The sequence below is a fragment of the Dipteris shenzhenensis genome, chromosome 13, assembly GCF_047967505.1.
Source record: "Dipteris shenzhenensis isolate YYH24624 ecotype China chromosome 13, Dip_SZ_1.0, whole genome shotgun sequence".
Taxonomy (NCBI): Eukaryota; Viridiplantae; Streptophyta; class Polypodiopsida; order Gleicheniales; family Dipteridaceae; genus Dipteris; species Dipteris shenzhenensis.
In genome coordinates, this window is record NC_141608.1 from 50,471,501 (window position 1) to 50,759,858 (window position 288,358).

Below are 288,358 nucleotides of genomic sequence, written 5' to 3' on the forward strand. Positions count from 1 at the left end.
TTTTCGCAACAACAGCATTGGCGAAATCGATCATGCTTACGTACTCAAAATCAAATACTACAACAATCAGCTCGCAGCAGCAAGAGAGACCATGAATCCAATAGAAATGGTTTAAGTCATCCTAAATGGACTAAGAGAGGATACGAGAATCTAGTCCAGAGTATTATCATTCAACGGCAAATTCTGACACTGGAAGAACTTTAGTCAGTCCTACTTAGTGAAGAACTAAGGACGCAAGCCATTCATGCACGCAAAGGTCATTCTAATGATTAGGCATTCATAGTTTCAGATAGAAGCAAAGGTAGAGGCAGAGGAAGAGCTAGAGGTAGATCATTCCAGAGAAGTGATCATCATCAGCAACAAAGTCATCAGCAAAGTCAACATGTAATAGCATCATCCTCAGCAACATCAGAATCAGCAAAGAGAAAATCATTCCGATCAAGGAAGATTCCAAGGATGAGGAAATGCATCCACCAATATGTCAAACATCCAGTGCAAATACCGTCATAAGTTTAGACACTATGAAAGAGATTATCACAAGAAGTAGTACGACCAAGGTTGTCAATCCAGCAGTACTCGAGGAAATTTTTGTGAAAGAGAATATCATCATGGATGGACATTCTAGTCACATTCATTTTGCAAATAAACATGGGAATATGTTTCTTGTAAACGAGGAAATGCAGAAGACTGATACAGTGTATCTAAACACTGATTCAATCCAAAAGAGGATTTCAGCTATCAAGTTGACCAAGTAGACTAGGATCCTTGGTACATTGACAATGATGCATCATCTCATATGACAAATCATTGGGAATGGTTCATAGAGATGAAACCATTAGAAGGTCAAAAGAATGTCATCTACATAGCAGATAATACACCGAATCCAGTTCAAGGCACATGCATTATCCCTATGAACAATTTCACTGGTACAAAAGGATTGGTGAAAGATATACTCTACGTTTCAAAGCTCAGCAAGACCCTCTTGTCAATAGGTCAAATGACAGAACACAACTACCGAGTCATCTTCGATGGAGATGAATGCACTATCAGAGACAAATCTAGAAGATTTCAGCTAGTAGGAAAAGGAGTCAACGAAGGACGCTTGTACAGAATGCTAGCTATAGTACCAGATTTGCATGCCATGTCAACTCAACCGCAACAAATGCCACTATCTACAAAATGGAACAAGAGATATGGCCATGTCAATTTTAAGAGCTTGATATATCTCAAGAATCAGAATATGGCAATCAGGATTCCGAAGCTACAATTTCTTGAAAAAGTTTACAAAGCATGTTGCTTCGACAAACAAAAAGTGAACCATCTTCGACAGAAGTACCTCTTGAGCATGAGGTATTCTTAATTTGATTCATACAGATGTATGGGGTTATGCCCAAACCCGCAGCATCAATGGTTCACTTTACTACTTGACTTTCATCGACGACTACATTATATATTGTTGGGTCTACTCTCTGAAAGAGAAATCTGAAGTGTTTTCCAGATTTCAAGAATTAAAAGCCATGGTAGAAAACAAGACAGGCAAAAAGATCAAAGTCATGAGATCAGGTAGAGGAGGTGAACACATGTCTTCAACATTCATGAATTTTTGCAAAAGTCATGGCATTCGAATATAATTCACTTGTGTAGATACTCCTCAGCAGAATGCAAGAGATGAAAGGAAGAATTGTACTTTAGCAGTCAGTGCTAGAGCAATGCTTAGTGAGAAGCATTTTCCAAATCAGTATTGGGCAGAAGCAATAGCCACTCCAAACTACTTGCTTAATTGGCTTCCTACCGAACTGATTCAGGGTATGACACCTTATGAAGAATTCACTGGACATAGACACATTGGGCATCTTTGCATATTTAGTTGCATAGCATATGCCCACATACATGGTGATCATCGCATGAATTTGGATGCGAAGTCATGCAAATGCATTATGATTGGCTACAATGAAGAAAGCAAAGCATACAAGTTGTATGATCCCATCAACCGCAAGGTCATTATCTCTAGAGATGTAATCTTTAATGAGGAATCCGAATAGAAAACCTCAAATACACATGAGATAGATGCACCGATTTCACAGTCACCTATAGAAAAGGTTGATGAAGAAGAGCAAGAATTGCCAAAAACACCCCAAGCAGAGCCACAACAACTCAGACGGTCTACTAGGGAAAGCAGACCTCCAACCAGATTGACATATGCTCAGAAAGGCAAAGCAATTCAAGTTGAAACCACCAACTATGCTCTTATGACTACCATCATGGCTATAGAAGAGCGAGTGTACTTCAAAGATGTAGTAGACAAGCCAAAATGGCAAACTAATATGAATGAAGAAATTGATGCTTTGTATAAGAATAATACTTGAGAATCATGTGACCTTCCACTAGGAAAGAAGGCCATAACAAATAAATGGGTATACAAAGTGAAGTACAATCCAGATGAAAGTATTCAAAGATACAAAGCCAGACTAGTTGGAAAGGATTTGCACATCAATACAGTCAAGATTATGATGAGACTTATGCTCCAATAGCAAAGATGGATTCCATACGGTTCTTGATATCACTAGCAACACTCAGCAAATGGAATGTGTACCAGCTCGATGTTAAGAATGCATTTCTCAATGGTTATCTAGATGAGGAAGTCTATAAGCAAAAATCAGCACGTTATGTTGAACCAGAAAAGAGAATCAGGTTTGCCATCTCAAGAAAAGTCTCTACGGCTTAAAGCAAGTACCCAAAAGTTAGTACAACAAAATCAACAAGTATTTTACTGATCTGGGATACATGAAGTCTAATGCAAATCATACTCTCTACTATAAAGTTCAAGGGGAAGATATTATTATTGCACTTTTGTACATAGATAATCTGATTGTGACTACAAGCAAGGATAGCTTCATCAAAAAGCTAAAACAAGACTTATCTGCAGAGTTCAACATGAAAGATGTTAGACTTATGCACTATTGTCTTGGTATTGAGTTCTAGAGAGGTTCAAAATGCACCTTTATAAGTAAGCTCAAATATGTTGATAGTCTCCTGAAGAAGTTTCATATGGCAGATTTGCAAGATTTCAACCACTTCCATGGAATAGAGTTTGAAACTTACTAAAGATTCAGAAAAGCCTACAGTCAATGACAGGTACTACAGGCAGCTCGTCGGATCTCTTATATATCTGACTATCACATGGCCAGATATTTGTTATGCAATAAGTTCACTTGCACAGTTGGGATAGAATACATAGGAAGTCATCCACGGTTGCATGGATACTGTGATAGTGACTATGCCGGAGATCATGAGACCAGGAGATCCACACATGGATATGCATTTTTGCTTGGTCAAGATGCTATATCATGGTTTTCAAACAAACAGCTAATTGTTTCTTTGGCTTCGACTGAAGTAGAATATAGGGTACTCACTACATGTGCATGTGAGGCTATATGGCTCAGAAGACTATTGTCGGAAACAGATTACTTTGATGAATAAAAGCCAACAACAATATACTGTGATAATCAATCGGCTCAAGAGGCCAAGAATTGAGTATATTGCTCCAGGACAAAGCACATTTATGTTAGAGAGCACTTCATCAGAGACAGAGTGTTACTTGGTGACATCACATTACAGCATTGTGATAGCAAAGAGAATGTTACAGATATCTTTATCAAACCACTCGGTAAAGAGATTTTCGAGAAACACCGCAACAAGCTCTTGGTTTGATGCAGAGGAAGGACATTCCCATTAAAGGGGTGTGACGGAATGTAATGCTCAGTCCTTCTTCGATTCCCTAGAATGATCATCTAGGGAAGGTGTTGAGAAATCATGCTCAACATCATGTTATCATATGTGCATAGCACTAATCCAATAGAGTGCTATAAAGGAAAGGGTTATATGTCCTAATCCTAACCCTAATGGGTTTGTATATATTCTACATTTCCAACTAAATCTACAGAAATCACACTCAACATCATGTTATCATATGTGCATAGCACTAATCCAATAGAGTGCTATAAAGGAAAGGGTTATATGCCCTAACCTTAACCCTAACCCTAATGGGTTTGTATATATTCTACATTTTCAACTAAATCTAGTGTACAGTTAGTCATTTATGGTGTGCTCTCTAGCTATGCCCTCTCTTCTCATCTCCACTCTTCTCCTCTCCCCTCTTTATATTTTGTCACCTGTCCCCGCTAAAAATGAAGGAGGACTAGTTAAGACTTTAATGTAAGGTTGCATACGATTGGAACTAAGTGGGTCCGATTTGAAGCTTGAAATTTTAATCCTATAAAAATGAAAAATTTAAGGACCTTTTGTGAAGGGATATAGGTTGACATATGGAAAAGAAGAGTTTAAGATAATGATATACAGTGAGAATACCTTTTAAGATTTCTTAAAAGATCATGAATTAAATAGGTAAAAGCCGAGTTGTATCAACTTTTGCATGATGGTTTTATCTATACTATTGATCGTAGAAATTTGTTGTTTCCTATTATGGTTGTGCCTAAGAAGAATGGTAAACTCTGAGTCTACGTAGATTATTGAAAGTTAAATGCATAGACAATCCCTGATCTGTTCCCAATACCTTTCATTGATTGAATCTTAGATCAAGTTGTAGGACATGAGATGCACTCATTTATGGATGGTTACAATTGTTATAATCAAATTATTGTAGCTCCAAAGGACCAATCTAAAATTGCCCTTATCACAAAATGAGGTGCTTATGTAACCCAAGTGATGCTCTTTTGTTTAAGAAAGGCCCCATCAACCTTCTCGAAGTTTATGGTAGAAACTTTCTATAATCATGCCATAGAGTTCATTTCCATTTACTTATATGATTTTTGTGTTTACTCTTTAAACAAAGATCATCTTGATTATGTGGAAATGGTATTTCTGAGATGCATACAAGTAGGTATTTCACTCAACCCAGCTAAAAGTGTATTTTGTGTTAGAGTAGGCATATTGCTCAAACACGTCATTTCTCAAGATGGTATATATACACCGAGCTAGCTAAGATTTGAGCCATACAGCAAATGCCTGAGCCTAAGAATCTAATGCAATTACATTCTTTTATGGGATTTCTCAGCTTCTATAGACACTTTATCAAAGATTTTGCCAAGATTACAGCTCCTTTATATGAGTTGACAAAGAAAGGTGCTAAGTTCAAACGGACTACCGAGTTGTCTATGGTTTTCCATGATATTAAAAGCCAAGCAATGGCTACAACCATTTTAAGGCAACCGAGGTGGGATGTTATTTTCCATGTACATGAAGATGCTTTTGGGTACATATTTGGCGTTAATTGGGTACATATTAGGCATTATTTGGCTGAATCGTAAAGTTGATTAGATTATCGATTATTGACACCTATCGAGTCCAACTATAGTACCACCAAATAAGAAGATTTGGGAATTATATTTAGTGTGCAAAAACTAAGGCATTATTTACTTAGCAATCCTTTTGTGCTTTATGTGGATCATCAAGCAATACTTTATATGATCAATAAGACTGTTATTCAAGGGTGCCATATAGAGCATACCTACACCTAAGGATATGCAGGGAGTTATTACTGAACTTCTAGATGTTCAACTCTTTGTAGTTGACTATTGTGAGCATGAATATGCCAAGTTGATGGATTATTTGTCTAAGGGCACATTTCCTAATACAATGCCTAGTGACATGTACATACAACTAGCCTTGAAGGCTTGTAAATATACTTTAATTGGTGGACACCTTATCATCAGTATACTAATGGTGTTCTTCATCGATGGGTTATGCCACACCAGTGAGCAATCGTTTTGCATGAAGCTCACTCGAGTCCTTCAAGAGGACATTTCCAAGGACAATTAACTACACAAAAAGTGTTGTAGGCATGATTGTGGTGGGAAACCTTGTTCAAGGATGCTCAAACTAAGTGTATGCATTGTGATGTTTGTCAACGCACTAGACAATTATTGCCAAATTAGTCTATGCCATTGCAAGCTACTCATCCTTGGAAGCCTTTCAAAGATGAGGTTTGGATTTTGTTGGTCCTTTTAAGCCTGCTAGGTTTACACAAAACAAATACATCATTGTGGCTACTACTCACTATGCTACTAGCTGAGGCTAAGGCACTCCAAGATAACTCGACTTGGAACACCACCAAGTTTATTTTTGAAAATATTATCTATAGACATGGATGGCCTCTACAGCACTTGGCTGCATTTACTTTAGCTCTTGCACCAATTGCTTGATGCTACCCTTGCTTGTACACAGACCTATAGACAAACGTGTGCTTCCCATAATAGTCTTGCTTATTAACAGTAGCATAAGTCGTAGTTAAGTAGCATGAGCCATCTAGTCACTTATGAACTAGTTTAACTACCAACAACAAGCACTCCATGAAGATGTTGCGAGGTGAAGACTACTCCTTGTGACTACTCACAAGCTTTGTTAAGCTATCAACCAAAATTCCATGAAATTGCATTCAAAGGTCTACCGAGGTCTTATTGTGTGCACATCCTATGAAGACTATATGGTACTCATCTAAATGCAGCTAGCACGAACAAATGAAGTTGCTCAATGGTGCTCCATGAGGTTAGTATACCATCACATTATTGATGATGACGACATATTTGTGGGTATAGTAGCTTTATGCATGCAATTCGCTAGTGGTTTTATGAGGATCTGATGAAGATGGCCAACCATTCCATAGCTATGGCAAGGTACATATAATTGTGGGCAATGCTTCTTAGAGGAATTATCCTAAATAGTTACATTTTTGAAGGCCCACAGGTGGTCAATATAGGGCTATTTGAATGCTCAAAGTTGTGAGCTATAGGAGATTGAACATTGCCAACAAGCAGGACATAGAGTGGATACAAAAGTTTTTAGGGACCATATACATGGGTTAAACTAACTCTATGCAATATTTGAACTATACAACTACCATGAGCTATTGCGTCTAGTCGATATTCCACCAAGGAGGTAAAAGACTGCTATTTTTTATTACATGACACACGTTCTAGATAACGCTCCTTGACTTGAGCATTTACTCAATAAGGAGTAGCCTTAAAAATCTTGCAAGGCATCTACGGATGATGTGGCAATTTGGATTCTATAAAAATACTTTGATAATGGCCATTCCTTGCGGTAGAAATAAATCCATGATTAGATATCATGTGTTCCTTCTTATGCCTTTATTGGGCTATATGATACACTCCCTAATCTCTTTGGGTCACTATTTCCCCACTATTCCAATAGCAACTGACTTTGATAGTATACAAATTCACCATTGAAGATTGATGGGATGCTCATGCTATTCTAATACGGGTCATACAACCACATATATGTTGTTTCTCATATAAAACTTTTGATAATTATGGATGACTTCATGGAGTGTTGGCTTCTTTTGGAACATCTCAAGGATGATGTCTCAAATATTTTGTTTCCAATATTAGAGTACCTCTACCTCAAGATACTTATGTGATTTGATTTGTAATAGCATTTGATATTGTGACATCGATAACAAATGGAGCTCTTCAATGAAGCCCACAATAAAAGGCTTTTGTTCTAACATATCATTTTTTGTGGATGGATGCATGTGAGTGTAGCTCCTTTGATATCATTTGAGTTTTAAAAATCTTTTCAATTTTAATATGCCTTAGCAGTGCAAAATTGCATCATATGATCGTATAAAAACCACACTTTGTCTTGTCTATTATGTGATTAATTGTCCAACTTTGTCTATTTTTGTGGAAGTTATAAGTGGGTATGTCAAATTTAGTTTTGCAAAACACATACACATGAGGGGATGGAGAAGGGAGATGTTTATTATCTCATCTATTGGCATCCACAACATTACCCATGTTTTTTCTTCTTATGTCCACTATTGGACTTTGATCGCATGGTGATTTTCTAAAAAAACCTATAAATAATTATTCTCTTCCGCTACCTCCTATGAGTGTCCAAGTACTTTTTGGCTTGCATTGCAAAAATAGATGTACAAAACATCATTACTCAATGGTCACCTAGTATTATCGAAACATAATTGCCAAAATGTACTTCTCATGCAACTTTATGCACGGTGGCTAGTCAAGACACTAGACAAAACAATGGTGAGTTATATATGTAACTCTTGACGAGGAAATGTCCATCTAGACTTGATACAAGCATGTAAGTTATATATGGTGTGATGGTAACTATCATTTTTGGATTTGGTGGGCACCTTGGCGCCTCCCCCACTAGGGGGTTGATATTGATCTTTCTCCAAGGACCATGTGAATTAAACCATGGGTATCCATATTGTCTTGAAATGTTAACACAACCACAACTTTACTTCAAGGTGTAGTGTGGGTACAAGCACAAATCACATGTGCTATATATAAGAAGTTATGTAATCTTTCAAATTACACTATGGATGTCATACACCCGCAATAACATGTGCATCTAATGTCCCTTACTTGTACATTCATTGAAACATGTTGAGGATGCATTACAATGATTGGTGATACATTATAGTCTAGTGGAATTCTATTACTCTATAAATGCATCTTTCTCAAATACATACTGGTGTATGCAAGGTGTGGTTATGGTACGAACACAAGTACATGTGCAACAATTGTTCCAAAGAAGTTATGGTTTATGCACATTGATGACTTGCGGCAATAAGTATTCAATACTTATGATGTCCAACTTTCAATGAGTTTCTTGCTTGAGTTAAAGTGGATACATAAATACATGTGTGATTCTAGATACATTTTGGTATATCAACATGTGTATATGGAAATGGAAATGGAAATAAGTAACATGAAGCTACATAGTTAGATGGCCTATGAACCAACTTGGCCTTGTACATAAAGGCCCAAACACATGGGAAATAGCTAAAAAACTAGTCGACCATTTTTTAATCTCGAGAGCTTGCTCTTTTCATAAGAAGAAAGTTAAAAACTAGTTGGCCATTCATAGTTAGTGGTCGACCAAAAAGACAATGGCATAGTACGTGACTATTTATAGATAGGTTGTGACCTTTCATCTGCATTAGCCCAGACAATTGGTCTCTACATTTCTTGCCTCCGTGCCCTTCCTGATATTGCCCTTAATCAAGCCTATATATCTACTTGGCTGCATCTACTTTAGCTCTTGTGCCAATTGCTTCATGCTACCCTTGCAGACCTATACATACGCCTGCTTCCCATAATAGTTTGGCTTAACAACAGCATGAGCCGTAGTTAAGGAGTATGAGATGTCTGATCATGTATAAGTGCTTTAACTACCAGTAAGCACTCCATGAAGATGCTGTAGGTGAAGACTGTTCCCTGTGACTGCTAATGAGCTTGTTAAGCTGCCAACCAAAATTCCATGAGACTACATTCAAAAGTCTTCTAAGGTTTTATTGTGTGCACATCCTACAAAGACATGGCTATATATTACTCAACTAAATTCTGCCAGCATGAACACATTAAGCTATGGCACTCCTTGAGGTTAGTATACCATCACATTATTGGTCATGATTATGAGTTTTATAGCCTTATGCACACAATTTGCTAGTGGTTATAGGGCTCTAAGGAAGGTGGCCGACTAGTCCATAGCTTTGGTAGTGTTGTGCATAGAATTGTGGGCTCCTTGGGGGAATTATCCCAAACAACACTTTTGAAGGCTCACGGGTGGTCAATATAGGGCTATTTGAATGCTCAAAATTGTGAGCCATAGGATATCGGCCATCGCCAAGTAGGACATAGAGTGGACACATAGGTTTGTAGGGACCATATACATGGATTAATATAACACTATGCAATAGTCAAACAATATCCAGCTATTACAACTAACTAATATTGCGCCAAGGAGGTAAAAGACTGCTATTTTTTGTCACATGACACACGTTCTTGATAATGCTCCTTGACTTGAGTATTTACTCAATAATGAGTGGCCTTAAATGATTTTTGGTCACATGACACATGTTCTTGATAACGCTCCTTGACTTGAGTATTTACTCAATAATGAGTAGCCTTTAAAAACTCACAAGGCATCTATGGATGATGTGGCAATTCAAATTTTATGAAATACTTTGATAATGGTCATTCCTTATGGTGGACATAAATACACGATCAAATATAGTGCTTTCCTTCTTATGTCACCGTTGGGCTATAGGATACACTCCCTTATCTCTTTGGGTCACTATTTCCCCAAGAGAATAATGACTTTAATGATATATAAATTCACCATTAACGATTGATGGGCTATTCTAATACTGGTCATACAACCACATAAATGTTGTTGCTCATACAAAACTTTTGATGAATATGGATGAATTCATGGAGTGCTAGAACATCTAAATGATGGTGACTCAAACATTGAGTTTTCCCATATTAGAGTACCTCTTTATAAGGATACTTATGTGATTTTGATTTGTAACAACATTTGATATTGTGACATCGATAACAAGTGGAGCTCTATATTGAAATGTGCAGTCCCACAATAAATGGTTTTTGTTCTAACACATCTTTTTGTGGATGGGTGCAGGTGAGTGGAGCTCCTTTGATACCATATGTGTTTTACAAAGCTTGTCAAATTTAATATGCCTTAGCAGTGTAAAATTTACAAAGCTTGCCAAATTTAATATGCCTTAGTAGTGTAAAATTGCATCATATGGTTGTATAGAACCATACTTTGTCTTGTCTATATGTGATTTATTGTCCAATTTTGTCTATTCGTGTGGAAATAAGTGGGTATGTCAAATTTACTTTTGCAACATGCACACACATACACACGCCAGTCACACACACACACACATGCATGCATGCACACTCACACTCACACACCACACACACGTGCATGCACACACACGTTAATGTATTCCATACACATGCATAAATGCTACGAAAAACGTTTTTCACAATTCAAAGCAATGCTAAGGCTTATAGAGATCCAATTTGGAAATTCCCTAAAAAGAATTCAAATATTGGGGATTGTAAATAAAACTTAAATTCTTTTTCGTTGAAGTTAAAGGCCACCTACAATCCAAACCTTGAGACTTGATAGAGATGGGTCCCTAACCCATTGTAGATGGAAGAGGATGTGGGGGAATCTCCCAGGGTCATGGTACTCATAGGCATTACAAATTAAATAAACAAAACACAATGGGCACAATTTTTGTAAAATCCACAACTTTCAGTCCAGAGCTTCCTTGTAGATTTCACACCATAAATCCTCTACGCATGCACATAATGAATTAAAATAAGGCCTTTAAAAACAAATTAAGCTAGAAAATAGGGATCCACCTTAAAGTTTCACTAATGGAGTGTTGGAATATCTCAAGGATGGTGACTCAAACATTGAATTTTCCCATATTAGAAGTACCTCTTGCTAAGGATACTTATGTGATTTGATTTGTAATAGCATTTGATATTGTGACATTGATAACAATTGGAGCCTTGCATTGAAATGTGCAGTCCCACAATAAATGGTTTTTGTTCTAGCATGCCTTTTTTGTCGATGGGTGCAGGTGAGTGGAGTTCCTTTGATATCATATGTGTTTTACAAAGCTTGTCAAATTCAATATGCCTTAGCAGTGTAAAATTGCATCATATGGTTGTATAGAAACCATACTTTGTCTTGTTTATAATGTGAATTATTGTCTAGTTTTGTCTATTTTTATGGAAGTTATAAGTGGGTATGTCAATTTTACTTTTGTAACAAACACATGCACACACACACATGCACACACACACGCACGCATGCGCAAGCACACACACACACACACATGCACATGCACATGCACACACACACGCACATGCAAACACACACACACACACACACTTTTTTTTTTTTGCGAAACCAGTAACTATATTATTAACATGAGATCAATGTACATGACATTAGACTCCAAGAGAGAGCCTAATGGAAGAACTCAAAAACAGTCAAAAAACACTTCAAGGCTAGTAGCATCCAAGTCCCTCGCAACATAACTATCATATAAAGATTGCTTGAGGGACATTTTGAAGAAAGCATATGCCTGAAGAAACTGTTGTCCCATCCTAGAATGCAATCTCTGTGTCCAAATGGTCCATAGTACCCAAAAACGAGTCCAATGAAAGAAAAGGAGGAATGGAGACATCTGAGATGAGAAGCATCCAAACATCCCAGAAGAGTTTCCTGAGTTTGATGGAGGGAAACCGAAGCCGCAGCAAATGAGAGACATGAGTGATCAATATCCGAGAATGCGGGCAAGACCATAATAGATGGGGAACTGTCTCACGGTGATGAGAGCAACGAGGGCAAGAAGGGGAAGCAATGCGACGTGCTGCCAATTTCACCCCAATGGAAAAAGCTCCCACTATACATCTCCAAAAGAAAAGCCTCTGTTTCAATGGAAATTCGGCTTTCCAAATTTTCTTGAGTCGTGATTGCCATCAAGATAAAGGCCTATCCAAATTCCAAAGAGTGTTGGCATGCTTATCAATCCATGGCAGTGGAAGAAGAAATCTGTAGACCATTGAGGAGGTTAGATTGTGCATTGAAAGCGAACAGATAGCAGAAGATAAAGAGATCAAATTCTAGTCCAGTAATCTGTCCTGTACAAAGAGTGGGAGTGGAGGAACAAGAACAAATGGCTGCAACATAGTTGTAAGTGTTCTCCAAATGGACCTATGATGCAGACCCAAACGGAATGTCCTGCAAGCTTGTGGGAATGAAAGCATGTAACCTTTTTGATCCACAACATCTCCAACAAATCTTATGCCCAATTTCATAAGATTATACGCTTTAATAGGTGCCTGTAAAGCGAGGGGCGATTCAAACACCTTGCTCCAATGGATGCTTTCCGAGCAAAAAGAATTGCCATGATGAAAAGAAGCACCTGTCCATTTAGCATAAGAGAGAATTCTCTTCCAATCATGAATAAAAGTAGTAGAAAGAGGACAACCAGGAATTTTCCCCTGAAATGTGGTCATGACTGCTTCCCAGTGATCTATAATCCAATGCCCATATGCATGGGACGTCATGTTTCCACACATAGCTGCTAACATAATGGCCCATGGTTGTTTTTGCTTAAAAAAATCAGCAATCATAGTGCTCTTTCTTGCTAACATATGAAACTGAAGATTGAGAATATTCAGCCCCCCATGAGTCTTAGGTGAACAAACAGACTGCATGGGAAGTAGTCGCAAAGCCTTTTTGTGAGATTTGCTTTTCCAAAATATCTCCATGGCCTGGGACATATAGGAAGCCAAATGCTTAAGAGACCAGGAAAGAAGAGGCAAATAAAATTGCACATATGCCATAATGATGGACTGTACTATCCGAAGTCGAACATGTAGAGGCCAAGTGGATAGATGCAAGTATTCCAGCTTCTTGTTGATCTTTTGAAGCACCCATTTGAGCTGTTGTTGCGGGGTAATATTCCAGCCAATGGGATACCCTAAATGCCTCACAATAGTATGGGAAGAAATAATGTGGCCTGGCCAAAGAAGTGCATGCCAATCAGCTTCTTTCAATGCTAGAAGATTTGATTTTTGAAAGTTGATATGCAGTCCAGCAGCTATGCCAAAATTATTCAAAGTATGCATCAAATGAGAGAGGTCACTTTGAGAATTCCTGGGCATGAAATATGAATCATCAGCATATGCCTGTGCAAGAAATGTCTGTGCCCCTAGAATTTGCAAGCCATGAAGCTGCCCTGTATCTGCAAGATGGTCCATATGCAACAATAACGGGTGGGTAGCAATGGCATACAGTGGCGAACTAAGAGGGCAACCCTGTCTCACTGAGCGGGTCATAGTCCAGGTTCTTGACAACCCACCACCAAGCAAACACTGCGCAGTGGCATGAGAATAGAGCCAGTAAATAATATGAACTAGCCAAGGGCCAAATCCCAATTTATGCATAGTCTGAGAGATAAAATCCCAATGGACAGTATCAAATGCTTTCGCAATGTCTACTTGCAGAATGAGAACATCTTGTTTGGAATATTTGGCATACTCAATTGCAAGCAAAGCATTGGAGATATTGTCAGTAATCTGCCTTCTGGGAACAAACCCATACTGCCTGGGATGAAGTCTTGCATGCAAAATGAATCGAACCGTGAGGACAATCATTTTGGCAATGAGTTTGTAAATGACTGGCATAAGAGATATGGGCCGCCAATCAGCCATTGTCTCAGACAACCTTTTTTTGGGGATCAATTTGACAAGGCCATGTTTCCAAGAAGGAGGAAGAGATTGTTCTGCCCAAGCATGATTGATCATAAGAAGAAGAGTGTGTTTAAGATCACCCCAAAATGCACGGAAAAATTCAACAGTCAATCCATCCCAACCAGGAGAGCTGCATTTACGTAAATGACTCAAAGCATCATCCAGTTCATTAAGCTTAAAGGGCTGCTCCAATGCATGAGCCTATTCCCGAGACAATATGGGCTGAACATGCGTAAGAAATTGAGACCTGGCTGCATTCGCTTGCACCGAATGATCAAGCTGAGGAGAAAAGAGATGATGGAAATGACTAGAACATTGCGATTGCAATTCTGATTTGGAGGTAGTCCAGGTGCCATCATCTTTCCTGATCCTGCAAATATCCTCCTTTCGCCTGTCCGCATGTAGGCTTTTAAAGAAGGCTTTGGAGGAGCAGCCCTTATCCAAAAGGGGGTTTCATGCGAGCTCGGATTTGCCATTTCTTTAATTTGCGAAGATCATTTTGATGGATGATATGAACCGCATAAGCGCAAGAATCCTGTTCAGAGGAGGTGAGCTGCCTATAAGAGCTGATTACATCCATTTGTTGCTTGTGAGATTGAGCCCATTTCAGCTTGAGCCTAAGGTCTCCCATGTAACTCCGTCCATAATCTTGAATAACAGCCTGCAAGCGATGAGCAAGACTGATCCAAGCAAAATCCATGTCCTCCTGAGCATGTGAGAGGAGGGGGCGGACAACCACTTTCACCATGTTTTGAAATTGTTGATGAAGCAGATAAGCACTATTAACATGGAGTAGGCGACGACCAAAAAAAGGCATATCATCTGTCAAACGTGCCATAGATAATGTCAAGCATACTGGGAAGTGATCAGATAGCAAGAGGGAATGATCAACCCATAGTGCACATGTAAAACTAGCATACTGCTGAGCATGCAACAAATACCATCTGTCAAGTCGAGCACAGTAAAGAGTAAAGGCATTGTGGTGGTATGTATAACCCATATCTCTATCCCTTATTGAGAGCCATAAATCTTCTGCATCCAAGAAAGAAAGCATATCTTCCCAATGTCGAAGCTCGGTGGGGATCATATGAGAACGATGAGTGGTATTGTCTTGAATGGCAGGCGAGTTGTTGAAGTCTCCACACAAAAAGGCATTGGACAGCCATGGATATTGTTTGAGGGAGGCCCACATTCGAGCTCTTGTCGCATAAGTTTGAGAGGCATAAACAGATGCTATTTCATAGAGATCAGCATGACAAGTGCATTTGATCACCATCCATCGACCCTGGGGGTCATTGTAAGCAACCATGGGCTGCATATCATGTTTCACCAACATGCAGACCCCCGAAAAGTGCATTGTACCAGCATAAAAGATGTCATAACCAGCATAGTGACCTTGCTGGCCAGCCAAGAAGTGTTGGTTGTGTTCCTATAAAGAAATTACATCAAGGTGCATTCTATGTACATAGTGCCAGAAAAGTCTCCACTTATTGACATTGCAAAGACCTTGAACATTGTATGTAATGCAAGTAATTGAAGTAGACATAGAAGATATGTACAGTCAAACCAAAAAGCATAGTAAAGGTATAAGCTGTCAGGCCTCAGCCATGACATCAACATCAACCTGGCCTCCTGGATCATTGGCTCTATAATCCTCATCATTGTCACATACAGGGATGCCCCTCTTTAGCACATCAACCCACAGTTGAGAAGCAAGGCTATCAACAGGGATAGAGGTCTAACCAGGGGTGGAAGTTGAGGCATCCCAATGGCGAGATTGTAACGGTCGTGGCTTGAGTGCAAATACCTTTTTGGGTTGCTGCTAGGCACCCTGGGAGGAGGCATGAGATTCTGAAAATTTGCCCTTTCCCTTATCCTTTTGCTTGGCTGAAACTTGAACCACATTTTCTTTGGGAGGGACTGATTTAGATGCCACATCACCCAGTTTGGTAGGCATAGCCTTTTGCCCGAGCCATAAGTGGGGGGGGGAAGTATTTTTTGGAGCAATGGCTGTGGGTGGGAGCTGATGCAGGACTGCCGAACACTGTGAGGCTAGGTGGCCAAACTTATGACATATAAAACAAGCACCTACAAATACTCCCCATTTCAAGTCAAAATATTTTTCACCCAGGGGAACATCCTCCACTTCTACCACAATGGAAGGAGGGGTCGGGTGATGTGTATCCCACAAAACCGATTTCGATTACCCGAAGGACAGGGTGGGCATACAACTTGCCCCAAAGTAGCTGCCAGACTTGGTTGCGAACTGGACGACGTGTATTTCTCAATGCTCAAGAAACGCTAGTTTGCGAGAGACGTGGTATTTGTAGGCTTTCATGTGTCTCCCAAGATTGACGTATGCCTTGAGGATTCAGTCCTCTTCCATGGCCAGACGTGCTGCAACAATTCATGCCTCATGCATTCTTAGCAACGTTGAAGATTTGCCATCTCACGACAAGGGGTAGCTTAACACTCCTGACATCAAATGCTCCTTATTGTTGTTTTTTGGCGAAGTAGATCTTTAACTAAAAATTATGTGCATGTGCAACAACTATAAATCTAGTGTCTACGTTAAAGAATTGAAAGCAAGTAGACATAGAGATCATGGCCTGTATCGACAGATGCAGGCATACCCACTCAGTGCAATAGGGCTGCTAAATCTTCAAATAAAGGAGGCAGCTCGACGTAAAAGGTAGTTGCGGAGTTCCAATATTCATTCGTTCCCTTCCACCCACTTCTATTCACTCTCATAATTCTTGGCCAACAAATGACGAATTCCTTAGCAACTTAGTATTTGCACTCAGACCGCCGTCAGACTCTCGGAAGATGCATGGCATGCCACAATCTACAAATATGCAAAGAGCCCAACAAAAAACAGTCCCGGACTCAAACTTGTGCAACCTCGCTCAGTAAATCACTTCTCTATGTCTGACTGGAAAAGCATTCCAAGGTACTTCTTCATCTGCTACATTCAGCAGAGCTCCCGCTGGACATCTGTGGATGCTGTTTAATGCTGCATGAAATAACTTTTGTAGTACGTGGGCTAACTAACGAGAATCTACTCTCGCTCTCAACAGGGTGTAAGCTAGAGTGAAGAAGATACTAGCTGGCTGCTACAAAGGCGTGCTCAGGTAGACACGGACACGGTAGCTATGTTATGCAATGTGGGGGATGCCAACATCAAGAAGACTATGAACCCTGAGGACCTCGCAGCAGCCAAGCACAACAAAAGGAAGATAATGCAGTACGTAGCTACGCTTACAATAAATCGTTCCTTTGATTGAAAATTTATTCGTTATGGTTTTCTTAAATAGGATATTATCAATATCTTAAATCGTATCTTCTTCACTACATTATAGTTCTCCTCATCTTTAGAGTGTATGTCATCTTGGACCGCAATAAATTGACTCTAATAGTGAATATATTGAAGCATGCACTCAGGAGCAGATTGAAGAGAATGCTTGCTTTCAAAAGCCACAAGGAATTTGTTGAGAGATATGGTGCCATGTACACATAGATTAAAGGCGAAGGGACGCGCTAAGGAATGTATTAAAGTAGCCACCCTAGGATGTGGACTACATGATGTGGAGATGTGGATTGAGGACATCCACAAGGAGAGATGTGGATCAGAGGATCCCATAGATGTTGACTATTCAAAGGGCACTCTCTATAAGAGGCCTATCATGTATTGTTGAATACACATTGAAAGAGAGAAATGCACGCTCACTAAAGATTCTGTTTATGAGTCTAAGCTAATCTATCTTGGAACCTAATTGACTTGAGATACATGTCATGAGCATTCTCTTCATCATGTTTCCACATAGGTTCCATCCACCTTAGAGCGCTCCATAGATCCTGAGGCACGCATGTTTTGTCATGGTATCAGAGCTCCCTTGCCTTCCGCTGAGGCATTGTGATCCGTATGAGAGAGTGTGATTAATTGAGAGATTGAGAGTTCTCTTGAGTGTTCTCTGTGAGAGTCCACTTCCGGTGAGAGATCTTCATCCATTCTTAGAGAGAATTTTCGTCCTTTGAGAGAGAAAATTTCCGTCCATTTGATTGAAAGAGATTTCCATTCTATCATTGAGAGATTGAGAGAGTTCTTTAAGAGAGCTTGATTTAGATTGTGAGGATTCATGTAAGAGGAATTCTTCTCTTTAGACAGAGAGGGAGATAGAGAGTTTTCTTCATTCTTACTTACTCTATTCATTTTGAGAGAGACAGAGAGAGGTTTCGTCTCTTCTATTGTGTGAGAGAGTCTCTTTGGTGTATTATGTGAGGTTTCAAAGAATTTCACTCTCTTTCCTCAGAGCAAGGCGGCCAAGTTTCACTGTCTACAATGGCTCGGCTCTACCTAAAAGATGTACAGCTACATCTAGCTATAGCTACTTTGTGATCTCTACTATGAGAGAGTACTTATCCTATCACTAAGGAAGGCAGCTACTAAAGCCTGCAAATGCGCCCAGCCCTCAAAGTCCAGCTCCGCCTTGAATGACCTCCAGACGTGACATGCAGCAAAAGGCTTCAACATCTCCAACGAGCCAATGCATCGAGCCACTATGCCTTATGACCCTACACCTCCAAGGCGACCACTAAAAAGCACTTGAACGAGCCACATATGCTCTCCATCGCAATGTCGACACATAGCTATGCCATCTGCATCTACTGCAATGCGACTCCCATAGCGTTATCAACCACGAGAGAGCCAACATGCTGCTCCAACTTCATATGCCTCAATGCTCTTCAAGCAATTGACTGTGGCACAACTCCGTGCAACCCTGCAACGTGCCCATAACAAGCCTACAAATGCCTTCTGCAAATGAAGCTCCTATGGCTCATGACAAATGACCGACTACACTATCACGATCGGCTAACATTCACGATCGGCCAGCTCTAAGGATTTCGAGTGCCATCGCTCAGCCTTCCCAATGGGAATTCAACCAGGATGCTCCATCTGCTGCTTCAGTGATGTTCTCTTGCCTTTAGCATGCTCTGCTAGCTAGTGCAATGCCCTCCCAAATGGCTGCCATCAGTTCCCACAGCGTTGCTCCTGCACGGTCAGTGCTTTGGCTCCATACCTCCTCAACGACCTCCGCCACAATGAGTACACACGGAGCTCCACTGCCATCGACGAATCCACCTACCACAAGCTGCAGCCGCCACGCCATCGCCATTTCTCTGCTCAGAATCCTTTTTCACAAAGTCAAGCTAAGATTTCCCTTGACAAGACACGTGGCAAAGATAAGACCATAGTTAATGTCTTGAACCTTAGTCAAGTCAGTGGAGGTAGGGTTAGTCAACTGAACCCATAGAGGTAAGGTTAGGTAAGATCTTGGTCAATTTTTTGCCACGTGGCAAATCAAAAGAAACCATGGTTAATTTAACTCACCATACTAAACCATGGTTAAGTTTAGGTTCAAGGTTGGTTAACTGCCACATCACCAAGTGCCACCTAAGCACATAGCCCAGGCCTGCAAGCATAGTTTTGAATTTAGCATATGAATCCTTGTGCCACATCATCAGGCCCCCTCTTCTTCACAAAAACTTCGACAAGCTGTAACTTCCAATCCAGGAAGAATTTGCATGCACTCCAAAAAGGAAAAGTGATCGTCTTTTCGAGCTCTACATGCCTATCAGATCAGAATCATTGTTAGCAATTAGACACTGCCAATATTGAAAGAAATCAATTGGTAAGACCTTTGCGACAAATGATAAAGCAACGTATGAATGCAAAAAGCATGCCAAAAGCACAAGTGTATGAGATGACCATAGCCCGCCGAAACATGGCATCCTCGCATAAAGCATTAAGGCACATGGAAGAACAAAGCGTCGTGCATCAAGCTACATCGAGTAAAGCAACGAACGCCATCGACATCAAGCATTGAGAAGCAACAACCTTGTCATCTTCAGCCCACATGTTTGTGAATCAAACCTGACCACCTCAGAATAGCTATGAAAGCACCGAGGGGAGGTATTGACATGTAAACCACACTTGACCACCTTAAGTAGCAATGCATGCACTAAGGGGAGGTGATGGAATGTAACTCACATCTGATCACCTTGCAGTAGCCAAAGGATCATGGCACCAAGGGGAGGTGCTGAGAGATATGGTGCCATGTGCACATAGATTAAAGGCTAAGGTACATGCTAAGGAATGTATTAAAGTAGCCACCCTAGGATGTGGACTACATGATGTAGAGATGTGGATCGAGGACATCCACAAGGAGAGATGTGGATCAGAGGATCCCATAGATGACTACTATTCAAAGGGCACTCTCTATAAGAGGCCTATCATGTATTGTTGAATACACATTGAAAGAGAGAAATGCACACTCATTGAAGATTCTGATTATGAGTCCAAGCTAATCTATCTTATAACCTAATTGACTTGAGGTACATGTCATGAGCATTCTCTTCATCATGTTTTCACATAGGTTCCATTCACCTTAGAGCGCTCCATAAATCTTGAGGCATGCATGTTTTGTTAGAATTGCCACCAAAATCAACACTTAGCAGTTAGCCTTCCTATTGCTTTTTGGCCTCCAAAGCTCCATAGGAGCTGATTTCTGCGATCTATTGTGAAGACTGTAACATCCCACGATCATACAATCTACCAAGGAAAAGAAGTGAAGAGGATATGGAAGGATTGGCTATGAAGCCTAGATTTTCCATGTAATGGCCAGATTTATCCGCAGTTAAGGACACACGTAGATCCTCTTAGGTTCACATTGACAAGTTCTTTGGGAAAAGAAGCTCACCGCATCCTTGCCCACACACTATGTGGTTATAATAATTATATATTATATATTATCATACAAATATTTTCAATTGCTAGTCTATTCGAAATTGCTTGTTTTCTAGAGTGCCTCTTGTTGCTAAAGCCTGACATTTGTAGGGAGGATGAGGTTCTAGTGTCGAGTCCTTAAAAATTGGACCCGGTGTGTGCGTACTTAAAAATCTTCAATTTTCGAGTTACTAGTTATGCGCTCCGTGAGGTGTGTCTTCAAGTTTGCCGCAAATCTAGTTAATATTGTATAGTCGCCTGAGGTCTCAGTGTTCAAGTTTGCCGCAAATCTAGTTAATATTGTATAGTTGTCCGAGGTCTCAGTGTTCAAACTTGAACGTAAGCCGAGAGCGAGAAGCGTTGATTGCCGTTGTCTCCGCAGGCTGGCAATTGCTTTTACCGTCTCCTCGATCCTCTCGCTTGCAATTTTATACTTGCACACTGAGCTGTAGCTGCAGTTCTATAAGCTATCATCTATGTCTCTTGGGTCCTTCCTGCTCCTCACAACGTGCACATACAACTTGACAGTTGATCTTGATCTTCCTCCACGATTGTTGGGATCGACGCAAGGTCTGCAATTTCGTGAACATGAGTCTGGGAGAGACTTATGAGAAAGAAGTCTCTTCAATCCGCCTTCAGAAACATCGATCGCAAAAGTCCATGTGGGTGAAAGGAAGGCAATCCATGATCTGCTTGCCCAAGGCCAGCGCCGTATGCAGCAGCGTTCGCTCTCGCGTGTCCACTCCTGTAGCTCAGGTCAGTTCATCCATGGTCTCATATTGCTGGGCTCATCAAAGTTTTGGCCCTTTTTTCCTTGTACAGAACTTCCGATGGGACGCCCACCTTTCCATCAAGCAGCGCGGAATGGCAAAAAAAAAAAATCATCACAATAGTCTAGATAATTTGAGCATAAAAGCGGAAGAGTGTCTCTTGCGCGAGGGTAAGTTGTGTACAGGTCTACTTAGAGGCTTGACCGGTATGTTGCTCATTGGGCCTGTTCTACGTAGTTTTACTGTTTTCGGACGTTTCCTTTACTTAGGTCCTCCCACATTTTAACAATGTACCATGGTAACAGACCGTTGAATCTATAACCTTTGAACGTTATTCTGCCAACAAGTCAAGCAAAATGCATCCAACAAGTCAAGCAAAATGCGTAAGTATGAGAGCATAGTAACTTTATCTAATTACGATCGCAATGCATCTAAGAAGGCAAAGACAACACGCGATGTTTTATGATGCTCGAAGCCTACTTCAACGCATGCACGTCCTCTCTCTCCCATTCGCTTTAGTAGGTAGCCGTTTATCGCTGCATAACTTGGGAAGGCGACTTTTAGGAGCATTTGTTGCTCGCAAAATGTGCATAGCTTGCATGTCACGATTTGTGACGTATTCCTTTCTCTTTCTAGACTTATGGATGGTTTAATGAATGGACACTTGTGGAAGGGTATGACCTTTCGACGGGACACTTGCCCTTTCGATGGGACACTTCCTAATGAGGCACAACCCTTCACAAGAGACATTCTAATGAAGAGACATTCCTATTGTAATGTACCCTCTCATCAAGGGTCACACCCTTCACAAGGGGTACACACCTCTTCATGCACATACCCTTTGGAGTACACACCTTTTCATGTGTGACTCTTCACTCTCTATATAAGAGAGGCCAAATTGTATGGATGACAATCACATCCACCCTACAGATATTCAAGCAATACAGTTATTCCTTGTTCTCTGCTATATCAGTCTCTTTTCTGTTCCTTAGCACAGTTCTAAATATAGTAAATCTAGGATTTCTTACAGTGGTATCAGAGCAAAATTCGCTCCTGCCTGTAGGAAATGCCCCCCACCTTCTAGCGCTGATCTGATACATTTTTGTCGCTAGAAGGACATCCGTGCACATAGTGCATGGAAGAGATGGAGAGGATGAGCGTAAAATTTTTAAACGCCTAAAGTCATCCTGGCCTCTCCATCTCCCTCACATCACAAGTTGATGTGAATGGACACGACCAAAATCGTGTCCTTTAAGGTGCTTGGGCTGTCCCAAAACCAAGGGACGCGCCTTTTCCACCATGGGATCACACCTTTTGGTAACGAGTCTCGACTCCTCACTCATGGGACATACCCCATCGTGGGCAAAGGGACATACCTATTCATGCAGGGTCACACCCCTTTTAACAAAAAGGACACATCCCCTCATGAACAGGTGCACCTATTCCAAGGGTCACACCCCTTCGAATAGGCACACCTCCTAGGCCCCAAGTACCTACAAAAGGGTACCTAGAGGGGTAAAAAAGGGACAAAAATTAAACCCATCCCCTACCCCTAGGTTTACCCTAACTACCTTAGGGTTAAACTAAACCCCCATTTAAATTTTTGGGGCAACTAACCCTTTAGGCAGCCTTAGCGAAAAGTCGTAACTTCTCCTTCAATAAAAGACAGAAACAGTACGGACGTCCGTACCTGCGCCATCACGTCCGTACCCTCCTGTGCCATCTCGTCCGTACCTTCCTGTGCCACTTCGCAGCCAGCCATACACTTGCGCAGTCAGCCGTACATTCGTGCGCAGGGAGTCCGTACATTTTGTACGATTTTTCGCCCAGCCTGCCGTACAGGGCGTACAGCCTGTACCGTACAGGCCGTACGGTCAGCGCAGATCTTTATCAGTCTGCGCTGCCAGGCCCTTCTTCGTCATCTGCGCTGCCAATTCCTGTTTCCTGCCAGCCTTGCCTCGCCATTTTCGCTGACAGTCCACTCCCTATTTGCAGCCCTGGATACCACTTTTTCTGACAGTCTGCTGCCCTCTCCTTGTTTCGCCATTTTCATCCTGCCAATTCAGCACCAGTTGCCACATTTCTCGCAATGAAGACAGCCCGTTGACAGCCCGGACCAGACAAGCCTCGAGCACTCTTCGCAAAACACTGCAACATGGACCTCCGGACAACGATTTGTAGCTTTCTTCTACGCAATCACTTGGCAGATTAAAGTATTGCCAGGTGGAGTTTTTCCAATCTGCTTTTTCAGGATTCTTTTTAACAAATTACAGCAAATGAAAGAATCCACATTAAAGCATGGAAACCCCTGGTAATTCACCCGGCCATTCAAGGACACCTCAGGCACCTGCTACTACACAATATCGTGTTCAAATTGCACAGCCAGCCCATTTTGGAGCCTTTGCATCTTGGGTCTTCTGTGTCACGTGCCCTCCGAGTGACTTGGATCACATCCTCTACCTTCTGCGTGAGGCACCTCAATTACATTATTTCCTCAGCACAGTACAGGTTGTGTTCCACGAGACACGAAGATATCCGGAACACGATATTTCTCAGGAGTTTGCTGTTCATTTTTGGAGAGAGTTTTACCCTTCACCTTCGGCATCCCCAGGGTACTCTCCACGTCCTTCAGCTCCCCGATATCCTCCTCTACAGGGTGTACCTTCTCCAAGTCAGTATTTACATCCTGAAGGCACTCCCTCCCCTGGATATCCTCCTCTTCCGATAGCAGCTCCTTACCCTTTTTCAGAACCGTGGACTCTGCTACCTACCCCTGTCTTATCACGAGCAGTAACACCTTTTTCAGAATCTCCAGTGTTACCTCCGCCAGGACCTCCCTTACCAGATTTCCACGGGTGGTTCCATCCTGCCTCGCCTGCCCCCTCCAATATGAGCAACCTCAGGGAGCAGCCCGAATCCTCTTTCAGGGATGGTCCAAACTAGAGCGCAAGTTCGCGCTTTTCTTACAGGGATTTCCGACATGTCGCACCGCTCGCGTGAAGCCTCTCCCGAGATCAAAGAATCAAGTCCCAAAAAGACCCCTGAAGGCAACGTCCAAAGTGAATCTCTATTGCAACTTCAAATATCTCAGCTTCAGGACAGCATCTCCGACCTGGTTCAAAAAGTTCAACAACTCCAAGATTCTCGAAGTCTAGCACATACAGAGGACGACGTGACGCAACCCGACGACGATGCGGACTCTTTCCCACCAGAGGTAGAAAACACTGAACTGCGTACTCTCTACCGATTACTTCAAGCTTCCAAAACAAAACGACTTGACGTCAAACTTCCGGAAGCCTACATTGGTCAACGTAATCGCCGAACTGTTGACCAATGGCTCGCTAAACTGCGCATGTATTTTGACACTGTTGACCTCACGGAAGGCAAAAAGATCGCCTTGGCAGCCTCCCTCCTGAAGGATACAGCATTTCTATGGTGGCAAAGACGCTTAAAGGATGGAAAAAGTGTGTTAACTTGGGAACGTTTTGAACACGTGCTCCGTAAGCAGTTTGTACCTGCCAATGCGGACTTCCAAGCACGATCAAAACTTCGACAGTTGGAGCAAACGGGTTCCCTGTCTTCTTATATCTCTCAGTTCACCACATTGGTGCTAGAGATTGATGGTTTAACTGAGGATGATCGCCTTCATGCTTTCATCTCAGGCCTACAACCCTCGTTACGCATTGATGTTCTTAAAGCCAATATCACCACCACAGATGGCGCTATTGCTTACGCAGAGTGCATTACAGATTTCCTAAACACAGGAAAGCAGAGTGCTAATCGCACACAGAACTCTCCTATGGCCAAAGGTGCTTGCCCTCAAGATAATACCAGGTTTCGCAAAAACTTCGGTAATCAAGGTCAGCGACAGTCTCAAGATCCCCAGAAGCCTCAGAAATCATTTGCTGGATTCCAACAGAAGCACTCCCCCAAGGATCGTGTTTCTTCTTCTTCACAAAGTCATTATCGACAGCCCCAACATAAAGGTGCGGCCACTGACAAGAAGAATAACTCCAGCTCAAAAGGACTTTATACCATCTGTACAGGCGACCATAGATGGTTCGATTGTCCCAAGCGACCAAAGCAAAATTCTAATATGGAACCTAGCACTTCCTCAAAAGAAGATGCTACCTCAGCACAAGACAAGAAAGGCAAAGCTGTTCGAATGGCGAATACCATCCACCTGAGCCTTGCCAGCAACCCCGAACCTTCCCTGGCCACTCAAGTACTTTGTGTTTAAGGATCGATTCGTGGAACAACGGTCACCATCCTCATCGACAGTGGCTGTTCTCATAATTTCCTAGCCAGTTCTGTGGTCGATAAACTTCGGTTGACCACCAGTCCTAGCCTCATGGACTATCAGATTGAACTCGCAAATGGAACAACTTTCTTGTGCAACACCAGGATTAAAAACTTGTCTTTTCGCATCCAACATTATACGGACAAGTTGAACTTCGACATTATGCCTCTTTCTTGGTACGATGTCATACTCGGACAACAATGGCTCTACGACTATGATCCATCAATCAGTTTTCGCAGCCATACTATCCAGTTTGTCCACCAGGGAAAACTTATTGAGCTAACTGGTTCTAGGGACTCTCCTTCAACCCCAGTTGCCTCTGCCCTACAAGTAGAGAAGTGGGTTCGTAAACGCCAAGCAAAGACTTCACTTCTGTTGGTTACGGCAGTCGAGGAGACACCAACAAAGGATCCTCCTGAATATTCAACCAACCTTTTTTCCAGCCTTACCTGGATCTTTTTCCACAGGAATTGCCAAAGTAGTTACCACCTCGACGACCAGTGGATCACCCAATCGAACTTATTCCCGGCAGTAATCCACCGTCGAAACCTCCTTATCGGGTTTCTCACACTCAAAATGAAGAAATCCAAAGACAGGTCACCGAGCTACTCGACAAAGATCACATTCGGCCCAGTCGCAGCTCTTTCGGATCTCCTGTATTACTTGTGGAAAAAAGAACAAGTCTATGCGCCTCTGCATCGACTACTGAGCCATCAACAAGCTCACTATCAAAAACAAGTATCCATTGCCTTGCATTGATGACCTTTTCGATCAACTTCTACATGCAACACACTTCTCCAAGATTGATCTTCGTTCAGGTTATCATCAAATTTGTATACGAGAAGGCGATGAGTACAAGACAGCTTTTCGAACAAAGTATGGACACTATGAATGTTTGGTCATGCCTTTTGGGTTAAACAATGCCCCGGCCACATTCATGACATTAATGAACGACATCTTCAGGCCTTTCCTCGATAAGTTCGTCATTGTTTACCTCGATGACATCCTCGTTTTCAGCAGATCCCTACATGAGCACAAACAACATCTTCACCAAGTTTTTGAAGTTCTCCGCGCAAATTCTCTCTACATCAACATTGAGAAGAGTGAGTTCTTCAAGACCCAACTTGAATATTTGGGACATGTTATTTCAGCTCAAGGTATCTCTGTGGATCCCAAGAAGGTCGAGGTAATCCGAAACTGGCCTACTCCTAAGAATGTTCATGATGTCTGCTCTTTTCTCGGATTGGCAAACTTCTACCATACAAAGGTATATCAGTTTTCCGAAATCGCAGCTCCTATGTCCGAATTATTGAAAAGCACAGCAATTTTTCAGTGGCTTCCCGAAACAGAGTATAGTTTCCAACAACTCAAGCAAGCACTCACTGCCACACCAGTTATGGCTATTGCTGACCCAAACCTTCCATTTGAGGTCATGACCGACGCTTCCGACATCGCTACAGGAGCAGTCTTGATGCAAGAAGGCAGAGTTATTGCTTTTGACAACCATAAACATTCTGATATCCAAACCCGATATCCGGTTTATGATAAGGAGTTTCTTGCTGTTGTACATGCTCATCGCTCTTGGAAACATTATCTCATGGGTGCCGACTCTGTGGTCAAGACAGACCATCACTCTCTCAAGTACATCTTTACTCAGCCAGTCATGAACGCTCGACAAGCACGCTGGGTTGAGTTTCTGGCCAACTTTCACATGACCATTGAGTACATACCAGGACTACGCAATGTAGTTGCAGATGCTCTCAGCAGGTTACCTCTAGCATCAGCCATGGTAATCTCTACATTATCTGTGGATGTTTCGAACTCATTCAAAGGAAAGTATTTCAATGATAAAGACTTCGGCACCGCAGTACAGGTTCTTTCCAAAGATCAACCTTCGACTTCCGAACAAAAGATTTTCTCATCCTATTCTTATACGGACGACCTTCTGTATTATCAAGATCGCGTCTGTGTACCACATGACAAGGATGTTCGACGTCTTTTGTTAAAAGAGCATCATGTAGTTCCTTATGCTGCCCATCCAGGCATCAATAAGACTTATCGGTTACTCAGTGCAACATACTACTGGCCTCAGATGAAAAGAGATGTCATCAACATGGTTACATCTTGCTTATCATGTCAACAAATGAAAGCAAGTCGACGACTTCCAACAGGACTTCTTCAGCCTCTTCCAGTTCCAACTGAAAGGTGGGAAAGTATTTCCATGGATTTCATTACAACACTACCACGATCCTCTAGAGGTAACACTTAGATTATGGTAATTGTTGATCGATTGTCCAAAATGGCACACTTTGTTGCTTGCAAAAGCAGTGCACAGGCCCCGGACATAGCCAAACTCTTTATACAACACATCTTCCGACACCATGGATTACCCAAGAATATCATATCCGACAGAGATCCTAAGTTTACCAGTCACTTCTGGATTTCATTGTTCGAATCTTTGGGTACAACTCTACTGTTCAGTTCAGCCTACCACCCAAAATCAGATGGATAGACTGAAAGAGTCAACCAAGTTCTGGAAGAAATGCTTCGACATTATGTTCAGTCACGCCTCGCAGCCTGGGAAGAGTATCTACCACTCCTCGAGTTTGCTTATAATAACTCTTTCCATAGTGCCATCAGCATGACTCCATTCCAAGCAGCTTATGGACACACTCCGATTGTACCAACAAATTTTGTACTTCAACATCGAGTGGCCCTAGCTGATCAATTGGTTCAAGAAATGCAAGACATTCTACTGCAAGTCAGGGATCATATGCGAAAAGCGCAAGAGCGGTATCAACGGTCTGCCAACAAACATAGACGTCACCTGGAATTTAACACTGGTGACATGATGCTATTATTTGTAGCCCCACATCGCTATAAGACGGTTAAGTCTGTGTTTCCTAAGTTGCGACCCAGATACTATGGACCTTTCCGGATCGTCAAGAAAAATTCACCTTTAAGTTATAAATTGGAATTACCACCACCATGGGGTAAAATCCATCCAACATTTCATATTTCTTGGCTAAAGACGTACATTCCAGGCGATGAAGCAGTTCCCCCTGCAGGTGATTATGTCCCAGAAATCGAAGACGATTATGTTCTCCTTATTCCTGAGCGTATTCTGGACCATCGACAGCGAGAGACTCGACATCGACTTATCATGGAATTCCTTGTTCTTTGGCGAGATCTGGACGACTCCGACGCTACTTGGCAGTCTGATGAAGACTTACAGCAGTACCCTGATCTTTTACAGCAGTATTTTCAGAATCTACCATGATATTTTCTACATCGGTTCATTATCTCTACCAGGGTCTTCTTTTGAGTGGGAGGGGATGTCACGATCTGTGACGTATTCCTTTCTCTTTCTAGACTTATGGATGGTTTAATGAATGGACACTTGTGGAAGGGTATGACCTTTCGACGGGACACTTGCCCTTTCGACGGGACACTTCCTAATGAGGCACAACCCTTCACAAGAGACATTCTAATGAAGAGACATTCCTATTGTAATGTATCCTCTCATCAAGGGTCACACCCTTCACAAGGGGTACACACCTCTTCATGCACATACCCTTTGGAGTACACACCTTTTCATGTGTGACTCTTCACTCTCTATATAAGAGAGGCCAAATTGTATGGATGACAATCACATCCACCCTACAGATATTCAAGCAATACAGTTATTCCTTGTTCTCTGCTATATCAGTCTCTTTTCTGTTCCTTAGCACAGTTCTAAATATAGTAAATCTAGGATTTCTTACATTGCAAGCATCTTCAACAAACTTTCTCTGACGCTCTACACACTTGGCTAGTTTGCATGATCTTAAATGTGGCAAGAATGAAAAAGAAAGAAAAATTAGTTGTCCTCTTCGGATCAAAGTGGTCCATGAGACAAAGTACAGCACGATGCATGAAATGCCAACTAGGGGAGTCTCTAGATCACTAAAGAAAACCAATGGAGTACAAATTATAAATCTGCTGGAGTAAAATCAGGCTGGCTCAAGATTTAACTTCAAGTATAAAATAATCGGCCTAACCTAATTTAGGGGTTGTTATTTTAAACTTATTTAAGTAAGCACAACTCGACCTTGAAAAATTTGCACCATGACTCTTGTACCCATGCATGTAATGAATTAAAATAAGGTCTCTAACACAAAAATTAATCTAATTATTGACCTTCTCAGGTCAGTGAGCCAATAAATGAAGCTGCATGAATTGGAAGATCCACAACGCTTTCCACGGGAGTCTTCTAAAGAAACATCAAGCCTTCTTCTTTAGTGCTAGCCTTTGTCACGGCTGAGTCTGCCCTTCAACCTTGGAGTGTTGACAGAAACTCAGTACGAAGGCCTTTGTATAAATGGATGCTCAAGTATGTGCGGGTGTGTGGATTTGAATGTGTCTCATATGTTTATACTATGGTCTACACTCACTATTGGGTGCTGATGACATCAGTGGGAATGCCATAGTAGCTAATCCCTGCTATGCATGATGGAGTTTATGGTTTTTGTGAGTGACTATCATGAGATTGAAACTGCACACTGTGTTATATTTTTAGAGAATGAGTTTGGGCATGTTCTTGGATTCATCTATATAAATATCAAGGCTAAGAGCCCATGGAACAAATTCAAGAATAGCCTTATATAGTTTAAAAAAGCCTTAGTTTTTTCCACTCATGCGTTCCACCTGTAGTTGTCCTAGATACTTGTATGATGCAACTTCTTTTAGAATCTCCCCTTCAAAGGTCTTTAGAGTAATTGCTTGTTTTGTGCTGCTCGGATTACTATGACCTTGTCTTTTTGCAATGCTGACTTGCATCTGTAAGTGTTTGCAGAATTTAGTTAATGTATCCAAGAGTTTTCACAGATCCTTTTGTCTTTTGCAAAGAAAACTACGTCATCTGCATAGATGAGTAGGAGTAGGGCATGATAGATAGTTTGCTTATTCGGCCTTTTCTCACAGGGACACAGCATCACTGTCAAAGAAGAGGTTGAATTCCTTTTATGGTTGAGGACAAGGGGAGAGCACGAAGTTTGCTCAGCTGTTACAGTTGGCTCATCTTTGCATGGAAGGTAACATGTCTTTTGAATGCATATTTTAGCCATTACAGAATGGAACTTGTCTATAATACATGGTCAGTTACATTTTATAATGATTAAGATTGTTTATAATACATGGTCAGTTTATTAAGATTTTATAATGGAACTTGTCTATAATACATGGTCAGTTACATTTTATAATGATTAAGATTGTTTGCAAAATTGAAGGCTTCAAACTGGTTGTTAGTGAGACTGGATGGATGCTTAGTTCACAGTAAAATCGAAATATGTCTAAAATGATAAACTCAAAAAATGTCTCAAAGTATCTTTTATAATTAAAGCCTCATAGTAGGGAGCATTTATCATGCATGCCATCTTGCTGTGGAAGAATTTACATGAAGTGGATCTTGAATTGTGAAGGCATCTTCAGCTACATTTCAAAGAAAGAAAATGGGAATATATGGTTTTTAATGGGGGGTCCCATGGTCTGAAAGGTTTGCTATCCTTTCTTTTTACTGAGAGAATGTCTGTTTGCACTCACGTAGGAAGTATAGAGCTGGTCTTACTCTATTTTCTAATAATATAGTGATGACCTTATACTTTCCAAAGATTAGTAGAGTTTATGCTTGAGAACATAAGGATGGCAAACGAACAAATCGTTGTAAAGCTTCTCCATTGTTAATGGTGCTGCTACTCATCCTTTTTCAGTTATAATTTGTCGTTGTAAAGTTCCTCTTTCATTTATATGTGCCTCTTTCCTTATTTATATTCCTGTAACTGATTTTGCAGGGGATTGTTTGCCTTGAGACCAATTCAGGCAGGAGAACGGATTTTGAGAATTTCAAAAAATCTGGTACAATTCAATTATGGCACGGAAATGCTAAATGCTAAATACATTCTTTTTGTTAGATTGTGTTGTGTTTTTACTTCTGCAAAAAATTTCTTCAATTTGTGTGCCAAATATCTCGTTTTTTTCACCTTTTCCCAAATTACAACTCATTGTGAAACTTTCAGATTATAACTCCTGATAAACTGCACGATGAAGTAAAAAATTTACTACACAGTGACATTAGCAACTGTGCACGCCTTGCTCTTGTCATTCTAGCAGAGCAACATGCAGGCCAGGCATGTTCTATTCTCCTTATCTTTGTGCAATTATCATTGCATGTATCTTCTATGCTGTTGTAAGAGCACATGCATTGCAGGTGTCTTTGTTCTTGTTACATCTATATAAGCTGACCTTTATGTACTCAAAAAAATGCTGAACTGATGACAGTCTTTTGGCTTTGTCTGGCAGGCATCTGAATGGGCCCCTTATGTCAGCTCTTTACCTCAGCCTGGTGCTTTGCACAATACTGTATGTAATGATCCCTGTTTACTTTTTAGGCTGGTTATGTTATGATTGAGGGTCACTTTTGATCGCTTTACAAAATTATATGCGTGGTTTTTGAATTATAGTGCATTAGATACTACTTATCTGTGAGGCATTTCCAGCAATCTTTGAATATTCTTTTCTTTGGAAAATATTCTACTTATTAAATAAAGAAACAACACAACAATACCTTGGGTGGTGTTTGAGGTGGAACACATTCAATTCCAGAAGTATTATCTGAGGCTAAGCTCACTAATGTGTGGACTTCCTGCTTCGTGATATCAAGGAATGGAAAGCGCTGCAGTGCCTGCGAGTGTATGAGGGTGCTGTGGTATGAATGCACATAAAGCACTCAGGTACAAATGTACAGGAGGTCCTATGGGACAAGTGCGCAGGAGGATGAACGTTGATAAGTGCATGAGTGATAAGCACATACACAGAGAGGAGAAGACACACTGAACTTACAAGTACTAGTTCTTCCAGAGACTCCTAGAAAATACCCAAACTCTCTCTGTCTCTGTCTCTCTCTCTCTCTCTGTTAATCAAAACATTCAACAGAATACACAATTCCAACTTAAGCTTCTCGGCATGTCACTTGAAAAATAGAAGAAAACCAGATGTAGGCAACGAGGTAAGGACCGAAAGTTTTGTATTGTCATGACTCAAAGACACAGGATGTCTATGGACACAGCTCACCTCTACAGAGGATTTGTGCCACGTACAAGACTCGACTCAAGACAAAGACTGCCGACTCAGCTGAGAAGCACAAGACACTCTATTGCATATTGCCTGGCAGCTAACCAAAAAGATGACAGAGCATACTAGACCTACACTCATTGGAGGACTTGAAGAGAGAGCTACACACAATTGTGACCTGGAAAAGAAAACTCCAGCCACTACCTCAGCATGAAGCCTCTAAACACTGATTGGTTGGCCATGCACCACGTAATCACTGCCAATCCATGTAAGTTAGCCATGTTGAACGAGTTCATTGAGACTCTAAAAGGCACTCAAAATGATAGTGGGTTTTCACTCCTCTAAAACTTTAGTTGCATGAGATGCCAATCACATAAAATGTCGAAGCAGATGTCACCTCCAAGGATCACATCTCCAACAATCCCCCCTTGATCTGAGGAGGGAACCGGATAAACTACACTAACTGAAAATGAACGTATCACCAGCAATGTGGAAAACTACGCTCATAGAGAGTGCACCAAAACATCAGGACAACCAAAAAATGACCTCAACCACACAAAGCATAATTGGAAAAACTGTAAGCCACCCATAGGGAAAGGCACACAACAAAGAGTTATCTGTAGCATCTAGAATGCCCAACTGTCGTCCATGCTAGATTGCCCTTCAGCCAATGCAAGACATTGCAAGTTCCTCGACAGGTGTAGGTTCTTCCGCGATGCAAGCTTTCTCTTGTTTCTTGCGGGGGTCGAAAGCCTTTTGATAGCATATTTTACATGTCCTCCCTTCCCGCAATACTGGCACTTCAGCAGCTCCTTCCCTTTTCTCTTTCTTTGCCACGGACTTTTTTTGACCAGAATTCACAGCATAGGCAGGCTCCCCCTTGGAAATAGCACCTCTCCTCTCCCCTCCTCACTTAGAAGCATCGACATTATATCATGGAAATCGAGATTATTAGACCTAACACAAAGAATAGTGACCAATTCAGAATACCTTTGTTACGCTCTAGCCGAGGTAGCATGACCTCGGAAGAATCAGTCGACATTTCCCTTAAAGGATCTATCTCTGTAATATATGTGTTTGCGCTTCATATAAATGATCGGGAGGGATTTAATGTCAAGGTCCTAGGTGAGGGCTGATAGCACTAGACTAGATAGATCTAAGACCAAGGGCCTAGTGCTAAGATTGTGCCTAGGGGCAAGGAATTAAATGCATCCCAAGAGAGGGGTGAAATGTTGCATTAGGAAGGCCCTATATAGATGACATGTGGCATCTAGATCTATCTAGGGAATTGGGGTTTGCTGAGGCTAGAGAGAGAAGAGAAAATAATGATTCATGTGATTTTGTAACGTAGATCTCTGTCGACTCGTAAGCCTTAGCAAAATATGGCTGGGAGGAAATAAATGGTGCTACTCCCGTGATCGAAATAGAGAACAAACAGAGAGAGTGTGTGATAAATTGGTATCAGAGCCTTGTGGAGAGAGCAAGGGACGAGTGACGTACTGAAGGAAGGTCGGGTTCATGGGCTTGGTGGCGAGTGGTTCAACGGTGGCTTACGCAAGCTAGATAGGGGGTAAGGAGGCGACGTGACGGTGCTGCTGACGGCGCCTGGATTGGAGTCCCTGATTATCGACGTCGAAAGGCCTGCGAGATGACCTGGGGTTCCCGTAACGTACTGACGGGCCTACGAACCGGCGGGGCGCTGGACTACCTCAACAGAAGTTCCATGCGTGCGTTTTCAATGTCGCGTCCTTGACTCCTCCTCTGGTGAAGAACGTGCAAGTGGTGGGACGAGGTGTGTGTATGAGGTCTGGAGTGGGCTGGTGTGGGACATCATATAGATGGTGTGCATACGTGTGCCAGACTCTCGTGTCGGTGAGGGGTGATGGGGACCACGCTCAAGGAATCTCCGCCAAAAATCCTTAGAGTTGTTGCTGTACAAGATGTGCAGCAGCTCCTCCTCATTTTGACGAAGAAAAGCCTGCTTCTTCCGACATACGAGACGTCGGTACTTGCGTACCGTGTCTGGTGTGTTCGGGAGGTGACATCTGGTTTCAAGTCGGAGCTGTCGGCGATAAGCCTTGCACTCCGCATCGTACCAATTGTTGCAGGGTACCAGAACCAAGAGGTGGTGGTCTAGTGGACCGTGTGATGTGGGGAAAGATTTGGAGGGCAGCCTCGTGGACTGTGCGACTAATCAGGGCAGCACGGTCCTCTATGAGTGGTATGTGATTGATGTAGGTTAGGAGTCTGTTTAGGCATCCAAAGTAGGCCGGTGAGAGGCTGCGATCAAAGTGTATGTCGTGGTAGGTGTCGTGCTTCCTATGTGGTGTGTGTGGTGTGGCTAAGCATGGGGTGGCGATAGTGAAGAATAGGTATGTGTGATCAGCTCCTGGAGGGAGTGGTGCTATGGTGAAGTCGGTGATACATGAAGTGAAGGTAGGGGATCCCATGATGTAATCTACTACACTAGTGCCCCCCCCGTGTGGGAAGCAAGTAAAACCACCTGAGGAGGGCCATAGGTCGAGCCCGTTGTAGATGATGAGATCATGCATCCTGCCCAAATCAAGGAGCGCGTGTCCATATGGTGTAACAGGCTTGTGTCAGTCCATGAGGTCCTAGTCATACCTACTCCGTCTAGGTCCATGTCTGGAAGCATGATAGAGTTGTCTCGGAAGTCCAGGAGTGGTGCCTGTCTTGTCCTGGCGTTGAAGTCCCCAACAAGGAGAACTTCCCCGCGGGCTGGAAGGTCTGGGATATCCTGATGTAAGGGTGCATATGGCGATGTCTCACTCTCTTCTCTTGCCACTCTGGTGAAGTGGGATGTGTCTGGCAGGAAGTAGCATATTGCTATGAAAAGGTATGAAAAGGTCACGGGTGTCTGTGCGTCGGATCCGGATCCACATGAATCGGGAGTGTGTGTCCTTCCTCTCAATGGAGATGGCTCTAGCGAGGGAAGACCTGTACAATACTGCGACCCCGCCTGATCCTCGGACTCCTCCTGTATCCCTCGTCTCATCCCTGAAGGCTGACTCCCATGTGTAGCCATTGACTATTGGTAGTGGACGCTCTGGGCTCTGGTGTGTCTCCGTGTAAAAGACACTGTCTCGTCCTGTATAAGACTCCGAGAAGTTTCCTGGGTTTGACCATAAGGTGCCATTACAGTTCCAAATGGTGCAGTCTAGGGTCTCAAAAACCTGAGTCTCATAGGCCCTGTCCCCCTAGCGGGTATTGGTGGGAGCCCGACGGGTGGCGGTCAACAACCTACCATCTTTCCCCTCCTTGCGGGCAACATCCCGCTGCTGCAGAAGAACTCGTCGCTCCTCAATCTGTAGTGGTGTCAAGTCCTTGTCCATGGATAGGGTGGGATGCTCTCGTAGAGAGGCTCGGCGTCGGAGTGTCGCTAGACGAGCATGTGAACCTCTGAAGCGAATGACTAGGGGCTGCTCTCGGTTGGGATCTCTCCCAACACGCCATGCTCCCTCTATGCCATGGTCGGGGACCCCCATGGTGGTGGTCACAAAGGTAATCGCCTCCTCCATGGGCGTCGTAGTGGTGCTGGTGCTGTCTCGCGTGATCCCTCGTATCTAGATGTTGAGGGCCTTCGAAGCCCTTTGCTGCTGCTCCTATATGGCGGCTGAAACGGTTGCCTTTGCGGGCTCCCGTTTTGCCACATCCACCCATCTGGTCGTCTCTGCTATAGCCGACTGTATCGTGGCTATCTGTGCCTCCATCTCTGTGACTGGGGTCCCTCCAGGCGCTGCTCTGAGGGTCCCGAGCTCCTCTCGAAGCTGTGTGATGTCGTGTCTGAGTCCCTGGATAAGGGTGCCCTTCTCGTGTATAATGCGGGCCTGCTCCTGGGTGTATCGGGCCTGCTCCTGGGTGTAATGTGTCAGCTCTGCTTGACGGGCCCGGATGCTGTGTATCTCAGCCAATAGGGAGTCCCAAGCATCTGGCGGGGGCCTAAGATGTCCTGGTCCAGGTGGGAACTGGATCTCGAGAGGGGTTGGAATGAAGGTGGGCTGCTGAGGTTGTACTGAGGGTGGGGACAGTATGATCTGGGCAGGGGAGTGATATGTAGGAGTAGCGAGGTCAGACGAGGTGATGAAGGGTGGCTGACTGAGAGGTAGAGGTGATACGAGGGGAAAGTACTGTGGAGCCGTGGCTAATGGAGCCAGAGGTGAGGCTAATGGAGAGGAGACCTGTGATGATGATGCAAGAGAGAGGGAGGAGAGAGGCGGCATAGATGATGAGGCGGATGATGGTGGTGAAATAGTGGTGGTAACCATAGAGGTCGAGGATGTGGTGAGCGGCATGGGCTTTGGGTGGGCCCCTTTCTTCTGGGCCGCGGTCTGTCCACTGTCAAACCGCTCCGGTTGCTGCGTTTGTTGAAGTCCTCCAGATTGAGTTGCTTTTGTGTTTTCCCCTTGTCACCGTTCCCCTTCCCCATCTCCACGCGTATGCAGATTTGGATCGAGGGGTCTCCCGCCTAGTCTCCTGTCCTCATCCCCCTGTTCCTTTCATTATGGGGGCAAAGAAGGGACTGCAGGAGGTTGAAGCTGCTTTTTTTTTTTCTAATATAATAAAAATAAATTGGGGGGGTAGCGACGGGTTAGCGGAGGGGGTAGCGGGGGGTAGAGAGGGGTAGCGGCGGGGTTAGCGGAGGGAGTAGCGGGGGGTAGAGAGGGGTAGCGGAGGGGGTAGCGAGAGGGGTAGTGGGGGGGTAAGCGAGGTAGCGGGGGGGTAGCAAGGTAGCGGGGGGGGTAGCGAGGTAGCGGGGGGGTAGCGAGGTAGCGGGGGGGTAGCGAGGTAGCGGGGGGGTTAGCGAGAAGGGTAGCAGGGGGTAGCGAGGTAGCGAGGGGGTAGCGGGGGGTAGGTAGCGGGGGGGTAGCGGAGGGGGTTAGCAAGGGGGTAGCAAGGGGGTAGTAGGGGTAGCGGGGGGGGTTAGCAGAGGTAGCGGGGGGGGTAGTAGAGGTAGCGAGGGGGTACGGAGGGGGTAGCGCAGGGAGAGAGCAGAGTGGGAGCAAAGTGGAGGAGCAGGGTGGGAGGGAGCAGAGCAGGAGGGGCGGAGGAGCAGCGCAGATGGGGCACTGGAGAGAGAGAGAGAGAGAGAGAGAGAGAGAGAGAGAGAGAGAGAGAGAGAGAGAGAGAGAGAGAGAGAGAGAGAGAGAGAGAAAGAAAGAAAGAAATTTTATTAAAGGTCCACGGAAGGCCATACATGGCCTATGGGACACAAAATCATCCCAAAGGAAAATACATCATCAACGATGCACCAACTAGGTGGCCTCATCGTAATACAGCTAGAGAGAGAGAGAGAGAGAGAGAGAGAGAGAGAGAGAGAGAGAGAGAGAGGGAGGGAGGGAGGGAGGGAGAGAGAAGTAGAAGTAGAAGTAGAATTTATTAACGTCCACGGGGGGCCAAAAATGACCCATGGGACCATCTCAATACAATGTAAAGAAAGTCTCCTAAAAAAGAGGGGTTAGGATTCTATGAGTTCTTGATGACATGTAAAAAGATGGGTGACAAAGGATCCCAACGCTGCCAGAAAGGCAACAGAGAGAACTGATGTCAACTGAGCGGAGTCCTCCAGTATCTGCTGGTACTCCTCCCTGATATGTGCATATCGGGGGCACTGTAAAGCTACATGTGCCTCTGTCTCAACTGACTGCAAGTCGCAAAGAGTACAAACTCTGGCGTGTTTGGGCTGATGCATCCAAGCTCCCTTCTCTATAGCAAGTGTATGAGATCTGGTGCGAAACCTAGCCGTATTTCTGTAATAGAGAAGGGGAATAGGTGTGCTAATGTAGGGCTGAGGAGAGGCCTCCATGGACATGTATGTAGACCAACATGAAGGGTTTATGTTGTCTTGATATTACTCCAGCTTTGTCCTCTTTTCATTTGTCAACGAGTGGGTCTGCAAAGTGCTCAGTAGGGACATTTGAAATTCTTGCATGGTGACCTTTTCAGGTGGCATGGTCAAGTATGCATCTACTCTCCATCGGCTGAACCATTTCCTTATGTCTGTTGCCCACCTTGTACAAATGATCTTACTTTTGTGATTCTTTTGAAGCTTTGTGCTAGCAGTCCATGCTCTATAAGGTAGTCTATCTGGTGGCATTTGCTGCACCTCTAGCAAATATTGCATGACTCTGATCAATGCATGAAATTCGATCGGCCTCCTACCTGTTTCCAATAGAAGCACCGAGTATGAGAGAGAGAGAGAGAGAGAGAGAGAGAGAGAGAGAAAGAAAGAAAGAAAGAAAGTGTATTATTGTCCACTAGAGGCCAAAATGGGCCCATGGGACATCAAGAACTCTGCATACAAGATAGCACAAAATCAACGTGCCCCAAAGAATAGGCATCGTCGAATATCATCTAAGTGCTACGCAATATAATGCAAGTGAAAGTACATAATGTCAAATCTGAGCCTAAATACAGAGTAAACTAGATGCAAGGAAACCGCCCCCGGGTGCAAAATGGGGGGGATGAGCACAATATGCCAATGCAAAGATACAAGTCCAGGTGTCACGGAGTCTGAGAACCAAAATAATACTGAAAATCCTGTCCATCGACTCTGCCTCCTGCTATGAGAGTACAAATCTGGGCAAAGGTGAGGTGAGCGGCTGGTGGGGCGAGATCTCCATGAGTGAGTCTCCTCCGAAATGCTGCCATCATCCTGGATCGTCTGGAGATGAAGCGGCGAGTACGTCCCCTATGTAACAAGATCCTGCGGCGTCTACAAACCATCTCATATGTACATCCACATGGTGGAGGCATGTGTCCTGTGTGGGCTCTGCCGTCCTCGTGCTCCTCCTGGTCTCTGTCCTTTGGTATGGCGTGTGCCTGAGCTCTATGAGGATGGGCTCTATCACGCTCCGGTCTGTGCTCTCTGAGGTAGTCTCGCCGAAGCATAGTGGCCTCCCTGACATAAAGGGCTAGGCAATGCTGATCCTCGTAGTCCATCACTCGTGAGAGAGGTCCAAAGCCATCCGTGAAGAGACAGTGGAATCTACCTCTGATCTCATAATATAGCGGGCATCTGCAAATGAAGTGCTCCTCTGACTCCACCTCTCCCATGGTGCAACAAGGGCAGATCCTGGTCTCTCGGCCTGGTCGCCGTCCATCCTCCATGCGTCGCATCCTACCAGCCTCTATCTCGAGCTGATGCGAAGAGACTCTAAGCTGGCCGAGGGCAATCCTCAGTGAGTGGGACATGTGGGTACCTGTATAGCCTGGTGGGATGACAAATCCATCCTCTGAGATCCGAAGGAAGTGGTCACGATATGTGGCCATCTTCACCGGAAGCTGCGTGGGATAAATCCAAGTGCGATACGTATGAAGCTGCAGCAAGTCTGCTCTCGTGACCTGGCTAAGCTCGTGGCGAGTCAACTCGAGATGAGGGGCATCTATGCTGTATCGGTACGGAGGCAGTCTATCCATGTCTAGTCCAAGGGATGTGAGCCATCTAGTGAGTCTGAAGTACCAGCAGTATCGGGTCCCTGATCGTGCCAACTCCATAGAAGATGCAAGTGCTAACCATGGCAACCGAGCTCTGCCTGCTGCTGAGTCTCCAAACTCCCTGACCCTGTGCAGATACATGACCGACTGAAACGCTGCATCCAATGCAAGGGGAGTAGCTCCAAACTCTGCTAGCATGATCTCGTGCGGAACTGTAGCCTTGGCCCTAATGAGCCGAGAGAACATGATGATCTGTAACCTCTCTACTCGTCTCCAATCTGCAGCGCCGAGGTCTCCTGCCCAGAAAGGAGCTGCATACATGAGAGAGAGAGAGAGAAAGAAAGTTTATTAATGTCCACTGGAGACCTAAAAAGGTCTATGGGACAAAAGAGACCTGCTTATACATCAGTACAGAGAGGGCCATAGGCAACCTCCCTGGGAGTATCATCAGATTCCTCCAAAAAAACAAAACACATAGAACATAAAACATAAAAGGAACTAAGTACTAGGCTATGGAGTGGCCATTAAATTAGTTTAAGACTGAGGGTCTTTAGATTTTGTCTTAAATTCTCTAATCACTGCAAGACCATCATGATATACTGCCCATTTTCCTGCTTCCCTGGCTGCCCGAACCTTAGCAAGCTCGGTAGCTTTGTTCTTCAGTTGGGTTCTTGTAAGCTCCTCAGCAATCCATATCTTTGTCCCCTTCAGCTTATAGGATTGTTGTAGAATCCTCTTCTTGAGGATCTTCGAGTTGAAGGTGATGACAACGTGTCCATTCCTAGGCGATAAATTAACTGGGGAAGACTCCTCTTCATCATCATTCTTGTCATCAGTTGGGCTTGTTGACCAATCAATGGCCGGGACTGTTGCCTTGATTCTGTCGATTGCCTCCTCGAAAGTGTCATCCTCGTGCTGCCAACAGGTATTCCCCCTATCCGAATCTTCATAGCATTCTCTTTTCGAAGGTGATGTTCTTGGATCTCTGTTTGGATGTCCAAACTTTCACCTGGATAAGCTCTCTAACTGTGGAAATCAGCTGTGATGTTGGGGGCTCAGCTTTACATGTTTGTACCGCTGCTGCAATAATCTCCTACTTCCCTGGGCCTTCCAAAGCTGCAATACGAGCTAGGGCTTGGGTGAGCTGGGACCTCAGGTCTCGCACTTCTTGCTGGAGATGGTAAATCTGCTCTTGCGGCTTGGTCGGCGTCAGGGGAGGTTGAATCTTATACCTAGAGTACGTCCTGTCGAAGGGAGCAGGGGTTGTGGCTACCATGGCAGAGTAAAGCTTGGGGGGATGAGGGGAAGATGGGCTGGCCATATCGACTATCCCCCTTTTGGCTGGACTAACCCCTTGGCTGGGCTTGGGGCAGAGGGGGGAGATACAGTATATATGTGCAGGTGGTGATCGTTAGAGACCAATCATAGAGGGGCCGTCAAATGGGAGGTCAGAAAAAACCCTGCGATAGATGATTGGCCTTTGACGTCACGCGGCCTAGTCGAGCTCGATCGTCGGGGGTGGCAGGTGGCCCTGTGGATGAGGGCAACGGTAAACCCGGTGGGGCGGGCAGAGAGCAGAGACGAGATGTCATGGACCCGGATGTGTGAGTCTGTCCGCTGGCGCAGCTGTCGTGGCTCTGGCTCTCGCTCACGTCCGCGTCGTCGGCTAGACTGAGGAGAGGTATCCTGTGACTGGAAGAAATCAGTGATAGGCCGCTGGGTGTCCTCACGCTGTGTGTGCTGCTCGCGTCGCCGTGCTCGGAGAGAGGTATCTCGGTGGCGAGTCATCTCATGTAAGAAAGCGGCTAGGCATCGCTGATCCGAGAACTGCAGCATGTGTGGGAGGGGGCCGAATCCGTCGCGGAAGATGCAGTGGTACCGGCCTCGAATGGCATAATAGATAGGACATCTGAAAGCAAAGTGCTCCTCCGACTTGATCTCCTGCAAGTCGCAAAGTGGGCAAAGGCGGTCCTCTCGTGGGATACCCTTTGCGCGTCCGCTCTTGATCCGTAATCGGTGTGACGAGACCCTAAATTGACCGAGGGAGATCCGGAGTGCATGTGGTAGATGAAGCTGTGTGTAACCCGGAGTTGTGATGAAGCCCTCCTGTGAGATCTGGAGGCAGTGTCGGCGGTAGAAGTCGAGCTTCACAGGAAGCTCGGATTGAAGAAACCATGTCCGCCAGGTGTGGAGCTGGAGCAGATCCGCTCGAATGAGCCGGTGGACCTCCTGGTCAGTGGGGGAGAGGGGAGATGGTGGAGCGTCGAGGCTGTACTGAAAAGGAGGCAACCGGTCTAAGTCGAGGCCCAGTCGGGTGAACCAACTGGAAAGACGACTATACCAGCATCGCTGGTCCCCATCAACGGATAAGGCCATAGAGGAGGATAGGGCTAGCCAAGGTAGGCGGAGGCGACCGTCGACGGAGGAGCCGAAATCCCTGACTCTGTGGAGATAGGTGATAGCCTGAAAAGCGGCATCAAGCTGTAGGGGTGAGGCGCCGAACTATGCTAGAATGATCTGGTGTGATACCGATGGTTTGCTGCGGATCATCCAAGCAAACATCAATATCTGTAGGCGCTCGACTTGAGCCCACTCTGTGTCTGAAAGGTCAGCTCCCCACCAAGGGCTACCGTACATGCCTGTTGGGCGGACCAAAGAATAAAAAAGGAGAGACTTGGTCCGCGGGTCCTGGAAGTGGGAGTGGTAGCACTGTCGCTCCAGCCTGGCAAGAGCGGCGTATCCTCGGTTGATCTTGGCCTGCATCGTGAAGATCGGGCCTGAGAAGACAACGCCCAAGTATGTGTAAGAGTCAACTATCTCAACAGGGTCGCCGGCGAAGAGGAACTGCTCTCGGTGCATAGCGGGTCTGGAAGTGTTGAAGATCATCACCTTGGTTTTCCCAAGGTTGACCTTCAAGTCATGTGTATTACAGAAGACCTGAAGTCCATCCAGGTTTCGCTGAAGACTAGTAGCAAAAGAGGATAGTAGTACTACATCGTCTGCGTATAGGAGAATTTGGATGACAGCCTCCGTCGGAGTGTGCGGCGTAATGCTTTACACGTCATCATACCAGCTGTTGCAAGGGGTGGAGCCAGCGGGTGGAGGGCGGGTGGACCGAGTAGTGGAAGGAAAAATGTGGCAGGTTGCATTGTGAAGGGAGTGGGTGATAAGGGTGGCTCAGTGATCTAGAGAGGGTATGGTGTCTATGTGTCTGAGGAGGGAGGCTAGGTGGGCTGAGTAATCAGGTGAGAGGTTATGATCAAAGTGTATATCATGATAGGTAGTGTAGTGCGGGGTGTGGCTGGGAGGGGCTCGGGGCGCAAGGATATGAAAGAACATGTAAGTGTGATTGGCTCCTGGGGGTAAGGGTGCAGTGCGGAAGTCAGTGATCTGTGGGGCTAAAGCAGGAGATCCCAGAATGTAGTCGACGACACTGGCTCCTCCGCCATGTGGGAAACATGTGAAACCAGAGGAGGCAGGCCACCGGTCTAGTCCATTGTAGATGACCAGATCATGTATACGTCCAAGGTCCAAAAGAGCCTGCCCATACCCAGTAACGGGAGCGCGACTATCAGCCGAGGAGCGGGGGAAGCCCGAGTCCTCTGTGTCCATCTCAGGTAATAGGACCGGATCTGAGTGGAAGTCTAGGAGTGATGTCTGATGTGCACCTATCCTTGCGTTGAAATCCCCAACTAGGAGGACCTCTCCGCGTGAGAGAGAGAGAGAGAGAGAGAGAGAGAGGGGAGGGGGGGGGGGCTGAGCGACAGACGACGGGGAGGGGGAGGGCTGAGCGACAGGGAGGGGGGGGCTGAGCGACGGGGAGGGGGGGGGCTGAGCGACGGACGACGGGGAGGGGGAGGGCTGAGCGACGGGGAGGGGGGGGGCTGAGCGACAGGGAGGGGGAGGGCTGAGCGACGGGGAGGGGGGGGGCTGAGCGACGGACGACGGGGAGGGGGAGGGCTGAGCGACGGGGAGGGGGAGGGCTGAGCGACGGAGAGAGGGAGGGGGAGCTGAGAGAGAGAGAGAGAGAGAGAGAGAGAGAGAGAGAGAGAGAGAGAGAGAGAGGAGAGAGAGAGAGAGAGAGAGAGAGAGAGAGAGAGAGGGGGGGGGCTGAGCGACGGACGATGGGGAGGGGGAGGGCTGAGCGACGGGGAGGGGGAGGGCTGAGCGACGGGGAGGGGGGGGGCTGAGCGATGGGGAGGGGAGGGCTGAGTGACGGAGAGAGGGAGGGGGAGCTGAGAGAGAGAGAGAGAGAGAGAGAGAGAGAGAGAGAGAGAGAAACGCGGGAGCAGGTACGGATAGGAGCGGGTACGGATACGAGCTAGGGGAGAGAGAGAGAGAGAGAGAGAGAGAGAGAGAGAGAGAGAGAGTCTTGGATATCTAGCTAGAAATGTTGTACGACAATTGAAAATCTTGGCATTGCACTTTTTGTGATTGTAGGTTTTATGGAGTGATGAGGAGTTGGAAATGCTTCGTCCAAGTCCGAGTGTATATCGCCAAACCTTGCAATTTAGAGCAAGTATTTTAGAGGAGTTTGGAGCTATTCAGCATGTTAGTGGAAGAGATTTTCTTACCTTTTACCCTTAAAAGGTTTAGTGCTTTATTAGTTGACATGACCTATTCATAGGAATCTTATTTTTTTTGCATCCACTAGCATCATGCCTTAAATTGTAATGTTTTGCAAGACACGAATTCAACTTTTTAAAGCCAAATAGAAAATGTTTTCATTCATAGATTTGTTTGCTAATTTGGTGACATTTTAAATTGAGACAAGAACTTCTACTTCGAGCCCTTGTTGAAGATACAATTTCTTTTGGAGCTGTCTTGTTCTTTGTTGTCCCATAGACTTGTTGGTCTCCCATAAACATTTTTTTTTCTTCTTCTTTCTATTAGGTTTAACAATCTAAAGTCATGAGAAGTATTCATGTGAGGCTGCATCAATATCACGGATTCAATGGAAGGTGCACTTGTGTTGGAAATATTCAATGCCCTTAACTTTGCATTTTGGCAATAGAAAACTTAATGTCTAGCAAGGAAGAAAGACCACCAAACAGTACCATCTAGAAAGCAAAGAATGAATGGGTATTAGGGTTGCTTGGAGGGCTATTGGGTAGATCGTAGGAGCGATGCAACTCATCTGGACTTAGGCAAGGCTGTGGCGAAAAGCTAAATTGAGCTAGAAAAACTATTTGTGGGAAGAACTAAATTGAAACTATGTGGTCTGAAAAAGGAATATGCGAAAGTATGGTTGACCATGATGAGCCGGGAGTCCATTTTAGACAACTCTTGACAATCGCAAAACAATTGCAAGAAGTAAATGCGAAGGTTGATCAGGAGGATCTAAAAGCTATAATGCTTGCAAATCTCACAAAGATTTTGCCAATACGGTTCAGATTCTAAGATCGACTAGCGACATAGATGTCATGACAAAGGAGCTCACCATTTTGTGATTAATAGAAACTATAACATTATTACATTATACGCCAAATTAATGGTTTGGCATGTGTTTGTATTTACGATGGACATTGATCGAATCGAATTGTTATGGCAGTGAATGGTAGATGCATGGGTCATAGGTTAGGGGTAGGTCTAAATGGGAAGATGGAACTTGAGTGATCTCAAGGGACATTAATGAATGGGTACTCCCATTGATTGTGAATCTCATGTATCATTCTCTATTCACCTTGCATTCATCCACTCTCTCCCACCTTCCATATAGGTCAAGAATAGGAAACAAGTACACTCACAAGGGCATTCTTTCCCTTAGGAGGGCCAATTGGCATTCAGATTCTGCATACATTGCACACATTTGCATTCTTGAAAGGTTTGAAACTTCACATTTGGTCGATCCAGTGCAGGGACATGAAGAGAAAGAGAAGGATCAAGAGAAGAGGGTGGGAGGCGAGCCAGCGTGGAGAGAGGACGGTCAATGCACAGAGAGCGTACGGACAAATGGCGGCTCGTCAGGTTGCATGGCAAGCAGTGGCTCGGGACACAACAGCTCGTGGCCCGCAGAACCATAGTCAGGCGACATGGTGAGGAAGATGTATGGGCAGAAGGAGCTCGGAAATTACGGGCAGCAAACAAGGAAATCTTTAGTGCGAATTTGGAAATCTGGGACACCCAAATCAGAATTCTGAATCTGCTTCCAATTTTTGAACCCTAGTCTGGAATTTTCGTTTCAATCTCTGTACCCTAAGTTTGGAGGCTCTGAGGCAAGGGCTTTTCCAGATTTTTGTGTCTTAGGACAGGGAACTGGGTGTCCTATTCGCATGAACACCCCCCCCTTTCCTCACCTATCCCAGTTCACTCCGATTCACGCAAAATAAGCAGCCCAGATTGAGTGTACCGGTTTACAGCATTAAAACAAGGAAGAAGAGATCATTTCAGGTTGTTTTTTGACACAAACGAGGCGGGAGTCGTATAAGTACCACCAACTCTATACCATTTGACTTTTTCTGTAAAATAAACCTCTATTCTAAAATTGCAGCAAGTAATTTCCTCTCTTTTATTAGGAAAATTAAAGAATAGAATAGAATAGAATGTTGTATTATCGTCCTCTGGGGGCCGAAAAACGACCCATGGGACCTCATCTGATCAGAGAAGATACAAAAAAGGAAGTCTCTGTCCTCCAAAGAGGAAGGGGTGATAAAGTAACACAGTATCACTGCTTTATAGCCTACGACATCGTGCATTGTTCTCTGTGCTTAAGAATCCTACCAATATATGTGCCCAAGTTAGGAGGATGTACATACGTGAGTAGGCTCACAAGATTTGAGTGCCTCTCTACGACATTCTGAAAATCTTTTCTTATGTGGGCATACTGTGGGCATGTCAATAAAACATGTGCTTCTGTCTCCACGTCCTGCAAATCACACATTTGTCAAATTCGTCGATCTCTTGAAGTATCTCCCCAGGCTCCTCTCTCCACCTCTAGCATATGAGAACGGGTACGCATACTTGCAATATTACGCCTGACATTAATAGGTATGGGCATGCTTATGTATCTTTGAACATTGTCCTTTGCTTGAGCATATGTGCTCCAATAGTTGGGACTAACATGTTGGCAATAGTATTCAAACTTAGCTCTTTTCTTAGCTGATTGCCATTTGTGATGCAATGCTTCAAGGAGCGCTTTTTGCAATGCCTCCTCATCCATTTTGTCTGAGGGGCTATCTAAATATGAGGCAACTTCCCACCTTTGGAACCAGCCATGAATATCTAGCCACCATCCTGAGGATAGTATCTTACTCTTATTTGTTTTTTGAAGTCTTCTACTTGCTTCCCATGCCTTTCTTGGTAGTCTGTGTAAGTCCATGGCCTTGACCTTCTTGATGTATTTGAAAACTCTTTCCAATGCCCTTATTTCAATTGGTTTGGTGCCAGTCTCTAGAAGCATGATTGAGTAGGGTGTGGTAATTTTGATTCCCAAGTGCCTTCTGATGAATGATTTTTGCATCTTCTCAATATCATCCCATTTTGATGCTGAGATACTTCCTCCCCAAACTTCCACCCCATATAACACTGTCTGTACAACATATGCATAAAAAAGGATTTGTCTAATACCCCATCTTATAGTGTCACTATTCCTGCAATCATTCTCAAACTAATAGTACTTACCCCACCCTGCATCAATCCTTCTTTGAACACAATCACTCCACCTGTGATTTGCTGGTATATCCACCCCTAGGTATTTGAAAGTTTGCACTCTTTCAATTTGCTGGCCATTGTACATAATATTTGGTGTGTTTGCTGGCTGTACTGTTTTGACTATCATAATCTTTGTTTTGTTGACATTAACAGCAAAGCCACTTTCCACACAAAATTTACGAAGTACATGCATCATCCATCCCACCTTTTCTGCTGTGTGTGAGAAGAAAACAACATCATCTGCATACAACAGCAGTAATACAGCATATCCCAAGATTTGAGGGCTGTCTATGCTCTTTTCTTGTAGTGTCTCCTCGACCGATTCTTCTAGTCTATCAATGCATAAGCCAAGCAATGTAGGTGACAGTGGGCATCCCTGTTTCACCCCCATATTGCTGTAGAACGCTGTTGATAGCCCATTTTTTCCCTTGAGTTGGCATGTTACCTTCTCATATAGCCTGAAAACTGCTATCCTGAGTTGGTGTGGTACTTCCAACTGCAACATTCTCTCCCATAAACTGTTTCTGGGCACCATATCGAATGCTTTCTTAAAATCTATAAAGCAACAAAAAAGGGTTTTGCCTTGTAGCCTACTCTCCTCCATTAAAACTCGTATAGTGACCAGATGATCCACAGTGCTGTGAGCTTTCCTAAAGCCTGCTTGTCCAATGGCCCTTTTTTTATGCAACTCTGCCCATAGGCTGAGTTCTGACTCAATTATTGTGCTAAACAGTTTTGCCATTGTGGAGCTCACCATTATGGTTCTATAATTGGTAAGTTGATTGCGGTTCCCTCCTTTGTATAGTGGCTTTATCCAATTCTCTTGCCATTCGGGTGGAAAACCATTGAGCATTGCATCATTGAGTAGCCCTACTAGGCATCTTCGTGTGTATTCATTTGTCCATTTTATAAGTTCTGCACTCAATTGCACTGTGTCCGATGCTTTTCCATTAGCCATCTTCTTCAGCTCTTCATTCACATCATCCAATGAAAAGACGTTTGGGCCATTATAATGAACTTCTTCAGCTCTTCATTCACATCATCCAATGAAAAGACGTTTGGGCCATTATAATGAACTATCTCTGCTGTCATAGGTGGGGCTTGGGTGTGCACATACAATTGTTTGACATGTTGCAGCATTTCTTCCTCTGTGAAGTCCCCTATTATGTCTCTTGGTCTACCTTTAGTGCGTCTCCATGTCCCCTTTGGGTTTTTAGCAAAATCGATAGCGTCTTCCCATTCCTTTTCCAGTAAATATTTCCTCTTCTTTCTTCGAGTGAGTGTATGGAAGAGCCTTTCTGCTTTTTTACGTTCCTCATCATTTGTCATTAGTTTCAACTTTATCCTGGCCACTTTTCAATCCTTATCAAACCATTTATTTTGTGGCAGACCCTTCCTGCATGCTTTACCACTCTTTTTCTTGCCTAACGTAATTTCTCCTGCTGAGAGCAAAACCCTTCTTGTTTCATCCCAATTTAATTTGCATATATCCTTCATTAATTCGTCAACAACATCCGCATATTTCTCTCTTTGATCTAGGCATAGTCGGAAGGTCCAATGTTCAGCTATTTGCTTTGCAAGTTCTGCTTGATGGGGCATATGCATCTCAACATAGAGGGGGGTGTGCTCTGATTCCGGGTACTTAGAACCGATTGTAAAATCAGTCACAAGATGTATTGCATCGAGCGAGATCAATGCATAATCTATTACACTAGATCCTCCACTAGGTGGGAAGCATGTTGGTACCCCTGTTTGTGGGTATAAACCTGCCCCATTCATCACGATCAAACGGAGGCCATTGATCATGCTGGTTAATGTGCCACCATGTGCATTGACCTTCTTATCATGTGAATGACGGCACCAACTATGATCTATGTGCATTTCCTCTTCTTTGTTGTACTCATGCTCTGTGAGGGGCTGAAATTGTGTGTCCCCTATACGCGCATTCATATCACCCAGCACCATCACATGTCCTTCAAATCTGAAATGTGCCACATCCAAGCATAGGTCTCCATATGGATCTGATGCATCTTTACCAAACCTTTGATAAAATGGGGAGTCTTGATGTGGGATATAGCATCCTGCAATAAATAGTGGCATTGACTGCGTTTTGACCTTGATCCATATATACATTTTATGTGGATTATCTTTGCATATACTCACCATGTCTTCTAAGTGCTCTTTGCATAAGCATGCCACCCCTCATTGCCCACACGCGGAAGTGTTTCAATACGGAATCAAAACTTCTTTACTTGTGTGTACTTCACAACCATGAGTGTGTGCAAGCCAGTAAATAGATAGTGCTCCAAGAAAGATATAGAATCCACAATGGTATATTTCCCTCCAAACCATACACAATACAAAAGAGATGCAGAGTCCCACCAAACCGTGGTCCTCCGACGTTCTCCTACTATCTGCTTGGCACCTCTAGATCCATGAGCCTGCATGCTCCTCTTGAGCTTATGTAGACTCTCCGTCTAGTGATCCCTCCACCATATTGCCTCGGTAGTCAGCCTAGGTGGGCACCTCTCCATGCTCTTTGTCTGCAGCTACTGGTTTTCTCCTTTTCCTCCTGGATATAGGCCCAAAGAAGAGTTCTTTGTCTGCTCCAATCTGCTGGTTCCTGCTGCTCCCAGTGATACCTTATGAGGCTCCAAATGCCTTTTTATATAGGGCTCCAAGGCTCTTCCAAAAACTCGACCAGCCAGTCCTAAATGGGCTGACTGGTCTTGCCCTACCAGCTGATTGGGCCCAGGTCTAAAACCAATCTGTAGGGCTCACATTTGGAGGCCCCTTGCTAGCCCGCCTGGCCACATGGCATCCAGCCACTGGCTAGGCTGTACCAGCCAAGGACAGGGGCTCAGTTCTGCCCCTATGCTGCCCCAAACCCTGTGAATACCTTCTCCATCTTGCTGCTGCAGCTCTGTACCCTGCCAGGTCTTTGCCAGCCTCCGGAACTGCTCCAACCAGTCCGTAGAACTGTCCGTACTGCTGATGCAAGCTTCCGTACAGGCCCATACCTGTGATGACATCATCCACCACCTCAATGCAGTCCTTCTCTTCTGGAATGACTGCGCCATTCTGCCCTCCTCATCATGGACAGCCTCCGGACCTTGTTGCTTCAGATCTCCCACCTGGAGATGCCCTCTTTGCAAGGAACATCCCTTCTTGTCTTGTTTTTCTTAGTCTGGCTGCTTTAGGTGCTCACAGGTGGGGATGAACTTGTGCCTTTTCCCCCACTACTAGAAGGAGATAGGGATAGAACACCATCACCTCTTCTTGAAGAGGATAGATTAGATGAGACTTCTTGAGTTCGATAACTTACGAATAGCATTACCTTCGTCTTTCCTACAAGAACCTCTTAATAGAGTGTCTTCCTTTGGAAATAAGAGGAGAGATGAGTCCACTCATGAGCAAGGTGATGAATTCACACCCTTAGCTCGAAATCCCTCACACATGGAATTCAATCGAAATGCAAGGAGGAGAGACGTAGAGTCTCTCGTTGATAAGCTGGTTTCTCAGCTTAGCAACATGATTGAACAATCCATATGACAAAATTAGGGACTAAATAGTGTTGAATTTTGGAGATGAAGATTTGAATACTCCTTCAAAACGGGTCAAATTTCAACCACGAGAGAGAATTGAATTCTATAAAATATGATGGAAATAGGGTTCCACAAATGGGCCTGTTTGTGGTGCTCGTTTGACCCTCACAAAGTCCTCTCCCTCTTTAATCGCATGGAGCAAGGGAGGCGGATAGAATCCTTAATTTGGATTCGCCATTTTGAGCTGTGTTTTGCCCATCAAGACAAGACTGATCAAGAGAAGCTTGCTCTTGTCACATTGCATCTACAAAAGGATGCTTTGATGTGGTGGTCTTTATTACAAATAGAAAGAGATCCTATCTTTGAATGGGCTTAGTTTGTGGAGCAGCTAAAGAGGAGTTGACCTTCCGTTGGGAAAGGTTTAGGCGATTCGGCAATGAGATTAATGCTGAATTTACAGCCATGTTTTGGAAACTCTCTTTAGAGTTACCTGAAAAGAGTGGAAGAAAGAAATATTTAGCAGCCCTAAGCCCGTAGGTGAGATACAATCTTAGAGACCTCACTAAAGTGGTTGAAATAGCGGAGAGGAAGCTAAATTTACATAAACTCTTCAATAAGGGAAAGGGAAAGGCTATTATATAGAATGTAAACAACCAATCACGTCGTGGATGGGTGCCATTCCCTTCCATGATTGATGAAGAAAATAAGACACTAGTTAAAGAAGGTAAATGTTTCGGATGTAAGAAACATAAGCGAGGGCATCCATGGCATAAATGTCCTATTCTATTGGCTAAAATTGCCAAGACCAATTCTGCAAAATGGAAAGGTACAGCAGGGTGAGTTACCTCCTCATCCCAAAAATCCATGGGGACTAGCGAACCAAGAGTGAATGCTATCCATTCAGCCAACACCTTTGGTAGGTGTATGGAATTATGAATGGATAGATAATAGATATATTCCTTATAGTAGAGAATGGATAGAGAATGAAGAATTTTCTCCTTCATGTAGAGCTTTGTGTAGGATGAATAGAACAGAAGTAGAAGAGTTAGAAAAGTAGATGTAGTTTCTATAGACTAAGCAGTCCTCCATCACAAAATCATCCATAGCCAATGTTTGAAGTAGGGTGAGAGAATCTTTTACTACTGACCAATTTGTTGAGGATATGTTACAAGTTGTTGAGCACCTTATTAAAAAGAGATTTCAATAGCATGGGATTTAGAAAAGGATTCTGAGCGTAAGAGTTGAGATTGCCAGTTAAACCAGTTAACTAGCACATGAAGAATAAAAGAGACGAGATAATCCAAAAGAGGACTTCTGCTCATTTAAGGAGGAGGAAGTGTCATGACAAGATAAATCACTATTTTGCGATTAATAGACATTATAACATTATTACATTATACACCAAATTAATGGTGTGACATGTGTTTGGATTTATGATGGACACTGATCGGATTGCTATGGTGGTAGATCATCTGAGTAGATAGGGCCCATTGAGCTAGAGCCACTGCTTCAAAGGGCATCAAATTTGGACATGTAGCACTTATTTTATCAATAAAGATGTGCACCTAGGTGTCTAGGTCCTAGGGGCAAGAGGAAAGGGAAGGGTGCATTAGAGTGCATTGAATGTGGATGCATGGGTCATAGGTTAGGAGTAGGTCTAAATGGCAAGATGGAACTTGAGTGATCTCAAGGGGCATTATTGAACGGTTACTCCCTTTCATTGTGAGCCTCATGTATCATTCTCTATTCACCTTGCATTCATTCGCCATCTCTCTCATGTATCATTCTCTATTCACCTTGCATTCACTCGCCACCTCTCTCCCACCTTGCATATATGTTAAGAACATGAAACAAGTACTCTCATGAGGGCGCTCTTCCCCATTGGAAGGCCATATACTAATAATAGATGTGCCAATTTTATATGTGCTAATAACACATTTTGTCACACAAGCTGAATAAGAGGGCTTTGTTCTCTTTACCACTGAGCCTTGGATTCATACATGAGCTCCCCTTTGCACCTCTTCATTAATGCCTAGGCCTAGTAATAAACCTAGAACCAAGCCCTCGAAGCATCACTAATTGCAAGTGCTGTCAAGCCCTCTTGGTTTCCCGCCTTATACCGTGGTCACGGTATTATAGTTGACGTAGCATTCCCTTCCCTTTAAGAAATGTTTACGTCCTCGGAAACAAAATTGGGAAACCTCCTCTGGAGGCTGCTTACCCTTTCCCATGTTGAACTCTCTTTAGATCTATCTTTTCAGTTAACTAGACATTCTTGCCATATAGTATGTCGTGTTCTTTTTTCTTGTTTATCTAGAATTCTTTCTGGTTCGTGTGGTAAAGATGCAAGTTCAATGAGTTCAACTAGGACTTCATTACCAATGAGATTATCATCACCTCCTAATTTTCTTTTTAGCCTACTAACATGAAAAACTGGACGTACTCTACATCCCTCAAGTAAGGCTAATTTGTAAGTTCGTTCTTCAATTCTCTTAAGTATTGTGAATGGTCCACAATATCTAGGATTTCAACTCCAACTTTCTACGGTGGGGGTTTGCATAACTTCGTGCTCTATCCTAAACTCTACTTATGCTATCTTTAGCCAACTCAAGCGTTTGATTCATATCTTTAAGAAAGTCTTTGGCCGCTTGAACCTTCTCTTTTTCGAGTCTCACTGTCATTGGGCTCTTGGTTGAAATCCATACATCATCATGAATGGACTAAAACCTGTAGCTGAATGTTTGGCATTGTTATGTGCAAATTCTAATATGGGTAAATACTGTTCCCAATTAGTTCGCCGTTTACTTACATATGCTCGAAGCATATCCTCAATGATTTGATGACTCTTCCAGTTTGACCATCACTCTGTGGATGATCCGCGGTGCTCATATTCAATGAAGTTTCTAACCTCTTAAACACAGCCCTCCAAAAATGATTGTTAAATTTGCTATCCCAGTTACTAACAATACCGGCTGGTAGCCCATACAGTCTATAGATATGCTCCACAAATAGCCTAGCTAATTCTGAAGTTTTAACAAGAATAAAATGAGCCATCTTGGTCAACCGATCCACAATTACCCACACAGAGTTGTGCCTCCTTTGTGTCCTAGGTAATCCCACAATGAATTCCATGGAGATGCTCTCCCATTTGTCAGATGGAATCTCCAATGGGTGTAGGAGACCTCCTACCTTAAGGCGTTCAGTCTTATTGACCTGGCATTTTTGGCACTTCAATACATAATCTTGGACGTCCTTACCTATTCCAGGCCAAAAGAATTGTCTTTTCAGAAGGACATATGTCTTTTGAATTCCCGGGTGTGCAACACTCGGACTATCGTGACATTCAAAAAGAATTTAGCATCTAATTTCATTATTATCCGAGACACATACTCTACCCTTGTAGAGCAGGTAGCCATCTTCAATAGTATATTTTTTTCACTTGAGTCCTTTATCACCAACCTGTGGTGTGTCGCCATTTCCATGCGACTCCTCAGTGAAAGCCTCTCGATTAGTTGGATCCCTATTTCTAATTGCTTTCCATATTTTGGAGAAGTGAGGATCAAACTCACATTTCTACTTTAAGGACTCTAGGAAATCATTCTGAAATTGAGTAAAACTCAATTCATTAACAATTGGCATTTGGCTAAGAGAGTCTGCTACGACATTGAACTTCCCTTTCCTATATGTCAATTGTATATCAAACTCTTGCATTAACTCAGCCCATCTAGCTTTTCTACCTTTAAGCTCTGGTTGATTACAAATCCACTTAATGCTCTCCTGATCAAAGATGATCTCAAATTTTGCACCATATAAGTAGTGCCTCCACTTTTTTAAAGCATAGACTATAGCATATAGTTCCTTCTCATATGCTGAGTAATTCCGTTGGGCACGACTTAACTTTTTGCTTTCAAAAGCCACTGGTCGACCTTTTTATAAAAGTACTGCCCCAACAGCAAAATCATTGGCATCTGTCTCAACCATGAATGGTTCATTGGGATCCACTACTTTTAAGACAGGAGCTGTTGCTATAGCTACTACAACAATCTTAGCGTAATCCTGGATGAATCTCCTATAGAATCCTAACAAACCTAAGAATATTTGTAATTCTTCTAGATTTGTAGAATGTGGCCATTCCAATATGGTCCTTACTTTGTCAGGGTCCATACAAACCCCTTCTTGGGATATTCTATGTCCCAAATATTTCACTTCTTTTGCAAAGAATTCACATTTGGATATGGTCCTTACTTTGTCAGGGTCCATACAAACCCCTTCTTGGGATATTCTATGTCCCAAATATTTCACTTCTTTTGCAAAGAATTCACATTTGGATTCTTTAGCAAAGAGTGAATTATCTCTAAGCAGCTGGAACACTTTTCGCAAATGTTCCAAATGCTTTTTCTTGGTTTTACTATAAATAAGGATGTAATCGAAAAATACTACAGCAAATTTTCCTAGATATGGCCTTAAGACACTATTCATAAGTGTCATGAAAGTTGTTGGAGCATTTGTTAATCCAAATGGCATTACTTTAAATTGATAATGCCCATACCTAGTACGAAATGATAATCCTAATTCGTACTTGCTGATATCCTGATCTTAAATCAATTTTAGTAAAGTATTTTGTCCCTTGCAATTAATCAAAGAGCTCATCAATGCAAGGCATAGGATACTTATTTTTTATGGTGATTTTATTTAGTGCTCGGTAATCTATGCATAAACGCATAGTACCATCCTTTTTCTTTACCAGTAAAACTAGTGCATACCAAGGTGAGCTACTTGGTTGGATTTGGCCCTTCCTAAGATCTTCCGTTAACTATCTTTCACATTCCTCCGTTTGACTAAGCCTATATGGGGGTTTATAAACAGGAGTAGATCCAGGAATTAAATCTATTTTATGATCTACTTCTCTCTCAGGAGGTAAACCATTAGGTAAATCAGACGGAAAAACATCTTTAAGTTCAAACATTAAATCATTGAAAGAAGATTTTACTTTTTAACATTATAAAAAACAATATTACTTCTTTCTGATGCACAAGACATAAAATCATCAATAAAAGTAAGTTCACAGAGATATACCTTGCATTCTTCTTGGTGTAGTAGTCGTTCTAGAAGATTTTTACTTTTTAACATGATAAAAAATAATATTACTTCTTTTCGATGCACAAGACATAAAATCACCAATAAAAGTAAGTTCACAGAGATATACCTCGCATTCTTTTTGGTGTAGTAGTCGTTCTAATTCCATCGAACAAATAAGAGGAGAGTTAGGCACATCATGTTCTCCTTGAATTTGGAAGACTCTACCCTCTTTTTCAAACGCAATGTAGTTATTAAGATAACTCCGCCGTAAGCTATGTCCAAGACTATACAACCATTCTCGACCAAGCACTACATTAGTTCGACCGAGATGCATCATTTGGAAATCCAAGGCATCCTGATAGCCTTGAATATCCACCTCTACACCATGTATCATGGTGTCCCAAACCTTTTTATCACTGCCCTTTGCCAAAGAGACCACATATTTATGGGCACTGGGACTTCCAGGCAATTCCAATTTCTTAACTAACGAGTAGTTTAAGAAATTATGTGTTGTACTATCATCGACCATCACTGTTACTCTTTGCCCCTTAATTTTTCCATGCATCCTCATTAAATCATGAGGACCAAAGGTGGGATGCCACATTGCCAATGATAGACAGCACATGTGGGTGCTATCCTCATGATACATCTCTACCTCAGTGTACTTTTTAATACCATTAAGCAGCAACACTTGCACCGCATGTACTTGTTTTTGTGGAGGTCTATTTGGGGCTTTAGCTCTTGCTTGTTTATTTTTAGGGCAGTTCCAAGCAGCATGGTCTTTGCTCAAACATTTGAAGTAAAGGTTTTCTTGCCTGGCCTTTTCATAATCCTCTTTCTTCAAGAGAGGGTAATTTTGTGTTTGAGGTTTCTTAGGTGGTGCTTGAGGAACCTTCTTCTTAAAGTTTCCCTTCCTTTTCAAATTGGGAAATTTGTTGAATTTTGGAACAAAACCTGTTTGCTCTGAAGTTCCAACTTTGAATTTCCCTGTCATATCATCATATATTTCAGCATACTTAATGGCTTCCTCAAAGGTTTTAGGAGAATTTCTTTTCACCTCAACCTTATAAGTGTCTTTGAGACCTCTCACGAAACCCCTTATCTTTTGGAATTCATCAATTCCCTTCAGCTTAAGGACTGCCTCCCTATAGTTCGCTATGTACTGGACTAGAGTGTTTTTACCCATAGTGCAATTGTCCCAAGCCTCCCACACTCTTTCTAATTCTTTTTCCGGTAAAAACTCTTTTAGGAAGGCTTGTTCAAACTTAGTCCAATACCTAGGAATTCTATCATTTTCCCTGAGGCTCATCCATCATTTATAGGCTTTATTTTCAAGGAAAAGACTTGCTTCCACGACTTGATTTTTAGGAGGAGTATTCCTGAGTCGATGGAAGTCTTGCCACTTTTGCAAGAATGTATTAATCGCATCTTTATTACGCTTCTTTTCTTCCCCATTGAAAATTGGCGGTTTCAAGCTCCTAAGGATACTAGAGGTTTCTCTAAGTCGAGAGGTGGACCTCTCAACTTGATTAGGAGGAATCGGTGATTTTTATGTAATAGTTACCGATTGAGAATCGGCTAACTTAGTTATGGCTTTAGCTAGGGTTTTCAATGTATCACTGATAACTCCTAGTTGTATTTCTATATTTTGCATTCGAGTTTCAAGTTTAGTGAATTCCGTATACGGGATTCCATAATCACCGTAGTCTCTGTCCTCCATTCGCACGTGCTCCTCTTGAGTTTCAATTTGTACCTCCTCATGTATTTCCTCTCCAACTATCGCTTTTCCTTTTCTAGCCCTTTCCTCGGTCTCTCTAATGATATCATCCCTTTCTGAAGTTGTCATTCTAAATATGTGTATTTTTCAGAAATTATAAAGCAAAGCGCTTTATGTCAAAGAGAAAAATATGATGCCCACTTCCTTGGTTTGTTCAATGGCCTTGAATTCGTCTTTGAGGTTGGCGCGCTTTCTTTGTTTCATAAACTGCTCTTTCGATCCCGCGCTTTCTTTTGATTCACGATCTTTTTGATTTCGCTTCTTCCACGCTGATCCACTAAATACAAATCACCTCGACCGCTCTTCTCTAAGTCACCAGTTCTCAAATTCCTCAAACTCTTTGAGTTCAGAGAGGAGGACCATAATAAGATTTTGAACCTTTAGAGCGAAGGAAACTTTAGAGGGGTCTTTGAGACTATAGTGATGTGGCTTTTCCTAAGGTTTGGAAACCTTAGATGATGTGTCAGGAAACCTGTTTATGCAGCAACCGTCTTCTCTGTGAAGGTATTTTGTTTGCAAAGCGTCTAAGGCGGGTTGTCAAAAGTTTAGGCTCTAATGGAAGTCGTCCAGTAGCAAGTACACCCTTTTTTGTGAGAGTGGGTGGCAGATGTTGGCCACCCGCCGACACTCAGCCATGCTGCTGCTTCAATACTCCAGGCTTTTGCCTTGTGCAGCTTTCGACCTATAGGAGTTTCAATTCTTGATGCCTCATTGACAGCCTCGTAACCGCAGATCATTATGTTGTGAACACGGTTGTTGGTCTTCTTGAATCCATATCTTCTGAGGGTTGCTTTGCTGCCGGAATCTCCTTCACCCAATTTCTCTGAAAAATCAGCGTCGCCAATCAAGTTTGTAGTCTCTGCGCTCTCGGAAATACCATGTTGAACTTCGACGCATCACAGGCATGGGCTACGGCTTAACAATCATCACCCGCTCTTTTAGATCCTGAGCATTTTGGAGTGTCAATAGCTACGGCTCTATGCTAAGATCACAAAAGTGTCTTGGAATGATAAACGTAATTAGAGGCGACACTAGGGTGGTCACTTAGACCGTATCCACGCCGGCTCTGATACCAATGTCACACAAGCTGAATTAGAGGGCTCTGTTCTCTTTACCAATGTCACACAAGCTGAATAAGATGGCTCTATTCTCTTTACAACCCAGCCTTGGATTCATACATGAGCTCTCCTTTGCACCTCTTTATTAATGCCTAGGCCTAATAATAAGCCTAGACCCAAGCCCTCGAAGCCTCACTAATTGCAAGTGCTGTCAAGCCCCCTTGGTTTCCTGCCTTATATCATGTTCACGGTATTATACTTGACGTAACACATGTGCTAAATGATATGCTAATTAGCACATATGCTAATAGTATATATGCTAGTAACTATGCTAATTAGCACATATGCTAATAACAGATATGCTAGTTAAACTGATATGCTAATCAGCAAGAATACTTAATATGATAACTAGTACATATGCTAATAATAGATGTGCTAATAACAATAACTAATGACACAAATTTGCTAATAACATATTGATAATAATATATATGCAATAACAGATATGATGATAGCACACATTCTAATGACAGATATGATGATTAGCACATATGCTAATAACAACTCATAATCTGAGGGAGCCGGAATAGCAAATCTGTCATCTTGGACTATCCTTCATCTTTGGCGAGGAGCACTAGGGACCGAAGAAGGATCTTGTCGAAAGGGAGGACCATTTCTCACATCAGCCAAGAGCCTTTAATTCCGAGCTTGACTTCTTGAACAATGGGATCCATGAATGCGAGCAAAAGGATATAGAAATTTCCTTTTTGAACTGCAGCAACTCATGTTTTGAAAACAAAAACATGTTGGTATTGACATTACACAGCAGACTGCCCCGATCCTTGAGAGTGTTTGGTACAAGATTCTCTACTGGAGCACGGCCAAGCTCTCCCTAGGAGGGCGTGCCTTAGTGGCAAACCGTGTCCTTCTTGCCACAGCCTGGTATATCGCCTCCTGCTGGTGCTTTCACAGAGGATGCATTGGGCAGCTCCGACGGTTGGTTCGGAACTTCCTTTGGGCAGAATCGGACGGCATGCGGAATACTAGAGCCTGGGTCACTTGGCAGACGGTGATCATGCCGTAGGCACTGGAAGGCTTGGGTATCATAGATCCGGAGATGCAGAGCAGAGTCCTTCTGGGCAAGTTGGTTTTTCGTGGCCTCACCCCAGGTGGAGAGCCTTGGAAGCTCCTCTTACAGTGAGGGCTTCTCAGGAACACCCCACGCCTCGGAGGACAGTGGCAGTCTTCACACAGGTGGATCTTCTCAGAGGCTCCCCTTACAGGGAAGGGTTCCCTCTTTATGTGGAGCCTTCACAGGGTCTGACAGAAACTAGCAGGGGGTCTCATTCGTGCTCCGTCTAGATGCAGAGAGGAGTTCGAGCGTCAGTCCCTTATGTGACACCCAGAGATCCGAGATCAGGAGGGACATATGCTCGGACAACGGACGCACATTGGTTGGGCATAGTGGGACAGTGGTCTGGTCGGGTCTTTTGGCAGATGGAGCAGAGTACCCATGGAGGTAGAGGCGAGGCTTGGCACCGTAGCGCCTCTACGAGGGACAAGGTAGCGAATGAGAGAGATCGACCTAGCCATCCCTGAGTCCTGGTGGGAGGGACTTCGCGTTTGGAGGGGCAGCATTTGGTTGGGGTAGTTTTCTCGGACTGGTGTCCCTTTGAGGATGATGATGCTGCTAGGCAGCATGCACCCCGGCTTCTACTGTGTAGGACTTGGAGGCCTACTCCATCTGCTCATTGAGAGAGACCCTAAGATGGATGGGAGTCTTGATGGGATTCATTGGAAGATGATCAGAGTGGTGGGACGTTTGGGGAAGGAGTGGCATATCGACCCTCCCAATATCTCAGAGCAAGATGCCCCCAGATGGTGCCTCTGGGTGTGGGAGGGTAGACCCTTGAGGGAGGTCCAGTGGGATCCGAGAGAGTGGTTCTGGCCCTCCAGGGGCGGCCTTGCCGAGCAGATGGACGAGATGCCCTTCTTTTCCTATACTACACGGATTGTCAGGAGGCTTCAGATGGACTCTTCGAGGTGGACCCCCTTGAGGGAGCGGCATTGGGTGACCTAGAGAGTGCCCCGAGATGTTCGTTCCAGGTTTTGGACATGATTATGATCCAGTTTGCGGCCGAGGAAGATATCCTACTTCTCTTGGATGGCTGCCCACAGAGGCTTGCCCATCTGACCGTGGTTGGAGCAGATGCGAGTGGAGGGGCAGTGCCATTGTTGCTCTGGTGGTTTCTTGGAGACGATTCCGCATTGCCTTTGGAGCTGTTGTAGAGCAGCGAGGATCTGGATGGGAGCCCTCAGGATCATGACCCATATGCAGAGTCTTCAGAGGGACTATACTTGGGGGATGGTGGCCTGGTTGACTGAGGGAGGACACGCGTTCCGGATTGATGAGATCTCCCTAGCCTACTGGATACAAGGTCAGAGCATTCAGAGGATAGCACTGCATGAGGTAGTCCCTCCCGATAGCCTAGCTCCCCTTTCTCCTTCGGAGGACAACTTTTGGGAGGTGGTAGCCAGTATCACTGCGTGGAACATTTGGGTGGCTCGCTGCAGTCTCGTGATGGGTGAGCATCCGGTTCCACCCTCAGCTACCATGGTTGCCATCTGGCAGGATATCATCTATACTCTACGCTCCACCTGGGAGCGTGGGACTCCAGGCTTTAGAGCGACTATCGAGAGGCGTGCTCGATTCTGCAAGGCTTGGCTTTCAGGAGTTTTCTACATCTTCACTCCGCGAGGAATGCGCTGGTTGTATAGTCTTTCCACTTGGTTGTTAGCCCCAGTACTAGAGATCCCCTAGGTAGTGAGCTGGGTTTCTCTGGAACAGGCCGGTTTTTCTTTCAGCCTTTTCCATTTTTTCTATACTCAGCACCTCTGGGGCTGCTGTTTTGTATGAAATCTTTCAAGCATTAATAGAAGGTTTCTTTCTTTGGAAAAAAAAGAAAAGAAAAAAGAAACGAAATACGTTCTCATGGCTAATGAGGTGGAAAAAGGATTGGCTAAATGGGTAGTCATTCACATACCTTGAGGTGGAAAGTTGACTTGAAACCTTTAACAAAATGGTTGACTGCCGCGTGGCATGAGGAAAATTAAGAAACTAAAATGCTGAGGGCTTGTGAGGGGAGGGAAGGCATCGAAGGAAGAAGATAGAGTGGGGAGAGGGAGAGGTGGAGAGGAAAAAGAGGAGTGGAGCAAAAGCGCGGGGTCTGTGGGGGTGGCTGCAGAGATTGTACAACCTTATAAAGACATCGGTACAACTGTACGATGGGAAGGGTGGATGCTAGAAAGGAAGGTGGTCCGTTGAGGAGGGAGGTGGAATAGGAGTAGGCTGGGAGAGAGTAGTGGAAGGAACAACTGGTGGGAAGAGTAGCGGGCTGGGAAAGGAGTAGTGGGACTGGTCACATATAGGAGAGGGAAGTTACAGGATGGCGGAGGAGAGACAGAGAGGAGTGGAGCAAGTCACGCAATAGAGACAAGTAGAGTGAGTTGGGATGCGCACGACTTCTTTGGGTAAGTCAAATGGCATACGTGACACTAGGGCTAGAATGGCTTGGTAGACAATGATCGTGCATCACTCTGATGGGCGATTGAGGATCATAGGCATTAAGATGCGGAGTTGAGCCCTTCTAGGTGATCTTAGTGTGTGAGGACTCACCTCGACATGGAAGCATCCCTTGTAGTAGGGCCTCCTTTGAACACCCTGAGGATGGGAGGGCGATGGGGCAGCCGCTCCCTGTTGATCTAGAGTGTGATGAGGTCTGGCAACATCTCTCTGTAGGTCTTATTAGGGCTAACCATAGTGAGATTAAGCGGCAGCCGCCTATTTGACAAACAGAAGTAGAGATCAAAGTAATTCATGTTAGGGCATAGGACATGCATTTGATTAGCACAATGCCTGACCCGATCAATGGGAATGTGTGATCGTATGCGGCAACCGAAGGAGTATCTTAGTATGATGGCACACATGAGGGGAGAATGCCAGATTGAGGAGATCATTCTAGAGGCCTTAAAAGTGGCATAAGATGAGAAGATGAGGGCCCCTCAAGGCCATTTTTTATGGCTTACCGCTACAGATGGTGAGGACAAAATAATATTCCCTCATGAGCCTTTTGCATGATAGGATTTGGCAAGGCCCTTCACCTAGAATCCCCCACGGTTTCAGCCTCATCCCTGGTTATTTGCTAGCTCTTTTTGAGCTTTGATTTCTCTCATGTATTTATTGATATGATGTACTTCCACATTGAGCTTGCTCTGCGGTTTTCTTTCATACTTCCAAAAAAAAAGGAAAAAAAAAAGAATCCCCCACGGTTTTCAGGGACCTCTCATATGATCAACTGCTTACTTTACTACCATGGTGGACGATTAGAATAATTGGGAGGCAGAGGAAGGATTGGGCATTGATCCAAAGCTGTTTAGAGAGGAGTATGCCTAGTGAAGAATTTGACTTTAGAAGGGCCATGGGTTGAGGGAGAAGAGCGTGGCTTTGATAGACCCAAGTAGGCCAATCAATGAGGATAGTGCAGGTGCCCTTCTTCTGGCACATCAACTACATTAGCAAATGCACACAGCTAGCCTCCTTCCCTTGGACCCTCTCACATGAGAGACATTGGCTCAAGCAATAGGTATCACGGGAAGGTGCTTACTGCGTTCTGGTACCGGCCTTGGACTAAGCTTTGCCAAGGGATATCTCTTAGTTCTTCTTTTTGCTGGCACATGGTGGACTCCCCATTGGACTTTTGTTGATGGGGAGGGATGGTAGCTGGGGTAGTGTTGGGGCATTGATCGAAGACTGTTTAGACTCTAGAGAGAAGTATGCCCGAGTGGAAAACTTGACTTTGGTAGGGCGGCGGCTTGAGGGAGAAGAGTGTGGTTTGGCATTCCCAAGTAGGGCAATCCCTGAGGACAGTGTAGGTGCCCTTCTCCTCGCACATCACCTACATTGACAAATGTCTAGAGCTAGCCTTCTCCTGTTGGACCCTCTCATAGGACAGATATTGGATTGAGCAACAAGTAGTGGATGAGTGCTAACTAGGGTTTGGTACCGGCGGCTCCGGACCAGAATTCGACCAAGGAACATCTCCTAGTTTTGCTTGTTGGTAGCACATGGTGGACTCCCCATTGGACCTTTGTTTATGGGGAGGGATGCTATAGCTATGACTATTGTATGGATGGGGGTCAGTCACATTCAGCACAGAAGATTTGGCAATGTTCGCTCAGGCAGTGGTACATCCGATGTGTCTTCATGTGGGAGATGGTATTCTAGCTGACAGAGGGATGGCACACCTCTGCAGAGATGGCATCTCCTGCAACCTGCTGAGTGGGAAGGCAGTTACAAGCTTTGAGATCCACGAGGCCACTCCATCTTCTAGATTGTATCCGGAGTTCTTTTGGAAGGAGAGTGTATGTATAATTATTGCTAGCAAAACAGTGCTTGGAACATTGAGTTAGTAAAATGTACCCTTATGATGGGGGGGCATCAGGGTTGCTGCTACTGTCATCCACATATGGCTGGGTCCCATCTATATCTTGGAGCGATTTGGGAGCAAGGTATAGAGGGTTCCAAGAAGACCGCAAGGTTTGGCCTGCGCATTCTCATGTATCGATGAATGTTCAATGTGCTAGAGAAGCAGGTTGCAAGGCAGCTAGGATTTTCCTTAAGCGTATCGTGGACAGCTAATATTTTGTGTGGTTCTCAAAGTTTTTAATGAAAGGTACCTTTTTCTGGAAAAAGAGAATGCTCTCCTAGGCTCATGGCAAGAGTTGGTAAAAGATTCATTGTGGAATCACGATTGAGGGCATGAAGGCAGTTGTGAGGATTTCCCCATTGTTGGCCGTATGGTATCGTTTACAGCTGTAGAGATATATCATATTAGTCAGTCCTTGTATTTAACACTTCTATGTTTTGTTTTCTGAAATCACGGATGATATGGCAGTGATTATGCACCTCCTTGGTACTTTTTTTCAGGTTTTAAAACAATGTCCACATATTTTTGGACAGAATGTCACGTCAGAGAGGTTTCGACATGCATATGCACTAGGTATGTTGTCAAATCCAAATCATAGCAAAGTGGTGTTTTTTCTTTTAACCCAAACTGTAAGTGGACATTTTACATATACTTGCATGTAGACACGCTGGACAAAATAGTTTTAACTTTTGTGGTGTTCTGTTTATAATGCCGGGTTTAACTTTCATGGTTGAAAGTGAAAGTCCATTGTATTAGAGTAGGATTACATTAAAGTTATGTTTTGCACACTCAAATATTGTCATCATGGTACTTATGCTGTTATGAAAGTAGATGAAAGTAGATGGAATGTTGTCATTTTGGACTTAGTTGGGTCATTGCAGTTGTGGATATATCTTAAAAACCCTATTATCTCAATTTTTTTTTCAATAGAAATTAAATTCAAGTTAATTCTAGTGCTTAAGGATATTTTCAATGAGCTATTAGGACTGCATGCATGCTTCTATTGTTCTCGAGACCTCGGAGTCTCATTATTTTGCACAATAGTTCTGCTATCCAAGTCCAAATGATTCTGGCCTGTCTGCACTCCCAATGGCAGTGCTGAGTAGATTGGTTGAACCAGCTGGTACCCACTTGAGTTGGATATCCCATTTAGTTCTTGTTTGTGCACAATGTAACCCACTTTACACACAATAATGTTTGATGCTTTTAACGATGCTATTTGATTTTTTGTAACATTTTTTCCAAAGGGACCGTTCACATGTAAGGTAGCAATTGCATTCATAAAAGGGCTTTGTTATTTGTCATTTTACACTTTTTATAGAGCATAGTTACAACAGGGAATTTCAAAATGAGATTTAGAAAAACTTTAAAATTTGTGAAGAATTAGAATTTGATTCGTACATCTAATAATGGTACTAAAGTGACCCTTTTAATGCATGTGCATTGTGCTATGAACCCCTCGAGCCTTTCCTTTGAAGCAATGCCTAAGTAGAAGCTGCGTTTAAGGTATGTGTTTAAGGAGAGGAAGGGAAAAGGATGAGAGGGGGGTGTAGAAACAAATGGGAATGGGATGGGGAATGTGACCTAGGTGCTGATTATGGATTCGAGGGGGCAGGAGGGAAATCAATGTCTTGATTATCCAGACTAGTTCTAAAAAGAAAAGGAGAATGTGCACATGGGGACACCCCCAAGAAACCAAAGGCTCCACGTACATGCCAGCCAGTAGCAAAATAACATTTCTCAACAAAGCCCACACCTCTGACTGACTCCCGGTGCACATTCAAAACGACATCAGAATTGGGGGAATTCTGACCAACCTGCCTCCAAAGTGCATATTGAAGACCCTAGTGTCCTCCCTATGACCTGAAGAGGGAGGTCTGTGCTTGAGAAAGCACCCATCCACGTCATACATCTAAGCTGTCGTCCATCCAGCTGAGCGATCCCCCAACCATTCCCTCCATAGTGCCCAGAAATGGCGTTTCTGGGTAACCGAAACGGTTCGCCGTTTCGGAAACCATAAACGGCGTTTCAGGCAGCCCTTTTTTTTTTTTTTTTTTTTTTTGGGTGTGTGGTTTTGTGCTTTTGCAGTGCCTTTGGAATTTCTCCAAGGAAACATATATATAGAGTAGCAATGTAAGAGCTTGTAGACACCAATGCTCAGCTATAGAAGCAAAAGTACCAGCACACACACACACACACACCTGCCTCAACCACCGAGGAAGAAGTTAGAACCCCATCGGCGGGTAGGGCAGTTTTTGCTCTCCCTCTCTAGTCTCTCCTCTTGCTCTCCTCTCATCCTACAACCCCCCTCTCAGCCCGCTGCCCCTCCTCCTTGCTCTCCTCAGCCCTTGCCCTCTCCTTGGAACTGTAATGGTACCTGATGGTCATAACCAGGGAACTTCTCGGAATCCTATACAGGTCACAACATAGTCTTTTATACAGAGACGCATCAGAGTCCAGAGCGCCCTCTTCCAGTAGTCAACGGATATACATGGGAGTCTGCCTACAGAGATGAGATGAGGGGTACAGGAGGAGTTCGAGGTTCAGGTGGAGTTGCAGTCCTTTTCAGATGCACACTTCTGGGGACCATTTCAGTAGAGCAGAGAGATACATATTCCAGATTTCTTTGGATCCGGATTCGGTACATAGACAGCCGGCGGGCTCTGTTTGTCGCAGTTTGCTACTTCCCCCCTAAGACCTCCTACTTTGCCAGAGATATCCGAGGTGATGATGAGACATCCCCATTTGCTACTCTTTATTAGTCCATCGTTGACTTCTCTAGCCGCAGAGAAGTCTTCCTAGTGGGGGACTTCAACGCGAGGACAAGGGCCTGTCAGGTACCACTTCTTGACTTCAGAGATGATTCTACTCTACTGCCAGGTATTGACCTTGAGGAGGTAGGTATGCTACGGGTTTCGGTTGACAGGTGAGGTCCATTCTCATCTTATGGGCAGGCTTTATTAGATCTCGGTCAGATACATGATCTCATTATCTACAATGGTCTTGACAGGTGGCCCGCCTCAGGTGGTTACATGCTTTCCACATGGGGGGGCCTCCAGCGTTGTTGATTACATCATGGGATCCCCTGCCTTCACATCTCGCATCACTGACTTCACTGTAGCACCTCTCCCCTTGGGGGCTGATCATACATACCTTTTCTTTAGCATCTCCACCCCTCTTCGCACAGCACCTTCCACCCCACTCAGTTCTTACTCCACCTACCATGATATACACTTTGATCGGGGTCATTCACCTCCTTAGTCTGGCCGTCTCTACATACTTCTCGCTTATATTGACTTCATACCCCTTTTAGAGGATCGTGCTGCCCTTGTCACCCGCTCACTACACGAGGCTGCCATTCACGCTTCCCCCCACACCACCCTCTCCACCCGTCCACCACCCCTTGGGACCGTACCCTGTAATAGTTGGTACGATGATGAGTGTAAGGCTTTACGCCGTTAGCTCAGATTCGAAACAAAAAACAGTCTTCCGAGCGCACCAGATACGCTACGCGAGTACCGTAGACTGGTACGGAGGAAGAAACTTGACTTCGTTCGTCGGAATGAGGAGGAGCTACTGAACATTTTGTTTAGTAACAACTCTAAGGACTTCTGGCGGAGATTTCTAGAAGGATGGTCCCCTCTGTCACTCACTAACACTCAGATCTGGTTTGATTATGCACGCACACTTTATGACATCCCAAATCAGCCAGTCCCTAATCTTTCACACATGCCTTGCCCCACATCTTGCACCCTCTTCACTAGAGGAGGGGTAAAGGATGCCGTAATGAAACTACATAATGGCCGAGCGAAGGATCATGAGGAGTTATGCACTGAGTTCATTGCATATGGGATTAACATCCTAGCCCCGATCTTAGCAAAGCTTTTTAATGAAGCTGTTTGTTTGGGGTTTCCACACACTTGGACCATTAACACTATCTCACCCACTTATCTTGGGGTTATCTTTTTCGGACCCAGCTTCACTATGATACCCGCGATGCAGGCACGCTTGAGCAGAGGGTATGCTTCATTGGCCAGACTAGTTTCATCATACACTTATCTTGGGGTTATCTTTTCTGGACCCAGCTTCACTATGACACCCGCGATGCATGCACGCTTGAGCAGAGGGTATGCTTCATTGGTTCACCTGTTGAGATAGTTTCATCATACACTTATCTTGGGGTTATCTTTTCCGGAGCTAGCTTCACTATGAGACCCGCGATGCAGGCACGCTTGAGCAGAGGGTATGCTTCATTGGCCAGACAAGAGAAGCAGTGCTTCCGCTCGCACTTTCAGAATCCACGCACCAAGGGGTTGCTTTTTGACTCCTTGGTTCGCCCAGCGGGGATGTACGACAACCCTTGTTGGGGGCCAGACTTGTCGGATACAGAGTGGGCCCGTGTGGAGCGGCTATAGGTTCTCATGTTATCATGGATGATTCGTTGTAAGCCATCCGTTCCTCATCAGATCATTCAGGCTGAGTTTGTGTCACCCCCTGTACAGCTAGATGCTGCATTTCAGGTCATCACGTACTTGTTCCGAGTTAGGGAATATGGGGATTACACCTTGGGGCGTAGTAGGCTACCATGGATAGCTCTATCCTCTTCTATGGCACTTGCAGCAATAGGGGACCAGAGGTGTTGGTATGCACGTACAGAGAGATGGTTTGAGCGACTGGGCTTCACATGGATAGACTGCCTTCCTTCTAGTACAGCATGGATGCTCCGTTCTCTCCCCTCCTATCACACGAGGTCAACCAGGTTATTCGTGAGGATCTACTATAGCTACGCACATTTCGGACCTGGTTGGGACCGAGTGAACTCCCAGTGAAGCTTAGCTTCTATAGAGATCACTTCTTACATATCACAGTGGAGGGTTTCATTGACCCACTAGGATACACGTAGATCCACCTACCCCACTCGCTAAGGGTCTCTCTTAGGTAGTTCCGGGTCTCTTCACACAGACTTCGCATCGAGAGCGGCAGAGCAGAGTGACTGCCCAGGGAGAGGCGCATATGCACACTGTGTGACGTATAGGAGGTTGAGATAGAGAAGCATTTCATCTTCAGGTGTCCTGTTTACTATGAGATCCGAGGGCGTTTCCACTGCCTCTTCAGGGATAGCTATGGGATTTTCGCCTGTTTCCTCTCCTACCCGGACCAGTGGTGTTTGGCAGGTTTCATTCATGAGGCACTTAGACACCGCGAGAGGATACTCCGAGCATGGAGACAGGAGCAGACTTCTTCCTCGGCTGATCCCTCTCAGAGCTCTATTACAGAGTTCTTTCAGCTAGATCACATGGACCCCCATGAGATGAGGCCTCGACATGACCGTGACCCAGAGCCTGTGATCCGATAGCTCAAACAGAGGGTCAACACACAGATCACACTTGGGGACATCCTCTCCTTGTTTCGAGTCGGAGCCCGACCGGCGGGGATCACAGTAGCCGTGGTCACAGCGGGGGTCACATGGGCTCCCACGAGACGAGGCCTCGACATGACCGTGACCCGGAGCCTATGACCCGACAGCTCAGACAGAGGGTCGACACACAGATCACACTTGGGGACATCCTCTCCTTGTTTGGAGTTGGAGCCCGACCGGCGGGGGTCACAGTAGCCCTGGTCAGACATAGAGCTATGACCAGAGGAGACGTGCCAGGACCGCACCTCTGAGTGGCCGACAACACTCTATTGCCGACTTCATGCCTCTAGTGCCTCATCCATCCTGATATCTTGCTGCCGCTGATGATGATGATGCTGAGATCGATATATAGTCGACCATGGTCATTCTGCATTTTTGCATTTTGCATTGGTATGGATGTTCGTTTAGTAGCTCCACTACCATAGCTTGTTGTATCAGGATTTTCACAGTCTCATAGACCCATCGGTCTTCCGAAGACTTTAATAAACTTTCTTTCTTTCTCCTCTCCTCCTTGCTCTCCTCTCCAACCTCTCCTTCCTTCTCTCCTCAGTGGTTGCCCTCTTCTCCTTGCTCTCCTCAGCCCTTACCCTCTCCTCTCCTCCTTGTTGTCCTCTCAGGCCTTGTTGTATGACATATGTATTAATAATAATTACATATATAATATATATTTTATTAGCCTTAAAACCGAAACTCCGAAACACCGTTTCCGTTTCCCCGTTTTCGAAACTCCTGGGAACTATGATTCCCTCTTAGGTGAGTGGTCAGTTGAAGTCTATGCTCTTTAGGAAGGTCCTTGAAAACTTTCTAACAGCCCAAAGAGCAATCATGACCTCTGGGAATCACTGATAATGAAGCGTTGAAATATATACTTAATAAGCTGAATTTGTCTGACACTGTCACTAAGTGGCCACATCCATTCCTAGAGTTTGAGTTGCTGGTCCGCTGTGGAGGCTCTACCAGCCAATTTGATCTTAGATAAAAGGCTGGTGGTGAAGCCTTTAAACGAGAATAGGAAAGTGAAGTAGTCCTATTGGTTGACTCGTGATGATGCCAAGATAAAAGATATAATACTCGAATGCTATGCTCTCCCTTCCCTAGTAAAAAGAAAAAGAAGAGTGGCAAATTTCACGAAACTCTAGAACCCTCTCCTTTGGCTTCCTAGGTCCCCCCCTCCATTGACTTTGTAGACATCACCGTGTTGTGATTCATCTTGCACTGATTTCAGCCTTACCTATAGTTACCCACTTCAATGTCCTTAGTTTATGCATTTTTTAGAATTTCTCTGGCGCTTTCTAAATAGTCTTAAGCCATACAAACGTACCATTTCCCTTTACAAGTATGTGTAGGTGATCACTGATGGGAAGGAGAAGGTATTCAATTTTTTGGTTCTTTATAGAAAATGTGTTGTCTTTGCTTGGCATGATTGGAAGGTTTTTCCACTTTTTGGTGATTAAGAATAGGTTTTCAATGTAATGGATTATCGACAGTTGGGTATATTTCTTGCCTTTTTTAGTTATTATTTCTTTTGTGCAGTTCTGGTTTGTTTCTCATTGACTTGATAGAGATAACGTTGCATCTACTTTGTTTTGAAAGTAGATGTTCAAATGTGTTTAGAATTCCCATGGGTTTTACTGTTATTTTTAGTTGGTTGGATTGTAGGGCTCACACATTCCAGGAGTCAGATTGGAGATTGGTTACATGCGAGTTTAGCGCTAGAGGGAGACCACATTGAGGAGGTCACCATCTACAGACGAGGAGTCTTTCTTCTCCAGCTTTGCTCACGTGACACCACCTTGGCATTGGTAGAGCAGAGCCCCATCTACATTGGTCTGCACCTTGTTTATCTTTTTCCTTGGTACCATGGCTTCACGGTAGAGGACATGAAGTTGACGCATCATGTGCCTCGCTTTTCGATGATGATCCGCTTCCCAAGGCTCCCCAAGGAGTATAGGCCCATTCTTCACTCTATTGGTAGAGCATTTGGCACAGTATTAGAGTGCCCCCCGAAGTCAACAACTACGGTGGTAGCAGAGGAGGGTGTCCCAAGACTCAGACTAGTGGTAGAGGACCATGAGTTCCTCCCGGAGTGGATCCTCCTTGAGACGCGAGGGGGGTGAGCTCCTCCAGAGGCTTATGGTGTCAGGTTTACCAGGTCAGTGCCTTCGATGTGGAGAGCGGGGACATTTGGCTAGGGATTGTCCTCGCGGTCAGCGACGGTCCCCCCCTCAGCAAGATCACCAGTTGGTACCACAAGCAGACAGGTTGAGCCTCCCTCGATGGCAGCAGTAGTAATAGTCTCAGACCCCCCCTAGGTTCGACAGAGTCAGCAGCAGCGGGAGGCCCAGGAGACGAGGAACCACCAACCTAGCAGGCTGCAGCAACAGGAGGATTCCCACACCCCTTGGGTGACACCCTTAGAGGGAGAGTGGACCAAGGTGGTCAAGAAGAAGCCCAACAAGTGGGCGTGTAAGCGTCGCAAGCAGCGTGCTCGAGGTACAAAGAGAGCGAGAGCGGAGTGAGAGGCAACCACGGAGGACTAGCCAGGGGACCAGCTCCAAGCGATCCACCCCCCCCCCCCCTCCCCCTCCCCCTCCCCCGGGGTTGGGGCCCAGGTTGCTCCAAGGGATCCTGCTAGAGCGGAGGTCCAGCGCTTGCAGCTGCATGCACGCCAGCAACATTATTTGACGTTCGGATTACCGAGGCCTAGACAAAGTGCCTAGCCACGGGAGCAGAGGAGGAGGCCTAGAGTTCTAGTTCACTGGGACAACATGGAGATCAAGCCTTGCTTCCGATCCCTCTCCCTCCTAGCCCCCTAGATCCCTACCCCGTATTCCCTCGGCCCCCTCTGCCTTCCGTCCTTCCTGCTATGGTCACCCTCACCACTTGCCCCCCCTTCCCCCGCCTCTCCTTCCTCTGCCTTAGCAAGACCTTCAGTTTCGCCCTCCTTTCGTCCCTCCCCCACCCGTCCAGGACCCCTTGCCTTCCGGCAAGGACCAAGGTGCGTCGTCCTCGGCCTCCCCATTGTCACAGCAGAAGACCTCCCCTCCTGCTTATCCCCTAGCTTCTAGGAGGGCTCTAGCGGGGGATATTCGTCCTCCCAATCATCCTACTCTTGTCACTAGAGATCACGCTATTGATCTTGCAGCCCTAAGAAGGGGGCTCGATCAACGTGGTGGGCTCCCGCACGCATCCGGTTTGGGGCTTCCAGCTTGCGGCCATATGGGCAAAGAAGTGGAACCCAGAGCTGTTGGATGCCATGCTGAGTGACGAGTTGTCGCGCATGATGGACGAGTGGATGGGTCTGTAGGGCTTGGACTTATGGCTTGACCACGGTGTTGCAATACATTTTCAGTTGGGTTTTTACTGGGGAGCAACCGAGCCTGAGCAGACATTTGGAGGCCCCTTTCATAGACCAGGAGCTCAGGGAGGCCCTCAAAGCCCTCCCCCCCAAGGGAGGATGGCTTGACTCGGACGTTTTTCCTAAGCTTCTGGGAGCACATCAACACGCCCTTTTGCCTGGCTTGGCAAGAGATCTTCAACTCAGGCATGCTCCCACAGTCCTTGAGTCGAGGTTGGATTTGTCTGATTCCAAAAGAGAGGCATAGGTTAGACATTTGCCAGTGGAGACCAATCACATTGTTGGATACCGATTACAATATCTTAGCCAAGGTCTTGAGTTTGCGGTTGCGGCCCTAGCCCTCGGCCATTATCCACAACAAGCAGACAGGTTTTGTGCACGAGCTGAGCATCTTGGACAACATTTTCACTTTTTGGGAGGCAGTGGATTGGGCCAGGGATGAGTCGTAGCCCCTTGCCATTCTCCTCTTGGATTTCGAGAAGGCCTACAACAGAGTGGAGTGGTCTTCCTGGAGGGCACAATGCAACGCTTGAGTTTCTCGGACAGGTGGATTCGAGGGGTATCGCCTCTCTATGCAGGGAGCTCCGACCAGGTGATCATTGGCAGTCACACAAAGGAGAGCTTCTCTCTTTCCCGGTCTATTCGATAGGGCTTGTCCTCTCGCCCCCTTTCTCATTCTCTTTGTAGCTGAGGCCTTGGGATATTTCTTGCGCTCCCAGACGGCAGGCCTCATAGGGATGAGGCTCCCCGTCAGGCAGGAGGAGCTTCTAGACTCAAAGTTTGCAAACGACACATCCCTTTTTGTCGAGGGTATCACAACGAGCCTAGAGGTGGTCAGGGGTGCTCTAGCCATTTACTGCGAAGCGTCCGGGGCTAGAATCAATTGGATCAAATCCGTTGGCTTCTTCACAGAATCAAAGGCAGTCCAAGAGGTTCGAGATTGGGGTTCGTACTTTGGCTTTCGGTGGATTTTGCGGGGGCAGATTGTGATGTTGGCTGCCAAGTTGGGTTAGATATTACAATAGAGTAGCAGAGTGTGCGGCGAAAGCTCTTGTAGTGGACCTCATCTAAACTCTCTCTCGTAGTAGAGCAATGGTATTTAATCAGATTCTCCTCGTCACGGCCTAGTACATTGCCTCATGCTAGTGCTTCCACCGAGGCTGCATGGGCAGGTTTGGCGGATGGCAAAAGAACACCAGAGCCATAATCGCCTAATAGATAGTGATCCTATCGCAAGCACGAGGAGGTTTGGGTATCATTGATTCGGAGATGCAAAGCAGAGCCTTCTTGGGCAAGTTGGTCGTCCGCGGTCTCACCCCAGGCGGAAAGACTTGGAAACTCCTCTTACAGTGCGGTCTCCTGGGGAACACCCCTCGTACAGGGGGCAGTGGCAGCAATCACACAGATGGATCTTTTTGGAGAGGCCCTCACCGGGAAGGGCTCCCCCTTGATGAGGAGCCTCTTTCGTGTTTGGCAGTGCCTTTCCAGCGGACTCATTCGGGCCAGCCCATTGTGCAGGGAGGAGTTTGAGTGTCAACCACTCATGTGGCACCTAGAGGTCTGAGACTCGAAGGGGTGTATGCTAGACTACGGACACAAATTGGTTGGGCACAGTGGGACAATGGCCCATCAAGGCCGTTTGGGGTCTAGAAGATGCTTTCGAGTTTGGAGCGCCTTTCCAGTGGACTCATTCGAGCTAGCCCATCTTGCATGGAGGAGTTTGAACGTCAGCGGCTCATGTGGCACCTAGAGGTCCGAGACTCGCTTCGAAGGGACGTATGCTAGGGTAGCAGATACACATTGGTTGGGCACAGTGGGACAGTGGCCCATCGAGGTCATTTGGGGTCTAGAAGAGGCTTCCGCGAGAGGCAGTAGCCAGGACACATGCGCTTTTTCACCTGAGAGAGGCAGACACCCGTATGACAAAGATCGTATGACAAAGATTGAGACAACGATCCCAGACTCTTGGTGGGAGGGGCTTAGGTCACCTTGGACACCGCACTACTGGGCCGGTCAGTTCTCGTGGATAAGGATGCCTCTCAAGATACGCTTCTTCCAGGAGACTCTCCTCTCTTGTTGCCACCGCTTCTACAGGGTGGGACTAGGGGGCCTCCTATAGGCTGAGTCGGTGAGTGACGGGGGGGGAGGCGGCAGATTTGGAGGAGCTAGAGTGGTGGCAGATCAAGGTAGTAGGCCGTCTAGGCAAGGCCTGGCACAGACGTAGTTCTCGCAGGATCAGAGGAAGCAATTTGGTGCCTTTGGCTTTGGGAGGGCCGGCCTCTTTTTCAGAGCTTTTGGGAGCTTGTTTGTACCCCACTACGGTTGGTATGCTAGGAGTCTTTGACTCAAGCTCACTCCTTCAGTCGTTTTTTTTGGGGGTTTTTTTGCAAAGAAAGAAGCCTTCTATTAATGCTTGAAAAACTTCATACAAAATAGCAGCCCCGAAGGTGCTGAGTATGGTAAAAACGGATAAAGGCTGATAGAAGAAAAACCAGCCTGTTCCAGAGAAACCCAGCTCACTGCCTAGGGAATCTCTAGTACAGGGGCTAACAGTCACGTGGGGGGACTATACAACTAGTGAATCCCTCGCAGAGTGAATATGTAGAAAACTCCTGCAGGCCAAGCGTTGCAGAAACGTGTGCGCATCACGATAATTGCCCTAGAGCCCGGAGTTCGGTAAGTTGGAGAGACCTCATCAATCTAAAACGCGTGACCTCCCTCAGTCAACCAGGCCACCATCCGCCAGGTGTAGTCCCTTTGAAGGCACTGCATGCGTGTCAGAATCCTTAGGGCTTCCATCTAGATCATCTCTACGCTACGACTACTCCAAAGACAGTGAGGGATCGTCTCCAGAACACCAGTAGAGCAATAGTGACACTGCCCCTCCACCCGCATCTACTCCAACCATAGGCGGCCAGCCATAAAAAGTAGGAGATCTTCCTCGGCTGCAAACTGGACCATAGGCGCGTCCAAAACTTGAAACGGACCTCCTGGGGCACCCTCTGGGCCACCCAATGCCTCTCCCTCGAAGGGGTTCATGTTGAAGAGTCCATTTGAAGCCTCCTGCCAATCCGAGTGGTATAGGAAAAGAAGGGCACCTCGTCCACCTGCTCAATAAGGCCGATCCTATAAGGCCAACCACTCTCCCGGATCCCATTGTACCTCCCTCAGGGGCCTACCTTCCCAAAGCTAGAGGCTCCATCTAGGCCCATCTTGCTCTGGGATGCTGCGAGGATCGATGTGCCACTCCTTCCCCAATCGGACCACAACTCTGATCATCTGCCAATGAATCCCATCCAGACTCGCGTCCATCTGTGTGTCTCTCTCAGTGAATGCATGAAGTAGGCTTCAGGCCCTACACGGAAGAAATCAGGCTGCTTGCTGCCTTGCTGAATCATCATCCTCAAAGGGACCCAACCAACAACTGTCCACAATCCACATGCGGAGTCCCTCCCACCAAGACTCAGAGATGGCTAGGTCAATCTCCCTCATCTGCTGCCTTGCCCCCTCACAAATGTGCTATGGCTCCAAGCCTTGCCTCCATGGGTAATCTGCTCCATTTGCCAAAGGAGCAGACTTGCCCATTGTCCCACTGTGCCCATCAAATGTGAGTCCATTGTCCTAGCATACGTTCATTCTGATCCCTGATCTCTGGTGCCAAAGGAGAGGTTGACACTCGAACTCCTCTCTGCAATGGGGCTGAGCATGGATGAGACCCCCTGTTAACCTCTGCCATACCTTGTGGAGGCTCCTCATCATGGGGGAACCCTTCCTCATAAGGGGGGCCTTTGAGAAGAACCATCTGTGTAAATGTGCTGCCAGTGCCCCCAGTGCGTGGGTGTTCCTGAGAAGCCCTCGTTGTAAAAGGAGCTTCCAAGGCTCTGTACCATGGGTGAGGCTGCACACCACCAACTTGCCCAAGAGGGCTCTGCTCTGCATCTCCGATTCAATGATACCCAAGCCTCCCAATGCTTGCGGTGGCATAATCATCGTCTGCCAAGCGACCCGGGCTCTGGTGTTCATCGTGCTGTCCGAACCTGCCTAAATGAAATTCCAAACCAAGGGTATAGTAGCCTCTCAAGAAACCCATCATTTCGCCTCTGGCCAAATGAGAAGAGAAGGCTGCAAGGAATCCTACTAAACTCTAGCTCTCTCCACGGGTCTCTGCCACTAATCGTGAAGATGAACTGCTCCCATGTGCTCCGCTCTGTTGCTGACATCTCGAAAAATGAGGCACCCCCTTGCTTGTCCTTCCCAAACTCTAGGTTGTTGAAGTCTTCTCCAACGATCTACGAGTCAACATCTGGCAGACACTCTGTCAGCCTCTTCCAAAAGGCTAGACGATGCTGTTTGCCGGCCAGGGTATACACATTGAGGATGGCAATCCTAGACTCTCCCATCCTGACGCCCATCCAAACTGCTCGCCCTAGGATAAGCTCACCCTGATCGTATACCTTTGGGGCCACCGTCTAGGAGACCGAAATGCAGACTCCTGCGCTCCATCCTACGGCAGGGGAGCACTTCTCCGGGCCTTTCTCTCTCTCTCAGGTGATTGTGCGGTAGGATGTCTGATGTTGAGAACATGTGTTCGTGTATCAAAAGGAAGTCCACTGCTCACCCTACCACTGCCCTCTGCAACTCCTGCCGAAGAATCAGGTACTGCGGCTGACTACGTGCATAGTCATGGAGCCCATGCACGTTCCAACTCGCTATGGCTTAACTCATGAGGGCGGGGAGGCAGGAAACAAGGCTTGCCTGTGGGTGGGTGCCTGCTCTAGAAAAGCTGCCTTTTGTGACTTTGAGGAGGGTTGGAGGACGAGTAGTCCATGTCCGTGCGACGGCGTACCAAGGTGGACACTGGCTCTATGTGAATCTTCCGTGCCCATTGCAACATGAAGGAGATGTCCACTCCGAACATCTCAGCACACTTTTGGAGTGGCCAATAGTGTGCCGGATCAATCCTTGCCTTAGGCGGCAATCTGATAACCCCTACTTTCAAACCATAGATCGGCTTCTCCCGCGTGAAGCTCAACTGGAAGTTCACTTCACCACCAAAGATCTAGTCCCAGTGAACCCATCAAATCGTCCATCATGCGTGAGATCTAATCCCCCATCATAGCATCAAATACCCTCGGGGTCCCCTTCTCCAACCCTATGGAGGCGAAAAACTGGATGTGTCTGGGAGCCCACTACGCTGATCGAACCTCCTTTCTGGGGCTGCAAGATCATGAGCGTCACTTCCAGTGGTAGAGGGTAAGAGTCTGCGATCTCCAGGTAATTCCAAGGTCCCAATCTCCAAAAGTCTATTGGGAGAGGTCGCCCAGGCTGAAGTTTGGGAGCTGCTGATCGGGAGGACGATCCCCTGCCCTCTGAATGCCCCCCGAAATGGGAGGGTTGAGAAGGGAGGGGGACAAGCCGTTGAGACAAGGAAGCGGAGGGGGAAGTGGTCGTGCCCTTGCCTGTTGGCAGGGGAGCCGAGGTAAGTCTGATAGGGGGGGTGGGAGGCTGAAGAAGCTGCTATGGAGGAGGGGGCCAGGGTAGAGGGAGGGAGGTGAGATGGGGAGGCGGGGGGAGGGGGACGGGTGGTGAGGATGACCATAGCAGGAGTGGCGAGGGGGGGGAGCGTGGGAGGAGGGGGAGGGTGTGGAGAGGGAGAGGGGTCCAGAGGGGGAGGGGGGTAGCAGGGAATAGGGGCAGTCACAGGATGGCCTCATGCTCTAACAACGAACTCACATAGTGTGGGCACAATGGCGCAGTAGATCAAGCAACTCTTTTGGGACGTGAGTAGTGGTAGCACAGGGTAGAGGCACAGCTCGTAGCTTTAGCTCATCTTCGTGGGACAGGTTTGCACATGAGAGAGATAGACGCAGCCAATCTTGAGTTGTAGCAGCCAACACTTCAGCCTTGGACATATAGCAGATGGTTGGGTCACTTTTCGAAGAAAGGGGTACCCTTGAGATTATGATAAGGAGAGAGAAGAACTGAGAGCCAGTTGCTTCATAGAGGAGCAGGGAGGGCTCCTACAGTCAGTGACTGAGGGTGACTGAGAGATGGATGGAGTGTGGATTTGATACATTAGCAGATGATCAGGGTAGTGGGCTGCTTGGACAAGGAATGGTTCATAGAGAGTGGTTTTGGCCGTCTAGAGTAGGCCACATAGACGAAGTGGATGAGGTGGCCTCCTTTTCGTACACGACACGGATAGGTAGGTGGATCCAGATGGAGGCAATGGCATGGACTTCTTCGAGAGAGAGACCCTAGGACGAGCAGCATGTGCCCCACGAGGTCAGATGGAGATTCGGGACGCGTCTATGGTCTAGCTAGTGGCCGCAGAAGATTTCTTACTTCTTTTGACTGGTCGCCCATAGGGTTTGCCTGTAGGCCCTTGGTTGGAGTAGATGCGAGTGGATGGGAGCTGCCACTGCTGCACAGATGGATTTCTACGAACGATCTTGCATTGTGTATGGAGTTGCCCTAGTGCTCAGAGGATCTGGTTGGGATCACTACGGATTGTGGCTCGACCAGCCACAGAAGATTCAGCAGGACTTCACTTGGAGCATGGTGGTTTGGCCAACAGAGGTGGGCCATGCCTTCCACATTGATGAGGTCCCTAGCCTAAAACATGCAAAGACAAGGCATTCACATGATAGAGCTTCATATGGCACCCCCACTTGCTCGGCATCACCCTCTCTCCAGAGGACTGCGTGTGGGAGACTGTGGCCAGCATCATGGCATAGAACATATGGGTTGCTTTCTTTGTGCAGCCTAGTGATGGGCGAGCACAAAGTCCCACCTGAGGCCACAAAGTCCCACCAGCGGCCACTTTGGTCGCCATCAGTATGTTATCTACACCCATGCGCGCCACTTGGGAGCACGGGACGTTGGATTCTAGAGTGACTGCTGAAGGGCAAGAGTGTTTCTGCAAGGCTTGGCCTGCAGGTATCTTCTACAGCCTCACGCCGCGAGGGATTCACTGGTTGTATAGTCCTCCTCCCTAGCTATTAGCCCCTATTCTAGAGATTCCCTAGGCGGTGAGCTGGGTTCTTTGGAAACAGGCTGGTCTTCTTTCAGCCAGTTTTTCTCTGATTTTGTTTCCCCTAGTAAACACTTCTAAGACAGCTACTGACTTGTATGGTTGGTTTTTATAAGCATTACTAGAAGTTTCTTTCCTTTGTTAAAAAAAAGGAAGTATATAGTATATACCCAAGGCCACTTCAGCTCATGCAGAGCAAAGCTTTTATCCCTTTTGCTGATTATGGATAAGAGTTATTGAGTTCCACTTTTGCTGATAGTTCAATTTCATTTGGAATATCCAATTGGCACAAGACAACATGGTACTAGCGTTTGTCCAGTGGACTTCCCGCCCTTTGCACACGCTAGGAGAGTTTCAGAGAGGGCAGATGCTTCCATCACCAATTTGGAAAGCGATACCAGGCTTCTTCCTCCCACTGATAAGGATTATTAGCTAGAATATTGATGTTCTTGGTGGTATTCCTCATCATCACCAAAGACAATTGATACACTATCAACTACATTCATAGATCTCACGGGGACCCATTGATATTCTTTTTATCCAAGAGCAGAAATAGAATAATACAATCGCATACAGTCAAGTAAGTTGCTATTTGGTCATACTTTTTGGCTGTTGTCCTTGGCACGACGGGACAGCCTTGCATTTCAGATTAAGCCACCATTCTCCCTCTTATGGTTGGCCATGGTATCATTATTTCCTCTAAGGCTCAATGGATAAATAGACGCAATCACGGCTTCTTCAATCTATGTTCCCAACAAAATAGGGGAAAGAATTCTTATCTTGAATGAATTGCTCTCTTGGGCCCCTAACATTGATTCATGGATAATGGGAAGTGACTTCAACATGAACCCTTTCATGCCTCTCCACAGTTGCCACTATTTTCTTGGTCAAATAGGAGATGCTTGAGGTCCATGCATGGATTGACAAATTTTACGTGGATGATTGGAATTTGGATAGAGGTGGCACTATTTGCATTGCCAACAGGTGTCAGCAAATCCCTGCATGTAGTTCGAACAACCAAAGACGTGAAAGAGGCCTCCAAAATCGGCCAAAGCATGCCCTTGATTAGGTTGAAGAACTTGAATGAGCTGAAGGAGAAAGAAAGTGATCAAGAGTTTGAGAAGGCATATGATGGACATGAGAAGGAGTCTCCTGATCAAAGGGAGCAAGCACAACTACCATCTCTTACTATTCTCCATCTTTGTTGAGGAGGACTACATAGTTACCAGGGAGCACTACTTCGTCCATATGGAACTTAGGAATGCGGTTTTGCTCAGGATGACTATTGGGAATTCCTAGGGAACATTAAGCGTATGGAAGAGCAAAGGAACGTCTAGAGAACGTCTAGGGAACACCTAGTTCCACAAGGACTAGTCACGAAGCGATTGTTTCAGCTTTGTAGGAGCCAAGGAGTTCTTTTTTGTGTCCAACTTGAACCGGTCTATAAGACGGAAGTGTGGGGAAGGTAGTGCTCTCCGGAGCTTCCCCCCCAAGTTGCAAACAGATTGGGACAATGGGCCATTGATTGTGGAAAGGTATTATTTCCAAAGTCCATCTGATCATTCCTCCATCCCTCGGGATTAGGAGGCCAATACCTTGGTACCTAGGGCCTGTGATGGTGGGGAGGGCTGACGATAAACTTGTGGAAGTCCCAGGAACCTGATGAACAAAGAGATGATCCGCCTGTTCTCTTCGAGTGGGTCAAAGTCCAAATAAAAAGAGAGAAGAACACCTTCTTGGAAGAGAGAGATAGAGGGCTGGCTTGAAGCATCTGTGTTGCAATGTTTGCTGAATCAAAAGCCACCGAAAGAAACCTCTAAACAAAAGCAGACATTGGATAAGTTCATGGAGGGGTCAAGAGGTAAGGCAGAGAGCATCCAACTCCTATCATGACTGCTTGAAGGGTGGGTGGGAGCAATCCATGAATGCGAGCAAAGAGTGTTGTGGAATTTCCTGTTCCCTGTTTTTTTAAGTTGTTGCAACTCGTCTTTTGAGAAAAGACACATTTTGGCAGCCAAAGACGCGGAAGAAGGATTGGTTGAAGGTGAAGACATTCGCCGATCTTTAAAAGGGAGGTTGGCTCAAAACTAGAGGGAGAATCGAGTCAGAAACTAACAAAAAGGGGATAAATAAAGGGGAAATTATTAGAAGGCAGGGCTGGACTGGCGAGGGAGGGGATGGGGGGAGGGCAGAGGGGCTAGGAAAGAGGGCGAGAAGCCCAGAGAGGCGAATGAAGGAGGAGGTGGGCGAGAGGGAGATGGGACTGGGGCTGTACGGCCCTGTATGGGCATTTGTAGGTTGTACAGTGACAGGTGGGGGACTGGGAAGGATGGTGGAGAGGCTGGGGCGGAGGGCAACTACAGGGGGAGCTGGAAATGGGCAGAAACGAGGTGAGGGGGAACAGGTTGAGCAGAAGGGGGAGGCGAAGCATCCCGTTTTTTCAATGAATTAATATTTATTAATACTTTTTCGTGGTGTCATGGTTTTGATTTGGCATCTTGGTAGATTCCCACGACTAGCTATGAATGTGCTTTCCTATAGGATATTGTGCTTTGCGGGGCTTATGAACCTCTTTGTTCTCCATAGTGTGCTAACCCATATCACCCTTGCGATGTTTTGGGACAGTGAATTCACGAGCATGGGGGGTCGATCCAGAAAATACAGTTGGCTTGGTAAATCTTCTGTGATGACTCCTCCTAGTTTACCAAACATAGTGTCCTTTCTATGCTAACACAATAATGTTTCAGCATGCGATATCAGAAGTGCCATGATGATATATTATACACATGGTCTTAAATTGCTTTTAAAGAGCATTTCTTTGTTGATTTCTGTAGGTGCCATTTGTTGATTTTTTCAATCATGATGCAAACTGTCAGTCATTCCTATCTTTTGATAATGAGTACGAATATGCAGAGGTATGCATATACTGGTTATTTTGAAGGCAATTTGCAGCATGCCAGCAAACACATATGATCAGTGTTGTCATGTCTCCATTGCAAATACATAGGCATCTCTAAGATATGAAAAATGTTACACTCGCAAGTGTATTTATCATTTTTTATCTCTTGTACATCTACATGGGATCTATAGTTCCACATGTTGTCTCTTGTCTTTTACCCCATTTCTCACATTCAATCTTTATCTTCCAAAATAGTGTGGGGCATTTTTTCCTCTCCATCCATAGTCTTCGCTTTTTGCCATCATTTGGTCTTTTCCCTTTCCCATTTATTCCTGCATCGTTGTCTTACTATAGTGGTAGGTTCTGCCTTTTTAATTTTGTGCGAAATGTGTATTAGGAATTGTCTTTTTGTCCTCACATATCTCCTTTTCTCCTTACTGCCTTAAATGAAAGACAAATAAATTCCAATTTTCTCTACTACCCTATCATTTGTGAAGTTGATTGCTTTCAGATATTGCATCTGAAGAAACCCTCAGTGGAGAGGGTCTTGGCAAGGATGATTTTCTGCTGTACATCCATGTCTTTGTAAGGGACTTTTGTGGCAGCTACCGTGCTTCTTACAAGCTCTGCTAAACAACTTGATTATGTCTCATTCCAAAAGCAGAAGATTGGCTGATACTGCATGGTTGCTGTCTTTGGTATGAGAAATACGGTGTCTTGAGAGCTTCACTGCAAAACTCAATTTTTGGGACTAATGTTCATTTCTACGAATGCCTGAGTAGTTCTTAAGCAATAGAGTCATTTGCCGCATAACTGTTGGGAGTAAGAAAGATAAATTGTCCACTTTAACCTTTAGTGCCAAGCATCTCGCTGCACACCAAGGATGTCTTCACAATTTCATAGCCAAAATCACCAGCCTCGGAGTCCCCCAAACTTGAGCATTGAGAGAACAAGAGTACTTACATGAGGTAATTTATATTGAGAAACCCTTCTCTTTTGGGCTTAGTTTTACCTCCTGTAGTAAAAATACTTGTTCTTCCCTATGCTGTAAGAACAAGGCAAAACCCTTCATTTTTAAAGGTCACCTGCGTCTCTGATATTCTATGACACAACAAAAGACACCGTGTAGATATTTTCCTTGCTCTTTATCCTGGGTGTCTCCATTTTGCATGCCTCCTTGGTTTTACTCAATTAAGGCTATATAATGGATTAAAGAGAGCTGGAGAATTCACACCTTGGTGCAGCTATGAGTTCAGAAATGCCCCTTCACATATATAACTCAATGGGCGAGTGTCAAATTGTAAATTTGGAACATGGCTTGAATCCCTTCTAGTCTGTCAAGAGCATTCATGATTTTCTTGTTTGGAATAAAGTGAGCCATTTTGATCAATCTGCAACAATGAAACACACATAATTGTGGCCCTCTTTGTCTTGGGAAATTCATTAACAGATGCCATCGAGATGGCATCACACCTTCCTTTTTTGTCACACAGTGATGTCATGCCCCCCCTATCTGTTGGATTTAAGGACAATTTAGGGGATATATCATACCTATCACTAATAATGATTATTTGGGGTGTATGTTGCGCCTTAACTTCAATGCCCACGTTAAAGAGGGCCATCGATGCGACATACCTCTCCACAGATGTCATTTCATAATGAGCTTTATGAACTTCACCCCATTCAATGTGGCCAACTCAAATACACCGCCTCCTAGTTTTTGTCCACAATCTAGTAGAGTCTCAACCATTGCATTTTTAGCTTACCTAGATGTGGACCTATCCTTGAATTGAAACCCAAAATTGCATCATCACCAATGTCCAAGATGTGAAACTTCTTGCAATTTACCAAAATCTTGTGCAATAGGGTTGGACTACCTTTATTGGCCACAAGCCACGCAATTGCTTCTCTTCCAAGATGCCAAAGGCAATACTCTTTGGACTCCTCTAGGCTAAGTTGAGCCTTAATATCAATCCCTAGATTGTGCACCACTAGTTCCTTTGGTATCATAGCGTCCAACCCATAGGCCAACGAAAAACATGTTATTTGGTAGTAGCTCTATAGGAGCCCACAGTGGGTAAAAACTGAGAGAAAAACCAAAAAGAGGTGGTGGAGAGGGCTATAGAGGGCACAAAGTAGAGAAAGCTAAGGTAAATTCTTGCAAGCAAAGATGGCGGCTGCAAAGAAGCTGCACACAGTCCAAAGAAACTCGGGGGAAGAATGTACAGCAGGTCAGGGCAGCAAGAGGCTCGAGCACAAGTTGGTCCTCTAGGGTAGACTTGCTGGTGGATCCTGGAATCCAAGGGGGAGCACATGTGAGGTAAACAACCCTAGACGGGCTGGCAGTAGAGAGCTGCCATGGCTTCTCTCTTCTAGCTCTCCAAACCACCAAACTAAACACAAACACACATGAGTGCGCGCACACTTTTTTTTTGGTGAAAATATTTTTCTTTTATATTACAAAGTCACAATCCCAAAGCAGGATGTGCTCACGTATATCAAGAGAAGATGTCAAGATATGACAAATATACATCATGATCAAAAGTCCCTGTTTGCAAGCAATCAAAAAAAGATTGCTGCAAAGAGTGCCTGAAGAAAGAGTATAAGGGAAAAATGGGATCGCCAAAGACTCTATGATTTCTATATTTCTAGAGAGTCCATAGTGCCGAATACCGAACCCATACCAAAAACAAATCAAAACCCTGTCTGTGTGGGTGAATCCCAAATAACCAGAAAGATTTTCCAAAAGCAGCACTGGGGAATTTGGTTTGTAAACGCTGACGCAGCAATCCCAAAAAAGTCATGTGTGTGAGAGCAATGCCAAAGAAGATGAGGCACTGACTCTTGTGGAGCCAAGCATGTATGACAAACAAGTGGAGCAACATGTCTGGATGACAGAAACTGTCAAGATGGAAGGACTTCTAACAATATTCTCCAGAGACAAACCTGTTGTCGAAGTGGAATTTTAGATTTCGAAATCCCTCGCAATCTCCATCACCACCATTGTGCGGCACGATTAGTATGCCAAAGATTGTTTGCCCGTTGCGAAACCCAAGGCAAGGGCTGAAGAAACTTATACAAAAAAGAAATTGTTATGTGAGACAGCTTCAAGGGACGACATGCCGACCCGGGCAAATGAAGTGTCCAGTCTTGAAGCCGATCCTGAATTTCCAAAGGAGGTATTGGAATATAAGGTTGAAGCATATGAGTTATAAGATATCAAACAGGACGGTAATGCATGCCAAGACTGAATTTTGTAGCAGCTTGAGGAAAAGAAAGAGGGGTCCCATCATCATGAATCACCTCTGCAACAGAATGGATCCCCTTAATACTCAGAAAATATGAAGGTCGAGGTTCCTGCAAAGCCAGCGAAGGGGAAAATGCTCTCGACCAATGTATGCTTTCTGAACGTAAAGAATTGCCCTGTAAAGAATCCTGCCATTCCATTCCAAGCGAGATAGAATATGTTTCTAGTCCATCAACATGTTGGAGATCAGTGGGCAGTCTTTGATTTTTCCCTCAATAGAACCTAAGATAAAGTCCCAGGGAGTGGGCTGGCCAATAGCCAAAGGCAGGGATAGTAAGTTGAGGGAGCAAATGATGCATCATGGCAGCCCATGGCTGAGAACCCTGCATAAATTGCAGTTTGCCTTTATGAGCAAGAATATGTACATGAAAATTCAGAATATTAAGTCCTCCATGCATCTTGGGAGAACATAGATGTTGCACCGAAAGTAATTGCAAGCTTTTTTTGCCATGTTTAGAGCACCAAAAGGCTTCCATAACCAGAGACATTAAGGCTGTAAGATGCCCTTTGTTGAATATGATCAAGGGCAAACAAAACTGAATATATGCCATAAGAATGGATTGAACGATTGTAGCTTGACATGCAAAGGCCATGTGGCAAGTTTTCAGTATTCAATTTTCTTCTTCAGTTTTGCTAAAACCCAATCAGATCAAGAGGATAACCCAAATGACGAACCACACACACACTTTTTTTTTTTTTTTTGGTAAATCCATGATCATATTATCAGCAAAATTTACATGAGGGTCTCAAAAAAGCAGAGAGCCTCAACAGGAAATCAAAAGCAAAGAAAAACTATTTCCAGGCATGACTGAGGAAGATCTCCTTGATAGCAAGCATCATAGATAGATTGCCGTAGGGAGAGTCTGAAATATTCATAAGATTGCAAGAACGGATTCCCAAAATATCGCATGTTGTGATCCTGCCAGATGGTCCAAAAAGCCCAATATCTGACCCAGTTCAAAAATAAGGAGTAATGGACCAGGGTTGCAGGAAGTCTGCCAAAAAGCCAAAAATGTTTCCCAAAAGGTGAGTTAGGGAAACGAAGGCGAAGCGACATGGAAATTTTGCATAAGAAGGTCTTAGTGCTGGAACACATCCAAAACAAATGAGACACCGTTTCAGAAGGGGCCATGCATCGAAGACAGGAAGCAGATGCAATCCTTCGTTGAGCCAGAGTGACCCCCACGGATAAGGTTCCTGTAAGACAACGCCATAGGAAAAGCTTTTGCTTGAGAGGCAATTTGCTTCTCCATAAATTGCGGAGATTCTTTCGCCACCAAGCAAGCGATTTTGCCATATGCCAAAGAGAATTAGCATGTAAGTGAATCCATGGTGACGGCTGGAGGAGAGAGTATGTCGTGCTGACCGTTAGGTTAGGAAGAGGAACAGGACACACACACACACACACACACACACATACTTTTTTTAAAAATTTAGTGAAAACTTTTAATTGATTATATTACAAGAGTAGCGACCTCAAAACGAGGCAGCCGAAATTATATCAGCTGAGAATCTTAGTGTATGCTAGATATCTATCATGGTCTATGCAGCGCGTTTGCAAGCAATCAAACACACACACACACACACTTTTTTTTTTTGGGTAAGCGGAAATAGTACATCAAGAAAAGATGTCCATGTAGGACAAATATACATCCTGATCTATGTAGTGAGTTTGCAAACAATCGAAGAGCGATTGTTGCAAAGAAAGACAGAAAAAGACAAAAGTATAAAATACTGGATCACCAAAGACTTTGTGATTTCTAGCTTTCCAGAGAGTCGAGAGTGCCCAGTAGCGAACCCAGGTAAAGAACAAAGCAAAATCTGGCCGTTTGGGATAGATCCCAAACAACCAAAATTACTTTCCAAAAAAAGCTAGAGAGAATCTCAATCTCAATCTGTCGCGAAGAATACCCAAGAAATTCTGTCTCTTCGAGCAATTCTAACCAATGACAGAGAGCAAGAGCAATACGTCTGCAAGATAAAAGTTGTCCTGATAGTATAATCCCCAGCAGAACACGCCATAAAAAAGCCTACTGGCATAAAGGAAGTTTAGAGTGCCAAATGTGCGTTAATCTCTTTCTCCACCATTTGAGTGGACGATGCAATGCCCAAATTTGATTAGCTCTGTCTGACACCCAAGGTGGTGACACACACACACTTTTTTTTTTTAAATAGTGAAAACATTTGATTGATTATATCACAAGAGTAGCGACCTCAAAACGAGGCAGCCGAAATAACATCAGCTGAAAATCTCAGTGTATGCTAGATATACATCATGATCTATGCAGCTCGTCTGCAAGCAATCAAGGAAGGATTAGTAGGTACTGTCCGTACCTTCTGTGCAGCAGCCTCTACACAGGCTGCCCCCAGCCATACCTTCTTTGCCCATCCCCTCGGCGCTCCCCTTTGTTCTTGTCCCTTCCTTTGCCTCTGCGTAGGCCGTACCTGCTGTACGGACGACCGTACAGGCTGCACGGACGACTAACAGCAGGTACGGCCTGCGTAGAGGCAAAGGAAGGGGCAAGAACAGAGGGGAGCTGTTATGCTCAAGTTGAGGTAACATGACCTCGGAAGGGTTAGTCGACATTTTCCTTTAAAGGATCAATGTTTGTATTATATTTGTTGGGCTTTACGTAGATGATTGGAAAGGAATTAAAGTCAAGGTCCTTGCTGAGGGTGATATGGCACTAGACTAGGTGGATCTAAGGCTAAAGGGTCTAAATGCATTAAATGTGCCAAGGGGCAAATGATTCAATGTTATCCCAAGAGAGGGGTAAATGATGCATTTAGGAGGTACCTTAGAATGAAGACATGTGGCATACTAGATCCATCTAGGGAATTGGGGCTCGTTGGGATTTGGCAAGCAGGAGCATCCACGTAGCATAATCTTCTTGAGAGCTTGCTATCACCGAGGTTGGCTGGGAGGATAATTCGTGTGCCTATGCCTGTGATTTGAAAAAAAAGCTAGGCGTTAACGCTTCTAGGATGTATCATTTGGTATCAGAGCTGCAGGCGATTGGGAAAAGCAGGATCGTGTACAGCCGCAGGTTCATATTTGGTACCTTCAAGGCTTTTCGGCATTGCGTGAATAACTAGTTGTTGCACGCACACTGATTGGTTGGCGTTGTGTCGAGCTGCGCATGTAAGGGAATTGCCAGGAGTCTGTAATTCAAAGAAGCGGTATGTGTGTGGGCTCGGCTTTGCTAGCAAAGTCATGGAAATGAAGAAATCGTCCAATGGAAGTTTTTGGCGAGAAGCGAGCTCGTGGTTTTCTGGCTAATTGGGATGGAAGAGACCTGTTGGCGTTACAAACGATCTCGTTCTTCTCTTGTTCGCCAAGAGATATTTGGTCCAACACAACATAGTAGGACGAGCGAAACTAAGCAGAAAATGAAAAGACAAGCGGAGTTGCCTCCAAACTGATTGCGACGTTGAAACATGCGCCCTCGAAGATACTGACATGGTCTCGTATTGGGAAGTCCGTTCAGGCTTGGGAGCCCATTGTGCTTTTCTTTGTTTCGTAATTTTGTTGGTTTCAAAGATCGGCTCTCAGATTCGCCTTTCATAGTGGAATTGGGTGAAGGAGATCCCAGGAGTGAGGTGACCGTTTGAACGTTTGCATTTACAGAGGCCACGTCATCTAAGGTCTTTGGACCTTGAGAGAGAGCCACATCATCCATTCCTATTTCAACCCTTTCTTGATCGAAGTGCTTTGCTTTGTTGGTGCGTGAGCTCGAGGAAAGGGACAAATTAATCTATCCATGCAGCATGAATGACCAGGCGGGAGTCCGGCCGACCCCACAAGTGTCGCGCCCAGTAGGCCATACACTTCTGGTAGAATTGCATTATTGGAGGATGCCTCGCAACAGATTTTAGCGCAATAATTACAAGCAAATGTAGGGCAATCTGATCTCAGGAAAATGGTTCATAGTATGTTTGCTAGACCATCTTCGTGAAGAGAAAGGTAAATCTCCAATGGAACCGGAGTCCAGTGTTCATACGGTCGAGCCTAGGAAGGCTAAGGTGCCTAATATTGCCAATTATAGGCCAGAAAAGTATTCTGGTCGGATGTTTGACTGTAGTTTCGATATCATAGAGACTTGGTCACACAAATGGGACGAGGCCTTCGCCATTTGTGAAATGAGGAATGATATGAAAAAAATCCGTGAGGCCACCCATATGTTTAATGAGGCAGCGGATAGGTGGTGGATAAAATAGTAGAAAGATGGATTGGCATCCACTACTTGGGAGGGGTTTAAAAAAAGAATTTAGAAAACACTTCTTACCTCCTGACGAAGCATCCCGAGCTTGGGATCAATATCGAAATCTTCGTGAGAGAAATTTATCAGTGGCAGAATACACTGATAAGTTCAGAGAAAGTGTAATGAAAATTTATGAATCTCTACCTCAGTCAATCCAAGTAAAAGATTTTATCTTTGGATTGAATGATCGGATCAAGATGGAAGTTCGGGCTAAGTATGCGAACACGTTTGATGAAGCAATTGCCATAGCCCTGAACTATGAGGATGCAAAAGGGAACAGACCAAGTGGGTTTGTGCAGGTTGGGACTCGGTATGAGTACCCGAAGAAAACTGGGTTTAAGAAGAAGTGGATTAGCAAAGGGAGTGCCTCACAGCCTAGTGGTCAAGCCAAGTAGGCGAAACAGTAGAGACTCCTAAATCAAGTACCACCATTGGAATGAAAAGAAAAGTAACACCAATGGCAGCCCGAGCTTGGTCGAAGTCTTCTTTGAACCTAGAGCAAAGAGAAAAAACGAGGAGAGAAGGCTTGTAATTTGGATGCCTTTAGCCTCATCAGTGGAAAGATTGTCCACGAAACAAGGATTGTCGGATGGTTGAGATGGTGATCTTAGAATGCGACGTGGAAATGGAGGGAAGTCCCAGAGTAGAACAGATGCACATTCAGCTAGCGGGATCTTCTCAAAGGTCAGTACCTGTTTTGTTATGTGTGTCTGTTGCTAAGCTAGTAACTAGTGTACCTGATAATGTCCTGTCAAAGCCCGCAGCAACGGGGTATACAGTCTTTAATAATACGGAGTTAATTAAGATGAAAGGGCAAGTAGCTAATCATGATGTCATTGTGTTGTTTGACTCAGCGTCAGCGCACAATGTAATTAAATCCAAGCTTGTAAAGAGGCTGAAACTAAAGACTAGCCCATCTGACTATGCATATACAGTCAGAATGGCAGATGGAAGTTCAACTGAAGTATGGGACTAAAGGGTTATCCAATTGGAGCTTCGAATTCAGGACTATGCTGAGAAGCTTGATTTTGAAATGACAAAGCTTGCTCATGTAGACATAGCCCTGGGTAAGGCTTGGCATTCTAGGAAGAATCCAGCCATAGATTGGAAAAAGCACATTTATCAATTCAAGATGAATGATGTGCTATATGTCTTACGAGGTCAATATAAGCATTGGCAATGTTATCAGTGATATGGGGATGTGGAACAAAGCCATATTGGGAGGGATGCAACCCTTCATGCAAATAACCTTTAATACGATCATCCACCATTTTGGCAATGATCTTGTAAATGACTGGCATGAGCGTGATTGGCCTCGAATCGCCAAGTGATTTGCATAGCTGGTTGTTTGGAATCAGCTTGAGAAGACCCTTTTTCCATGACACAAGCATCTGCTGATTTTGCCATGCTGTGTTTACCATTTGCAGCAAGGTGAATTCAAGAAGATCCCAGAATGGAGGAAAAAATTCAACAGTGAGACTATCCCATCTTGGAGATTTCCATCTGCCAAAGGATCTCAGTGCATCAGACAAATCCCTTTCAGTGAAGGGATGTTCAAGTTCCAAAGCTTGAGCATCAGACAGAATTGGATGAATATGCTGCAAAAGAAGCTGACGTGTAGACACGACCCGAGGAGAAGTCCAAATGCCCAAAATGAGTGGAGAAGTGTTGCACACATAACTCAGCAAGCTCTGAACGAGGTGCTGACCAAGAACCATCAGGCATCCGGATCCGACAGATATTGGCAGCCTGTCTTTTGTAGTGTAAACTTTAAAAAGATTGCTCGGAAGAGCAGCCTTGATCCAAAAATGCCCGTTGTCTGGATCGAGTTTCCCATTTAGCAAGCTTTCTGTGATCATTGGATTGAAGAGAGAATTGAGCCTGACATAAGAGCATGCTTTCCTCTGAAGACAAAGGGAAAAGATGAGCAAGCTCAGTCAAACTTTGTTAAGTAAATTTGGCATGTGCTATAGTCTCCCTTGTGGCTTGCATATAGGATTTGTCATAATCTCGAATAACTGCTTGCATTCGAGCAACAAAAGCCTACCAGGCATAAACCAAACCAATGCGTATCTGACGAGAGAGAGGCTGAATAGCATTAGAGACCAAGACTTTAAAGTCAGCATGCTCCAGATAACTATTATTAATCAGCAAAAGCCTTCGGCAAGGCAATTTGTGAGTGGGAAATTCATGTAAGGAAAGCCGCAACCAAAGAGGAGCATGATCTGAATGTGTGAAAGCATGATCAACCCAAATTTGACAAGTAAAGGCATCACAATGCTGTGGATCAATCTGATACCATCTGTCCAAGCGTGCCGGAAAAGAAGATTGAGCATTATGCTGAAAGGTATAACCTGGAAGCATGGGCTGTAATTCCTTCCAGAGATCAACCAAGCGCAACTGAAGCAAAAAATCAGACCATGCCTATGTTTCAGAAGCCAACATATGAGTGTGGACTGAGGTGTTGTCACCCAATTGAGGGGCATTATTAAAGTCACCACAAATGAAGGCATGTTGTCGCCATGGATAAGTATGCATAGCAGCCTAGATCAACACACTTTTTTTTGGTGAAATCACTGATTGATTATATTATATGAGTAGCAACCTCAAAAAAAGGTGCTACAATTACATTAACTGAAAATTTCAGTATATGCCAAAAAGACCTCATGATCTATGGAGCGGGTCTGCAAGCAATCAAAGAAAGATTGCTGTAGAGAACGCCTAAAAAAGCCAAACAGAGAGAAAGTAGGATCACCAAAGACTTTACAATTTCTATATGTCCATAAAGTCCATAGTGCCCAGTACGAACCCAAACGAAGAAAAGATGAAACTCCGGTTTGGATGGATGAGACCCAAATAGCCAGAAGAACTTCCCAAACGGAGCATATGGGAATCTCGCTCGCAAGTGTTGTCGAAGCAGATCGAAAAACTCACGAGAGCACGGACAATGCCAAAACAAGTGAGGCACAGTCTCCGAAGAAGCATAACATCTATGGCAAAGTGCAGGAGCAATGTGTCGATGAGCTAATAGGTGTCCAGATGGAAACACTCTCAAAAGAACTCGCCAAAAGAAAACCTGTTGCCGAAGCGGTACTTTATAGGCCCAAAGTTTCTGTAATCTTTTCCTCCACCACTAGGCTGGGCGATGCATTCGCCAAACAGAATCACCTCTCTCTGAAACCTAAGGTTGATGCAAAAGGATTTTATACAATACCTGAGGAGAGGACAAAAGTGCAGCAACTTCTTCTTCAGGAAACAAGGTCCGATTTGCAGTCACAGCAGCCCAGGTCAAGCCAACACCAGAGTTTTCAGCAGGTGTTTTCCTATGAGAGGATGCACCACTCCAAGTCCGAGAAGGCAAAGGTCGCCTGGGGGAGATCACTTTGCGAGGAGTTTGCCATCCATCAGTCAAAAAATTTTCCCCCTTCCCCTGAGGTGGAGAGGACAAAGGCACAAGAAAAGAAGCATTACCATGTGAGACAGCCGGGGCTTTGCCTTTGTCTTGAACAGAGAAAAACTGTTTGACCCCTTTGTTTTTTACCACAGAAGAGGCATTTGCATTCTTATTCAAAGGCTGAACCATTTCAGCTTGCACTGGCATCCGTGGAGCTCGGGAAGGGCATTGTGAAGCCATGTGCCCTTGCTTGCATTCAAAGCAAGCACCTGCAAATAGCCCCCACTTGAGCTTGTAAAAGGGACTCCCCATGGAAACATTGTTCACAGTGACCGAATATGAAGCTGGAGTGGGATGATCTGTATCCCACAAAATGCAGAAGCGATTCGAATTTCGTGGTGGACATACCACCTTACCGAGGGAAGCTGCAACTTTAGGTAGAAGAGAAGACAAGCATTGAGGGAAATCCACAACTTCTACCCAAACAGGGCAATGATGCCGAATCAATGCTTGGTAATCCCGGGTGGGAGACCAAGGCAGAACATGGACCATCTGCTGGCCATAGAAAAGAGGAGAGTGCTCCAGCAAAACCTGACGGTGCTCCTCATCAGCCATGATGATCTCAAAAAAGCCCCTCGCTGCATAATGAACTTTTTTGACATAAGAACCACCCAGGGTTCGAATCAACCAATTCCCAACATCTGCAGCAGCAGGCATCCGTCCTGGGAAGAAAATTATAATGGCATGCTTTGCATACTCCTTAACTGGATCAAATATATCATCCACTTCCACCATAATGCCAATGGTGGGAAGTGGATCTTTCCAACCTTTACGGGTGTCTTCAAACCCTTCATGCATAACCTCATAAACAAGCTGAGCCTCAGCACAGTCATGAAGGGAATCATCTGAATCCATCACCTGCTTTTATTTCTTGCTGGAAACCGACTTATCTTTGTGAAAGGTTTTCTCATAGGAATAATCCGCCATTCGAGTTAAGGAAAACTTGGAAGCAGCAACGCTTTACAAGGAGGAAAGCACATCAGGTACAAAACTATACGGTGTTTTCCTGGCTGTACGGACGAAATTGTACGGATTTTTGAAAGTATGAAAATTTTTTTCCCGTGACAGGCAAACTGTACGGACATCCCTGACTGTACGGACAAAACTGTACAGAATTTTCTGGATGTACGGACAAAATCGTACGGATTTTTGAAAATTTTTTTTTCCCCTGGCAAGCAACCTGTACGGACTTCCCTGACGGATTTTTCTGACTGTACGGACAAAATCGTGCGGATTTTTGGCAGTACGAAATTTTTTTTCCAGATTTTATGACAGTGTATGGGATAGAAAACGGACGTCAAAAGCAACCTCCAGGGTCTCAAATTGAGGGAGAAACAAGCACACACTCACACACGCACGCACACACATGTTTTTATATATAAAAGTTAAAGCTTTGATTTATTATATTACAAGAATAGTCACCGCAGAAAAGAGGCGCTAGAAAATACACACTTTTTTTTTTTTGGTAAGAAAATACACACACTTCTTAAAAAAAAAGTGAAATCTTATATTTCTATGTGGGAAACCCCAAAAAGAGGTAAAAACCCACCAATAAGTACAAAGGAAAAATTTACAAGTAAAGCCTCAGAGCAAAAGTCATGAAGCAGCCAAGTAAAAAGTTACAAGATCAAACTGGAGGAGGATCAAACACAACATCCTCCAATTTAAGATTGTTGCTTTGTAAAAAGAGATGCAGTGAAGAAACTGCACTGTCAATAAAAACCACTTGTTTTTTGCCCTTGTGATTCTTTTTAATTTAAGCAGGGAGCCTGAACAAGCAATCAAAGAAAGATTGCTGCAGAGAACGCTTGAAGAAAGCAAACAAAGAAAAATTGGGATCACTAAAGACTTAACAATTGCTTGAGTGACATCCCGAAATCATAAAACATGGAAGAAGTAGGCTTTGCAAAGAGTCCCTGGTTCCTTTTCACCCAAAGATCTAGAGTGCCTGATATCGAAGCCATGTGAAAAAAAGATCATTCTTGGGCCTCCGTGAGTGAATGCCCTAGAAAGAAACTGGTCTTGGAGGCATTGTTCAAGAAAATAACAGGAAGTCATGAGTGACAAAGAGATGCCAGACAAGATGGATCAAAGATTCCCTGGGCGTGACATAGAGTAGGATCAATATGCCTACGCACCAAGATTTGTCCAGAAGGTATAAGGCCAAGCATCACTCATCATAGGAAAACTGTTGACAAAGAGGAATTTTGAAGGACCACAGCTGCTGCAATCTTTTATGCCACCATTTGGCATTATGATTCAAAGACAAAAGCTGATTTTCCTGATGTGAAATCCAAGGAGTAGGCATCAAAACCTTGTACAAACCAGCCACGTAGATATCAGCCAGGCATTGGCAGTACCATGTTGATGTAAGGTCCAATCAGTAAGACGATACATAAGCTCCAGCTTGGGTAGCAGTAGAAAGCAATGAAGCATTTGAGAAAGATAGTGCCAAAGGGGTCGATAATGCATCCCCAAGCCATACTGTCTAGCCGCCAAAGGAAAAGATAGTGAAGTACCATCAGCATGAAGCACATGACCTACCAAACTAAACCCTTTGGATGAAATAAAATAAGAGCGCCTGAGTTCCTGCAAGGCAAGGAGATGATCAAATACCTCTGACCAGTGCAGCTTATCAGCACACAAGGAATCTCCATCAAGAGAGTTGCGACCATGCCATTTAAGATGAGAAAGAATTTCTTTCCAGGCTGAAAACATTTAGAAGCAAAAGGGAATCCTTTAATTGCGCCATCAATATAGCCGAGAATGAAGTCCCATTGAGTGGTATGCCATTGCCCAAACGCAGTAGTAGTCAACTGTGAAAGTAGGTGACGCATCATGGCAGCCCAAGGCTGATCACCCTGCAGATATTCCAGTATCATCTTCCCGTTATGTGCCAAAATAGTAAACATTGTAATCTTTCTGACGAACAGACAGTCAATCAGAAAGGAATTACATACACATTTTTTGGGGTGAAATCCATGTATGATTATGTTAGAAAAAATAATCTCCAAAGAAGAGACATGCAATTACAATATGATAAGATTTCATTGTAAGTCAAGTAAACAGAGTAATCTATCTGACGAACAGAGAGGCAGTCATAGAAGGAATGCCTAAGTGCACCCGGAAATAGTGAAACATGGAAAGGGTGGAATCTTCAAAGACTATGTGATTTTTGTCTTTCCATAGAGTCCAGAGTTCCCAATATTGAACCCAAGTGAAGAAAATGTTAAACTTAGGCTTGCGTGTGTAAACACTAAAGAGCCAAAAAAGTTTGCCAAAGCAAGCAGTAGGAAACTGGGCTCGGAGATGTCGCTGCAAAAAAAGTAGAAAGTCACGAGTCACATGGCAAAGTCAGAAAAGATGAAGCAAAGATTCCCTTGGTGCCAGACATATGTGGTGACAGATAGCAGGAGCAATATGTTACGTGCCAGGAGCTAGCCAAAGGGAATAATACCAAGCATCAATCTCCATAGAAAAGATTTTTGACGAAAGAGGAAGTTTGCAAGACCAAAGTTGCCGCAATCTTTTACGCCACCATTCGGGATTGCGATGCATAGACCAAAGCTGATATCCCCAATGCGATCTCCAAGGAGCAGGCTCCAAAACCTTGTACAAGCTGGCTACGGAGACATCAGCCAGGCGTTAAGGGTGACTGGCAGAACTCTGGCAGTGTAAAGTCCAATTAGTAAGACGATAAGTAAACTCCAGCTTTGGTACTGGTAAGAAACAATGAAGCATCTGGGAAAGATAGTGCCAAAGGGGTCAATAGTGCATCCCCAAACCATACTGCCTGGTTGCCAAGGGAAAGGATAATAGAGTATCATCATCATGGAAGGATAATAGAGTATCATCATCATGGAGTACATCACCTACCAACTGAATCCCCTTAGATGAAATAAAATAAGGTTGCTTGGGTTCCTGCAAGGCAAGAGGATGATCCAAGACCCTGGACCAATGCAGACTCTTAGCAAGCAAGGAATTCCCATCAAGAGAGTCAAGACCATGCCATTTGACATGAGATAGAATTTCTTACTAGGCTGAAAACATTTGAGAAGCAAAAGGGCATCCTTTAACTTTGCCATCGATATATCCCTGAACGAGATCCCATTGAGTGGGATGCAAGTGCCCAAAAGCATGTGTCGTCAACTATCTGTGAAAGTAGGTGATGCATCATAGCAGTCCAAGGCTCATCTCCCTGCAGAAATTCGCATCATTTTCCCCTTATGTGCCAAAATATGAAGATGAATATTTAAAATATTCAAATCACCATGTATCTTTGGTGAACAGAGGTGCTCCATAGAGATACTCTTAAGGCCATGGTTAGAGCGCCAGAAAGTCTCCATAAGCATGGACATGAAAGAAGTAATATCTTTCTTATCAAACATCATCAGAGGCAAGAAGAACTGAATGTAGGCAACCAAAATCGATTGCACAATAGGAAGCTGAACATGAAGAGGCCAAGTGGCTAATTTCCAATATTCAAGTTTGTTCTTAAGTTTGGCTAGCATACCACTTTGCTTGATATGCGTCTCCAATGACTTATATACCTTGGCCGTCAAGTGGCTCATGATATATATCAAACAAGTTATTAAATCCAAAAAATGCACTAGTAAAGGGGGGCTCCCTCCTTAAGTGTGGTATGCCCTGCACACTCCCTACTTCCCTCTTGCTTCCTACCCTTGAACCACCCATCATGATATTGAGGTTGGTATATGAATACCATGCTAGAATCTTAAATTTAGAGTGGCTCCTAAGGCTTAAGTAAAGGGAGGGAAGGGGGCCGGGGGGGGGGGTAGGGTTGTTAGGTTTGGGTTGGAGACTTTAATCCTTGTTCTTTGGACCATCTCAAGCATGGAGAAGAAAAGCTTAGGTTTTAATTATTATGATCTAGTGCCATCATTGTTTTCATAGTTCATGCAAATCGCACTAGTAGTCTTCGGCATTTCTATGAAAATGATGTTTTAGCTTTTTCTACAAACCTGCAAGATTCTGGTACTTAAGATGTCCTCAAAATGATAAACCTTTTGTGGAGCAGTCACGTTTTTCATTTTTTATTAGGTAGAATAAACCAACAAATGTTATGTCAAGAAATTCAGATATTTTAATGTAAATGCCACATACATTCTCGTGGGATGAAGTGAAAGAGTTCCTTAAGAACATGGTATTTGCATATCATATTTTGGAGGCTGGTCTTTACCCTAAATTGTCATTTAACACTTTGCATACACGTACAAATTCTTACAAAGGGATTGCTTGTGCTTAGTAGTTTGCTAATATTTGTACCTTCTTAGAGTATACTACAATGTGTCTTATAAAGCTTTCTTGAATATTTGAATGATGTTTGAAGACTGTATTCCACGCTAATGTGCTCTTTTTAGAGAACAAAAACTTGATGGACCTAGTTTCAAAAGTTGTCGCTTTAAAATATAGATAATAACATGCGAGTTGATTGAAACGCTTAAAAGATGTTTGAAAATGGTATTTCATGCTTATGTTCTCTTTGCAAAGGTTTCAAATATTGAGATTCTTTAAAACATAAATAGTAACATGAGATGATTGAATTGCCAAGGTTGTCAAATATGAAGTCGTTGCATTTGCAATGTAGGTTCTAGCAGAACGGGATTATTCTTCTGGTGAACATGTAAGTGATCGCTTCAAAACCTAGCTAGGCAATTATATAGTGGTGGTGTTTCAGTTCACGGTATGACATGCTCTAATATAAACATTCCATCAATCCTCCTTATGGAAAGATGTTCATCATAGACATCCATGGCCAACTTATAATCCCATTGGATGGAATTGCAATCTCTTTGTATTTGTCGACAGAAGTATTCATGCCATGGTATGTAATGATTTTTCTTGTTTGAGCTTATAGTGTACTTTGCATGGTCATGGGTCTCCGGTATTTATTCATTAAAGGAATTTTGATAAAAATAGAAGTGCATAAGTGACTACAAGCATAGCTCCAACCCAAATTTGAACCAATCAAATGTTGGGCTTGGGTGGCTACTGTTGGAAATATCATAGCCAAAGAGTGTGTTGATGTGATGTGTTGGTGTGTAGTACTAGGAGATCTAGTACTAGTGGAGATACGCATTTTTTGAGCGAAATCTTCCGAGCGTCCGAGCGAAGGAAAAAAAAAGCTTCCAACTATGTAAAAATACGGCAAAAATGGATCATAAGAAAAGATAGTTTCACTTAGAAATATGCAAAGTATTATAGCAATGCCTATTTTATACACAAATCTTTACGTGAATCTTTGGGAATGGTGAGAACATAATGGGATGGCTTTTGAAGAAACCTACATGTAGAGTAGACTTCTCTATGAAAATTCCCTTACTACTTACAAATTTTACTTAATAGGGGGTGACATTGAAAAACCTCTCTTAACCTATCTTCATGAAAGGGTTTCTCCAAAGAAAACTCATTGAAGCAAGCCATCAAGGTAGTTTCGCTAGCCAAACCCCTTGGAAGTAGGTCTTCCAAGGTAGTTTCGTTGGCGAAACTACCTTGGACAACACTTTTAAAAGTGATTGGACAATACTTTTAAAAGTGACTTAACTTTCACATCCAATGTCCGAATATAGTCATTCAACCACTCAAATTGATCGGAAAACCCCATTTGAGCACATTTATGGGGTTATATTTTGGAAAATCTTGCATATATAGTATTAAATATTACATGTATCTTATGAGAGTGATATTTAAACCCAAGTTAATACTTATTTATAGTAATTTAAACTTCTTTAGAAACATGTCCATAAATATCTTGTTATTTATAAAACACTAGAAAGCTATTGCCATATGATATAAATGTGTTTAATAAGTAATTATGTATATATAATATTATTACATTGAGAATGAATATGAGGGATGTTTTTCAACACTTTTTAAAGGTAATAACAGGGGTACAAAGGGATGTCTATGAATAAGAAGATTTATGTTATGTAAAAATGAATGAGTGACTAGTATGTATATTTTTATGATGTAAAAACCATGTTTCCTAAAGAAAGACAACGTTTTAAATCTCTTGAAAAACACGCTCGGATAAACGTGCTCATAGGTTTTTGCTTGTAAAATTGGTGCATCCGTCTAGGGCTATGAAATGACTCAGCAGCTTGAGAAATGTGTTAATAAATGTGTCCAACTGCTGGTGGATGACCTCGGAGATGTCAAAATGCGAGCCCTAATGGAAAACCAGCAAGAATACACCTCGAAATGGAGAACTTAATGAACCTCAATAAAAAACCAGCAAGTATATTCCCTGTAATGTAGAACTGAGTGCAGCAGTAGGTGTGGACTCCTCAAAACAGCTCACTAGAGCACTTTGTAGTGCAAAAACAGGTTTTCCACGTGGAAGGCGGCTCCCTAGAACAATTTGAAATGAAGTAGCAGGCCTCCACAACACAAACCGACTGTTGTAAAAGAGCTGGAGGCTAAGAACAGCTCGAAGGTGACTGGAAATGCAGCTCCAAGGTGATTTAGGGTTTTGAAATGCTGGAGCAGATGAGGAAAACACCCGAAATCACCCCTAATGTAGACGGTTATGCTGCAGCAGCACCAAAACAGCTCGAAATTGCAGTAACAGCTCTAAAATAGATTAAAAAACCTCCAAAAGACCTCGAAAATCTGCAAATAATGTGTCCAGGTGGTCGATTTCTGCTGTAGCAATCTGCAAGCTCTAAAAACGGGGATGAAACAGCTCCAAATCAGCTCGTATGCAGGTGTCTCTTGAAAAGCGTGCCAGCCAACAGGTTGAGAGGTTAGACGGGCAGAAATGGTCACAAAAAGATGCAAAATAGAGGCAAAACGAGGGCAGCAAGGATGGCGGCTGTGCAAAAACCCTAAAAGGGTAGAAAGGAGCTGAAAGGAGATGAAAATGAGGCAGAATATGAGGTGGAAATTAGCAAAGCTGAGGCGCCTACAGGAAGAAGGGCTTCAGCAAAATTAAGGTTTGGGTTAGGGTTAGGTCTGGGATGATGTGGCAGCTATGGAAGGGTAAACCTGTTCTGATGCCATGTTAGAAACATGGTGAGAGAGAGAGAGAGAGTGAGATGTGTCACTAGCAAACTGCTGAATACGCAGGTGGTCGATTTCTGCTGTAGCAATCTGCAAACTCTAAAAATGGGGATGAAACAGGTCCAAATCAGCTCGTATGCAGGTGTCTCTTGAAAAGCGTGCCAGCCAACAGGTTGTGGAGAGGTTAGACGGGCAGAAATGGTCACAAAAGGATGCAAAATAGAGGCGAAACGAGGGCAGCAAGGATGGCGGCTGTGCAGAAACCCTAAAAGGATAGAAAGGAGCTGAAAGGAGATGAAAATGAGGCAGAATATGAGGTGGAAATTAGCAAAGCTGAGGCACCTACAGGAAGAAGGGCTTAAGCAAAATTAAGGTTTTGGCTTAGGGTTAGGTCTGGGATGATGTGGCAGCTATGGCAGGGTAAACCTGTTCTGATGCCATGTTAGAAACATGGTGAGAGAGAGAGAGAGAGAGAGAGAGAGAGAGAGAGAGATGTGTCACTAGCGAACTGCTGAATACGAGTTTGGAGGTTCTTGTAACTGCTATATGATGCTGCAAAATCCACCATGGGGTGTAGAACATGCATTATAAGATTCTTCTCAGTAGGATGCAAATGTTTCCAGCACCCTCTTTGAAGGCTGTCAAGTACCTTGAGAGACAACAAATGTGTGAGGCATTTTCTCCTTACATATGTGGTGGAAAAACTGTTTCTAGTGCCATTAACAAGCGAGAGACTCTCTAGGCGAAAGGCTTGATTTATCTAATGGTGATCTAATAGGCTTGAATGGAATTCTTAATCCAATCCATGGGAGACATGGGAGTGGGCCCAATTTACATCTCTTTTGTTGAACTACTACTCTCGAATGCGTCGGCCAAAGTTTGCATCAACGGTGAGATGTCCTCACCCTTTCCTTTAAAAAGATCTAGTAGCAAGGTTGTCCCATCACCCCCTTACTTTATTCTATTGCTGCGGATGCTTTGGGTTGGTTACTCATTGACAAAACGCGAGCTCGTTCTGTTAAAGGAACATAAATGCCGTCTGGGAAGCAACTTGTCATGCAGCGATTTGCGGATGACACTAATCTCATGCCTAGGAACTCCCCCGAGATGTTCGTGGAGTGTTTTGAGACTTTCTGTACAACGTCAGGCTCTCTGATCAATCATAATAAAATCGGATACTGCACACTTAGTGGAAAACGGCAAGAGGATCTAGAACTCCTAGGTTGTTAGGTGATCCCTAAAGGGACTGTTTTTAGATTGTTAGGCATTCCCATGGGCTTCCATGTGTCCATGAAGAATCGGTGGGAATGGGTCTTAAACAGGTTCAGCTCCAAACCCGAGAAGTGGAGAGGTTTCTAGGCCAACCTGGCAGGGAGACGAATGGTGCTCAACCATTCCCTTTATCGGATTACTATTTTTTACCTTTCCTGTTGGCACCTGAGCTAAGCTGGGCTTGATAAGCTGATCTCCAAATGCAGGTCCTTCCTTTGGGGAGGCTCAAACAGGATTGTAAAAGTCAGATGGAACTTCTTCTCCAGACCTAAGCGTGAAGGCGGCCTTGGGGTAGTGGACATCAAACGGGCTGCTGCTAAACTTGTTGCAACGTGGATACTATAAGCTCTTCTAAATCCTGATCTTGATTGGGCGATGCTGTTAGCCAGAAACTTCAAACACGTTAGACGTGTCAGAGCTTAGGGGTGGAAAAGGTACCCAGTCCTGTCTGTAGTGTTTAGCCCGAAACCTTGTTCGACAAAGGGAAGCTCCTTGTGGAATCCTTATGGACTGCTCTGGAGTCAATTAAGGCACAGCTCAAGTTTTCGGGGAAAGTCTCGTTTATGCGCCTCGACTCCATATGGTCCTCTTCAATACATTGAAATGTTGTCCTTGGCAATGAAGACTTCATCAGAGCTTGTCAGCTCTCTAACAAGGGTCTACAATATTGTGGGGACATCTGTGGCTCAATCAACACACTATGCTTGAACTTAGAAGGGAATTCAGACTTACAAACCAGGAAGCTCTTTTTGTCTCTAATAGTTTATTTGTTTGGGATTGGGACATTCAGTGGAAGGAGGGGTAAGTTCTAAATTACTCCTTAGAGTTTAGTTGGATCCTCTCACCTCATTTGCTTCATGTGCCCATACCTTTTCAGGACATAGGGGACATGATTACGATCCTGAATGCTAGATGGAATATCTCTGACTCCTCTAAATGCTGGAAGAAAGAAAGTCTATTAACGTCCACTGGAGACCAAAAGGTCTATGGGACAGCAAGAAATCCTCTAGTACATCTACTTTAGGGAGGGCACATGGCAGCTCCCAAGGAGTGCAAAAAGCAACCCATATTATTTAGAGTTCCTACATGATAATCTGGAAGAGTAAACAGCCATACATGAGTTTAAGACCGAGAGTCTTTTGTTTTTTATTTAAACTCTCTGATTAATGCTACGCCTTCACGGTAAACTGCCCATTTTCCATCCATCCTGGCAGCTGTGACTTTAGCTAATTCAGTTGCCTTAATCTTGAGTTGAGCTTGTGTAAGCTTCTTTGCTATCCATACTTTGGTGCCCTTCAACTTGTAAGATTGTCGAAGAAGCTTGATCCACATATCTTTTGACTTCAGAGTAAGGATTGCATGCCCTATAGTGCAAAATAGAAGCTGGCCTGGAGTCGTCATCATCTTGCTCATCATCATTCACCTATTCAATGTTGGGCAAGCTTGCTTTGATCTTTGTCAATATTTCACTATATGCGTCCTCCTCTTTGTACCAATCTTTTGGGAGTCCCCCTATTCTAATCTTCAGAGCATTATCACGTCTAGCTTCGTGTTCTTAAATCTCTGCTTGAATATCAGACTTATTGGCTTTGTTGTCCACTTCCACAATCACTTCCTTCTTAGCAGTTTGTACTTCAGTGTAAACAAGATCTTTGACTGTAGAGACTAGCTGTGGGATAGAAGGGGAATCCTTACAAGATTTTACAGCCTCTTCAATTACTGCTTGCTTACCAGGCCCTTCCAGAATGTGAAGCCGGGCCTTTACTTCTGCCAGCTCCAATCGTAGCTCTCTCATTGCTTGCTGCAGATAAAAAATCTGATCCTGTTGCCGGAGTATGGGTCGTTTTGAGCCTTCTTGTTGGTAATTCCGTGCATATGGAGATGGTGTCATGGCTGCAATTGTAGAGTATCGAGTCCTGATGGATGTTGAAGGAGTTGAGGGAGTTGAGGGGGACTTTGGGGGGGGGGGGGGGGGGGCGGGGGGCTAGGCCAGTCCATAGTTGGTTGTATGTTGAACCCCCTAGCTTAACCTAACCCCCAGGTTGGGTTAGGGGTTTAGCCCAACTAGGGGTTAGGGAGAACTAGGACTAGGTGCGGATGGGACGAAAGTACGGACGGGCTGTACAGTACGGGGAGAGGTTGAGCGACTATACGAGGAGTGGCTGTATGGAGAGGCTGAGCTACAGAGAGGCTGAGCGGAGAAGGCTACGGGAGAAGCTAGCGGGAGGGAACGGAGAGGCTAGCGGAAGGGAGCGGGAAGGAGCGGAGAGGCTACGGGAGAGGCTAGCGGGAGGGAGTGGAGAGGCTAGCGGAGTGGAGCGGAGAGGGAGCGAGAGGAAGTGGAGTGGAGAGAGAGAGAGAGAGAGAGAGAGAGAGAGAGAGAGAGATTTTTACACTTGGACAAAATCTATCCCTGAAAAGATGTCTACGTTTCCAGAAATGATTTTCAATTCAACCAGAATGTTACTAATGCAGATCATCTTTTTGCTGACTGGGTAGTAGGCCTCCCAGATTTATGACATGGATCTTGACTGGTTCTTCTCAGAGATACCTGATCATGAGCAGGAACACCTCAAAGCGTTTAATGAAGAATGTCAGTTCAAAGGAAGCATCTACTACAAATCAGAGTTAGACTCAGAATGAAGTCTTTGCTTTTTGCTACCTACTTTGTTGTCAGGCTCTGGAAAAGTCTTACTGTTATTAAGGGTGTACACTTGGATATGATTGTATATTATATCTTTTGATCAATTTATAATACAAATGCCTTTATTTTGCCCAAAAAGTAAAGAACTCATCGTCCTTAGCTGCAAGTTTCCATCTTAACATTGTCCAACTGCTTACACAAAAAGGCAACTCTAGTCTCATTCCTTATCCACAGGAAATTTTGCGAAGTGTGAAGTTGAGCATGGTAATTGAAATTGAGGATGACCCAACTTCAGATGACCATGCAGCAGAGCCAAAATTCCATGATTGCAAAGATGAAGGCCAGGGTGATGTTGAGATTATTCATGGAACACTGCATTAAGGATATTAGCTGGAAAAGTCGTGTTGATCATCAATTGACAAACTGAATTCAAAGGTTGGTTCCAGCATCTTTCACTTTTTCAGTCTTATAGTCCTTGAAGGCTCTCACGTCTGCCCCTCTTTATCTTGGTTGCAGATGCTTCATAAACACAGGGATAAGAAAACACACTCTGCTCTATGCCCCAGCACTGCCAACATTGCTAGCAATGAGAATTCACATCCTGAAGGAGGATTCATATTTTGGGGCAAGTCATTATTGTCGATGGACCCAACATGCTCAACTTTACACATCACTCTGGCATAAGCCTTGGAAGTGACTCTGAGGAGTGTCAAGACTAGGATTCAATGCTGGATAAGCCTGCCTAGCTTCTTTTGGTGAAGCTGATTATTTTGTAGGAGAAGGCCAAGAGTGCAAAACCTTGGATAAGCAAAGCCAGCATAATTCTGCCATTGTTGTGTTGTCAAGTATGGACAGAATTCAATTGCAAGTTGGTGTGCCAAGTCAAGGCCAAGTATTCTTCAATCCTGAATCGAATTCTAGCTCTATAGGGTTTCATGATAGCTTGTTGCAGATAGAGACACTGTCAAGCAATCACTATGTCATCAGGCATTGACCACATGTCAACCATGTGTTGACACATGTCAACCATGTGTTGACACATGTCAACCATATGTCGTCAGGTGTTGACCACATGTCGATCATGTGTTGACACATGTCAACCACAGGTTGAAAAGCATCTGAGCCACCTTCTCCTCCTATCATTCCGCCTCCATTACTCCCTAATCCCCCTTTGCTCCAAGCCTTTGCACCCAATCCCGTTGGGGCCCCATATTTCTATTCTCAACCTTATTATGCACCATACAAACCACCTATGTTAGGAGGTGGATACGGACCCCCTTATCAACGTGGTCGACGGGGTGGTTTTCGAGGTGTTCATGGAGGTGCAGGCAAAGGTACCAACTTTTGAAGACCCATCGTGTGGAGAGTACGGTCACTACCAAGATGATTGTACATAGCCATTTGGGGGACCCTCTTATACATAGTGCAACACAAATGACGACTACACCAGAAATTGTCCCAATGGAAGAGTGGGACCAGCATCTCAAGTCAATATAGTTGACGTAGTAGTGGCCGAGGAGGGTAACAACCCCCATTTCATCGACGCAATGTTGGGAGTGGTGACAAGGTCACAAACAAAAGGTGACAAATGTAACGACGCACCAGAGGCCTCATCGATGACCAACTAGTACCACAAGTGTATCCCCACCAAATTCATTCCCTCCCTCCAAGGTATATAGTATGCCGAGGAGTAGACCACCCTTGCTTTCTCCTGATAGTAGATCAGAAACAATTCCAAAGGGCACACAACCATCAAGGTCTGCCACTAGCTCTAAGTGCCTCATCTTCTGGTGATCACTCTATGTCTTTAAGGCACCAGGAGGTGGTTAAGAGTGTCACCAGAGCTCTTCAATCCAGTTCTGAGGATGAAGGTAGCACACCTCAGTTTCCTCCATGCAAGCCCAGAACAGTGAGGTTTGCAACGGAATTGACAACCCTAGGACAGCACAGGGAGAATGAGGCACAAGCAGGTCCATCCAATTTTGCCCCAAGCAGCACACTCAACAAAGAGGACATACGGGTAAGACCTAGTAGTGCCCAAGAAAAGGGAAAGCGGGCGATGGAAGAGACCACAATTCAGAGGTACATCCTTGCCTGAGCTTCGACCCTCGGCCCAAAGCTTGGTTGATAAGGTTACAAAAGGCTTCTACTAGTGTCCATCTCTACTCCTTGTTTTAAGATCTTATGGATTTCAAGCCCAACATCAGCCTACGACAACTTTGTTTGTTGTCTCCCCAGATCTCACACCATTTCCTTTATCAATCGCATGCCAAGGGGTCGACATAAGGGATCCATTCAGGGTGCGCCCACACCAAAGACAGTACCGGTACAACATGGGCTGACACCAGATCACTGCTCTGCCTACGCTGCCCACACGTGTGAACAAAGTCCCAACGTCACGGTGGATATTAATGGGCTGGAGCTGAGGCATGTCTTTCTAGATGGTGGGGCAGCCGTGAACATCATGCCAAAAGATACACTGAAACAACTCGGTTTAAAGTTGACAAGTGACATTCATTTTCAAGTGTGCATGGCTTATAAGTGCAAAGTGAAGCCAATGGGAGCAGTCAAAGGTGTTCACATGAAGATTGGTGGAGTAATTTTCCTGTCCAATTTTATTGTCCTCAATATGACCGAAAATGAACATACTTATCCTCTACTTCTTGGTAGACCATGGTTGCGGTCAGCAAAGGCCATTCAAGATTGGTCAACTGATGAAGTCCGGTTGCCCTTGGGATCCACATGTCTAGAAATAGATATGGTCTTGTCTTGGGGTTCACCCAAAAGTATGTAATATGGGCTCAAAGGGAGGGGTTTTCTAATTCTAAAATTTAAGGTAGATTTTTAGAGCTGTATTTATATATGGGGTTCTTTAATTGAAATTTGGAAAAAAACCATGAGTTTCTATAGGAAAACAACTTTTTAAATCCATTAAAATTTATAGATAAAACATTTTTAAGATACCACGTTGTATATAGAGGAGTCTTAGTAGTGCAATCCTTGGCATCTTGCTAAGCAAGTAGAGACCACTTAAATGAAACCAAAGTGGTGGAAAGGCATGACACCTCCCAATAGAACTGGGAGAAGACGATTTTGGAGAACAAGCAGGAGTAGAAGAGGAGCACTGGGCTTTTGGGGACTGGCCCATGGGCGATGACCAAGATAGGCGAGAAGAGACAGAGGCATCAAAAGGGTTCGAGAGATTGACCTACTTGTTGGATCGGGCTGACCAAGAAGAGGAGGAAGCTATCATCTTGGATTGGATGGGAGCCCTGGGAGGCTTAGGAGACAACATGGTGGGACTATGCCAACAAGAAGATTATGAGGAACATCTTGGCACTTCAAGTAGGGTATCAGAATTAAACCAGGTTGCACGTGCACAGGGTCTCGTTGAACTAGTTTGCGAACGGATGCCTTTTGGTCTCTGCAATAGTCCTCATATGTATCAGAGAATAGTGACTATAGGTACTAGACAAGGTGGTTGTGAGGGCAGAAATATGCCTCAGAGACAGGGCGACATGGTAATGGAGGCACATGTCAAACCGAGAACAAAGATAGTACTGCAGCAGACACCAATGATCGTACTTGTCCTCATATGTATCAGAGAATAGTGACTACAGGTACTGGACAAGGTGGTTGTGAGGGCATGAATATGCCTCAAAGACATGTCAAACCGAGAACAAAGATGTGGAGGCACATGTCAAACCGAGAACAAAGACATGTCAAACCGAGAACAAAGATGGTACTGTAACGGACACCAATGATCGTACTAGTCCTCATATGTATCAGAGAATAGTGACTACATGTACTGGACAAGGTGGTTGTGAGGGCAGAAATATGCCTCAGAGACAAGGCGACATGGTAATGGAGGCACATGTCAAACTGAGAACAAAGATGGTACTACAACGGACACCAATGATCATACCTAGGCCAATGATGGTACTGCAATGAACATTGATGATAATACGTTGGGCGACACTTATGACATTGGTCAAACGAATGCTTATGGTACTATAGCATACAATGATGGTAATACTACGTACAATGACAGTATTGCAAAGGCCGCCGTACAATGATGGTACTACGGAGTACAATGATGGTAATGCAGAGGACAATAGTAGTAGTGGAGAAGACACTAATGGTGATGGTGCTTAAGTAGACACTAGCACAGACATGGCTGATCTTGAGAGGGATCACCACCAAGAGCTTGATGTCTTCGGGAGATACAGGGTGCACACCCGATATCTCCCATCTTGATCTGCCTCCTTACAAAATGATCATCTACATAAGTTAAGATGGGTCTTTGATAAATGCAGAGAAGCACACTTGTTCTTGAACCCTGACAAATGCTTCTTTCTTGCACTCAGAGGTGTTCTCCTTGGTCATATTGTTTTGGCTGAGGGGATGACTACCGACCCTGCCAAGGTAGAGGTGATAATCTCATTGCCAATCTCTCGTACACCCAAAGAGGTGAAGCATTTTTTAGGGCATGTGGGATATTACAGGAGGTTCGTACCGGACATCGATGTTGCACCCATTCAATCATATGACTTTGCCACAGACAGCTTTGGCTTTTTAGGTTCTAGGCATATGATTACTCCCAGTCTCGTGTCCATCTATCTTCGTCTTCTGACTCTCCCTTTTTTGCCACCTCACACAGAGTCTCTGATATTCATGTCCTTTCTCTCGCAATATAAACCTCATCAACAAGGACATGAGTGTAAGAAGGTCATCGAGGAAAGTAGCAGAGAAGCTGTCTTGGCCAGGTATTTGTTTACTCACTTTTATTCCGCTCGAGGATACTTCTTCAACACAAAAGCCATCCATCATGCACTCAACTCCATGCTCTCCACCACTCCCTACGACTTTGCTTCTCTATTCTATTCTGCTTTCCGCAACACTGTTTGCAAGCGTAGGGGGACATACACATGTACTTGTGGGCCACACCTCACTTTCTTGTTGTATCAATGGAGGGCCAATCCCCCGTCCATAGTGGCATTCTATTCCGCTTTCCGCAACACTATCCGCAAGCGTAGGGGGACATACACATGTACTTGTGGGCCACACCTCACTTTCTTGTTGTATCAATGGAGGGCCAACCCCTCCCACCCATAGTAACAGGTCACCTTCCTTCCTCTTCCCTTTCCTCTCCCGTGAGTGCGGATGCCACCTCTGCTATTTTCACTTCCGCTATTCCAACCTCATCTCCACTTTCGACACAGAGAGCCTCTCGAAGAGCCGATGTCGAGGCAGCCTTCCCAAAAGATGCCACAATCCCAAGCTCCCGAGGGCATATACATCATGTCTCATGGGCATTAGGGCATCATGTTTCCCATGCGCAGTGACATCTGTATCAGGACAGGTGGTACTCTAGGATTCCGATCATGTGGATACTATTCTTATTGCCACCTTAGGTTCTGACACAATAACTGTGGTCTGCCCTATGTTCAATGATGACGACGGGTGTTTTAACGGAGACCACCTCGGATACTTTATATTTGAGAGCGGGTTCCTTGACATCAGGCCTACATGGAGTGGCATCGGGTATTCAGAGGCTAACCTCGGCTGTAACCTCTTGCATCGCCACTACTCTCACAGATGCAGTTATCACCACCTATGTTCAGGATCCATAAGGCCTCATAGGACCCCCACCTTGGGTTGAATTTGAACTTTGCTCTGGGAACTGACTCTTAGGCGCTTCCTCAGGCTTCTTAGGGGGTTATTCACATTTCTCGTCCACAAGCCCCCCTACACATTTCACAGTGCAGAGATGGGAGCACATCCAAGGTAGACCCTTCGGCGTCTCAGCCCAAAGGACAAGTAGGGGGGAGATTGCCAATGTTAGCTGATTGTCCACCCCTCCATCAGAATGACATGTTGACACCGTATATCGCTGCCTCTTCAGGCCCTTCATTCTCCAATGTGTCCCTTATCGAGCAACAAAATGCAGACTATAGGAAATTGCTATCTATCCTTCACAAGAAACACTCTCCTCTCTGCTTGGAAGAGAGAATGTCGATCAGATCTTCACCATCCCTTTACAGGAATCCCTAGCCGGACTTCCAGGGCACTGAATTGTTGCCTGGACTTGGATCATCTAGCCCTAAAGGAGAGTCTGGCAAAAGTAGAAGAACACGCTATGCCAACCATGTTTAAGGAGTTGGGGGATACGATAAATATATTTCAGTGAGTGACAGATACGCATGGCTGAAGAGATTCTTGCATCGAGTGCAGCGCATAATGGATGACACCTTCACCCAACTGGGAGCCACACTCTTTAATTCAACAGGCTATACACATAAACTGCTCTCCTAGCAACAACACTTGAAGCTGGAATTTGAAAAATCCCAAGCAGTACATCAACAAGCCCCAGAGGTGATGCTTTGGAAGCAGGAAGAGGGCTAGAAAAAACAGCAAGAATCTGCTATACACGAGCGGGACATAGCGTGGAATATTCAGCGGGACACCCTTGAGGATCACCACCTCATTCAGAAAAAGGAGTGGGAGGCAGACATGGCAGCCCTGCAAGGCCATCATGCTACTGAGGTGACCAAATCACAGCATGAGTTCACTCAGTTGCAAGAATCTCTGACTTCATTGATGTCTACGAAGGAAAAATCAGATTCACGCGTGGCTGAATTAGAAGAGCTCAGGGTCCCAGTCCTCCCCACAAAGATAACAAAAGACTTTGTTCTTCCTATAAGCAATAATAGAATGAGACATTTGCTTTACCACGTTATTGTTCTTGTCATTTGGCTCCTCCTTAGGCTAGGTCTAATTGAAGCCTTTGCATCTTCAGTCCAGGGTCCGATATGGTTTGAAGTTTCCCACATTGCTGCCATAAACAGAGGCCTGGGAATAGGAGTAGCTGTTGTAGAGTGCACCACTTGCTTATAAATCACTAGAGGGCTAGGCTTATTGACAGGTCTTCTGTCCAAGTGACCAACACCCACACCTTTCTTTTTCAAATTATAATTAGGTTCATTCACTTCAGCTAGTTTCATGGCCTCCTTGAGGTTGCTGAAACTTTGAGCCGACACATCAGCAGCTATGCTGGGATGGAGTCCATGAATAAACCTCATTTGCTTTACCACGTTATTGTTCTTGTCATTTGGCTCCTCCTTAGGCTAGGTCTAATTGAAGCCTTTGCATCTTCAGTCCAGGGTCTGATATGGTTTGAAGTTTCCCACATTGCTGCCGTAAACAGAGGCCTGGGAATAGGAGTAGCTGTTGTAGAGTGCACCACTTGCTTATAAATCACTAGAGGGCTAGGCTTATTGACAGGTCTTCTGTCCAAGTGACCAACACCCACACCTTTCTTTTTCAAATTATAATTAGGTTCATTCACTTCAGCTAGTTTCATGGCCTCCTTGAGGGTGCTGAAACTTCGAGCCGACACATCAGCAGCTATGCTGGGATGGAGTCCATGAATAAACCTCAGCAGCTTTCTCCTATCATCAATGCCATGAGAAAACAGAGATAGCTTCCAGAATATCTTGATGTAGCTCGTTATTGAGCCTTGCTGAGTCAACTCATACCATTTACAAACAAGCTTGTCTCTAGCAAGGGGAGAGACAAAGGCTGGAACATCTGCTCCTTAAAGTCCTCCCATGTGTTGATAGGTGAGCCCTCTTGTTGGAGGTGCCTCCACCAAGTATATGCACAGTACTCCAAGTGTAGCACAACAAAACTAACTTTGCTTTGGTCACTCTTAGGGTATAGCATGAAATCCTCCATTTTACTTTACCACTCTTTCAGCTCATTAGGATTTTTATCTAATCCAGACTAGGCCCCCAGTATTTTTTCCATGAAAAACAATCAAACAAACAACTGAGACAGGAAACTCCTACCATTGAACTTGACGACTGATGTATCTGGCAGCCCTCACTTTGACAAAGATTTCGACCGATTCTCCATGCTGATGAATGACAATAGACCACACTCAAGGAAAAAATGCTCTGATACCAATTGTTGGATATTTGAGATTGTAGATGGATGCTCTTAGGATCAATCACTCAACAACTACTCACATAAAATATAAAAACTGAGAATAATGACTTGAGAAAGTTCACACCAAAATGACAACTATATTGTAGAAATTCCTACAAAACCTCCATGCATCCCTAAGGGGCTTCTTGAGGAGGTGTGCAATGATTGTCACAAGCCGCAAAGGCCTTTGAGATCCACTAAGAAAAGTTGACACACAGCTGAACCAAGACTGCTTGAAATGTTGACAATGTAGACCAACTGGCAGTCGGATATGAGATCCTACATGGGCTACAATACACACAACATACAACCGACAAGAATTGCTCCACATAGGATCAAAAGCAAAGGTGATACATGCACAATCACTGGCTATGCTTATATAAAGCATCATGCTTTACAATATGGTGCCAAAGTTGTCCGCCAATGTCTGCGAGTTGTGAGTATCTCCACGAAACTTTGAAGAGCCAGAGATGATGATCACCTTCTCCAATGTTCACGACTCTCATGGGAGGTCACATGACTTGCAAACCGGCCATGGGGCAAGTGATCAATCGAGTTAGAGGAGAGTTGCCTCTAGAACCGCCTATTGCTATTCACCCTTAAACTTGGACAAAAAAATTTTTATCCTTGGCGTCCTTATCCTGATGAGTGGGTCCTTTGGGTTCAGCAGATTTAACAGTTTGTATATATTGATGGAAGGGCATAACTGGCCTGGGATCTGCTGGTAGAGTCTGTACTCATTGAACCTTTAGCATAGACCATCCACTTCAGGACTGGCACCCTTGGAAGCGTTGCCTTTTGGTGGTTCCCTGCTCCTATGAGCTGTCACACCACTAGAATGGTATGCTCTCCTGCTTCTATGAGCCGTCACACCACTAGAATGGTATGCTCTCCTGGCAGAGGACATTAAACCAGTAGGGTCAGCCTAAGATTCAGCATGGATATCAGCGTCTGAATTTAAGGCCTCATCTCAGGGGCTATTCCATGGGCCTTTTCCCTTCATGGACTTGGTTTTTTCTGAGCTGGTCAAGCCTTCTGTTCAGTTGCAAAGGAGTTCTGCATCCTAAGTCCATTGGCCTTAAACCTCCATGGTCATGTCTTTGAGCACTTGCAATATAGCACATGCGCTCCTGGCCATGAGATGCTTGCACATTTGAAGTGCCATCTGTAAACTCTTGTCTGCAACTGTTGGGGTAATCAATATTATCAATGCCATCATCTTGGGCTCCCACACTGGAGCCAATGCCCAACCTTTTTTTGTGCCACTTGGGAACAGCTTTCAAGGTAAAGAGAGGGCAAATGAGATACGATTAGGACCAAACCTGGAACAAGGTTAGCTGCGGCTGAGGCGACTCCCTAGATATAGTCAAAACATCATTTGGAGCTGTAATTGTTTGGATCGCTGCATATTTTGAAGTACCAGCGTCACATATACCTGGGGAAATTCTGGCCCAACTGTGGGAATTTCACTGCAGTACCTTAGGGTGTATGATCAGGAGATCAGCCTGATCACATTGATGTAAAGATCATTCAAATCTGAGCAGTTTGATGACAAGAATTCATCCACCAAATCCCATGAAAAGGGCTTGATACCAATGTAGCTAAGCCAGGTAACAGCCTAGCTACATCTGCCCTAACCTCTAGCTTAGAGACATCAGCTAGGAACAAAAGTACAGAACAGCATGTATCTTGAGAATCAGGTGCACAATCATCAAGACAAATACCTGGAATCCATGGCTTGTGATGGGCTGTACAAGCAACAGGCTAGGAAGAATAGTCCTAGAGCAGCTTGGAGCAAGAAGAGCTCAGCTATAGATGCTGTTTATTAAATGGCATTCAAAGTTCTTCAAAGTATTAGATGAGTACAAGGTACAATAGGGCCCCCTTTTATAGGTATAGGCCTACAATGCTTATGGGATGGCCATCCGAGGATGCGATGTGGCAACATTAGGTCACGCTACTAAGGTGCTACTTATTTACAAAGCCATTGAAAGGCTAAAAGCTACTAAGTAAATTTTCCTTTGTTATAGCTCAATATATGCCCACAAGACTGTCTAATTTTCCCCAATTTATAGATCTCTATGATTTTGGCATTCTCTTCTGACTATCTTGTCACTTTTTTGTTTGTAGGGCACACTTTCTCAAGAGGACAACTGTCTTGAGAGAAGCCACACTTGCACATGCGTTCGTGAAATATCATTCACCAACTATTCACGCCACGTGCATTGTCACGGATCCTCTCCATAGTTTGTTTTCATATTTGCATGTCTTGAGCTGGATTAAGAATATTGATTATAGTTAATATATTGATTTCTATAATCAATTGATTTTTGAAATGGAGTTACCATAGCCTCTAATACAGCGTAATTATTCAGGCATGTACAAAATCAAATTGGTGAATTAGGGTAAGTCTAGGGTACAAAATCAAACATTGATGCACTCACATAAGAAAACTTCCCATTTTGTGTTTTCTTGAGTGGATTATAGTATACAACAATATGCAGACTATGAGATGATCAGTAATACAATGCAACTTGGTCACAAATCTAGACTCTAACAAAGACATTGTATTACGTGATTGCCTTGTATTTGTTGGCAATAGAAACAGCTAACTTTTTTTTTTTGTGGAGGGGGATAGCCAAGGGCCAGGCAAAATTTTTGGCCACTTAAGTTCCGTTTAGGTGAAGCCCATCTGGTGCAAGTGGATGCTTTGTAGGCTGATTTTAGTGCTTTAATTTAGAGATATAACGTTAGGCTTATTCACATAAATTTTCCATATGCCCACATAGTAAATGTGGTCCATGAAGATCATATACAAAATAAATTTTGTTTGAGCAGCAGTGAGGTCGAAGGGGTGTCCTAGTCAATATTTCATATGTAGAGAAATTTGGCATTCTTAGAAAGAAAGGGCTTGATGATTGCTTGAAATGCTTATGAAGGAATAGGAAATAATATGGCAGGTGATGAGGAATTGGGTGCAATCTGGATGATTTTGATCCTGTATGAATTGTACAAGAGTTTGATGCCATTGTTCAATGTGATGGGTTATTTGCTTGGGTCTATGGAGTGTCTCATGTTTTTTCTTGAGCTCTTGCGTTGCTCCCTTTTTGCATATTTTGGCACTGTCATGGTTGCAACGGTCTGTTTTCTCAACTCTGTGCATACCATTCTGTTTTCTCTTTGCGGGTGAAGTGAATATGATTTAAGATGATGAAGGGAGGGATGGATATCAAGTTTGAGTATCTTTAAGATGTTAAAAAACTTGGCAAAGATTGGTAATTTGTCATTAATACTATTGTGCGATGCAGATTTTCATTAATTATGGGAAGTTTGGGAATGACGTGCTGTCTGTCACATTTGGCTTTACTATCAACCACAATCCCTTTGACCAGGTAATAAATAAAATTCCAATGTACTTCATAGCTAGGGCCCTTCAAATGTGAGTGTTCGAAAAGCAGGCATTGAGATCGTGTTTAAGATGGATTCATTCTATGGGCAGGTTTAGTTTGTGCATGTGGTAGCGGGTCGTTGGCAATATTATTTTCACAATTTGATTTGGTGTGTGCATTGTGATTCTATTTGTGCATTTGTGGGAAGGCATCACAGTCTATTGAGCTTCATTTGTTTCTTTCATGATATTAGAGACATCTTGCTACTCCTGTAAGATCCTACAAAGGGTCAATATATCTAAGCATATGCAAATCCTATCAAGAATTGTTTCATTGACGTCATCTCTTGTTCATCCATAGAAAATGTGCCATATAACTTTGCCAAAAGCATTTCATTGACACATTTGTCCATCTCAAAGCAAGCTTAGGGCTTAGAGAGATCACACAAAAATGTGAATGGGGTAGTAAGACGATATCTTTGATTTATACTCTCGCAATGCCCATAGCTTGTTCTATACCCATCGGATGCATTTGTGCAACCATGGTACTGTAAGTACACTAGGTACTCCCACAAAATTTTCATTTGAAGCATACCATGGAGAGTGCAATTCGAATTTCGAAGCGATGACACAATAGTTATATCACGAGGTTGGTCAATTGGGGAGATCGACTTTTCGAGAGTAGGCCTATTTAAGGCAGCTTCCTTTGTGTCTCAGATGTTGGCGGTCATTGTGGTATATACATCATCATGTATCCACGCTGTTGTTTCTTAAGCACTTTTAAAAGCACACAGGTATTAAGTAGCAAAGTAGTAAAACGTAAGAAGTATCCAAAGTGTTGATGGATTTGAAAAAACTAAGAATAATCAAAACATCAAATAAGATTGTCATTGCTAGATAATATAAACGAAAAAAATCTAAACAAAGATTGGACACCCTATACATTCTAACATAATTTCTAAACATATACAAATTAGGTGGTTGAAAAAAGTATTTACTAGAAGCTTTGTTTAATGCTCCACTTGTGACAAGGAAGAAGATTCATCCACTCTAAGTTTCATAAGTCGTATTGTTGGACATGATACACTCAATCCCTATTTCGGATCTTTGAAAAGTGGATCGAGGGTTTTGCTGCCCCTTTGAAGCCATGTCTAGAACCTCTATTTTCTTGAATACTTAGACATAACTGATGGGTGAGCTGCGAGGGAGAAGCCAACATGTGGCTTCACACAAAAGCCACTACTTTGTCCATAATGGCTGTATGTGGGGTAATTACGCATCATATTGCCCTTTGTATATATCCACTGAAACCGGATCAAAAACCCTAAAACGAATTGGTAATCAGCGATCCTCAATTCGCAGCAGATAACTGCCAAGATAGATTTTGAATTTTAAAGATATCAGGGAAAAACAGCATCTGATAGCTTGGTCTGACGAGGAGCAGCAGCAGATTTCTTATGGGAAACAAAATAAATTGAGAGAGGGGGAGAAGAAACAGAGAACACACTCTAGGGCCCAAAAATAAGGGTTGAAACCCCCCAAAGGATTTTATTGCAATAGAATATACTTTGTATGACTGGTTCTGAGAAGAGCATGAAGCTGAGTACAACTCTTGAGCCCTGAGGCCCTTCTTGTATAGACTTGGCCTAGCTTGTGCTTTTACAAAAGCTAAACTTGCTTTTGAGGCTACTTTTTACATAAGGCATGAAAGTACGTTTTCTCCATGTGGGGTGCCTTTTTACACTAGTGGGCCCTCCATACAAGTAGGGGCGCCACTTTTTAATTTTTGCCTTATGGGAGTTGCTTTGATAAACACCTTTGATAAACACCTTCAAGGTCCTACACACCTTTGATAAACAAATTCCAACATTGCACCGAAAACACTTACTTTTCGTACGGAGATTCTTTTTTTTCTTTGGCATTTCCTACTCTTGAAGAGCACTAAGCAGCCGTACGCCCTTCTTTTCTTGACAAATTCAGACCCCCTTTTTTTTTCCATTGGCAAATCCATTCCCTTGTTTCTTGTGGAGTTGACGACTTTGCATTTCACAGGCCCTGACTCTCGCCATTTATGCTGGTGTGGAATGAAAGTGTTCCAAAACAGTCATAAGACTCTATTAATAGAAATTCATTAGTTTTTCCATACTCTGGTTATCATTTTCCTTGCAGATAACCTCAACAGTTCCGTAATAAGATGGGCTTCTTCTTCCAAGGGCTCTGTATTCCCCTCGACTTCTTTGGCTACAACTCCACCTTTAATTTCCAAATAAGAGAAAGAAACACTTGCCCAATGATCACTTGTACCGATACTTGGGCGCATGAGGCTCTAAAGACCTCTCATTTATGAGTAGTGTTTCCCTGAAACAAATTCAAGAAAACAATCCACTATTCTCCTTGCATTTCCATACAAGGGTTAGATCTTCATAAGACAAACTTTATCAACATAAAAGAAATACTTAGCCTTAATAAATTTGTTTCTTGGAATCTTTCCATATCCTCTTTCTTTTAAAATCCTCTCAAATCTTTATGAATGAAGTGATAAACTCCATAACGATACTCTTCTAAGTACTGTAAAGCTCAACTTGGAAGCTCCTTTGGAAAGAACAGTGCATTGGAGAATATCTGTAATTCTATTCACTGATCTGGTGCTCTCTTATACATCAAATATCTTCCTACCAAGCACTAAACCGTGTTGGTTAGGTATACACTTACTGTCTGATGGCGTTTCGAAAACTTTCTTTGTCCAAAGAATTTATTTCTGACAGGTAAACTGTAAGGCTGTATCAGGTTGACCATATAAATCCAAGAGAGACCATAAAAGTTCTTGTATATTCCATATACAAATACCAATAAAAAGAGCTGTAGAATCTTGAGAAAAATATATGGTCAATAATGACCATATGAAATTCAACTTTGAACATCCTACCCTCAAATAGGGTTTGATCAGATACTGGTGTATATAATTCCTCAATCCATGCAAATAGTCTTTGATACTTCTCTTCTTTGACATAAGCTGCTCAAACCTGTAAACTGATCACTTGATACAATAACTTTGAAATTCTTTTGTCGTGGAACTGCGTATACTATGAATGCAAAGATTAGATGATAGTCCATAGCCGTGGCCATATAGGGCACAAGAAACTGGTTCTATAATAGAGACTGCATAATTCGAATACTATAACTTGGAATCCTCCAAAAAATAAGAAAACTGAAAAACATATAACTATGTCATAATGGAATGAGAGCATATTCATGACTGTCGGCTGGGAACATGCTACCCTCAAGTGGGACATGTCCTTAGATCTCAAGGGTACTTGTTTCCCTTGTTATAAGAACCCTCCACGCTATGCTTGAGATTGATTGCATTGGAATTACCTGATGACCAACCTTTGCACTTAATAGAACCAGAGATCATATAACGTCCAACTGTGTATTTCTCAATATCCATGAAAGATATCCATTCTCCTTTGCAATGGCAGATTTGTAAGTCCATATTCTTGTCTGAATAGAAGAAATAGGTTTCTTAACAAAAACAATATAATTGGAATCCTCCAGAGCTAAAATACTACAACTTGAAATAGATAGGTATGTGAAAACTGATTTTGAAACTTGACAAACACACTCCTTGATTGAGGTGGCCTTCCCTGGAACTATACTCTGCTTTTGAAAGAATCATAAAGACAACACACTTCTCTACCTTAGCACATCCATGCTTACTCTGGAAATACCACTTGCAATTCATAACATACATCCGATCTCGTTGATCATAGGAATGAATCCCCTAGCTCCATAAATCTTTGGAATAAGAACCTGAATATCTTTGCTATGTCCAATGCTTGGGTTTTAGCCCATCAAGGAATTCTTCCAAAAATCCATGGAAGTATAACTTCGATGAATCATCAAACCAAGTGTGTATTAATCTCCTTTCTCTTAGGGACAAAAACATAACAATAAATAATGAATAACTATCAACTATGCTTAGCCTTTACTAGGAATCCCTTGATCATGCTTGTAGTCTTTGTGATCCTTTCCAGAAATTCTTCATCATGATCATCATCTAGCCATACAGGACCTCTCTAGCTGGGCGCTAAGGAAGTCATGATGTGCTTGGGAGATCAAGATCAAGCTAGTTCATAGCTAGATTGATCAGAAAAACACTGGATCGTTCAGATGAAAACCACCAAGACTGAATCACACTTTAGATGATTCCAAGATCTTGAACAGAAATCAACTATTATGCACTAAATCAGAAAAATGATTTGTTGTTTTGGAACAACAAACTGCGTTGAATCAGATCACGAGGGGGTAGGGCTGTTCTGAACTGGATATTCACTGCGAGATAACAACAAACATGGCTGAGTTGTCCACACCAAGTTTCGGTGAAATTCAAGAGCTGCTTGCAAATCAAAACACTTGTGCTTTGTTCACAAATTCTAACAAGGCTGAAGAGGTAGATCTAAAATGCAATCATATTAGAAGCTCCTTGTCAGGATCTTGGCGTTGAAAACTCTCTTTCGGCCCGCAAATCTGCTGTCTTCTATGATTCCCTGATGTCTCCTTAAGCCAGTAGTTCTTTAAATCGTTGCCACCAAGGATAGTGGCACGGCTGAGCTTTGATACCATTGAAACCGGATCAAAAACCTTAAAACGAATTGGTAATCAGCCTTGAAACCTAAAATGAACTGGTAATCAGCCCAAAAACCCTAAAAACGAATCACTTCTTGTAGAAATGCAGCTTGTATCCTCAATTCGTAGTAGATAATCACCAAGATAGATTTTGAATTTCAAAGATATTAGGGAAAAACATGATCTGATAGCTTCTTCTAATGAGGAGCAGCAGCAAATCCTCTGAAGGTTTTTATTGCAATAGAAAATACTTTGTACAACTGGCTCTAAGAAGAGCATGAGGCTGAGTACAACTCTTGAATGATCTAGGAGCCCTGAGGCCCTTCTTTTATAGACTTGGCTGTTACAGAAATTAAAATTAGACATGCTCACAAATTCATGATTTACCAAAACCATAGAGACCAAGAACAAGGAAACAAGGAAGAAAGAAGAGAGACGACACTGCATGGGGTCCAATCTGCCCCCTCTAGATGGTGGCTCTTGCTTCCCATCTAGAGTATTTATAATGTATATTTCAAAAAGCAAAGAACCAATAATAATACATCCAAAAGCATCCCTTGTCCACAATTAGAGCGATTTCTCAACATAGCTCCACGAGCTAAAAATATCACAAGGCTTAATATGCCCTCATCCACAACTAATAAAATAAATTAGCCCACGGCTTACTATTCATTATTTTACAATCTTGGCCCATGGCCTTTGGCAACCGTTTAATACTTTGATCAATCCAATTCACCTCACCATCTCTGTTTCTCGTTATCCAACTCATCTTTTGTACTCAAGCCACCAATTGTGTTAGTTGTTACAATCAATTGATGAATCATCACACCAACTAATCCTAACATAATTGTACGCTTGATATATAGGCATCAAAATACACACCTTGCGACCAATTGCAAAAACACCATTAACACTAGCAACATTAGTATTAACATGGAATCACCCACAATACTAATCATCTAGCCTGGCAAAACACGGGTAGTTACGCGTTCCCAACTAAACCCCACAAAGCATCCACTAGGACCCCCGCCGCGTCCGGTGCGCTCCTATGGAATAGTTTGCCATAGTCACACTTAACTAAAATAAAATAATTTCCATAGCAAGAAATATCGGAATAACAATTCCGTATTATTGGCCTAGCTTGTGCTTTTACTAAAGCTAAACTTGCTTTTTAGTCTACTTTTCACATAAAGCTAGCTTTAACTGCTTTTCTTCATCATTAAAGCGCTTTTAGCCCATGTGGGATGCCTTTAAGGACTTTTTACCACTAATGGATCCTCCATTCAAGTAGGTGCGCCACTTTTTAAAATTTTCCTTCTGGTAGTTGCTTTTTGGCACTTGCCCCTTGAATTTAGGGCCTTTTTGCACCCTTGAAGTTTGTACACACCAAATAAACAAATTCCAATGCTTTAACCCATTAGTGGTTAGCCAGATGCATACATACTAATCTTGGACTAATCCTAGTCCCTTGTGGGCATCCCACAGTTCTCTTTTACCAACGCAAAGCAAAAGTAAAACAAATCTTATTCTAGTTAACCAAGGTCAACTTTCTTGACCATCGTCAATGTAATAAAGATTCCTCTTTATGTCTAGGGAGAAGTACCAATTTGGTAACATCTACCCTCTACCAATGACATAGAGTCATGGGTGGTCTACTCTAGGCCCTAGGTTTAGCTTGTCTCCCTAGGAACCTTTTTTTTCTCGAAATGGACTTCTGTTAAGTGTGAAAGAAAATACGAAGAGAAAAACACTTTAGGCACAAATAAATCATGCGGAGCATGAGAAACTATCAATGGCCCTGTAGCAAAATAGTGCAGACACTTGAGTAAGGATTTACTATTGAAAACCCTAGGCATTAGAAAACAGTGAAGAAATCAATAGGAAGGTAGCGCAACACACATGGAAGTCTTTGCAGATTGCACAAAGAGGACCTCGCAAGGACGGTTAAGAATAGAATCATCTTCATCATTAAGAAAAACTTATGGAAGTCATAGTCTTATGTAGGAGAAAAGCCCATGATAGGAGCATTGCTTTGCTCTGCGAGAGAGATGATGAGCTGTTGGAAATCATTAATAGCAAAGCCCGCCTGTACATAAGATCACCAACAAAGGTGGATTTCCAACTATGAAGGTTTACAAACAAAAATAATGCCCATGCACTTGCAAAACAAAGAAATTGCAGACAATGTCTTCAACAATCAAGTGCTCGTAGCTCCTTTAGTGTGAAAAGCCACCTGAAAGAATCGTTGTGTAAATAATTGATTGTTAGTAATGCGCGGGGCAAGGTCATGAGGCACGGCCGCAAGGATCTAGTCCTAGCCTGTGATCTGGAAGGGCGGGGCCCATGGATGCTTGCAAAGAGTGTCGTAGAGCTGTCAAGCTCCACGTCCTTTTGCAACTACTATAGCAGCTCATCTTTTGAAAATATACATGTTCTCACGGCCGGTGGAAGTGAACGAGGATTGACTTGATCGGTTGTCGTTCGTCAAACAATCAAAGGTGGAAGGCCGATTGAAACCGATGTTAGATCTGTCCGTCGATCGGAGAGGGTTGAGGGAGGTAGGGATGGAATCTAATGGTAGATGAGAGGATGGAGAGGCTAAGAGCGGAAGAGGTTGACCCCCAGAGCTGCCCGCACCATTTTCATGCAATCCGACCTCGCCTCCATCATCCGTCCTGAAGGATGGCTTCTCTAGAACGCCTCCTTCGCTCTTGCCACCCTCTTCTACAGTGAGTACCTTGATTATGGCCCTAGTGCTGTTAATCTCTCTTCTCGTATGCCTTGGTCCTCTCAACTCTCCTATGCCAATGCCCTCTACTTCACTATAGCACCCTTCATCCAAGGTGACCGTTGGCTTCCATCCACAAATGTTCCCTTCTTGATATTTCAAAAAAGGAAGCTAGGAACACTTCCTTGGATCTGATTGAAGCTTGCAGTCTTTGTATAATGAAAGGAGAAGCTGTAAAAATGAAATGGCAGCTTAGAGACATAGTTGGACCACGAATACCAGCTGAATTTGTACAGAATGCACTGCTTTGCAGGCGGGACTTTGTGTACGGCCCACTATACGGACAAACATGTGGAATTTGCAGGTGGGAGCTGTTTGAATTGTACAGCCCTGTGTTCCCTGTGTACGGCCACCGTACGGTCCACTGTATGGACAAACAGGTGTAGAAGATCAGGTTGAAGAGTCCAGGGCTGAGTAGGGCTGAAAGGAAGGAAGGTAGAGGGGGAGACAAGGTGTGTGGGGGGAGAGGGGGGAGGTTCGACTGGGAGCCACTACATGGTCTCTTGGACTAGAAGGAAAGTGCTTAAGTATTCCCTCTATGGAATACACAGCCTCTGCTAGGTGGTATAATTAGTGACCGGCATAGCAAATTTAACCCATATTAGAATTTGCATATAACATGTTTTAGTCCATTCATGATGATACATGGATTTCAACCTAGAGCCCCAATCGCGGTGATACTCAAAAAAGAGAGGGTTCAGGCAGTCAAAGACTTTCTTGAAGATATGATTCAAATGCTTAAATTGGCTAAAGATAGTAGAACGGATGAAGATAGAGTTAGAGTTTGAAAAAAAAGAGAGAGTCTATATTAGGGTGCCAAAACCTTTAGGATGCCCCCTTTTGTATGCAATTTCCCACAAGAAATTGGGGCTTTTGCAATTGGATTGCAATTTTGCAGTGGAAGAGCAATTTGGGAGCTTTGCAAGCTTTTTGGACTCAGTTTGAGTCACATTTGAGCATTTGGGAAATTTTTGCAGATATTTTACTCTGGTGCATTTTGAGCCATTGTGGGTGTGCTCATTTGCACACATTGGCAGTCAAATTTGGTTCTTTTGCAGATAAATTGCAAATTGGGGCTTTCAGTCAATTTGCCCGTTTTTGAGTTGCAATTTCTTGAGAAAATTTAGGGCCTTTTGCTTTACACTGCAATTTCTTGTATTTTTGGGGCTTACAGGCAATTTGTCCTCCTTTGGATGCAATTTCCCTAAAGAAATTGGGGCTTTTGGCATTTTGATGCAATTTGGCAGTGTACAAGCATTTTGGGACTGTTACAGGCAATTTTGAGTGACATTGGAGAGCATTTGTAGGATAATTGAAGTGCACTCTGAGCCTTTGATAGGCTGTGACAGTATTTGTCACTGTGGGTAGATTTTTCTTTGCAAATTTTACTTATGCATTTTACATCCCAGGAAGGGATTTGACTTGGTCAGTTTGCTGTATTTCTTGAGATTATCTGGTGAAAATGGCTCAGAACAACCCCAATGAGTTGTTCGGAGTTCTCACACAGGAGGATAAGTTGGATGCCACAACTACTCCTTGTGGAGTTTCATGGTTCGCAATATCTTGGTTGGCAGACATCTTTGGGACTATGTCAGTGGAGATGAAGCAAGACCAGATACATCGACTACACCTATCACTCCTATAGCTGGAGGCAGGGGTAGAGGTGCAAATGCAGCACAAGTAGTTGGAGCAGCCGCTCCAAGAGCTCACATAGCAGAGCAAAAAAGATGGGACTCTAGAGATGCACAAGCTCTTTCATTAATTTCTCTTTCTGTCAAGAGGTTCATTATACCTAATATTCGGTCATGCAAGACATCTATGGCAGCTTGGGAGATACTAGAGAGTATCTTTGAAGCAAGAAATGATGCCAGGGTTTCCTTTTTGAAGCGAGAACTTTCCCATACGCATATGGAGGAGGGAGATTCCATGAATTCTCACCTCACAAAACTTCAGGACTTGAGGCAACAATTGCTGAATATTGATGAAGTCATTCTGGATTCAGAGATGATCACCACAACTCTGAACTCTCTTCCTGTCCTATCTTGGTTTCCACACCTCGCTGAATTTGTCATTGAGGGGGAGCAACAATCCTCTCTCTTTTCACGAGTTGGTAAAATTCTGTTGCAGGATTCGCAGACTCGCAGAAATATGGCAACCTGGGCTGGCGAGCATGCTATGCTCTGCAAGTTCAAGCCCAAGGGAAAAGGGCAGCAAAAGCCACATGGAAATCAGCCCACAAATCAGCATAAGGCTGATTCCGGACAGCCCTCTTATAAGGCAAAGGGTGAAACAAATAAGTAGAAAAAGAAGGGCATCTATCATTATTGCAAGAAGCCAGGTCATTATATTGGAGAATGCAAGAAGCGCATTGCCAAAGGGAAGAAAAGGGATTTCGGTATGGCTGTGTCAGATGCATCAGCTCCACATTCTCATGACGGGGGAGATGTTGCAGCCAACTTTGTGGAAGAGCACTATGCCTTTCTGTCTTGCACTTCAGATTTTTCAGTGGGTAGTTTAGATTCTACAGCAACCAATGATGATGACCCATATGCTTTCTTGACTTGCAGTTATGATCCCTCAAAGGATGCATGCTCTCTTAGTGTTGATGAGACACTTCATACTTGGTATTCTGATAGTGGTGCTTCAAAGCACATTACTTCCAAGAAGAGTCTGTTTGTATCCCTGCATCCTCTACCCACGAAAAAGAAGGTGACTTGTGCGAATAATTCTTCTTATTGAGTGTGTGGAGTGGGAGACATTATTCTCACATCCACTGATGGCACAGATTTTAGAATTTCAGATGTTCTCTATGTGCCAGGGATAAAGAAGAATTTGCTTTTAGTGTCCTCACTCAATAGAGGAGGACTTCAGGTTGTTTTTTATGATGACAAGTGTGCAATCAGAGACAAAGAGAATGACTATGCTTTGATGTTGTTTGGCGCATTGTATCGGGGTCTTTTTCAGCTTGATCTATATGAAAAAAGATCCGATCTTGCATTATCAGTAAGCACTCCCATTGCTGCGGTGCAGAATTCGGAGTTATGGCTTGCCAGGTATGGGCACATGAGCTATGGCAGCTTAATGACACTTCAGAGGCATGATATGGTTGATGCATTGCCTCCTTTGGAGTCATCACCTCCTCATGCATGTGAAGGTTGCATCCTTGGCGAGATGCATAGACTTCCCTTCAAGAAGGATGGTGCAGTGAAAGCTACACGGAAATTACAGGTTATTCACAGTGATGTCTGCGGTCCCATGAGGACACTTGCTTTTGGGGGTTACCTCTATTTTGTTACATTCATAGATGACTTCACTAACTACACTTGGGTCTATGGTCTCAAGGCAAAATCAGAAGTGTTTATGCATTTCAAACACTTTGTGGCTATGGTTGAGAATGAGACAAGACTCAAGGTGCAGACACTTCGCACAGATCGAGGGGGGAGAGTATATGTCTCATGAATTTGAGACATTTTTGAAGGAGAAAGTCATCACGCATCAGCTTACAGTGAGGCTTACATCTCAACAGAATGTCAAAGCTGAGCAGAAGAATTGCACTGCCATGGAGATGGATAGATGCATGCTCACAAGTAAGAAGTTGCCTCACAGGTTTTGGCTTGAAGGCCTCATGTGTGCCAACTATATTTTGAATCAGGCTCCTACAAAGGCTTTGAAGACAATCACTCCCTATGAGGCATGGCATGGGAGAAAGGCTTCAGTGGACCATTTCAGAGTTTTTGGTTGTGTTGCATATGCCCACGTGCCTGTGGAGTTTAGACACAAGTTGTCAGATAATGCACTCAAATGCATTTTTGTGGGATATAGTTCACAAAGCAAGGGCTATCGTCTCTACAATCCTGCTACACGCAAGATTTTTGTTAGTAGAGATGTTATATTCTCTGAAAATTCAGCACATACACATGCTGAATTTCAGATTGCAGCTTTTTCAGATGATGTGTTTGAGGGGATGCTTCCTATCGCATTTGGTTCATGCTGAAAATCAGAATTTTCAGCAACCTCCTCCAGATCCACATGCCCCGATTCAGCCACCGGCTGATTTAGTACCACCTCAGGGTGTGGATGAAGTTGTCAGGCAAGTGATTCAAGAGATACATGCAGCCAAAACAGTCCCGAATTGGTTGCTTCAGACTCTTAGGGAGAGTAGGCTTGAGGCTCCATTGCTTGGCAAGACTCGTAGTGCAGTAAGGCAGGTAGGGGGGGCTCTTTCAGTTGAGACAGCTTATGCAGGGACTCTTCTTGATGAAGAGGAGCCTGACTCTTTTGAAGAAGCAAAGGATAATGTGCATTGGATGCAGGCCATGCACAATGAGTTAAGCCTCAGCTTGGCTCCATGCGGGTAGCTATAGGCTTGCAATCTTGCATCCTGAATCTATCCGAGAGTTTTTGAACATACTTGGATTGAGACATAATGATACCACTTCTCTCTTGAATGAATTGGATCCCCAAATAATAATGTAACATGCCCAAATCTGACATGTCAAAAGTGGCTCTCAATTCAGCCTTGAAATCTGCAATTTTATGACCATTTGGCCCTGTGAGCATAGATCATCTACATAAAGAATGATGACCAAGATTTCCCCCCCATCCTTCTTGATGTAGAGTGTGCTTTTAGTTGGACTATTGCTAAAACCCTTGCTGGACAGAAAGGCATCTATCTTTGCATACCAAGCACGGGGAGCCTATTTCAACCCATATAAAGATTTATTCAGCTTGCATACCTTACATGCATCATCTGATACTGCAAAGCCTGGAGGTGGTTTCACATACACCTCTTCTAACAAGTCTCCATTTAAAAATGCTGTTTTTATGTCCAACTAATGGACTTTCCAATCCAAATGTGCAGCCATGCCAGTAACAGTTCTGATGGTTGTCATTCTGGATGTAGGAGCAAATGTCTCCTCATAATCAATGCCCTTTCTCTGAGCATATCCTTGGGCAACCAGCCGTGCTTTGTACCTGTCAATGGACCCATCGGGGCTCCGTTTGACCTTGAAAACCCATTTTGTACCGATGGCATGCTTACCTGGTGGCAAATCCACAACAGCCCAAGCCTGATTTTTCTCTATTGATATGATGCAGGAGAATCTGTAGATGCCACACTCTACAGTTAGGCGTTTGGATGCCTCATATATCTGTGCAATACACGGCCTGATATTCAGTTTGCAGTATCTCAGGTGAGCAGGTATATGCACAGCCCAAAGGCAACACATTGGTAGGCTGTAAAACGTATCTTCCGTTACTTGCAAGGCACAAAGTCTTATGGCTTGATGTTTCCCAGGGGGGGTGACTTGCAGATGCATGGTTACAGTGATTCAGATTGGGCTGGAGACTATGACACTAGGCAGTCCACAAATGGTAATTGATTGTTTTTGGGCAAAGCTTGCATTTCTTGGCTGAGCAAGAAGCAATGTACTTCCTCATGTGAAGCTGAGTACAGGGCAGCTTTCACAGCGCCAGTTGAATGTGTTTGGCTGCGTCGTTTGCTTGCTGATCTTCATCTTTCATCGGAGGATCCTTCTCCGATTTTCACTGATAGTTAGAGCGCTATAGCAGTGGCAAAGAATCTTGTGTCTCATGCTCGCACGAAGCACATTGAGGTTCACTATCACTATGTCAGAGAGAAGTTGCATGCAGGAGAGATCAATATGATCTATGTGTCAACACATGACTATGTTGTAGACATCTTCACCAAAGCACTTCCATGTGAGAAGTTTGAGGCATTTCGCAGTGCCCTAAACTTATCTCCTTTTGGTGATTGATCATTTCCTTGTACATGACATTGGCACTGCAGGGGGGTGTTAGAATTATTGATAAAGTCTAGGCAGTGACCAATGTAAAGTCAGTAAGTGGGTTAGGGGCACTTTTTCCTCATTTAGAGGTTTTTCTTCCGAACCACAGGTAGTTCACTAACTATGGTTAGCGAAGGATAAGGTTTGTCACAGAGACAAAATCTTATCCCCCTTTGTATTGTTCTTACTCCATTCTATTGCACATTCGATGTTCTGCTCACACTCTCTGGCTTCCTGCTCTCTATCTCCCATTTCTATCATCTTAAGGGGAAGGGAATGTTGCAACAACCATAATCATAGAACCTTGTGGTTCAGTTACGGTGAGGTGCAGAACCAAGAGGGCTCAACAATGCTTGCACTAATGGGGGCTTAGAGGTCTCGGGTCTCCGTCTAGGGTTAATCCTAGGCTTAAGCATTAATAACAAGGTGCAAAGGGAAGCCATGAGAGGGCTTTAATGGTAGGGCCTTGGAGGACATGTGGTATCAAATGAGTAAGCCAAGTGCCTAGCAGTGGACATGGGGAGGGTTCTAGAGAGGGCTCGATCTTAGAAGAAATGGGAAAGTGGGAACTTGACGGGGGAGGGGAGGGGGGTTCACATACGGTGAAGAAGAGAACTCTCTTGAGAGCGTGTGGATCGTAGTTAACCAGTAGCAGCCCTTTTATCTTATTGTCATTACAACATAGCTTCTCATTCTGCCCCAATTCTCCCTAAGCCCATTTGGCAGATTTCCCAAAAGTATTTGGGTGTAAATAAAAGAAATAGAACCTAAGTTGTCCTTGATGGCATTCGAAACCCTCTTTAATTGATAGCAGTTTAGGAAAAGATGAGCGAGGTTCTCAAGTACTGGATGGAGTCTATCACAAATTTATTAGGTGATTCTATAGTGCTTTTGGCAGTGCACACAGGCCAAAATAATTCCAATTGGTTTGATAGCAGAACTGTTGCATAGGTCCCTTTTTTCATTACTTGGGGTTTTGTGACACTTATCTTGGGGTTTTGTGACACTTATGCTGTTGGTGACGGCACAATACCCACATATGTATGTATGTTATATATATGTATATATGTACATATGAACATATGCAAACCCTACCGTACGGCCATCCGTACAGCCTGTACGGTTTCCATCTGTCCTTGCGCTTTCTGGAAGTACTTCGTCTTCTCCCTCTACACAAGTTTTCCAGCCCGCCCAGATTTCTTCCGTACCGGTGTTGCAGCCCTCGTTGTCATCTTCCTCCCTTCCTGCTGCTTCAACACGTGTTTCCTTTGTTTTTTCTGCCTTAGCCCCTCCTTCTGCCTCTACTCCTACTACTCATGTTTTTCTTCGGTGGAAGCATGGTGGTGTGTTTGCCTTGCCTTCAGTCAAATCGGTAAAGCTGGATGTTTCTGATGGTCCTTCTTCTTCTCGCCAGCTGGATCTTCTTCGCCAATTGTGCTCTGTCTCTGTCACAGAAGCTCCTTTATCGGGTTCCCCGCTTGTTCGTTCCTTGGATTCTGCCCTTTTGGTCTCCGGTCTTCATCAGGCTCAACATTTGGGAGTCTGCCTCTATTTTTATGGCAGGGTTTTATCTTCAGCTCATCTTTGTCATTGGGATGATGTTGCAGTGGGTCCGGATTGTATCTCTTCCTTTGTCTTTCTGGGCAAAGGATTTTACTATGCCCACTGCTCTTCGACTGATGTGGTAGAGCGCCTTGTCAGTCGTGCTAGTATTCTTGGAGCAGGTTTTCTTGCTTATGTGATGCCCTGGGATCCCCTATTTGATTCATCTGCCTCTCTTCTGACCCATTGTCCGGTTCTGATTACCCTCAAAGCGCTGCCCGTGCCTCTTCTTCAGCATCTGCGAACTCTTGCAGTGCTTCTGGGAAGGCCTGTCCATGTTCCGAGACCGGAGTTTTTGTAGGCTACCCGTGATGTTCGACTCTTTATCTTATGGGATATGATGCAGCTTGTGCCATTAGTCTGGATCTTGATTGGGGTTTTGCCGATTCGATGCGCATCAGGCTACATTTTGCGTCTTTTCCTACAGCCTGTTATCGGTGTCGTCAGGTTGGTCATTTTGCACGTGCCTGCCCTTCTACTTCCATGATGACTCCTCTTGCTCCTTCTTCAGCCATAAAGTTTACTCTTCCTTCTCCTCCGGTTTATGCTAAGGCTTTGTTGGATAAGCCTTCTTTTACTGCTTCGAAGCATTATTGGAGGAAGGTAGAAAAATCACAGCCCACTCTTTCTCTTGCTGAAGAAGTTCAAGATCCGACTCCTATTGAGCATCTTTAGCCTCCTTCCCCTCAGCATATGGATGTGCCCCTTGCAGAGGGGATTATACAGGATGCTGCCCCTGCTCTTTCTCAGATTGATCCTCAGAGTGAAGCTGAAATGCCGAGTCCTGCTTTATCAGATGCAGCTCCTTCATCGGAGGATACAGATGTTGATTTAGCCACTTTGCCTTTGATGCCTATGCGAGAGTCTTCTTCTGTTCAGGGTGTAGAAGTGCCTTTTTTACTAGAATCTTTTCATCCTATGTTACAACAGGTTTTTGACCTAGTGATTCAGAAATTTCAAGAAGAATCACAAGGGCAAAAGACAGCTTGTTTTTATTGATGGTGTGGTTTCATGACTGCATCAGTTTTTACAGAGCAATAATTTGAAGTTGGAGGATGCTGTGTTTGATCCTCCTCCAGCTTGATATGTAACTTTTAACTTGGCTGCCTCATGACTTTGGCTCTGAGGCTTTACTTGTAAATTTTTTCCTTGTACTTATTGGTGGGTTTTCACCTCTTTGAGGTTTCCCACACAGAAATATAAGATTTCACTAAAAAAAAAGTGTGTGTCAATCAGGCAATCCTTTTATGATTGCCTCTCCGTTCGTCAGATAGATTATACAATGCAATTTTTTGAGCTTGTATTTGCTGATCTCCACTTTGGGAACATCTTATAATATGAATATGCATGGGTTTCACCCAAAAAAAGGGTGTGTGTGTTTGTGTGGTGTGTGTGAGAGGAGGAGCTGATTCTATGGCCAAAGCTTGCTACTTCACCCTTGTGCAGTGCTGCGCCCTGGAATTGCCATAGCTTTTTGCCTCTCTTGTGACATCTTTCTTGAGACCATTTGGTCTGCTGCGTCTGCAATTTTCCTCCTCTGGAGCCTCCTGTGCCTATGTGACTGTAATTTCGTCTCTCCTGGAGTGTCCTCTGCCTGCATGACTGCTCCTTCTAAGCAGTTGTGCTGCTATGAGGCCTGCTTTGCTGCTTTGCAGCCCTAATCCTGTGTGTAGGTTTGCTGAAGTTCATCCGTTTGTTGCGACCCTTCATACGGATCTTCTCTGATTTTGCCCTTCTATATTATTAATTTTTGTCACGCCAAGTTTCTTGCTGTTTCAATGCAGTCTGCTGCGAGGGTTTGTATGTGTGTGTGTGTGGGCTGCAATTCCTCTTTTTGGAGTTCTATTGCATAGAATTTCTACATATATATTTTTGCCAGTTTCAGCTCTCGTGTTTTTCATTTTTGGGTTCTGCCGAAGCTACTTTGCTCCGTATACATACTCTCCATTGTGGTTTTCTAGGTTTTTGTAGAGACATTGTGCTGTGTCAAAGCTTTTCTTGCTGGTCTAGGTTCTCTCTCCTTTGCTGTCCATACTCTAATCCTGTCTTACATAGGTCAATTTGAGGATTTCCCCTTTTCTCGCAAGATGGCGGCACCACAGTATGACAAGGCTTACAAGAGCAAGAAGCAAAAACATACTTTGGGTCAAGATGACCCTCTACAGGCCTCTCATGAAGCTGCAATTGGTGTTTGATGTGATGCATGAGGGTTTGAAGACACTCGCAAACATTAGAAGGATCCAATTCCCACTATGGGAATCATGGTAGAGGTGGATGAAAGACTTGATCCAGTACGAGAATTTCAGGATTTCCCCTTTTCTTCCATAATGGTTGCATGACAGTATGACAAGGCTTACAAGAGCAAGAAACAAAAACATACTTTGGGTCAAGATGGCCCGGTTCAGGCCTCTCATGAAGCTCAACTGGTGTTTGATGGGATGCATGAGGGTTTTGAAGACACTCGCAAACATTGGAAGGATCCATCTCCCACTATGGGAATCATGGTAGAGGTGGATGAAATATTAGATCCAGTACGAGAATATGCTAAGCATGCTGTAATTATTTTCTTCCTGGGTCGTGTGCCTGTTGCAACAGATGTGGGTAACACTGGGAGGTTGTTTTGTCCGCAAAGTGTACTATGCAGCTATGGGCTTTTTGAAATTACAATGGCGGATAAGCAGCACAAACAAATGCTATTGGAGCATTCTCTGCATTTTAATGGGCAGCAAATGGTGCATGTTTTTCCTTTATCGCCTTCTCGGGTTTACCAAGCATTGATTAGGCGGAAGTGGTAGATTTTCTTCAACAAGGACACTGGGAGGTTGTTTTGTCCACAAAATGCACTATGTAGCTATGGGCTGTTTTGGAAGTGTAAGTGTAATGGCGGAGGAGTAGCACAAACAAATGCTATTGGATCATTCTCCGCTTTTTCAAATGGTGCATGTCATACCTTGGTCGCCTACACGGAATTACCAAGCATTGATTAGGCATCATTGCCCAGTTTGGGTGGAAGTGGTAGATTTTCCTCAATGCTTGGCCTCACTCTTGCAGAAAATTGCAGCTTCACTAGGAAAGGTAGTGTGTCCACCTAGGCCCAATGGAAATTCCAACAGATTTTTCATCTTGTTGGGCCACGAATGCTGAAACGAACCAATCGACAAAACACAAACTATCACGGGCAATGGCACTCTCACTATCCACCAAGCCCACCTCTGGAAGCAAGCTCGATGGACATTACGTTCATTTTGTATCTTGCATGCTTTTCCAGAGCCCTCCGTCCCGAGATGGTTCTACTTGCCACATGTCAATATTCTGGGACCCTTTCTTGGTACACCAATCTACCCCTCTCTTGGAGTACATTTATTACATTTGTCCCCTTGCTTTACCCATTTTGGTGCACCTAGGTCCTTGACCTTTAGAACCATCTAGTCAGTGCCAATTCACTCTCACCAGGGACCTTGACATTGATCCCCTTAACTATTTACCTGCATCACAATAAAATATAATATAAAAGCCGGTCCTTTAAAGGAAAATGTCCATTGGCCCTTTTGAGGTCATGTTACCTTAGCTTGAGCATAACATTCCTTTCCTCTTCAAGCATCAACATCCTTGATGATGAAAGTTGGGCATTCTCGCTGCAGCTGGTGTATGGATTCCCAGGTTGCTTTCGGTAGAGGCATACCATGCCATGCAACCAACACTATAGGTATCTTCCGATTACACACTTGCATTGTTCCTGGGTCCATGACTCTTGTTAGTTTCCGTCTTGCATTATCCTCTATCTCTCAAAACAAAACAATACACTCGATTATTGAGTCACCTAGGTGCATAAACTTCTGTGGTAATTCCAAGTTATAGGCAACCTTGCCTATTCTTTTAAGAATTAACCACGGCCCACAATATCCAGGTGATAATTTAACCCACTCCCCTACAGTCAAAGACTTAAGAGTGTGAAGGAATTGTGAGAGAAACTTTTTCTCCTTCCTTAAATTATCTAAAATATTTATTTTCATCCGCATACGCCTTAGCTCTATCCATAGCTTGGCAGATGTTAGCTCTTGCAAAGTGCTAGCATCTCCTGCATCGGAACAACATAGTTTGTGGCACTCGGCACTTTCTGAGGTATTCCAATTGTGGTTGGATTTGCTGGTCCATAACCATAGTTCAGCTTGAACTGACTCATTTTTATAAAGGAATGTTTTCTATCATTGTAGACAAATTCCAATAGTGGTAACCACTTGTCTCACGCATGTTGCCTCAATGAAACATATGCTCTAAGCATATCCTCTAAAGTCTGGTTTACTATTAAAGTCTGACCATACGTTTCAAGATGATCCACACAAAAATGACTAGTACATTTATCATCTTTGTCTGACACTATGGATCTATGTAATCCATGCAGATCAAATTTATGTTTAATAAACAAAGCTGCCACTTGCGAGGCACTAATAGACTCCCTAGTCGGAATGAAGTAAGCCATGTTGGTAAGACGATTAACCACCACAAGGATAGAATCATATCCATCTTGTGTTAGAGGCAGATCAACTATAAAGTCCATGGAAATGCTCTCCAATCTACGGAATTGTATTTCCAAGGGTTGTAAAAGGGCAGGTGACTTCACCCGCTTTGCCTTGACATGAAAAACAAGGTATCACATATTCATGAATCTACTTTTTCATTTTTGGCCAAAAGAAATCTTGCTTCGCATGATCATGTGTCTTCTCGACACCTAGATGTCCTACACATAGGCTATCATGGCACTGTTGAATGACTCTCTATTTGAGATCATTCGGATTAGGTACCACCATACCATCCGCTATGGTATATTTTGCAGAAGTTTTGGCCTTTTTTGGATGCTAGGCATCCTTTTCCCTGGGTTTAACCACTTAAGACTTAGACCAAAGGCTTTGGACAAACTCGTCCACTTTTTGAGTTTCTATAATCTCGGTCATTAGAGCACTCTCTAATACCGTGGAAGTCATCTTATGCATAATGTGCGACAACGCATAAGCTTCCTTCCCTCTTCGGTACCGAATCATCATCTTAAACTCCTGCATGAGTTCTGTCCACCTAGCTTGGCGGCCTCTCAAGTCAGGTGGTTTACAAAAATGCTTCAGAGTATCATGATTTATATCTATGTAGAACTCTGAGCCATATAAATAATTCCTCCATGGTTTTATGGCATGGATAACCGCATACAATTCTAATTCATCCAATGTCACTGAGAGGGAGAAAACTTCTTGCTTTCAACGGCTATTGGCTCTCCCTCTTGGAGGAGAACTGCTCCTACCGATGCTACTTGCTTCAGTTTCAATGACAAACGGTTTCTGGGGATTGATAATTTTCAACACCGGCCCTGAGACCACCCATAGCTTGTTTTATGGCGTTTAAACTTTCTCGTTGATTCTATTCCCATATAAAAATTATTTTATCTGAGGTTAAGTCAGCCAAAGGCAATACTATCTCAAAATATCCTTTGATAAAATTGGATAAATCCCAAGAATGATCGCAAAGCGGTCAATTTCTGAGGGATAGGTCAAGTCAATATGGTAGCAACTTTCTTTGGATCCATGTCCACCCCATCAGGAGTAATAATGAAATCTTGGCTAAAAGAAATCTTGCTTCACATGATCATGTGTCTTCTCGACACCTAGATGTCCTACACATAGGCTATCATGGCACTATTGAATGACCCTTTATTTGAGATCATTCGGATTAGGTACCACCATACCATCCGCTATGGTATATTTTGCAGAAGTTTTGGCCTTTTTTGGATGCTAGGTCATCCTTTTCCCCGAGTTTAACCACTTAAGACTTAGGCCAAAGGATTTGGACAAACTCGTCCACTTTTTGAGTTTCTATAATCTCGGTCATTAGAGCACTCTCTAATACCGTGGAACTCATCTTATGCATAATACACGACAACGCATAGCTTCCTTTCCTCTTCGGTACCGAATCGTCATGTTAAACTCTTGCATGAGTTCTGCCCACCCAGCTTGGCGGCCTCTCAAGTCAGGTGGTTTACAAAAATGCTTTAGAGTATCATGATCTATATCTAGGTAGAACTCTGAGCCATATAAATAATTCCTCCATGGTTTTACAGCATGGATAACCGCATACACTTCTAATTCATGAGTTGACCAATGTCGCTGAGAGGGAGAAAACTTCTTGCTTTCAACGGCTATTGGCCCCTCCTCTTGGAGGAGAACTGCACCTACTGCAATGCTACTTGCTTCAGTTTCAATGACAAACAGTTTTTGGGGATTGATAATTTTCAACACCGGCCCTGAGACCACCCATAGCTTGTTTTATGGCATTTAAACTTTCTCGTTGATTCTATTCCCATATAAAAATTATTTTATCTGAGGTCAAGTCAGCCAAAGGCAATACTATCTCAGAATATCCTTTGATAAAATTGGATAAATCCCAAGAATGATCGCAAAGCGGTCAATTTCTGAGGGATAGGCCAAGTCAGTATCATAGCAACTTTCTTTGGATCCATGTCCACCCCATCAGGAGTAATAATGAATCCAAAATATTCATGTCTTACCATGCACAACACAATTTTCTTGTTATTTAGATACAAACTTACTTTCCTTAAAGCACTGGACACTATTCTTAAGTGTTCACGATGCTCAGCAATACTTTTGCTGAAAACAATGATATCGTCAATAAAATGTATTATAAACTTCCTAATATATGGGCGTAGTAAATCGTTCATAAGCATGACAAATGTAGCTGGAGAATTGGTAAGTCCAAACGGCGTTGCTTCTAGAAGCGGTTTTATGGACATTCTCAGCTCTAATTTGGATATGATGGTAGCCACACTTAAGATCTATCTTGCTGAAAATTATGGCTCCATGTAATGTATCTAGCAAGTCCTCAATCCAAGCCATGGGATACCTGTGCTTATTGTTCAGTGCTCTGTAATCTATACAAAGAAGGAGAGTATCATGTTTCTTTTACTTCAATATCACTAGCGAACCAAACGGTGAGAAATTGGGCTGAATCTGCCTGAGCTTGATGTATTCCTCCAGTTGCCTTCGCACCTCAGCTTCTTTAGTAAAACTTAACCTATAGGGAGGCTTATTGACGGGTTCTGTCCCCAAGATAAGTTCAATCTTATGTTGAACATTCCATTCTGGAGGTAAACCATAAGGCAACTCATCCCTAAAACAATAAAAAAACTCCTCTGCAAATTGATTAGTCAATTTGGCCATCTCCTCATCTTGGGTAGCGTCAGTGGTAGTCGATGGACCATCAATCGACTCTACTGATGCTGAACAAAGAAACAATTAGCTGAATCTGTATCTGGTCGGCTCTGAGACATCTTTGCATCTCAACGTCGCACTCCAAAATCACGATCAGCCATCCGGGTTTGTTGCCCACATGGCAAGCAAAACGTTTCCCATCTACCTTAAGAGTTGATGTCAACTGTGCTAGCTAGCATGTTGACATTTGAAACACAAGCCTTCTCTTCTCACTTTCTCTTTTTGTTTTGGAATCAAAGAAGATTTTGACCAAGCCTGGGCTGCCATTGGAGTTACTTTTCTTTTCACCCCTATGTTGATACTTGGTTTTGAAGGAGTCTCTACTGGCTTTGCTAATCCACTTCTTTTTAAACTCACTCTTTTTTGGATACTCATACCGACTCCCAGCCAGTAAAAACCAGTGGATTTGGTTTGTTCCCTTTGGCATCCTCATAGTTCAATTACATTTGGCAACACCCAGATGTAGTCCTTTGAATGTCAACATTGGTCTAATTAATCTCTCAGCTCAGCCTTGTGGATCTTCGAAAGGAATTAAAACCTACTATGCTTTCAGGCCTATTTTTCAATATAATGCCTAGTCTGCATATTAGGCAAGGTTGTACCATCGGTATATGGAGAATGTGCACCAATATGATGCTCCTACTTGTTGAGTGTGGGTGGACTATGCCTTCCGGGACTCGGATCATGCTTGGTTATGGCTGAGGTGGTCCTTTCATGTGATGCCGCATAATAGGCTGCCAAATAAACGACTGCTTATAGTTAATAATACTTATATGGAGCATGATGAGTATAAACTAATGGTGTATGACGTCATCACACCTCTCTACGAACAATGCCAGATTGACATTACTTATGCACGGAATGCTTTTGCTCGAATGCAAGCTGTGATTCATTAGTATGTGAAGAATTACCTTCATGACTTACGGAAGACAGTTTCGGATGCTAATTCAATTGCCAAATTTTGATAGAGCTCAGTTATGTTAGGAATTTAATCGACCTTGAGCTTGCATGTTTATGTCAAGCAAAGCATCTGTTACAGAGGAATGACCACATAAAAATTACAAACTGGGAAACTAACGCTAGACAAAAGGCTCTCTTGGGTAAAGGTTTCTCTTCTAAAGAGCTTTTCAAAAGTTTACACTATAAGAGGCAAGCCACAATGTTTGCCAGGTTTTTCAGCTGGATGGATATTGGACTACCTCTTGAGCACACCTTGCTCAGGCATGTGCCACTGATTTTGCCCGATAGTTTGGGAGTGTAGATTTCCATTTGCAGGAGGTTTTGTTGGCACGACATGAGTTGTTACAGCGTGCATCTCCTATTATCAACACCAATGCAAAATGCAAAAAAATGCAAAATGGTAGTACTAAGTACTAAGTACAACATAGTCATATCAATGGTCAACTACATATCAATCTCATCATCATCGTCATCACCAACATCGTCTAGTGACTAGGATGGACGAGGCGATGGAGGCATGAACGTGGCAATAGAGTGATGTCGGCTGCTCACGGGTGTGACCCTGTGACGTCTCCTGGACATAACTCTGCGCCTAACAAGGGCTACAATAACCCCTGTCGGCAAGGCTCCGACTCTGAACAAGGAGGGGATATCCCCAAGTGTAAGCTGTGCGTCAACCCTTTGTCTGAGTTGTCGAGTCACTGGCTTTGGGTCACGATCATGTCTAGGTCTCGTCCCATGGGGGTCCATGTGATCCATGTGATCTAGCAGGAAGAACTCCGTGATGGAGCTCTAAGAGGTATCTGCCACGTGAGAAGTCTGCTCTTGTCTCCATGATCGAAGTAGCCTCTTGCATCTCTGATCCCCTCCTACTGTAAAGGAGGACAGTGCCAACCATGGTAGCATGCTACGCCTAGAAGTATAATTCCCATACTCCCTGACTCGGTATAGATATGTGATGACCTGAAATGCAGCATCTAGCTGTAATGGAGATGACCCGAACTGAGCTGAATGATCTGGTGAGGGACGGATGGCTTACCTCGGATCATCTGTGATAGCATGAGAACCTGAAGCCGCTCTACACGAGCCCACTTTGTATCTGATAAGTCTGGCCGCCATCAAGGGCTGCCATACATTCCAGCTAGGCGGACCAAGGAGTCAAAAAGCATTCCCTTAGTCTGCGGATCCTGAAAGTGCAAGCGGAAGCACTGCCTCTCTAGTCTGGCCAATGAAGCGTAACGTCTGCCCAACCAGGCATGCATCGCGGGTCTCATAGTGAAGATGGGTCGGGAGAAGACAACCCCAAGATACATGTATGATGAAACTATCTTAACAGGAGACCCATCAAACATGAAGTGCTCTTGGCACATGACGGCGCGAGATGTGTTGAAGATCATAATCTTGGTTTTACCCATGTTGACCTTCAAATCATGAGACTCACAAAAGGACTGTAATGTGTCAAGGTGTCTCTGGAGCCCCTTTGCTGAGCAAGACAAAAGAGCCACGTCATCTGTGTATAGCAATATTCGGATCAATGTGCCAGCAAGAGAACATCTAACCCCTCGTGTCTGCATCACCGTCTCGAGCTTATCTATGTAGAGGCCAAACAGGCTAAGTGATAAAGGACACCCCTATTTGACCCCAATAGTGCTCATGATCTTGTTTGTCCACCCAGTCCCTACTCATACTCTGCTTGAGACTCTCTCGTAAAGTGCCATAACAGCCCAGATGATATCCTGGTCATAACCCGAATCCTATAGGCGCCAGATGAGGCAGGCTCTCGGCACCGTATCAAATGGTTTGTGGAAATCCACAAAGCAACAGTAAACCCTCTGCTTCCGTGCCCTCGCCTCCTCGATGATACATTTGAGCGTGAGAATGTGATCCATCGTCTCATGATCACACCAGAACCTTGCTTGTCTTGCTGCTTCAAGTCCTCGACACTCTGCAAATTGGCTAACCTTGGAATCAAGCATTGATGCATAAATCTTGGACATGTCATGTCCAATCATAATGGTCTTGTAATTCTCCGGGCTCATGGGATCCCTTGCCTTGTGGATGGGTGAAATGGTGTTAACGGTCCAGGTACGTGGGCCAAACAAACAGCTTCATTGAAAAGCTTTGCTAAGATCGGGACTAGGAGGTTAATTCCATATGCAATGAACTCAGTGCATAGTCCCTCATAATCCTTCGCTCGGTCATTATGAGGTTTCATTACAACGTCCTTCACTCCCCCCCCTTAGTGAAGAGGGTACATGAAGTGGGGCGTGGCAAATGTGAGAGGTCAGGGACTGGCTGATTTGGGATGTCATATAGAGTGCATGCGTAACTATACTAGACTTGAGTGTCAGTGAGTGGAGAGGCGGACCGTCCCTCAAGAAATCTCGGCCAAAAGTCCTTAAGAATTGTTACTAAGCGAAGTGTTAAAGTAGTTCCTCCTCGTTTCGATGGGTGAAATCTAGTTTCTTTCTATGTACCAATCGACGATACTCGTGTAGCGTCTTTGGCTCGCTCGAAAGACTGTTTTTGGTTTCAAATCTGAGCTGACGGCGTACAGCCTTACATTCATCATCGTAGCAGCTATTACAAGGTACGGTCCCTAGTGGTGGTGGGCGGGTGGAGCCAGTGGTGTGAGGAAAAGCGTGGAGGGAAGCTTCGTGTAGTGAGCGGGTGATCAGGGAAGTGCGGTCCTCTAATAGAGGTATGAAGTCAATATAAGCGAGAAGTATGTATAGACGGCCTGAGTAAATAGGTGAGTGATCGTGGTCGAAGCATATATCATGGTAGGTGGAGTAAGAAGTCAGTGGGGTGGAGGGTACTGTGCGACCGAGAGTGGAAATGCTAAAGAATAGGTAGGTATGGTCAGTCCTTGGAGGAAGAGGTGCTACAGTAAAATATGTGATGTGAGATGTGAAGGCGGGGGATCCCATGATGTAGTCAACCACGCTAGAGCCTCCCCCATGTGGAAAGCATGTGAGACCATCTGAGAACAGCAGAAAAGAGGCAGATTATACAAGGCAAGCAGAGGCAGCAGAGGGGGTGATCATCCTTGTCACCACGTGGCGTTGTATGTGTGCCAACCTTCTTTCATGTATAGGATTCTATAAATGCTGTCAGTACAGGGAACTTATATGAGAGGAATCAGTTGCTCAACAAAACTGAATAGAGGTCACCTTGCACACATGCAATATTTCTGTGGGAATTAATTGTATCAGTCTTTGTTTTCTAGGACTCTCAGACCATTGCTTGCCAATGGTTTTGATGAAATCACAGATTTCTTGTCAGTTCTGCAAAGTGAAAGGCAAATAAGGTTTAAATGCCAATGAAATTGTATGTATATTTTGGGAATGCAGGTGGAGGTTTGGATGGGGCTATCCCAAAGAGATGTGCTTCGAAAAGAAAAGCTGCAACTTCTTCATTCACATGGAATGCCAACACTACCTGGCATTGGAGATAATGATGGTGGTGGCAATGCTTTTATGATCAAGTTGAGGCTCGTTGCTTGCATCAAATATATTTTACCCTGTCAAGCTTCCAGCATTGAAAAAGATTATTATTTCTAAGATATTCTTTCTTTTCTTTTTATAATATCACCTAGAGAGGTCAAGTCTGTCAAAGGAAGAGGGAAAGGCATCCCACAGTCTTTGCGTGCTTTTGCCCGTGTTCTCTGTGCTGACTCTGAGAAAGGTAGTATGAGGTTAGACTTTCTGGTCATGTGCATGCTTTTTCTTTAGCTTCATTACACTTCCATTATAGTTACAAAGAGCTGATTGGATTATCTGCACAGAGCTTGCTGATATGGCGAGGGAAGCTTCACAGCTAGATGGCCGACTAGCACGAAGAACTCTGAAGAATAGGCATAGAGAGCTTCAAGCAATGGTCCTGCTACTTGCTCGAGTTGAGTCCCTTACTCAGGAGCGTATGACAGCAATTTTGGTATGACAGTTATTTATCGTCACATGAGCTTGTTTATATTCTTGTCCATACTATTGTCTATTCCATTGTAATATTAAAATCTCCTGTTGTGTTTGCTTAGATGAGGTCAAAAGTTGAGCAGCAGTGACAAAAGATGCTGTGAATGTAAATTCTTATCATTAGTTAATTAATGAGTAGCATGAACGATGGTAGCACATGGAAACTTGAATGATACATAATGTGGAAGCTTAAACAAGCAGTCATGTTTTCATTCACAGCATCAGTCTTTGTCCCCTTAATTACTATCATTCTTGTTGGAAGAGATTACATTCGAGATAGAAACTGCGTTGCAAAGCAGAGTAACGTCAATTACAATATTGTAGCATGGGCCAGAAGTTGAGGCTGAGCTCAGCAGACCCATTATGTTGCTTTAAAGCGTGTCAAAAGATGTTTGCTGAATCACAATCCCACGTTCCAATAAATACTGTCCCCTCAAACTCCAGGTGCAGATAGCTTAGGGCACTCACCAATCTTGAGGGTTTTAGAAGGGTTGGGTACTTCAATAAATTCTCACCTTTGTGAAATTCAACTCTTCTTTTATGTGTATTGACATAACTGTTAGCTCTATCTGGATCCTTTTTAATACTATCCTAGGCATGCTCATTATCTTTATCTGATGCATGTCTTAGAGAAAGTCTTTGGCTGTATGTACTCTTCCCTATAGATAGTGGAGCTGTAGGCTACTCTTTCCCGTTTGTCTTCCTGTTACTTACATAAGGATGTTATATATCCTTGAAAGCCTCATATTTAACTTAGTTTCCAACTTATGAAAGACAGCCCTTCAGAAACACCTATCAAACTTACGATTGCAGTGACTTAACTATTACGAGCTGGTATAGCATACAACTTGAAAACTTTTTTTACTAATGTTCTTGCCAACTCCAGGGTTTTCACGTTTTTTCTAGTTGGAATAAAATGAGCCAAGATGGTCAATCTATAAACTATTATCCACAAAGAGTCATGAACTCTACAATCAAATCCGTACAAATACTGTCCCACTTGCCATATGGGATCTCCAGTGGATGAAGCAAACTGCCTAACTTAAGATGCTTTGTTTAATTCCTTGACACTTAACAGCATAGTCTTTGGATGTCCTTCTCTAAGACGCTTTGTTTTATTTACTTGGCACTTTTGGCTCTTAACAACATAATCTTGGACATCCTGATTCATACCAGGCTACAAGACTTGTCTCTTTAGAGAGCACAAGTCTCTTGATTTTCTAGATGTCTGGCACTTTACAATCATAAAAGTCATTTAAAGTTGGTGCGAGTATAGGATGTCAATTCTACCCTTGTAGAGTAGATAACCATCTACCATGATATATTTTCTCTACTTTTGTACCTACTACTTTATCTTGGAAAGTGTTACTACTTTCAGGAACCTCTGGTACTTATTCAATGCCAGCCTTTGGTGTTGAAACTATAGGATGAGCATCATTAAATATTTAATCTCCATAGGTCCTCTATTATTAATAACTAACCAAAATTTTGAGTAAAGGTTATTCTTCAAGAGCTTGAGGACCTCATTTGAAAAGTAAGTAAAACTCAGTTCATTTATCTTAGACATCTAACTCAACACTTTGGCTATCACATTAAACTTTCCTTTACCATATCTTAATGCGATACCAAACTCTTGCACCTATTCAGCCCCCCTGGTCTTTTGACCTTTTTCAATGCAGGCTGATTGTGCAACCACTTTATGAATTTTTTGAGCAGAAAAGTATATGCCTGCAAGCTCTTTGGTCTACATGTGGGTGCTTTCATTTTGTTCATTGCTCTTGCTATTTCATTTCGATTTCATTATGTCTCTCTTTGAGTATAATTATCTCTCTCCCTAGCCTACCCTCTCTGTCTCTCTCCCTCTCCACCATGCACCTTCACCTTCTAGCCAGGTTGGCCTGGTATCCTCTCCACTTGTAAAGTTTCTTTTTGAACTTGATAAGGAACCACTCCCACTGCTCTTTCATAGAAATATCAAACCATTGGGATGCCCAGTAATCCGAAAAATTTGTCTTCAAGAATCTTCTTGCATCCTAGCTGCTCAAGCACAATTGGATCCCCTCCACTCAATGTGGCATAACATGTTTTATTTATCATTGACCCTGAGGCTTGAGAAAAAATGTTTAGGCATCCTACAACCTCACTGTTGTCTTGATCTGTATTTCTTGGAGTCAAATTCGTATCATCTGCAAACTCTTGGTTTACCAATTGTTTACCTGAGGGCAGTTCAATATCCCTAATAAATCTCCCTTCTACTCTTTTATGCCAACCCAATTAGTCAACAGCTATGGCATAGAGTAAAGGGGGAATTGGGCATCCTTGTCTAATGGACCTTTTGAGTGTAAAGGATTCTGTCATTTCTCCATCACATACACCTTGGAATTGCATTAGTGAGGAGTCTGATAAAAGAGACACACATCCCCTAGTGCCATGTCTTGGAGAGCTTGAATCGAAAAATCCCATTCCAACCTGCTTTATGCTTTGTCAAAGTCGACTTTCAAAAAGCATTTGCCTTGGCTCGTATCCTTAGCATGTTCACAGCCTTCCCAAACATTGACAATAGCCTCTAGCAAGTGCCTACCTTTAATAAATCCTTTTGGCTCTTGTCTTCTTATCCTTTGAGCAAGGGCTTTGGCAGAAGTGTTATAGTTGCAGTTAAAGATAGTGAGGGGTGTACAATTGCTTATTTCATCCTCGTTCCCTTCTTTAGGGATGCGTTTGATGATCCCACCATTTATGTGATTGGGCAATTGTTGTGCCTTAATGCTCTCTTCCCAAACTTTGAGGAGAAAGGGTGCAACCAGCTCCCAAAAAACCTTGTAAAACTCTATAGACAAACCATCCTCACGTGGGGTTTTCCCATGAGATATTACATCAACTGATCCCTTAAGTTCTTTTAGAGTCAAGGGGGCTTCCATGGAAAATTATCAGAGTTTTGCACTGATTTATCTGTGACTGCCTTGCACTGCTCCCTTGCCCTTCTTACTGCATCATGTGTCCCAAATGAGGTAGAGAGGAGACTTTGGAAGTGTTGGTGAATAAAAGTCAGATTTTCTTAAGTGCTAGTGATATGGGTTGAGGCACTTTCCTTTAGAACAGGAATCTCCTTGTTGATTCTCTTCCTCCTGATGAGTTTGAAAGTATGACTAGTAGGCCTGTCTATTCTGCCTGCCCATCAATCTCTGTAGTAATTCTTGGTCTCAGCAATTTTTATTTGTTCTTGCATTTTATTTGTTCAAATTGAGTTGTTTCTGAGCATTAATGTCACCTTGTCTGGCATAACCTCCAAGGCTTTCAATGTTGGCTTTAATGCTGTCCATTCTTTCGGCCCTGATCAAATTCTATGTTTTTTGGCAGCTTTGAGGATTATCTGGTTTCCTTCAAGTGCTATTAACCAGTAGTCCGCAGCAGTCCTCTGCTCAGCAAAAGAGGCAGACCATAAAATGTGAATTTGTTCCTGGGCACTTTTTCTGACAAAGGCTAGGATCAGCCTCGAACCAAGAGGGAGACCTTTTTCCAGAGCCAAAGACACATACCAGAGAGACTAGTTTGTGGTCAGAAAGCATCAGGGAGGAGTGAACCTGATTGTTAAGATGTATAGTTTGGCTCAGTAAGTCCTGGGACAAGTACACCCTATCAAGTCTAGCCTCCCTCCTATTGCCCCTTGTCTGCCTATTGCTCCAAATAAAAAGACCAGAGCCACTTGAATCAACCAAATGTAGTGTATCCTTTAGGTCCTCCCGGGCCTGAAGTTGAGAGCCTCTAATTATAGAACCTCTGCCCAACCATCTATCAGCCCTATCCTCTACCATGTGAAGTCCCCTAACAAAAAAACATTGCATACGTGTTAGAGAGAGAATCCCACGTTTAAGTCCTTTGAGATCTTGTTGGACCATAAACTGAGATCCCTGTAAAGGCAATACCTTTCAAAATGCACTATAAGGCAATACATCTACCTCTAGCATCATTCCACACTCTTTGAATAGCATTTTGATAACGAGAGAGCATTTCTATTGCAGTACCCCGTCTAGCATCATCATGGTTGGTAAAATACCAGACTCTTCTTTTGTCTATAGACTTATATGTGGTCTCAACTAAAGCACCACTAACCTTGACTCCCTGGAGGCCTAAAAAATGGAGAGAGAGTGTTAACCCTCAACCATCTAGCAATTTCTCCCCTCGTGAGGGGTCAGTAAGCCCACACAAGGAAGGCTATTGGTTTACTTATCATTCTTTGTGTGCCCCTTCTTAGCCTAATGAGCTTGTATTCACTCATCCATCTTTTGATCCACAAGAGCCTGGAACACATTTTTTGTTACTATAGCTAGCTCCTCCATCTCTTTTCCCTTGTTTTGGGACGAAGTGTTTCTATTCGAGGCTGATCAGCCTTAGGAAGTTCTTTTAGGGTCTTTGGGGGCCCATTTCTCTCGTCACGGGTGCTTCTTTAGTGGCTTCCACACCCGTTTTTGGCTTCCCCCTCTTTAAAGGGAAGTTCTTCACTATATGGCTAGAAGCCCACATAGGAAACCGGAATTTGATAAATTTTTATAGGCTAAGGATTGGTCCTTGAAGACAGAGCCATTCCTATTGAGAATGGAGCTAGATTCTCAACAATTTCTAGCTTGGCACACACCTGCGTTGTCCCCCTAGGATTTATGAGATTCTCATTAGTTCTACCCCGAGTATCTCACCTAAACCTCTGCACAAAGCGGCAGCCTAATTGCACAGGGAGAGGGATAAATCCGATAGCTCCACCCACACCACGGTTCGTGTGGACCTAGGCTTATATAGTGAAAAATTCTCAATCCACCCTTCCAAGTAGAGGGGTTGATTGCAGATTGTCCACAGGCCCTGTTGGAGAACTTTGGTGGCCATATCAGCTCTCTCAAAAAGAAAGACAAAATACCCCTTTTGCAGGAAACGCATGTTCATGACCACAAATTCTTTTTTCACCCAATTTGACCTGATCCAGGTCTCAAGAAAGGCAGCAGGAGGGCACGCCCCGGGCAAAAATCCAAGAGCAGCATGTGTTGTCAGCCATGCAACCGAATCCGAGTGGAGGTCTCCTTAAAACGGATATACCTAGAGAATCAAAAGTTCAGCCGATTTAGTTGAACGATTTTGGCTAGAATTGTCATCCTGGAAACCCAAGTAATGAAGAAAGGGAAGTTGTAAAATTTGTGCTGCGGATTTGTAATCCCAATCCAGATGATCTTGGCTTGTCTGCATTCCTAAAGGTAGTGCTAAATAGACTAAACAGCTGTATAGCATGGAGGACAAGAAGGATCAGCTCTAAAAATACTCCTCCACTACTTCATTACAATCCCTCCATGGATAGAACCCAGAAAAAGAGAGTGACTTTTCTATTCCTGAGGGAATACATCATGTAGATGTAGGAGCAATAGCTGAGTGCAACACAAACGTAGGACTGCAATGGACTTAGTTGTACTAAATTGAAAATGAAAGTATATGCACTAGTATTTATACCGAGGCACTAATACATAGAAAAATAATGAAGACTATTCTATGTCATACATATCCATGTCGTTGTAAAATGTCCTAAAAATCCCCCCTCAATATATGGATGAAGTACTTTGGAGACATCTTTGAAGTAGTCAGTGTACTTAAAGTACCAAGGATGCACAAAATCGTGCTAGCAGTACATAGCGACCTATGGGGAGTACATAGAAGAGAAAACAATCTCATGTGACTACCCCCTTGACATTGTTTGACATCCCTCATCCCTAAGCCATCTTTGAAGTGTATGAATGACTCGAAGAGAGCTTCGGGAAGATGTCCACCACATTATCCTCCATGGGACAATAAACCAGCTGAATGAAACCGTTATCAATACAACCCCAAATAAAGTTATTTCAATGTGCTTCACGCAAGCATACAATGATGCGTTGTTTGGTTTATTAAAATTTTTTATATCTTTACATTCGAATCTCGGATTTCCATGAGATTTGTTGAAACAGGTTTGTAATTTTGTGTTTCAATTCTGCTGGGTATCGCAGGAGGTATTTTGGGGTCCCTATTAGTTGTTGGACTTTGTCAACTCGGCATATTTCTTTCCTTTCCTTCCGACTTGATATTAAGTATTCATTCAAACGATTGAGCATTTGTTCTATTGTTGGCAGCTTGCATTTCGTTGTAGTATATTGGGCAGTAGACGATGAGCAAAGGAAGGTAGAGGGAGGAAAGGCAGTCGAGAGAGCCAGGGAAGGCAGCTGGGACAGAAGGTAGCTTCCATAGTGGGAGGCCTGTGCATAAGCTCAAGCCAAGGAAGGCAATTGAGGGAGGGAAGGCAGTCGAGAGAGCCAGGGAAGGCAATCGAGGGAGGGAAGGTAGATGCAGAACACGGAAGGAAGCGCTGATTGAGGTATCAATTTATACGTAGGTAGAGGGCGGTGCAGAGAGGTCTAGAAGGCCACGTGGCAGAAAATCCCTCCCCACATTTTACACCTTCCCCTCCCCCATCTTTCATGCTCTAATACCTTTTTTCCACCAATCGGGGGACCCTATTGTAATGCATGAATTGCTCGCACATGTATGGTAGTTGTGACACCCTCCTAGGAATGCTACAAAGCATATGAAAGACTCCGATAACCACATACATTTGGTTGTGGCTGCATTTTCTGCCCTGTATTCCACTTCACTGGATAAAGAGAGACTCTGGCTGCTTCTTAGTGAGCCATGATAGGCAAGAAGTGCCCAAAAAGAAACTATACCCAGATGCAGATCTACGGCAGTCATCAATGCCCCTTGCCCAATCAGAATTTGTAAACCATGAAGTTCCACAGGATTCCCTTTGTGCAAACCAAAAGATAAAGCTCCACACGCATATCTGAGAACTCTTTTGGCTCCATTCCAATGTGTAACAATGGGACAATGCAAATGCAATGCCAAGCCTCATAGTGCATAATTAAGTGAGACTTCCCACCAAGTGTCTAGAAAGAGTGTCATCAACCTTTTCTGCATCATCATTTTTGCTGATATTGAGCCGTTTCTCTATAGGACTGGACACCAGTTTGCTGTCCTCCATTTTGAATTTCTGCAATATACTCAAGGCATACTTGGAGTGAGAAATGAAAATTCCTTCTTGATGTTGCCAAAACTCCAATCCCAAACAGTACTGTAGCAGGCCGAGCAGTCATCTCAAACTGAGGGAAAAGCATTTGTTTTACCGCTGAAATTTTCTGCTCATCATTGCCAGTGAGTATAATGTTATCCGCATACGAATGAGGATGATCAAAATACCCTATTCTTGTAGAATGTATAAATTCAGCTCAATGGGAGTATTAAAAAGTATGTATCTTTTGATACGAATCTCATGGGTCTTGCTTTAGACCATAGCCTTTTTAAGTTTGCATACTTTGTTTTCTTCATTCAAGAAATTAGTCTTCACATCCATCTGATACACTGACCATCCAGGAATTGCAGCAGGAGAAATAGCATAATGGACAGTGGTCATTTTAGCAATGGGAGCAAATGTTTTCTAATTGCTAATCCCTTCCGCTTGCGCATACCTTTGTGCTGTTTGGTTTAGCCTTTTGATGGCTGCCTGTGTCCTTCCAGGTCACTAAAATCTTGAACAATGCCTTTTGCCCATGGTTTTTCTGTTGTACAACAAGCTGATCCTGTTTTCTTCTGTAATATGCCTTCAAGTCTTCATTTGTGGCATCAAAAGTGGGCATTTCCTGCTCTTTTTGTTGCGCTTCTCGCCTTGTAGGGGTAAGGAAGATGTATGCTGTTCCTCCTGCTCAAATTCAGGAGAGGAAAGAATGTCAAATGGCATGTTATCCGTGTCCATCACTTCTATAACATTTTGTTGGAGTGATCCTTGAAAATTACATCTCTACTAACAATGATGGAACGTGTGGTTCGATTCCAAACTTTAAAGCCCTTGCTTGCCAAGCCGTAACCCACAAAATTGCAATTTGTAGGCTCATCATCAAGCATTTTGTGGTGTTGTTTGTGAACCAAAGCATATGCAACAAGACTCACCCGGGCTTTCTCTCATGAAATGCTTCAGACGGTGTGATATCTACCAATGCCTTGGTTGAGCATTTATTTTGAATATAGCCGGCTGTAATTACAGTTCCCCCCCAAAATACATCTTGATCAATTTTTCCTTTCTACTATCCCATTTTGCTGAGAGATGTTGGGAATGGTGAATATCAGTGTGCTTTACTGCTAGCCTTTGTCATGGCCTAGTCTACCCTTCACCTCCGGAGTGCAAAGAGAAACTCAGTACGAAGACTTTGTATAAATGGATGCTCAAGTATGTGTGGGTGGTGGATTTATATGTGGCACCGTTATGGTTGAGGCTATCTTTTCATGATATGTCAGATGATAGACTGCCTCACAGGCGACATCTGATTGTAAACAATAGCTATTTGCAGCATGTTACTTTCAAGGCAATGGTTACTAATGCCTATCAATCTCTGTCTTCTCAGAGCCACTTTGATATCGATAATGCATGGGATTCTTTTGTTTCCAAAATGCAAGTTGTAATTAGAGGTTATGGCAAGTCTTACATGAAGACTATGAGGGAAATTGTTGCTCAGGCTAAATTGACTTGCCAAGACCCCACTGAACTCAGTCAATTTCGTCCGTGCATGAGCAAACAACACTATGCCAAGGTAAACATTGTCTCCAAATCAATGATCACAGGAAACTTACCAAATGGGAGACCAGAGTAAGACAAAGAGCTTTCATAGATAAAGGCTATTCTTCCAAACAATTTTTTAAAAGCTTGCATCAGAAGAGATTAAATAAAAACATTTGCAGGGTGCTTATGCTTGATGGTTCATGGACTACATCACGGTCACAGCTTGCTTCTGTTTGTGTACATTTTCTCTCAACAGTTTGGTTATGCAGATCCTCCTTCACAGCAGGTTTTGTCTGTAAGAAATTTGCTTTTACAGCATGTTTCTCCTATTATCTCCACTACTCAGGCTTTGGAATTGGAGGAACCTTTTACTGAAAGGGAATTGTCAGATGCAATCAAATCCTGTGGTAAATGGAAATCTCCAGGATGGGATGGTCTTACAGTTGAGTTTTTTAAAGAATATTGGCCTCTTTTGAAGCATGCTTTGCTGCATATGGTGAATTCTGCTTGGCAAAATCAGAAAATGCCAGACACATGGAAGAGAGGTCTTGTTAAACTCCTTCCAAAAAAGCAAATCTGTGAATCTTTGGCTGATTGGAGACCTATCACGCTTATGCCAGTTATTTACAAATTTACCCCCAAAATGATTGTTGATCGGTTAAAAGGCTATTTGCATGATGGGTTGCATCCTGCGCAATATGGTTTTGTTCCTCGTAGGCATATCACATACAACATTGCTAATGCCTATGTTGGAATAGAATATGCCAAATATATGGAGCAGGATGTTTTGCTATTGCAAGTTGATATTGCCAAAACTTTTGACACTGTTCAGTGGGACTTTATTTCACAAACAATGCAGGCCTTGGGATTTGGCAAAACAATGCAGCAAGTTATCAATTGGCTATATCAAGATAGTAAAGCTGCCTGCATACTTTCAGGGGATATTTCTACAACATGGACTCTTGGTTGTTCTGTTCGGCAAGGCTGTCCCCTTAGTACTTTACTATTTGCCATAGCCACTCATCCAATGCTTCAATATATTGACCACCTTTTGGACACTAGCATGTTGCATGGATTGGAAATTCCTGGCAGCCGCAGGATGATCGCTCAAGCATACATTGATGATTCTTTCTTTACCCTGAAAAATACTCAGAGCGATCTCTCCTTGATTATGTAGGCTCTTTCCACATATGGCTTAGCTGCTGGTTTTCATGTGAATTTTCAGAAACCCAAACTATTGCCGTTGCATGCTAAAGACTGGCATAGTCTTGTGTGGCCTGGGGAAATTGTTCCACCTTCTGAATTGATTCGACATCTTGGCTATCCTCTAGGTTGGGGACTCACTCGTTCTCAACAAATTGATTGGGTGCTCACAAAGCTGAGGAAGAAACTTGAATATTGAAAGCTTGCAACTTGGCCATTACATGTTCATTTGCGAATAACGTAATCCATTTTGATAGCATACATACAATTCTATCTTCCCCTCATTATGTTTACTAAGTGCATATACTTGCTCACAGGAGGAAAATGATGTTGCAGTTTATGCAAGGGGATCAGCCTTGGGGTTTCATGATCCGCTCTCTTTTGTTGCATATTGATACTTCTGCTTTTGGGCATTGGCAGCCTACACAGTGGGATTTTCTACTTGGCTCTATTCAAGGCAAGATCAGAGGTTGCCCTTTTGTCTCTCGTTTGCTTCTTTATTGGAAGCATATTATATCCCACTTGGAATGGAATGGCAGGGATTCCTTGTTGGGAAATTCCTTGAGGGCTGAGAATATTTATTGGTCCAAAGTATTCCACCCTTCTTTGGCTATACAAGAACCGAGGCGTACTTATTTTATATCTTTCAAAGGTATTGCTTCTGTGGTAGATGTACTTCAGGATGATGGTACTCTTTTATCTTTTTCTACGGCTGCTAGCAAGTATGGTTTGGGAGCTCATTATCGTCCTTTATGGCACAAAATTTCAGAAGTGCTTCAACCTTTCTTGCCGGTGATAGGACAAAATCTGTATCAAGTTTTTGAGCACTGTATATAGCTGTGGGTAGGCACATAGTTGTACACATCTAGGGTAGGTGTGGGCTTTTGGCATTTGTGGATTTTTCTTTCACAAGCATGATGGACTAATGTATAGTTTTTTGAGACAATAAAGTATGTTTTGCAGGGACTTCATGGGAAATGATGAAATGCAATGTGGTTGGACCAGACTTCCAGAGCAAGGGTGTCCAGTGTGTGGTCATGTGAAATCTTTTTGGGGTCATGTAAAGTTAAGTCATGAAGGGTTTTTTAATATTTTCTTAAGTCAATGTGCACTTGCATGTTACAGGAATTTGACATGTTCTGATGTCCATGTCAAGGGGCTTTTCATGTGTGTGTACAGGGGTGCATGCACGCTTTAATGTGCATGCTAATGTGTGTGGGAATTGTGTAACTAAAGGTTCAAAATGTGCATTTAATGTGCCTTGAGGGGATATTTGCTTTTTTTTAATGGGAGAGTGGTAAAAAAAGGCAAAGGTGACGTGGCTTATATCAAAGAAGCATGCATGTACGTGGCTACATGAGGATGACGGAGAATCTTCTGAAGGCAAGGTGGCGGCTAGGAGCTGGGAAACGTGGTGGTTATCGGAAGAAAGACATCATGGTGGCTTCTGGGGAGGAGCAAGGGAGGCGACTCGATTGCAAGCATGGGGAACTCTTTTATGTAGGAGAGAAATGTCGTCACTACTGCGCTCTGGATGATAGAGAAGGAGAGGCCTTTGGCTCGGGGTACGCGACGGTGTGGTAATTCTCAAAGGAGCTTGATGAAGGCAGGCGCAACAGTGAACTCGCAGGGAAGACATGAGCTCAAGATGGTGGGGGCGGCTACGTGGAGAGAGATGGCATGAAGCTCACGGAGTGGGAGCTTCAGGACCTGGCTAGGGGTTTGTTACCTTTAATCACACACAAGTGTGCAGGATGCATGGGGGAGCTTAGCTGGAACAAAAGACAGGTTGGGAGTTGTCGCTGCTGGAAACACTCGTGATGTGGCTTCTTACAATTCTGAGTATGACGTACAGCTTGTGTGCAGATGCAATAGTGACTGAACGGAAGTCATGATAGGGACCGTGATCGTTGAGGTTCCATGAATCTATAGGTGGAGGGGATGACTGGATGGATGAGCATTCTTGGGGGTTCTTTGTGCATGAGGATTCGGTACGAGAAGCATAAGTACGAACTGTTTATCATATACAAACTGCTGAAAGGAGGTGTTATAGATACATCATGTGTGGTGGATGTGTCGTACAAAGAACGACTGTGTGTATGAACAACTCTTGGTTGACACAGAGCTACAACAAGTCAAAGCCTTCTTTCCCCTCTTTCAAAGAGTCTGTGTGTTCCTGTGTGTGTTCTCGTCGGATTGTGTGGGAGATTGACTTGTTATTTGTGTGCTCTGGGTATCTGCTCTAGAAGCTGGTTCATAAGCTCATCATCAACGAGCCCACATTATAGCTGATCCCCATGAAGTCTCAGCTATCTGACATGGTGAAGTACATATTTCCTGGTTCTCTTTCCTTTTTTTTCCTTATCATCTTTTTGGCGATCTTGCTGGGGAAAGGAGGAGTTTTGAATTGAGATTGGGTACTTAAGACAAAATGGCCCAAAAGAACTGGCTGGGGAATGTTGCTTGAATTTCTGTGTGGTTAGGGATTGAAACTATGAAGACAAAGCCTCGCATGAGAGTGATTCATTGTGAGTTATGTGGGGAGTGTGTGGACACAGGAGAGATAGATGCCTTGATGTTGAACTTCGGGTGATATGTCTCCGTGCTAAGGTTCAAAAGGCTTTGAAAGTGATTGCTCTTAGGAAGAAGAATGCCAGTCAGATGCAGAGTAAGTTTTCTTCAATAGAGTGATTATTTTTGTTTTCTTCCCAGAAAAGGTTGGGTGGTATTTCTGGTTGGAAGTGTGTTTGAGATAAGTTAGTCAAGAGGAGAGATGGCTCATGAATTTCCTCGATTTTGCGGGTTGCCCACTAAAGACCCAGAGAGGCTTTTAGAGTGCTTGGAGTTCACAGCTCTTATTAAAGACATGAATGCTCGAGAAGTCCTTCAGATTCTATCCTTTTGTCTGTTGGGAGAAGCAAGAACTTGGCTGCAGACTTTCTCATCAAGGATGCTGCAGACTTTCTTTGCAAGGATGCGTGATGATCAGGGTGCTCACAGAAACCCGACTTATCTAGAGGTGAGGACAGCTTTCCTGGATAGGTTTATGTGTGTTAGAGATCCTGATGGCATTTGGAGAGAGCTATGTTTATTTCAGCAACAACCGACTCAATTAGTGGATGAGTATGTCGGTAAGTTCACTGTGTTGTGGAATAAATGGTAGGTGGCCTTATTACGTGAAGTTCCTCCCAGAGTCATAAAAAAGGATAGGTTTGTTGCTGGTCTGAAGCCGGAGATTAGGATAAAGATTGAATGTAAAGAGCTGGTCACTTATGAGGATGCTCTCAGGGTAGCAAAAGAGAAGGAGAAGAAGCAGATAAGATTGTCACAAATGATGCAAGAGACGCCAATGGTTCAGCGTGTGCCTGAAATTATATCTCATGTGAAGCCAGAAATACAGAAGCCAGAAGTCAGGAAGGAGGAGAATATAAAAGAAGAAATTCATGAAATGTCGGAGCTTATGAAGAGTTTGAGTTTGAATTTGATGAACGGTAGGGGAAGAGGTAGATCATCAGATGGTTATGGCAGAGGTAGCATGCCTTCTTCAAATAATTTAGGCCCATGGCAGGCAGGACGAGGTCAAGGGTCATTTGCACCTTGTGTCCAGTGCTTTAATTGTGGAGAGTGGGGACATTACAGCACACACTGTGATAAGCCTCCTCGTGCTCGAGGTGATGTTTATCCATTGCCAATAGGGTTAAATAATAGGGTGAATAATCATAGTGTAGAAGTAAAAGATGGAGGTCAGCCTAGTACCTCTGGAATCGGTAAAGCCACTGCAGAAGAGAAAGGGAAAGGTAAGGCAGTTACATTTGGCTTGTTGGAGTTGGAGGAAGTTAAAGATGTCATGCCATTAGGGAAGAGAGAGAGAGAAGAGGAGGCTGGTCCGAGTGCAAAGAAGGGGAAGCAGTTTGAGAAGATGATGACCTACCAAAAGAAGAAGAGGAGGAAGCCCAGAAGGAAGTATAGAACTGCAGATTATCCCATGGGGAAGGAGCAGGGAGACTATGATTTGGTGGAAGATCTGTCATCGAGGAAAGCGGACATTACATTTGCCCAAATGATTGGTCTATGCCCAAAGCTTTAACAAAAATGGAGGTGGGCTGTAAATCCAGCAAAGAGGAACTCTCATAAAGGTACAATTAAGCTGATGTCTGTCTCAGATCTGTCTCAGAGTTGCCAGATCTTTTATCTGCTGTAGAAGCATGGCATAAAGGAAAGCGTTTTGGAGAGGCCTATATAGATGGGGGTGCACAGATTTGTGTGATTACTCAGGCTTGTGTGGAGAGATTAGGATTGAAGATATCCCGCTCCTCTAGTTATATCATCAGAATGGCAAACCACTCCAAGGTGAAAACTTTAGGGATAGTACCTGGCCTGGAGGTTGAGGCATTCAGTGTTTCATGTCGAGTGGATTGTCATGTGATGCCTGCGGGGTTGGGAGCTTATCCTTTGATTCTTGGAAGGCCGTGGTTGAGGAAGGTAGGTGCAATTCAGAATTGGCAGAGAGGAATCTTTTCTGTACATTTGAATGGGAAGAAATTGAATTTCGATATGGTCAGCAGGGCTGAAGTTTCAGATTCAGCAAGTGAAAAGGAAGAGAGAAGTGAAACCAGCAGTGAGAATGAGAGCTCGGTGACTTCAGAAAGTGATGAAGGAACAATAGCATTGGTGGATTTGGTAGATGAGGATTCACAGGTGGATTTTGTGGGGGCAGGAGGGTTCGGTGAGGAAGAGGTGGATAGGTTTGAGGTTATCGAGGATTTAATGCAGCCCAAATGTTCTCAAGAATCAATCCAGGTGTTGATTGAGCAATCATTGAATCCTGATCTCAATGTTGAGGAGAAAGAAGAATATTTGAAGATGTTGCAGAAATACGCCAATTTGTTTATCACCTCTTATGAGGAGATCAGGGGATTTAAAGGGAAGCCTCTGAGGATTGAGCTGAAGAAAGGTGCCAAACCTGTTTTTCAGAAAATAAGAAAATTAAGTCCGGAACAGAGAGATGTGCTGAAGGAAGAGGTAGATAAGCTTCTCAAGGCAGGAATAATTTATCCTGTAGTTCACTCTGATTGGATAAGTCCTGTGGTCATAGTGCCAAAAGGTGTAGACAAATGGAGAGTCTGTGTCGATTACAAACCTCTGAATGCAGTGACAAAGAGAAACCACTATCCTCTGCCTTTTCTGGATGATATTCTTGATAAAGTGGCGGGTCATGAAATGTACAGCTTGTGTGACGGATATTCAGGGTACTTCCAAATAGCCATAGCCTAGGAAGATCAAATCAAGACTACCTTCATTACCCCCTGGGGCTGTTTTTGTTACAGGGAAATGCCTTTTGGAGTTACCAACGGCCCCTCGCACTATTAGGAGAATTCAGATCTGATTTTATCACCTTTCCTAAATAAAATTTTGTAAAGTGTTTATTGATGACATCTGTGTGTACAGTGGAAGAAGGGAGCACTGTGGCAAGCTAGATCAGGTATTTTATGAGATTGATAATAATGGTGGTCAATTAAATCCTAAGAAGACTCAGTTAGCTCAGAGCAGCATTAAAATATTGGGGCATATTGTATCTGAGAATGGGATTGAGCTTGATCCAGGTAAAGTAAAAGCTTTAGTTATGCTGTCCTCTCCTGAGAATACCAAGCAGTTGCATACCTTTCTCCAAAAGGTGAAGTATCTGTTGAGATTTATTCATATGTTATCTCAGATTTTGTATCCTCTTCAGCAGGTGGTAAAATCTGAGCCTCTGAAATGGACGACAGAGAGTGAAGAGGTGTTTGAGGCAGTTAAGGAATCCTTGACTCATATTTCAAGTGTAAAGCCACTAGATTATTCCAGGGTTTTTTATGTGAATCCGTCTGTAGGACCAGATGCTATTGGTGCTATTCTTTTGCAGCAGGGAGAGGGTTCCAAATATATGAGGCCAGTCTATTATGCTAGCAGGGTGAAGAGTGAAGTAGAAAGTAAGTATTCAACGGCTGAATTGGTTCTGGCTAGCCTCTTGTATGCCTGTAGGAGATTTTGATCTTATCTATTGTCCAGCCCTTTTGTGATTCTTACCTCATGTTCACTAGTGCCTCATATGTTGAATAGTACAAACATCTCCAGGAGCATGATTAAATGGATAGTAGAGTTACAGGAGTACTCTTTTACCTTCTTGGTTGAGAACTCTACCAGAGCTTCCTTGGCTTATCTCCTCACCTATAAGGAAGGACCTATTTTAGTTGAAGATGTGGAGAAGAACAGTGACATGAATGAAGAAAATGTACTAGAGGATGCATTTGTTTTACACTTTGATGGATCTTACAAAAAAAGTTTAAATAAAAGTACAGGAGGAATTGTCATTTATGATCCTGGAGGAAAGGAGATTCGGAAAATGGGACTTTAGCTCGAAGCCAGCAGTAATAATGAAGTTGAATATGCAACCCTCTTCGAAGGTTTAAAAGTATGCATTAAAATAAAAGAGTGATATATTCCATTCAAAACAAATCATACAACAGGTGGGAGAGAAAGTACTCTATCCCTATCCCACGACATCCCAAAAGGGGTCAAATGAAAAAACAAGGAGCAGTCCCATGTCCTCCTGAAGGATTAAGTCTCCCACGAGCTGCCAAAGAGGTGCATGTACACCGCTCCCACTGACTCCTGAGAGTGAAGATAATCTCCGCCCAAATGGAAGCAAGAGTGTCAGCCTCCGTGCATAAATGGCCCCCAAGGACAAAAGAACATCGCGAACACCATATCCGCCATAGGGTAATGCTCGAAATGACCTCCCAGGTTGACCCTGCAGCTGAAGTAGGCAGGGAATCCTGAGCTGGTACAGGTATCAAAAGCAAATCCTGTGGCTCCATGATGCTGGCCTCTGTGTGACCCCGTCTCTGGCGATGCTACATGAAGAAACAGTGGTCTCCTGGCTCTGACTCAAAGAGTAAAGGCTCTAGATCCTCTCCCCCAAAGGGCAGTGCCCCATGTCATGAGAAAGAACTCGGATGTAACATGTGAGAACAACTTGAAGATACCTATCCAGACCACTCTAGAGCTGGGGCAGCTCCATAAACAATGCTTGCTAAAGCTGACAACGCATACAAAAGGAGGGTCTACCCATCTGCTGAAGCCAAGTACCCACAGGTATACCTCTATGTATAGTGAGCCAAAGAAAGTAGGAGACTTTCTTGGCTCTACTGATGCCCCAAAAGTGAGTCCAGTAGCTCAGCAAGAGCTCTGCAGTAAGTCCCTGTGCGCGCCAATGCTGGGAGGTAGATGGTAGGTGATGAGAGTCTCTCTGCTGAAGCCTGTAACCTGCCCTCGTCGAGTACTAGAAAAAGGAAAGAGGACGATCGCGGAGCAGGCCATGCCCACTCAACTGGGTCCCAGTCAAGCTCTGCAAGAGGTCGACCTTGAAAAATCCAAAGTCTCCATCTAGTATCCTCTGCAATGGTCAACCTGGAAGGATCTGTGGCCCATTCCTTACCCAAGCAACCAATGACCCTGACTCTCTGCCAAAGGAGCTCCTGTCGATCCAGGGGCTGAGTGGGATACAATCTGTGAGAGGAGTCCGCCTCAAAATAGATAAACGGTGCCGGTCCTAAACGAACTCCGATGCATAGCCCAGCCTCACTAAAACAACCTGACCAAGTAGAGATGGGGTGAACATAGGCAAGATCTGTGAGTATATCCCTCCACTGTTGAGGAATAGCTCTCATGATCAGTAATCTGGTGGCAGCAATCTGTCGAAGTGGCCCGTGTCTATCTCTGATCACCTCCTCTGACATTTCCACACCTCCCCTGAACCAGTCTCCAACTGTCGCAACGCCCCGAGCATGCCATCTGGCCAAGGGAGTCCTAAGTTTTGTACCAAGGGAAGATCCCTGATACCGAACCAGGGGGTTATGGTAAAGTGGCTGTCGGGGAATTTCCTCTCTGGAGGAGGGAACTGCTCTGATGAGGTGCTGTCGAAAAAGATCCCAGATCTGAATAAGCCTTTTTACCAGTGGTGAGGAAGGCTAAGAATGCTGGTCCGCCAGGAAGATCCAACTGACTCTACTTGCCCCCACTGGCTTGCTGCTCTGGGGGTGCAATGGTGAATCCCATGCAGTAGGAATTGCTTCCACGGCTGATCTCCTGGAGTCAAACCTCTAACAAGAAGTTTGACTAAAAGGGCTCTGCTCTGCATCTCCGGATCAAGAACCCCAAGTCCTCCCTGCGAGGAGGGTAAAGTGATAGTATCCCATGAAACTCTGGCCCTAGTGTCCTCATAACCATCACCACCACTTCACAGAATGTTTCGAAGCAATCTCCTCACCTGGCGAATCGAGTCAGCATGAAAGCACTAACATGACGCAACGTACCACATAGTTGCTAGTAGAACCTGGTTGAGTACCAGCGCTCTTTCGGCCAAAGAAAGTCTAGCCGTACTCCAGTAGGCTAGCTTCCTCCGAATACTCTCAAGAACTGGGGCAAACTGTTGCGTCGGGGACACCTCAATGCCAACTTGGAAGCCTAGATATCTGGTGGAGGTGCCTCTGGGTATCCACACAAAGCCTCTATCTCCTCCCCATGCTGGGGTATCCTGCTGAGCTCCAGTCCATATGCCTTTTGATTTGTTCCAATTGACAAGTCCCCCTGAGGCTAGGCAGAACTTGCCAATTGAGTCCGCAACAGTAGCAAGACTATATGCATCTCCTCTGACTGTCAGTGTCGTGTCATCAGCAAACTCAGTGTCCAGAAGCTCTTGTTCCTTCCGGATAGACAGATGAAGGCCCAAAGTGCCATGACTGGTAGCCTGCATAAAGTATAAGGTGCAAGTGGGCATCCCTGTCGTACTAATCTGGATAGCTGAAAAGGCAGTCCTCTGCCTCCACAGACCACCATCCTGCTAGAAGAGTGAGAGTAAAGTGAGGAGACCCAAGAAATCCATCTATCACTGAAGCCTAGCCTCCTCATAGTGCCCTCCAAGAAACCCCAGTCCACCCTGTCATAAGCCTTCTCAAAATCGAGAAGAAGAACTGCAATCTCCTGCTGACTCTCCTGCGCCCAGTGAGTGGCCTCCCAAAAGGTGAAGATGTTATCCAAGATACTCCGATCTTGGACAAATCCTGTCTAAGTAGCTCTGATGATATCTGGCAGCAAAGGCTGTGAGCGAAGAGCCAAGGTCTTCGCTAGGATCTTGTAGGCTGTCCCTAGAAGTGTAATGGGTCTCCAATTGCGTAGGACTGTCTTGTCTCCCCCTTTCGGGATGAGACAAATCAAACCTATGCATAATGTCTCGCCCAAAGATCCTGTATTGAGAGCCTCTGAAAAGGCAAAGAGTAGATGAGGCCCAATCGTATCCCAAAGAGCTCTGAAAAGAAGTGGCGACAAACCGTCCTCCCCCGGGTATCTATCTCTGGGCAGCTCATGTAACGCATCCGTGATCTCTAGGAGTGATAGTGGGCTATCCAAAACATGACTCATCCTGTCTGAGACCATTTGGGGGACATGGCTTTAAATCTCCTCTCTGGCTCTGATCATCTCCTCGGTGACTGGATTGGCAGTGTCAAGAGTGGAGTAGAAATCGAAAGTGATCTCAACAAGATGGTGAGGGTCCGTCTGAAGATACCCGGCTTCATCCACAAGTCTACGAAGGCTGTCCGAAGAGTATCTCTGACCCACTGCCCTGAAAAACTCTCTAGAGCATCTATCCCCCTTCTGGATCCAGAACGTCTGCTGGGAGTAAAACCTGAACTGGGCCCTCCTGCCCTGAATCTCCTCTAGTCTCTCCTGAGCCTCTGAAAGCTGCCCTCTGATGAAAAGAGAATGAGGAAAACTCTGAATCAATCTCTGAAGTCTGGATACCTCCGCTCTTGCGTTCCGATCTCTGATTCTGAGCTTTTCCTTCTCCTCTTTTACCCTCAACTGGCAGGCCATGCTGACTCTAGCACAATGTTGGGAGGAAAAGAAACTGTGACTTCAATCTCCTCAGGTTCGGCGACGGGAGTGGCATTAGTGCCCTCCATTGTCTCAGCTTGCGCTATCCTGAGGGGAGGAGCTACCTGTGCTGAAAATACCCACAAGAACTCGCAACCAACCACTAGTCAAACCCCAAGAGCTTGGTTGAATGCCCCAAACTTCAGCCTGCGTGGGATAGCGAAATGAGGATCAAACCCAAGCCTGAAAACAGTCCGTTCAATGCTGAGATATGCAAGTCCCTATTATCCCCAATGTAATGAGATGAATGAAAAATTTAATGGTGTGTGTACTAATATCATGGGAAAGATCATGAGAACACATGAGAAGGAGTGGGACCTTGCTTTGCACTGGGCTTTATGGGCTTACAGAGTTGCAGTAAAAGAAGGCACCCAGTTTTCACCATTTCATCTTGTTTACGGGAAAGAAGCTCTATTACCCTTGGAAGTAGAAATTCCTGCATTACAGATGTTAATGAAGATAAACGAGGATTCAAATTCTACTTTCCAGAACCGATTATTGGATTTGCAGGAAGCACAACTAGATAGACAAAAGGCGGTGGAACATGATGCTTTAATTCAAGAGGAGAATCAGAAGAGAGCAAATAGGAAATTCAGGGATAAGAAAATCAAGGAGGGTGATCTAGTTTTGAGATACAACAGTAATCTAGATTCTACCTTCAAGAAGAAATTTGTGATCAAAATGGATGGACCTTTTCGTGTGATGAAGAAATTTAAAAATGGCTCATATCAACTTGAGAATTTGGATGGTCAGCAGCATAAGAATAGAGTCAATGGCTTCAGACTAAAGAAATATTTTCATAGGATCATGAGTGTGGGCAGCTGTGGACCTACTATGATGAAACCAGACAAGCCGGAAGACCTCATGGATGAGGCTATCTGTGAAGAAATGCAAATCTTATATACCCCTATCTTCAAGATATGAATGTCTGCAGACTTGGGGATGGGCAAAATGATAGGACAAAATCTGTATCAAGTTTTTGAGCATTGTATATAGCTGTGGGTAGGCACATAGTTGTACACATCTAGGGTAGGTGTGGGCTTTTGGCATTTGTGGATTTTTCTTTCACAAGCATGATGGACTAATGTATAGTTTTTTGAGACAATAAAGTATGTTTTGCAGGGACTTCATGGGAAATGATGAAATGCAATGTGGTTGGACCAGACTTCCAGAGCAAGGGTGTCCAGTGTGTGGTCAAGTAAAATGTTTTTGGGGTCATGTAAAGTTAAGTCATGAAGGGTTTTTTAATATTTTCCTGAGTGAATGTGCACTTGCATGTTACAGGAATTTGACATGTTCTGTTGTCCATGTCAAGGGGCTTTTCATGTGTGTGTACAGAGGTGCATGCAAGCTTTAATGTGCTTGCTGATGTGTGTGGGAATTGTGTGACTAAAGGTTCAAAATGTGCATTTAATGTGCCTTTGGGGGGATATTTGCATTTTTTTAATGGGAGAGTGGTAAAAAAAGGCAAAGGTGACGTGGCATATATCAAAGAAGCATGCATGTACGTGGCTACATGAGGATGACGGAGAAGCTTCTGAAGGCGAGGTGGTGGCTAGGAGCTGGGAAACGTGGTGGTTATCGGAAGAAAGAAACGTGATGGTGGCTTCTGGGGAGGAGCAGGGTAAGCGACTCGATTGCAAGCGTGGGGGAACTCTTTTGTGTAGGAGAGAAACGTCGTCACTACTGCGCTCTGGATGATAAAGAAGGAGAGGCCTTTGGCTGGGGGTACGCGACAGTGTGGTAATTCTCAAAGGAGCTTGGTGAAGGCGGGCGCAAAAGTGAGCTCGCAGGGAAGACATGAGCTCGGGATGGTGGGGGCGGCTGCGTGGAGAGAGATGGCATGAAGCTCATGGACTGGGAGCTTCAGGACTTGGCTGGGGGATCTCTACAAGGAAGCTGGAGAGTCGTGGAGGAGGCTGCTGGTCAGAGGTACTGCTGATGGTGTGAAGGATTCACTACGAGGTGAAATATGAAGTGGCCGGTGTGGAGGACTTCCTGGTCTTGGGTGGTGGGATCGTGATTGCAAAATCTTGGAGTAGATGGGCTCTAGCTTCTGCGAGAGTAGAGAATTTTGTGTAGTGCAGGAGCATATATTAGCACGGAATGTAGCTGCAGTGTTTGAACACGTGAAGGTGACGATGAACGGGGTGTGATGATCTGAAAAAAAGCACAGGGCTGATGGACGATTAGCTGAGCGGAGAGCTAATAGGCTGATCAATATGAAGTGCGAGTCGCTTATTATTTTTGGGCTGTGGGTTTGTTACCTTTAATCACGCACAAGTGTGCAGGCTGCGTGGGGGAGCTTAGTTGGAACAAAAGACAGGTTGGGAATTGTCGCTGCTGGAAGCACTCGTGATGTTGCTGCTTACAATTCTGAGTATGACGTACAGCTTGTGTGCAGATGCAATAGTGACTGAACGGAAGTCATGATAGGGACTTTGATCTTTGAGGTTTCATGAATCTATAGGTGGAGGGGATGACTCGATGGATGAGCATTCTTGGGGGTTCTTTGTGCATGAGGATTCTGTACGAGAAGCATAAGTACGAGCTGTTTATCTTATACAAACTGCTGAAAGGAGGTGTTGTAGATACATCATGTGTGGTTGATGTGTCGTACAAAGAACGACTGTGTGTATGAACAACCCTTGGTTGACACAGAGCTACAACAAGTCAAAGCCTTCTTTCCCCTCTTTCAAAGAGTCTGTGTGTTCCTGTGTGTGTTGAAGTCGGATTGTGTGGGGGATTGACTTGTTATTTGTGTGCTCTGGGTATCTGCTCTGGAACCTGGTTCATAAGCTCCTCATCTACGAGCCCACATTATAGCTGATCCCTATGAAGTCTCAGCTATCTGACGTGGTGAAGTACATATTTCCTGGTTGTGTTTCCTTTTTTTCCCTTATCACCGGTACCTCGTTTGGAACTTCAGGATAGGCTTGAGGATTGGACTCTCCATTCTTCCTCTTCTTCAGCCCGTCCTTTGACGTTGTCACATATCACAGTGCCTTCTCTGTATAAAGTGTTGTTACTGCCGTCTTGGGTTTCTGACAGAGCCAATTCTGTTTGGCATATGGATCGCCTGTCAAGGTGGTGGAGAAAGCGGCTGCATCTCCTTTGGCATTATAAAGTCCCTCTTCGGCAACAGGTTTTTCTTTGGCGAGTCCTACTTGGCATTTTTCCATCTGGGAAGTTACTCGCGCATAGACATATTGCCTCGGCTATTTGCCACCGATGTCTACATTCTGCTGAATCTGTGCCTCACATTTTCTGGCACTGTCCACGTACTTGTGATTTCCTCGCTCTCATTCGTCGAGGGCTTCGAGCGAGATTTCCTACTGTTACTTTTGGCAGGTTCTTCTAGCTATTTGGTTTTCATCTAGCTAGACAGGGTTTTGATTTATTTTGTGTTTGGATGCGCTATTGGGCACTTTGGACTCTATGGATGGACAGAAATCATAGAGTCTTTGGTGATCCGACTTTTTTATCTTTTGTTTTTTTCAAACGATCTCTGCGGCAATCGTTTTATGATTGCTTTCAGACTCATTTGATTGACCATGATATATATATGGCTTATACTGAGATTTTCAGTTGAGTAGTAGTTACTCCACTTTTGGAGTACCTATGAATGTAATTATTTCACAGCAATAAAATATTCTTCTCATCAAAAAAAAAAAAAAAAGTGAAAGCATATGTTTATACCATGGTCTACACCCATTGTTGAGCGTTGATGACATCAGTGGGGATGCCATAGTAGCTAGTCCCTGCTATGTGTGATGGAGTTTATGGTTTTCAACCTTATGAGTGACTATCATGAGACTAAAACTGCACTATATTGTGTTTTTAGAGGATGTGAGTTTGGGCATGTTCCTGGACTCATCTAGGTATATAAATACCATTGTATTTCATGTATTGCATAAAGGCATTTGGCATGTATCCCCCTCCATTCTTGTGATGTGTCTTGATTTTACAGTCAACTTGGTTTTCTACCAGGTTTCTGTATTCCAAGAAGAAATAGAATACTTTGGATATATACTACTTAAAAAATAAACATGAAAATCTGGTATATCCCTGTTCCGTTTGATGACAGAGACTCCGTATTGACTTGTAGAGGCAGCTTTTGGTGTCCACTTCACGTTGTCTATGCATTTTTCTCATCACACATGCCTTACAAAAATTAGAATTATCTCCATGTATTTTTGGCATTCCAATAAGAAGTTCATGATTGGACATGAATATTAAACTTCTTTCATGAACATGACCAAAATGTGCATGCCATAATTATTGGAGTAGTTGTCGACTAGGCATGGCCTGCAATAAGTTCAGCATAAAGCCATAATTGTATGAGCATGTGGCAACAATCTGAAAATTCTTTGTAGGATTGTTGATCTGGCAGTCACACATCTTGAAATTCTACTAGCGTGTGCTGGTCATGGGCAAGAGTAGGGACAGAAATCAGATTGCTTTTTAGAGCAGGACATGCCACACTTTTTTTATAAATTGTTACTTGCCATTGTGCTACAGCTTTACTAGGACATCTCCTATGCCCGTTACTTTTGGCTTGGAGTTGTTTGCACAAGTCACATACCTTCCATGTGTAGTTTTCATCTCATCTAACCACTGCTTGTGTGGAGTCGTGTGCTTTGACTATCAATGCACCAGAGTCGTCCATGGACAACATGGCTGCATCCGAATTTTGCATTGCATTTGAGGCATTCCTCCTGCATTCAATATCATCTTTTGTCAAAAATACAAGATCTTTCGCATCTTTGACATTTTTCACCTTTGGACGTTTTGTGCATCATCTTCTGAAGTAGCTACATGTACCTTTCCCTTCATGAGGGAATCAGCATGCTTCTTATGACACTCACCAATGTGATGTCCTAGAAGCTTGCAATAGTAACGAGTACCTTTGACAAATTTGGCATCGTTTGTATTCTCGCTTTTCTTCCCATGTGTTTTTGCTTGTGCATACCGCTAGGCTTCCAGCCTCTAAGGTTGAGTTGATACTTTCTAGCATTGTTGATTGTGTAGCGAAGGAAGGGGAGGCTCTTCTCTTGGTGCCTTGCATCAGTCCACTCCCACTCCCTGAGGTCCCACTACAAATACTTTATGGGGGCACCTCGGTAGAGCCAAATCCTCCATGCCCACAAGGGAGTGTGATCTAGGTTAGGGTGTGCATACCATCTTGAAGCACAACTGGACAAGATACCAAATAGAAATAATACTTAAGCCCTTACCTCTATTCAAAGTCGACTAGGAATGATGTTGATGCTCCTGTTGAATCCAAAACCACTTAAAGAAGTTGGCGCGCTGATTTCAGATTACTTGAATGCAAAGGGGTGTTTTTGTCAATATACTAGGGTTGCTAGCTCAGTGTGGGTATCTCTCCTTTGCAACAATTCGCTCAGGTTGAATATTATCAGGACAAAATTTATTTTCAGATGTTTGGGCAAACAACCATGCTTCCAGGGTGGTGGTGGTTAACCAGGTATTGCTGGCCACGGCATGGTTTGTTTGCTCTTGTTGGTGCCATTCTAGGGATTGCATTACTCAGCTCAAAAGGGCTATAAAGAATTTTCCATGGAGTGGGCTAGATGGTTTGGCAGACACCAGGGCTTGGTGATCCTCCCCAGGTGGAAAGGGGACCTAAATATCATTGATCTTGACTTGTAGAGCAGGGCCTTGCCATGCAATGTGGTGGTCGGGGGGTCTTTTGCCAGGACAGGAAGCTTGGAAAGATTTTTTTGTCCGATGCATATACTCCTGTTCTCGCTCCATTGTGGGGATTGGTTGGATAGTAATAGGTGGATCTTCATTTTCAGCACATCTCAGGGCTACTCTCCTTTAATGGTTGCTATATTGAAGTTGGGTCAGCTTCGAAAGTACTCTTTGGAGAGTTTCCCCTTCCTCTCGGGCGAAATTGATAGACAGCCTGTGATGTGGAATGATGGAGAGAGTACTTCTTCCTATGTGGGTTTTCGAAAGGATCTCAAAAACCTTCCAGATAATTGTAAACTCCAATTAGTAAGTCACCTCAAAGGAAGTGCATGGAGAATTGAGCAGAGTGATGCCTCCCTAACCTTGGATTGGGTTGATATTGTTAATTTGTCACCATGATCTCTTAAAAAGAATTCCTCCCATTCTAACTCAGCTACATGGTTACCTCATCATTGAAGAACCAAAAGGAAAAGCAAGAAGTTAGGTAACTGGGATTATACAACCTTTATGGCTAAAGATAGAATACAAAATCAGAAACCCCGTCTCAATTCTAAACCAAAGAAGAAACATTACTTCTCAATGTCAACATGATAAAAAAGCGCCATGATCAAAATGACACAGAGAAGAAAGAACCTTGCTTTTATGGTGGAAAGACTCACCACTTTGCTTTCAAGTGTCGGAAGACAAGGAAAAAATGGCTAAATGCAGGTTCAAACCTAGTGGTAAAGACAACACTAATGTAGCTACGCATTAGACTAGTAATTCTGAGAGAGCCTTAGATATCTTAAAGACTAAATAAGTTTGGCCAAGTTGATGAGTCATGGATTATTTACTTCAAAGCTGTCAATCACTTCAGTCCACACAAGAAGTGGTGATAGTAACCATGTAGAACTACGACAATCCAGACTTTATCAAATCAAAGGTATTTGCAATATAGTGATATGAATGCTAAATAAAGATATATAAGGTACACAAAATATATTGTATGTTCCATACTGAAAGAAAACAAAACAAGAAGGTGATATTTAATGAAGGGTAATGTCTTATTTGAAAGAAGGCTAAAGTTTTTTTTTTTCAAAGAAAGGACTTCTATTAAGTATGAAAGAAACTCCAAGAGCAAGCTCATGGAATAAGTGCATCATGCAAAGCATGAGAAGCCAAACACCTTAAGAGGAGAAAGAACTTGCTCATCCAAGATAGCTAGAGAAAATCCAAGGAGGTTCAGGCTAAAAGTGCCACCTCAATCTTGCAGAGGACTTTGAGAAAAATGGGGAGCCACTTCACTCTTCCTTGTAGAAGGCCAAAGGCCAAAGGCCATTGGTGTAGGTGCAAGAAGTGTGTAAAACTTGCGATTGTGGGCATTGATGTAGACTACTTGTGGCTTCGTTTTCTTTGGTTATCCTCCTATCTCCCTTAGCCATTCCAGCTGCTCCATCTCTTAATGGCTCTGGTGAGTTCTAACTACGCCATCCTTAACTACTTCATGTGCACATCCTAGTACCTGTGATTAGTACTGCTATTGGCCGGGTCAGATCACATCAGTTTGTTGATACAACTTGCCGTTCTCCATGTGCACTGCCAGTGCTACCTTAACTCCTTCATGTGCACACCTCCTTGTGGCTCTGATTGGTACTGAGATGGACTTGGTCAAATCGAGGTGGTTGACATGACTTGCGATCCTCATTATGCACCTCTTGCCTGTGACTACTACTAAGCGAGATCGGGTCAGATCGCATTAGTTTGTTGACACAACTTGCCATTCTCTATGTGCACTGCCGGTGCTATCTTAACCCCTTCATGTGCACACCTCCTAGTGGCTCTGATTGGTAGTGAGATGGACATGGTCAGATCACATTGGTTGACACAACTTGCCATTCTCCATGGTCATCGGTCGACCGAGTGGCCTCCGAGTTAGTTCACCTTGGATGATAGTCTTACTTGCCATCACCTCTAGCTATTCCGTTAACCACATGTTTGCTTGGTTGAGCAGCGAGACCTTTGTACGTAGTATTGTCTGGGTCTTCTCTGCTTCTCTTTGGGGAGGTTCTCCTTTCGTGAGGGCTTATAGAAGAGCTCTCTAGGAGCACAAATACTCAAGCTCAGCATGTATGTGCAGGACCTCTTGGAAGAAGACTGCTCTCTAGGGGGGAGTTCATAGGTCTTCACAAGTTGTGACCTCATACCATGAAGGAAAAGAAGGGAGGCTTGCTAGACTATAGTGTTGTCCACACACAGGTAGAAATAGATGCACACATACACCTGAATTCTAGAATGGAATGCCAACATTGGCTAGAATCAAATCATAGAAGTAGAAGTGTAGCAACTAAGCTGCAAACAGATGATGAATGTTACATATAGCAAACCCTAGTTGAGGAGGTGAGAAATGGGGGGAGAAAGCTTCCTGAGGAGCTTCTTGGTGGCTTCTCATAGGGGGAGAAAGCTTCCTGAGGATCTTCTTGGTGGCTTCTCATAGAAGTCAGGGCTTCATCCGCATCCTATGTGGCACACTGACACAATGTGCCTAATCGAAATGCATCAAACATGTGCATGCACCCCCGTTTACACACATGAAAAGCCCCTTGACATGGGCACCAAAACATATCAAATTCCCGTAACATGCAAGTGCACATTGACTCAGGAAAATATAAAAAAACCCTTCATGACTTGACTTTACATGACCCCAAAAACATTTCACTTGACCACAGACTGGACACCCTTGCTCTGGAAGTCTGGTCCAACCACATTGCATTTCATCATTTCCCATGAAGTCCCTGCAAAACATACTTTATTGTCTCAAAAAACTATACATCAGTCCATCATGCTTGTGAAAGAAAAATCCACAAATGCCAAAAGCCCACACCCACCCTAGATGTGTACAACTATGTGCCTACCCACAGCTATATACAGTGCTCAAAAACTTGATACAGATTTTGTCCTATCAGTGTGCATGCATCGTGGGTCTCATAGTGAAGATGGGTCCGGAAAAGACGACCCCAAGATAAGTGTATGATGAAACTACCTCAACAGGGGACCCATCAAATGCGAAGTGCTCCTCGTGCATGATGGCTCGAGATGTATTGAAGATCATAACCTTGGTCCAATTCCTATTGGTTTGTGGCCAAGAATCCTATGGATTGTTCTAGGGCTAATCACATCGATATTAGAATTACTTCATCAATGAGAAGGGGGAAAGGCAGGAGGTACAGAGGATCTGTTGTCCTACTAAGGATAACCCCTTGTGAGCCTTTCACCAGTGCTAGAGCATGCATAAAATTTCTTGGGGTCTGATACATGGCTCTATTAGAGGTTCATACCACCTTCGGAGTGCTGCCCTGGTTAGGCTAATATAGACCATGCTGTGCCTGTATACAGCCCAATTTCCCTTCCTGGGCTTCTATACCTGCTTCATGCTTTCTTCTTTAATGTTCCAGCTGCATTTCATTCATCAAAATTACCTTTCTTTTGATGGCCCTCTTTTTAAGGGTTGCCTCTTGTGTATATGAAACCTGGTGTGCAAAGGCTTGTCCCTTAAGGTGTCCCCTACCACCCGATCTTTTCTTTACCTGGAAGACACTGATTGCCCAGGAAGTGGACTCCTTGAGGTGGATGTCTCAAAAGATATGTTCAGTAAGTGCCTTCTAAGACACTCCTCTCCTTGAAATTGGCTGAAACTGTATCATGTAAAGGTCTATTTTTCCTCAATTACCATCTTTTGAACCATCTTTACCCTCTCTGGGTTTCCACTTGGTTGGTACCAACTCCCCCCTTTGGAAGTGAAGATCCAAAGTTATATATGGGAGATAGCAGCAGGTGTGGAGCTGAAGCTGAGACTCTTTGGGAAAGGTGGTGACGTCCATAGATCCAGGGATAGTCAAGGATTTGGTGCTTCAAGGTGCAAAGGTTTCCGACTGGTGTTTAAGCTCTTTACCATCTTGCGGTAGCTTCTAAGTTTTAATTTAGTGCAAAACAAATCTTTTGTCTGCCATGAATTTTAGTGGCAGACTTTCTGGCTTTCAGTTTTCTTGCACTGTTGGCAAGCCGATTCAAGTTTGTGCTAAAAACATCTTTATGCTATGAGTTACGTACTCATTTCAAGCTCTATGAATTCGATAAGATGATGCTTCTTAGACTGCACACACAGTTGCGTAAGCCACAGGAAAATCATGTCTCTAGTGGTAGCTGTGGCTTTTTAAAGTGGTCGTTTTCTCCCTGAGAGTCTAGTTCCAACAATTCAATTTCTTAAACAAGCCTTCCTACACATGATTCAAACCCTTATGAGAAGATCTGGTTGAGGAGCACCAGCTTGCACACATAGGAATCATTTTTTTCATCATGAGATGCTAGTCATAAGTTTTCCACATGATGAAGGATCATCTCCTCAACCTAGAATTTGTAATGCACCCTTGTTTCTTTGGGTTACAAGCAGAAAAACTTCAAGTTCCAAATTCAAGCTACAAAATGGATGTATTATCGCTCTCGGGGTTAGGGGTTGATGTTTTGACCCATCAGAGCTTTGTTCTTCAGTGTGGGTGTTTATTCATTGATCAATTAATATTTGGACTAATGCTGGGTTTTTTCATTATATGTTGCAGTGGTTTGAATGCTAGAAGTGAGTAATCTAAGTTTTTTATATAAGCGTGAAAAATGTGCTGTGGATGCGATACCATATTTAGCGCAAGGAAAGAAACTACAGGAGGTGATGATGTTGGGGAGAGCCACAAGAAAATTTGCCTAAGAAAGACTGCACTTCTATCTTTTCTATGGGTTTTCGTTTGCTGCTCTGATCTCTTTGTTGCCTAATTTGTCATGCATTTGTTGACAATGCAGTCTCTGCAGGTAGCAGAATATTGCAGGATCGATCAAAAACCTGTACCCCTAATACGCAGGAAAATGGCTGAGGCAGTTCTTGGTGGTGAACTGCGAGTGCTATACTCTGCTGCAAAGTGGTTAAAAAACCACTGTATGGAATTGAATTCCTTTCTCTAAGGATACAGTTTCTGTTGCCTTAATCTAGCAGGCAAGTATAAAATGAATTCTTTGCAATTAATTTTGTTTAGTGACTTGAGTCACACTGCGAGTACTTTGAAACAAAACTTTTGTTCAAACTGTGGTTGATTTTTTGAAATGAACTTTCCTCTCACGCTGCCTGTATAGTGAGTACTATTACATCATTCCTTTGACCATAGGCATTTCCAATCACATAAACATTATTTCCTGTTATAATGACATTCCTTCACATCAATATATCCTTTCTTCAATCCTGGCAAGGTACGCTCTTTATGTATCGTGCTCTCTCTCTCTCTCTCTGGGAATTGCCATGTGCCCTCTCTAAACTGATGTATTAGTTGGTTTTGTGCTGTCCCATAGACCTCTTGGTCTTCCACGGATGGATGTTAATAGACTTTCTTTCTTTCTTTCTCTTTCTCTTTCTCTCTTCCCCATAGGGGATGTAGAAAATGAGCAGTATGTACTCAGATGTAGAGCCTACCCTCACATCAGAGAAGGTTATGAGGGCAGAAGAGACAATTCAAAAAATCTGCCGGAGCAGCCAGCCAGAAAGCTAGGGAGCTATTTGAAGGAGGTTTCGGAACACCGTAACAAGGTATTGGGACTAGCACATGAGCTAGCGCAATAGGTACTCACTACATAAAAGGTTGTAATATTTTTCTTTCAATAGATGTAAGGGATCACTATTAGTTGACAATGATCGCTAGTCCCATAGATCTTGAAGAGTCTCACAGTGGACTTTAATACAACCATATCATATCTCCTCTCTCTCTCTCTCTCTCTCTCTCTCTCTCTCTCTCTCTCTTTCTTTCTCTGAGATCGCTAGTCCCATAGATCTTGAAGGGTCTCACAGCGGACTTTAATACAACCATATCATATCATCTCTCTCTCTCTCTCTCTCTATGATACGAATCAACTGCTAACACCAAATCTTCATGTCAAATCCTGGGCATAGGCACACTATCTTTCCACCCAGCCAACCTCTGGTAAAGCCTGCTCAAATCATTGCGTATAATTTCGCACCAGCTTAGCTTTTCCAAAGCCCTCATCTCCCTAGAAGAATCTGGATGCCACATGTCCTAATTGGAAGCCCTTACCATGCATTCTTTTTTTACCCCTCTCTTGGGATAACATTAATTCCATTTGCCTCTTGGCAATTTACACATTTAGGTGCACCCAGGTCCTCGACCTTAGATTCGTCTAGTCTGTGCCATGTCACCCTCATCGAAGACCTTGACATTGATTCCTTTGACCATTTACACGAAGCCCAATAAATATAATACAAACATTGATCCTCTAAAGGAAAATGACCACTGACCCTTCCGAGGTCATGTTATCTCAACTTGAGCGTAACATTCCTTCCCTCTTTAGGCATCAGCATCCTCGATGATAAAGTTTGGGAACACTCTCCGCAACTGGTATACGGATTCCCAGGTAGCTTCTGATAGAGGTAAACCATGCCATGCTTGCATTGTTCCACGGTCCAGGATTCTTGTTGGTTTGCATCTTGTATAGTCTTGTATCTCCTAAAACAAAACAACACCCTCAATTAGCGAGTCACCTGCGTGCGAAAATTTCTTTAAACGAGAAACATGAAACATTGAGTTCACCTTATAATCTTGTGGTAATTCTAATTCATAGGCCACCTTGCCTATTCTTTAACCACGGCCCACAATATCCGGGTTATAACTTAGCACACTCTCCTACAGTTAAAGACTTAATTAAGAGTGCGAAGGAACTCTAAGAAAAACTTTTTCTCCTTCCTTAAATTTTCTAACGAATCTGTTTTCATCCGCATACGCCTTAGCTCTATCCATGGCCTGGTGGATGTTAGCTCTCGCAAGTGCTAGCATCTCCTGCATTTGAATCACAAAGCTCGCGGTACTAGGCACTTCTGAGGTACTCCAACTATAGTTGGATTTGCTGGTCTATAACCATAGTTCAGCTCAAACGGATTGAACCCTGTAGAGGTTTGTTTTCTATCATTGTAGGCAAATTCTAACAGTGGCAACCACTTGTCCCACATATGTCGGCTCAGTGAAACATATGCTCTAAGCATATCCTCTTAAATTTGGTTGACTATTTTCGTCTGACCATCCGTTTTTGAATGATCCCCACTACTCATTCCCAACTCAGTCCTTAGTATCTCAAACATTGCAGTCCAAAAATGACTGGTAAATTTAACATCCATGTTTGACACTATGGATTTGGGTAATCCATGCAGACAAAATATATGTTTAATAAACATATCAGCCACTTGCGGGGCATTAACAGACTCTCTAGTTGGAATGAAGTGAGCCATCTTTATAAGACGATCAACTACCACAAGGATAGAATCATATCCACCTTATGTCATAGGCAGACCTATAATAAAGTCCATGGAAATGCTCTCCCACCTATCTAGTTGTATTTCCAAGGGCTGTAAAAGTTCGGGTGGCTTCACCCGCTCTGTCTTACCTGACATGAAAAACGTCACATATTCATGAATATGTTTTTTCATTTTTTGCCAAAAGAAATCTTGTTTCATGAGATCATACGTCTTCGACTCCTTGATGTCCTGCACATGGGTTATCATGGCACTGTTGAATGACTCTCTGCTTGAGATCATTGTGGGTAGGTACTACTATCTTGCCATTTCTTTTTAGCATACCATCTTTTATGGAGTATCTTGGATAAGTTTGGCCTTTCTTGGATGCCAGGCCACCCTTTTTTTCGGGTTTAAGCATATGAGCCTTAGGCTAAAGTCTCTAGATGAACTCCTCCACCTTTTGAGTTTCTCTAATCTCGACTATTAGAGCACTCTCTAGTATCATGAAACTCATATTATGCATTATGCATGACAACGCATCAGCAACTTTATTATCCTTCCCTCTTCGGTACCGGATTGTTAAGTTAAACTCCTGCATGAGTTCTGTCCACCTAGCTTGGCAGTCTCTCAAGTCAGGTTGTTTACAAAAATGTTTCAGAGTATCGTGATCAACATCAACATAAACTCTCATCCATATAAATAATGTCTCCATGTTTTTAAAGCATGGACAATAGCATACAACTTTAATTCATGAGTTTGCCAATTTCGTTAAGAGGGAGAAATTTTATTGCTTTCAAAGGCTACTGGCCTTCCCTCTTGGAGAACTACTCCTACCGCAATGTCGCTTGCATCGGTTTCAATGAAAAACGGTTTCTAAGGATCAACTATTTTTAACATTGGGACCACATCTTGTTTTATGGTGTAAAAACTTCCTTGTTGATTTTGTCCCCATATAAAAGATACTGAGGTCAGATCAGTCAATGGCGATACTATCTCATAATATCCCTTGATATGCCTTTGATAAAATTGGACCAATCCCAAGAATGATTGCAAACCGGTCAAACTCTGAGGGATAGGCAAAGTCAGTATCGCAGCCACTTTCTTGGGATCCATTTCCACTCCCTCAGGAGTACTATTGAATCCTAAATATTCAAGTCTTACCATATACAGTACAGTTTTCTTTTTATTTACATAGAGATTGGCTTTCCTCAAAGTACTGAACACTATTCTCAAGTGTTCGTGATGCTCAGTAATACTATATATTCAAGTCTTACCATACACAGTACAGTTTCCTTTTTCTTTACATAGAGATTGGCTTTCCTCAAAGTACTGAACACTATTCTCAAGTGTTTGTGATGCTCAGTAATGCTTTTGCTGAAAACGAGAATACGAGGATGCAAAGGCAAGAAGACAAGAAGAAAGGGTCCTCTTTCGTACACACCACGGATCTCGCGTGCCATACCCTCAGTATCTAAGAGCACTTACAAAGGATATTCATGTGGATTGGCTACTTGATGAAATGGAGAAAGCAGAGAAAGACGAGGGGATGCATATCACAATGGAAGAATGGGAGTATGCTAGGGGATGCATGAGCAAGGTCGGTATATAGAATGTTATGCATAAGTTAGGAGCTTTTAATAATTTAGATTGCTTATTTAATTGATTTTTTCTTGGTGTAGTGCACTATGTTCAATGCTATATGGTGTGAGGGTAAGCATTTTCGAACACAACGGATTGATGATAAGAGAAACACACAAGATTGCGGCATCATTGCTAGTATTTTCGTCAATAAAATGTACTACAAACTTTACGATATACAGACGTAGTAAATTATTCGTAAGCATGATGAATGTAGCAGGAGCATTGGTAAGTCCAAATGGCATTATAAAAAACTTATAATGTCCAAACCTGCTTCTAAAAGCGGTTTTATGCATATCCTCGGCTCTAATACGGATCTGATGATAGCCACACTTAAGATCAATCTTGCTGAAACTTATGGCTCTATGCAATGCATCTAGCAAATCATCGATCCGAGCCATCGGATACATGTGCTTAATAGTGATATTATTTAATACTCTGTAATTTATACAGAGGCAAAAAGTATGGTCTTTCTTTTTCTTCAATATGACTAGCGAAGCAAAAGGTAAGAAATTGGGTTGAATCTGCTCCAGCTTAGTTGTCTTCGCACCTCCGTTTCTTCGGTTAAACTTAACTTATAGGGAGGTCTATTTATAGGTTCTGTCCCTGTGATTAGTTCAATCTTATGCTGAATATTTCGTTCTGGAGGTAACCCATAAGGTAACTCATTCCTAAATCAATCAAAGAACTCCTTTGCTATTTGATCAGTCAACTTGGCAATCTCCCCATCTTGGGTAACATCAGTGCTAGCCGAAGGACCATCAATCGTTTCTACAGGTATTGTACAAAGAAACAAAAACTCTTCTTTAGTTTTTTGAACTTTCATTACGGTCCATGTGCATGTGAGCTAGACCACCGCACCACTGAACCACTGTACGCGTCTTCACCGTGTGCAATTGTAAATACTCTTGATTACTCTATGTGCGCATCTCTCGATGAGATCACCTTGGGCATGGTACTTCTTGTTGACCTGTGGTTGATATGCGTTGACGTATGGTCCGTCGGGATATGGTACTCCTGGATGAAGGCTTGATGTCATGTGGTTGACATGTGCTGACACATAGTCAAGATGTGGTCAACACATGATTAACATGTGGTCATTGCTTGATGTCATGTGGTTGACATGTGTTGACACATGGTTAACATGTGATCAACGCCTGTTGACATGTTATCAACGCCTACATGTGGTCAACGCCTAATGACAGCAAGTGCTTGGGATATCTCTATTGTAATAGTTTCTCTCGCCCTTATCATTCATCGTCTGGGTGAATAAAAAATGGAGAGAAGAACCCATGAAAAAGAAAAAAGAAAATACATGCCATTTATATGGCCATACAATAGAAAAGGAGGAAAAATTACAGACCATGTGTTTGGCCATGCAAGTAATATCAGCAATTATGTAAAAAATGGAACTTTGTAAAATAAAATGCCTTTTGCTTGAGTTATAGTAGTGAAAATTGAACAAAACATAGGACATCATGAGGAGATCACACCATGATATTTTGATAGCAAATCTGCTTGTCAAAGATCTAAAAGTGGTATGAAACCAAAAAAGACATATATCCATGGATCATTGAGGGAGGTCATCAGTAGCCTTCTCGTTTGCGGCAGTCGTATCCTTTTGAGGTTTGTTGTTTTCCTCGGCCTCAATTTTATTCATCACATTTCTAAGATCTTGGTACTTTGCCTTATACTGGTGGTATTACCTATAGTAATGATCATGTTGTGATTGCAAAGTGGAATGGGAAGTCTAAAGGGTGGTAAGCTATGTATGAAGCTGTGTAAACTCATCGTCCATGATTGAAAGCTTCGCTTCCAATTCAGCTATCCGAGCATCTGATTTTTCTTTGGCAGACAGTGAGGAAGTCAATAGTTATGGGAGTGAGTGAGTTGTTGCTGGAAATTAATACGTCTGTTGCATGATGGCTGCGCAATGTTGCTATGTCTATTTTACTCCTGTTTGTGAATGAGGTGGACTCTTGATGCGAGCATGGTATTTGGTGCAGGAAACCATATGGTGGAAAGAGAAGGTATTTGTAAGAGGGTGGAAAGAGAAGGTGTTTGTAAGAGAGGTGGGGATGGGACAAAGGGTGCAAAGAGAAGTTCCCATTAAGAGAGAGAAGGTGACACTGAGAAAAAGAAAAGTCCTCATGTAGAGAGAAGATCACACCGGGGTGAAAAGGGGAGGTATCACTTAGAAAGAAAGTGACACTGGGGTGGAAATGGGAGTCCTCAATTTGAGAAAGAAGGTGACATCAGGGTGAAAAGAGTAGGTTCCATTTAGAGAAAGTGACATCGGGGTGGAAAGGGAAGTCGTTACTTAGAGAGAGAAAGTGACACTGGAAAGGTCTCATTTAGAGGGGAAAAGTTGCACCCGGTGTCGAGGAGATGACATTTAGAGAGAGAAATTAAAAATTGGGCAGAAAGAGAATGTGACACCAGGTTGAAGGAGAAGGAAAAAGTGTATATACAAGAGCGAGGAGGGTGTTTTCTTATTGAACATGGTATCTCTTGACTCATGACCCATTCACTAGTGCAGGTAGGAGTCTGCCTTCCGAAGTGGCCAAGTAAACGCCTCCACTTGGAATAAGCTTGGCTATGAAAAATGGTCTTGTCTAACCCCTTACAAACTTAGGTTTGTGTTTGAGAAACTTACTCAATTACAACAGTACCAAATCATCAACTTTGAACTCCCTCTTCCTGAGGTTTCGATCATGCCATTCTTTCTGGCAGTTTTGCCACACTTCTTGAGCAAAGACTGCTTCACCTCGATGCTCTGCCAATGCCTCCAGATCCCACAAGCGTTCCATCATATAAGCTTTGACGTTGTCATCTTTATCCGGAAGCACCCAGTGGGTGTCAAGATGAAATTCATAAGGCATGACGACGTTTAGGCCATAGAGCGGCTCGAAGGGTGAATACCCAGTACTCGCCTTGTACGTTGTTCGGTAGGCGAATAAAGCATCTGGAAGTATGTCATCCCAATCTGCTAAACAACTGAGGCAAAAACGATGCATGATCTTGCACATTGTTCGATTGGAGCTCTCAGCTAGACCATTGGCACGTGGGTAACACGGATCTAATAAAATTTTGTGAACTATTAGTAACATGTTGACCAGGGCAACAATGGTGCCGTTTAGGAAATGAGATCTGCGATCACTCATGAATTCAACAGGACAACCAAACCTAGAGATGATCTGGTCATATAAAAATGTGGCTACAACTTGGGCTGTGCAATTTTTTATTGCCTTGGCTTCGATCCATTTGGTTCCATCATAGTTTGTGGCAAGTAGAGCATACTTGTTCCCTCGGCATGTGGCAGGAGAGATGGGCCCTATGAAATCAAATCCCCAACGATAGAAGGGGGGCACTGGAGTGAATGGTTTAAGAGGAAGATACTCACGTCTTGTAGGCTTGGGGCCTGCTCGTTGACATGAGTCACATCAATTCACATGAGTATCACAATCACTCGCCGAAGAGTTTGGGCCACCAGAACCCAGCACTCATGATCTTTCAAGCAGTAGCATCCGGGGCCATATGCTCTCCACCTATGCCAGCATGTGCCTCTTCAAGAATTGATTGTCTTGTGGGGAAGCACACAACGTCTCAAGATGTGGTCCTTCCCAAGTTTGTACAAACAATCAACTTGAAAGGAGCAGTTTGAAGGATCCTCTTCCGTTTCTCTATTGGAGTCAAACCTGGAGGGAAGCCACCTATACATAACAGTTGGACTATGTTGGCATACCATGGTGGAAAGCAGTCCATGGCAAATAGGCATTCATTAGGTAGTGCCGTCACCCCAAAAAGGCCCGCATAGGGTAATTCATTTGTTATACCACTAGCTAGTTCTGCGGAACTTAACTTGGACAAGTGGTCTGCAGGTTGATGCAGTCTGCCATCCCTCACCACAATGTCAAATTCAAATTCTTGAAAAAGAAGAATCCATCTACTTAAACGGCCACCAAGAGTAGGCTTATTCAGTAAATATTTAAGAGCTTGATGATTAGTGATGATCACAAACTTGTTTCCCAAGAGGTAGTGATGATACTTGGTCATGACATAAACCATGTCGAGACCCTCCCTTTTTGTGGTACTAAAATTGCATTTTGCTCCATTCAATTGTCAGCTGGCAAAGTAGATTGGCAAATCAATATTGTTATCTTGGTTAGGTTGAGCCAGTATAGCACCTATTGCCCATCCACTGGCATCCACATGACCATGAAAAATGACATCCCAATCTAGTTGCTTGAGAATTGGGGCCCTCACTAGGCGATCCTTCAGATCATCGAAGGCTAGTTGTTGTGGGGAGGCCCAAACAAAAGATCCATCTTGATGTAGGATTTCTGTCAGTGCAACAACAATGTCGACATAGAAATGTATGAACCTCTTGTAATATCCCACATTCCCTAAGAAAGACTTCACCTCTTTGGGTATACGAGGAATAGGCAATGAGACGATCACCTCTACATTGGCGGGGTCGGTAGTCATCCTTGGTCAGTGTTCAAGCACAAGAAAGAAGCATTTGTCAGGGTTCAAGCACAAGCGCACTTCTCTGCACTTATCAAATACCCATCTTAACTTGTGTAGATGATCATTTTGTATAGCCAAATCAAAATGGGAGGTGGCTTTACTATTAAAAATAGAGAAGTCGTCTAGAAATACCTCAAGAAACTTGCTGATATTCTCTTGAAAGAGTTTGGTGACAAGTCGTTGAAATGTTGCAGGGGCATTACATAATCCAAAGGGCATCATTCGGTAGGCGTGCGTTCCCCATTGAGTGACAAATGTAGTCTTGCACTGATCCTGTTCTCTCTCACGAACTTGATTGTACCTGCTATATCCGTCCATGAATGAATATAAAGCATGAGCTGCCACTGTCTCAACACTCTATGGGTGAATGGAAGGGGAAACCTATCACGTCGTGTTGCAGCATTCAAACTCCGATAGTCAACACATACTCGGAGTTTGCCAGTCTCTCTTTCGAGTACAATGACAATTCTGTTGACCTAATCCAAGTTAATCCATTGAGTAGATTAACCCCGCTTGCTCCATTTTTTGTATATCTGTTTGGACTTCCTTGCCATAGTTGGGATTCATGCCTTATGGACCTTTAATCATAGGGTTTGCATCCGGGTATAAGTCGATGCGATGCTCCATGAAATCAGTTGGTACCACTCCATTGCTCATGGGGATGCCAAGGATATAACGAGCTGATATCTATGGGTGGCCTCTTCGGGCTTGTGAGCCAATTGACGGTCCACATCTCAGCAATTGGATCCTCATGCGGATTGGAGATATCAAGTGCCCTCTCAAAATTTATCGTGTTTGGCGGTGAACCGGTGTTACTCACTCCTGCCACTTAGTTCTCAAACATTGTTCTTGCATGGCCACTGCCTCGGTGACATGGCTACTTACTAGTTTTTCGAGCTTTCGCAAAATATTTGAATAGTAAGATGGTAGCTCGAGCATATTGGTTTGGGGAGTTGATGGATACAAGCAGCGATTAACTGTTATCACTCAGCCTTGTAAATATTGTGCTATCGCATGGCTTGCTCTTTAAGAAAATGATTAAGGTCTTTATGGCTCGATCATACATGGTGGGTTACACTAGCCTGAGTATGCCTTGATGCAATGACTTGAAAATATTGTGCTATCACATGGCTCACTCTTCAACAAAATGAGTCTTTATGGCTCGACCATAGACAGAGATAACGGGTTGCACTGGTCTGAGTACCCCTTGATGTTTAAACATGGGCACAGACTCAGGGAGATCCTGCCTTGGCAAAATTGGCTCAGCATCAAAGACCTGCTAATCCCCATGTTACGTGTGTCTTCCAAAAATGTGACTTATACTGTGGCATCTGCAAAATTGCAACAAGTCTGGGTGGCCACACTCTTGTATTTTATTCGGCCATTAGATCAAGCAAGAGTAGTGCCTGGGCCGTTACTTCCTTCACTGCCTTAGTGACTGAGGTGCCTTTACCTTTGATGGTCTTTGATCCTGAGGTACTTATTTCGGCGTTGGCTTGAGATAATTCCTACACCAGCTTTGCTTGTGTCGAGTCATCGTTTTCTCGTGGGCTATCTTCGAGGCAACTTACGAGGGTGTTCATCAAGAGATTAAAGGAGGCGAATAAGGGATTGAAGTTGGGCATACTACTGCAACTTCTTTTGCAATGAGTGTCCTCCTCCCTTAAGTCCCCAGCATCAGCAATCGCCGCTTGATGTAGTCGAGCCTTCTCTTTTTGTAACACGTCCACGTGAGCCTGAGCCACCTAGAAGAGCTTTGGGTCGACTTTTGTCTGTTGCATTTTTGCTAACATGTCTTGAAGCTTGATGTTGGCCCTTGTGACATTCATGAGCTTGTTTTAAGACCTGGCAACAATTGTTTGTAGCCTATCCATCTCACATTTGAGATTGCCAAAGTTTATCTACAGTTCGGTGTGAGTTTAGCTCAACAAGGAGTAGGTTTGCAGTAGCTCATCATATACTACCCTCTTACGATCCAACTACTCATGTAGGCTCTTACACTCAAAAGTTTGTCTCAGCTCATCTCAAGCTCACCATTTGCTACCCGAAAAATCTAGCCAACTTTTCCCGGTATCGCATTTGAAGAAATAGGTTGTGATCCAAAACCTAAGGAGGGAGGCAGTGGTTGGCTAGGTAGTCTAGGGCTTGAGCTACATGTACCATGTTCTCCCTTAGGACCTAGCACACTGGGACTCGATGGCATTCCAATCATCTACTTCAATAGAGGATCAAGGGAGAACGGCTCCAAAATAAGCAGATCTTGTAAAGCAAAGGGAGGCAGGGTTTGGCTCTTGATGACCTGCTCCACCTAGTGTTGGAAGGGCATTGGGCCATTGTACTTGGCCAGTTGTGAGGTGGTAATGTATCATGGATAGATGGGGGCCAAGCTTGCAATGCATTTTTCCCCTACTTACTGCCTTCAACTAGGACTAGAATGCCTTTTCAAAAGTGGTAAACTAATCCATTTCAAGGTTGTCATCTAGTGTTGCCACTAGCTAAGCTACATATTGCCGTGTAACATAGCCCACACTCTTCTTGAGGCCAATGAACTCGGATAGGAAATGATAGATTGTCCTTAGGTCTTCATCAAATGCCTTGTTGATGAGGTAGCCCCAGTGAGCTCGAGTAGCTATTCTGGTCAATGTACGCATCGTACCTTTGAGCAAAAGCTAGCTGTCCTGGCTTTGGATATGCTTTGAAGCAAATTGACTCTTCTCGCAACTTTGTGCTCAAACAAATGTGGACATCATCAATGATGACACTATGGCCTTCAACATTGTATGAATCTAGTATGTCTTCTGTCAGTGCTTCATCCCATGCTTGCGTCCATGGTAGTCGAGCAAACTTTAGGAGCTTATTGCTCCTCAAAACTCCCCTAATGATCCCATTGTCAAAGTTTTTGATTGGGTGTGGAGGTGACACATGGGAGGGTTCCCTTCGCCTCTTTTATCAGTTTGTCCGATCCTTGCACTCCTCCATGCCCACAAAGACTGCGTACTAAAGTTGATTGCAAAAGTAAATAAAGAAGATGACGAAAACCCACTTTCAAATGTATCCAAAATTGGATGTCCTATCAGATGAATGGTCACATGATAAAGTAAAGTGCCCCTTTCTTGGACATGATTATCATGCATTAATGTCCCCACAACGTATAAGCCGTCATTAATGCCCCCACAATGTTTAGGTTGCCATGTGTCGGCTTGAAATGTATCTCTTCCATTGTCACTAAACAGCTAAGTGGCACTCTTGTTGGCATAAAATTCACCAAGTTATTGTCGATTGAGTAATCTGCATTTGAGTTTTGCATGACCAAGGAACACGTTGCTCGGTATAGCTTCACCTTACTTCCATTATACAAGTCGGGGAATACATTCCCTTGTAGATTTTCGAGTTGTATTGTCCCATTGGAAAAACTTCAATTAACCGATAGGGACCATTCCACCCCAAGTTGACATTTTTTAAAAGAGGTCCCAATTTGGCATTATATAATAATACAAGCATACTCTTCTTCAAATGCTTAGGCATAATATGCCTACCATGCCATGCCTTTGTCATGCACTGTATCACCTTCTATGACTAGGCTGCTCAGAGGCGTAATTTATTTAGGTGGCTTAGTTGATGCAGTTGTCCCTTGATTACTTCTGATTCATCCGAATGATGCTCAATGGAAATACAAAGGCTAGGAACAATAAATTCTAAGGGGACTTCTTCTTACAAGCCAAAGGCCATATGAAAAGGAGTAAGATTTATAGTGAATTGGCACCCACATGCAGAATGGCATCAGTGCCAATCTTTATATAGGTTTATGGGGAGAATGGCACTGGTGCTAAACTTGATGTGGGATTGGAGAGAATGGCACTGGTGCAAATCTCTAAGTGGATCTGAATATTTTCAAATCCACTTCAAGATTGGACAATTGCCATTTGCCATAATCCCACATGCAGATTGGCACCAGTGCCAATCTCCATCTGGGTTTGTGGAGAATGGCACTATTGCCAATCTCCATGTGAGTCTAAACATTGTCAGAATCAAATGAAGTATGGCACCAGTGTCTTTCTCCATAATCCTAGTCTCAAATGGAGATTGCCACCATTGCCATTCTCTTTAATCCCAGCTTCAAATTGGGGATTGGTAGCACCAGTGCATGGATTTTGGAGATTTTCACTAGTGTCATTCTCCATAACCTAGGACTCAAATGGAGATTGGCACTAGTGCCATTCTCCATAATCTGAAACTCAAATGGAGATGCGCACCAAGGCATTGGTGCCAATCTCCAGAATCCATGTGGTATAGACAAAAATTCCATGAAAGTATGAATTATTTTCCAAATACAAAGGTGTGGCACAAGGAACATGAACATGTTATTTCTTTTAATACTAGGGCTCCCTATGAGAACTTATAACCATTGAAAATTTATCCGCCAACCACAAGTGCATTTGGATCAAGGTGTGACCTTCTATAATGATGTACTAAAACATCTGATATGCCACCCATCATGGAACCCAGTTGTTTAAAATTAAGGGGTGGGGAGAGAGAGAGAGAGAGAGAGAGAGAGAGAGAGAGAGAGAGAGCCATATATATATATATATATATGTATGTATGTATGTATGTATGTATGTATGCATATATATATATATATATATATATATATATATATGTATATATAATTAACATTATGTATTTATATGTATATATAAAATTTAAAACGTAATGTTAATATGTAATGATTATATATACATAATGTCGATTAAACGTTATATAAATTATATATATATATATAATTCAAAATGTAATGTTAATATGTAATGATGATATATACGTAATGTTAATTAAACATTACGTTTATTTATAAATATATAAACATTTATAGTAAAGATATTTATATATATATATATATTTATTTGTAGTAAATATATAAATATTTATTATAAATATATTATATTATATTAATTTTTCTATTATAAATAAATAAATATTTATTTTTTTATAAATATCTGTTAATTAAACTCTCTCTCTCTCTCTCTCTCTCTCTCTCTCTCTCTCTATATATATATATATATATATATATATATATATGCAATGTTAATTAACATAGCTAGTTAATTAAAACTAATTAAACATTATTAGTTAATTAAAGTTAACTAACTAGTAAATTCATAACTAATCTATACTAACCAAAAAGCTATAAGGCCTGTAACCCTACCTGTGCGAACGCCAAATTGTCTTGTGTCTATGCAGCTCCTTCCACAATCCGTCATCCGCGAGCAAATTCATCATCTGTGGAGGAGTCAAATGTCCGAATGCTATCTCACTTGTAAGGTGGGATCTCGTCTCTCTGCACTCATTACCATGGATTTTGGGGCATCTTCCCATCTGGAACACGCGCCGATCATGTCGTGGGAAAGGATCTGGCAGCAACATCCTGTATCACCGATGTGAGAGTGTCTAATGCATGTGCGAGGTCCGCCGTCCCATCCTCAAGTAGTACTAGAAGCTCGAAAGCCAGGTGGCTCACATACACCGGGTCAAGAGCACGATCAAAATGAATCTGGACACGAGAGGGTGGTGGAGGGGCCCTCCTCATGGCCGGCGTGGCAACCGATATGCAAAAAGTGAGATATGAGTGGTCAGCTCCAAGTGGAGGAGGTGGCACCATAAAATTATGTATCCATGGGGCCAATGCTAGTGGGCTAAGTAGGTAGTCTACCATGCTACTTCCCCCTCCATGTGGGAAACAGGTGAGGCCACCAGATGATGGCCATCTATGAAGACCACTATATATGATCAAGTCATGTATAGCTCCTAGCTCGAGTAAATGTCTCCCATATGATGTCATTGGTGCTTCTGCATCTGCCGAGACTGCCTCACAATCCCCAGCTCTGCTGCATCCATCTCCAGTACTATGAGGGAATCCTCATTGAAATCTAATAAGCCCAAATGTCTTTCCCAGTTTGTGCATTGAAGTCAACGAGGAGGAGAGTGTCCCCATGTCTGGAGAACTCTGTGATATCATCATGAATAGTCTCATATGGGTTGTGCCCATCAGTGGTGACCTCAGGATGATGTTTTTGGGGGAAAATAGCATACTACAATGAAGGTTGGCTATGTGTCTGGTAACTGGATGCGGATCCACATGTGTCGTGCATGCTTCTCCTTTCGTACCATAGTGAGGAGTGGCCTCAGAAGTGATATGAAAACGATAGCCACCCCTCCGGATCCTTGTACCCCACTATCCCTCCTCAATTCCCTCCCATGGGCAGACTCCCATGTGTATCCTGTCACTGTAGGTAGCCCTCTCTCTGGGCTTTCATGTGTTTTAGTATAGAAGATCACATCTCTGTTATGGTATGTCTCCAAGAACACCCTTGGGTCAGACCATAGGGTGCCATTTGAATTCCACACTGCCATCCTCAATTTGTTTTGCATTCTCACCACATCATTCAGACAACTGCCCATTTCCCCTGTTGCCTTGCAACCATCACACGTACCATCCCTTCCCTTTTATGCTTCTATTGTAGGAGTGTGAGATCCTCATCTAGAAAGATCTTGGTCCCCTTCAATGCTACCCGTGTACTCATAAGGGTGGATCTATCTGTGGTTGTTTGTAGCTTTACCACCAAAGGCCTCGTCGGCACATCTGTTTTACCCACTCTCTAGGTTGATTCACAAGTTAGGTTTATTCCCATTTTGTCAAAGAGGATTTTTGTGTCTGCCATGGGGCTATCACCAACTGTTAGGCCTCTGACCAGCACATTTAGACTCTTACTATCCCGTTTTTTTCCTTCCTCGATTGTTTCAAAAATGATCTCCTTTTTCTTTGGTGTTGTGTCTTTCTTCAGAACATCTTTCCATGCAAGCATATATGCTATCCCCTTCGTGATTTGTTGTGTGAACTCAGCATGTTTCCCTTGTACCATTGTTTGCAAAGCTGCCATTTTCTTTTTGAGTTGTTCATTCTCTAATTTCAACATATCAATGATCTTGTACCCTTCCTCTGACATCCCCTTCACATTCCTGAGTTGCTGCATTTGCTCTTTGATGGTGTTCAACTCCTCGTTAAAAGGTGGCTGAAACTCCCCTTCTTCCCAATGAGCACTTGCTTTCAGTTTGTCATTCTCATTTTGGAGGGCATCAACCTGGGCTTCCAATGTCTCAATTTTTTATGTCAAGTTGTTTTTTTTCACCCAAAGCACTGGTAATGTCCTACATCATTTTACCTTTCTCACATACCCATTTGTTTTGCATCTTCTCTTGCCATTTCTTCATTTCATCTTGCATTTGGGCTCGAAGGTTTGAGAGCTCTTCTTCTCTAGTCTCTCTCAACTTCTTGCGTAGGCCTTTGATTTCTGTGTCTTGCATCTTGCATATCTCCTTGAGTGTTGATATGCAGGCCTTGGTGTTCGGGTCTTCTATTTTCTCCGCCTTCGTCCAGATGAGGCTATACTTCCGATCCTTGCCACCCCTTGTTTTCTGGTGAGGTGAGCTCTCCTTTGTCCCCATAATGTCACTACTTCTTGGTCTAATATTTTCATATAGACTTCTTGATAAGTTGCTAGGCATAGATTATGAGGGATGGGGGAGGGCTATCTACCCAGCTAACCTTGGTGTTTTACAGCCCAGGTGCTATGGGCCTTTGTGGTGGGTCAAGGTGTAGCAAAGGTGGGCAGTGGCACAACAACAGCAACAATGTCAAGGTGGGGTAGCAAGTGAGAGCAGGGAAGAGAGCAAGTGCAACGCGACAGCGTGGGGGGGGTGCACGCGCAACAGTAGCAGTAGAGGAGCAGATGGGGAGGAGGGAGTGCGCTAGCGAGTAGGTTAGCAGGGCGAGTAGGTCGGGACAGTCTAGAGAGGCAGGGAGCTGGGGCATGGTGGAAGGTCGCAACAGGGAGCTGGAGCTGGGGTGTCGTGTGGTGAGGCAACAAGAGCATGGTGTGGTGCGGCTTGGATTAGAATAGATCTTAAGACATAGAGAGCCCTGAAGTCCCAGACGAAGAGGAAGGGATGAGTTGACTTCATGCTTTTTGTAGAGTCAAGTTGGTACCGCCTTAGATGCCACTAAAGCCACTACTACAAGCCTCCACACTACCATGCCTTCCATGCAACACGTAGTTCCCTCCATCCAAGCTACACCCATCGTTCACCCATTGGTCTCCTACTACAAACTGTTTGTTCAAACCAATAAAAATTAATTGTATGCTCCAATAGTATTGCGCCCATTTCCATGCCATATCAAAGTGCCAACAATCAACACCTATCAATAAAAAGCTGTGAAACACTATATAGCCCCATGAGGATCTATTGCCAACAAAACCCCCTGAGCTAAAATGGGAAGAGAGAGGAAACACTAAAGATCCAATGCCTACTAATAGCATGATTCAAAAAGAATATTGAGTGAGGCAATCTGCCCAATAACTATTGAAAATAAAATACCATAAGAGAAGGCCAACTCAAACACAAGTGAAACACTATAAACCCCTTAAGAACCACAAGGTTTAGAATAGGTGCAAAAGCTAGTGCACCATAAGAGCCCTAAAATGCCCAATTGTTATCAGTAAGAACTGCAAAGTCTACATGGTCTTCTAAATTTTGTGTTTTATAAGCTTTGCCTTTCAAATCATGTGCTTTTTGCTATTTTTGCTTATGTCAACAATGCTCTTTGTCATGCCTTGGCTTGCCACAATATCCACATCCTTTCTTTTCCTTCACTTTATTCTTCACAGTATAAGCTAGTTCACGGATAGATTGTAATGAATCTTCATGCCTTTCTTCACTGAGAAGAAATTCTACACTATCAAGGAAGCTAGCATCTTCATCCAATTGTAATATTCTCATCATCTCATTGTATTTTGGAGGTAAGGCCTTCAAAAGGATTGCCTTCTTGTCATCTACCTCAACTCTTAAACCTAGATCATGCAATTGTCTCAAGAGTGCTTGCATCCTATTGAGAAACGTCCCTAAATTTTTGGTTTTGTTTATCTGTAAATCAAAAAGTTCTTGCTTCAAGAGAGCCTTGGAGTGCTTCATGTGATCCCCAAACAAGATCTCCAGAACTCTCCAATTCTCAGTTGCCGTTTTCTTCACATCAACATGGTGAAAGTAGTATGACCCAATATCCCATCCTATCAGTCCAATTGCTTTGTCATTTCTCTACTCCACAAATGTTGCCTCCCATTCAGAATCCAATTTTTTATTAGTCTCATCAATTAGACCCCATAAACCCTTTTGCATCAGATAAAGTCGAGTAGCTAGTTGCCATGATAGAAATTTTGACCTATGAATTTCAAGAGAGCTATCAGATGTTTTGTCCTTTGTGAATTCCATAGCCATCACCTTGAAGCCATCTACTGCTTAGAATCATCAATCAATTCCCTAAGAATACTTTGGCTAGTACATCTAGTGGTAATCTCCTCCTTCAATAATTGCTACTTCTCGGTCTTCTTCATGGTACTACAAACCCTTTGGACTCACTAGGACTCTTTTGATCTTTTTGACATGCAAAAACCTCACAATTCTGCACTGATACCATTGTTGGATTCTAGATCCATGAATACTATTGATTATATGCAATAAGAAGATAGAGCTTTATCTATGTTAACAACTCATAATAATTGAGACAATAGCTATGCAATACTTGAACATGAACTCACATGAGCAATAGTAGAACCCTTCACGTACAATGTCAATACTAAGATCATCTGACAATAGAAAATCTATCATATAATTGAGCTTCTAAAGCTTACAACTCGAAGCACAAACAGGATGTCGACTTCAATATATGTGGCTCACCTCTACGGAGGAATTTTGCCTTACAAGACCGAAAGATCAAAGGGACCCTAAAGAGTAGTTGCTCAGTTATTTGTATCAATCTGAAGACAAATAGAGCCTCAAAGGCTTGGAAAAAGGGGAAGAGACAAGTCACTTCGTATTCTTGTAGAGTTGAGTTGGTACCACCTCAGATGCCATGAAGCCACTACTAGAAGCCTCCACACTGCCATGTTTTCCATGCAATACGTAGTTAATTCCATGCAGGCTACACCTGTCAGTCACCCATTGGTTTACAGCTACAAACCATTCGTTCAAACCAATAAAATTTAATTGCATGCTCCAATAGTATTGCACCCATCTCCATGCCACATCAAAGCACCAATCAACACCTTTCAATCAAAAGCTATGAAACCATAGCCCCATGAGGGTCTATTGCCAACTAGAGAGAGAGAGAGAGAGATGTTGGAAAATATGGGCATTGGTGTGGCCCTAAACCCCCTGTGGAACCTTGGTAATGTAAATATTAGAGGGGTATTGAGGCCCCTTGGTGCAGAGAAAACACATGGACATAAGGGAGAAATCCCATAAGCAAAGTATGTAATGCAACATCCCTTGACTATAAAGTGGTGATTGAGCCCCTCTCCAAAGTCCTGCTAGCTCTTTTTAGACTTAGAAAGGGCATGTCTGGCTAGGAGGTGGGGGAGTGGGAACCCCCATACTTAGCGGTTTCGTGGTTGCCACATGGTAGCATATGGCAGTGGGCTGGTAGTTGTCTAATCCGGTATCAAAGTTGTGCAATCTACTCTATCGGTGGTAGACAACTAGTGATATGTAGTTGTACATCCACAGGAAGTGGAAACCCATGTGCACTATGATTACATTGATGTGCCTTCTAGGCGGATATATTGCTATAGTATGTGCTTGCAAAATTAGGGAATAGATTCAAAAAAGGTGGCTGGCCATGAGGATTGATAGCATGTGGCGGTCCACGAATTGAATATGATTGTTACTGGAATGGACTGGATATTTGTGCTTGGATAACCTTGCCGTATGTGGGTGGTCACCATTGTTTTTTACTAACCTTGTCCTATTTGGGGGGTTGGATTGTGATTGATTGATCTTGCCCTTTGTGAGTGATCAAAAGTCATTGGCCGACGAGTTCTCATGGCGTTAAGCCCATGGGGGGGTGAAGGAAATTATGGGCCTTGGTGTGGCTAACGCCCTCCTGGCACCTTGGTAATGTGGATATTGAAGGGAAATTGAGGCCCCTTGATGTGCAAATAACACGTGGACATAAGGGAGAAATCCCATAAGCAAAGTTTGTAATGCAGCATCCCTTGGATATAAAGTGGTGATTAAACCCCCGTCCAAAGTTGTGCCTTCTCTTTTTGGACTTGGAGGACTTGGAGAGGGCATGTGTGGCTAGGAGGAGGGTGAATGGGACCCCCCATACTTGGCTCTCTCGTGGCTACCACATGGTAGCATTTGGCAGGCTGGCAATTTTCTGGAGAGAGAGAGAGAGAGATGAGGGAAAGGAGAGAGGGAGGGAGGGAGAGAGGGTCACGCAGAGGATGACATACCTTGTAGAGGGGACAAGAGAATTGGGAATGTTAAGAAAGATGAGGATGCTTGAGGAGAATGTTGTGGTGAATGTCATACTTGTTCTTTTATTTTTTTTCTATTTGAATTTAAATTTTTTGCACTTTTCTTTCAAATTTCATTTTTTTAAATAGAAATTTAAAACTCTTACAACTTTCTTTCAAATTTTGAAATTTTGAAAATTAAAAATTTTTACATATGAAATTTTTGCACTTTTCTTTCAAGTTTTGAAATTTAAAGTTTAGCAGTACCTTTTTTTCTATAAAGATTTCAATTTCTTGTACATTTCATTCAAATTTGAAAATTTAACATTTTCTTTAATTTAAAATTAGTGGATTACTTGAGACATGTGGTGCTTCCAACATGTGATTAGTTTGTTTGTTATATTAAAATTAATTGGTTAGTATATATTTAAGAGCATATTTAATTAATATTAGATTTAAATTATAATTTAAAATTAGATGTACTAACTAATTACCTTTATTTTATCACTTTTCTTTTTGTCTCTCAAAAATTATATTTTAATTACTTAGCTATTATATATTTATTTGAACTTCCCTAACTATTATAACTAAGAATATATTAAAATCTATTTAATTTAAAATATATTAGATATTATTAGGTTAGGATTTGAATATATTAGTTAGCTAACTTTTCCTAGCATCATAGTTTGAGTTGCCATGTTCGAATACCGCGACAAGGAGGGAGATGAGAATGAATGACTCCTTATTGAAACAAATCACTTGCATTGCTTCAACAATCTAGACAAAGGTTGGACATTGAAAATGCCTATGAGGAGCAATGCTGAATTGCAATGATGTATCCTCAACAAGCATGAGATGACAGGCTACGCTTCAACATATCCAAGAAGGAGGCCGTGTTCGTAACCGTGATCCAAATTTTGTGGGCCTGGCTGTTAGGAATCCATTACCATTTTGGCACTGATTACTTTTGTGGACGATGGACCGATATGTCCTATATGCCAAGATCATTTTGATACGACAACCAGTTATAATGCTCTCCCATGTCACAAAAGTGAGCTATTGTAGTAAAAAAGAACCTCCTAAGGCTAGATGATAGAAAATTAAATGATGTATGGGATCCCCAAATTGGTCGATGGTTGTAGGTGAAATGCACACTATTTTACCCATAAGCAGTAACAAACATTTCTTCAGGCCCAAAAAATACTCGTGAAAGGTACGTGCATGAGTTTGAAATTGATGTGATTTAGGGAAAGTTCCAAAATTTCGAAGGAAAATAGTTTATTTTCATCCTTTCTTGTAAAAATGAAGGTCCAAACATCACATTTGCCTTAGTTTTTGGAATAAAAGGCATCAATATTCAAAGGGTATAATGTTGTCATAAAGCTTTGAATTTAAGGCTTTTTGAAACTAGTTTGAAGAGAGAACATCTTTGTCTACATTTTCAATCAATTGGCACTTTGGAGCAACTTGGTGTATAGTCACACTAGAAGGGCAACTATCAAGTGTCGACAAGATATATTTGTGTAGTTCAAATGCTTGAGTCATCACCAAAATAATATCAGTGGTAGAATTTTATGTTCTAGAAACTTTGGTGTTTTGATAGGTATAGAGCCACAAAAATAATATTTTTTGGTCAAAAAACTATTTAAGATTTTGTTTTGGGCCCGAAAATGGTTTTTTTTTGGGGGGGGTCCAAACTGCTATGGGGGCCCCAAAATAATTGTAGACCCCCCCAATGCCATTTTTGGGCCTTCATTTTAATAAAATCCAAACCATTTTTGGGACAAACAAGACCATTTTTCGGTGAAAAAAACCATTTTTGGGCCCGAAACGAGTTTAATATTGTTTTTCCTAAAAATGGTTTGAAACTTCTTTAAGAGGTCCAAAAATGTTGGTGGAGGCCCCAAAAGGTTGTAGAACCCTAAATCCAACATTGTGGGGTATAATCGTTTTGGGGCCTAGAGGCATTTTTTGGCTCCTAAAAAATTTAAATTAGTTTTTTTTAATTTTTGGGCACAAAAAAGGGGTTAGGGCCATTGTTGGCGTATTTGCAATAATTTTTGGATCCTCGACACCATTTTTGGGCACCCAATGCAGGCTTAGTGTTTGCAACCATCTTTAGGTCCCAACATTGGGGGACTAAAAATAGTGGTGGAGGCAACTGAACCTCCTAACATTGATAGTATTGTATTTAATGTTCCATTCAAGCATAATTCTAATATTTGGAGTATTTTAATTAATATTTTCCATTCAATCGAGCTCAATTTAAGTAATGTGTTTACTATCATCCACAAAAATGGCCTTCATTCCTTGAAGATGAATTTGCTATATATAAAAATATCGAGAAATAAACATCCTTTAGACCCCCCAATAGTGGGCCAATATTTTTTGAATTAAGTTTTTAAAAATTTTTGGGCCCAAAAATGGGGGTGGGGAGTGCGAGAGTTGAGGTGTTTTCAACCACTTTTGAAACCCCATCACCATTTTTGGGCATCTAATGGCAACATTGGGGTCTGGACCATCTTCAGGTCTTAATATTGGGACTCAAAAATGGTTGCAAACTGCCCAACATCAGACCCTGAGGATTCAATTGCCAAGCACATTTTTAATACTTAGAGTGAATGAATAAACTATTCTAGTCTTTTTCAACCATTAGATGAAATTTGAATGCTTGAAGTTTGCACTTAGCATTTCCATATGATAATCAAGCATAACTATAAGCAATGTATGGACTACTACCATCGATAACAAGTGGCTTGCATCCCCATTTAAAATTGCTATTCAATTGTTAAGCATAATTTCAAGCATAGTTCTAACAATCGGAGTATTGCATTTAACATCTTCCATTCAACAATGGAGCTCAACTTTAGGCAATGTGTTAATGACTATCATGCATTAAAATGGCCTTCATTGCTTGAATATGAATTTGCTTGAAAAATGGACTTTCTTTCTTTACATTATCATGTCCATCCTATGAGCTTAAAATCACAATGATTTCTTCTTTTCAAGGGCTTTCACACAAATACTCATATTGTATAGTTTCAATTTGTTGTGATCCAACACAATACTTAACAAAAATATTAAGTAAAGTAGCATTTCAACTACTCACTAATAAGTTAAACACTTATTAATTTCTATATTTTTACTTGTATCCCTTCATAAAAGGTCCTTAAAGTACCTATTTCTAGGGTTAAAACTTAAACTTTCAAGTATCTTCAATAGTCGGTTAAGAGACTTAACATAGCTAGGATCCCTTGAATCTCAATTGGAATGTATACTTCCATTCAGATCCTGAAGTAGTCCTTATTAACTGGTGGTAGGAAAAGGCCCTCAGAATCTACCAATGTCACTAGAACTCTCCTATTAATACTATGCTCAAATTCTAGGGTTGCTTAATTTAGATGCATCCAATGAAAAGCTAGTATAAAATTTGGCATGACTCCTTCAAAATATAAGCATGTAACAAGGTGAGAATAGGATGATGGATTGAGGGACTTCCAATAGTGTTATGGCTAATGTCGAAATTCCACATGAAGTTCAATAATGAGATTCTCTTTAGGTTTAAACAGTAAGCCATGCTTCAAATCAAGTACCATCTCAATCAACAACTCTTGTTGTAGCTTTATAAGCTTGCAGGATCTCCTATAAAATCAACTAGAAATAATGTAAAATCAACTTATTTGCAAGCTAGCTAGCTACTACCTATGCTTGTTAGGTAGCTAGTGTGGTAGGAGTCCTAGGCACCACTAGTAGCTCTCTAGGGGTGCTAGTTCACTAGCTAGCATTACTACATCACTATCTAGTACACTAGATATGTAATTAGGAGTGCTAGTTATTTTCTAGCTAACAAAGCTACTTGTCTAGCACTACTACCTAGCTAGTTATCTATGAGTTTTAGATGTTTAGTAAGCATCACTAGATTAGTAGCTAGAAATGTTGGCTAGCTAGTTAGCATCACCATATCACTAACATGAAGTACTATATAGCTAGCTAGAGTCACTAGATTTCTGGGAAGAATTGCTAGCCAAGACTTAGTACAAAGTAACTAGCTACTAGTGCTAAGTCACTTTAATTTGTTTAAATACAACCTACAGATGTGAATTTCTATTTCTACTTGCACTATCTCTTTAAAATTTTATGTTCAATGTGAGGAGCTACCCCTAATGCTTAATGCAATGTTCTTAGAAGCATAGATTGTTAATGTCCTTTGGCTTATTAAAACAATATTTCCCATGGAAGTTGAAATAAGGAAGCACATGTTGCTATATCAAGAATGTGCAAAGGATTTTTCTTAAAGAATACTTGAATCAAATTTTCTCTCTAATTTTTTTCCTTAAAGATAGATAAGCTAAGATATTAATTTTTCTAAGGATGGATTAGCTAATATAAACCCATAAGGACGTGTATACTGGCATCATAGTTTTGTGGGAGTTAATAATTTATCCCAAACTAACTACCAATGGTTTTCAACATTTAAAGTGCCTTACATGAGACTATTGCTACTATGACATAGAGAAAATGTGTTCATGTCCCCATGAGCTAGATGTTTCGAGTGCGATTGATTCATTGAAGGACCTTTCAAAGATATTGATTAGAACTTGACATGCTAAGTGCTTGAGGGTTTTTTATGAGGATGTTGTGTTGGTGGTTGACTTTGCATAGAACTACAATTTCATGGAGCAAGACGAGATACAATCTAACCTTAGATGAAGATGGCTATTATATTATGATCATTTCTACAAAGGCTAAATCAAGTGATATTTATCGTTTACTTTTAAAAGATAACATTATGGAGACATTTCTTTTGTAATATATAGATCTTATTATTCAATGGAGTACCTTTTCTGATAAACTAAAGATATCACCAGACAATAAAGTATGCATGTCTTCTTGCAATTATATGCTCACACCTTCAATAAGAGTTATTACAAATGTATAGAATAAAGCATACCAACATAATGAGGCAAACTATTTGCAATGAAAATCTCACAAGATATATTTTCCTTACAAAAGAAATAAGTGATATGTATTCATTATATTTTGGAATGACCAACTGGTACAATATAAATAAAATAATTCCTTCCATAAATAAATGGCGCAAGCACAACATGAACTAAAAATAACATTGTAAATAACTATCCTGACAAAAAATGCATATAATCAAATTACATAAAGATGGATTTTTTTTTTTTGGGGGGGATTGATGATTTAAAAAGAAATCATACATATAAATGAAATAAAGAGCGTAACCAACTAGCAAGCACTAATGAAGGAAGAAAATAAGCTCAAATTTTCCCAAATAAATTAAGGTGAAAATGGAGAATTGTGAAAATTAACATGCTTATTTTCTCTATGGAAAAAGGAAAAAGGCCATTCAAAAAATATATTTTTCAAGCACTAGTTAAGAAAATAAAAGGAAAAGATACCCATGTTTGAGAAAGTAAAAAAGAGGGATGATGTTATAAGTGTATAGGAAGGACAATGTTTTTTGGGAATTATTATAAAAAACCAAAAGTAAGGAGTAATTGTCCTAAACGTCAATGGAAGCAAGTGCATATCATATAAAGTGTCCCCATTAAAATAAGAGGTGGAGGTTTATTATGAGGAAAATACACACTTCTTGCCTTATCATCAACAATGTAGAAACCCACATTTGGACCTCATGATTCATTGAGGAGGCATGGAAATATAAGAGGCCATAAAGTATGCATGATGGCCGATGGCATCGTAACCCATAATTTCTTGCAATTGTTCATTGTTAAGAAATTTAAGTTTCCAAATAGCCCAAGTGCACAGAAGTATGTGGTGTCTCTAGAAAAGGGTAATGACTAAAAAGTTTGAGACAACATAGTGTATGGTGTCAAGGTGGAAATCCAAGGTACAAGGATGCCCTAGATTTTCAAATTATGCATTTAGATAGGCTAGATGATACCAATGGAAGGGAATGGCATAGCCTTGGGAAGACTTTATGTAGGAGTTCCCTTAATAATCTCATCATGTTTGAAAATGAGGGCAAGATATTCAAGATTCAATGTGAACTTTAAATTCCAAACCTCCACTTACTTGTTGAGAAAACAAGAACAACTTTGTAGCAAGATCAATGGGAGGTATTCCTATATGATTTTAATTTTTGTTTATCATGCTATTGAAAAGCCAAAGTCTATTTGAACTAAAAAAGCATGAAGCCCCCTTAATGAGTGATTGTTAAATTAAAAATGTCTTGCTAGTGATGGTTCACCTCTTGAGTGGGATGTAGATCATAGAATATATATAATTATTGAATTTGACCGAATTTGTAGAGCCCCTTAAAGGCTTTAGTAGAGGTTCAAAATAACTAATTTAATATCTTATAAAGGCAAAGTTCAACAAAACTATTCTATGTGGATTTGACAACAGTATTGGTGAGGAAAATGGATGATACTATGCATGGATTACTAGGCAGCATTAAATAAAATCACAATATAGAATAAGTCCCAACGCCTCATATTTATGATGTCTTTTATTATTGTCAAGGAAAAGTATCTTACTAAAGTTTCATCAAGTTTAGATTAGGGTAGAGGTTATGCCCAAGGTAACCTTCTGTGAAACTAAAAATATTTATAGGTTTATTAGATTCTACCATGGACTATGCTAAACTAGTTGTTTTAATATGCTAAATTAGCTTAAGGGGAAGGGAAGCATGTTTATTTGGAAAGAATCCTAAAGAAAAAGTTTTGCAAAACTTAAAGTGGCTATAGCTGCAACTCTAGTGTTCGAACCTATGAACCATTCATGGTCGAGGTAGATGCTAGTACTTTGTACTATGTGCACTGTTTTTACAAAGCAGTTGACTGGTTGCTTTTGAAAGTGAAAAGCTAATCTACCCCGCACAACAAAATTATTTAGCATACGAGAAGGAATTATGTGCTATGGTCTATGCTTTGAAAAGTGGAGGCGTTATTTCTACAATACCAAATGTAACTTATATTTCATTGCAAAAACTAAAATGAATTTGTAAGGAGCCAGAGATAAGGAAGAAAACTCTTGGGATAGGCTTGGTTAATGTAGAATTCGATTTCTAGTTGAAGCATTGAAAAGGGAAATTTAATGTGGTAGTAGAGAACCTTGGTTAGATGCCAGTATTGAAAAAAATCATCTACTTTATAGCACAGAGTATGTGTCCTAAATATTTATGACTTAAGTGCCAAATTCTTTATGAATGTCATGATAACCCAAGTATTAGACACCTAAGAAGATTGATGCACTTTTAAAAAGGTAGTTTTATTGGCCTGGAATGGTAAGGGCATCCAAAATTATGTGGTGAAGTGCAAAATTGCCAAATCAAGAAAGCTAGATGCCCTAACGGTAGTTATTATTCCCTGGGATGCCTTAAAAGTGGAGAAAGCTTCAGTGTCTAGGGCATAGATCTGAGAAATGTTTCTTTGCTTGGAAATGGATGCCTCGTAAGTTTTTATGTAATGCCCTCGTAGGTGCAGTGTTGTAGATGGTTTTTAGAGAACGTAACGGAAGAGGGGTTGGGGTGTGGTAGGAGATGGCATGGTACTGTAAGCTGTGTCCATGGTTTCCTATCAAGATCTTTGGTTTGGATATAATTGCTGGTTTGGTGGACACATGGAAAGCCTGTAGTCAATTAATGAAGTGGAAGGGGAGATCGGGGTTGAGAGGTGATGCTAGTCTCTAGGAGGGGCTTTGGTGGTCGTGGGTAGTAATGTATTAGGGGAAAGTCTTGGCTTGGATTGATATCTCAGTAGCTAGGTCTCTCCATAGAAAGGGAATCAAATGTGGGTTTCATCTATGGGATCCAAGGCGCGTACGCTGGAGAATCTAGCCTTGAGGGATAAATACCTCTTGTCAAATAGAGAATCTCACCTCGTGAATTAGATATTACAAAATGTGCCAAAAGGATGGCCAACCAATTGCATTGCATCAGAAGGTTGGCGGGTTGAATCAGTGGAAGTTGGGCTCAATAGGCTTGCGTCGGGTTACAGCCAGTTCTATTTACCATAGCAATCATACCTTAATTCCAGATTTGAATAGCAAATTGAACATGAGGGGGTCAGAGAAATGGTGGAAGGTAATCTCTAGTACCTTGTAGAAGGGATGTATTTCGGGGCAGGTGAGGTTCCTAGCATGGAAGGTCATGCATAAGTGTTGTCATTGAGGTGGTGGATGATCACATGGCCTCAAACTAATCTTTATTGCCCGCTTTATGAGAGGTGGTATGAAGACACCATGCATTTGATGTGTGGATGTGCTGTCTAGAGGAAAACATGGCTCAAGTTTGCTGAGGCAGTTAGGCAAATAGGGTTAATCGAGAGGTTTGCTTTGCAGCCGAATTGGAGACTTACTATTTTGGGGGGCACTCAAGGTCTCCCATCGAAGCTGGCAATTTTTTGGCAATATATAAGAAATGAAATTGTCTTTCAAAAAGGAGTGGGGAGTGGCATGTAGGGAGAGTGGTCTCTTGAGTTTGACAAATAATTTTGGCTGACCTAGGTAGAATTGTGAGTAGGTAGGATACATTAATTATGCAGTGTCTACCCGAGCCTACCCGAGCTGTATGCACTTTTTTAAAGGTCTAGCTGGTTTTTGGCCTTCTTGGTGAAGGTTGTGGACTTTTGTCCATTTTTGACAACCACAATTTTGTGTTTCTTTTTCATATATAATAAAACCCGGCATGTTTCTTATAAAAGAAAAAAGGGTAGTTATTACATACTTTAGATACTCCATCTTGGAAATGGGAAAGTAACTCTATGAATTTTATCATGGGGTTACTTATTAGGACACAAAGAGAGCATGAATTTGCATGGGTAATTTTGGATTTGTTGTGACTATTGCAGATCAATCACACAAAGTAAATTGGTCAATCGGATATGCTACAAGCATTATGTAAGCAACCGATATTATGAAAGCATTATGTAAGCAACCAATATTTGGAAAGATAATCAACCAATATTAGAATTTGTATATAATAGTGCCAAACCATGCCTCATTGTGTAAAGCATTTCAACCAAGAGCACCAATTGTAGTAAGACCGAAAAAAGGAGATGGTCAAAGTGTTAGAATATGAAGCCAAAGTGAATCAAAAATGTGTGTTCTAGGTGGTCTAGGTGGTGTTTTATAGTCTAGTGAGTCCTAGACGTGCCATGTGTCATATTGGGAGATATCCCATAAAGACCGTATTAGATAATTCTGGAAAAACCCAATTCCCAGAATGGCAGTTTTGGAAGAAATTGTAGCTCCCCTCAATGAAAAAACAGGAGAAATATGTGAAAATAGACTAGATAGCCATTCATGAAGTGTGAAATATCAACTACATTCTCAAATAATAAATAGAATATCAGTGTCTAAACTACGTTATCATCAACAAAATAATAAACTTTGAAACCCATTTGAGTTAGATTCATCTCGTGAGCCGTAGTGATGTTCAAAAACACCTTCATAATTTTGGAATTTCCATTGATATTGAGACTCGCTTTTGTTGTGAGCATTCTCATTTGAAAATCTCCAAAACACCGTTTACAAAATGTAGAGTGTAATTAATAACCATGAGTATTGCAATGAAAATGCACAGGCTCTTTGACTTAGTAAGATATGTAGTTGATGGAAAATCAAGATATGTAGTTGAGGAGAATGAATGCAAGATATGTAGTTGATGGAAAATCAATGGGCAATGACAAGCATTTGACGTACTTTAGGTGGCAATGACAATCATTTATTGTGCAGTTTCAATTTTTGGACTGACTATCATTATTGTAAAATGATAACTTTACATGTCATGTTGATTACTCATTGCAAAGTAAAAAAGTACACTTTAGGATGGAAACATAACAACTTGTTGATACACCATTGAAATCCTTGAAATAAATCATGATTCCAAAGAAACTCTCAACCACTAGCGGAGAATGGCAGTAGGATAATGGCAAAAGTGCCAATGCACATGTGAGTTTAGGATTCCTTGTGCATGTTTTCAGGTCATGATATGAGATTGGCACCACTACCATTCTCCACTGGTGGCATTCTCCACAGAGATTGGCACAATTCCATATGATCTCTGCACATGGGAGTTTAGGCTTCTTAATGACATTTCTTAGGGCCTAATAAGAGGAGATTGGCACCACTGCCATTCTTCACTTGTACAAATGTTTACCCTACTATTCTAGGAGGGGTATTCCAGTGATCATAGGAGAGTGGTGTCCGATTCCAATCGACATGTGAGTTTGACGATCTCAGAGACTGACACAATTCCATATGATCTCTACACAACGGAGACAGTGATCACTACATAAAAGAATGCACATGTGAGTTTAGGATTCCTTGTGCACCACTGCCATTCTCCACTGGTGGCATTCTATAATGGCAAAACTGCCAATCCACATGAGTTTATGATTCCTTGTGCTTGTTTTCAGGTCATGGTATGAGATTGGCACCACTACCATTCTCCACTATTGGCATTCTCCACAGAGATTAACACAATTCCATATGATCTCTACACAGCAGAGATGGTGACCACTACATAGAAGAATGCACATGTGAGTTTAGGCTTCTCAATGCCATTTCTTAGGGCCTAATAAGAGATTGACACCACTACCATTCTCTTGTACAAATGTTTACCCTACTATTCTAGGAGGGGTATTCCAATGATCATAGGTGAGTGGTGTCCGATTCCAATCCACATGTGAGTCTAATGATCTCAGTATAATTATGTAGGTGCCACCATGAGTTTGGCATCACTGCGATTCTCCACTAGTGGTTGTCTAGACAAACTAAACCTATAGATTGACATTCCAAGGCCTAATAAGAGATTGACACAATTCCATATGATCTCTACACAGTGGAGACAGTGATCACTACATAGAAGAATGAGCATGTGAGTTTAGGCTTATCAATGCCATTTCTTAGGGCCTAATAAGAGATTGGCACCACTGCCATTCTCCACTTGTACAAATGTTCACCCTACTATTCTAGGAGGGGTATTCCAATGATCATAGGAGAGTGGTGTCCGATTCCAATCCACATGTGAGTTTGATGAACTCAGAGATTGACACAATTCCATATGATCTCTACACAGCGGAGACAATGATCTCTACATAGAAGAATGCACATGTGAGTTTAGGATTCCTTGTGCATGTTTGCAGGTCATGTTATGAGATTGGCACCACTACCATTCTCCACTGGTGGCATTCTCCATAGAGATTGACACAATTCCATATGATCTCTACACAGCGGAGACAGTGATCGCTACATAGAAGAATGAGCATGTGAGTTTAGGCTTCTCAATGCCATTTCCAATTCCCAATTCGGGGAAAAACCCAATTCCCAGAATGGCAGTTTTGGAAGAAATTGTAGCTCCCCTCAATGAAAAAACAGGAGAAATATGTGAAAATAGACTAGATAGCCATTCATGAAGTGTGAAATATCAACTACATTCTCAAATAATAAATAGAATATCAGTGTCTAAACTACGTTATCATCAAAAAAATAATAAACTTTGAAACCCATTTGAGTTAGATTCATCTCGTGAGCCATAGTGATGTTCAAAAACACCTTCATAATTCTGGAATTTCCATTGATATTGAGACTCGCTTTTGTTGTGAGCATTCTCATTTGAAAATCTCCAAAACACTGTTTAGAAAATGTAGAGTGTAATTAATAACCATGAGTATTGCAATGAAAACGCACAGGCTCTTTAACTTAGTAAGATATGCAGTTGATGGAAAATCAAGATATGTAGTTGAGGAGAATGAATGCAAGATATGTAGTTGATGGAAAATCAATGGGCAATGACAAGCATTTGATGTAATTTAGGTGGCAATGACAATCATTTATTGTGGACTTTCAATGTTTGGACTGACTAGCATTAAAAACATAACTTTACATGTCATGTTGATTACTCATTACAAAGTAAAAAAGTACACTTTAGGATGAAAACATAACTTTTTGATACACCATTGAAATCCCTGAAATAAATCATGATTCCAAAGAAACTCTCAATTTCTAGCCCCAAAGAGAATGGCACCGGAAAGAATGGCACGAGAGACACTGTAGTTATGAACATGTTTGCATATTATTCACACACAACAATTACGCACCAATTTACATAGTTGGCAAGAAAGTAGTAATTCCCATAAGTAATGATTGTATAAAGATATACAATGTTGTTATTCAAAACTCATAGTCTGCAAATAGCTCCTCTCCTGCATGTATATCATCTATGGATTCAATACAAATGTGACCATATTTTGCAATATCTATGTTCATCATGGGGTCATACCAAGGTGGAACATCAAGGGAAAATACATAACAAATATTTGGCTTTACATTGGTATTTCTATTGCTGTTAATAAATCCTGCCACATTGCCATATTGAACATCACCAACAATATGCACCATATCCTTCATAGGGACAGTAGGGTCCTCTTGGATCGAGTACTTCTTTAGCCTTGGATGAACTCTCCATAATTCCTTCCAGTCTCTGTAGGAGTACTTGTCACCTCCATAATGGAGAATAGTAGTCCCTCTCTTGATGGAGCCATGCACAAACAAGCCCAAGCCATCTCCTGTAATGGTTGACTCATGCACCTCAAAAGCCACATTTTTTATCCAGAACACTTCGTTGATAGGGACAGGTAACTTTGGTGGTCCAAATGGATCTCGTTCTGGTATGTACCTACTCAAGCTTGATTTGAACGTATATCTATCTACATCACAAAAGACAAATTCAATTAGCTACAACAACAGTTATATATATTGAGATAAAATCAAAAAACACTTTGACATATGTACCTTCATGAAAAATACGCATTCTGTAGTCGGGTTATGTAGCCCTTAGCAATGTATTTCTTGATATAGCGACCTTTGTACCCTAGGTCTATAGCCAATTGAGAAACTTGCATAGCATTCATGCTAGAGAGTTGCGGAGCGTTCCTTAAAAGTCTTATTTGGGATGCATTGAGTTTAGGCATCTGGCCATCACCACCATGGGTTGCCCTACCACCTATATCCCTCTCTCTTAGTTGATCTGCAAGAGGAAGATTTCTTGTTTTATATTCCATTCTTGACCATGCATGATTTTCCTCCCTCCATTCATCAATTACTTTCTGGACAAGGTTGAAATCCTTATGCCCCTCCATCACAGGTAATTGTCCATACCGATTTGTCTCAATCATGCTGCGCACATCTTTAGTCTCATCGAGTTGTAGTAAGTACGGCATCAACTCTCTCAGTAGAATATTATCATCCTTGTCTTGTACATCAAACGTTGAAGGAAATATGCAATTTGATGGAGGGCTAATGCAAGCCTTGTATGGGGAGTCATCAACAAGGATTGTCCTTCTAGCATCACATCCAAATGCCTTTGAGATTTTTGCTAAGGGTTTGAACATTGCCTCAACACCAACCTTGTCAGGCCTATTTATCCTTGTCTTACTGTAAGTGTAGCATCCTTGCTGAGACCATATAACAAAGAAAGGGAGGCTCTCATTTGCATAATTTTGCAGCTTTCCTACCATATCAAGTACGTTATGCTCCATCGTAGTTGACCAGATACCTACATTAAATCTTTCTAGCAAGATTTTAAGAAATTCTATGCACCCAGGACGAACAACCATATAACTATTTTTGCCATGCATAATAGACGGATGTATTAGAGACTTGAATAGGCAGCGACTTAATAACAGGCCATTCAAGTCTAATATGATTGTTAATCGTGGCATATCCAAAGAAATTGTATGTGGATATAGATCCAAATTTTCCTTGAAGTTGCTGGCTTCTGACTGGCTTCTGACTCATCCAAATTGTCAGGTGCTATGATTTCATGCATGTTTGCAACAACAATAAGATTATCTAGTTTTGTCCCCAATGTTGAGATAGTACGTTCATCCATGTTCTCTTCTAAGAGTATAGGATTCGTGATATTCCTTGCAATTTTCTCCATTTTTTGGGTTATGTTTTCTTCTATACCTCCTGCATCCATCACGTAATTGATAGTCCCCATAACTGGTGGTATGTCCTCTACATTTGATGTCTCCACATCCTTCCATGCATCATTGGTCCCTGTGGAAGTTGAGGAATATAGAAATATTTTGATTCTTTAGAGTGTATTCAACAATGTCGAAGCACAAAAGCATATGAAACTAATAAATAACAATAAAGTATGAACATTATCCATCGTCGTTCACTGATTCCATTGTATTTTTGGGGAATGGCAAAAGTGCCAATCTCTCGAAAGGTCAATTGAGAATGCAAATAGTGCAACCTTTCTCTCTGAACTCATAGAGAGAATGGCAATAGTGCCATTCTTCTCTTGGGGTGGTGCTAGTGCCATTTTACATATAAGGTTATGGAGAATGCCACTAGTGCCTTTCTCTATACCCTCATTGGGAGGAGAGAATACTACTAGTGCCTCCCCCATGTCCCAAAAGAAATGTACAATGCATGATCTGAAAGCATAGATACTGTATTACTTTGGTCCAATAGATTTGTAGAAAGCACCCAAATCAAAACTTTGGTAGCATAGTTAATATTATACAATTTTTAATCTATGTAATGCTTTCAACTAACATAGATTCAAGAAAGGAACATAACAGTATTACCATTTCTACATAACCACAAAGAGAGAATGGCACTAGTGCCATTCTCCATATGAGGTCACATAAAATGTTAATAGTACCTCTTACGTATAACCCGACATAGGGAGAATGACACTAGTACCATTCCCCATGTCATTATGTCACACAATTTTATCATACCTAATGTTTAATATCTTTAATATGATGAGAGTATGTGCAATCGAGAAAATCCATAAAAGTCATATTATTTTGAAACTGAATACACAAGGCATAAATGAGTAGCTAAAGACCTTGTTCCAAATCTTCCAATGTAATCTTTGGGATAGCTTCAAGATCTACTTCAGTTAAAGGTCGCAAGTCTTCAATGTGATGCTCACCCTCTTTAATTCCTTCATCGATAGGTGAATCAGCTCTATGTGTCTCAAGAGGCCTCTCAATGCTAGACCAAATCTTAATATGGGGATTATTTGATGCATGTGCCACACACATAGCCTCGACCTCTGTCGCCTGTTGGGATGTCTTCACCAGCGAGATCACTTTTCTTTTGCTTGACAATGCTTGTAATGCCACACATCCATTAGTAAAGACGTTGTGTGGACAAAAATGTAAATATGTTTTTTACTTGTTGCATGTTGCAGTGTAGGTGCATAGCTATGTATATAGCTAGTTGGTGGTGGTATTGAGCTCTAGGCTCTCCTAAAAGGACTCTACACTGATGTACAGATGGTAGAGGCTTCTACAGGAACTTCTGGGAAATGATGAGATGTGAGTATGGGAGCTCCGAGCTTTTCAGAGGCTTTGGTATCCAATGCATGTGTGTGAAAATAATAGTAATAATATGGAGGAAAAGGTCTAAATGTACACATTTGTGTTGGGAGGCTATGATTTTATGTAACAGTGTATGTGGATTTGGGGAGGACTTTAATACTTTGGTTGAGGTGGCATGGAATTTCCAGAGAACATGCACGTGATTTTTTGGTTAAAGTGGCTGGATAAGCATGCACGTGGCTACGCAATAGGAAAGGAAGCCTCTAGTTGTGAGATGGTGGGACGTGAAGACAAAAATCATCAAGGTGGCACAGGGATCCTGGACTGGGGGGGGATTCGGTTCAGAAGCTTCACGTGAAGAAGAAGCTCGGCTGGATGAAGGAGCAGGTGAAGGGAGCTCAAAGGCAACAAGGGGAGGCAGAATTCGGGGGGTTGGTAGGAATACAGAGAAGGAGACCTCTGTGAGCGACAAGGAGGGTAGCTCTATTGAAGGGGAGAGCTTCTGAAGCGAGGGGGTCACAAAAAGATGAGCGTTGCAGGAGGATGGGGGTGGCGATGACTATTTACGTGAAGTCCTGGAGGATTATGACGTTGTAGGTGCTTGGCGATCAGCAGAGCTAATATCTTTACATGAGAGAACAATTGGAAGAGAGCTTGAAGAGTAGAGCGCAGGTCGCTGCAGCTGATGTAGCAAGCCCAGAACTTAAGGGAAAGGATGACGCAGAAGTAAAGGGAGACCAAGCGCTGAGAAGCGAGGAGTCGAGGAACTGGAGTTGGTGAGGAGTTTGCGAGGGATTCTGAGTTGAAGGTGGCTGCAAGAGTGAGCTGGATATTAAAGAATCATGGGCTCATAGCGCAGAAGATGACAGGTTATGTGAGTAAGGAAGCAAGGAAGAGAGCAGCTATGGTGACGCTATCACATTGCATGGTTCTGAAGGGAGGCTCGTAGCGTGAAAAGGTGGCCAATGTATGAGTTGTGGGACCATGGAAATGGAGAGGCCAAGAAGTGGTTTGCAGGTGGAAGAAGTTGGAAGAGGTAGCCAAGACTGCGAAGAGCTTAGGGACTTGGCTGGGTGTACCGCTCCTATGCAGGCCTGAAGTCCGTGAGTTGTGTGTGATCAGCAAAACGGTAGCTACTGAACTCAGGTCCCTTGAAGGTGGCGTAGGTGTCCGTGAGCTAGAGAAGACGTAGTGTCGGGTCACCATGCATGGAAGGACCAGAGATGACGTACAGCTGCTTTGAGATTAGAAGACCCTGGCATCGAGAGATCCAACCTTCGAGTGCAAGAGAAGCTACGATCATCTAGAAGAGGTGAGGAGTTAATCGAGCGGAAGATAACCAAATTAAGGTGCTACTACAGAGGAGGAATGCGCAATTGCAGAGGTCGTGGAGCATAGAGAGTAGATTGTGTATGCCTGCAACCGGAAGTCACAAAGTTTGGAAGTTTTTGCAACTGTGTTGAGAGCTAGGGAAGCTAGACCTTGGGCAACAGGGAAGGTGACGCACTGTAGTGCTATCGTGATCGTATTCTAAGTCTTGAGCTGCTATCCTCATTGGGAGCCTAAGCCAAGGAGCCTTGGCTTATGCAATGAGTACGGGTTGTTTGTTTTTAATGGAGAGGTGCTGTTGCTAGTCAAGAGTCATTGAATAGGAGCGTGATTTCTCTATTGTGGGAGATGGGATGCTTTGGATGGAAGAAAGCGTGCGCAGCAGGCTAATGAGAGAAGACACTATGGATGAGATTCAAGATTCAATGTAATTAGTCGCTGATTGCAGATGGGCATGCAGGGTAGCTACTAAAGTATGAAGATAGAAATGGACAGGGGTGACTCTTGGGAAAAGGCCGTGAGCTCTAAAATGCTGAAGGAGTAGCTATGAGAAAAGACTAAGCAGAAGGTGGTAATATAGATCATGATCTTGAACCAGAGGTGCTACAGGCAGCAAGTTATGAGCTTGCTGGTTGTCTACTGCATAGGATGCAAGCAGAGCCAGGCATAATATGAGGCTATCAGTGAGGGCTGTGTGTTTTGTGATCATACATGGTTGTTTGGAGGATTGGTAGTCATGAAGAGGGGACTTCAAATGATAGTAGATCAGATCTGAAAATCATCAATCTTCTGTGCATCCTAAGTTATGGTTCCTTTGTATGTTCTTGAGCTTGATCTCAATCAGTAGGAGCTTGCCTTGAGCTGTATAATCCAGTGGTTTTGTTTGAGGTTGTCAGGCTTCTGGAAAAAGTGTAACCTGAGTGTGAGTTGTGTCTGGAAGCGTGTAGAGAGAAGGATGTTGAATGAATGCCTTTGGCCTTGTGATAGTGTTGTTCGGTTGTTTTAAACGTGGATGAGGGTGGCTGTGAAGGCGGGTTAGGCTCTACTGCTTTTGTCTATCCAACGTCAACAACAACTTCATGTTCCCTACTACAATAGCACCTAATGCACTCCTTGACGATGCCATGCTTCACAACTGCCTCTTTTCCATACTCATCGCCCTCATCAGAATAAAGAATATTGTCCTCAATTATTGTGTATGGCCTTGTGATTTCTAACATGTGCTCAAATCCATCAAACCCATCATGTGAGCTGACAAATGACAAAAAACAGAAGGTCTCAGACAAACCCTTTTGTGCACTATCCGATTCATGGATAACACCCACAAACCTTCTATGCCAAAATCGAGCCTCTATCATTGCTTCCTTGAGATTTACCATCTCTGTCATTGTCATAAATGATAGCAATACATACTGTGACGGAGTGGCAACGGTCTCCATCAAGCCACAGAGCAACTTCTTGAAGGCAGCCTTATCCCAACACATGCCTTTGGCAGATCCCTCTGAGGTGTCAAGCACACACAAGCTGATTGGAAGTTGTCCCTTGGAGTGACGTGTTAGAAAGCTCTCCCCCTCCATCTCCATGTTCACTTGAATAATTGTCCAAGGAAAACAAGATTGCGATGTAGACTTGTTACCCTCTATTGAACTAATCACCCAATCAACATAGATTGACGCGGCTTTTGGGAAATCAGGTGTGGACTTGCCAACTTGCAGCTTCTCTTTGACCCATGACTCACATGAACCCTTGAAGCTTTGATAAATAATTGAATCAATTTTGAAGTAAGTTGCAAGGGCATCCCATGTTTGATGTTGGGGCGAAGGGTGACGTGAGTTGAACTCCTTGATGAGCGCTTCTTTCAGGGCTCTATCATGCTTAATCTCCATTGCCCGTTGAGACATTTCAATGGAGTCCTTGTCTTTGCTTGACTTGACCAAGACTATTTCTTTAGACTCAATCTCTGCTTGAAGTGCATGTACATCTTCGTCTTCCAATCCTAGCAGACACCTCATATATGTTATTGTGGGATTTCGACCCTCAAGATCACCCTGCTTCACCAATGTCAAAATCCTAATCCATTGTTCGTAGATGTCATCATCGTATGTGACCATGTGTGTGTCCTTGGTAGCAAAGTTTGCGCCCATCGATACGCTTGCAACTCCTACAAAATTCTGTATAAAAAAATCAAAATCATCTTAGACATTCTTCTAATCCAAATCATGTAATAGAGATAATAATGACACTAGTGCAATTCTCCCATTACCATGTCAAAAGCATGACTTGGTAACTAGAAGAATGGCACTAGTGCCATTCTCACATCAGGGAATTGACACTACTATCATTTCTTTTACAAAGCCATAAACATTCTTGAAATAAAAAATGCATACAAAACAAAGTTTATTACTTACATCCCAACTTTGTCGATCTTTATGCCCTTTGACAAGGCCTTGGGCTAGTTTCTTTGGTCATCCGAATGCAATCCACTGTGCCCTTAGGTGTTGTAAGATATCGATATATGGTTGATTTTTCAAAACGGTCTGTGCCTCCATGTTGGCCATTGATGATATCTTACAACTTGCTTCAACTAGTGCATTGACAACAATTCTCGCCTTCCTCCGTGTATAGAAACCTTTTCGTTGATTGAAGGCTTCTCCATGTGCTTTAGTTATAAATATCCTTGCAGCATAAATTGAATGCTGCCCTGCAAGAATCCAATAATTACTCCTTTAACTTTTCCACATTTATCTCTTCCTTGCACATTGGAGTATTTGTGCCTATGTGGTAAGGCATAAGATATGCACATGTTGCAGGAGGTCGTGCATTCATTGCAAAACTCTTGACCAAGTCACTGACATAGCTGAGGGTCAATGTCCTGTACACATATTGGCTTGGTGCTCTAAAGCAATTCATCACTGGGATCAACACCTCAAACTCCAAACCAAATGGGAAGTACTCTACGTACTCCATCAAGCCTGTCATACTTGTGTCCTTCCTTTCCAATTTCTTTTGTAGTGCCTTAAAGTCAACATCTGGCTGGATTTTCTTATACAGGATGATAGTTGCTTCAGATGATTTCTCACCATGTCCTGTTATATGTGTCTCACCACTCCCCGTTGCATCACCTCCACTTCCAGTTCCATCAGTGACTATTCCCGTACCTCCCTGTTTTCCTCCTAAAGTTGTCTCTTTGTCTTTAGCATCCAGTTTATCCCCAATGCTTGTTTTTCCATCTGACCTTATTTCCTTCTCACCTGTTGTTTCCTCCTCACCGGTCTCTCTAGCCTTCTCTTTCAATGTGTTCTGAGACACTTGAGAGCTTGATCCAACAACATCACTTTTCTTGGTTCTTTTCAAAACTTTTCTACTCTTTTTTATATCTTGCTTTATCCCTTTTGTTACCAAATCAAAGCTTTCTAATATCTGTTGGTTGGTATAATTTTCTGGCTCATTAATCCAACCCCTAGATATCATCGTGTCCTCCCCAGTAGCATTCATCCTCGCATGATCAAAACAAGCAGGATCCAATTGATACACATTGCCTCCCAATGTATGAATTTGGAGACAAGGAACGTTGTCTTTCTCGGTATCCTCCATCTCTTGAACTTGTCCAACATCTTCAAAAGTTTTTCCTTGGATGTTCACAAAACAATGCACTTTATGAAGTTTTTGGAGTTCGTTATTGTATATATCCAAAAACCATCCTCTTCCAGAACTAACTCCATCATAAACTGACACCTCTCGGACCTTTCGCTTTCCCTTGCTAGCCATTCTTGCAATGTTCTGTTAATTAAAGAACCAAGGACACAATGAAATGTATAATAGAAAATCATAACTGTAGTAGGAAATATTACAACCACAATGCAACTTCTATTAACAAAATAACCAAGGCGAAGCAACTTATATATGCATTATGAAAAACTATACCAACACAGCAAGCAAATATACACAATATCAATCTCCACATACATTGACACAATTCCATATGATCTCTACACAGCGGAGACAGTGAACACTACATAGAAGAATGCACATGTGAGTTTAGCATTCCTTGTGCATGTTTTCAGGTCATGGTATGAGATTGGCACCACTGCCATTCTCCACTGGTGGCATTCTCCATAGAGATTGACACAAGCTTCTCAATGCCATTTCTTAAGGCCTAATAAGAGATTGGCACCACTGCCATTCTCCACTTGTACAGATGTTTACCCTACTATTCTAGGAGGGGTATTCCAATGATCATAGGAGAGTGGTGTCTGATTCCAATCCACATGTGAGCGGAAACAGTGATCACTACATAGAAGAATGCACATGTGAGTTTAGGCTTCTCAATGGCATTTCTTAGGGCCAGCATGAGTTTGGCATCACTGCCATTCTCCGCTAGTGAATATCTAGCCAAACTAAACCTATAGATTGATATTCCACTAATTTTATTGGCCGGAGTAGGATAATGGCAAAAGTGCCAATGCACATGTGAGTTTAGGATTCCTTGTGCATGTTTTCAGGTCATGGTATGAGATTGGCACCACTGCCGTTCTCCACTGGTGGCATTCTCCACAGAGATTGACACAATTCTATATGATCTCTACACAGCGGAGACAGTGATCACTACATAGAAAAATGCACATTACCACTAGCGAAGAATGGCAGTGGGATAATGGCAAAAATGCCAATGCACATGTGAGTTTAGGATTCCTTGTGCCAATGCACATGTGAGTTTAGGCTTCCCAATGCCATTTCTTAGGGCCTAATAAGAGATTGGCACCACTGCCATTCTCCACTTGTACAAATGTTTACCCTACTATTCTAAGTTTAGGCTTCACAATGCCATTGTCTAGGGCCCAATAAGAGATTGGCACCACTGCCATTCTCCGCTTGTACAAATGTTTACCCTAGTATTCTGAGAGGGGTATTCCAAGGATCATAGGATAATGGTGCCCGATTCCAATCCACATGTGAGTTTGAGGATCTCAGTGTCATTATGTAGTTATCTACATGAGATTGGCATCACTTCCATTCTCCACTGGTGGCAGTCTATATAAACTAAACTTGTATATTGACATTCCACAAATTTTATTGGTTGTAGTAGTATAATTGCAAAAGTGCCAATGCACATGTGAGTTTAGGATTCCTTGTGCCATTTTTAAGGTCTTGGTATGCTACCATTCTCCACTGGTGGCATTCTCCACAGAGATTGACACAATTCCATATGATATCTATACAGCGGAGACAGTGATCACTACATAGAAGAATGTACATGTTAGTTTGATGGTCTCAGTGTCATTATGTATTTGCCAGCATGAGATTGGCATCACTGCCATTCTCCACTAGTGGTAATCTAGACAAACTAAACCTGTAGGTTGACATTCCACTATATTTAGTGGCTATTGTAGGATTATTTATTGGCTGTAGTGTGAGTTTGATGATCTCAGTGTCATCATGTAGTTGCAAGCATGAGATTGGCACCACTGCCATTCTCCGCTAGTAGTAGTCTAGACAGACTCCACTTGTAGAAGAATGCACATGTGAGTCTGATGATCTCAGAGATTGACACAATTCCATATGAACTCTACACAGCGGAGACAGTGATCACTACATAGAAGAATGCACATGTGAGATTGGCACCACTGCCATTCTCCGCTAGTAGTAGTCTAGACAGACTCCACTTGTAGAAGAATCCACATGTGAGTCTGATGATCTCAGAGATTGACACAATTCCATATGGTCTCTACACAGCGGAGACAGTGATCACTACATAGAAGAATGCACATGTGAGTTTAGGATTCCTTGTGCATGTTTTCAGGTCATGGTATGAGATTGGCACCACTGCCATTCTCCACTGGTGGCATTCTCCACAGAGATTGACACAATTCCATATGATCTCTGCACAGCAGAGACAAAAATCACTACATAGAAGAATGCACATCTGAGTTTAGGCTTCTCAATGCCATTTCTTAGGGCCTAACAAGAGATTGGCACCACTGCCATTCTCCACTTGTACAGATGTCTACCCTACTATTCTAGGAGGGGTATTCCAGTGATCATAGGAGAGTGGTGTCCTATTCCATTCCACATGTGAGTTTGATGAACTCAGAGATTGACACAATTGCATATGATCTCTACATAGTGGAGACAGTGATCACTCCATAGAAGAATGCACATGTCAGTATAGGATTCCTTGTGCATGTTTGCAGGTCATGGTATGAGATTGGCACCACTGCCATTCTCCACTGGTGGCATTCTCCACAGACATTGACACAATTCCATATGATCTCTGCATAGCGGAGACAGTGATCACTACATAGAAGAATGCACATGTGAGTTTAGGCTTCTCAATGCCATTTCTTAGGGCCTAACAAGAGATTGGCACCACTGCCATTCTCCACTTGTACAAATGTCTACCCTACTATTCTAGGAGGGGCATTCCAGTGATCATAGGAGAGTGGTGTCCGATTCCAATCCACATGTGAGTGATGATGAACTCAGAGATTGACACAATTCCATATGATCTCTACACAGCGGAGATAGTGATCACTCCATAGAAGAATGCACATGTGAGTATAGGATTCCTTGTGCATGTTTGCAGGTCATGGTATGAGATTGGCACCACTGCCATTCTCCACTGGTGGCATTCTCCACAGACATTGACACAATTCCATATGATCTTTGCATAGTAGAGACAGTGATCACTACATAGAAGAATGCACATATGAGTTTAGGCTTCTCAATGCCATTTATTAGGGCCTAACAAGAGATTGGCACCACTGCCATTCTCCACTCGTACAAATGTCTACCCTACTATTCTAGGAGGGGCATTCCCCAGTGATCATAGGAGAGTGGTGTCCTATTCCATTCCACATGTGAGTGATGATGATCTCAGAGATTGACACAATTCCATTTGATCTCTAAACAGCGGAGACAATGATCACTCCATAGAAGAATGCACATGTAAGTTTAGGATTCCTTGTGCATGTTTTCAAGTCATGGTATGAGATTGTCACCACTGCCATTCTCCACTGGTGGCATTCCCCACAGAGATTGGCACAATTCCATATGATCTCTGCACATGTGAGTTTAGGCTTCTCAATGCCATTTCTTCGGGCCTAATAAGAGACTGGCACCATTGCCATTCTCCACTTGTACAAATGTTTAGCCTACTATTCTAGGAGGGGTATTCCAATGATCATAGGAGAGTGGTGTCCTATTCCATTCCACATGTGAGTTTGATGATCTCAGTGTCATCATATAGTTGCAAGCATGAGATTGGCACCACTGCCATTCTTCGCTAGTAGTAGTCTAGACAGACTGAACCTATAGATTGACATTCCACTAATTTTATTGGCTGCAGTAGGATAATGGCAAAAGTGCCAATGCAGATGTGAGTTTAGGATTCCTTGTGCATGTTTTCAGGTCATGGTATGAGATTGGCACCACTGCCATTCTCAACTGGTGGCATTCTCCAAAGAGATTGACACAATTCCATATGATCTCTACACAGCAGAGACAGTGATGACTACATAGAAGGATGCACATGTGATTTTAGGCTTCTCAATGCCATTTCTTAGGCCCTAATAAGAGATTGGCACCACTGCCATTCTCCACTTGCACAAATGTTTACCCTACTATTCTAGGAGGGGTATTCCAATCATCATAGGAGAGTGGTGTCCGATTCCAACCCACATGTGAGTCTGATGATCTTAGTGTCATTATGTAGGTGCCACCATGAGTTTGGCATCACTGCCATTTTCCACTAGTGGTTGTCTAGACAAACCTAACCTATAGATTGACATTCCACCACATAGAAGAATGCACATTACCACTAGCGGAGAATGGCAGTAGGATAATGGCAAAAGTGCCAATGCACATGTGGGATTGGCACCACTGCCATTCTCCACTGGTGGCATTATCCACATAGATTGACACAATTCCATGTGATCTCTGCACATGTGAATTTAGGCTTCTCAATGCCATTTCTTAGGGCCTAATAAGAGACTAGCACCACTGCCATTCTCCACTTGTACAAATGTTTACCCTACTATTCTAGGAGGGGTATTCCAGTGATCATAGGAGAGTGGTGTCCTATTCCATTCCACATGTGAGTTTGATGATCTCAGTGTCATAGTGTAGTTGCAAGCATGAGATTGGCATCACTGCCATTCTCCGCTAGTGGTAATCTAGACAAACTGAACATAGGATAGTGGTAATCCAGTATAGGACATTGCATTGTGAATCCAAAATTTGGAATTAGGACATTCCATTGGGAGAATGGCACTAGTGCCATTCTCCATTTTCCAATGGGAGAATGGCCCTAGTGCCAGTCTCCATTTTCCTATTACAAAGCCAAAAAATTAGGACATTCCATTTGGACATTCCATTGGGAGAATGGCACTAGTGCCATTCTCCATTTTCCTATTCCTAGTGCCATTCTCCATTTTCCTATTACAATGGAGAATGGCACTAAACCTATAGATTGACACTCCACTAATTCCAATGGGAGAATGGCATTGGTGCCTTCTACCTTTGTGAAGCCAAAATTTTGAATTAGGACATTCCATTGGGAGAATGGCACTGGTGCCATTCTCCATTTTCCAATGGGAGAATGGCACTATTGCCAGTCTCCATTTTCCTATTACAAAGCCAAAAACTTAGGACATTCCATTGGGAGAATGGCACTAGTGCCATTCTCCATTTTCCTATTCCTAGTGCCATTCTCCATTTTCATATTACAAAGCCAAAAAATTAGGACATTCCATTGGGAGAATGGCACTAGTGCCATTCTCCATTTTCTTATTCTCCAATGCCATTCTCCCATTGCAATGTCCTAATATAAATTTCGGTTTTGAAATACAATTTCAAACAGAATAATTTGAATTTGAATTTAAATTTAATATTGAAGAGATTGGCATATGTGCCACTCTATATATCCAAATTCAAAAGGGAACAATGGCGGGAAGAGCACTGGTGCCACTCTCACGGACTTCTTATGAGGTCTTGGAGAATGGCACTGGTGCCATTCTTCATTTAAAATTAGAAATTCAATCTCTAAATTTGCCATTCAATCATGAAAATCAAAATTGAGATTGAAGTTTAACTTGATATCAAAATTTGAAAACTAGAATTAAGGTTTTGAAATACAATTTCAAAAGAATAATTTCAATTTGAAATACAAATTGAAATTAAAACTATCAATATGAATTTGAATTTAAATTTAATATTGGAGAGAATGGCATAAGTGCCACTCTATATATCCAAAATTCAAAAGGGCACAATGGCGGGAAGACCTATATTTCAAAATTTGAATTATTTAGTAGTTTCAAATCAAGACCTTTTCTCTCATTTCAATTGATGTCTTTCCCTCATTCACTTTCTATTCATTCCAAAGCGGATTGGAGAGGAGTCTCAGAGTCTGAGAGTTTTACTCACCATAGCTCGCATGGAGATTCTTGAGGCAAGAAGGCTGAACTCCACCGGAGCTGCGAAGTTGATGAAGCTGGAAGCAAACAACACAATTGACGTTCAATCAGTTCGGCAGCTTCCTCTCTAATTCACGGATTTTTTGCTTTGAAACACTGATTTTCTATTGTTTAAGGAACGAAGCGCTCCCTTGGATTCGCCATAGCCAATTCCTATATTTTATTAAGCTTTCCATAGTTAAATTCGAGCAAAGCGTACGTACGAAAGCTTACAAAAGTTAAAGTTTTGAAAGCTTTTGTTAATCATCTCAGAAAGCTTAAGTTTTAAAAGCTTACCGTACGTTTAGATCTTTGGAAGTGCGAATCCCTTCATTCTTTGGAAAAGCAAATCCTTCATGCTTCCATTCTTTGGAAAAGCGAATCCTTCATGCCTTTTTGGAAGTGCGAATCCCTTCAATCCTTCGAAAAGCAAAGAGAATGAATAACAGCGAGCGGTGAATCCTTCATGCTTCGTTGGAAGAGAATCCCTTCAATCTTTGGAAAAGCAAAGAGTAGAGAGGCGAGCTAAAGAGCGAGTAGGTGAACGATAGGTGGCAAGTCGAGCGGCGAGCATAGGAGCGATAAGAGTTTGAGTAAAACGATGATAGGCGACGAGTGATGAGCGATAGGATTTTGAGTAGATGAGCAAAGAGTGAGTTTTAGTAGATTAGCGATAAGAGTATGTAGTGAAGCTAGAGGTGAGCGGACGAAGGCATGCTGTGATGAAACGAAAAGAGAGGGCGAGTCGAGCGGCGAGCAGTAAGAGGAAAAGCGAGGGTGAGTCGAGCGGCCAGTAGCAAAAGGCAAAAGGCAAGCTAAAGTTAGGACCTCGAAAAAGCGAAGGGAGGAAAGTCGTGCGAAAGTACAAGATGAGATAACGATGGGCTCGAAAGCAGCACAGCATGCGAGGCAATCAACCTAGGGCAACGAGATGAAGGTACTAGGGTTTTTTAATTTTTTACCTTCATTAGTTTAACCTTTTGCATTTAGTTAAAAAAAAGGTTTAATAAACCACACAAGGCTCTAGAAGCCTCTTGTAATAGGCTTTACAAGAACCACACAAGGCTTTAGAAGCCTCTTGTAAAAGGCTTTACAAGAACTACAGTCTTTTCAAGAGCATAAGAATATTAATTGTGGCTTTAATGAATGCTTAGTTAAAAGAAAGTGTTAATAAATTGTATGTAACCTATCTACTAAAAAAGTAGATGAAGATGGAGAGTATCAGCATTTGATTGTGCCAACCAAAAATCTATTTTTGGTCAATGCCATCCCATTCTGCAAGATATTATAGGGAACGAAAACCTTACATATAAATTCTTTACGAATTATGTTAATTTAGAGAATGGAAACATACACACACACACCATCGACACGGACGTGCATGGATGCACACATGTAAACATATATACACACCCAAGCACACACACACACCTATGTGCATGTGCGTGGAACACACACACGCACACGCGGGCATGCACATGCTCACACATGCATGCAGAGAGGGGGGAGAGAGAGAGAGAGAGAGAGAGAGAGAGAGAGAGGTTCTTAGCAAATGGTTGCTTTTAGTTCAGATGACATTCTTACTTACTCTACCAGACCCTGAATGAGCAATGGGAAGTAGAATAAAGAGAGATATTCCATTTGTACTAGGATGAAGCATCTTCCTATACCAATGTGAGGAGATCTTACCCTACGTACCACTACTTGGCTTGATGGGATTTAGCCTCCAGTAGGCTTTGTTCTCATGTCTAAGTCAAATTGGTATGCCTTATGGAGATTAGGAGGGTCCAATCAGGCACTCTGTGGCTAAAACAATTCTCACAAGAAGTTCCTAAAACACTTTCAAACCCTCATACTTATTATTAATGAGAAAAGAATCTCCCAATCGCCATCAAAATCAAGAAACATAACAATATTGCAACTTCATGTTCCGAGATGGAGACGCTAGAACACAACCTCCATTTGTGTCATTAGTGCAGATGTGGGGAGGTACTCTTGCATTGGGAGGTGCGAGATCCAAGAAATAAGTTCTCATTGGAGTTTAGAATGCAAGCTTCAAGAGCAACACATAAAAATATAGTCAATGTTGTCTAGACATACTCATAGTGATGTAGAAGTCGTAGACTTTGTGCAAATTCACAAACCTCTGCCTCTCTCTCTCTCTCATAGACGGGAATTCCACACACAAATCCTATCAAACATAAATTTCAAACAACAAGAAAATGAGTTCCTAGGGGGCTCCTACAATCAAGCTCCAGAGCTCTCAAATATAAATGGGAACTATACTACTCAAAGAAATGGTGAAGATGGGCACTGTTGTAGAGGGAGGGCTTTTGAGCGTAACAAAACCAAGGGCTTACAAGAGAGAGACACTATACTATAGGGGGGAGAAGAACACCATGGGCTGATATAAAGATAGGGGTGAGAGAGAGGCATTCCAATGGAATGGATAGGGTTGAGTCTCTGCTTCCATTCAGCTACTTTGACTTATGTCATGGCTTTGTTTCCTTCATCTCTATTGTCTTCTACAATTCTGTCACCTTTGTAGTCGATGCATCTCGTCTTTGCTCACCACTCTGTGCACTATGTCTATAACCATCCCATAACCACTTAGGTGCTTGTATAAATACACGGCATCAAACATCGGTTTGTTAAGTGGCTTGAGAGCCTAAGAACATGACAATGGCACCCTTTGTAACACTTCGAAAACCCTTTTCCCATCTTGAAAATGTTTCAGTGGCAAGCTCTTGATGAGTGAAGTTCATTGTTTCATTTTCTAATGCCACTACCTACTTTGTTTACTCCCACTGTATATTTCATGAAAGAGTGAATTCAATTGCAAATCAATTATTTTTCATCTACTCCTATATTAACTTCATAACTAAAAGTTAGGAATACTCAACATTAAAAATGGAGAATACATAATTAATAAAATACAAATATAGTAAACACACAAAAAACATACAGAATATATATATTATCATATTTAAATATAATCAAATATATCAATGAAATTGGTGTATATTTCATCAAAGAGTGAATTCAATTGCAAATCAATTATTGGGACGAGTTTCATTGATAGATGGTGCCCATCAGCAAGACAAGAATGACTAGATTATAGTTCCCCATTGCCCATTGCCCAATCTCCCCTCCCCCCCTTCCCCTCCCCCCCCCACCCCCCCTTCCCCATTGGGAGAATGGCACTAGTGCCATTCTCCATTTTCCAATGGGAGAATGGCACTAGTGCCATTCTCCATTTTCCTATTACAAAGCCAAAAAATTAGGTCATTCCATTGGGACATTCCATTGGGAGAATGGCACTAGTGCCATTCTCCATTTTCCTATTCCTAGTGCCATTCTCCATTTTCCTATTCCTAGTGCCATTCTCCATTTTTTGATTACAATGGAGAATGGCACTAAACCTATAGATTGACATTCCAATAATTCCAATGGTGGAATGGCATTGGTGCCCTTCTACCTTTTGTGAAGCCAAAATTTTGAATTAGGACATTCCATTGGGAGAATGGCACTAGTGCCATTCTCCATTTTCCAATGGGAGAATGGCACTAGTGCCAGTCTCCATTTTCCTATTACAAAGCCAGAAAATTAGGACATTCCATTGGGACATTCCATTGGGAGAATGGCACTAGTGCCATTCTCCATATTCCAATGGGAGAATGGCACTAGTGCCATTCTCCATTTTCCTATTCCTAGTGCCATTCTCCATTTTCCTATTACAAAGCCAAAATGTTAGGACATTCCATTGGGACATTCCATTGGGAGAATGGCACTAGTGCCATTCTCCATTTTCCTATTCCTAGTGCCATTCTCCATTTTCATATTACAATGGAGAATGGCACTAAACCTATAGATTGACATTCCAATAATTCCAATGGTGGAATGGCATTGGTGCCCTTCTACCTTTTGTGAAGCCAAAATTTTGAATTAGGACATTCCATTGGGAGAATGGCATTAGTGCCAGTCTCCATTTTCCTATTACAAAGCCAGAAAATTTAGACATTCCATTGGGACATTCCATTGGGAGAATGGCACTAAAGCCATTCTCCATTTTCCTATTACAAAGCCAAAATGTTAGGACATTCCATTGGGACATTCCATTGGGAGAATGGCACTAGTGCCATTCTCCATTTTCCTATTCCTAGTGCCATTCTCCATTTTCATATTACAATGGAGAATGGCACTAAACCTATAGATTGACATTCCACTAATTCCAATGGGAGAATGGCATTGGTGCCCTTCTACCTTTGTGAAGCCAAAATTTTGAATTAGGACATTCCATTGGGAGAATGGCACTAGTGCCATTCTCCATTTTCCAATGGGAGAATGGCACTAGTGCCAGTCTCCATTTTCCTATTACAAAGCCAAAAAATTAGGACATTCCATTGGGAGAATGGCACTAGTGCCATTCTCCATTTTCCAATGGGAGAATGGCACTAGTGCCATTCTCCATTTTCCTATTACAAAGCCAAAATGTTAGGACATATCATTGGGACATTCCATTAGGAGAATGGCACTAGTGCCATTCTCCATTTTCCTATTCTCCAGTGCCATTCTCCCATTGCCAAATTCACATGGAGAATGGCAGTGGTGCCATTCTCCCCCCGCTACAAGGACAACTTTGTTGGTCTTATGAAATCCTTTGGTTGTAGTTTGTTCATAATCAATTTCCTATCATCGTAATGAGAGGGGATGGCTACTATCAGATGCATGAATCAGGTCATGACGATGGTGAAAATAATTCATGCTTTAGAAAAAGTTTTATCAAATTGCTAAAATTTTTAGGGAAATAATTCATGCTTTCATGAAAATTTTGTATAGACTCATTCATGCTTTATAGAAATTTGCACCAATGCCATTCTTCCCATCTAGGACATGTTTGATGGTCTTATGAAATTCTTTGGTTGTAATTTGTTCATAATTAATTCTCCGTAATCATAATGACAGAGGATGGCTATCAGAAGCGGGGACAAGGTCATGATGATGGTGGGGAATGAAGTGGTTGGAATTGGTGGAGTGTGTGCAATAGATCCAGAGGCCTACTGTAGTGGTATGAAGATTGGGACAGAAAATGTATCGGTGATAGTGGAGAAGTCTATCAATAGTGAAATGCTCTTGCCATTTCCCACTATGGATGCAGTGCTTGTTGGTGAGGCAATTTGGAGCGTTGTCAAGTGGCCTAAGGGCTCTCTAAAACATGTTGGTGATTCTTTAGATGATGCGGTACCTGAAGAAGCTGCACCAAGTGAGCCTGAGCGACCTTATGTCGAGGCAATGCCAGTTTCTTCATTGGAAACTGACAATTTCATTCGTGAATCTTGGAAAGAGAAAAAGGTTGTCTTATGGGATGAGAGCAAAACAAAGACCGTGGGGGAAGGTGTGATCTTATATGTTTTCCCGGGAGACTCTATAAACTTTGACCTATTGGGTAACGATTGCATTGGTGTGGGTATTGAAAAGAAAGAACAAATTAGAGGAAGTGACTCAGGGTCTTCTATGCAAGATGTCGGCTCTCTCAGCCTAGTAAAGTGGCCCATCAAGCAGATTACCTTACTTGATGGAAGCCCATTGCAACAATATGTGCCCATGGACCACGTTGCTGGTATAAATGAGTTGGTCAATGATCAAATGTTGAAAAGGGACGATCCAACATCAAAGAAAAGAAGGTACACTTTCATTAACAGGGTGCCTAAACAAAGAGAGCCTCCAACAGCAATGTACAAAATGTCACTAGATTCGGTGCAGCAGGTTTCTTCCATCGATTGTTGTGGGAGTAGGTGTTGCCAACATGTAGAGCGAGATCTCTTAATGAATCTAAGGAAGAACTTTTGGGGCAGCTCCTTGGAGTCTCGTACAAACTTTATATACGATGTGTTGTCAACGGCTTGGCATCATGACTACACAGGGAGGATATGCTACAACTTCAGGATAAACGGTCGGGATGTCTGTTGTAGAGCATGGTATGAGATGCATGGAATTCCAAGGACATCATTTTATCGATACAGGGAGCAATTTGAGAGTGGTGTGTAGCGATATGTGCATGGCAATTCAGGGATTATGAGGAGGAGCACGGAGCACATAGGTATGGGAAGGGCTCTCATTCAACACTTTGTGGATAATAGCACAGAGCATATGCCTCACAAGAGTAGAACCATGCAGGATGGTTCTAGAGAGACATAGCAAGTGATACCTGAAGTGTATAAGAAGATAGACGTCCTACGTGAGGTCAACACTTCACTTAATCAACGTGGTTATCAAAGCCTATCCACATCCACATTTGGCAAGATTTGGAAATCAGACTTAAAAAATGTAGCCCTTGCTAAGACGAGTGAATTCTCTAAATGTAGCTTATGCAGTCGGATCAAGGCTCAATTGGCAGCCACAAAAAGTCAAGATGAGCGCAATTCGCTGATGGAAGAGAGAAAGATGCATATGATACAGCAACAAAGTTGTAGGAACTTATACTGCATGGCGTAGGTACTCCGAGATGGATCCAAAAAAGTATGTATGCATAATCCATGATAAGATGGACCAAAAAAAGACGGCAATTCCAAGACTTCGGGTGAGGTCCAAGGACACCGATTCTGCATGGCAATTACAGGTTTCACTCATTGGAATGATTACCCATGGGCATGGAAACGGTCATTATGGACACTTCACCCTCAATGGTTTGTGGCCATCTGATCCCAACCTGACGATTGGATTGCTCTCAATTTGTTTGCGCAACCTCGAGAGGATGGATGTGCATGACCTTGGAGACCTTGCTACCAATGGGATTCCTAGAAGCAATGCTCGCCTTTTGAATGCTCTATGTTCAAGAAACGCTTTGGACTCCCATTACAGTTCTAAAGGTGCACATGTTTCCACAAGTGGAGCTAGCTTGTCTAAAAATGTAGATGTCACGATCACAAATGCAAATCTAGAAACTAGAGAACTTGCTACTCCAACTAGATAATTGTGGGTCTGAGAACAAAAATAGATACTTGTTTGCATACCTTTCTCTTCTTGTAGCAAGGGGCATTTTCAAGACAAATCAATTAGGCTTCTTGATGGTAGGGCACACACATGAGGACATTGATGCAATGTTCAGCAGGTTTTCTGAGAGCTTGCGGGTGGGACAAACATCCACTTTCCCGCATCTAATGGATACATTCAAAAAATGTACATCATCTTCACCGGCACCATTTGTTCTTACACGGGTTCCTAACTTCAAGGATTATGTAGATGGCTACCTATGTGATGGGCAAGAAATGCTAGTTGGACATGCAAAGCCATTACAATTTCGATTTTACATGCAAGGTGACATACCAATGATGCAGTACAAGGTGCATCCAAAATCACCGAATTGGATGCCCATTGAAGGGGGAATCGAGCTATGGAAGAAAGATAGTGAGGGTCGATCATTGTTGCCAACAGGTTGTCCGGATATACTGCCAATGGCTGCATTTGTGAGAGATCACTTGCAAGTAATATCAGGGATAAAGGATTACATTAAGTTTTGGGAGAAATGTGCAAGTGGAAAGAATGCATCCTATGAGTCCTACATTAGGCCAATGATAGACTATTGGAAAACCATGATCGGTGAGCTCGAACAGGAAAACATCTCAGAGATAGGAGTGTACAGAGAGTTTTGGCCAAGAACACAATCTCCTGATGAGGAGGATGATATAGATGCTTGCATTAATGATTTCCAAGGCTATGAGGAATGGAATGATCACTATTGTGGGCCTCTAAAAGGTAAGCCGAGGGAAGAGTTTAGACCAATGGTGGATGTTAAGCAAGGTGACTTCGTCTTGGTGAGGCCATCAGATCCTATATACCCCATATGGCTTGGGGTTGCCATATCAAGTGCCAAGATGGATGCTGCTTCTCCTAATTTCAAGAAATTATTAATTCAGTATTGGGCACCATCAGTTAAGAGAAAGTGATGCGGATGCCTATGTTGATTGCTGGAACAAGTATTGGGCAGAGAATAGGTTGGATCCAGAGGTATGGGAGTGTATTGATGCAATTGTCTGGTCATGGACATCAAAATCCATAAATAGACCCAAGAAGATCAAGATTCCACAGAGCGTATGTATCAAAGCACAGGAGAGCTTGCTTGGTATCAGAGCATAGAAAATGGTGTCGATTTTCTCCCTCTTAATCTCCCAAACTTCCATTGTAAGGTGTGTTCTCATGTGATGTTTCTCAATTGTTGTTATCTTGTCAATGGGTATTTGCATATTATTAATATGATAATTTTCAGAAGCTGACCTTCACCAACAACTGCTTTGTTTCTAGTGGAATTCACTATGCATGGTGTTTGTTAACACCACCAACTGGTGTTTATTAACACCTCAAGTAAAATATACATGTTGTCCCTAGACGGTGTTTATTAACACCACCAAATACATGATTTTCAAACTCTGCCACAAATGCTTTGTTCCGGTTTTTATACGCAATGAACTGTTTCACAACCAATGAAGTTTTTCATAATTATTGGAATTCCAAATATTAGCTTATTCAATATTGGTAAAATTCCCACAATCAATGGAAATTTTCCCAAATTTAATGAAGCCTTTCCCAATTTTAATGAAATCCACCCAATTTCGAAATTCCCAAAATGCAACTTTCGTCCCACTTTATCTAATACTGTGTTCATAGGCATTGTGAGTTTTAGAGTCTAGTGTCACACTATATAGTGTTGTACTTGTCTATTGGCTATTACATCAGTCAACATCAAGCTATCAATACATTGTGAGTATTTTGGTTATCATTGCCTAGCACTTGTCCTTTCATTTTCTTTCCATTATGCTTTCCATATTTCCATTCCGTTCCTAGTTAGCTTGGCATTCTTCTACCGCCATGTCTCTTCATATGGTATCAGAGCCATGTTCCTAGTCCTGCTCTCTCTTTCCCTTTCCCTTCCAAGAGGTTGAGGTGAGAGAGGCCAATGAAGCTACTCTAACTCCTCCTCCTTGGAAGGCTGGCCTCTTCTCTCCTTTCTTGAGCTCTCTTCTCCATGCCATGATCTGCCACCTCTCTTCTCCTTCCTTCAGCTACATCTTCTGTGACGTGCGGATGATGTGACGCTTCTATCCGGAGCAAGAAGCAGAATCACAGCTTTGTGTCTTCAACAAAGTTTTAGAGGACTTTGACTACAAATTTCGTTTTTACATCATTGCAATCCGAGTTTTCTGTGAAAAGTTACAGTCCTTGCAAGAAGTGATGAAATTTGTTTCTGCGCGCGAATTTTGTTGTGGAGCTCAATGATTTGATAGCCCAAGCATGATGCAACTAGCTCAACGTGGAGCTGTCCATCCTCTTCATCGTTGACCTCTGCTTCAGCCTGCCATTTGCTCCTTGTGCCTAACATTCTATTGGAGTTGGTGCTCCTAACACTTCCCGAATTCTCTAATTACACTCTGAGCTTGATGTGAGCTCCTAACACTTCCCGACTTCTCTAATTACCGCCCGATTGTCCTTGGTGCTCGAGCTCCACTTTTGACAGACTCTCCAAGTGCTCGTGACACCTCCAACCTCTAGTTCGACATCGGTGACTCTCCCTTAGCCATTTTGAGAGTCACTATGTGAGTGCTCCATCTAGCTACCCCATGGACTTCACCGACACATCTTTTGGGGTTTCCTAATGCCTAGCGCTTCTTCGACAATTGCATTGTCTCGCAGGACATCTCTTACTCCTAAGAGATCTATTTTTATTATTCCTACAGCTTGATGTATTTTGGGGTCCTCTGCCCTGGGTACTCCCCCTAAAATGATATGTATTGAGTGTTTGTTTTTCATTGAGTCTAAAGGTCCTCTGCCTTGGATAGTCCTCCTAAAAAGATGTATTGGTTTTCATATTTTGGTGTGTGGCTTCCTAACATGTCCTATTATGAAGCCAAGAGGGGATGTATTGTGGGAGCCATATGTATTGGCTTTGATAGGTCTATTTGTTTATCAGGCCTGGCTTGAGAGTTCTAGGATGTTGGTGCATTGGTCTCCTAGACCTCTGAGTTGATCATGCATCCATGCATGATGAGCCTCTGAGCCATGCTAGATGAGCTTTCTATGTTATGCTCACTAGCCTCTGAGCCATGCTCACTTGCCTCTGAGATTGTGTGGGAGCCATGTCTAGTTCTGGATCGGCATGCACAGTTTTGATGACCGTCATTGTCATGTTCTGTTATTGGTTCCATTCCAGTAGTCTCTCACCTTGCCTTCATGGGAGGGTGTTGGAATATGAAGCCAAAGTGAGTCAAAAATGTGTGTTCTAGGTGGTGTAGGTGGTGTTTTATGGTCTAGTGAGTCCTAGACATGCCACGTGTCATATTGGGAGATATCCCATAAACATTGTGACTTTCTAGAGTCTAGTGTCACACTATATAGTATTGTACTTGTCTATTGTCTATTACATCAGTCAACATCAAGCTATCTACATGTGAGTATTTTGGTTATCATTGCCTAGCACTTGTTCTTTCATTTTCTTTCCATTTTGCCTTTCCATTATGCTTTCCATATTTCCATTATGTTCCTAGTTAGCTTGGCATTCTTCTACCGCCATGTCTCTTCAAGAGTAACCAAAGATTTTCTTTAGAAACCCTAAAGGTAGGAAAATGCCCAAAGTACTGTCCTAGGTGTTATGGACTACTACCTAATACTTAAGAGAAGCAAAGAACATGCTTGCAAATCTCTATACCAAAAGGATGTAGAGTACATCCAATTTTTCTTATTAGTGAATAAAAGGAAAACTAGGTGATGCCGATAGCTTGATAAGTGAATTGGTCCTAATTGAACCACATAAAGAACAAGGCATAGTTGATCCTTGACCTAGACAATGGACTTGAAATGCATTGGAAAGGCCCTCAAAGGGCATGAAAGGTATAGGGGATCTCATCTAAAAGAGTCAACACAAATTCCTACCTAAGAATAGAATGGGTATGGTTCTTCATGTTATCAAATGAAAGAGCTTGGAATCATAAATAGATCAAAGCTTATGTCTTCATAGACTCAATATTACTTTTAAATTACATTGCTGTGAATTCAAATCTTCTACACTATCTTGATATGTATAACTTTCTTTTTGCTTGCCCTTGGTAGAATGAAATTTACAAGAATGATTCTATCCCAGAGCAAAGAATGAAGTGATGCACAAATTATCATGGCCTCTAGCATTGCTTCTCGTTCTAGTCTTAATTGAGCTCTGTTGCCAAGTCTTCTCTTGATTCAAAATTCCCTTTAATGCCTCTTGCAAGGGAGAAGTGAAGCATTGCATTTTTTGACATGTTAAAATGTGCAAACAAAGCATAGTCACCCATAATATTACAAATAGATTTGTCTTTTCTTGAAGGACTCTAGGTCCACAAAATAATTATGAAAGGGTGTATCAATTGGGTGACACATTTGAGAATGCTATAAATTTTATTTTCTACCAGTTACCTTCAAGATTGTAAGATTAGATTGTCGCTTTAAATATGTCATAGACTTCACACATAGTTTGAGGAAGTAGACATAATAGAGTGAACCATTCACACTTTCGGTTTGAGCATAACAAAAGCCATTAGAGTCTATCAAGCCAAAGGTACCTCTTGTTGTGGATGTGTGTGTGTCAAGATTGGCTTTAGTTTGCATTCCAAAACATGTTCCACAAACTTGTCCAATAAATATTAGCCTTGGAGTTCCAATTGCCATATTTTGATGTATGAGTTGAGCCAAACATTTACAAAAGATAAAGATTCAAGATTGATTTTGCTTTTTGCGATATCATTTGGGTGCCAAAAGACTAATAGGAGAAAAAGTGATGTCTTGAATTATGGCTTCAAAAATGGTACAAAATTTCTCAAAATTGTCTTAAAGTATCACTTGCTAAAGCTATTAATAAAGACAAAATCAATAGTAATCAAGATATGGTAAAAAATGTTGGAATTGGAGCCCATAGCATATATCTTTCTCTATTCAAAAAGCATAATGAAGGTATAGGCAAATCAACAACTACATAAAATCATATCTTTTGCAAGGACACGGAGTATGGAAACCCGCAAAGTAGTGCGTATAAGCAACACTAACCAGATCACCTTTATTAATGTTAGACTAAAGACTTTGACGACGAGCGCATCCCTATGGGGCTTGCTGCTGCCCTTGCAATATTATTGACTCCTAAAGACACTACAATTGACTCAACTAAGAAGATCCTAGAACAAAATTCCTACCACACGATGAGCACCACAAGCGACTCTCATATGCTAGCATCTCATCAACAACACGCATTGAGGTTCTGGAGGAGAAGATGCATGCCCGCCTCTCTTCGTATGATGTAGAAGCCAGAAGGTTCATCTCCATGTTGGTTACTTGACAAGTGTTTGGCCATCCATAGGATTCACCAATCACTTTGTCACCTTTGCATGGGCAATCAAAAGTAAGAGACCATGTCTCACAAACACCACGTGCACTTAGGATTGTATCTCCCCCCCATGAGGCTTTCTGCTAACAAGAAATGCCAAAAATAATGTTTGAAACTAACCTCAAAGTATGCCACCAAAAATAATGTTTGAAACAAACCTCAAAGTATGCCACAATAACAATGCCAAAAGTGCCCAAAATCATGCCAAAAGATAGTACTTTTTGTGATGTTGATGCTGGGAGCCTCCATACCCCATTCATGCACAGGTGTGTAATTAGTTACCATTCGATTGAGGGGGCGAAAGCGTAAAACATGCATTGGCCAAGATATGATGCATTAAACATGTATGTCCATGCCCACAAGCCTTTTTTAGATGACCTCAGCTTGCTTTTGACGGCGTGTGGATGTGGGACATCTCCGCCACCTGCCCTTCGATCCGCTCCCCCACGCGTTTACACCATTTACGCAGTTCGATCTTCACGTTTTCTCAAGTATTATCAACATAACCTTTCCGCATGAATAATTTGCTCTGCTCACGCGATTCATCTGTATTTCTCAGCTTTCCCCTTAGCCGAGCTATAGTCGACTAGTCTTAATCAGACCAAAGCCGATTTGCCCTACTCCTACAATGCTCAGTTCTGTCTTGTACAATACCATGGGTTAATTTGCAGAATTCGCTTCACCTCTTCATTGTGCTTCCTTAGTTGTGTCGTGGTGCGCTAATCTATTTATCGTGATCGTTTATTCCGCATGGTTTTCGCTGCGAAAATAAGCATAAGGCAACTAGTCTTTAAGAATTAACCGCTCCACGTGGTTCTAATGATCTGCAGGAGTATGGGGTGTATTCTGTCTTATGTAAGGGATGATGGTGGAACCAGTCATCTGCAAGGCGCAGAGGTGTTCGTTTTCGCCCCAGGGATGAGAATTCCTAAGAGTGCAGATTTTGCGAACGCCCTTCACAGCCTCGTGAACATCCCCATCGTGGAGCGCTTTTCATCTTTGCAAACTCGGATTATTGCGATGGCTGGAGAGGAGACCTCCGTTGCCAAGTCAAAATCCAAGCGCAAGACTGCTACACAGCACGGTATGTTGTTCACCATGCTAACACTCATACAATTTTAGTGACCACACGGGCTATATAAAGACTTCGACCAATAATGATTTTCCATAAGCCTTAAAGTTTGTGGATGTTTGTGGTCTCAAACTTCCATTTCTCTGCAATTGTAGAGGCTTGGGCTTTGGCATCCCACATTGCAGCTGTGTCCTGCCCATGGCCTTTCAAAAGCAATGTTCAGTGGGTTTGCCTGTCAATTCCATTGTTCCCGCACAGCAATTACGCTTAGCGCTTGGAGGCTTCACATAGCAAATCTGTTAGGCCCATTGCCTCTCGGGCTGAATGATAGCAAAATTCATGAGATTCTGTTAGTATGCGACTCTTGCAGTAGGAGACTCCACTCTTACATTTCATACCTTTGGGTCAATCATTGAGACTCTGGATTATGGCTTCCTCATTTGTAGATCGTGATTGTTGGGGGCATGTGATAATTGTTAGTAAACACTTTAATCTTGAAGACACAATGGCCAAGTAAACTCTAAAACTTCCGTGAGGTCCTTTGAACCGTTCCGAGCAATGATGAGATTTATTCCTCTCTTTATTTTTTGGGTGGTCATCTCATCTATGCAAATCGTAAAGCCACAAGACGAAGGATTTTTGTTGTTAAACAATTAAACCGTCTGAGAGTTTTACTTTGTAGGCAATCTTATAAAGTAGCTCCTCATTGGTGCAAACTTTAGGTGGGACTACACTTGATGATTTGCAGCAGGCGTTAGAAGACTATCTTCCTTTGTTGCTTGGGTTGGTCAAAGAAGGTTCGCAGTCAGCCACTTTCGTTTTCTTTCTTTTTTTCCATAAATGGGAGATAGAATGAAAAGCCTCATGCTTGGACCTCACTTTTCTTATTTCATGGTATTCATATGTACATGGTGTACGTGGATGTGATCAGGGAACGAACTGACAAATGCAGTGCAATTTGTTTGGAGAAATCAAGAGGATCCAGAACAGGTGGGCATAACTAAAAATGGGTGCATGAGCAGCATTAAGTGAAGTATTTATTAGAGCGAAGGGTCAAAGGTTGCATGAAGAGGCATGATTGGGAGCCTTGATGCCTGTTGTAAGCAAAGAAGTAGATGACAAAGATAAGGCTTTGTTTTTCGAAGTTCTAAGCACTGCATTCTTCAATCAACATAGATAGGGAACTTATTGATGTATGTGCTCCAGTTAATACAGGGATGATGTGCATTTTAACCTTGTCGCAGTGGCTCTTCATGGGGAATAATTGAATACGGAAATTGTTCATGCACATGCTTGTGTTGTCTGCATGCAGGAAACTTCAATCTCGAACTCTTATTATGAGCTGCTTTCAGTGATACATTTAATGGCAGTAGTTCTATTGAATCGAGCCAATGTGTTACTTTCTCCTAATCCTCCTGCCGAAGGGTATCAAACAAAAACTAGGGAAGGTATGAATATCCTCTTTTGCTATTTAACCTTTGAAAAATATTGCTCAGGAGGTTGTGCTTTAAGGTGGTAGTTGAACTATAGGCTGTCTCCACTTACATGGTCTGCATTGTCGAAGGTTTTGCTATTTGCATTGACATAGTGGCAGTCCTTAACTGTAGTGACTTCATACTGCATCACACATCTACCACACACTTCCGTGCAAGATGGCTTTGCCCTTTAAAAGGTTTGCAAAATTAAGACGAGCTAATATAAAAGTAAGTCATAGGCCAGGCTTACAAATTGGAAGGTTATTGCAAAAGAAAGACAAGCCAACACCTATCATGCACATGCTCTAATTATATTTGAGCAAAGGTGTAATAAAACGGGTATGATGTTTAATCACAGGTTATCACAAAGTACACAGAGCAACATGAAAAAGCTTGAGAATTGTCGTCTTTTTAACGAGGAATGTTTTTGATTCAATTTGGTGATCTTAACTTCACTCAGCAAGGATTGGCCTAGGTGGAACAAGCTTGAAAGCCTGAAAGACAGAACCAACTTTTGATTGTTAGCTTTTATAAATATGGTTCAGTATCACACAAGGCATTAAGAAGACCCAACCGAAGAACAGAGTGAGTATTTTGTACAGTTTGTGGGTGGGAGCAAAGCGTATGCTATACATTGTTCCAACAGAGATCTTCCACCCAAGAAGATGGAAGAAAATTCTAACTTCAGACATTAGAGATATACTGTGCTGTAATGCCAAATGAAAAAGTGATGAGAATGGACGAAATCCCACATATCCAATGCATTGCTTAATCCAGGATTCACTGAAGCATTTACTGATATGGCTTTTGGGAAAACTAGGGATTAGCTTGAAACTTATCAGCAGGGAGGTATGTAACCCTAGGAAGAGGGAACAAAAAGCTAACGTTTGATGATTTGGTATTCAAGGGCCTTGAGACTGTGGTGGTTAGCCAAAGTAGACATTTGAAATTTAATGGGAGTGATTGAAACTATGAAGCCATGGAATCTAGAATGGGGGCTGTAAGTTTTGGAAGAGGCATGAATTGAGGATTTTGACTCATCAAGGCCTGACGTGAGTTAGAGCTTTGAGATTGGTAGGGTCTAGACAAGCATGCCCAAAGGCGGTCTGTGGTGGTATTAGACACCTTGTATACTGTACGAGGATGCATGCACAATGCCATGGTAATCACTAGGAATCAGGTGAACCTCTGTATGATGCTGTATGGCATGGTGGTGTGCTATGTCCAATCTCCATGTGGAGGTGATCGTTTGTAGATTAGAGCTGAGGGTGCTGTAGTACTGATCTGAGAATGGAACCTGCACACCAAGGAGAAAGTGGAGCGGTGCTGAAGCCATCGTGTTCTTCCCCAGTCTAGGCATTGCAGTACTGGTGAGCAGAAACTTCAAGAATTTCCAGAAAACATCTGGCCTTGCATGAGAGAGACTCTGTTTTAGGCCAGGAAGTATGTGCGTTGTTCTTGTTTCAGCTCATTGTGCATGTGGTTATTAGCTGGATTTTCGGACTGTTTTGCTGTCATATCCACAAATGTTCTCTTTATTGATGATCAGCAGCATTGGAAGCTGTTAGGACATCAGGTGTAGGCTTAGTTTGGGCCAATAGGCAGTCGTAATGAAACAGAAGGCTTCCTGAGCAGGAACTATAGCTGCAGAAGGTGGGGTGTTTTGGCAGGTTCAACATCATCCATGGAGGTGATCAGATCAATGTGCGAGGCAAAAAAATTGGTGGTCGAAGTGTCCTTGAACAAGAGATATGTGTGGATGCTTCCTACCTGTACATGTGAAGGTACTTATTCAAGATACCTTGAACAAGTGAAATGATATAGTATGCCATTCAAACCATTATATTTTTAAAAGCTCACGCTATAAGTTAAACAACAGAATATGTACAATGGATATGTCAGTTTGCCTGAATGGTATCCAAGGTTTATGCAGCTAACAACAACAATATGCTATGGCAATCAAGACGTTTTCATATGCTTGCAGCACAAGCTAATATGCACAACAGATATGTTATGCATCTGAATGCCAATCCTCCAAGTAGTAGACTTAATCCAGCAGGGTTAGGGGCACTAGGAAAGTAGGCTAACGTGGGTCTAGAGGACTTAGGCAATAGCAGAGGGCCAGTTGACTAGTTTTAGCCAAGGCGCTTTCCATAAACCAGGCTATTGTGAGTTCATGCAGTGTGCACACACCACTGGATAGTTTGGTCTAAATCTTGAGCGCAGACTCTTGCCATCTATATGGCGGATCATGAGGTTTTGTGCCGAAGGTTCTTTCGGAACAGATTCTGGTGGTATGGGATGCCAGAGCTAGAGGCATGGGCTTGTGGGAGTCTGATCTCTAGCCCACATGCATAGATGGGAGGTGAGTTACCTGTCAATTATCTTATTGTTTTGTTGATTGCTTGTTTCGACCATGTTTAGGGTTAGATTCTAATGGGGTCTCTACAGTTGCCATCAGAGCCCCCCTCAAATACAGAGCATCGTTGCAAGGTATGCAAGTGCGAAGTGTTTCATATATTGAAGGTGCTTTTGCGAGTTACTGTCGTGTATTGAGGTAGAAATTGTTTGGATTCATGGAGCTATGTCTACTAGCTGAATCCGAGGTAGTTTTGGGTACAACCCCAAAAGGGATGAGGGACCTGCAATAGGAGGGGATGCACCAGATTGCCTTGGAGTCGTTAGAGAATCACCGCGGAATAGATTGTTAACTACAGGACTTTTGAAGGGCAGCGATTGGCTGGAACCAGTTTGCATGGCTGTATTATTATGTCCATAACTCGACTAACTAGGGCCTAAACAAGACTGAACTGTCCTAGGTCAAGGCCAGGTTAACCTAGGATCTTGGATTGGATCTAGGTTTTAGGGTGTGTTCTAACTTGGGGTTTGGATTGAGACTAGAGCTAGTGTGGGTGAGGTTTAGATCCCATGGATTGAGCCAGCCTAAGAATGGTGTGGCTAAATAGAGAATGGCATGGCTATTTCTGGAATAGCGAAAATAATCAGGATAAAGCATGGACCCAAGTGAAGTAAAGCTACTGTGGGCATGCAACCTAAGTTTAGAGCCCACTACCAACGATAGCCGGGGGTTGACCTATATATAAGTATGGACCAGGTGCTCAATATTAGCGGTCTGAATAGTGGACTCTCCTCCAGAAGTAGACCTGCTGGCAGCTGGAATAGCAGCTTAGAGGGAAGGGGCATGTGGTATGGGACGCATGTTCTGACCTTGAGGGAGGTTGGCTCTCGTTATGGTCTAGACCTTAGGCTCGGGGGTGTCGACGTACTGAGCCTATGGTTGGGAGGTGAGCTGCTAGCTCGAATCTCTAGGGCTGTTTGCGGGTTTATCCCACGGTGCTTTGGACTCTGGTTCGAAGTTGAAGCCCTCTAGGGTTCTATTGATGATAATGTCACAGTTTGTTGTTTCTTACTTTGCCATTCTCATTTTGTTTCACCTCATACAACTAATTAATCGGGCTCCACTTGTGAGTGCTGGGAGCGACCCCTATGATGAAGGCTTTTCGCAACGCCTCCCAGCTGACTTTCTCCTCCGGGCTGAGGGCCCTATACCATTGGCCTGCCTTTCCATCCAAGCTGAGGCCAAAGGCGTTAACCGTTTCCAGATCTCTGGGAGCACCAAATGCTTCGTATATTTGCTCAAACCGATCCACGTGGGAGACCGGATCTCCTTCTCCGAGAAATTTAGTTATTAGCTTGGAGATGGCATGGGTTGACTCCTAGAGGGATTTGTGTTCCATGCTGGAAATAAGGGTACCGCTGGGGGTGGAGCGGCCCCCCTTCCTAGTGCGTTCACTAGGATACACATCGCCTCATCCGATAGCACTATCTGGGAAGCTCGAGGAGGCGGCATTGTGGTGGGCCTAATAGAACATGGAGGCGGCCTCAGGCCCTGCCTTGGTGGTGCCGATGTTGGGGCTGTGAAGCCTACTCCCCCGAACATCGGGGTAACGGTGGGAGGAAACTATCGGATTCCTTGAGGAAGTGGGTTACCAGGCATCCGCATGGATGCTCCTTGCATTGGACTGTAGGGTGGAACTTGGAAGGGCACATAGCCGGTGGCTTGTGGCCTAACGGCGAATGTAGGGGGCACTTGGAAGGTCGGGGGCTCATAAGGGGTTCCCTCTTGGAAGTCCCGTGAGTTTCGAAGCCTAAAGTTTTGTCTAGCAAAGTCCCTCATCCACGGGTCCTCGTCTTCCATACGCTCTGGGTCAAGGTGTTCAGTGAAGACTGTGGGTCTTGAGTCCACAAAAACGGCCTCAGTCCCCACCTGTGGTGCAAGGACTGTGGGCATACTGGTGAAAGGGTTCTCCGTTTCTGCGGAATCTTCTATCATCCACACCACCACTCCAATTACTGTCAGTATATCCATACAGGTTGAGCTTTGATAATCCGTTATATGTGATATCATAATCCATGTGCCTTTGAGATATCCGAGAACTCTTTAAGTATTCTTAGCATTCCATGTTAGTGGTGTCTGTTTCAATGCTTCCAAGAATTTGTACAACTTGAAAACTTTGTTCTCTTGGCCTTTGGCAACGTATTCTTGTGATTGTCTCACAGAAATCTCATATAGATCTCTTCAAACAAATAATTATTTAAGAATGCATTTTTCACAATCATTTGGTAGAGAGGCAAATCAAAGCGAGAAGTTGAAGCAATGACAGTTTTGATTGTGCTCTTCTTTGCAACTGGTGCAAAGGGATCTTCATAATTTGTTTCATATTCCTATGGTTAGCGTTTGGTGACTGCTTTGAATTTATCGATTGGTCTATCTTTATGAAGCTTAACTTTAGAAGCATATTTGCAATTGATAGGTTTTTTTCCTTTTGAAAGGTTTGTTAGCTATTTGTTTGATTCTTCATTACATCATATCGCTCTTTGTCCATTGCATGTTGCCGCCATTGGGGACTTGAACTACTTCTTAGAGTGATGTAGGGTCTTCAATTACCTTAACTTGGGCCATGAATGCAAAGTTTCTTTTAAGTTTTCATAGCTATTAGAGGTTAAATAGTGAACATGCCTTGCTTGCTAGACCAAGTCCAATCTACTGTACACAGGAACATATAGATTAGCAGCCAACAATGTAACTTATTGCCATGTATTCACTTGGTGTATGTGCACAAGCATGTATGAAAAAACTTGACAAGTCAGATCTCAAGATAGATAGTGAGATATAGCAACCAAAACTTCAATATATATGACCAAATATAGGATCCAAAAATTTAAGTATGTACACCTCATTAACAGTGGGATGTTGCTTCAGTGGTGCTAGATTTGAGGCCACAATTGTTTCCCCATTCTTGCTCTCCCTGCTTGCTGCTTTTTGCCAAGCTTACTCTTCAATTGCTTAGGGAGGAGCCCCAAAGACATCTTCTCAACTATCCTTTTGTAGGCTTGACAACTTGGCTTGGGACTCCTTCAAAACTAAGTACCATTGTTGGAGTGAAGAGGAAAGTAACTCCAATGGCAGCCTGGGTTTAGTCAAAATCAAAGAGAAAGCGAGGAGAGAAGGCTTGTGCTTTGGATGCCTTCAACTTCTTCAGTGAAAGATTGTCCATGCAACAAGGATCGTCGGATGGCCGAGATGGTAGTTTTAGAATGGGAAGGGAAGTCTCAGAGTCCGTACAGCCACCAAGGGAGTTCTCATTGTGGAGGCTTTCTTTGCATCCTACAAGATTTTCGTTGGAGACAGGTGATGGGTACTTTGACAAGTTTGAGTTTGTGATTTCAGGCAGCCATGTGGGCTATATCTAGGTCCTGGTAAAGGGCAGATTAAAGGTGCAAGCCTAGGAATGGGAGATTGGCTAAGGCTCAATTCAATATTAGACACCAATATGGGCCTATTTATGGGCATAAAGTGCAGCCACAGGTTGCCTAGGCCGGTCTGCAGTCTGTATGACTGGTCCGCAGTATGATGGTCAGTCCGCCAGATTTGGTCTGCTTAATCCTAGGCTCTAGCTGGCCGTTTTTGGGGGCATGTAAACCTATAAAAGTAGCCCCCCCAAGGGGTTTTTGGCAGTTCACTCTGCAGGGATTTGTGGATCCCTCCATGAGCACACTGTGGGGCAGATCTACACATGGGTACAAGAGTCCACTGTGGTGCAAGAAGGGTGAGTAGGAGACTAACTGTAGCTACTGAAGTCTACCACACTAGGGCAACATACAGAAGTGGTTTTAGGACCTTACCTCAACGACAGTGTGGAGAAGGCGTTGCTACGCATATTGGCAGACTTTGTACTTGGTCCCTATATCAATGCATATTCTTTCGGATGCACATTGGAGTATTCTCTTCCTAGTGTCTGCTCATACATGCATGCACACCGAGTGTGTTGGTTTCGGGAGTGATGTGTGATCTCGATCTATCCTTTCCGCTGCATGGACGTTGGCTACAACAACCAAATTTCTTCTTCGAAATATGACGCACCTTGCTTGACGACTGGGACTTCTTGAAGATTGCAATGCTGACAAGGTCAGTTGTAAAAAAGGTTACTCCAATGAAATTTAGTTCGACACTGGAGACTCACACATCAGACTTGGTCAAACCTTTTGTGTCAAAAATTGGAGTGCTACTTGTGGAGGTGGTACCTTGGAAGACTCAGAGTCCGAACTTGAAGTTTGCTTACAGGGAGCAATGATCTAAAGACACCTGGTTGGAGGGTCAGAAATTTTCAATGGAACCTTTTTGGAGGGGCTCTATGTGGACTAGCCACTAGGATCAGTCTACACAAGGACCGATATGGACAATTACGAGATATTGAGGAGATGGTTGTTAAAGTTGGTCATCTCCTGTATGTACAATAGGGAGTGAGGGCTCCTATGTGGGTGTGCCCACCTAGAGGTCTGTGTAGAATATTGATCCTTTCTCAGTGCATTTCTGAAGGGTAGTTGGGAGTTTAGCCAGGCCACATTGTCAGGGTTAACTGATGGATGGAGGGCTGCACATTGGCCTGGGATTCGGGCTGGTTTGGAGCCTGTTAAGGGCCAGATTTGGCCCGCCTCTTTAGACAGGTTAGGGTAAGATTTGGCCACCCGACCAGGTTGGGTGACTCGACCTGCCTGGTTGTATCAAACCAACCAGACCCAACCAGTTGGGTAGGGTTAGACCAACCAGCAGTCAGCTCAGTCAGGCAGTCAAGCTGACAAGCAAAACGTGTCTCCCTGCCCTCTTGTATTCTACCTTTTCCTTGGTGGTCTTCTCAGCTATAGAGCACAGTTTTTCCCTGGAGTTTCCTTGCAGTTTCATCTCTTTGCAATTTTATTCGCAAATCTGCTCCTCCTTCCTTTTGTTCACATATTCTGGCGCATCTTGACATGGTATCAGAACACAAGGTCATGCAAAAGGTTTGGACCAGGAAAGTGTACAGGAAACAAGGAGGTTGCTGGTGATCTATGAGGCCTGGACAGTTTGGGAAGAAAGGCTACTCTCTAGAGAAGGCATTGCACGCACGGGTTGTGTCACGGGGACGTGAATTTTGTAAGCAAATAAGCTATGACTAAGTTATCACTTTGGCCATGGGGGACTGGCCTAGAGGAGCGGTGAGTTCCTGAAAGCCCCTAGTGTTAACATCTAACTGGACACACTGGCTAGACCTAATTTTAGGATCAAGGCATGGCATCACTTTGATCTCGCGGAGGGGTGTGACGAAGCTAGGAAGTTTGTCCCCCAGATTGATTCCCAAGTTTCACGTGGGAAGAGGGGTTAAAAAGGATTAAAAAGTTGCCCCTAGATAGTACCAATGTTTGTCATTGGTTAGTGGGGGTTAGAGCCTTTAAAAGTTGCCCCTAGGAAACCAACGTTTCCTTGGTACAGGGGGTTAGGGGCATGCAGTCTACCAGCTCCACTTTTAGCATCTTTCCCCCTCCTTTAGGGTAGATGGCGTCCAATTCTAGAGCCTGTTCCAGAATTCGCCATCTTCCTTCTTCTTCTTCTTGCTGTGCCAGACCTTTCAGAGGTTGCTGGTTGCTATTTGTTGGCTGTTTTTCTCTGTTTCCTGGTCATCCAGCCCTATTGCACGCAGCCCAAGTCAGGGAGCCTTTACTGCAATTTGCTGGAGCTCATCTTGGTGCAGACCTGCTGCTGTATGGCACATTTATTAGGCTGTACGGACTGACAAACAGTCTGTACAGACTGTACGGGCTTTTTCCAGGTTGCAGGGGCTGTGTATGGACTGTACGGACAGGCCGTACAGCCTGTACGCACCCTGTTGCAGGTGTCCTGTGCTTGCACGCAGCTCGAGGCTGGTTTTTCTTGCTGTGAATTAGGGTTTCTGGCCGTGAAACTCTGTTTTGAGGTCTTTGGCGGGGTTTTGGATTCCACGGGGACCTGTTCTTGTGAGGAGCAGGTGTTTTTGGTTGCAGCCCGTGCTGTGGGCGCGCAATCCTGGATTCCCAGCCCAGTTTCTCTTTGTTTTCACTTTGGGATTTATTTCTAGTTTCTCTGTTTGAGATTTTCTATGGGATTCCCTGGGTCTGTTGCAATCACTCAGTTACAGAGGGTGAACCCAGGTTGAGACCAGGTTGTTGAGGTCAGAGGATGCCTATGCCTTGCTCTAGCAGTTGGGATGCACAGTTTGCCAGTTGGATGCAGTGTGTGCCTACTGTGGGCCAGTGAATAGTGATAGCGAGTGGGATCAGTTCAGGGTGCACCTTGGTTGTAATTTTGCTATTACTTTTTCACTAAAGAAGAATAAATAAATACCGCTTTCGTTGTGTGATCATATAGCAGGGGCATTCTAGCCTTACCTGTGTTTTCTTTTATGCTATTTGATGTGGTGTGTTTAATTGGGTGCTAAGTGGCTGTAGTTGACGGTGTGATCAGAGATAGTTGTGGTTTACGGCCCTTTGGGGTTTTGAAGGCCGGTTACAATGGTTCCGTTGCCGGGACCACAGTCTCTTTCTACAAAAGGTGGGCCATGGTAACTTTGGGTGAAGAGAAGTGGTTATTGCATCTGTATTACAGCCACGATGTCACACCGTGAGTGGTCAGAGACTCTCGACGCAGGAGGAGGCAGAGTTGTCAGATGGCCATGAGGAACAACCTCATGTTAGTGGAGATGATGCACCTGATGCAGGATAGCATGTTCCCCTTGAGTCTATGCATGTAGCCCCTCAAGATGAGTCGTCGTCTGATGAGTCAGATGATTCAGAGGCAAAAGCTATCCATAAAGTGCGAGTGGCAGGTACCATGGAAGCTTTGAATTTGCTCACGCAAAACCTTGCATAAAATTTGCAAGCACTTCCCAGAAGCAAGCGGGCAGCCAAGAAAAAGAAGGCACAAAGGCTTGTATCTTTTAGTGGACAGCCACCAGAGATGCCTTTGCGTGGACCAGAAATGGCTTTGCATGGATCAGAGATGCCTTTGCCTGGATTTGGGATGGGAAATGCCGAGCAGCCCACAACTTTGCAGCAAAATCCCTCGCAAGGGAATAATTTTCAGTTTGTGCATCAAGGACAGCAGTCCTACCCTCAGCCTATGATGCAACCAGGTTATTTTGGCAGTGGATCAGTTTTCCAGGCCATGGTGGGACAGCCCGTGGGAGGAACGGGTATGCCAGGTCCTCAAAATGTTCCATTTCAGCCTGGTATGCAGCCGGTACAGCAGCCTATGATGGGAGGCATGATGCAGCCCGGGAGTGCAAATGTAATGTATGCCAACATGGGGATGGAGACATGGATGCCTGGTATGCAGGGTGGTTCCTTGGGACCCCCGCAGATGTCTGGTATGGGACTCGGCATGGGTAATCCCAGTATGGGAACTGGAACTAATGTACCTGGAATGTGCCCCATACTTGCAGCCACCAGTGTATGACAATTTGGCGCCTAAGGGCAAATTAAAGGACTTCAAAGAAGGTGGGGCAGCGGTCAAGTTTGAGACTTTCAGTGGGATGCAGGACTGGTTGAAAGCTTTGATGTATTTGCAACAGTTTGATGCTGTGTACACCGGAGGTAATTTCACTGAGAGCTCAAAAATCAGAAAAGCCGCCACTTTCTTGAAGGGTAATGCTCTTCAGTGGTGGACTAATTTTCTTTTGCAAGGAAAAGCTCTCGCGACATGGGTTGAGTTTAAGCCGCCACTTTCTTGAAGGGTAATACTCTTCAGTGGTGGACTAATTTTCTTTTGCAAGGAAAAGCTGCCGCGACATGGGTTGAGTTTAAGCAATTGTTTTCAGCGGCATGGCTGACCACCATGTTTGAAGTGGACATTATGACTCAGTGGCATCAGCTTAATGCAGAGGGTTGCAGAAATTTGGATGAATACAACAAGAAATTTTGGGATGCCTTGTTACCTGTCAGCTCTTACCGTCAAGTTCCCTTCTCTGAGCAGGTTGAGAAATATTACTGTGGATTGCCTGAAGAGATAAGGGATTATTGCACCAAAACACAGGTGACAAATTTGTCCCAGCTCATAGAGAATGCAAATACAGAATATGCTTTGATGCAAGGACGGATCAGTGGGTTTAAAAACAGCTTGGGAAACAAAGGTAATGGCAGGGAAGATTTTAAAAAGGCTAAGCAGTTCGAGAAACCAGCAAAATCAGCCTTTGTTGCAGGCCAGAGGCGTGGACAGCCATCGTCACGACCTCGGTTGTCTCCCGAGGAGAAGCAGGCACTGTTTGAAGCCCATAAGTGTTTTATTTGCAAGTAGGAAGGCCATAGAACCCATGAATGCCCTCATCGGAAGAGGAAGTCCTTTGCAGAGGAAAAGCATGAGCATAAAGAGGAAAATAAAGATGACACAAGGGGGAAAAAGCCAAAGCCGATTGCCGGTTTGTTGCCTGATGTTATTGGAGGCACGCATGACTCGGAGAAAACAGAGTTATGCAAGGCTTGGGGAAAGATCAGGGATCAATCATGTTTTTCTTTGATCCGGGAGCCCGAGCAAATTTCATTTCACCTGAGCTCGCAACAAAGTTGGGTATATGTGCAGAAGATATGGGAGCTCAGTGTGAAGCAAACATGGCTAATCCCGACTAAGTCACTCTTGTCACTCCCATCATCGGGAAGTTGCAGTTGCACATTCAGAACTATGTGGACACAGAAGAGTTCTATATTATGCCACTACCTGAGTGTGACGTTTTGTTGGGGATGCCATGGTGTTACCGAGTTGGAGGTGTGCTTGACACCAGAAACAAGAAGTTGACACTTACTCATCATGGCAAGACCCATGTTCTTGATGTAGAACATAAGGGAGAGTCAGTCCCACAAATATAATGAAAAAGCATCTTTTAGCTTACTTGATTTTTGCAAAAGAGGGCTCTTTGAGTGAGGAAAATCAGCTTTTCAGAGCTGGATAAAAACATGACATATTTTCTTTTGCAATTTCAGGATTGTTTTTCTGATCCTTTGCCACAGGAATTGCCACCTGAAAGGCCGGAGGATCATGCTATTGATGTGATTCCAGGTAGCTCACCACCCAACAAGCCTCCGTATTGGGTTAGTGCAGCCCAATAGGAGGAAATCATGAACCGGGTGAAGGAGCTGCTGGAAAAAGGGCTGATACAGCCAAGCTCCTCTCCCTATTGCTCTCCAGTGCTTCTTGTTCAGAAGAAGGATGGGTCATGGCGGATGTGCATTGACTAGAGGGCTCTGAACAAGGTCATGATCAAGAATAGATTTCCAATTCCACGAATAGACGACATCCTGGATTAATTGGAAGGGTACACAATATTCAGCCGTATTGATCTGAAAGTGGGTATCACCAGATACGCATACGGCAAGGGGATGAACACAAAACAGCTTTCAGGACAACCTTTGGTCTGTATGAGTTTTTAGTGATGCCTTTTGGGTTAACGAATGCTCCTGCCACATTCAATAGGATGATGGACAGAATTTCTAGAAATCATCGTGAGTATGTTGGCACATTCTTTGATGACATCATTGTGTATTCTAAGAGTGAGGCAGCGCATGAGAAGCATTTGGCCACAATTTTTGAAGAGCTGCGCAAGCACAAGCTGGTTATAAATGCCAAGAAGAGTGAATTTCTCATGGCTGAAATCCACTTCTTGGGTCACATTATCTCGCAGATGGAGTGAGGATGGATCCTGCTATGGTAGAAGCCATCATAAATTGGCCACCTTTGAGGAATATCCATGAAGTATGAAGCTTTCTTGGCTTATGCTCGTACTACAGGCAGTTTATCCGTTATTTTGCTGAGGTGGCATCACCTCTGTATGCCTTACAGAAGAAAGGGGTCACTTTCAGATGGAAGGATCGGGCAATTGCAGCCTTTGAGGAATTCAAAGAGAAGTTATGCTCAGACCCCGTGATTATTCTACCAGACCTACAAAAACCATTTGTTGTCCATTGTGATGCTTGTGGACATAGCATTGGGGGTGTGCTTATGCAGGATGGAAGAGTTGTAGCATATGAGAGCAGGGTTCTCAGTGATACAGAGTACCACATGCAGGTTTATGAACAGGAGATGTTGGCTGTTATTCATGCACTTACCACCTGGAAGCACTATCTTTTGGGTGCTGATTTTTATGTGCAGACAGACCATCAGTCCCTGAGGTACTTCCTCACCCAGAGGAAGCTGTCCAAGAAGCACATGTGATGGGCCAATTTTCTTTCTATGTTCCATTTTCAGATTGTGCATTTGCCGGACAATTAAATGTGGCAAGGGAACGCAAGGTTCCACCCATTTTGCATACGGAGGAGAAGATTTTTGAAGCGGACAGGTTTGTGGAAAGTCTGGATGTTGCCTATTAGAAGGTCAAATCAACCCTCCAGAAAAGCCAGGACAAGCACAAAAGGGCAGCAGATAAGCACCGCCGTGAAATGATCCTAAAAGAAGGAGATTGGATGCTGCTGCATTTTCAGAAAGCACGACTAAAGAAGATTAAAGTCAAGGATAAAGTGTACACAAAGTTGAAGATGCGTTACTATGGTCCTTTCGAGGTTTTGACACCGATAAATGATGTAGCTTATAGGTTGAAGGTACCGCATCACTGGACCATCCATAATGCCTTTCATTTTAGTTTGTTAAAACCTTTTCAAGGTGAAGTGCCAGATGATATGCTCCATGAGGATCAACCCGAGGTTGAAGAGCTTGATGAGGTACTTGTTTCTGAGCAGATTTTGGCACACTCTGACAGGAAAGTACGGCGTCGCACTCAGCATCGCTACTTGGTAAAGTTCAAGAACTATTCAGCGCTGGATGCAAAGTGGTTGGAGGAAGGTGAACTGACAGGTTCACCTGAGCTGCACTCTATTTGGATGCATTCTAGCTTATGCCGACTGCGGTTGAGGGACGTATAGGTTCAGCCGAGCATCGGTTTGGAGCAGTACCTGGTGCTCACGAGGGGGGGTCATGCCTCCACCTCCTTAGGATGGACAGCTCACAGGGTATCATAGGGTTGCTTGGTGATACTTCATGTTCACCCGAGGTGCTGTTGGCTGACAATATTTCTGCCACGAGACCCCTATGATGAGTGTACTAGTCACTCCAGTTGGTTATGCCTGGACTTATGGACGGATTCACGTGCTCTCCTAGACCATATATATTCATGGCCAGGTATATCATTGTATATCATTGGATGGGTAATTCACGCCCTCTCTCTTTCATTGTTATTTGCTGTAATTTGGAGCAGCAATTTGCTGTTTCAAGTGGGGGGTATGTCACGGGGACGTGAATTTTGTAAGCAAATAAGCTATGACTAAGTTTGTAATTAGTTTGGCCATGGGGGACTGGCCTAGAGGAGCGGTGAGTTCCTGAAAGCCCCTAGTGTTAACACTAATTGGACACACTGGCTAGATCTAATTTTAGGATCAAGGCATGGCATTACTTTGGCCTCGCGGAGGGGTGTGACAGAGCTAGGAAGTTTGCCCCCAGATAGATTCCCAAGTTTCACGTGGGAAGAGGGGTTAAAAAAGATTAAAAAGTTGCCCCTAGACAGTACGAATGTTTGTCATTGGTTAGTGGGGGTTAGAGCCTTTAAAAGTTGCCCCTAGGAAACCAACGTTTCCTTAGTACAGGGGGTTAGGGGCATTAATGTGCCACGTGTCAGGCATGCAGCCTACCAGCTCCACTTTTAGCATCTTTCCCCCTCCTTTAGGGCAGATGGCATCCAATTCTAGAGCCTGTTCCAGAATTCGCCATCTTTCTTCTTCTTCTTCTTGCTGCGCCAGGCGTTCTAGAGGTTGCTGGTTGCTATCTGTTGGCTGTTTTTCTCTGTTTCCTGGTCATCCAGCCCTGTTGCAGGCGGCCCAAGTCAGGGAGCCTCTACTGCAATCTGCTGGAGCTCATCCTGGTGCAGATCCCTCCTGTACAGCGCATTTATTAGGCTGTACGGACTGACAAACACTCCATACAGACTATATGGACTTTTTCCAGGTTGCAGGGGCTGTGTACGGACTGTACAGACAGGCCGTACAGCCTGTACGGACCCTGTTGCAGGCGTCCTGTGCTTGCACGCAGCTCGAGGCTGGTTTTTCTTGCCATGAATTAGGGTTTCTGGCCGTGAAACTCTGTTTTGAGGCCTCTGGCGGGGTTCTAGATTCCACGGGGACTGTTCTTGTGAGGAGCAGGTGTTTTTGGTTGCAGCCTGTGCTGTCAGTGCACAATCCTGGATTTCCAGCCCAGTTTCTCTTTGTTTTCACTTTGGGATTTATTTCTAGTTTCTCTGTTTGAGATTTTCTACGGGATTCCCTTGGTCTGTTGCAATCACTCAGTTAGAGAGGTTGAACCCAGGTTGAACCCAAGTTGTTGAGGTCAGAGGATGCCTATGCCTTGCTCTAGCAGTTGGGATGCACAGTTTGCCAATTCAATGCAGTGTGCGCCTAGTGTGGGCCAGTAGCCAGTGGGATCAGTTCAAGGTGCTCCTTGGTTGTAATTTTGCTATTACTTTTTCACTAAAGAAGAATAAAGAAATACCGTAAGGGGCGCCAAGTGTTTGGGGCCAATAGGTGGCGCTGTGCGATCATTGAGCAGGGGCATTAGCCTCACGTGTGTTTTCTTTTATGCTATCTGATGTGACGTGTTTAAATGGGTGCTAAGTGGCTGTAGTTGATGGTGTGATCAGAGATAGTTGTGGTTTACCGCCCTTTGGGGTTCCGAAGGCCGGTTACAGGTTGCTTGGAAGTTTACCGAAGAAGTCGTTGTAGCAGCCTCTTCTTTTTCTCCATTCCCATCCAATCCCTTCTCTTCTTTCCCATGCAGCCTAGCTTCTCTTCTCACCCACCCTCCCTTTCACAAGAGCAAGCAGTGCCGCACTGAGATGGCAAGTATACAAGAGATGGTTGAGAGGCCTGTGAAGATCCCCTTTCTACCCACATTCGTGATAGACTGTCAGTTGGATGGAAACAAGTACGGTGTGTGGAAGCTCATGATGGAATTGGTACTGCAATCGTATGAGTCATGACTTGGCTGATTTCTGATTTTCTTATTGTTGGAGTTAGCAGGCCGGATCTAGAGGGAGAGGACATTGGTACCCTTGAGCGGAAGCAGTGGGAGATTTGGCTCAATTGGGGATGGGGTCAATGCCTGAGTCGGTTATTTCATTTTTCTGAATTGTACCCCTTAGGTGATAAACCATGTGAAGTACATGACGCTGGCCAGAAGTATTTGGGAGCATTTGGCATCCCTCTACAATAAGGTCTCCCCAATGAAGCTTTATTTCCTTGGAAGTCTAGATGCGCGTGTTGAACCTTGCAAAGTTAGCAACCATGTGGGAGCATATCAACAAGTTGCAAGCTCTTCAGTAGGAGGTCCTTCAAGCATCCTCACAATATTCAACATTTTCCTCCTCTACTAGTGGGATATTGAACACTCACGTGGGAGGAGCTTGTGCCCATGGTTCTCGATCAGGAGGAACGTTTTTAGTAACCCCCCAAAGGAAGGAGGGTCGGAGGGCTTGGCTGCGCCGCAGGCGCAAGGGTGGGACAACAACTAGGGAAAGCGTAAGTGGACATATTCTCAATCCACATCCTTAGAGAAGAAGTCTTATGCAAAGAGAGATGCCTTAAAGGTGGAGCGATCGTGCATCAACTATGGCTAGAAGGGTCACTATTGGAGGAAGTGCCCTCAGAGTCATGATAAAAGGATACCGAGTCCTCCGTTCAGCTGCAACTTCTCCTGCTTTTGTTCATTTGGAGATCATGAATATTGATGCTCCATCTTCTTCAAGACGAGAGGCGACTGCTCTCACAATGGTAACTAATGGGAATGAATACTTGATAGTGGTGCTTCCAGGCACATATCTGTCATACATAAAGCTTTGTTTCCTAAGAATGTCAAAGCATCGTCTAGATTTATTGGCCAAATCAAATGGCATAGCAGATTTATGAGGTATCTCTCACATGTATGTATGCCACTCACCAAATTGACAAGAGAGGGAGTAAAATATGTATGGGGATTGGAGCAGCAGCAAGCATTTGAGGTTTTGTTAGTAGTAGCTCCTATCCTACAACCTCCAGATTGGGAGTTACCCTTTCATGTGTTTATAGATGCCTCTGATGTGGCAGTTAATGCAGTATTGTTGCAAAACAAGCATAAAAAATGGTTCTGACCTCTTTATTATGCCAGCTGAGTATTGACAAAGGCTGAAAAGAATTATGCAGTCACTGAAAAAGAAGCTTAGGGAATGGTATATGCTTTACATAAGTTCATACATTACCTACTTGGTAATAAGGTGTAGTGAAAGCAAGATAGATCCAAAGCCCCACCAGGATGTGAGATTTCGTGGGCTGATATTATCCATGATAGATTGATGCGGAAGTGAACAAGATGTAGGAGAAAAGCAGACAAGAGAATGGGAGCAAGTGAGTTGAAAGCTAAAGTATGCAATAGAAGAGATAAACTAAGTACAAGAGTGAGAAGGTTTTGTCTAAGTGACAAAACCTTATCCTATTCACTAACCGTAGTTAGTGAACTAACTGTGGTTAGGGAAAAAAAGCTCTAAAGGAGGAAAAAATGCCCCTAACCCACTTATTGGCATTACATTGTTCACTGCCTAGAATATATCAATAATTCTAACATCCCCCTGCAGTGCCAATGTCATGTACAAGAAAAAGATCAATCACCGAAAGGAGATGAGTTCAAGGCACTACGAAATGCCTCAAACTTCTCACGTAGAAGTGCTTTGGTGAAGATGTCTGCAACATTGTCATGTGTTGACACATAAATCATACTGATCTCCCTTGCATGTAACTTCTCTCTGACATAGTGATAGTGAATCTCAATGTGCGTCGTGCGACCATTAAACATAGGATTCTTTGCCGCTGCAATAGCACTCTGACTATCAGTGAGAATAGGAGAAGGACCCTCCAATGAGAGATAAAGATTAGCAAACAAACGACGCAGCCCAACACATTCAACTGTCCCTGTGAAAGCTGCCTTGTACTCAGCTTTACATTGGGAAGTAGCCACAGTAGATTGTTTCTTGCTTAGCCAAGAAATGCAAGCTTTGCCCAAAAAGAAACAATTGCCAATTGTGGACTGCCTGGTGTCATAGTCTCCAGCCCAATCTGAGTCACTGTAAGCATGCATCTGCAAGTCACCCCTCCTGGGAAATATCAAGCCAAACGACTTTGTGCCTTGCAAGTAACGAAAGATGCGTTTTACAGCTTGCCAATGTGTTGTCTTTGGGCTGTGCATCAGGTTCCCATAGGCTCTAGCAAGCACTTAGAGGCAAGGGTGTGCCTGGGGAAAGGTTAGAGGACAGTGTGTATGCATGTGATAGCCTTGAGGCTGCCTTGAGCTCTGTTTGCTAGTGGATTGGATGCCTGAGTATGTCTTGCCACTTGGAATTCTAGTGGTGCACTGGGATTGGATGCCTTGAAGACAGATAGAGGATTTGCAGAGAGGAATAGTGCAGGGGTGAATCCCTGTTGTAAAGCATTTTCATTCAGAAGCATTAAATAAATATCGTAAGGGGTGCGAAGGCATTTGGGACTAGTGGGTGCACGGTGTACTGTTTTCATTGAGCAGGTGGAAACATCTAAGACAAATAAGCCATCCATAAACCTTCTAATCTGCCTCGACAAATCTTTGAGAAGATCAATCATTGCATAACCTGAAATTCATAAGTAAAAAAGTAGAAGCTTGCTAAGAATATTGCACCCACATGCATACCAAAGGTGACTATTCAGATGATGCAAGAACTCTTTAGAGAGGGGAGGCAAGAAGAAGAAGAAGGAATGCTTCTACTGTGACAAGCCTCACATGATTGTAGATTGGAGAAAGCAGAGCAACGAAAGGAGGAGGACCAAACTTAGAACCATGAACCGAACATTTTTTAGATGATCTCCAGTCTTTGTACAAGTAAGAGTGCTCTTATAATTTAATCATCTACTTCTCCAAGAGGGTTACATACAAGAAAATTAATTAAGAAAATCCACTTTGTTAGTTGCTATATTTTGGGATTCTAGTTTTGGGTATGTTTGGGATCCTCGAATGTAGAATCAAAATTTGAAGTGGAGAGTTTCAAAGCTCATTTTCTTTTTAGTCTCTAGGTTTGTACTTTTTTTACTGTCTTTTGGTCCTAGGTGTAGTTTTTCTTTGATATATCCTCCCTTGTTTCCTTGTGTTTTGTTGGTGTTTCGTTTTTGCTTGTGGGTTCATTGGTGTTTCTTTTCCTTTAAAACTATCAAACATAACTTTCTCTCTTTCTCTCTCTCTCTCTCTCTCTCACACACACACACATAACTCTCTCTCTCTCTCTCTCACACACACACACACACACACACACACACACACACAAAAAAAAAAAAAAGAAGAAGAAGAAGAAATCCAGTCTTTCTATATTACACGAAGCAGTCCCCAAAGAGGGAACATGCAATTACAAACATCATAAGATTTCAATATAAGACAAGTAGACAGAGGAGTCTATCTGACGAACACAGATGTCATCATAAAGAGATTGCTTGAGTGACATCAAGAAAAAGTAATTCTAAGAGAAGGTGGAATCTCCAAAGACAGAGTCTTGTCTTTGCGGATAAATCCCAAATCACAAGAAGAGCTTGCCAAAGCAAGCTGAAGGAAATCTGGCTCAGCGGAGACGCTACTATAATAGAAACAGCAAGTCATGATTGATAGGGCAATGCCATAAGAGATGAAGCAAGGATTCCCTTGAAGCCAAGCGTCTGTGACAAAATGCCGGAGCAAGACATCTACGTGCTAGGAGTTGACCAAATGGTTTAACTCCAAGCAAGACTGGCCATAGAAACACTGCTGTCGAAGGCATCAGGGCCTTATACAAACTAGCCACTGATACATTAGCCAATAGCGGAGGGCGTGTGCTGGAATCCTGGTGATGTAGGGCCCAATCCGTAAGGCGATAAGAGAGCTCCAACTTTGGTGCTGTTAAGAAAGATGAAGCATTCGGGAAAGAGAATGCTAGAAAGGTCTATAACACAGCCCCAAACCATATCGTCTGATTGCTGATGGAAAAAATATTAATGTACCATCCGCATGAAGCACATCACTGAATCCCTTTGGAGGAAACAAAATAAGAGCGCTTGGGTTCTTGCAGAGCAAGGGGAGGATCAAACACTTTTGACCAAAGCAAACTTTCAGCCTGTAAAGAATTTGCATCAAGGGAGGTACGGCCCTGCCATTTGAGATGAGATAGAATTTCTTTCCAATCGAAAAACATTCTAGAGGCAAAAGGACAGCCCTTAACTTTGCCATCAATGTGTCCCAAAACAAAATTCTATTGATTTGTGTGCCAGTGTCCAAAAACAGTAGTCATCAACTAAGAAAGTAAGTGACGCATCATAGCAGCCCAAGGCTGATTACCCTGCAGAAATTCCAGCATCGTCTTTCCTTTATGTGCCAAAATGTGAATGTGAATATTTAAATATTCAAACCACTGTGCATCTTTGGCGCGCAAAGATGATCCATAGAAAGTAATCTAATGCTTTTACGGCCATGCTTTGAGCGCTAGAAAGTCTCCATGAGGATGGACACACACACACACACACACACATGCACACGATTTATTTTTCGCCGTCTTCTTCTTCTTCATTTTTGTTGTCGTAGTTTTTGTTGTTCGGCTTGGGATATTATAACTTAGTATGCACTAGGTTCAACCAAAAAGATTATAGAACCCTTAAACCCAAAATGGCAGCTTATGCTTTGCTATAGATGAGAACCTAAGTGTAACTTTTTTTCAATCTTTTCTTTGTTTCATGTCTCTTGTAAACCCCCATTCTCTCTCTCTCTCTCTCTCTCTCTCTCTCTCCCCCCCCCCCCCCCCCCCCCCCCAAAAAAAAAAAAAAAAAAAAACCCTCCCCGGGGTCCCTCCCTCCTTACCATCCGCCCTATTTGTTGGAAAACTTACTTGCTGACTCCTTAGCTTATAGGTTTATATTGCTAAGCAATGTAACTTAGTTCTGAAATGTTTGAAGTGCCCTTTCTGTGACTTATTGTATATCATAATATCATTAGTATCATCTTTAATCAGTAATAAAAAATATTGAATTGATAATTTGTGAGACTCGTGAATTGTGGCTGATGCAATCTACTTGTGGGACCAAATTAGAAAAGTCTTAAGGTACCTGAAGCTGGTTTATGCTTCATCAATGCAAAGGCAATTCTTCAGTGTCACTTTTTTCAAGACCTATGTGGTCTAGGGATTGTTCCATCCCCTCCCCCCCCCCCCTCCCACTAGAAGCAGTGAAGCTCATTGTAAGCTACTATGCTGGATTAAAATCGTGGTGTAATTGAGAGGATTCAATAGGAGCAGGTATTCAGTTGGTCCTCCAAATGGGACTCCATTCATCTAGGATCATTCGTGCCTCAGTGTTTTACCATTATAAACTAATGAAGCTTATTTGAGATTCACCAAGGAGTGAATAGCACAACACACTTCTTTGTCTCAATTCAACTTTTTGAATCTTTGAAGAATTTCATGCAAGAACTAGATGCTACTTCAAGTTTCTTCCTTGTGTGAAATTTCCGAATGGTGCAATATGCTTGCAAAGCACATTTGTGCGTAAAAATCATGTTTGTTTTTCTTCATTTGCTCATGTACATTTTGTTTGCGGAGTCCGGACAATATGGTTTTGTATGTATTCATAAAGCTACAGAGTATTGTATAGAAATTTCACAGCTCCAAAATGCATTCACTTTCAATCATTACATGTACGCGCAATCACTCAAGTCTGCAGTCAAACTAGATATTCCTTGCAACGGATGTCTTGAGATGTTATGCATTAATGCCAATGATTAGTGGCTTTCTATGCTACTAGGTAGAACTAAACCTCGTTTTACTTTGGTTGGTTGAATGAATGTCAAATATATGCATAAAAGCACATGTATTCATAAATCACTTGCTGACTCTTCATGTATGCTCCTGTATCTTGTCCTCCCAGTTAGTATGAACATCTCCATGAATGACCCCGAACCACCCCATAGGTTCTTTACCAAAATTCTTAATTGGTACGAGTCCTTACAACAAGCTTGAAGCTCAACCTGATGGGGCAAGGCTGCTTGCACGAACTATAATGGAGACCTTGCACCATACTGTGGAAGCCCATCTAATGATATATGTTATCAACAAGCCTATTATGGAGATCCTTCTTTAGGAGTTGATGGTTTGGTACAATTGGTATTCACATGCCTCATTGTGATAGTGAATTTCACGCTTCGTTGGAAAGACTTGTACTTGAAGTCCATGCTTCACTATTGTCTAGCTACCCAGCTCTTCTGCCTACTTCTTCCTCCATTGCAGAGAGTGTTTCTAGGGTATTTGGTGGTAAGATGCCACGCAGCATGTCCCAAAGCATCCTTTATTATTTAGGGTAAACCTGCTGTTGTCTATTGTCATCCTTAACCCAAAAGGTATAATGATTATACTCTCTCTTAGAGAATTCTTTCTATCTTAAATGGTGCGTTGCCCTATCAGCTAGATTTAGATGCTCGTTTGGGAGAGACTAAAATGAAATCGTTTAGACTTCACAAGCAGTTGTAGCTTGAATGAAGAGATTTTGGACTACTTTTTGATTAGCCTTCTCCTTCAGTGCTAGCCTTCATCATGGCTGAGTTTGCCCTTCACCTCCGGATTGCCGACAGAAACTCAGTACGAAGACTTTGTATAAAAGGATGTTTAAGTATGTGTGAGTGTGTGGATTTATATGTGTGAGAGCATATTTTTATACTATGGTCTACACCCACTGTTGGGCGATGATGACGTCATTGGGTATGTCATAGTAGCTAGTCCCTGCTATGTGTGATGGAGTTTATGGTTTTCAATCTTATGAGTGACTATCGTGAGATTGAAACTGCACTATGTTGTGTTTTTAGAGGATGAGTTTGGGAATGTTCCTGGATTCATCTAGGTATATTATACTCTCTCTTATCATGTAGGATCAAATATTACTTTTTGCCTCACCTTATCATCACTGTCCTCAAAGTTCTTGCTCCTCTAAGTTGCAACGCCCTCTAAGTTTATAACCTAAAACAAGGGCTCATCGTAAGGAGTGATAATGCCTACAGGCTCGACTTATATCCCCTGTACAGCACAAATCTCCCAAGATTAGTCAACTGAAAGATGACCTACATTCTAAGCACAAAGCCATCCTGCTTTGAAAGATTTGTGCTTGAATGTAACCACACTAAGGGACAAAGCCTCAGTACAGGGTGAAAGTTGATGTTTAAATAGGCAGATTCAAGTGCAATAATTGCATATCACTTTGCTACAAGATACTTGTTGAATAAAGAAGTCTATGCAAACATCAACACAATGAACTTTTGAAAGCAGCAAAATACCCATCAGTCACATCATCTCTGTGAGCTATTATTCCCTACCTATAGCCCATCGCATGGACGACAAGGAGAGGCAAGGATGGGAATGAGGAGATATGGGGTGGGAGCTGTAATCGGCCTTCAGTTTCCTAAAGGGCAGTAGACTATAACTTGCATTGCATATTCATTACTCACAGCCACATTGCATCATTTCCAACCACTTAACTTTAAACAATACCACTTAATAACAACTGGAGAAATAACTGGATGGAGGCTAGACTACCCCTGCTCAATGAAATCAAGTACAAGACACCACACTGGCCCCAAACACTTGGCGCCCCTTCCAATATTTATTTATTTATTTAGGAATGAAATTGGTACATACAACAAGGGCTCACCCTTGTGCTCTGCCCCACGGACAATTCCACTGTCCAAGCCAAACCTTGGCTATAACCTGCATTCCATCCTAGTGCACACACTAGTACCCAAGTGCCAAGGCAAAGCTAAGGCATTCACCATTTGTCCATGACCAACTGTAAAGGTATCCAAGCATTCCACAAAGACTGTAACCAACTGTTAATGACTAGGCATCCAGACACTTCCCAAAAATCTCCAAATGCAATCACATGAAAAGGATAGCGACAAGAGAACTCAAACCAGCTTCAACTAACTTCAATCCAGCTCCGCAACACCTCCAGAAGCAACACATCCAGTGTAGAGGCTAGCGGGAGGAACTGGCAGCTAGGAGAAGGGAAGGAAGAGAGATAATGGGCTGGAATCAGAGGAAGAGAAAGAGTAGGAGGATCACGGGCAGAAGAGAGAAGGTGAGCAGCTAGCAAAGAGCGTTGGGCAGTCTAAATGGGCCATACAAACAGCCAAAACAGCCTTGGGCTGTGTGAAAACAGTCCGTACAGCAATAACCACACCTTGGGATGCGTGCTAACTGATCCGTACAGCAGAGATGAATGCTCCGTACAATCAGCCTTGGGGTGGGTACCTCTTCCGTACAGCCAGCAATTAATGCAATTCAGCCACCTTGGCTCACGTGCCAATCAAAAGTTCTGTCCGTACAGCAGCCTAGCAATCCGTATAGGAGCATTGAAAGCACCGTACAGCAGGTACGGACACCTTAAATGCAGTTCTTGCAGTCCGTACAGCCATACGGACTGCCTCGAGATGTGCGCAGGCCAAAAATGCAAGGAGTCAAGCCTTCCTTGGACTTTGTACGGCGCCCCCCCCTTCACCTTGGGATGATGCGTGAAAGAATAGAGAGAGAAAACCAACGTCTAAAATCATGCTTTTTGACTCGGAAGGAGAGGAAGAGGGTAGGTGTGCATGAAGGGCTGCCACGTGGCCCCCTCATCAATGCTCTAACCCTTGCAAACCAATGAAACATTGGTTTGCCCCTCACATTAAAATCCTAACCCCTTCTAACTAATGAAACATTGGTTGGTTTCCTTGGGCCTAACTTTAAGACCCCTCTAAACCTTGCCTTGCCCCTAGCAAGTAGGCCTAGTGTGTGCACCTAGGGACTTCTGGGAAGTGTCGCTTCCCCTGGGCTAGCCCCCTAAGCCAAAGTTAATCGCGGTTCATAACTTCACGTCCCCGAGACAGGAGCAAATTGAGCCTGTGCTTTGAAACAGTGCTTGCTTTTGTATTTGCTTTGCTACACTCCTTTTGAGCTGAATTTTGGCTTGCTTAAAAAGCATTATATGGCTGGGCACCGTGACTTACAAAAGGTGACGAGAGTTACATGTGAAAAAGAGAAGCTGGAGGAGAATCGGGAGGGAGCTGTTTATGAAGGAAGGAAGCAGGGAGGAGCCGTAGGAGCAATATAAGGAAGGTCTACTTTCAAGCTCCAAATGCATGGTTTTGTATGTGTATTAGTCATATAGATGCTGAGAATTGGAAAGAGGGAGAATTTGCAGTTTATGGTATGTTCAGGCGTGAGAACAAGTCCTTTTTTATTTCATCATATGGAGATTATGTTTTCGAAATTCAAAATTTATCCTTCTTATTTTGGTAACCTGCTTTTGGAGGCTTATGGGATTTTACTCAAGTTGTATGCCTGCGTGCCTAGGATCTGGCATACAAGTTTCGTTGGCAGTATTGAGGCTATTTAGGAACGCGTTGATTTGTGAGCGTGAAGGTACTTCCAGCTTAGATTTGCTTGTCTGTAAGGTGCTAGTGTTCAAACTGAGTGCTTAGCCCTCAGTAAACGAGTATGCATGCTTTCAGTTCTTTCACTTCCCATTTGGTCGGATATTGTGTTTGTTTGTAGGTTGGGGGGATCTGGACTACTGAATGGCTCGATGGAAAGATTTTGTGCCATAAATTGTGGCTGCTTGATGTCATGGGAGTTTGACACATTCATTGGTCAATTGCAGACTGGTTCAGATATGACATCACTGTAGTATTGTTGTGCAGATAACAGAAAGGAAGCTATTGATATCTTTTTGAAGGTCGCAGGGGTGCTGGAATGTGCTCGAAATGCTATATTGCCAAAGATGTCGGGGGAACTGAAGTAAGAATTTTGCAATGTCAAAAATTTGATATCAGTATATTTGATAGATAAGATGCCTTTATTATATTGTAAAGCTATAAACACATCTGGACACAGGAGCTATTTGAATGTTATGATTGTGCCGTGGCCTCACTGATCTTTCTGAAACCACTTCCATCACTAATGTTGTAGGGCAAAGCTACCAGCTGATTTGAGAGAGCAAGTACTTCATGCTATGTCATTGCAATCGCTAGGTCAAGTGAGTGACATCGCTTTTCTTATGTGACTAACTACCAACAGTTTGACATTCATGTAATTGTGTAATAAGAACTTGTTTTCTTTGTTTCTTCACCCACATTTTCCATGCTTCCACATTCTGGAACCTTTTGATGGCAGCTTATGCTTGGGTACTTAAGAGAACATAAAGCATAGCTTTGTTTAGGTAATTTTCTTTTCCACTTCTAGCATTGTTCATGTCATCTTTTTTTTAAAATGTCGTGGGGGGGAGGGAGGGATTCTTTTTGGGGTCTCTCTCTCTCTCTCTCACACACACACACATCTTTCTCTTCTTTCTTGTCTTTACTTTCAAAAAAATCTTCATTTGTAAGATTGGATAAGCTTCACTTCTGCTGTGACCTCACAGCTGTTGTGTCGCACGGATGAGCCCTTGCTCAAATGTTGGAGGTTTGTTATATTCTAGTATTATGAAGTTATATATGTTAAGGAAGATGCATGGATTCTGAATTCCCCTGTTTGGATCATATTGAAAAAAGCTTGGATTGACAGTTGGTTAACTAGAAGCCATGTGGTCTGTTCCATCTTCTCCCTGATTCATCCATTACATTTGACGAACAGTGCAACACTTTTTTGCTTGCATGTCGAGTAAGTTTGCTATGGAGTGGAAGTGCCTTTATCATTATTAGCTGCCCCACTTTTTCCCGGGAAGTCTAAAAATGTGATGCACAGCATCTGATTAGTAATTGGTAGTCTTGTAGTTGACTTCGAGGCTTGGTGATGCAACTGAGCATGCTATTCAATCGCCTTTCTAGAGGAAGGAAAAAGGGGCAGTAAAACCACTGAAACCCAAAACTATCCTTTGATGGCCCTGGCGGAACGCTTATATTTGTCTATTTTTGGACCAACTTATGTATATGCAATTACAAAGTTCTTATTTTCTGAGTGGTTCACACATGATCTTTCTTATCTTTTTTGATACTGGTGCCTATCCTTTTGTATGTTTTATAATGTTCTGTTGGTTACAGTGCTGCAACTTTCTTGATTCACCTTTGAAAGTGTCAAATCCTATGGCAGGGCGTGGAGATACAGCTTGGACTAGCCATTGACAATCTGAAAGCCACTTTGGCTGTAAAGCGTCGATTAGCCTGTGAGCAAGTAAAATATTGGCAGCAGGTATAAGTTGTCATCTTGTATCCCCTAAAGAACGTGGAGGAAATTACATGTATAAAGAAATTGTTCAAGGATCTATTCTTTCTGCAAAAGCTCACCTCAAGTCCACACTTGTGAGCAGGCACATAGCAATATGCAAAATGTTCATGTTGGAGGTATTTGGGGAGAAAAGCACCGTCTCTTCATCAGCTGGAAACTCACGGAGGCTAAGGTATGAGGTGCTTCTGGGACACTATGGAAGTGCTTTTGTAGGTTCTGTAACTGTGGCAGCTCATCGGTATTTACGTATGCGATTGTCCTAGGTTAGATCTAGTGTTAAAGGTGTACCTAATGAAACCTCAAGGTATAGCCTGTAAAGATTGATTGTCCTAGGCGAGTGCATGAGTGGAACACATCTGAGTATGAAGGAGAACGTCTGTGCTTGAAACATCTCACAAGATAGGGAGAGGGTCTTTTCACAGTTGAAGAGAGTGGTACACAAAGGTTGCAACCCTGTGCACACCTGGGGGGGGCGGAGTATGTGACCAGCCAAAAGCCTAGCAGGAGTCTGGAGACCAAAGGTTACAATTTGGAACACTCGTATATACAAAGGTAGTCAAATAGATCCTAAACCTATGAATCCTCAAATCTGCTATTTTTGTATGTTGGCCAAACTTCAGAATAGAATACCAGTTGCTCTCATAGGGCAAAGTTTATACTCCTTTCTAGGCCAAGTTGTCATTGTTTGTAAGGTCCTTGACTTTCCACCAATGCCTCCGTTTTACCATTTTACCTCCGTATCTTGTTGTATAGTTTATTCCTTGTGCACTGAAACCAACTCCCAAGTTTCACAGATGCATTTGTTCAGGAAATAACCAAAGCGGCGTCATCTATGTGCCTGGTTGATCCTTACAATACTTGGCTGGAGTGTTGTTTCCCTACATGCCCCATTATATTGAGAAATGGAGGCTTACATTAGATTCACTCCCTTTAACTGTCACATTTTTCTTAAAAGCAGGATATAACCTTTAAAGAGAGTTGGGACCTTTATCCCAAGGTGGTGGATTTCACCCCCATGCACTGGTTTGGATTCTTTGTTAATGCCTGGGCATATGTCATTCATCATCTGGATTCCTAGAAGACTTTCTTCCTATCAAAGAATCAAATATACCAAATGTTGCAGACATAGCCGGCACTGAAAACAAAACAAAACATAATGATAGCTGCCTCATGTATAAGAAAACTTGAAGTTTAGCTCCAATATAATCCTCTAAAAGTTTGGTAAGTGAATAAATTGAAACAAATTTGAGCATCATATATAACTGTCATGCAGAACATTTGAATGGGGAGGTTCTCCAGTGATCTTCTCTTTTTGGGTACTTTTTGTCTACAATAATAGATTTCTAAGCAGGCACCACATGAATCCTCTTGGGATGCTTTGTTGGGATCTTTTGTTACAGGCTGCTGCTTATTATTATCATGGACTGATTTTGGATGAAGGAAGTGAAGAAAACACCCATGCCAAGGCAATAGTATGCCTTCAAACTGCAGATGCATATCTGAAAGAAAGTCAGACGATTTCTGAGCGTTTTTGCATGGAGAGTCCATCAACAAGGTTTGATAGAAGTTCCTCTGTTTTTAATTACCCTGCATCAAAGACTTCTTCAACGCAGAAGAGGACAAGTATGAAAATATCTAAACTTTTCTTTGATGGTGGAAAATCGCACATGAAACCAAGGTTTACCAATGAATGGTTTCAAATCTTTGAAGCACGGTGCTATTGCAGGGTTCCTCCTTTGTGGGGTGCAATGAAGTACTTATCTGAAAAGATCCCAAGAGACCTTGCAAGTAAAGGTCGCATTCGCAGAGAGATTTATCGTCACGAAAAGTAAGAAGGATAATCACTCTAAGTTGAACTTGATACCGCCGCATTTCTATGACAATATCACCTCATTTTTGCGTTCCTCACGCAAGAAACCTCAAGTGATATTATGAATGCTCAGAATGCATTTTCAAATGTTCTCTTCTTTTGCTTTTGCTTTTTGTGTGCCTTTCCATGTGAGATCCTGTGGTTATTTCCTTGTGTGAGCATAACAAATTTTGCAGTAGAACATTGTTTTTCTTTCTCATTTACCATTTATTTTCAAGCAGGAACCCAGACACAGTTTCAGATCTGCCCGACTTCCCCTTATCATTGGAAGCTGAAGACTTCTATTTGCCAGTAGTTGATCCCTTGTGGGAGTTACAGGTTTGAGGATATCACGAATCAGAAAAGCCACCTGCCGAGTCCTTTTCGTGTGGAAGTGAATCAGAAGATCATCAAGGACGTGAAGAGTAGAAGCCTCATTGAGACCTGCCAGGGCCAAAAGAATTAAATCGAGCTACTGGAACGGCAGGTTATATCAGTGTGGGGTTGTTATATCTTGTAGCATTGAAAGCTATATGTAATTTATCGCCAGGAAAGGCATCAATGTAAAGTATCAATTTTAGCGGGGGGGGGGGTGGGTGGGGGCACTTTCCGCTGTTATGATGCATTCTTTGATTGGATTACTTTTGAGCACGGAGGATTTAGAGCATGAATTTAAGAAGTGCTCATGCCTCGTTTTGATTGGCTGGCATTCTTTGTGCAAATTGAGAATTTTTTGGCATGAATAATTTAAAAAGTTTTCAAGAGAAACCTTTTCAAGATATGGCTAAGGGCCATTTTTGTTTGGTTTAGAAACTCACCGTAATTTGTTCTCATGGGCATATACATTTATATTTTAAACCTACTTTTAATCCCTCTAAGGGAAGGAGAATTTGACTCACCACCTCCCCTTAAGAGTACGTTTGTGATGTAGAATCACCCTTGGAAAGCTTTATCTAGAATGCTGATGTTGAAGACTCTTCACACATGGGAGCCTTAGCACTAGCCTAGAGAGCATTATGATGCTCCTCATTAGGGCTATATTTTATCTCATTCAAGAAGGGATTTAGAGCTAGAGCGAGGAGCTCCACATGTGGATACTCTCCCTCCGAAAGAAGGTTGTGGCATTGTGTTCCCATCACTCTCAAAGGGACTCCTATCTTGGAAAGTTAGCTGTGCCGTTTCACTAGGGCTTCTAGCTTCATGGGTTGTTGCTTTATGTCGTCTTTTTCAAGGGAACTCCTTTTTTGGAAAGTTAATTGCCCCCATCCCACTAGGGCTTCTATATGTGCAAAGCTTCTTTCACATTAGGGTCGGTTGGGTTGCATTGAACTACGGCCATGAGTTGGAAAAATCGTAATGTTATCTTACCCCTCGGAGGTTTTTCAAGTGAGTACTTAGCTCGTTGAGTCTCAATGGTGTGAAGCTCTAAGCATACTCATTTGTATTGATATGCAAGCCACATTGAGATTGCCTATTGCTCACTTGGTGCTCTCAAAGTGCTAGATCTCGATGAATTTAGTAGTGCTGTAGTGCTTATTCATGATCCTCTAGAGAGCCTTAGCTACCCAAGTAGCCTAGCCCTTGACTTTGTATGCTAGAAAACTTAGTCCTACGTGCTTCTCTAGAGACTCTTAAGAGCCAAGCCCTTCAATTGCTCCCCTTTTTCCTCGAGATTTATGTGACAGTTTCTTGCATTACTTCTCTTAATAGAATCACATCAAGGATCCAAATCTCTCCCTAAGGTGAAGCAACGTAAACACTTTCCCCCCAAAAAAAAACTTGAACACTATCGGCTATGGTCATAGATGTCTCGGTCTCGTAAGATGTCCTCGAGCCCTCCTCGCCATAGCCTAGCGTCTCACATGAAATTGATTTGATCTCTAGAAGTTGTCTTTTCATCTCTCGAGGTCCCTAAATGTGCCATATTGGTTAGAGTGATTTTGAGCATTCCAATCCATATATTGGTGAAGGTCAAGCTTATCTTTGCGTCCCCTTTACGTATTCTTTTTCCTTTTGGTTCTTTTGTATTGTGAACATAAGTTGGGCGAACGAATTCATCACCTTAGTCCACAATGTTTCATCTTCATTGTGAGTGACCTTTTTGCACACTTTCATTGTATGCCATTAATTGAAATGCTAACATCTCTACTAGAAAAAGCATTGAGTTTTCTAAATGATATAACAATTGTCATTCAAATTGTTTATGTCAATGCTTCAAATGCCAATAGGTCACCTCTCATAGAAAACCACCTAGTTTTTTGAATACTATGACAGTCTACAATCTTTTCATATAATGGTCAGCTAATATCCTAGTCTTGGATATGGCTTTTACGTCAATCAAAATGGTGGAAAAGAATACATAGTGGTATGAATGGAATATCTTATCAAATGCTACAGGCATAAACATTGACAAATGTATTAGCCAATTACCATAGAATTCCTTGTGGTTGGATCGATCAAACATCAAGTGGCCGTTTAAATTTCATAAGGTATGCTAAGGTAAATTGATTGATGGAGCTCACTTGAAAGGCAAATTATATATCTTTGTCATGAAATTGGCTCATTGTATGGCCAACAATAAGTGTGAGTTCAAGCATACCATTGGATTTTGTCTCATTGGAATGGAATGGCTAGCAATAAGGGTGAGTACAAGCATACCATAGGCTTGTCTTCTAGAAAGTGACAGTGATGATCAACTTTCATAGTACATTCTTGACATCATGCGCTCTCAAGGTGTGTGTGGTACGTCTCCCATCCAAGTGGGTCACTACCTTGATCATGTTTGCATTTTCCAAGGAATTTAATAATCAGTAATACATATAATGAATAAAATATTACAGTAATAATTCAATAAAATTTAAGGTCTCTAAAATATCATGGTTTTCTATGTATTTTATTTGATGTTCATGAAGATATAGAGAAGTTATATGAACATAAGATATGATCTCATAGAATAGGGCATCCCATTACATTGTTCAATAATCCACAAAGTCCTTAAGAGATAGATGGATTTGAAAATTTGACATCAAATCAACCACAAGGGAAACTTGATGCTTATCAAAATGTATGAGGGTCTTGTGAAAGTGTGCAATCACATTAAAGAGCATATCTCATGCAACGGTGCTCAACCACATATCTTGTTTTTTTTTAATATTGTGAGAATATATGAGGGCCGTGTGAAAGAATGTAAGCATGTACCCCAAGGAGTGGTTTATAAGCAACATCATGTATCCAATAGAAAATAGTCCAATCATCTATAAGGTCTCTTGAACATGAATAAACCAATTACATAATGGATTTCATGTTTATCAAAAATATTTGAATGCATTCATATAGGAGTACAACCACAAACATGAGAAAATGAATTAGAGTTTTAATAAAATAGAGATAGATTTGCAAAAGCTCTTTTAATTCATATAATTATGTGATTAGATAGATGAGTAAATGGTGTGGTCCTATAATTTCACAAAATATAATTGGATTTGCAAAAGTGCTTGGCAATTGGCCACATGGTCAATTTGATGGTCATGAACATAGATCAGGGTCTTTTGAAATGATATGCATATATTGGAAGGGCCCTCAAAGATTGTGTAATCATCCATAAAGTCTCTTGAAGATGGATGGATTTTTGAATCTTCCTTAATTGTCAAACTCCCCCCCCCCCCAAGAAATCTGCCTTCATGGTCAATTTTGATATGAGCGTCTATTAAAAGGACATGAGCACATAGAGGAGGGTGACCCAAGCAATGACTTAATCAATTATTTTGTCTGTAAAACACAACCATTTTTGAAGAGGTGATTTAAAATCAAGTACTTGGTCGATTTGATGTTTCTAAGGTACATGAGTATCTTGTGAAATGATGTAGGGATAACAAAGTCTATAAAGTTTCCTTTCAAACGGGCCACATTTTCATTATGCCTCTAAAACAAATGTGATTTTGTAATCCAATCATCAATATAGTCTCTAGAGCATAGATGGTTTTTAAAAATTGATACCAAATTAATCACATTTCAATTTCATGGTCATGAAGATACATGAAGATCACTCAAAAGGATATGAGAATACTAAAGAAAGTACCAAAGCAATGATATCATCAGCTATCCATTGTTTCTAGAAATAGATTATTATTAATATTGTTGTTCAATTGACCATGCATTTTCATATTCAAGGTTTTTCTAAAAGGAATTTATCAAATAAAAGAGGGCATCATAAGAATGGTTCAATCATCTATGCCTTCAAATTAACCACATTTTGTCATGAAGATATATGAGACCTTGTGAAAGGACATAGTACATTAAAGAGGGTATCCAAAAAAAAAAGTTCAACCTCTATAATAATCCTGAAGCATGAAACAAAGATAACTCACAAAGATTTATCATGGTCCTATGAAAGAATGTAAGCATACAAAAGGTTACCCAAGCAAATAGAGCTATTATATAAAGTATCTTTAATACAAAGGTGGTGCCATAAAGTGCTTGTCATTGGGTCAATTTGGGTCATGAAGATCATTTTGGATCTATTAAAAGTATTTGAGCATTATAGAAGAAGATAGCGAAGAAGTAATAATTTAATCATTGTGAAGGTGTCTACAAGAAAAATGGTTTTCTATTAAAAAAAAGATCTAATGTTTCATGAAGATTTATGAGGGCCTTGGGAAAGCAATCAAGCATTACAAAAGTTCAATCAATTGAATCATCATGCACAATGTCTTTAAAACATATATGGTGTTGTAAGGTGCCTTTGAAATCAACAACATGGTCAATTTGATGGTCGTTAATATTTCTCAATGGAACATGGGTAATAAGACAAAAAGACACCCAAGAAATGGTCCAATTATTTTAAAGTCTCTAAAACAAATATGTTCTCTAAAATTCCTTTCAAATTGGACATATGGTCCATTTGATGGTCATAAGGTGCCCAAACCATTGTTGATCATCTTTAAATTCTCTAAAACAAATATGGCGCTCTAAACTTTTTTGAGTTGACCACATGGCCAAGTTTTTATGGTCATGAAAATACATGAGGTTCATTGTAATAGATTTGAGCATACTGAAGAAGCCCTACCCAATGAATCGTTTAATAATCTTTAGAATATAGATTTTTTAAATAATTGTTGTTAAACATATCGCATGGTTGATTTCATGTTCATGAATACATATAAGGGTTGGGTTAAAAGATGCAAGGATAGAATCCAAAGTCCCAAGCAAGGTTCTAATTATCTATGCTTTCACATGAAATTCAATCTTAATGTGTTGTTAATACGTGAGTTGCAATAAAAATGTATGGTCGGCTGGATAGATATACTCACGGTAATTACCACTACACCAGCAATAATAGCCATAAGACTGACTGGCCATTTAGTAATACCAATTATATTATTAGTATTATGATAAACATTGGTGATATTATGACATCTACAAGCGGTACTATCTGGTGGGTTTTTTGCTCGCTTGTTCCCATTCAAAGCTTGTGAGAGAGTGCTCTTCATTTGACGAGACTGTAGTCCACAGCTCTTGCACCTAACCTGGTGGGATAAGGAGGATCACAATTGAGTCAAGAGAGGAACAGAGTGAGGGAGAAAGAATGAATGAATGAATGATATATGGGCTGAAGCAAAGGGCTCACTAAGGCCCTTGCTGGGTGCTAAAGTGCTAATCTAGTATCAGAAAAACAAAGTACAAAAGCAAAAGGTAACTCATACAAGCCACTGTGGGCTGAAGCAAAGGGCTCACTAAGGCCCTTGTTGAGTGCTAAAGTGCTAATCTAGTATCAACAAAACAAATACAAGCATCAAGTACTCAAGGATAATGCTCCGAGTACATACATGCCTAGGCTCCATGTCTGGAAGCGCCATAGTGGCTCTCTGATGAGATGCGAAGAGCTCACGTATCTGTGTCTATCAAGCTATCACGTGAGGTGGCAGAGGATGTGGTTGTTTAATTCTTTGTATCCAGTTAAGAGTGAGGCCTTGTCTTTGATGATCTCCTCAGGATGAGATAGATTGGACCTCAATCATGTGTGCTTTAGCCACTCACCGTGTCGCATGCGGTCTGAGTGCTTCTCGTGATGCTGGACATATATTTTCTACGGGATGTGTTATGATCTGCTAATAATTGTTTTGCCTTGAGAGTACATGTTTGGATCACCAGGTCACTATTGGTCTATGGCAGTGCCCATATGGGTTCGTAAATGATTTACACTCTTTTGGGCTCCCCGACCTCTTGGGTGAAGTGGCCTTTGATGCACTTACTGATTGACTGGCAAAGTTCGTTCTTGGCCCTTAGAGTTTTCACTATGGACTTGTACTCAAGGAGTCATCTAGCACTTCTAACTTCTTAATGTGCAAGAAAATGGAAAGGCTAAGAGGGTGGTAGCAGCAAGGGAAAGTGAGGGTATGAGATTGGCATAGAGACTAGTTGGATATTCTAAGTTAGATGTAAGATAGACGATGTCATTCTCCGACACTTCTTTTTCTTATTGAGATGGGATCATTAGCTGCAAGGGTGGGATGTTGGACATGTCATGCCCTGTAGAGATAAGAGTAATGGATTTTGTAGCAATGGCAACATACCACCAATGACCACGAGAGGAGGACTACCCATGAGGTATACATATGCTTTGAAAGCATCCGCCCTGAGTACAGTAAACCTAGCATGTGTGGATAGGCAAAAGATTTTTTTTCATATTCTAAAAGTTTGCATAGAGTTTTTGTCCCTATGGAACGTTCCATTTTATGTTTGGATGAGTAGATATGATCTTGAGCTGGAGTTGTTTCCACTAGATGAGGGCTTGTGCTCTAAGATGATATTCTACTTGTAGGGTAGCCACAAGCTCTTGATACACCAAGGTCGTGCACTATAGGGGGACTTCATTTGTGGTGTCATCCATTGTCTTATTGTTTTGCACTAGCAATTGGTGTTCAAGGTTTGAGATGGTTACCTTGTGGGAGTGCAGCTCATTAGACTTTTCCTTATGATAATGAATGTATATGCACCCTTAAGATTTTTTATATGCAAGGTGGCCTATTTTTATTGAGAAATGGCTTCATTAGCGTTAGACCATAGGTCCAAGACTTGAGATTTTGAGCAGTGGTTGCCTCCGTACTGGTGGCAAGTTGGTCTTTTAGTAGTTGGCATTCCCTTGTAAGCTCCTCAATGCTAAAAGTTCGTGTCGCCAAAGATTATTGCATCTCGATAAGCTTTTCTTGGAAATATGGGAGTGCTTCTTCTTTGTGGATTAGAGTGATCCGAGCTTGTAAAAGTTTCTCTATTGCTAAGCATGTACTGAGGTTAAGTGGTCATTGGAGGTCTGTAGGACGGCCGTAGCATGTAGTGCTATCATCAGCTGTATTTGGCTCTGGTGGAGATTGGATGTTATATCCCTTACTATTTTATCCTAAGCTTGGAGAGCTTGGTTCATTTGCACTTCTTCAACCCCTTTCTCAACTATTTAGGCCCGAAGTGTCGTGACCACTATTGCGATTCTGTGAAATAAGTCTTGGATGCCTACTACAATTTGTCATTCCAATTCTGAGGCATGCTCCTCCTTGGCCAAGATAGTGAATAGTTTTCACATTTGAAGCATATGGTTGAACTGATGATGACAGATGGTAGAAGATGATGAGGTTTGGTGAAATTGTTGATAGAATTGGCATCCATCCTGATGACCCTGTAATATTGGTGGGGGGTTGCTCCATTGATAGGTCTGACATTTGGGTGCATTAGTTGTGTTGTTGATCTTCATATATCCCCTTGTGGCTCATTTACTGGCATGATGTTGACGGGTGGGGCTTGTATCAATGTAGCCACTGGCTTTTGCTAGCTACAATTGTAGATGGAGATCTATCGGTTCCAACTGTGTGCCGAGCTATAGCATCTCTTGGGACAATTACTCATTTTGAACTCCATCATAGGTAGCTTTTCAAGGGCAACCTCATTTAACAATGTGGCATGAGGAGAAGATTATGATGGCTCCCAGACAGATGACAAGAGTATGTGGATCCTCAATAGGTTGTGGCGACACCGGCAGAGCATTTCCTTTTCCTACACCTCTTTATTGATGATTACTGCCAATACAATAAGTGGGGAATTTATTGATGATTACTGCCAATACAATAAGTGGGGAATTTATTGATGATTACTGCTAATAAGTGGGGAATTTTATATTTTTTGCCAGATGAACTATCAAGTTTCCTTGAGAAGAAGATGACCAAATGCTGGATCCATCCACTCTTGTTTCAACTACCTAACTGAGCAAAACAAATGTGCAGAGTGGAAGGGAGCGATTCTTGCCATACTTGACTCCCAAGATTGTGGATAGGAATGTAGCTGCTTCCTTGAGTTTAGGGACGCGATGATTGTGCAAAGTAGTATTCCGTCCCTATGAACTTTGGTCCTTTGAAAGGAGAGGCTGAATTTCAAGAAATTTGGCATCAACAAGGGGAGTGATAAGGCCTTGTGTTGGGATATTTGTGATCAAGGGCTTGCTCTAAGGTGCATGTGTGCATCTAGCAGTCACATGTTTTGTGTGTGTATTACTAGTATAGCACACTTAATGCTATGAGGTGTCTAGAACCATGACACAGGTGGTGATATATAGAGGAGGTGCCAAAGATTTAGGAAGTCCCTATGATGTAGGGCTAATTGCCTTTGATGTAGGAGAGGTGCGTATGATGTAGGATACCGTCTCTCCCACTCTATAAATGAGAGGCTTCTCTCACAATCAATATAACACACATTTTGGTCTTCTCTAGTATTCTCAACTCTTGTCATGATGCATCTCTTCTCTCCCACGACTTCCCAACATGTGGTATCAGAGCTTTCGGTTCTATGCCACATCATCATCTTCTTCCTCACCTCCACCTCCTCCTCTCCATTTTGCATGTTTCTCGAAAATTCTTGTGAGAGCTTGTTCTCTTCACTTGGGCTACCATTCTCTGTGTCCTCTGGGCCAAAGAACCTTCCCATTAGGATGCACCTCTAGCTCCAAGCTTGGCATAGAACTGTCCTTCTAGTGCCTGTACCAATGCGTTCTCCATCTGTACATGTTTTTAAAATTTGGGTAGTAGATGCAAAATTTTGATCAGCCCTCTTAGTCAAAGTTGGGTGACACTATGACAAAGCTCCTGGAGAACTTCAAGCTCAAATGCTTCAAGGGATGAGGAGAAATAAGCAAAGCTTAGAGAAAATGAAGGGGAGGTTTATAGTTCTGTGGGAGCTCTCGAACATAGACTCGAAGCTACGACAGCTATAGCTATGTGTGTGTGTGTGCGTGCATGCATGCGTGTGTGTCTGTGTGTTTAGATTAAAATGTACCATCAATAATTGAGCCATACAATTAGTTCCAGCAAATGAATAAAAAGTTAAAAAAGAGAAACATATAAGGAAAAAATGTTTGAGACATCTAAGTTGACAAAAGCAACTAGAGTTTGCAAAAATTTTGATCAAAATTAAGAATTTTTAATAATATTGAGTTTGACAAACATAATATTGAAAAAAGATGTGGAATCCTCAAGTAGTCCAGGTTCCGAGGTCGAGGTCCACTTACCTACCACCATCCAAACAAACTAGGTGTTAGAACATCATAGTTATGTTTGGGCAGACAGGTAATGCCTATTTTCCCCAACTTGTTATTGCTTTACCTAGGAATATAGACAACCATATGGATTCTTAGATAATTAAAAAAGCAATTTAGCCACAAGTGAAGTTTAAGTTACAAATCGAGTAAGGAGCGAATGAGTGCATGGGATAAGAAGGGATAAGAGAGGTATGGAATGATTAGTGGGCTTGGTATGTGGGGTAATTAAAAAGATAATGTAAAGGAAAGATTTCATGAGGGTACATAAAAGAATAATTCAAAGTTAGGGAAGTATTCATGTGTGTGTGTGTGTGTGTGTGTTGTGTGTAAAGAAATAAGTGTCTATGTGTGTGAGATACATTTACTAATCAAATTTATTTATTTTTTGTGTGTGTGTGGCCCACCCCCAACCCAGAGGGTAAGACTATTGAGATATCGAGCTCCACTCATGATATTCCAGGGTGACCGTTGTGCATTTATGTCACTGACTTGTTAGTTGCAGATGCAGTTGGTACACCACCCATGAATAATAGCTAGATGATAGCTATCTTTATGTACTCTAGTTAGTGGCTCAGTTAGTATGCCACCTTAGTTAGCTGATTTTGGTTTGAGACCCACATATAGGGTTCACCTATTCTTTTATACTTAGAGTTCTTTTGGCTTTCACAACTAAGAAGAGGAAAACTGTTTTCAGCCTCCACCTTTGTGTATATTCCCCCATTGTGTATGTGAGAAAGCTATAAGTGAGACTCCTTCCTTCTCTCCCACTCTCTTCACATGGTATTAGAGCTTGGTTTGTGGTAAGGAGCTCAAGAAAGCAAACCAAGTTTGCCGTGTCCTAGTAAGAAGATCAGTGTTGCTTTCCTTTTTTTTCGAGTGTGGGAGCAAATCTCTGCAGGTAGCACAACCGGAAAGTGCAAGAGTGCACTCTCTCAGATTGGGATGCCCTTCATGTTGTGGCAAAAGGGCAGTATATGCTACAGGTAAGGGCAAATCCCTTGGTGAAATTATTTTTTTGATTCGAGGCCATTTCGGGCCCGTTCTGGTGGCGGAAGTTTTTCACAGGCACTCAGGAAAGTGCCCTGTTTTTGCTGTGCGACCACTGTTCTATAGGTCGGTGAAAAGTTATCGTAGAGATTACATCATATGCCTATGTGCAGAGATATTAGGAGTGACACAATCATTCTTATTGCCTGTTGATGCATAATCGTCCCTAGGAAGTGACTGTGTGGTCAAATACCACTCTCGTCAGTTTTGCAGATTTGCCCTTCTGAGGCAGAAGAGGTGTTTTTTTGCAGTAACATAATATTTTGCAGTGTTTTGTAATGGCGTCTAATGCTCTTTCACAGATTGTCACTAAAAAGCTTGACAAGAACAACTTCCAAGCATGGAAGTTTAGAACGACGAATTTCCTTAAGGGAAAAGGCTATTGGGAGTTCATTACTAGAGTTAAACAAGAACCAGTTATTCCTAGTGTTCCCAATCAACAGAAGTTGCACGTGTTTAAAGGTTAGCGTGAGAGAGCCAGAAAAGTTATGTACTGGCTGTCTATTAGTATTTTAGATTCTATGATTGTGCATATTCAGGATGCAAGCATGCCGAAGGAGGCATGGGATACTTTGACAAAAATGTATAGCACAAATACACAAGCCAGGAAAATACAGCTCAAGCAGGAGTTGCATAATGTGTAGAGAGAAAATATGAGCATCAATGACTACCACATGAAGGTGAAGAAGATTGCAAATGCAATTGCTTCTATTGGGTCACTAGTGGAAGATGATGATTTAGTTTCTGTGACCTTGGATGGTCTAGGAAAGGATTATGCACAATTCCGGACATCCATTGCCATCTGTGAGAATTTTCCTGATTTTGAGGAGTTGATTGCTCCTCTTATTTTTGAAGAGCAGAGAAATGGTGGTGCATCTTCTTCAGGAGGAACTTCAAAAGAAGCTGTCTTCTACTCAAATGCTGGAAGAGGTAGAGGCAGAGGTAGAGCAGGCCGATTTGGAGGCCGTGGCAAAAATCAAAATATGCAACAAATTTAAGAAAACCAGTCCTATGGAGGAGGTGGTGGTAACTTTAGAGGCAGGGGGAGCCAAAGAGGTTGTGGTGGATGGCAGAGAGGCCAAAATGCAAACAACAATGTTGAATGCTACTACTGTGGTAAAATGGGTCATATGGTTAACGATTGCTATAAAAAGCAGAATGACATCATGACTGGAAAATTGCAGCAAGGCCATTATGCATCCTCTAGTATACAGGGTGATGACAGAAATGAGCATCTATTTATGGTGCAACACATGACCAATTCTATGACAAGTACAGAAGAAAGCAATGATGTGTGGTATGTTGACTCAGGTGCATCAAACCACATGACAGGTCATGCAGAATGGATGCAGGATGCAAGGAAAATGGAAAGACCAGGATTTGTGGAGATTGGTTATGATATTGCACATCCTATTGTGCAAATTGGTAAAATTCCTTTGTCTATACAAGAATGGAAAAAAGAAATACTTGTTTGATGTATTTCATGTCCCGAATATCACTAAGAACCTGGTTTCTGTTGATCAAATGGTTGAGTAGGGCTTGCAGATCAGATTTAATCCTCATGGATGCTTTGTTGAGGATATGAAAAATAAAGGCTTGATAGCAAAAAGGAAGAAGAAGGGACAGGATGTTTACATTGGATGCGGACATGCCTGAATTGAGTGTAGCAATGTTTGCACATGGAAACTGGTGTAGTTGCAGATATTGATATCTGGCATAAACGCATTGGTCATGTTAATGTATAGCGACTTAAATTAGTGCAGGCCCAAAATATTATTGTAGGATTTCCTAAGTTCAAGGTTGCAGAAATGCATAAGGTATGTGAAGCCTGTCAATTTGGAAAATAGGCAAGGAAACGATTTCCTAGACATGTTCAAGAGAGTAAGAGGCCATTGGAATTAATCCACTCTGATGTGTGGACTACTAAAGCTGCATCTATTGGAGGCTGCCATTATTTTGTCACTTTTATTGATGACTACAGCAAAAAAGTTTGGGTGTATTTTATAAAAAAGAAAAGTGAAGTGTTTGGGCATTTCAAAGCTTTTAAAGCTATGGTTGAAAAATAAATAGGCCTGCAAATAAAATGCCTAAGGTCAGATGGAGGGGGAGAGTACCTCTCAAATGAGTTTTCAAATTTCCTACATGAGCATGGCATAAAGCAGCAATATTCATGTAGTCATACCCCATAGCAAAATGGACTTGCAGAAAGGAAAAACAGGCATATTGGAGAGGTATCTCGTGCCATGCTCAATAAAAAAGACTTGCCAGATTATTATTGGGTTGAAGCAGTTGCTATAACAGTCTACATAATGAACAGGACTCCCACTGCAACAATACATGGCATGACGCCAAAGGAGAAGTATACTGGTAGGAAACCAGATATTTCTCATTTGAAAGTTTTTGGTTGCATTGCCTATGTTCATGTGCCAGAGGAGTTGAGATCCAAGTTGGATCCAATAGCTGAGAAGTGCATCTTTATTGGATATTTTCTGTAGCAGAAAGGGTATAGATGCTATAACCCTTCTACTCATAAGTTAACATTGACCAGAGATGTTTTTGATGAGATGAGCAGCTGGTATAAACCAGTAAATGTGATTGATGATGTAGATGCACAAAATGGTAATGCTGCACAGAATTCACAGTAGCAATCACAAAATATTAGCGGACCTGTAGTGTCCTCTAGTAGTGGTTCACATAGTTCGCCATGGACAGGCAGATTAAGATCAGGAGGATCTCCTCAAAGCAATGCAGATAGTGGTATGCAAGTATCATGAAAAGGAAAAGAGAAAGTAGATCAGCCCATTGTTGATGTGAATGCAGGTCACTCTTATGTGGATGGTGAATCCAGTGGCTCAAAACAGAGCCTTAATGATGAGTTGGGTATTCCTTCTTTTGTTACACCTGGAGTAAGGAAGACAAGGGATGTTTTGAGAGCACTTGTAGTGAGCCTATTTTGCACAGGTCTACCAGAGCTAGGTATCTTGTGGATAGGCTAAAATATGATGGATTTATAGCCATTCACTATGCCTATATGGTCAAAGTGATACATTAACTAGAACCCACTTCTTTTGAGCAAGCCATGGGAAAAGAAAAATGGGAGAAAGCCATGGATGAAGAAATGGATAGCTTGGAAGCAAATGCTACATGGGAATTGGTGCCTTTGCCTAAAGACAAGAATGCAATTGGCTACAAGTGGGTTTATAAGGTGAAGCATAATGCAGATGGTTCTGTGAACAGATACAAGGCAAGATTAGTTGTCAAGGGGTATGCACACACATATGGCATTGATTATGAAGAAACATTCAGTCCAGTTACAAGGATGGCAACCGTAAGAGCGTTCATTGCTATGGCTACATCAAAGGGATGGTCTTTACATCAGATGGATGTAAAGAATGCCTTCTTGCATGGTGATTTGCAAGAAGAGGTCTATATGGAGCAGCCACCAGGTTATGTTCATGCTGTTCATCCTGAGTTTATGTGTAGGTTGAAGAAAGCCTTGTATGGCTTGAAGCAAGCACCCAGAGCATGGTTTAACAAGATAGGACACTATCTTGTCACTATTGGCTTTCAGATTTCCAAGGCAGATTATTTACTTTATGTGAGAAAAACAGAGAAAGGTATTATGCTACTTGTCATTTATGTTGATGATTTGATCATCACATGTGATAGTAATGAAGATATCCTTCATGTGAAAATGCTATTAAAGTAGAAGTTTGAGATGAAGGATTTGGGAGAGCTGCGTTACTTCTTGGGCATTGAGGTGATTAGATCCATAAGTGGGATATGGCTTTTGCAGAGGCAATATGGATTGGACATGCTGTAAGCCTATTTCAGTTCCCTTGGAGCAGAATGTGAAGTTGAGTGCAGATACAAGTGACCTTCTAGAAGACCCTACTATGTACAGACGCATAGTAGGAAGTTTGATTTATATGACTATTACCAAGCCAGATTTTAGCTATGATGTTAGGTTGGTAAGTCAGTTTATGCAAGCTTCAAGGAAATCGCATTTGGATGCGGCTAGACGCATACCGAGGTATGTGAAGTCCACATTGCAATATGGACTATTTTATGAGACTGGGGTTCAGATATAGTTGCATGGATACACTAATGCTGATTGGGTTGGTAGTATTTCTGATAGACGATCTACCAGTGGATATGTGTTCTATTTTGGGAGTGCTGCAATCACTTGGAGCAGCAAGAAACAGCCTACAGTTGCCTTGTCAAGCACAGAGGCTGAGTACAGGGGTGCATCAATGGTTGCATGTGAGGTAGCTTGGTTGCATAAGCTACTTTATGATATGCATTAGTCTACAGATGGGCCAGTTGTCATTTATTGTGACAACATGGGCAGTATACACTTGGCAAATAACCCAGTCTATCATGCTAGAACAAAGCACATTGAGGTGCATTATCACTATGTGCAGGAGAAGATTCTAGTAGGTTTTATTGATCTATGTGTCAGCACAGAGGATCAAGTAGCTGACATATTCACAAAGGCATGGGGTGCAGAGAAGCTGCGCAAGTTTAAAGACTTGCTTGGTGTGTAGCAATTGGGATTGAGCTCGAGGGGGAGTGTTGAGATATCGAGCTCCACTTGTGATATGCGAGGGTGACCGTTGTGCATTTATGTCACCGACTTGTTAGCTGCAGATGCGGTTGGTACACTGCCCATGAATAATAGTTGGATGATAGCTATCTTTATGTACTCTGGTTAGTGGCTCAATTAGTATGCCACCTTAGTTAGCTGAGTTTGGTTTGAGACCCACATATAGGATTCACCTATTCTTTTGTACTTAGAGTTCTTTTGGCTTTCACAACTAAGAAGAGGAAAACTGTTTTTAGCCTCCACCTTTGTGTCTATTCCCCCATTGTGCATGTGAGAAAGCTACAAGTGAGACTCCTTCCTTCTCTCCCACTCTCTTCACAAAGACCACATGGTGGGGAGCCCGGGTGGTCCACTAGGGTTTATTGTATGGTACCACATGAGTGTAAGGGAGGCGGTTAATATAAGGGAAGGAAGGTACATTTTATAAGGTAAGGTCCCGTAAATAGGGGGTAGATAAGGGGCATATTCATATATTTATTACACGCAAGTGACGTCTCCTTATTACTACTAGTGAATCCCCCGTGGTGGGGAGTAAGCCCACCATGTGGAACTTACTCCCTACCAATTGATAATAAGTGAATAAAAGTGGATCTGTATAATAAGTGTCAAAATGAAAAAATAATGCCAATAGTAAATGCGTAAACCACTTCTACAAAATAGATATAAAAGTTAGTAAAAAATAAGGTGGATCACAACATGACTAGGGATTATCCATGCTAAATAATTATCCAATGGATGTGAATTAATTGTATGGCACTAGCCCCGACCAAAGGCTAGTTGGGAAATCAAAGTGTGTTGTTGGATTAAAAATTCCCATCAATAATTGAGCCATACAATTAATTCCATCAATTGGATAAAAAGTTAAAAAAGAGAAACATATAAGGAAAAAATGTTTGAGACATCTAAGTTGAAAAATACAACTAGAGTTTGTAAAATTTCGACCAAAATTAAGAATTTTTAATAGTATAGAGTTTGACAAACATAATATTGAAAAAAGATGTCAAATCCTCAGGTAATCCAAGTTCCGAGGTCGAGGTCCACTTACTTGCCACCATCTAAACAAACTAGGTGTTAGAACATCATAGGAGTTATGTTTGGGTAGACAGGTAATGCCTATTTTCCTCAGCTTGTTATCACTTTACCTAGGAATATAGACAACCATATGGATGCTTAGATAATTAAAAAAACAATTTAGCCACAAGTGAAATTTAAGTCACAAGTGGAGTAAAGTACGAATGAGTGCATGGGATAAGAAGGGATTAGAGGAGATATGGGACAATTAGTGGGCTTGGTATGTGGGGTGGTTAAAAAGAAAATGTGAAGGAAAGATTTCATGGGGTACATAAAAAAATAATTCATAGCCAGGGTGACAAAATATGAAGAGGGGAGAGGAGAAGAGTGGAGATGAGGAGAGAGGGCACAGCTAGAGAGCACACCACAAATGACTAACTGTACACTAGAATTAGTTGAAAAAATAGAATATATACAAACCCTTTTAGGGTTAGGGTTAGGGGATCTAACCCTTTCCTTTATAGCACTCTATAAGGTTAGTGCTATGCACATATGATCACGTGATGGTGCTATGCACACATGATCACATGATGTTGAGCGTGAACTCTCAACACCTCCCTCAAGATCAACATCATGAAGTAGGCCTTCCCTCAAGATGATGATTCTGGGGAATCGAAGAAGGACTGAGCATTACATTCCATCACACCCCTTTAATGGGAATGTCCTTCCTCTGCATCAAACCAAGAGCTAGTCGGTGTTTCTCGAATAGCTCTTTACCGAGTGGTTTGGTAAAGATGTATGCAACATTTTCTTTGCTATCACAATGCTGCAGTGTGATGTCACCAAGTAACACTCTTTCTCTGATGAAGTGCTCTCTGACATCAATGTGCTTTGTCCTGGAGTGATATACTGGATTTTTGGCTAATGCTTGAGCCGATTGATTATCACAGTATATTGTTGTTGGCTTTGACTCATCAAAGTAATCTGTTTTTGACAATAGTCTTCTGAGCCATATAGCCTCACATGCACCTGTAGTGAGTGCTCTATATTCTGCTTCAGTTGAAGACAAAGAAACAGTTGGTTGTTTGTTTGACAACCATGATATAGCACCTTGACCAAGGAAAAATGCATATCCCTGTGTCGATCTCCTAGTCTCATGATCTCCAGCATAGTCACTATCATAGTATCCATGCAACCGTGGATGTTTTCCTCTGTATTCTATCCCAAATTGTCTTGTACCTCTGATGTATCTCAAGACTCTTTTGGCTGCATTCCAGTGAGACTGTTTTGGATTTGCCATAAACTGTGCTAGTGAGCTTACTGCATAACAAATATCTGGCCGTGTGATTGTCAGATATATAAGAGATCCAATGAGTTGCCTGTAGTATCTGTCATTGATTGTAGGCTTTTCTGAATCTTTAGCAAGTTTCAAACTCTGTTCCATGGGAGTGGCTGCAATCTTGCAATCTGCCATATGAAACTTCTTCAGGAGACTGTCAACATACTTGAGCTGACTCATGAATGTGCTATCTGAATCTCTCCAGAACTCAATTCCAAGACAATAGTGCATAAGTCCAAGATCTTTCATGTCGAACTCTGCAGATAAGTCTTGTTTTAGCTTTTTGATGAAGCTATTCTTGCTTCCTGTCACAATCAGATCATCTACGTACAAAAGTGCAATAGTAATATCTTCCCCTTGAACTTTGTAGTAGAGAGTATGATCTGCATTGGACTTCATGTATCCCAGATCAACAAAATACTTGTCAATTCTGCTGTACCAACTTCTGGGTGCTTGTTTTAAGCCATAGAGACTTTTCTTGAGATGGCAAACCTTGTTCTCCTTTCCTGGTTCAACATAACTGGCTGGTTGTTGCATGTAGACTTCTTCGTCTAGATAACCATTGAGAAATGCATTCTTGACATCGAGCTGATACACATTCCATTTACTGAGTGTCGCTAGTGATATCAAGAACCGTATGGAATCCATCTTTGCTACTGGAGCATAAGTCTCATCATAATCTTGGCCATATTGTTGTGCAAATCCTTTTGCAACTAATCTGGCTTTGTATCTCTGAATACTGCCATCTGGATTGTACTTCACTTTGTATACCCATTTGTTGGCTATGGCCTTCTTTCCTGGTGGAAGGTCGCATAATTCCCAAGTGTTATTTTTATACAAAGCATCCATTTCTTCATTCATAGCAGTTTGCCATTCTGGCTTATCTACTGCGTCTTCGAAGTACACTGGCTCTTCTGTAGCCATGATGGTAGTCATAAGAGCATAGTTGGTGGTTTCCACCTGAATTGCTTTGCCTTTCTGAGCATATGTCAATCTTGCTGGTGGTCTGCTTTGCCTAGTAGACCGTCTGAGCTGCTGTGGCACTGCTTGGGGTGTTGCTGGCAATTCTTGCTCTTCTTCATCAACCTGTTCTGTAGATGACTGTGAAGTCGATGCTTCTATCTCCTGTGTAGGTGAGGTTTTCCATTCTGATTCCTCATCGAAGATTACATCTCTGGAGATAATGACTTTGCGGTTGATGGGATCATACAATTTGTATGCTTTGCTTTCTTCACTATAGCCAACCATGATGCATTTGCGTGACTTCGCATCCAATTTCCTGCGATGATCATCATGTATGTGGGCATATGCTATGCAACCAAATATGCGGAGATGCCCAATGCGTGGCTTGTGTCCAGTGAATGCTTCATAAGGAGTCATACCTTGTATCGGTTCGGTAGGAAGCCGATTAAGCAAGTAGTTAGCTGTAGCTATTACTTCTGCCCATACTGATTCGGAAGATGCTTTTCACTAAGCATTGCTCTAGCACTGTCTGCTAAAGTCCCATTCTTCCTTTCAGCTATTGCATTTTGCTGAGGAGTATCTGCACATGTGAATTGTCTTCGAATGCCATGAGTTTTGCAAAAGTTCATGAATGCTGAAGACATGTATTCACCTCCTCTGTCTGATCTCATGACCTTGATCTTTCTGCCTGTTTGGTTTTCTACCATGGCTTTGAATTCTTGAAATTTGGCAAACACTTCAGATTTTTCTTTCAGAAAGTAGACCCAACAATATCTGTTGTAGTCGTCGATGAAGGTCAAGTAATAAAGTGAACCATTGATGCTGCGGGTCTGGGCATAACCCCATACATCTGTATGAATCAAATCAAGAATACCTCGTGCACGAGAGGTACTTCTGACAAAGTTGGTTCGCTTTTGTTTGCCGAAGCAGCATGCTTCACAAACTTTTCCAAGAAATTGTAGCTTCGGAATCCCAATTGCCATATTTTGATTCCTTAGATCTAACAAGTACTTGAAGTTGACATGACCATATCTCTTGTGCCATTTTGCAGATAGTGGCATCTGTTGCATTTGAGCTGACATGGCATGCTTATCTGGTACTGTAGCTAGCATCCTGTACAAGCGTCCTTCCTTGACACCTTTTGCTACTAGCTGACCTCTTTTGGATTTGTCTCTGATAGTGCATTCATCACCGTCGAAGATTACTTTGTAGTTGTGTTCCGTCATTTGACCTACTAACAAAAGGTTCTTGCTGAGCTTCGGAACATAGAGCACATCTTTGACTAATCCTTTTGTACCAGTGAAATTGTTCATAGGGATAACACCTGTCCCTTGAACCGGATTCGGTGTCTGCTGTGTAGATGACATTCTTTTGACCTTCTAATGGCTTCATTTCTGTGAACCATTCCTGATGATTTGTCATATGAGATGATGCACCGCTGTCGATGTACCAAGGATCCTGTTCCACTTGGTCGACTTGATAGCTGAAATCCTCTTTGGGATTGAAATCAGTGTCTAGGTGCATTGTATCAGTCTGATGCAATTCCTCACTTGCAAGAAACATATTTCCATGTTCATTTGCAAAATGACTGTGACTAGAATGTCCACCACGATGATTTCCTCTTCCTCGGGAATTCCCTCGATTATTGCTGGATTGACCGCCTTGGTCATACTGCTTCTTGTGGCAATCTCTTTCATAGTGTCCAAACTTGTGACAATAGTTGCATTGAATGTTTGACACATTGATGGATGCATTCCCTCGTCTTTGGAATCTTCCTCGGTTGGAATGATTTCCTCTTTGCTGATTTTGATGTTGCTGAGGATGCTGCTGATGCTGATGCTGATTCTAACTTTGATTTTGTTGATGATGATCACTTTTCTGATATGATCTACCTCTGTTTCTACCTTTGCCTCTGCTTCTGTCTGAAGCTGTGAATGCCTGATCATTAGAATGACCTTTACGTGCTTGAATGGCCTGAGTCCTGAGTTCTTCACCAAGTAGAACTGACTGAAGTTCTTCCAGTGTTGGAATTTGCCGTTGGATGGCAATACTCTGGACTAGATTCTCATATCCTTCTCCTAGTCCATTCAGGATTACTTGAACCATTTCTGCGGGATTCATAGTCTCTCCTGCTGCTGCAAGTTGATTGTTGTAGTCTTTGATGCGGAGTACATAAGCATGACCAGTTTCATTGCTATTGCGGAAACTCTGGTTGTGATCCGGTTTCTCAGGGTGAGAATCCTGGATGTGTTCTTGGACTCGTAGAGAGCTGCGAACATATCCCATGCTTCTTTTGATGTCTTGACTGTGTTGAGCTGTCCTAGCATGACATCTTGCACATTCTGCTTGATCAGGTGATAGGCATACTTATCTTTCTTATCCCATTCTGCTTGAGCTCGGGCAATGGCAGGATCTGCTACTGGTGCGGAAACTGTTTGTGTAGATGTAGATCCCGATGTAGATCCCGTTGCTGGTGCTGTGACAACAGATGGAGTAGAGCTACTGGTGGCTGGATCGGCCAATGGTCTAGGTATGGATCCATCGACATACTCCCATTTGTCTTGAAGCACAAGAATGGTCTCCATTCGGTATTTCCATGTACCGTAATTGGAGTTGTCTAACTTAGAAGATGCCTCCAGATTGAGGTTGCTAGTCGACATGGTGCAAACAATGTACTCAAAAGTGTCCTGAAAAAACTCTGTATGAATCAACTGCAAATACACTGAAGATGCCAAGTGAAATCTCTGTACCGTCGGTGAAGATAGAACTGCAGTATATAAGATCTGATCTGTGTTACAAGGCTTGTGGCAATGATGCCGGGAATAGCCAAGAGGCTTTACAAGGCTGAAAAATGATGTGCACGATGCCGTGAGATAGCCAAATAGGCTTTACAATGGTGGCATGTGTGTGTGAAATCAAGTGCTATCTGCCCACTGAACCAATCTGCAATGCCTCTGAACTCTGAAGTCTGCTCACTGAACTGATGAACGTAAGGTTTCAGGTAAAGTAATGATGTGAAATCGAATGTGAGCGTATGGACTGACTCCGAGTAGGTACTAGTCGGGAATTTCGGGCATGGCTTAGATTGGCAACTTGGGGAATTCAACGCATCCCCTCTATGGCGATCTAGTCTACTCTGATCTAGATCTAAACCAACCGTTGATCGATGAAAGAGCAGCAAATAATTCCTTTTCCTTTGTTCTTTTTAAGTGCTGGGTCAGATGCGTCGATGTAGAGGCAAATGTGCATGAAGGAAGTGGTTTTGTCGGCGAGGCTCAAATGTGAGTGTAACTTGCGCCGAAATGTGCGCATGATGTAACGAGCGCGTAGAGCACGAAAAATCGAGCAACTTTCCTTTTTTGGAGCACCCTCAAATTCTTCCTGGATCAAGAGATATGACTTGATCTAGGTGGAGGGGCAAAAGGAGTGCAAATGGTGCTCAATGATGATGTGTCACTGTGAGTCACATGCAGTGATAATGTGGCACTGTGCTTAGCAAGAGGTGTGCCAGTGAAGCTCTGTGCTGAGGTGGCACAGATGATATCAGCAGGGTGATGTGGCACTAATGACGTGGCTTGATGACATGGCCTGATGATGTGACAGTGCTGATGTGGCAATGATGATGTGGCAATGCTGACATGGCAATGGTGATGTGTCAGCTGACGTGGTAGATAAGATGATGTTGCCACGTGGCACAAGGATAAGGTGATGATGTGGCAGATTGGATGCCACGTGGAGGATAGAGTTCCACGTGTCAACCTGCAGACCACTTCTGGGGTGAGTGGTGACCCTGAGGATAAGGTTGGGTTGAGTGTGGGCTGCCACGTGTCGCCTTGTGGTCTGTCAAAATCTACTGGAGATTCCGTTGAAGGTTTCGATTCTGTCGTGGAGCTAGAGCGCGTCGCTGGCGATGGAGCTCGTCGTGGAGCTGCTGGAGTCGCCCAAGAAGGACTGAGCTACGTGAGCATTGCATGAGACTGAGCCGTTGCTCGTTGTAGTCGGCTATTTGTCCGTTAGGAGGAGCGCTTCGAAGATGGAGCAGTACCTAGAGCCTGCTTACGTAGATGTGAGCAGAAGGAGCAGCATTTGCTGGGAGCCCGTGAGCTCGTGAGGTCATGTTGGAGACGCTATTGGCATTGAAGAAGGAGGTCGTAGGAGCACAGGAGCTTGAGTGCATAGATTACTTTTGTGGATGTTGGAGCTCTGGAGCTAGAGCCTCTTGAAGATGGAAGACACTTGTGAATTCGGGGCTGCTCGGCCTTTGAGCGACTTTTCCACTTCCGATCACACAGCCTTAGTTGCAGCTTTGTGGTTTGTAAATTAGAAGAAACTACAACAACTCATATTGGCCGTAGAACTTCATGGAAACTCGACTTGCGTATACCTTTCCACAGTGGCTCGAACTGCCACCTGCTGCAAGCTCGAGGCGTGGTCTAGGAGATCAGAAGGACTCAGCTTGATTGGCCTCCCGTGAGCCTTGAGGAATTGGAGAAGTCGAGAAGCTCATAGGTGTTGGCCATCGCTGTTCTACCCGCCACCTTGACTGTTGAAGGATGAGCTTTGGCATCGGGTCGTTGAGAAGCGGCTATTGTTGTTGATGGCGCAACGTTGGAAGCTTTCATGTAGGCCGTTAGGTAGAGCTGTCGATGGTCTTTGATGCAGGGTCGCT

At 42.8% G+C, this 288,358-nt stretch overlaps 2 protein-coding genes and 1 pseudogene across 5 annotated transcripts; all 3 read left to right on the plus strand.

Annotated features, from left to right (window-relative positions):
* Positions 1-21,201: 21,201 nt before the first annotated feature.
* On the plus strand, positions 21,202-175,964 carry LOC147895538 (SET domain-containing protein). Of its 4 annotated transcripts, none has more exons than XM_087383936.1 (16): positions 21,202-21,696; positions 22,016-22,093; positions 30,973-31,082; positions 31,839-31,902; positions 32,064-32,174; positions 32,347-32,406; positions 45,013-45,123; positions 65,668-65,740; positions 83,603-83,649; positions 83,812-83,892; positions 100,508-100,543; positions 118,135-118,218; positions 144,622-144,755; positions 144,867-144,955; positions 145,056-145,204; positions 175,586-175,964. In XM_087383936.1, the coding sequence occupies exons 1-16, from the start codon at positions 21,529-21,531 to the stop codon at positions 175,733-175,735; spliced, it is 1,545 nt and encodes a 514-aa protein (XP_087240062.1). In that variant the 5' UTR covers positions 21,202-21,528; the 3' UTR covers positions 175,736-175,964. The 4 variants fall into 4 exon arrangements, with proteins under 4 accessions (XP_087240062.1, XP_087240061.1, XP_087240063.1 ...); XM_087383935.1 differs by having other exon boundaries at positions 175,577-175,962; XM_087383937.1 differs by lacking the exon at positions 100,508-100,543 and having other exon boundaries at positions 175,577-175,963.
* Positions 175,965-234,571: 58,607 nt separating this feature from the next.
* On the plus strand, positions 234,572-265,749 carry LOC147895539 (uncharacterized). Its single transcript, XM_087383953.1, has 12 exons — positions 234,572-234,810; positions 234,927-235,180; positions 235,891-235,965; positions 236,100-236,158; positions 236,481-236,616; positions 261,776-261,872; positions 262,044-262,110; positions 263,163-263,261; positions 263,380-263,469; positions 264,698-264,852; positions 265,024-265,125; positions 265,389-265,749. The coding sequence occupies exons 2-12, from the start codon at positions 234,931-234,933 to the stop codon at positions 265,489-265,491; spliced, it is 1,233 nt and encodes a 410-aa protein (XP_087240079.1). The 5' UTR covers positions 234,572-234,810; positions 234,927-234,930; the 3' UTR covers positions 265,492-265,749.
* LOC147895540 (uncharacterized) lies at positions 245,975-249,372 on the plus strand (annotated as a pseudogene).
* Positions 265,750-288,358: the final 22,609 nt, after the last annotated feature.

Excerpts from the sequence above, each read along its gene's own strand:
- LOC147895538 (XM_087383935.1), top strand. The coding sequence starts at position 21,529 with ATGAGTCTGGGAGAGACTTATGAGAAAGAAGTCTCTTCAATCCGCCTT. Across the intron at positions 21,697-22,015 it reads TGTCCACTCCTGTAGCTCAG|ACCGTTGAATCTATAACCTT; the intron begins GTCAGTTCATCC and ends CCATGGTAACAG. Across the intron at positions 45,124-65,667 it reads AGTTTGGAGCTATTCAGCAT|GTTTTAAAACAATGTCCACA; the intron begins GTTAGTGGAAGA and ends ACTTTTTTTCAG.
- LOC147895539 (XM_087383953.1), top strand. The coding sequence starts at position 234,931 with ATGGGGTGTATTCTGTCTTATGTAAGGGATGATGGTGGAACCAGTCAT. Across the intron at positions 236,617-261,775 it reads TCAAACAAAAACTAGGGAAG|ATAACAGAAAGGAAGCTATT; the intron begins GTATGAATATCC and ends ATTGTTGTGCAG. Across the intron at positions 262,111-263,162 it reads CATTGCAATCGCTAGGTCAA|GGCGTGGAGATACAGCTTGG; the intron begins GTGAGTGACATC and ends ATCCTATGGCAG.